The 288,358-nt window shown below is 38.7% G+C and overlaps 1 long non-coding RNA gene, 1 other non-coding gene and 1 pseudogene across 3 annotated transcripts; 2 read left to right on the top strand and 1 right to left on the bottom strand.

Annotated features, from left to right (window-relative positions):
• Positions 1 to 95,727: 95,727 nt before the first annotated feature.
• On the bottom strand, positions 95,728 to 241,697 carry LOC135361915 (uncharacterized). Of its 2 annotated transcripts, XR_010406080.1 has the most exons (6): positions 241,507 to 241,697; positions 239,337 to 239,530; positions 238,025 to 238,128; positions 234,147 to 234,208; positions 151,548 to 151,613; positions 95,728 to 101,962 (listed from the first exon to the last, which is right to left on the bottom strand). It is a non-coding gene; the product is annotated as an uncharacterized LOC135361915 (long non-coding RNA). The 2 variants fall into 2 exon arrangements; XR_010406081.1 differs by lacking the exons at positions 151,548 to 151,613; positions 238,025 to 238,128.
• On the top strand, positions 182,230 to 182,336 carry LOC123851406 (U6 spliceosomal RNA). The gene has a single exon (XR_006792578.1). It is a non-coding gene; the product is annotated as a U6 spliceosomal RNA (small nuclear RNA).
• On the top strand, positions 233,220 to 234,135 carry LOC123843592 (poly(A) polymerase alpha-like; annotated as a pseudogene).
• Positions 241,698 to 288,358: the final 46,661 nt, after the last annotated feature.

Raw genomic sequence — 288,358 nt, 5'->3', positions numbered from 1 at the left:
TTAAGTTGCGTAAATTCTTTATGTATTTTGGATGTTAACCCCTTATCAGATGTATGATTTGCAAATATCTGCTCCCGTTTGGTAAGTTGCCTTTTTCTCTTGATGGTTTTCTTTGCTGTGTAAAAGCTAGTTGGTTTGATGTAATCTCATTTGTTTATTTTAGTTTTTGTTGCCCTTCCCTGAGATGACTGACCCTCCCCCCCAAAATACTGCTCAGACTGAAGCCCAAGAGTTTATTGCCTATGTTTTCCTCTAGGAGTTTTATGGTTTCAGGTCTTACATTCAAGTCTTTAATCCATTTTGAGTTTATTTTTATATGTGGTGTAAGATAGTGGTCCAGTTTCATTCTTTTGCATGTAGCTGTCCAGCTTTCCTAACACTGTTTATTAAAGAGCCTGTCTTTTCCCTGTTGTATATTCTTGTCTCCTTTGTCATAGATTAATTGACCACATATGTATGGGTTTATTTCTGGGCTCTCTATTCTAATCCAGCGATCTCTATGTGTTCTTGTGCTGCCACCATACTATTTCGATTACTGTAACTCTGTAGTATAGTTTGAAATCAGAGAATGTGATACCCCCAGCTTTGTTCTTCTCAGAACTCCTTTGGCTATTCAGGGTCTTTTGTGGTTCTGCCCAAATCTTAGGATTCTTTGTTCTAGTTCTGTGAAACATGCCATTGGTATTTTGATGGGGATGGTACTGGATCTGTAGATTGCTTTAGGTAGTGTGGACATTTTAACAATATTAATTCTTCCAATCTCTGAGAATGGAGTATCTTCCTGTTGGTGTCATCTTCAATTTCTTTCATCAGTGTCTTAGGGTTTTCAGAATATACGTCTTTTACTTCCTTGGTTAAATGTATTTATAATTATTTCTTTTTGATACAATTGTAAGTGGGATTGTTCTCTTAATTTCTTTGATTGTATAGAAACACAACTGATCTCTGATGTTAATTTAGTATCCTGCAACTTCACTGAATTCATTTTTGAGTTCTAAGTTTTTTTGGTAGATTATTTATGCTTCTTTATACATAGTATCATTTTAGCTGAAAATAATGACAGTTTTACTTCTTCCTTTCCAATCCCACATATTTATATGTTCAAATTAAACATTTTTTTAAAGATTTTATTTATTTAAGAGACAAAGAGATAGCGAGAGATAGAGCATGAGCAGGGGAGAGAGGGAGAAGGAGACTCCCCACTGAGCAGGGAGCCTGATGTGGGGCTCAATCCCAGGACCCCGGGATAATGACCTGAGCCAAAGGCAGACACTTAACTGACTGAGCCACCCAGGCGCCCCTCAAAATAAACTTTTTAAAAGAGGGGGCACCTGGGTGGTTTAGTCCCTTAAACATCTGACTCTTGATTTTGGGTCAGGTCCTGATCTCAGGGGTCATGAGATTGAGCCCCATGTTGGGCTCTGCGCTCAGTGCAGAGTCTGCTTGAGATTCTCTCTTTCCCTCTCCCTCTGCTCCTCCTCCCCCACTCATGCTCACTCGCTCTTTCTGTCTCTCTCTAATTAATTAATTAATTTTAACAAACATTAAAGTTTTTAAAGGAGGGCGTACTGGAGGCAGAAGTACTGACTGCACAAGCATCAATTCTGGTACCTCAGTGAACACAATTCAATTCCTAAACATAAGTGGGAAGATATTGCTGGTTTTGAAGTAGCAACGTAACAGAAATCTTTTAATGAGCAGCTGTAAAAGTTGGAGGTGCCCATGGAATGGTTATTCCCTTCAGCTGGTTATGCAAAAGCACTTACTACTGACACTCTCTGATTTAAGATGAACAATTGGACATAATTTACAAAATTGTTATCTCTATGGAAGAAATACAGATGCATTACTGTTGTTGCCTTTGGCATTTTTATTATTATACTATTTCTTAAACATTGTTTATGCTGCTCAAAGAATTATCCATATGGGATTAGATTGTTCTGTTGGAAAAAAGAAGTCATATGATACAACTACTAGACTAGATACTAATACTATTTTTAGGGTTTTGTCTTTGTCCATAAATTAAGAATCATAATACTAAGAAACTTAATAGGATTCGATTTTAGAAAATATGTCAATTGGGGCGCCTGGGTGGCTCAGTTGGTTAAGCGTCTGACTCTTGATTTCAGCTCAGGTCATGATCTCAGGGTTGTGAGATCAAGCTCCACGTCAGGCTCTATGCTCAGTGGGAAGTCTGCTTCTCTCCCTCTCCTTCTGTCTCTGTCTCTGTCTCTCTCTCTCTCTTAAAAAAAAATATGTCAGTTGAAACTTTGGTTGAAATTGTGTAATATAATTTCAAACTAATTTTATATAAAGATCCACAAAGACCTTTAGTATTATTTTTCCTTCATTCACTTTTCTTGTTAAGAATCAACCTTGGCCTAGTGAAATATTTTACCCAACATTATCTGCCAGAGCACCATCTGTCAGCAAGCCAGTTAATCTCTGCACTCTGTATAAAAAGATACAGGGAACTAGTTCTAATAATGCTAGCTTTCATAAAATGGGCTTTCTATGTTAACAGCTAGATCAACACTGTCGATTAATGTCACATGGATTCTTAAGCAACATTCTAGTGATGACAGTGTTCAATCAATAAACACACTGAGTTACATTAAAATAATCAACCCAAAAGAGGAAAGGTTCCCTATGATATCATCATTCTGATGAAAAACTCATCTCCTGAGTGAAATCTCATAAGCTCAGTAAGATAACTAAAACATTTAAGGGATTATTTTGTAGTTTTTTTTCCCCTTTCTTCAATGCACTAAAATTGGCAATGAACCAGAAATACAGTATTTAAGAAATTAAATTCATTTAATAAACCATGAAAGAGAGTCACACCCAGGTGATGAGTTTAGACTTCTATTTCCTTATTACTTATAGACTATGATTTATTTTACTTTAAAAGATAGAAGGGAAATGGTAGGAGGCTACCTGCCAAAGTTTATTAACTCCCAATACTTCCTTTATTCTATGGCCAAGATCAAAGCTTTCTGCAAGTTCTATAAAGATGTTTTAGAGTCCACCACAGAGGAATGAAATGAAGTGTTGTGAGGGAGGGAAGAGGAAAGAGGAGGACAAAAAAAAGAGAGAGAGAGCAGTAACGCCCACCACCTTTTCAAAGACCAGAATAGCTCCATATGTTTTATATATCATGTTGGTAGAAGATTTCATACAGAAACATGATTACTTTGATTTTGAAAATTTTGAAAACTGTAGGACTAAACATTTTTATTTTTTATTGGAGGAAAAGATGGTATATTAAATAAAAAGTCTTCCTGTAGGTAAAAATAGGGATGAAGAATGAAGCAGACTTTAAAATGTTATAGTAATGATGGGTTTGGTGTGTTGATGATAGTCCTACTCCATAAGAGTGTTTTTTCCCCCTAAGTTTGATTTCAATTCCAGTTAGTTAACATACAGCGTAATATTAGTTTCAGGTATAGAATTAGTGACTCAACACTTACATACAACACCCGGTGCTCATCACAACAAGTGCCCTCCTTAATCCCCATCACCTATTTATCCATCTCCCTGCCTGCCTCCCCTCTGGTAACCATCAGTTTGTTCTCTATAGTTAAGAGTCTGTTTCTTGGTTTTCCTCTCTTCCCCCCCCCCCACTTATGTTCATTTGTTTTGTTTTAAGAAAGTGGTCCAGTTTAATTCTTTTGCATGTTGCTATCTAGTTTTCCCACCATCATTTGTTGAAGAGACTTTTTTCCATTGGATATTCTTTCCTGCTTTGTCAATGAGTAACTGACCATATAGCTGTGGGTTCATTTCTTGGTTTTCTATTCTGTTCCACTGATCCATGTGTCTGTTTTTGTGCCAGTCCATACTGTCGCTACAGCTTTGATCACTACAGCTTTGTAATATAACTTGAAATCACGATTGCTTTGGCTGTTGGGGGTCTTTTGTGGTTCCACACACATTTTAAGATTCTTTGTTCTAGCTCTGTGAAAAATGCTGTTGGTATTTTAATAAGGATTACATTAAATGTGTAGATTGCTTTGGGTAGTATTGACATTTTAGCAATATTTGTTTTCCATGAATGTGGAATGTTTTTCCACTTCTTTGTGTCATCATCAATTTGTTTCATCAGTGTTTTATAGTTTTCAGAGTACAAATCTTTATCTCTTTGCTTAGGTTTATTACTAGATATCTTATGGGTTTTAGTGCAATTGTAAATGGGATTGATTCCTTGACTTTTCTTTCTGAGGCTCTGTTATTGGTGTATAGAAACACAAATTTTGTATCCTGTAACTTTACTGAATTTGTGTATCACTTTTAGCAATTTTTTGATGGAGTCTTTGGGTTTTCTATATATAGTATCATGTCATCTGCAAATAGTGAAACTTTGACTTCTTCCTTTGTCCATTTGAATGTTTTTCATTTCTTTTTGTTGTCTGATTGCTGAGGCTAGGACTTCCAGCAGTATGTGAAATAGTAGTGGTGAGAGTAGACATCCCTGTCTTGTTCCTGACCTTAGAGGAAAAGCTCTCAGTTTTTCTTCATTTAGCATGATATAAGCTTATGGGTCTTTCATATATGGCCTTTATGATGTTGAGGTATATTCCCTCTAAACCTACTTTGTTGAGGGTTTTTATTATGAATGGATGTTGTACTTTGTCAGATGCTATTTCTGCATCTATGAAAGGATCATTGGATCTTTTCCTTTTTATCCTTTCTTTTATTAATGTGGTATATCATACTAATTGATTTGTGAATATTGAACCACCCTTGCAGCCCAGGAATAAATCCCACTTGATGGTGGTGAATGATTCTTTTAATGTACTGTTGGATTTGATTTGCTAATATTTTGTTGAGAATTTTTACATCCATGTTCATCAGGAATATTGGCCAGTAGTTCTCTTTTTCAGTAGTCTTTTTTTAAATTTAATTTTATTATGTTATGTTAGTCATTATACAATACATCATTAGTTTTTGATGTAGTGATCCACTATTCATTGTTTTCATATCACACCCAGTGCTCCATGCAGTACGTGCCCTCCGTAATACCCATCACCGGGCTAACCCATCCCCCCACGCCCTCCTCTCTAAAACCCTCAGTTTGTTTCTCAGAGTCCATAGTCTCTCATGATTCGTCTCTCCTTCCGATTTCCTCCTCTTCATTTTCCCCTTCCTTCTCCTAATGTCCTCCATGCTATTTCTTATGTTCCACAAATAAGTGAAACCATATGCTAATTGACTTTCTCTGCTTGACTTAGTTCACTTAGCATAATCTTCTCCAGTCCCATCCATGTTGATGTAAAAGTTGGGTATTCATCCTTTCTGATGGCTGAGTAATATTCCATTGTATATATGGACCACATCTTCTTTGTCCATTCATCTGTTGAAGGGCATCTTGGCTCTTTCCACAGTTTGGCTATTGTGGACATTGCTGCTATGAACATTGGGGTGCATATGGCCCTTCTTTTCACTACATCTGTGTCTTTGGGGTAAATAACCAGTAGTGCAATTGCTGGGTCATAGGGTAGCTCTATTTTTAACTGTTTGAGGCACCTCCACACTGTTTTCCAAAGTGGCTGTACCAACTTGCATTCCCACCAACAGTGCAAGAGGGTTTCCCCACAACCTCTCCAAAATTTGTTGTTTCTTGCCTTGTCAATTTTTCCATTCTAACTGGTGTAAGGTGGTATCTCAATGTGGTTTTGATTTGAATTTCCCTGATGGTGAATGATGATGAATATTTTTTCATGTGCTGTTAGCCATTTGTATGTCTTCTTTGGAGAAGTGTCTTTTGTGTCTTCTGCCCATTTTTTGACTTATTTGTGTTTTGGGTGTTGAGTTTGAGAAGTTCTTTATAGATCTTGGATACCAAGCCTTTATCTGTAGTGTCATTTGCAAATATCTTCTCCCATTCTGTGAGTTGCCTCTTTGTTTTGTTGACTGTTTCCTTTGCTGTACAGAAGCTTTTTATCTTGATGAAGTCTCAAAAGTTCATTTTTGCTTTTGTTTCACTAGCCTTTGGAGATGTATCTTGAAAGAAGTTGCTGTGGGTGATGTCAAAGAGGTTACTTCCTATGTTCTCCTCTAGGATTTTGATGGATACCTGTCTCACATTGAGGTCTTTCATCCAATTTGAGTTTATCTTTGTGTATGGCGTTAGAGAATGGTCGAATTTCATTCTTCTGTATATAGCTGTCCAATTTTCCCAGCACCATTTATTGAAGAGAGTGTCTTTTTTCCATTGCGTATTTTTTCAGGCTTTGTTGAAGATTATTTGACCACAGAGGTGAGGGTCCATATCTGGGCTCTCTATTCTGTTCCATTGGTATATATGTCTGTTTTTGTGCCAGTACCATGCCGTCTTGGTGATCACTGCTTTGTAATATAGCTTGAAATCAGGTAATGTGATGCCCCCAGCTTTGTTTTTCTTTTTCCACATTTCCTTGGCAATTCGGGGTCTTTTCTGGTTCCATACAAATTTTAGGATTGTTTGTTCCAGCACTTTGAAAAATGTCATTGGAATTTTGATCGAGATGGCATTGAAGGTATAGATTGCTCTGGGTAGTATGGACATTTTAACAATGTTTATTCTTCCAGTCCATGAGCATGGAATGTTTTTCCATCTTTTTGTGTCTTCTTCAATTTCTTTCATGATTGTTCTGTAGTTCCTAGAGCATAGATCTTTTACCTCTTTGGTTAGGTTTATTCCAAGGTATCTTATGGTTTTTGGTGCTATTGTAAATAGAATTATTTTATTTTATTTTATTTTATTTTATTTTATTTATTTTATTATTTTATTTTATTTATTTATTTTATTTTATTTTATTATTTTATTATTTTATTTTATTTTTTTATTTTATTTTATTTTATTTTATTTATTTTATTTTATTTTATTATTTTATTTTTGAGAGAGAGAGAATGAGAGACAGAGAGCATGAGAGGGAGGAGGGTCAGAGGGAGAAGCAGACTCCCCGCCGAGCAGGGAGCCCGATGCGGGACTCGATCCCGGGACTCCAGGATCATGACCTGAGCTGAAGGCAGTCGCTTAACCAACTGAGCCACCCAGGCGCCCCTAGAATCATTTCTTTAATTTCTCTTTCTATAGTTGCATTGTTAGTGTATAAGAAAGCAACTGATTTCTGTGCATTGATTTTGTATCCTGCCACATTACTGAATTGCTGGATGAGTTCTAGTAATTTGGGGGTGGAGTCTTTTGGATTTTCCAAATAAAGTATCATGTCATATGCGTAGAGAGAGAGTTTGACTTCTTTGCCAATTTGAATACCTTTTATTTCTTTTTGTTGTCTGATTGCTGTTGCTAGGACTTCTAGTACTATGTTGAACAATAGTGGTGAGAGTGGGCATCCTTGACGTGTTCCTGATCTTAAAGGAAAGGCTCTCACCTTTTCCCCATTGAGCATGATATTCACTGTGGGTTTTTCATAGATGGATTTTATGAACTTGAGGAATGTTCCCTCTATCCCTATACTCTGAAGAATTTTAATCAGGAAAAGATGCTGTATTTAGTAAATGCTTTTTCTGCATCAATTGAGAGGACCATATGGTTCTCCCTCCTCTTATTAATGTGTTCTATCACACTGATGGATTTGCAGATGTTGAACCACCCTTGCATCCCAGGGATAAATCCCACTTGGTCGTGGTGGATGATCCTTTTAATGTATGGTTGGATCCTACTAGCTAGGATTTTGTTGGGAATCTTGGAATCCATATTCATCAGGGATATCGGTCTGAAATTCTCCTTTTTGATGGGGTCTTTGCCTGGTTTGGGGATTAAGGTAATGCTGGCCTCATAGAATGAGTTTGGAAGTTTTCCTTCTGTTTCTATTTTTTGAAACAGCTTCAGTAGAATAGGTATTATTTCTTCTTTGAATGTTTGGTAGAATTCCCCAGGGAATCCATCAGGCCCTGGACTCTTGTTTTTGGGGAGGTTTTTGATCACTGCTTTAATCTCATTACTGATTATTGGCCTATTCAGGTTGTCAGTTTCTTCCTGTTTCAGTCTTGGCAGTTTATAGGTTTCTAGGAAGGCTTCCATTTCATCCAGATTGCTCAGTTTATTGGCATATAGTTGTTGATAATAATTTCTAATAATTGTTTCTATTTCCTTGGTGTTAGTCGTGATCTCTCCCCTTTCATTCATAATTTTATTAATTTGGGTCCTTTCTCTTTTCTTTAGGATAAGTCTGGCCAGTGGTTTATCGATCTTATTAATTCTTTCAAAGAACCAACTTCTAGTTTCGTTGATCTGATCTACTGTGTTTCTGGTTTCTAATTCATTGATCTCTGCTCTAATCTTAATAATTTCTCTTCTAATGCATGGCTTAGGCATTGTTTGTTGCTTTTTCTCTAGTTTTTTAAGATGTAAAGTTAGTAGGTAAATTCGGGATTTTTCTATTTTTTTGAGTGAGGCTTGGATGGCTCTGTCTTTCCACCTTTGGACCGCTTTTGTAGTATCCCATAGGTTTTGGACCAATGTGTTTTCATTCTCATTGGTTTCCATGAATTGTTTAAGTTCTTCTTTGATTTCCTGGTTGACCCAAACAGTCTTGAGTAGAGTGGTCTTTAGCTTCCACGTGTTTGAATTCCTTCCAAATTTTTTCTTGTGACTGAGTTCCAGTTTTAAAGCATTATGGTCTGAGAATATGCAGGGAATAATCTCTGTCTTTTGGTATCAGTTGAAACCTGATTTGTGTCCCAGTATGTGGTCTAGTCTGGAGAAAGTTCCATGTACGCTTGAGAAGAATGAGTATTGTGTTGTTTTAGGGTGGAATGTTCTGTATAGATCTATGAGGCCCATCTGGTCCAGGGTATCATTCAGGGCTATTGATTCTTTGTTGATTTTCTGCTTAGATGATCTGTCTATTGCTGAGAGTGGAGTATTGAGGTCTCCTACAGTTAACGTATTGTTATCAATATGACTCTTTATTTTGGTTAACAGTTGGCTTATGTAGATGGCTGCTCCCATGTTGGGGGCGTAGATATTTACAGTTGTTAGATCTTCTTGTTGGATAGACCTTTTAAGAATGATACAGTGTCCTTCTGTGTCTCTAACTACAGTCTTTAGCTTAAAATCTAATTTGTCTGATATAAGAATTGCTACCCCAGCTTTCTTTTGAGGTCCCTTGGCATGGAAGATGGATCTCCATCCCTTCATTCTCAGTCTGGATGTATCTTTAGTTTCAAAATGAGTCTCTTGTAGGCAGCATATGGATGGGTCCTGTCTTTTTATCCAGTCTGCAACCCTGTGCCATTTTATGGGAGCATTTAGGCCATTCACATTGAGAGTAATTATTGAAAGATATGAATTTATTGTCATCATGTTGCCTGTGAAGACCTTGTTTTTATAAATTGTCTCTGTAAATTTCTGTTATATTTCACTCCTGGGATCTTTCTCCTTTTATAGAAGCCCCCTTAATATTTCTTGCAGGGCCGGCTTAGTGGTCACATATTCTTTCAGTTTCTGCCAGTCTTGGAAGCTCTGCATCTCTCCATCCATTCTAAATGATAGCTTTACCAGATAAAGTATTCTTCACTGCATGTTCTTCTCATTTAGTACCCTGAATATGTCTTGCCAGGCCTTTCTGGCTTGCCAGGTCTCTGTGGATAGGTCTGACGTTATTCTGATGTTCCTCCCTCTGTACATAAGGAATCTCTTTCCCCTTACTGCCCTTAAGATGGTTTCCTTGGTTTTAAGATTTGCGAGTTTTATATTACATGCCGGGGTGTTGGCCTGTTTTCCTTGATCTTGGGAGGGGTCCTCTCTGCCTCTAGGATACAAATGTTTGTTTCATTCCCCAGATTAGGGAAGTTCTCAGCTACAGTTTGCTCAAATATATCTTCTAGTCCTCTCTCTCTCTCCACCCTCTCAGGGATCCCAATAATTCTGACATTGGAACATTTCATTGTGTCACTTATTTCTCTGATTCTATTTTCATGGATTTTGAGTTGTTTTTCCCTGGCCTCCTCTTTCTCCTTCTTGTCTATCAATTGGTCTTCTAGATCAGTAATTCGTTCTTCTGCCTTGCTTACCCTGTGAGATTATGTAGATTAGATTGGATCTCATTGATAGCATTTTTAAGTTCTGCCAGTTCAGCTTTCAGTTCTGCCCTTAGAGACTCTATGTTGCCATTAATAAATTTTTCCATTCTAGCTATTGTCTTCACAACTGCTACCCTAAATTCCATCTCCGACATCTTGGTTATATTTCTGTCCATTTGTAAATCTGTGGCAGAAATCACAGTCTCTGAGTCTTTCCTATTTTGCTGGCTCCTCCTCCTAGTCATTCTGTTGAGGGGTGGTTGAGGGAATGTACAGAGTCCAAATTATTGACCACAACCAAGCAAGATGCGCCTGTTTTATAGGGACCTTAGGGTTGTTGGCCTCTTGTTCTCCCAGCCTGTCTTCTGGGGGAGGGCTCTCCCACACTGTTACTCAGGCAACCCTGTTTGGGCAGAGTTGCCTTGCCCCCTGTGGCGGGGTATGGGCTTAGTGAAATCCAGTTTTTTGGGGGCTTTTGTTCTCTGGCGGCTTTCCACGTCTCTTCTGACAGAGCAGAAGAGATCATTTCCAACCCTCTGCCTCAGAGCAGAGAGACCGCAGTCTGTTCTTCAGTGTGCTCTCCAGGCCACACTATCTCTGTTTCTGTCTGTGCTGCTATAAACTGCAGCATTCTGGGTTGTGTGCCCCTCAGCAGCGCTCTCAGTCCTCACCTCCAGGTCAGGGCACATCTCTGCCCTTTGTGCTTCTAAAACCACCAGCCGCCCCCAGTTCACACACACAGCCCCGCCACACCAGGTTTCAGTCTGGGGGGCTGCCCTGAAGTCCTTTCCCCATTGCTACCAGTCTGTGAGTCTGTGTCCTGTCCCCAGCGCTGGAAGCTTTTGCACTCCTGTGTTATTTCACCTTCCCGGAGCCAGCGCTTATGGCAGCTCCCTCCCCCTTCCATTTATCCTCAGATATCTGCCCGTGGAATCACAGCTCCCTGCTTCATACCTCAAAACCAACTGCCTATGATATTCTGTTTGTAGAGATCCAGATCTGTCTTCTTACATCTCAGGCTGATTTCGTGGGTGCTCAGAGTGGTCTGGTAGATATCCAGCTCAATTCTGGGGACCAGTTGGAATAGGGTCCCCTACTCCTCCACCATCTTTTCCTCCTCCCTCAGTAGAGTCTTTACCTTGTTTTGGAATCAGGGTAATCTTGGCCTCGTGGAATGAATTTGGAAGTTTTCCTTCCATTTCTTTTTTTGGAATAGTTTGAGAAGAATAGGTATTAACTCTTCTTTAAATGTTTGGTAGAATTCCCCTGGAAAGCCACCTGGTCTTGGGCTTGGTTGGGAGATTTTTGATTACAGCCTTTTTTGCTGGTTATTAGTCTGTTCAGGTTTTCTACTTCTTCCTGTTTCAGTTTTGGTAGTTTATATGTTTCAGGAATTTATCCATTTCTTCCCAGGTTGTCCCAATTTGTTGGCATATCAGTTTTCATAATCTCTTATAATTGTATATCTGTGGTGTTGGTTGTTACTTCCCTCTCATTTGTGATTTTATTTATTTGGGTCCTTTCTCTTTTTGATAAGTCTGGCTAGGAGTTTATCACTTTTATTCATTTTTTTTTTTCACAGAACCAGCTCCTGGTTTCATTGATGTGGTCTATTGTTTTTTTAGTTTCTATAACATTTGTTTCTGCTCTAATCTTTATTATTTCCCTTCTGTTGACTTTAGGCTTCATTTGTTGTTCTTTTTCTAGCCCTTTTCAGTGTAAGGTTAGGTTGTTTATTTGAGTTTTTTCTTGCTTCTTGAGGTAGGCCTGTATTGCTATATACTTCCCTTTTAGGACTGCTTTTGCTGCATCCCAAAGTTTTGGACCACTGTGTTTTCATTTTCATTTGTTTCCACGTGTTTTTTTTATTTCTTCTTTGATTTCTTGGTTGAGCCATTCATTGGTTAGTAGCACATTGTTTAACCTCTATGTATTTGTGGTCTTTCCGATATTTTTCCTGTGGTTGACTTCTAGTTTCATAGTGTTGTAGTCAGAAAATATGCATGGCAGGATTTCAGTCTTTCTGTATTTGTTGAAGCCTGATTTGTGACCTAGTATGTGATCTATTCTGAAAAATGTTCCATGTACACTTGAAAAGAATGTGTATTCTGCTGTTTTAGGATGGAATGTTCTGAATATATGTGTTAAGTCCATCGGTTCCAGTGTGTCATTCAAAGCCATTGTTTCCTTGTTGATTTTCTGCTTAGATGATCTGCCCATTGATGTTAGTGGTATGTTAAAGTCTCCTACTATTATTGTATGATTAATTGGTTCCTTTTTGTTTGGTATTAAAGGTTTTATATATTTGGGTGCTTCCATGTTGGGAGCATATTTACAATTGTTAGATTTTCTTGCTGATAGGCCCTTTATTATGATATAGTGCCCTTCTTCATCTCTTGTTATAGTCTTTGGTTTAAAATCTAGTTGTCTGATATATTGCTATTCTAGCTTTCTTTTGATGTCCATTTGTATGATAAATGTTTCTCTATCCCCTCATTTTCAATCTGTAGGTGTCTTTATGTCTAAAATGAGTCTTTTGTAGATAGCGTATCAATGGGTCTTGTTTTTTTTTTTAATCCATTCTGACACCCTATGTCTTTTGATTGGAGCATTTAGTCCATTTACATTCAGAGTAATTATTGGTAGATACATACTTAGTGCCATTTTATTACTGGTTTTGTTGTTTCTGGAGATTTTCTCTGTTTCTTTCTTCTCTTTGTTACTGTTGTTCTTTCCTTTCCACTCAAAGGGTCCCCTTAAATATCTCTTGCAGGACTGGTTTAGTGGTCAAGAACTCCTTTAGTTTTTGTGTGTCTGGGAAACTCTCTCTCTCTCTCCTTCTATTCTGAATGACAGCCTTGCTGGATAGAGAATTCTTGGCTTCATATTGTCCCCATTCAGTGCATTGAATGTCTCAGGTGTGTGCTGTGTGCACTCTGCTGTTGTGTTTTGGCTGCTCTATCATTCAGGCTACTCTTCTGTAGAGGCTCTCCTTGCCTGCAGTGGGCAGTGTTTGGTCCTTGGCCAAAATGTGGTGAGTTTTAACTTGGTGTGCTCTGATCTTCTTGTTAAATGAGACCTGATACTACTTGCACTAGAACTGAAGCCTTGCAGAACTTTCTCGTCAGGAGACGTGGTGTGGGGAAGGGGCTTCCTCTGGTCCTGTGGGGAAGAGGGCCACCATGCTGGGACGGGGGCAGACTTGACTGAGAAGGACAGTACCAGCACAGTGCATGGGTGTGGGACCCAGTGTAAGCAGGTTAGGCATCCAGTGTTGGCACTGTATTGTTTATGGCAGGTGGGTGGTTTTGTTTATATGCTGAGGGTCAGCAGAGGGAAATGGCACCAGCCAGCTCCTTTGTCTCTGGAGAGGGGTATCCATGCTTGCTGCTCCCTGGGAAGCACTCCAAGAAGAGCGAATAATCTCCCCATTGTGTGTCCCAGGCATTTTTCAGATCGCTGTTTCCACACTGTCTGCCTCCATGTTGTTTGCCCGCCTTGTCTCCAGGAGCAGCACAGTGCCCTCTGGGCTCTATCCCAGCCAAGGCTGCTGATTTTAAAATTCCAGGCTTTAGGGACATGGTGTGGGCAGGGACCTGCCCTGGTGTTCTGGGGGAGGGTCTCGCTGCTCTGGGAGTGGGGGAGGTTTGACCAAGATGGGCAGTCATGCCCTAGTGCAAGGGTGTGGGATTTGGTGCAGGCAGGTTAGGCAGCCAGTGTCTGGGCTGGGCTGCCCATCACAGGCAGCCCTGCATTTATGTTGAGGGGCATGGGAAGGAAATGGTGCCCACCGTCTCCTTTGTCCCTGCAAGGTATCTCCATGAAAGCCACCTTTCAGTGATGCGCTCCAAGAAGAGCATACAGTCTCCCTACTCTGTGCTCCCCGCGTTCTTCAGATCTCTGCCTCCACACCGTCTACCCCTGGGGTGTTTGCCCGCCTTTTCTCCAGGAGCAGGGCAGTGCCCACAGGGCTCTATCCCAAGCCAAGCCCACTGACCTTTAAAACTAGTCTTCAAGCCTCACTGGTTACAAAACCTCACAAAATCAGCCTCCCTCATTTTCCCAGCCAATGGCTTTGGGGAAGTGTTCTCCTTTTGCGTTCCCCTGTGTGTTCCTTTCTCTCTCTCTCTCTCTCTGTCCTTTCTCTGTGACCAGGGCTCCCTCCCCTCTGCAGCACTCACGATCTCTTTCACCCCCCAAACCATGTCTCCACACTTCCTACCTTCGTCAATATGGCCTCTTCTCTCCCTCTAGTTGTGAGTTTGTTTTGTCAGTCCTCAGGTCGATTTCTTGGGTATTCAGAATGATTTGATAGTTATCTATTCATGTTGGAGGGACAAGACGAGCCTAGGGTCCTCCCAGTATGCCACCATCTTAGCTCCACTCTCCATTATAGTGGTTTTGAATGGTAATTTGTATTTTGTTTTGTTTTGACCAATAAAAAGTGTGGAATATTATAATCAATAAAATAAATTTGGGAATTTAGAATTTTCTGAATATAAGTAAATTAATTCACTAGTAACCACAGGGAACACTTTATTAAGTACTTATTTATGATTACTGATGATCTTTGATAACAATGAAGGACCAGATTTCAATCCAATTCTCTTAAGTTTCTCTAAAATGAGGTTGCATAGGTATAGTCTGCCCATTCATTTGGTATTTCCCCATTTTATCTTTGAGAGCTCCTTAATGTTCTAATTTTAAATGTCCATGATGTTTGGAGAAGACTGTATCCCAACCCAGACCCAAGGGGTGTTTCCTTCTGGTCTCTAAATCTATTAGGACAGTTTTCTTTTGCTTGGTAATTGTCCAGCAATGTGATACAATTATGGCCAATGAGACATGAAGAATATATATGTAAGAATTTATGAGAAATATCTAATCTATCTCAAAAAGAGACTCATTAATAAATAAGTGGGTTAGGACAACGAGCCAAATTCCTTCCTTTCTCCTACACCAAATAAATTCCAGAAGAATAAAATATTTATACAAAAAAAAATGAAGAAAAAGAAACAAAACAACTCAAGTGCTAAAGCAAAAAAAGGATGGTTTTCTAAAACTAACATCTTAGAGTTTGGGTGTTCTTTCTGAGCACGATTAAAGAAAATGCAAGATTGGTTTAATAGAAAACTCATCAATAAAATTTCCATGTTAACAGAAAAAAAGAAGTATATATCAACTCAATAAATACAGAAAAAGCTTATGATAAACTTCAATATCTAATCATGATTTTTAAAAAGCTTTATCAGCTATAATTAGGAGGGAAACTTTATCAGAAAAATAGTAACTATTAAAAATCTATACAAATATCATACTTAATAGGTGAAATGTTGAAAGCTTTCCCTTTGAGATCAGGAAAAGACAAGGATAGCTAGTCTCACCACTTTCATTCAACATTGTACACGAGGTCTTAACAGTAAGACAAGAAAAAGAAATAAATATTTTAGGGATTTCATTATGGAAAGAGCCCAAATGTCCATTGATGAATGGATAAAGCAGATGTGGTATAGGGGGTGCCTGGGTGGCTCAGTCAGTTAAGTGTCTGCCTTTGGCTCAGGTTATGATCCAAGGGTCCTGGGATTGAGCCCCACGTCGGGCTCCCTGTTCAATGGAGAACCTGGTTCTCCCTTTGCCCTTCCCCCTGCTCTCTCTGTCTCTCTCTCAAATAAACAAATACTTTAAAAAGAAAAAAGCAGACGTGGGGTATATATGTGTGTATATATAATGGAATATGACTCAGCCATAAAAAAGAATGAAATCTTGCCATTTGCAACTATGTGGACAGAGCTAGAGAGTTTTATCCTAAGTGAAATAAGTCAGTCAGAGAAAGACAAATACCATATGATTTCATTCATATGTGGAATTTAAGAAATGAAGCAGATGAACATGGGGGATAAAGAAGAGAGACAGACAAACCATAAAAAAGACTCTTAACTATAGAGAACAAACTGAGGGTTGATGGAGAGAGGTGGGTGGGGAATGGGCTAAATGGGTGATGGGAATTAAGGAGGGCACTTGTGTGATGAGCACTGGGTGTTATATGTAAGTGTTGAGTCACTAAATTCTACACCTGAAACTAATATTACACTATATGTTAATTGGAATTTAAATAAAAACTTGAAAATAAATACATAAATACATAAATAAATGTAAGGATTTCAAAGGAAGAAATAAAATATTATTTGTCAACAATATTATTGTTTATATAGGAAATCCAAAATAACCTAGAGATAAATTATTAAAATTAAGTGAATTAATCAAGATTGTTTACAGAATATTATTGTATCCATATTTATATACAACAGTATTAATACTATATAAAAACTATTTACTATAAATAAGCAACACAACTAGGAAATAGAATTAAAAATATTGTTTGTAATAGACTCACAAATATAAAATACTTAAGAATAAATGTAACAAAAGATTTTCAAGTACTCTATGGAAGAAACTATAAAATATTATAGAGATAATTTGAGATCTAAAGAAGTGGAGGGATATACCGTTTTCATGGACTGGAAGCCTCAATATTCTAAAGATGTTTATTCTCCCCAAATTGATCTGATATAATGTGATCCCCATCAAAGTGTATACATTTTTTAATGGAATATGACAAGGCTCTACAATTTAAATGGAAAGGCAATGGGGCAAAAAGTCAAGATACTGCACATGTACAGTGGACATATATTAAAGTTCATGACACTAAGAATTTAATAGCAAATCAATAGAAACAGCCCAATGGATAAATCAAATGTGATACTGTTACAGAGTTGAACAGTATATAATAGTGAATGTGAATGAACTTCATTAATCAACATGGATGACTCATAGTTAAGCAAAAATGCATCAGACAATATTGTCTGATTCAGTCAAATACACACAAATGCTTTCAAAACAGGCATAATTAGGGACGCCTGGGTGGCTCAGTTGGTTAAGCGGCTGCCTTCAGCTCAGGTCATGATCCCAGGGTCCTGGGATCGAGTCCTACATCGGGTTCCTTGCTCGGCAGGGAGCCTGCTTCTCCCTCTGCCTGCCTCTCCCCCTGCTCGTGCTCTGTCTCTCTCTCTGACAAATGAATAAATAAAATCTTAAAAAAAAAAAACAGGCATAATTAATGTTGGCAATGCATGTTTAAGCAGAAAAATCATAAATAAAAATAAGGAACTATTACTACCAAAACTAGGATGGGGTTTTCCTTTGCAGCGGAGGAGGGACAGAGTAGTGTGTAGATGGGAACGAGAGAACTTCTTGATGTGTTTGGTTTGTGATTACTGAGTTCACTTGTATTCCTTGCACCTTTCTATATGTATGTGATGCATTACATGAAAAAGTTGATTTTGACATATACAAATTTAAAACTTTTGAAGATTAAAAAGTAAGCAAAAAGACAAAGGTAAAGGATAAATAACAAAGTGAAAAAATATTTCCCACATGTGATGGGCAAAGGGCTGATAAATCAAGATACAGCCTGTTCATCAGTGTAATCATCAAGATAAAGACCTGTTCTTTTTTATTTGGGTTACTGTTTACCTGGCCCTCTAAAAACCTTAGAGCTACAAGCGACCTTTTTGCCAATGCTGGAACTACCACACTAGAGTTTTGAGGTTTTTCTACCATTAGCACCATAACAAATGAAGCAGAGTTAAATGTGCAGAAAATCTAGTCAGTGTCCTCTTGTCTTTGATAAGGAAGACACATCCTTCTATATTCCCCCCCGCTTTTTTTTTCTTCAAAGAGACTATCCAAGTAAGAAATACATGTGAACTAAACACAAGCTTGCGTGTAGAGAACAGTGAATTGAGATATCTCTACAACGTCTAGGAATGGCCTGGGCAAAAAGGCTATGCTTGGCATATGGGAAATGGGGCTTAGCAAAATGAAAGTGATGGGATGGATAAAAAAAAAAGACGTGGTATTATCGCCACACACACCACACACACACAAAGACAATGGAATATTATCAGCCATAGAAAAGAAGAATATCTTGCTGTTTGTAACAACCTGGATGGACCTGGAACACATTATGCTAAGTGAGATAAGTCAAACAGAGAAAGACAAGTACTGTATGATATTACTTACATGTGGAATCTAAAAAAGCAAAACTTGTAAAAACAGAGAGTGGAATGGTTGTTACCAGGGAATGGAAGTAAGGGAATAGGATTGATGTTGTTTAAGGGTACAAACTTGCAACAAATAGTCAGGAAGCCCTGGAGATCTAATGCACACTCTAGTGAATATACAGAATAATGTATTATAATCATCAAACTTGCTAAGAGACTAGAATTTGTTGTTCCAACCACTAAAAAGAAATGATAATGATGTAATGTGATAGAGGTACTAATTACTGCTACAGTGGCAATCCGATTACAATGTGTCAATTTCACATGTTGTACACCTTAAGTTTACACAGTGTTGTTTTCAAATATATTTCAATTAGAAAATAAAATAATAAAACCATGTTAAATTTAAAAGGAAAGTCATGGAGATCGGAGGACAGACCTTCTCTACAAGTACACTCTTATTTTCCCCCACCGTATCACCCTTGTTTTCTTTGGTCCAGCCAACGAAGACCCCCATCCCCAAAACAGCACTGTAGTATGAAGAGGAGCAGAGATCAGAATCAAAAGGCAGCTCTGAGGGGAAAGAATGGAAGTATTTTCAGGACAGAGGTAGGGAAGGAAGGATACCTCTAGGTGGGAGGCTGAACATTATGAGTAAGAAATATAAAAGAGCCAGGCATGTACACAAACATCAGTGAGGATCTGTGTTCAAATGACCCCAATGACAATATATTTTTAGAGTAGAAAGTCACTGTGAGGTAGACTGGGACACCATGTATCAAATATAAGGTCAACATTATACATTATCTGTTAAATTGTGCCCCAAAAACTGACTGCAGAATCTTAGCCCCAATAAACCAATGGAGAACATCAAGACTCTTCCATTAAACTGAGGGTAAGAACTGAGAAAAAAAATGTTACAACGTTTTGGTGCTGTAATGAAATTTTTTATTTAATTAAATCTAATATTTAAATAAGGTGATTATAATGCCCACTGAACATAAAATTCCCATATTAAATTATTTACGTTTATTTCTTTTAGATTTTATTGTCTCCTTCTGACTGATACTCCTGGAACTGTAGCTTCCATCATTACTAGAAACAGTGCTCTCAAAAAACAAAGTACACTAAGAGAATTCTCTAATAAATGAATAAGGGGCTAATGGCTTAACATTCAATATCCTAACCAATAATCTAGAACAGAAAAATTCATATTTCAAGCCATCTCCTGGAAAATGGATGCCCATATTCAGCATGTATATAATAAGCATTGGAAAAAAAGTTTTCCTGACTTTGAAAATAATTCTGTGACTGATATTTCAAGTATTTTCATCAGCACCTCTGAGGACACAACTTGAGATCTGGAAATCTACTCATGTGAAGGTTACAATTAAGGATATAATTGGGAAGTGTTAGCAAGATGTTAAAATGTCTTCTAGACAGTTTGACAAAGCCACGGTCAGAAAGTACGTTAAAGATCAGAGGTGGAAGTTATAAAACCTAAGGAAGAAGTACTAAAATAATAATTTTAGAATTAATTTACTCAGCATTTCTACCTCAAGTAAGTTAATCTGAAGATATGTTCTCTGACAAAAAAAAACATAGCCAAATATGTTCATTATCGCATTGTATTTGAGACAACGAAAATATCCATCAGTAGAAGAACAGATGAATAATTTCCAAATCCATATATTGGGATAACAAAGAGATTAATAAGGTTGACCTATATGTGCTGACAGAAAAATGACAAATGTGTTGTATGAAAAAAATCACAGAACATTACAATGCAACCTCCATATATTAATATACGTAGAGAAAAAGTTTGCAGGCTTTTTCACCCAACCATTTATAATGAGGGCCCCAGGGAATTCTGTCTACAATCATAGATTTTAGTACTGTTTGGGTTTTATACAAATTCATATTTTATTATATTTAGGAAAAATGAAAAAAAAGTAAAGGCCATTAGATTTGACGTCCACATTGCATTTGCAGTAGGCTAGTGGTGAATTTGGATAGTGCACTGGGCAAGATCTATATCAGATTGTGTCCAAGGCACAATTAGGCTTATGTATTTCTCAGAGTTCATTGACTTTAATGGCAAGATTTGGGGGAGGGGGTGAGTAGCTGTAATAGTCTTGGGACCCTAGACCTGACCTTCATACAAGAGGGATAAGTAAAATAATTTTATCCACTAAAAAAATATGAGAATAGTATTACCCAGGTATAATTTTGTTTAATCATTCCATTATAGTATTTCATAGAGGTGGAAGTTCCTTCCTGTTTTAACTGATGAGAAACATTTAATTTTCAGGATTAATACGAGAGCAATGTGACCAGGGAAGTCATTTTTCTAATATATACCAGTAGCTGCCGTCTTTGGGAGTTGTTTTGGTTTTGTGTTGTTTTTGGTTGAGTCAACTTTGTTGAATTATGAAAATATAAATAAAGTTTATAGCTCAAAGAATTGTTTTCAAGTGAGCACACCAGCAAAACAACTGCCCAGATAGAGATCTAGAACCCTACCTGCACTTGAGAAGCCTCCCTTGAACCTCTTAATTATCCATAGGCGAACACTGTTTGGACTTCTCTCATCATGAATTACCCTGGCCTGTTTTTGAAATTTATATAAATTGAATCATATGGCATGTACTCTTTTGAGTCTGGCTTCATTCACTCATTCATGTTGCAAGCAGCAGCTATTCATATCCATCTTCATAGTTGTATAGTATTCTGTTGATATGAATATACCCAATGTGTTTATCTTCTGTTTATGAGCATTTGAGTTCCTTCATCTGATGCTACTATTAATAACACTGTTCTGAATATGTTGTTATGGATGCTCTGTGAAAGACATATATGCATTTCTTCTAGGTATGTATTTAGAGGTAAAACTGCTATAACATAGGGTTGCAGTAGTCCAAATTTAACAGATAATCCAAAATAATTTCCAAAGTGGTTCTGGTGCCAATTTACATTTCCACCAGCATGGCAATTATTTTCTTCCCCCCCCCCTTTTTTTTAAAGATTTTATTTATTTATTTGACAGAAACACAGCAAGAAAGGGAACACAAGCAGGAGGAGTGGGAGAGGGAGAAGCAGGCTTCCCGCAGAGCAGGGAGCCCGTCGTGGGGCTTGATCCCAGGACCCTGGGATCATGACCTGAGCCGAAGGCAGATGCTTAACGACCAAGCCACCTAGGCGCCCCAATTTTCTCCCATTTTTAACTTGACTTTTCACTCTCTTATACATCTTTTGATGGACAGAAGTTTTAAGTGTAATTAAGTCTATTTTATCACTCTTTTCTTTGTGATTAGTGATCTTTGTATACTGGTGAAGAAATCTCTGCGTACTCCCAAATTTATGAAGTTATTATATGATGTCACCATCAGGAAGTTTTATTACTGTATCTTTCACATTTAGGGCTATATTCAATCTATCTACAATAGATAGTTTATATGGTATGTGCTAGAGGCCAAGATTTCTCCCCTTTTTTCATTTTATTCATGTCAATATCCACCTATCCCAGTATAATTTATTAGTAAGATGATCCAATGCAGTGTCAGTGGTATCATAAATCAGGTGGACTGTATATGTATGTGGCCATTTCTTAACTCTATTCTGTGCCATTGGTCTATATATGTCTATCCCACTGTGCTAATTACTCTGTTTTATAAAAAGCAGTTAAAAAAAAAAAAAGCAGTTTAAATTTCCCAACTTTGTTATTCTTTGCCAGGATTGTCTGACCTATTCTTTTTCTTTTTTTATATTTAGTTTGTATTTTATTTATTTTTGAAGAGGTAATACATTCATATAATACTAAATCTAGGAGACACATAAATATGTTGACCATATAATTTATCATGCAAACCAGGACTCTTTGAAGAATGAAAGTGGGTTTTTTCTTTTCTTTTTAAACACATTAGGGGTACCTGGGTGGCACCGTCAGTTAAGCACCCAACTCTTGATTTCAGCTCAGGTCATGATCTCAGGGTTGTGAGATCAAGCCCAGCGTTAGGCTCCATGGTCAGCGCAGAGTCCTCCCTCTCCCTCCCCCTCTGCCCTTCCCCCTGTTCATGCACATGCTCTCTCTCACTCTAAAATAAATAAAATCCTTTCAAAAAAATTCTCTCACCCTCTCCCCCCTCCCACCCTCTCTGTCAAAAAAAAAAAAACCACATTAATATAATATCTAGCGTTTAATATTTTTAAAATATTCAAAAAATTTTTGAGTGTAGTTAACACACAATGTTACATTAGTTTCAGGTGTACAACATAGTGATTCAACTTCTCTGTAAGTTATCCTCTGCTCCCCACAAGTGTAGCTCCCATCTGTCACCATACAACACTATTACAGTACCATTGACTGTATCTCCTATGCTGTGCCTTTTATTCCATGACTTACTATTCCATAACTGGAAGCCTGTATATTCCTGTTTCTTTCACCCATTTTGCCCATCCTCCTACCCCCTTCCTTCTGGCAACCATCAGTTTATTCTCTGGATTTAGAGGTTTGATTCTGTTTGGGTTTTTTTTCAAAGATTTTATTTATTTATTTGAGAGAGAGAGAGCACTCAAGCAGGGGGAGGGGCAGAGGGAGAGTCTCTCAAGCAGACTCCATGCTGAGTGTGGATCCCGCCCAATGCAGGGCTCAATCTCATGATCATGAGATCATGACCTGAGCTGAATTCAAGAGTCAGATGTTTAACCGACTGAGCCACCCATGTGACCCTAGATCTGATTGTTTTTTTGTTTATTCATTTTTGTTTTTTAGATTCCACATTTGAGTAAAATCATATGGTATTTGTCCTTTTCAGTCTGACTTATGGCAAAAATCTCATCCCTTTTATGGCTGAGTAATATTCCAGCGTGTGCGTGTGTGTGTGTGAGAGAGAGAGAGAGAGAGAGAGAGAGAAAGAAAGAGAGAGAGATCCTCTTTACTCATCTATGGATGGACACTTGGGTTGCTTTCATATCTTGGCTATTGTAAATAATGCTGCAGTAGACATAGGGGTACATATATCTCTTTGAATTAGTGTTTTTGTTTTCTTCATGTAAATCATAGTGGAATTATTGGATCATATGGTAGTTCTCTTTTTAGTTTTTTTGAGGAACCCCCATACCATTTTCCACAGTGGATGTTATCAATTTACATTCACACCAAGCATGTATGAGAGTTCCTTTTTCTCCACATCCTCGCTAACACTTATTTCTTGTCTTTTTTATTTTAGCCATTCTGATAGGCATCAGGTGATATCTCATTGTGGTTCTGATTTGCGTTTCCTTAATGATGAGTGATGTTGAGCATCTTTTCATGTCTGTTGTCCACCTATATATCTTCTTTGGAAAAATGTCTATTCTGGTCCTCTGTCCATTTTGACCTATTCTTGATCCTTTGCATTTCCATATAAATTTTAAAATTAGCTTGTCACACTACCCCCCTGATGTGGAATGAATGCTTGTGTTCCCCCTACCCCAAATTCATGTATTGAAGTCTAATCCCTAATGTATTGATATTAGGAGGTAGAACCTTTAGAAAGTGATTAGTTCTCTTATAAAAGAGACCACAGAGAGCTCCCTCTTCCCTTCCACCTTTTGAGGACACAGCAAGAAGATGACAGTCTATGAATTAGGAAAGGGGGCTCTCATCAGACACTGAATCTGCTGGCTCCTTGATCTTGTATTTGTCAGCCTCGAGAACGGTGAGAAATAAATGTCTGTTGTCCATAAGTCCCAGTTGATGGTATTCTGTTAGAGCAGCCCAAATATACTAAGACATACCCCCCACTATACACACAGACACACCAATGCTTGTTGGGATTTTGGTTCAATTTCCTTTGACATCTTTACATTCTATTTTTTAATAGATTTTATTTATTTATTTGAGAGAGAGAGAAAGCACAGAGGGAGAGTGAGAGGGAGAAGCAGACTCCCCACTGAGTGGAGAGCCTGATGTGGGCGTTGATCCCAGGACCCTGAGATCATGACCTGAGCTGAAGGCAGACACTTAACTTATTGAGCCACCCAGGCACCCCGACATCTTTACATTCTTGAGTCTTTTAAACTATGAGTATATTTCAAGACTACTTATTTGAGTCTGTTTAAATTTCTTTAGGAATACTGTATAGTTGTTAAAGTGGACATTTTACACCTCTTCTATTAGAATATTATTAGGTAGTTCATATATTTTAAAACTATTACGAATACTTCTAAATTTTAATTTACTATGTATCACTGCTAAATAGAAATCAATTGATTATTTCATATTGAGTTGTATTCAGTGACTTTTTTTAAAGATTTATTTATTTTAGAAACAGATGAGAACATGCATGTGCTTGATTAGGGGGAGGAGCAGAGGGAGAGAATCTTCAAGCAGACTCCCTGCTGAGCGTGGAGCCTGATGTGGGGCTCAGTCTCACAAACCATGAGATCATGACCTGAACCGAAACCAAGAGTTGGACACTTAACTGAGTGAGCCATCCAGGCTCCGTATTCAGTGACTTTTTATAGTTGTAATAGTTTATTAATAAATTTCTTATATTTTCTGTATATATAACCTTGCTGTACCTATAAATAATTATAGTTTCATTTGTTTCATCCCAATCCATGTATTTTTAATATATTTTGCTCACCTTATGGCACTAAGACTTCCAGTATAATATTAAATAAAAGTGGTAATTACAAGTAGCCTTTTTTTTCAGATGGTTTAAAAATATCACTAAATATGATGTTTCCATGTTTTGTGTTTTTAGTTTTACTTTATTAGATTAAGAGTATTCCCATCTATCTCTTTCTATATCTTGTTTTCTGAGAGGTTTTCTTTTTCTTTTTTTTTAAACCATATTTAAGTCATGTTTAAATATATCAAATTATACTTTTTCATCTCTTGGTTTGATCATATGCTTCTTTAATCTCCAAACTTGGTGAATTACATTAACTGAATTTTCAATGTTAATCCTGATACAATTGGTTCTTACCTTTCATATATCTTTGATTTGCTGATAACATTGTTTATTTCTTTTGCATCTATATTTATGAATAAGTTTGGGCAGTAATTATTTTGTAGCACCTTTGTTAGATTTTGACATTAGGTTATGTTAGTATTGTAGAACTTTGGAAATCTTCCTTATTTTATGGAAGAGTTTACATAATATTAGTGTCATTTTATTTGTTCCTTAAGTATCTGGAAGAATTTACTGGACTTAGAGTTTGCTGTGAGAGCAGAATTTGAATTGCAGACTCATTCTTTATTTGGTAGAGAACAATTCTGATTTTCCATTTACTCTTACTCAGTTTTGTTAAATGATATTTTCAAGGTATTTATTTCATTGAAATTTTGAAATTACTGATATAACATTGTTTAGAATATCTTCCTTTTTCAACATGTATGGAATCTTTAGTAACATTATTATTTTTGCCTTTTTTTCCCTTGATCCAGGGGTTTATCAATTTTATTATATTTTTAAAGATACAACTTTTGATTTTGTTGATGTATTTTGTTTTTCTATTTGTTGGACTTTTGCATGCATTATTATTACTTTTTTTCTCCTTTCTTTGGATTTAATTTATTGTTCTTTTAGCTGCTTGAGATAGGTATATACAGTGTTGATTTTCAGCCTTTTTTTTTTTTTTTTTTTTTGAGAGAGAGAGCATACACAAGCCAAGGCGGGGGTTGGGGGGTCGGGGAAGGTCAGAGGGAGAATCTAAACAGGCTCCACATCCAGCGCAGAGTCTGACACGGGGCCACCCAGAGGCCCCCAGCCTTCTTTTTTAAATACATGCACCTGAGTCTGTAAGTTTTTATCAGTGTGTGGCTTCATTGCATCCTGCATACTTTGATGTGCCAAATATGTTATTGTTCATTTCCAAACATTTTCTGATTGCTGTTGTAATTACTTGTTTGATCATTGGCTTATTTATTACTATATAGATTAATAATACATATCAAGGGGGTTCTTTTTCTATTTATCTTTTTGTTATAGATTTCTGGTTTAATTCTACTTTCTGCAAAGAATATAATCTCCTTTGAAATTTACTGAATCTTGTTTCATTGTCCATATATAGTTACTACCGGTAACTATCCAAGTATACTTGAACAGAGTTTATCTTTTAGTTTTAGGGTCCAGGATTCTATTAAGTCAAGTTCATTAGTCATGTCATTCAGTCTTAATCAGAATCCCAGCAAGGTTTGTTTATTCATAAAAATCTGATTCTAAGTGGGGAGAAACAGTAGAGGTCATATCCATATCAGTGTATTTTTTTACTCTCATGACCTTGGCCTTACAAGTCCTGACTTCTTTTATTGCCTTCTGATGCCTTTAAACAGCTGTTCTTTGTATTTTATCCAGCTTTTATAGCTTCTCTCAGTGAAAGGGTTGTTCTGATGTAAGTTATTCTACCAAAACTGAAAATGGAACTCCCCAAACACCGTATTTTCACTGATGACATTACTATTCTCAGCTAGATGAGCTATTTTCCTAAAAATATCACAAAATAAATCTATTTCTAAGCTGACAAATTTTTTTCATGTTGCTTGAATTTGTTATGCAATTATTTAACTAGTGTGTTTCTAGAAAACAGAATGGATAATAAGAGGATGTAAATCAAAACTTTTTCAAGGATATAGGGATTATTCGTATGTGGGGGATGACAGCGTTTATGTGAAATCATCATGTTTCACAAGGGCTCACCCAACTATAGGTAGAGCAAATTGTTTTTCTTGGGGAAACATGTTTTTTATGGCTGAGCCAAAGCCAAAGAAGGCTGTGAGAACACAGGAACCCCATGCACACCAGTACCAATAGTTTTTCTTCCATAAGCCAAAATGATTAATATATGTTGTAGATGTGTGCGGTAATTGTGTTTGCATGAACTTACCTGTGTCACATGACTATAGGTCTACGTAGTTATGTGCATGCCGTTTGTGTAATAGGCCTATATATGGCTAGTTTTTTTCTGTAGGCATCTGGGGAGAGCTATGTGTATTTGTGCGTAGTTGTGGGGGCTAGGCCTATAAGCACACATGTGTATACATGGCCTGGTCAACATGTGTCTGTAGGCTACTCTGTCCAGGGGCATAGGTTCAGGGATCTGGGGAGGAAATATGCCAGGATGGGGATATGGGAGGAGGAGAAGAGTTCACTTCATAGTCTAAACACTGAGTAGTAGTATGCTTTGCCACCTTTATGCCCAACACACTGTGGCCAATCACCTAATCCTTTATGTTTATGCCCAGTCTCCTGAAACGTGTTCTGCCTTAATATACAGAGAACATTCCAGTTTCTGCAGTGTAAGAAGTGCTTACTTGGGTATTGACTTCGGCAAAACTCCCAAACTCCTGTCATCTTTCACCTCCAGAATCTGGGCTTCCATCTTTGTCTTCTCAGCTGCTATTCCTAGTTCAAACAAAAAGACTTCCTTAGACAACATACACCTATCTGACCACAAATGTGGCCTTTTTCAACAGACTCCTGTTATATCCATGGCTCAACACAGCTGGGGTACACCATTATCCTTTGTACATTATTTTCAGCAAGCATACTAAACATTTCCTGCTCATTCATCTCTACCTACTCTTACAGTCCCAGGGTACCTTCCTACCATTACAGACTCAAAGGGACCTGTGGCTGAGTCTACATTAGGTACAAGAGTAGTGATCATTCACAAAGCTCATTATGAAATTGTTCACAATGCCATGTTCATTCACAATTTCTAGAGCAAGCAAAACATTTCTATATTCTAAGCCTAAATACAATTTTATTATTATTTTAATTGTACTCTATGAAAGTAGGAGATAGGGAATGATTTAAAATATTTATTATGGTAATTCCTTGTAGAGTTCCTGCACGACATAATTGATGTTTTGGAAAAAGAAGTCAATAGAAGCTTCAACTGTAGTCATAATAAAAATAATAATCTCTATAGTTTTAGTGAAAAAATCCATTATTATAATCTTTCTTGAAATGGGAAAGTCCCTGGAAACAGCTTAAAATAAGAGATTGTGAAATTGGCCAAATCATGTATGGAATGAATACAGTGACCACAAGGAGACATTGTGGGTTCACTGAAAACAAGTAAGACTAAAACAATTTCATGTCCTTCTTAGAGAGTATTAGTATGTTAGTATTCTAAGTGAATGTTGTTGGTAGTATTTCTTGATTTCGATGAGACTAGTGAAATCTAACTTTCAGAATCATTATGGAGAAAATAGAGAAACATGTGCTAAAAATATATTAGGTAGATGTACAGCTGGCTGAACCTCCATATCCAGAGTATTTAGTTAACCTGGGTCACATATCCTGGCAAGTAGCTATTGATCCTATGGACTACCAGCCTTTAGGGGAGCGTTGTTGCTCCTAACTTTCCCTCTGGTTCCATCTAGTGGTTGATTATGCACTAATCAGTTGTCATGGCATTCATCTTGCTTTGTGTTTACATTGTGAACATCAGTTATGTAACAGAGCTGTGATTATATAACTTCATGTGGGGTTGCTAAGCCACTTCCTGGTGCATCTTATAATGCAATGATTAGAACAAGACTATCTTCAGGACCTGGGTTGTGCTCCAAGTCCATGGGTATAAGCTAAATGAGTCCACTTAGGAAAATCAGTAGGGAATAATTTTACATTAAGTACCATGCAACTCCCAGGAAATTATTTATATATGTATAATTTTTATATATATATATAATTTATAATACATATATATTATAAATTATATATATATAATTTTTTTTGTTTTTCTCTGAGGCATTGCCTTTTCTGCATCACCCATTTATTCTGATTCCTCAGATATCCTCACACCCTCTTCTTTTATTGTTTCCTGGTTTACCTCTCTAATTACATAGTAACACGAGCACAAATGTTAGCCCTACTTTGTGTTTGTTGGGAGTTTTGTGGATTATAAGCACATTTTTGTCATTTTATTTAAATAGGGAGATTGGGGATATCTCCTGGGAGATCAAGACACACAGGCTCAAGGATGATAAGAATACTGATCAAGCTGTCACAGCTCGTTTATCATGAAGCCTGAGCTCCAGCCCAGTCTTTTATTTAGTTATCTTTTTGGTAACATTTCTAACAATATATATTCTTTCAGCTTTACTGAGATATAACTGACAAATGAAATTATAAGATAGTTTAGGTATACATTGTGATGATTTGATTCCAGCCTGGTCTTTTGAAGAATCTTCTAGGTCCCTCTCTCCATCATACTGCTGAGCAGAAAACTACTATCCCCAAGAATCTAATTAGGCAGGGAGCTTCTTGAGTGTTTTTACCTTCTGTAGCCAGGATTGCAACATATCAATTTTGATCACTCTAAACATGGAGACAAACATGCCCCCATGCCTCATGGGTCACCAGGACAAATTCCTCAAAGCACAGCCTCACTGGGTTTCCCAATCCATGAGCATGGAATATCTTTCCATTTGTGCCATCTTTAATTTGTTTCAACAGTGTTTTATAGTTTTCAGAGTACAGGTCTTTCACCTCCTTGCTTAAGTTTATTCTTAGGTATTTGATTCTTTTTGGTACAATTGTAAATGGGATTGATTTCTTAAGTTCTCTTTCTGCTACTTCATTATTAGTGTATAGAAATGCAACAGATCTCTGTATATTGATTTTGTATGCTGCAACTTCACTGAATTTATCAGTTCTAGCACTTTTTTGGTACAGTCTTTAGGGTTTTCTCTATATAGTATCATGTCATCTGCAAAGAGTGAAAGTTTTACTTCCTCCTTATCAGTTAGATGGTTTTTTTTTAGATGCTTTTTATTTCTTCCCCTCGTCTGATTGCTGTGACTAGGACTTCCAGTACTATGTTGAATAAAAGTGGTGAGAGTGGACCTCCTTGTCTTGTTCCTGATCTTAGGGGAAAGCTCTCAGGTTTGCACCATTGATTATGATGTTAGCTATGGGTTTTTCTTATGTGGCCTTTATTATGTTGAGGTATGTTCCCTCTAAATGTACTTTGTTGAGGGTTTTTTATCATGAAAGGATGTTGTCCTTTGTCAAATGCTTTCTCTGCATCTGTTGAGTTAATCATATAGTCTTTATCCCTTCTCTTAATGATGTGATGTATCACGTTGATTGATTTGCAAATATTGTCAAGTGGGTCTCAATTTGAACTAGCATACAGTGTTTTTTCCCCCAGAAACTTCTTTAGTAACCACAGCAAAAACTATCTGACCCCCAATAATTTGTACTGGATAGAGGCTGCTAGTACTTTTACTTGGCATCACCCTTTTCTTACCTGCTAACAGCAAGCTGCCATCATACATCAGAAATGAAGAATTTCCAGAGCTCTTCAGTACACACTCGACACCAGTCTTCATCACCACCATCACTATATTCATCATTACAAATAATATTTTTTGGGCAATAACCATGGCCAATAACTGTGCTAAGTGTTGTATACTCGTGATCTCAGCTAATCCTTAACAACCCTGAAAGGCAGGAATTACTACCTTTAGACTGTGAGCAAGCTAAAATTTAGAAAAGCTAAGAAATCAACAAAAATCATAGAGATAGTAAATTGTAGAAAGAAGATTTGAAACTTCATGAACCTAGCACCCAGTACCTGTTACAGGTACCAAATTCACACAGCAGCAGCAACAGTAATATCGATCTTCTCCATATATCTTCCTCCTGCTTTTTTTTTTTATTCTTATGTTAATCCCCATACATTACATCATTAGTTTTAGATGAAGTGTTCCGTGATTCATTGTTTGTGCATAACACCCAGTGCTCCATGCAGAATGTGCCCTCCTCAATACCCACCACCAGGCTAACCCATCCTCCCACCACCCTCCCCTCTAGAACCCTCAGTTTGTTTTTCAGAGTCCATCGTCTCTCATGGTTCATCTACCCCTCTGATTTCCCCCGCTTCATTCTTCCCCTCCCGCTACCTTCTTCTTCTTCTTTTTTTTCTTAACATATATTGCATTATTTGTTTCAGAGGTACAGATCTGAGATTCAACAGTCTTGCACAATTCACAGCGCTTACCAGAGCACATACCCTCCCCAGTGTCTATCACCCAGTCACCCCATCCCTCCCACCCCACCCCCCACTCCAGCAACCCTCAGTTTGTTTCCTGCAATTAAGAATTCCTCATATCAGTGAGATCATATGATACATGTCTTTCTCTGTTTGACTTATTTCACTCAATATAATACCCTCCAGTTCCATCCACGTTGTTGCAAATGGCAAGATCTCATTCCTTTTGATGGCTGCATAATATTCCATTGTATATAAATACCACATCTACTTTATCCATTCATCTGTCCATGGACATCTTGGCTCTTTCCACAGTTTGACTATTGTGGACATTGCTGCTATAAACATCGGGGTGCACGTACCCCTTCGGATCCCTACTTTTGTATCTTTGGGGTAAATACCCAGTAGTGCAATTCCTGGATCATATGGTAGCTCTATTTTCAACTTTTTGAGGAACCTCCATACAGTTTTCCAGAGTGGCTGCAATAGCTTGCATTCCCACCAACAGTGTAGGAGGGTTCCCTTTCTCCGCATCCCCGCCAACATCTGTCGTTTCCTGACTTGTTAATTTTAGTCATTCTGACTGGTGTGAGGTGGTATCTCATTGAGGTCTTGATTTGGATTTCCCTGATGCCGAGAGATATTGAGCACTTTTTCATGTGTCCGTTGGCCATTTGGATGTCTTCTTTGGAAAAATGTCTGTTCATGTCTTCTGCCCATTTCTTGATTGGATTCTTTGTTCTTTGGGTGTTGAGTTTGATGAGTTCTTTATAGATTTTGGATACTAACCCTTTATCTGATATGTCATTTGCAAATATCTTCTCCCATTCTGTCGGTTGTCTTTTGGTTTTGTTGACTGTTTCCTTTGCTTTGCAAAAGCTTTTTATCTTGATGAAGTCCCAATAGTTCATTTTTGCCCTTGCTTCCCTTGCCTTTGGCGATGTTTCTAGGAAGAAGTTGCTTCGGCTGAGGTCAAAGAGGTTGCTGCCTGTGTTCTCCTTTAGGATTTGGATGGACTCCTGTCTCACATTGAGGTCTTTCAACCACTTGGAGTCTATTTTTGTGTGTGGTGTAAGGAAATGGTCCAGTTTCATTCTTCTGCATGTGGCTATCCAATTTTCCAAACACCATTTGTTGAAGAGACTGTCTTTGTTCCATTGGACATTCTTTCCTGCTTTGTCGAAGATGAGTTGACCATAGAGTTGAGGGTCCATTTCTGGGCTCTCTATTCTGTTCCATTGATCTATGTGTCTGTTTTTGTGCCAGTACCATGCTGTCTTGATGATGACAGCTTTGTAATAGAGCTGGAAGTCCGGAATTGTGATGCTGCCGGCTTTGCTTTTCTTTTTCAACATTCCTCTAGCTATGCGGGGTCTTTTCTGGTTCCATACAAATTTTAGGATTATTTGTTCCATTTCTTTGAAAAAAGTGGATGGTATTTTGATGGGCATTGCATTGAATATGTAGATTGCTCTAGGTAGCATTGACATCTTCACCATATTTGTTCTTCCAATCCATGAGCATGGAACGTTTTTCCATTTCTTTGTGTCTTCCTCAATTTCTTTCATGAGTATTTTATAGTTTTCTGAGTACAGATCCTTTGTCTCTTTGGTTAGATTTATTCCTAGGTATCTTATGGTATTGGGTGCAATTGTAAATGGGATCGACTCCTTAATTTCTCTTTCTTCTGTCTTGTTGTTGGTGTATAGGAATGCCACTGACTTCTGTGCATTGATTTTATATCCTGCCACTTTACTGAATTCCTGTATGAGTTCTAGCAGTTTTGGGGTGGAATCTTTTGGGTTTTCCACATAAAGTAGCATATCATCTGCAAACAGTGAGACTTTGACTTCTTCTTTGCCAATTTGGATGCCTTTTATTTCTTTTTGTTGTCTGATTGCTGTGGCTAGGACTTCCAATACTATGTTGAATAGCAGTGGTGATAGTGGACATCCCTGCCATGTTCCTGACGTTAGGGGGAAAGCTCTCAGTTTTTCCCCAGTGAGAATGATATTCGCTGTAGGTTTTTCATAGATGGCTTTTATGATATTGAGGTATGTACCCTCTATGCCTATACTCTGAAGAGTTTTGATCAAGAAAGGATGCTGTACTTTGTCAAAACCTTTTTCTGCATCTATTGAGAGGATCATATGATTCTTGTTCTTACTTTTGTTAATGTATTGTATCACACTGATTGATTTGCGGATGTTGAACCAACCTTGCAGCCCAGGGATAAATCCCACGTGGTCGTGGTGAATAATCCCCTTAATGTACTGTTGGATCCGACTGGCTAGTATTTTGGTGAGAATTTTTGCATCCATGTTCATCAGGGATATTGGTCTGTAGTTCTCCTTTTTGATGGGGTCTTTGTCTGGTTTTGGGATCAAGGTAATGCTGGCCTCATAAAATGAGTTTGGAAGTTTTCCTTCCATTTCTATTTTTTGGAACAGTTTCAGGATAATAGGTATTAATTCTTCTTGAAATGTTTGGCAGAATTCCCCTGGGAAGCCATCTGGCCCTGGGCTTTTATTTTTTGGGAGATTTTTGATGACTGCTTCAATTTCCTTAGTGGTTATAGGTTTCTATTTCATCCTGGTTCAGTTTTGGTAGTTGATACATCTCTAGGAATGCATCCATTTCTTCCAGGTTATCTAATTTGCTGGCATAGAGTTGCTCATAATATGTTCTTATAATTGTTTGTATTTCTTTGCTGTTGGTTGTGATCTCTCTTTCATTCATGATTTTGTTGATTTGGGTCATTTCTCTTCTCTTTTTGATAAATCTGGCCAGGGGTTTATCAATCTTGTTAATTCTTTCAAAGAACCAACTCCTAGTTTCGTTGATCTGTTCTACTGTTCTTTTAGTTTCTATTTCATTGATTTCTGCTCTGATCTTTATGATTTCTCTTCTCCTGCTGGGTTTAGGCTTTATTTGCTGTTCTTTCTCCAGCTCCTTTAGGTGGAGGGTTAGGTTGTGTACTTGAGACGTTTCTTGTTTCTTGAGAAAGGCTTGTATTGCTATATACTTTCCTCTTAGGACTGCCTTTGCTGCCTCCCAAAGATTTTGAATAGTTGTGTCTTCATTTTCATTGGTTTCCATGTATTTTTTTAATTCTTCTTTAATTTCCTGGTTGACGCATTCATTCTTCAGTAGGATGCTCTTTAGCCTCCATGTATTTGAGTTCTTTCCGACTTTCCTCTTGTGATTGAGTTCTAGTTCCAAAGCATTGTGGTCTGAAAATAGGCAGGGAGTGATCCCAATCTTTTGGTACCAGTTGAGACCTGATTTATGACCTAGGATGTGATCTATTCTGGAGAATGTTCCATGGGGACTAGAGAAGAATGTATATTCCGTTGCTTTGGGGTGGAATGTTCTGAATAGGTCTGTGAAGTCCATTTGGTCCAGTGTGTCATTTAAAGTCTTTATTTCCTTGTTGATCTTTTGCTTAGACGATCTGTCCATTTCAGTGAGGGGGGTGTTAAAGTCCCCCACTATTACTGTATTGTTGTCAATGTGTTTCTTTGCTTTTGTTATTAATTGCCTTATATAATTGGCTGCTCCCATGTTAGGGGCATAGATATTTACAATTGTTAGATCTTCTTGTTGGATAGATCCTTTAAGTAGGATATAATGCCCTTCCTCATCTCTTATTACAGTCTTTGGTTTAAAATCTAATTTGTCTGATATAAGGATTGCCACCCCAGCTTTCTTTTGGTGTCCATTAGCATGGTAAATGGTTTTCCACCCCCTCACTTTCAATCTGGGGGTGTCTTTGGGTCTAAAATGAGTCTCTTGCAGACAGCATATCGATGGGTCTTGTTTTTTAATCCAGTCTGATAGCCTGTGTGTTTTGATTGGGGCATTGAGCCCATTTACATTCAGGGTAACTATTGAAAGATAGGAATTTAGTGCCATTGTATTGCCTGTAAGGTGACTGTTACCGTATATTGTCTGTGTTCCTTTCTGGTCTATGTTGCTTTTAGGGTCTCTCTTTGCTTAGAGGACCCCTTTCAAGATTTCCTGTAGGGCTGGTTTTGTGTTTGCAAATTCCTTTAGTTTTTGTTTGTCCTGGAAGCTTTTTATCTCTTCTTCAATTTTCAATGACAGCCTAGCTGGATAGAGTATTCTTGGCTGCATATTTTTCTCATTTAGTGCTCTGAATATATCCTGCCAGTCCTTTCTGGCCTGCCAGGTCTCTGTGGATAGGTCTGTTGCCAATCTAATGTTTCTACCCTTGTAGGTTACATATCTCTTCTCCCGAGCTGCTTTCAGAATTTTCTTTGTCTATGAGACTCGTAAGTTTTACCATTAGATGTCGGGGTGTTGACCTATTTTTATTGATTTTGAGAGGGGTTCTCTGTGCTTCCTGGATTTTCATGCCTGTTTCCTTCCCCAAATTAGGGAAGTTCTCTGCTATAATTTGCTCCATTATACCTTCTGCCCCTCTCTCTCTTTCTTCTTCTTCTGGGATCCCAATTATTCTAATGTTGTTTTGTCTTATGGTATCGCTTATCTCTCAAATTCTGCCCTCGTGATCCAGTAGTTGTTTCTCTCTCTTTTTCTCAGCTTCTTTATTTTCCATCATTTCATCTTCTATATTACTGATTCTCTCTTCTGCCTCATTTATCCTAGCAGTTAGCGCCCCCATTTTTTATTGCACCTCATTAATAGCCTTTTTGATTTCTACTTGGTTGGATTTTAGTTCTTTTACTTCTCCAGAAAGGGTTTCTCTAATAACTTCCATATTTTTTTCAAGCCCAGCTAGTATCTTTAAAGTGATGATTCTGAACTCTAGATCTGACATCGTACTAATGTCCGTATTGAGTAGGTCCCTGGCAGTCGGTACTACCTCTTGTTCTTTTTGTTGAGGTGATTTTTTCTGTCTTGTCATTTTGTGTAGAGGAGAATAGATTAATGAAAGAACAAAATGCTAGCAGAGTAACAACGTCCCCAGAAAATATACTCTAAACAAATCAGAAAAGACCTGAAGCAGTGGAACAAGAAACAGAAAGAGAGAAAAAAGAAAAAGATAAAAACAAAAACAAAACAAAACAACAACAACAACAAAAAACCAGAATGTGATCAAATATGATCAGGCTGGTATATAGATCAGTGCCACACACTAGATTTGGGGTGTATTTTGGTCTTTTAGAAGAAAGTGCCTCCCAAAATTTTAAAGAAAGAAAAACTTATATATGTACTAAAATAAGGGTTGATATGATGAAGGGATGGAATATGACTGTAAAGATGGAAATTATAAAAAATTTTATAAAAGGAATTGGTAAGAAGTTGTTTGATAAAAGAAAGAAGAGGATTTAAAAAAAGAAAAAAGAAATAAAAGGGAGAGAATGTGATCAGGCAGGGGAATAGAAAACACCATATACTAGAGATTTAGGGTATATTTTAATCTGTTAGAAGAAACTATCTCAAAATTTTAAAGAGAGAACAACTTATATATATAAGCCAAAAACACGGGTAACTACTATGAAGGGATAGAATATGACTCTAAAAATGAAAAATAAAAATGTTTTTTTTTTAAAGGGATTGATAAGATGTTGGTTGAAAAAGGGAAAAAGAAAAATTCAAAAAAAGAAAAAAAAAGACAGTTAAAAAAAAATTAACTTTGAAAGACTAAAGAACCATGGTAAAAAAGCCATGGAGTCTATGTGCAGTATTCCCCTAGCGCTGGAGTTCTGCCGTTCTCATTGATCGGTAGACTTGGTCTTGGCTGGCTGTTCTCGCTGATCTTCTGGGGAGGGGCCTGTTGCCGTGGTTTCCAAATGTCTCTGCCGGAGGCGGAAGTGCCCCGCCCTTGCCCCCTCCCGGCTACGTAATCTGCTCGGGTTTGCTCTTGGGGGCTTTTGTTCCCTGCGAGCTTTCCGTACAGCTTTGGAGGACGAGAGTGAAATGGCAGCCTCCCAGTCTCCACCCCGGAGGATCCGAGAACTCGGGCCCCGCTTCTCAGTGAGCCCCCAGAGAAAAGCCGTCAGTCACTCCCGTCTCCCCGGTCTCCGGCCGCACTCCGTGCTCACCCGGTCTGTGACCGCGCGTTTCTATCTCTGGCACCCGACCCCGGGTGGAGTCTCCAAACCCAGCAGATCCCTGCGGTGCACTCCTGCACGGCTCCTCCCGGGGGAGGAAGGTGAGTCTCCCCGGATCTGCCGCTTGTTGGGTCCCTGCTGGAGGAGCAGGGGCCCGACTGTGCCACGGATCACGGTTTAGGGCAACCCCGGGCTGAGAGCCCGCGCCTGGGCTCCGCCTCTGCAGCCGGCTTCCCTGCTCCGTTACCTGGGAGCTCTGCCGCACTCAGGCACCCCCGGTCTTTCTGCGACCCCGAGGGTCCCGAGACCACACTGTCCCCGAGGGTTCCACCCCCCGCTTAGCCACCAGAGTGACGTCCCTTGGCGGAGCAGACTTGTAAAAGTTCCGACTTTGTGCTCCGTGGTTCTATCACTTGCCAGAAGCGGCCGACGGAGGCCCCTCCCCCGCCGTCTATCCTCCCGAATATCGCCTCGGATTCACTTCTCCGCACGTCGTACCTTCCAGAAAGTGGTCGCTTTTCTGATGAGAGAGTTGTTGCTCTTCTTTTCTTCGATCTCCTGTTGAGTTTGTAGGTGTTCAGAATGGTTTGATCCCTATCCAGCTGAATTCCTGAGAGGAGACGAAATCCAGGTCTCCTACTCCTCTGCCATCTTGCTCCGCCCCCCCCTCCTGCTTTTATTATAGAATAGATATCTGCTTAAGATGAAATATTGAGCCAACTGATTTCTTGGTCTTTCCAACTCTTAGTTTCTATGAGCCAAATTAGGAACCTTGCCCTACACACACCTGAGAAGGAGCAATGCTTTGGCAAATGCATGAAGAGTCAGCCCGACCTCACACTTCCCTGATGAGAAATATTAATTCCAGAGCTACAGCCAAGAGGGTCTTGCTTTTCATTTGAAAGAAACTTTATGTTACACAATAAACCAGATGGAAACATCAATGATAATATTTGCCAACATGGCTCAGCACACTTTAGCAGAGTATTACCAAGCCCTTGTCCTGATGAAAAGGAAATTGGAAGGAGGTCAAGTGTTATCATCTGCCTGTACATCGATCCAATTCTGCAGGTTTTGGGTGATTTGCTATAAATTCATTTTTCTACATCATTGTTCCTTGAGGTTTGGACTGTTTGCTAGCTGTGCGGCTTGTAATTTAAGGGACCTAAAAGAAAGTTCTTTTGAAAAAGGAACTTATTAAGGAAACAAAGATAGAGCTAGTTACACATTGTTAAAATATTTGAGATTGAATAATATCTTTTAAAATGATCACATTATGCCATAGAATGTCTAATAGAAGCATGCAGAATAGTGGATTTCTCTAATGGTGTATAAACATTTAAATGTAGTAAGTACAATTAAGAAAATTCTGAAAATATGACCCCAAAAAATGGTGCTCACAATTTTGATTGTCATATATTTTGATACCCAAGGCTTTAATGAAGCCACAGTGAAGGTTATCATTTGATGAATGCTGAAGTTTTTAGATTTCTTCAGGGTTACTGAAACAAAACTCAGTTGGCCATTTCTATATTAAGTGATAGTACAAAATACCTTCCATCTCTGTCTAGTTTTGCTGCTCTCTAATGCTATTTTCACAAAATTTGTGGCTGACACTGCATGAACAAGTTTTACTTTTACCGTCAGATATTTTATGTGCCTGTCCGGATGCAATTATAAACTGAAAACCCCCAGTTATAAACCATGTATTGTGTCTCAACCATATAATAAAATGTTACTAAAATAATTCTCAATTCTTTATTGGGGCTTTTGAATTTGAGTCTGTGGAGTAAATCTCACTAAAATCAAAGGCATATAATAGCTAACTGATAAACATTTAGATTAGTGGGTGGAAGGTGAGTGAAATTAATATTTCCAAACTGGACCCGCAATTCATCAGCTGTCATTTTCTACTGTGCTGATGAAGAAATCTATTTGATTTCAGATGAGATGAGCATAAGATGTTATGCAAGGGTTCCCCTCATTTTTTTCAAGGGCTTATATTAAAACTCATCTACCAGGGAAATTGGAAAAACTGCCTCTGGGTTTTTCCCCAGTACACAGCATCGTTGTGTTACTCTCCACCTCCAGTAAGCTAGTCAATGAATAGCAGTTTCTACCCACACTCTTGCCAGGTCAGGCACGAGCATTATGCCGTTTATCAGTGATGGCACAGCATTAAATGGTGATTTTATTATGTATGAACATGCTCCCACAAGTGAAAGACCTTTGATTTAGAACTCTGCGTTTTGGGCTACTGCTTCTTCCAGCTGCTCAGTTTTCAACTCCAGGTGATAAGCTATTGATCGGTGCCCCTATCTCAAGCCAATAATCCAGCACAGTATGGGTGCAAAGTGCCCATGGTGCATCGATGAGATAGGAACATTGTTTCTCCCTGTGCACAGGGTCTACCATAGTCCTCAGAGACTTTGCCACGTATGTGTTCATCAGATGCTAGCAGAGTTGGGGTGTGGTCCCAGATAAAGAAGAGCCTTGGAATCAGATTTACATGACTCTTTGGTTTTATTTAAGTTCCCAAAGAGGAAGCACTGTTGACCTATTTGTCTTTCATATCTTCTGGCACAGACTGAGCTTACAGCAGGCATTTAGGACATCCTTGCTGACTTGTTTCATGGTTTTGACTCTTGGGCAGCATCATGGCATACAAATAGAAAGTATATGAGGTCATGACTGGTATCTATGTGGAGACTGGCTTCTGGCTGCTGGAAATAATCACGGATGAGATGGAGAATGAAGGTACAGAGGTGTGTGTTGGGGGGATCCTTCTCACCTGTGTTTCAGAAGCACATACTGCAGCCAGTTTCAAGACTGCATGAAAAGCAAGTCTAAAACCATTTAATCCATTCTGTGTATTAATTGCTCTCATCTTGGGATAAGCCAGAATTCTATAATAGAGAAATTAAGATTTCAAATTGTGTAACATCTGAATGGAAAGCATAGAATAAAAATTAGTTATCTAGTCAGGGTAGTATTTTGGAGCTAAAAGACACCTCCAACATCATTTATTCAAACTCCTTTATGAATAAGAAGACTAAGGCTCAATTTGGGAAAATAACTTCCCCCAAATCAAATATCCAGTAAGGATCAAGAACTCTTGACTTTTAGTTCCGTGATCCTTGTATCTCGCGAGGTTGCCTTGAATGCTATTGGGTCACTTTCTCATTTCCAACCTCATATTGCACATCGGTGAACTCACCAAAGCAGCAAGGATGGGAAATGTTTTTCTGCCCTTCACTGGGTATATGTAGATAATTTCTCCTAAGCTCTGTGATTTAGGAAGATACTTCTAATGCACAGTTGATTTTTAATCATTTGTCAATTTTATAATCAGCTGTTATAATCATTTATTTATTGGTAAATTAAACTTTTAGACATTTCAGTTGTGACTTGGTTATTCTTTCATTTTTATCAATATTAGATCTGTCTATAATACAGAAATTTTTTTAAAATGGCCTATTATTTCCTTTTGTCTGAAAAAGCATCCAGGATAATTTATACTCTTGTAAACAAAGGGTCCTTGCACTGGGGCAGAAGTGTAGGCAACTTTAATGAGATCATGCTTATTAAAATACGAAAGGAAGGCCACAGTTGGCTTTGTGTCTGGAAGGAAGGGTTGTTCAAAACTAATAAAGCTATTATTTTTTATAATATTATCATGAGTTTAGGCTTCTCACCCTCAAATTTTCCTATTCCTCATCCTTTTCATATCGTGTTTCTATTATTTCCATTTTTGTATGTATCATCCAATAGTCATTGGTGATCATCACCCTGTGCCTATGAAATTAGGAAACCAGCTCAACAAAATAATGAAAGCACATATATCTACCATGAGAAACAGATGAAAACAACTCCTCATAAATTTATATAGTTAAGAGCAGCAGCTATAGGTGCTTGCTAGTTCCCATAATAGGATGCTCAGGTGTGCCTGGTGTTAGCACCTACCAAACCATTGCCTCCTGATTTCATACTGCTTCTAAAATACAACAAAACAAAGTAAAATATAATCCATTTCCTTGGCTTAATGGTTATTTTCATCTGTAAATAGACATTATTTTTTTCTAATGAGAGATAATAGTTGTCTTTGAATCATCAGAAAATAGGAAGATTAATATTTTAAAAATATACTTTTAAGCATGAATAAGGTATTGAGTTCAAGATCGGTAAGAAAATACATACTTTGGGTCACAACTTAGGATCTGTGTTGTGCGTTTTCTGAAAAATGTCTGCATAATATTGTAATAATATTTTTTGGAGAAGCCAAATTATATATAAAGATGGGGTTTTTTGACTCAATAATGGCACAAACACATGAACTATGAACTCCTGTACAGTGATAAAACAAAAGGAACACACTCTTGGTAATAGAAATAAAACTCTGGTCAGCGTTTTCCTAGTGACTCATTATCCTAATTCTAATGCCAGGATAGATTCAACAAAGCTTATTTAACTTATATTATATATTACTATGATAGCAGCCGAAGAGTTTCTCAGTTACCAAATTATACTTGATTTATATTGAGCTCTTAGGCAACTAAAACTCAGGGGGGGGGGTTTTGTTTAACTGGTTGGTTGGGTTGGGTTTTTGCACTTCCATTTTAAGGTAATTCTTATCATACAATAGATCCTTTCTTTTTTTTTTTTAATTTTATTATGTTAGTCACCATATAATACATCACTAGTTTTTGATGTGGTGATCCACAATCCATTGTTTTCGTATAACACCCAGTGCTCCATGCAGTACGTGCCCTCCTTAATACCCATCACCGGGCTACTCAATACCCCCTCCCCCCTCCCCTCTAAAACCCTGTTTGTCTCTGAGTCCATAGTCTCTCGTGGTTCATCTCTCCCTCTAATTCCCCCACCCCCCATTTTTCCCTTTCTTCTCCTAATGTCCACCATGCTATTTCTTATGTTCCACAAATAAGTGAAACCATATGCTAATTGACTTTCTCTGCTTGACTTACTTCACTTAGCATAATCTCTTCCAGTCCCATCCATGTTGATGTAAAAGTTGGGTATTCATCCTTTCTGATGGCTGAGTAATATTCCATTGTATATATGGACCACATCTTCTTTGTCCACTCATCTGTTGAAGGGCATCTCGGCTCTTTCCACAGTTTGGCTATTGTGGACATTGCTGCTATGAACATTGGGGTGCATATGGCCCTTCTTTTCACTACATCTGTGTCTTTGGGGTAAATACCCAGGAGTGCAATTGCTGGGTCACAGGGTAGCTCTATTTTTAAATTTTTGAGGAACCTCCACAGTGTTTTCCAAAGTGGCTGTACCAACTTGCATTCCCACCAACAGCGTAAGAGGGTTCCCCTTTCTCCACAACCTCTCCAAAATTTGTTGTTTCTTGCCCTGTCCATTTTTGCCATTCTAACTGGTGTAAGGTGGTATCTCAATGTGGTTTTGATTTGAATTTCCCTGATGGCTAATGATGATAAACATTTTTTCATGTGTCTGTCAGCCATTTGTATGTCTTCTTCAGAGAAGTGTCTTTTCATATCTTCTGCCCATTTTTTGACTTGATTATTTGTGTTTTGGGTGTTGAGTTTGAGAAGTTCTTTATAGATCTTAGATACCAGCCCTTTATCTGTAGTGTCATTTGCAAATATCTTCTCCCATTCTGTATGTTGCCTCTTTGTTTTCTTGACTGTTTCCTTTGCTGTGCAGAAGCTTTTTATCTTGATGAAGTCCCAAAAGTTCATTTTTGCTTTTGTTTCACTAGCTTTTGGAGATGTATCTTGAAAGAAGTTGCTGTGGCCAATGTCAAAGAGGTTATTGCCTATGTTCTCCTCTAGGATTTGGGTGGATTCCTGTCTCACATTGAGGTCTTTCATCCACTTTGAGTTTATCTTTGTGAACGGTGTTAGAGAATGGTTGAGTTTCACTCTTCTGCATGTGACTGTCCAGTTTTCCCAGCACCACTTATTGAAGAGACTGTCTTTTTTCCACTGCATATTTTTTCCTGCTTTGTCAAAGATTATTTGACCATAGAGTTGAGGGTCCATATCTGGGCTCTCTATTCTGTTCCATTGGTCTGCATGTCTGTTTTTGTGCCAATACCATGCTGTCTTGGTGATCACAGCTTTGTAATATAGCTTGAAATCGGGCAACATGATGCCCCTGGCTTTGTTTTTCTTTTTCCACATTTCCTTGGCGATTCGGGGTCTTTTCTGATTCCATACAAATTTTAGGATTGTTTGTTCCAGCACTTTGAAAAATGTCATTGGAATTTTGATCAGGATGGCATTGAAGGTATAGATTGCTCTGGGTAGCATAGACATTTTAACAATGTTTATTCTTCTGATCCATGAGCATGGAATATTTTTCCATCTTTTTGTGTCTTCTTCAATTTCTTTCATGAGTGTTCTGTAGTTCCTAGAGTACAGATCTTTTACTTCTTCGGTTAGGTTTATTCCGAGGTATCTTACGGTTTTTGGTGCTGTTGTAAATGGAATCGTTTCTCTAATTTCTCTTTCTACAGTTGTGTTGTTAGTGTATAAGGAAGCAACTGATTTCTGTGCATTGATTTTGTATCCTGCCACATTACTGAATTGCTGGATGAGTTCTAGTAATTTGGGGGTGGAGTCTTTTGGGTTTTCCACATAAAGTATCATGTCATCTGTGAAGAGAGAGAGTTTGACGACTTCTTTGCCAATTTGAATACCTTTTATTTCTTGGTGTTGTCTGATTGCTGTTGCTAGGACTTCTAGTACTATGTTGAACAATAGTGGCGAGAGTGGGCACCCTTGACGTGTTCCTGATCTTAAGGGAAAGGCTCTCAGCTTTTCCCCATTGAGGATGATATTCGCTGTGGGTTTTTCATAGATGGATTTTATGAACTTGAGGAATGTTCCCTCTATCCCTATACTCTGAAGAGTTTTAATCAGGAAAGGATGTTGTATTTTGTCAAATGCTTTTTCTGCATCAATTGAGAGGACCATATGGTTCTTCTCCCTCCTCTTATTAATGTGTTCTATCACATTGATGGATTTGCGAATGTTGAACCACCCTTGCATCCCGGGGATAAACCCCACTTGGTTGTGGTGGATGATCCTTTTAATGTATGGTTGGATCCTATTAGCTAGGATTTTGTTGAGGATTTTGGAATCCATATTCATCAGGGATATCAGTCTGAAATTGTCCTTTTTGATGGGGTCTTTGCCTGGTTTGGGGATTAAGGTAATGCTGGCCTCATAGAATGAGTTTGCAAATTTTCCTTTTGTTTCTATTTTTTGAAACAGCTTCAGTAGAATAGGTATTATTTCTTCTTTGAATGTTGGTAGAATTCCCCAGGGAACCCATCAGGCCCTGGACTCTTGTTTTTGGGGAGGTTTTTGATCACTGCTTCAATCTCCTTACTGGTTATTGGCCTATTCAGGCTGTCAATTTCTTCCTGTTTCAGTCTTGGCAGCTTATAGGTTTCCAGGAAGGCCTCCATTTCATCCAGATTGCTCAGTTTATTGGCATATAGTTGTTGATAATAATTTCTAATAATTGTTTCTATTTCCTTGGTGTTAGTCGTGATCTCTCCCCTTTCATTCATAATTTTATTAATTTGGGTCCTTTCTCTTTTCTTTTGGATAAGTCTGGCCAATGGTTTATCGATCTTATTAATTCTTTCAAAGAACCAACTTCTAGTTTCGTTGATCTGATCTACTGTGTTTCTGGTTTCTAATTCATTGATCTCTGCTCGAATTTTAATTATTTCTCTTCTAATGCGTGGCTTAGGCATCGTTTCTTGCTTTTTCTCTAGTTCTTTAAAGTGTAGAGTTAGTTGGTGAATTCGGGATTTTTCTATTTTTTTGAGTGAGGCTTGGATGGCTATGTATTTCCCCCTTAGGACTGCCTTTGCAGTATCCCATAGGTTTTGGACCGATGTGTTTTCATTCTCATCGATTTCCATGAATTGTTTAAGTTCTTCTTTGATTTCCTGGTTGACCCAAACATTCTTGAGCAGGTTTGAATTTCTGCCAAATTTTTTCTTGTGATTGAGTTCCAGTTTTAAAGCACTGTGGTCTGAGAATATGCAGGGAATAATCTCCGTCTTTTAGTATCCGTTGAGACCTGATTTGTGACCCAGTATGTGGTCTATTCTGGAGAAAGTTCCATGTGCGCACGAGAAGAATGAGTATTCTGTTGTTTTAGGGTGGAATGTTCCGTATAGATCTATGAGGTCCATCTGGTCCAGTGTATCATTCAAAGCTCTTGTTTCCTTGTGGATTTTCTGCTTAGATGATCTGTCCATTGCTGAGAGTGGAGTATTGAGGTCTCCTACAATTAACGTATTGTTATCAATATGACTCTTTATTTTGGTTAACAGTTGGCTTATGTAGATGGCTGCTGCCATGTTGGGGGCATAGATATTTACAATTGTTAGATCTTCTTGTTGGATAGACCCTTTAAGAACGATATAGTGTCCTTCTGTGTCTCTAATTACAAACTTTAAAATCTAATTTGTCCGATATAAGAATTGCTACCCCAGCTTTCTTTTGAGGTCCGCTGGCATGGAAGATGGATCTCCATCCCTTCACTTTCAGTCAGGATGTATCTTTAGTTTCAAAATGAGTCTCTTGTAGGCAGCATATGGATGGGTCCTGTCTTTTTATCCAGTCTGCAACCCTGTGCCGTTTTATGGGAGCATTTAGGCCATTCATGTTGAGAGTGATTATTGAAAGGTATGAATTAATTGTCATCATGTTGCCTGTGAAGACGTTGTTTTTGTAGATTGTCCCTGTAAATTTCTGTTGTATATCACTCTTGGGGTCTTTCTCCTTTTAGAGAACCCCCCCTTAATATTTCTTGCAGGGCCAGCTTAGTGGTCACATATTCTTTCAGTTTCTGCTGGTTGTGGAAGCTCTGCATCTCTCCATCCATTCTAAATGAAAGCCTTGCCAGATAAAGTATTCTTGGCTGCATGTTTTTCTCATTTAGTACCCTGAATATGTCTTGGCCAGGCCCTTCTGGCTTGCCAGGTCTCTGTGGATAGGTCTGACGTTATTCTGATGTTCCTCCCTTTGTATGTAAGGAATCTCTTCCCCCTTACTGCCCTTAAGATGGTTTCCTTGGTTCTAAGATTTGCAAGTTTTACTATTACATGCTGGGGTGTTGGCCTATTTTCCTTGATCTTGGGAGGGGTTCTCTCTGCCTCTAGAATGCGAATGTTTGTTTCATTCCCCAGATTAGGGAAGTTCTCAGCTACAGTTTGCTCAAATACATCTTCTAGTCCTCTCTCTCTCTCCACTCTCTCTGGGATTCCAACTATTCTGACATTGGAATGCTTCATGGTGTCACTTATTTCTCTGATTCTATTTTCATGGATTCTGAGTTGTTTTTCCCTGGCCTCCTCTTTTTCCCTTTTTATCTATTATATTGTCTTCCAGGTTGCTTATTCGTTCTTCTGCCTCACTTACCCTAGCTGTTAGATTATCTAGATTGGACTGGATCTGATTGATAGCATTTTTAAGTTCTGCCAATTCAGCTTTCATTTCTGCCCTTAGAGACTCTATGTTGCCATGAATTGATTTCTCCATTCTAGCCATTGTCTTCACAATTGCTAGCCTGAATTCCATCTCCGACATCTTGGTTACATCTGCATCCACTTGTAAATCTGCAGCATAAGTCATGATCTGTGAGTCTTTTCTATTTTGGGGGTTCCTCCTCCTAGTCATTCTGTTGATGGGTGTTTGAGGGAATGTATAGAGTCCAAATTATTGACCAGAACCCAAGTAAGATGCACCTGTTTTCTTGGGACCTTAGGGTTGCTGGCCTCTTGTTTTCCCAGCCTGTCTTCTGGGGAAGGGGCCTGCTGCACTGTTACTCAGGCAACCCTGTTTGGGCGGAGTTGCCCTGGGCCTCTGTGGCGGGGGATGGGCTCAGTGGGAATCATTCTTCGGGGCTTTTGTTCTCTGGCGCCTTTCCCTGGCAGCTTTCCGCGTCTCTTCCGCGAGTCAGAGCAGAAGAGACCGTTTCCAACCCTCTGCCTCAGAGCAGAGAGACCTCAGTCTGTTCTTCAGTGAGCTCTCCAGGCCACACTCTCTCTGTTTCTGTCCGTCCTGCTATAAACTGCAGCGTCCTGCGTTGTGTGCCCCTCTGCAGCGCTCCCAGTCCTGCCTCCACGTCGGGGCATGTCTCTGCCCTTTGTGCTTCTAAAACCACCAGCCGCTTCCAGTTCGCAGGCGCAACCCCGCCGCTCCGGGTTTCCGCCCCAGGGGCTGCCCTAGAGTCCTTTCCCCGCCGCTACCTGTCTGCGAGTCTGTGCCCCGTCCCCACGGTGCAAGGCTGTCGCTCACCAGCTGTGTAGGATCCCCACAGCCAGGCACCCTCCCGCTGCTGTTTATCCTCCAATATCTGCCTGCGGAATCACAGCTCCCCGCTTTGTACCTCAAAACCAACCGCCTGCGATATTCTGGTTGTAGAGATCCAGATCTTCTTACATCTCAGGCTGGTTTCGTGGGTGTTCAGAGTGGTCTGGTAGATATCCAGCTCAATTCTGGGGACCAGTTGAAATAGGGTCCCCTATTCCTCCTCCATCTTTCCTTCACCACAATAGATCCTTTCTTTGTAAATGCTAAATGTTATCATCCTATCAGTTATACCCTAAACTCTAATAATCTGTGTATAAGAAACTCATTCATGCTCTTTGTCTTTATTCAGTTCCCTCTCTGCCCCCCTCAGACACACCCCACACTCCCTCCACACACAGTGGTTGCCTATTTGCCTGTTAGCACTCATTGGAAATATTCAACAGAAAATGTATTTTTTCCCATGCTATATTTTCTATTTTTTTTTCTTAATGCACTAAGACCTTTACTTCCAAAACCAGATTATGAGGGATCTATCCTTTTTTTCTTAATTCTTTCTGTTCTGTTATTTCCAGTATAATTAACATACAGTGTTATATTAGTTTCAGGTATACAACATAGGGATTCAAATATTCTATACATTACTCAGTGCTCATCACAATAAGTGTACTCTTAAATTCCAGCACCTGTTTCACCCATCCTCCCACCCATCTCCTCTCTAGTAACCATCAGTTTGTCCTCTGTGGTTGAGAGTGTTTGTCTCCTTTTTTATTTCTTTTGTTTCTTAAATTCCACATATAAGTGAAATCATATGTTATTTGTCTTTCTCTGACTGACTTATTTCCTTTGGCATAATATACTTTAGCTCCATCCATATTTCAAATGGCAAGATTTCATTCTTTTTTATATCTGAGCAATATTGTATACATACATCACATATTTATTCATTCATCTATCGCTGGACATTTGAGTTGCTTCCATATCCTGGTTGTTGTAAATCATTCTGCAGTATTCTTTGGGTAAATACCCCGTAGTGGAATTACTGGATCCATTTGGTATTCTATTTTCAATTTTTTGAGGAACCTCCATACTGTTATCCAGAGTGGCTGCACCAGCTTGCATTCCCACCAACAGTGCACAAGAGTTCCCCTTTCTCCACATCCCTGCCAATACCTCTTGTTTCTTCTGTTGTTGATTTTAGCCATTCTGACAGATGTGAGGTCATAGCTCATTGTGGTTTTGATTTGCATTTCCCTGATTAGTGATGTTGAGCATCTTTTCTTGTGTCTGTTGGCCATCTGTATGTCTTCTTTGGAGAAATATCTATTCATGTCTTTTGCTCATTTTTAATCAAATTATTTAGTTTTTATGGTGTTTGGTTGTATAAGTTTTTTATGTATTTTGGATATTAACCTCTTGTCAGATATGAATTTGCAAATATCATCTCCCATTCAGTGGGTTGTCTTTTTGTTTTGTTGATGGTTTCCTTTGCTGTGCAAAAGCTTTCTATTTTGTTATGGTCCCAATAGTTTATTTTTGCTTTTGTTTACCTTGCCAAAGGAGACATGACATATCTAGAAATATGTTTCTATGACTGGTGTCAAAGAGATTACAGTCAATGATTTCTTCTAGGAATTTTATGGTTTCAAGCCTCATATTTAGGTCTCTAATCCACTCTGAGTTTATTTTTGTGTATGGTGTAAGAAAGTGGTCTAGTTTCATTCTTTTGCATATAGCTGTCCAGTTGCTAATTTTTCAAACCTTAAAATTCGCTAAAAGAATTAGAAAGTTGAGAGATTTTTTAAAAAGTAGATTTGTGAGATTTCTTTGGAGGAAGCTGTTGCCATGCTGTGGTCTTATCCATTGCCTCTCTACTAATGTCAAGGTGTGGATGGCTGGATCCTACCTCACGCTTAAAGAGGGGGTTTTAAGGGAGTCAGGATCCTCATATATGTTCCTCGAGATTGTCAAGTGATAGTGGACTGGAGTATCACCACTGGGTAGGAAAACATGAACACAAGTAACACAGGAAGGCAAGCTCTGATGGCAAAGGAAGGGAAAAATGACTATCCTGGAATCAGCATGTACTCTTAAGAGGTTGATAAGGGGAAAGAAGGTGTGAATATTTTCCATGATCCAAGCAACAGAGAACTGGAGCTATCTTGATTCTTGTCCAAGAATTCCAACTGGGAGACTAAGAGGACTGACAAATGTGGATTCCAAGAGTCCACCAGAAACATCTGTTGACTACTCAAAGCTAAATCTATTAGACCCATTGCAGTAATGGAGAACACCTGTGGATCAAGCAAAGCTAAGTTTATTAGACTCATTGTAAAACTCAAGAGCGACTTTCTTAGTATTGTCTCAGAACAGAAGTCAGGAGAGAATATTTACAGGAGTTTAGAGTTTGGGTTTGGTGACTTCAAGGTTGTCCCTGTGAAGTGGGGAACTCTTTAAGGCTGGGCATAGTTAATAATGTGAAAGCTTTGGATTATCTTAGTTGAGTCACAGTCTTATATTCCAGGAGAAACCATTCCATAAATCAAATACGTCAGTTATTTTTTCTTATTCTCAGTATGCGGCCCTTTATAGCCATGTTGTCTAGGGCTGGGGGTAGGTGAGAATAGGAAGTCACTGATAATAGGTGTGGGTTCCCTTTTGGGGTGACATTTGGACAACTGTGTGAATAAAAAAATCATGGAAATAACACACTTTAAGACAGATCAAATATGAATGTGTTTGTCTTTAAATATTTGTGAGGATTGTCGTTGGTCACCTCTGAAAATACCAGCGTGATGCCTATCTATATTTTGTTTAAAAAAAAAAAAGGGTAGGTCTAATTTCAACTACACTTTTTTTTTGCTTTGTCAGGAGTTAACCAGTGAACCTCTATGGGAGAACAAAAGATTTTTGTGGAAGGCATTCAAATTCTAAAACTCTTCCTTTGGGAGATTTTTAAAATGATTTAGAAAATCGAAGTCTAGTTTAACCATATCTCAGAGTTTCCATATATGACACATATTCTTTTCAGCAAAAATTCTACCCAGAAATGGGTGGAACATCCCCCCCGCAATGTTTTGTGTAATATTCTCTACACAGCATGAGTTATTTTCAACAACACTACTGCCTCATTCTTTATAAAAACCCACTTAATATCAAGTGACAGATTACATGTGAGTCTGTGTGTCTTTAAATGTCTGCAAGGTAGCAACTACTAATAGTCAGTGGTTATCCCTGAAAAGGCCAGCAAATTGAGTCATTTTGTAAAAGAAAAAGTTGATATCTAATTTCAACTACTTTTTTGTACTTTGTCAAGAGCTTACCAGTAAATCTTAGTGGGGGAAAAAAGGTATTATGCTCATACCCCATTCCAATCAACAATGTTGTGAAGATTCTACCATTTGAGATATACCTAAGCACATTTAAACCACACTATGTTGTAGTATGTTGAAAGCAAAGGAACCAGTGGATGGAGTCCAGGTTTTCTTTGAGACACCGTGTAACACTTGAGCATCTGGCAGTCAAACCAAGTGTGGAAGTTATATCTCAACTGTTAGCAAACCTCAATCAGTGTTTCCATTTTTAGATAGAAGACTGTTACTGGAAGGTCTAATATTTTCCTTCAGCACACAACACAGGGTCACCTAGAACATCCCTAAAAGATGTGTTCTGAACTTTGGAGACAATGGGCCTAGAGCAAGCCTAGGTACAAAGCAGAGAAACTAAGGAGGTCAACACCATGAGCCTGCCGGATCTCTGGTGCCAGACCTCTTCCTTTCCCCAGCTTTCATATTCCCAAGAACTCTCTCTGCCAATGTCTACTATGCACCTCAGTATAGAGTGCTGGCTCTGACCGTGAACAGACCCCATTTCTACATAAGGAATCCTATCAATGTCCAAGGCTGACTTTTGTGTCTGCACTGCAACACTGGTTTTCCTCAGCAGAAATACAGCAACTCCTAACAGACTAAACAGGATCATATGAAATGACAACAAAGGGCACAACCAGGAGAACTTCTTTAAGTATTTTACAAATTGTGAATTAACCCCACAGTGATTAAAGTGGGGAACTGACTTCTTTGGAGCGCCCCGTTCAAAGCCACCAGCACCAGTGTGCTTTCTTAGTGGTTACTGGGTTTGACACTTCTTTTAACACTAATGAGAACGAAAAGGTAGACAGCTGTTCCTGGACTACTTTTACTATGCCAATCAGCAGTGTTTAATGTATGCACTGACCAAATGAACTTTACACCCCAGGGCTACATATGCATTCATACCAACTTGCACATCTTGAGCTCATGCTGCTATTTTATTATCCTGATCATTGAGTTTCTCATAATGGAGTGATTTTCCAGAGGAAATTTTTAACTGCTTTACTTCACTTTTACAAGTGAGATTCTGCCTCTTTAAGAAATTATATATATATGCACACACACACCTGTGTGTGCATGTATATTTATATATCACCCTCAATTGATATGCTGTAGAGCATGGTTTCTCAACCTCAGTGGTATTACTGACATCTGGGGCCAGATACTTTTTTGTTTTGAGGTTCTGTCCTGTATATTGTACAATGTATCCCTGGTAGCAGTATACATGTCCTCTACCCTTTAGATGCCACTTGTGCACACCCTCCCCAGTCGTGACAGCCAAAATGCAAAATGTCCCCAGGGGAGCAAGTTGCTCCCATTTGAGAACCACTAATGTAGCTGTAGAGCTATGGAGCATGAATACACAAGCCACCACCAAAAGAAAGAAAAAATAAATGCCGCATAAATTAGCAATAGTCATTTTTATGTATTTTTGCTATATAAATACTTCCTTGATGGATTTGAAACTAACTTTGGTTGTGGGTATATTGTGAAATTTATTTGCAAGGCTATATTAAGCATTTTTTTCAAACATTCACCTTTGATCAGCTTCTCTCTTTCACCTCTTCACTTCCAAAGCCTTTAATAATGGGGCCGATTTGTTGTACCTTGTATTTGTCACAGAGAAATTGCCAAGGGAACAGAGCCTCCTAGAGTAGTGAATCTCAAACTTTAATGTACATGAACATCCCCTGGAAATCTTGTAAAAAGTCCTGTTCTGAGTCTCAGTGTGTGGGATGAGATTCTAACAACTCTCCAGTGATGGTCCTGGGAGCACACTGACCTTTGCAGGGTGCTAGCAAAAAAAAGTAGTTGAAATTAATTAGATATCAACTTTTTCTTTTACAAAATGACTGACTACTAGTAGTAGAATTGGGCATGGAGAGAATCAGATATTGCTTCTGCCTTATTATAATCATCAATATGCCCCCCCATGAAAGCAATTTCCTCTGCTGCTTTTAAAGAATAATTTCTAACTTGCTTCCATTCTGTCCATTAAAGAAAATGCACTGGTACAGAGAGGGATGAAAGAGACAGTAATTCCTACCCTTGGCTGCACATTAGAATCATCTGGATCTTCTGAAATTCCTACTGTCCAGACTGCTTTCCAGACCAATTAAATCAGAATCTCAGGGGTAGGACTCACATATTGGTTTTAAAGCTCTGCAGGTGATTCTCATTAACAAAAGAAAGGATCAGAACCATATGATCATTTCAATAGATCCAGAAAAAGCATTTGACAAAGCACAACATTCATTCATAATAAAAACCCTCAACATAAATAAAGGCCATCTATGAAAAACCCACAGCTCATATCACCCTAAATGAGGAACAACTGAGAGCTTTTCCCCTAAGGTCAGGAACAAGACAAGGATGTCCACTGTCACCACTTTTATTTAACAAAGTACTGCAAGTTCTAGCCACAATAATCAGACAAGAAAAAGAAAAGGCATCCAAATTGCCAAAAAGGAAGTCAAACTTTCACTATTTGCAAAGACATGAGAGAATACACAGAAATCCATAAAGACTCCACCAAAAACTACTAGAATGGATACATTGCAGGATACAAAATTAATATACAGAAATCTGTTGCATTTCTATACACCAATAATGAAGCAGCAGAAAGAGAAATTAAGAAAACAATCCCATTTACAGTTGCACCAAAAACAATAAGATACCTAGGAGTAAACCTAACCAAAGAGGTCAAAGACTTGTACTCTGAATACTATAAAACACTGGTGAAAGAAATTGAAGATGATGCAAACAGAGGGAACGATATTCTATGCTCATGGACTGGAGAATAAATACTGCTAAACGTCAATACTACCCAAAGCAATCTAATTTAATGAGACCCCTATCAATCAAAACACCAACACCACTGTTCACAGAGCTAGAATAAATGTGTATGGAACCACAAAAGACTCCAAATATCCAGAGCAATCTTGAAAAAGCAAAGCGGAGCTGGGGGCATCACAGTTCTGGACTTTAAGTTATATTATGAAGCTGTAGTAATCAAAACAGTATGGTACTGGCACAAAAATAGACACATAGATCTATGGAACAGAATAGAAAACCAAAAAATGAACCCACAATTACATGGTTAATTAATCTTCAGCAAAGCAGGAAAGAATATCCAGTGGGAAAAAGACTATTCAACAAATGGTGTTTGGAAAACTGGACAGCTACATGCAAAAGAAGGAAACTGGACCACTTTCTTACATGATACACAAAGTAAACTCAAAATGGATTAAAGACCTAAATGGGAGACCTGAAGCCATAAAAATCCTAGAGGAGAACACAGGCAGTAACTTCTTTGACATGAGCCACAGCAACTTCTTTCTAGATATGTCTCCCGAGTCAAGGGAAGCAAAAACCAAAATAAACTATTGAGACTACATCAAAATAAAACCTTCTGTCTGGCAAAGGAAACAGTCAACAAAACTAAAAGGCAACCTACAGAATGGGAAAAGCTATTTGCAAATGACATATGTGATAAAGGGTTAGTTTCCAAAATATACAAAGAACTTATAAAACTCAACACCCGGAAAACAAATAATCCAATTAAAAAATGGACAGAAGACATTCTCTTGAATAGACATTTTTCCAAAGAAGACAGATGGTCAACAGACAACATGAAAAGATGCTCAACATCACTGATCATCAGGGAAATGCAAATCAAAACTACAATGCGGTATCACCTCACACCAGTCAGAATGGCTAAAATCAGCAACAGAAGAAACAACAGGTGTTGGCGAGGATGTTAAGAAAGGGGAACCCTCTTGCACTGTTGGTGGGAATGCTAGGTGGTGCAACCACTCTGGAATACAGTATGGGGGTTCCTCAAAAAGTTAAAAATAGAACTACCCTATGACCCAGCAATTGCACTACTGGGTATACCCAAAGGCTACAGAAACACTAATTCAGAGGGACACCCGATGTTTAAAGCAGTATTATCTACAATAGCCCAATTATTAAAACAGTCCAAGTGTCTAACAATTGATGAATGGATAAAGAAGAGGTGGTGTGTATACACACACACAACGGAATATTATTCAACCATAAAAAGAATGAACTCTTGCCATTTGCAATGACATGGATGGATCTAGAGAGTATAATGCTAAGCAAAAGGCAAATGCCATATGATTTCACTCATATATGGAATGTAAGAAACATGGGTAAAGGGGGAAAAAAGAGGGAGAGAGACAAATTAATAACCAGACTCAATTATAGAGAACTGATGCTTACCAGAGGGGAGGGGGGGGTGGGGGGATGGGTGAAACAGGTGATGGGGATTAAGGAGGGCACCAGGTGAAGTATGGAAGTGCTGAATCACTATATTGCACACCTGAAACTAATATAACACTGTTAACTAACGAATTAAAATTGAAACCAAAAATAAATAAGTTTGGGGATCAGTGAATTAGCCCAGTGCTTCTCACGCTTTAACACACAGACAGAGCTGCCTTGGGAATCTTGTTAGAACGTATAAAAGCTGCTTCTGATTCTAGAGTTCTGGGGTGAGGACTGAGATTCTGCATTCCTCACATGCTCCCAAGAGATGCCAATGCTGTTGGTCCTCAGACCACACTTGGCATAACAAGACTCGAGGCAGCCTCCCTGTTTCAGAGTGTGCATCAGAATTGAGAATTCTCTGAGCTGGAAAATAGAAAACTGAACAACCAGAGCGCAGTCACTCATCCCTGTATTGTCCAGGCAGGTCGACAAGGAGCAAGAATATGTGTTAAGAATTGGGCAGAATATGAATAGTAAAATTGAGAAATCGTGGTGTGGGGACTGGAGGCGTTCAAAAGGAGCCTCGTTGCAGACAGACACAGCAGGCAGGAGATGAGAATGGGTCAGCAGAGCGAGAGAGAATAATGGAAGGAAGAACAAAGATAAAAGAAATATAATGTAGCATCTCTGTTCTGGTCCGTTTTACTCGGTGGACTCACTGCCAGATACCACCTTTGCTGTGCTCCTAAGCAATCTTCGTCTTGATGGATAGTAAAAGAACACGAGGAGGTGGGAGATGGTCTGATAATTGGGAAGACACAGGTCCAGCCTGGGCACAACATACCAATTCCTTTCTTTTCTGCTTGCTTACGCACCCACTGCTGCTATGCCACATTTGGGGAAGTTTTCTTTCCAAAGTGATAATAAAAGTATTACAGAAGTTGGAAATACATATAAAAAAGCTCAGCCTATAAAAAATATTATTTCATTATCTTGTAAGTTTGCTGGAGCCAGAATAATTTCCAATGTTTTCTATGTCAAGAACTAGTCACCATTTTTTGTGTGTATCTGATACGGAAATTTTGAGGAGGGATGGGGGTCTTTCATTTTCAGCCCTCTTTTGAAAGAATCAAGAAGATTCCTTTTGATGATACTAGGTAGACGGGAAGTGTCCATGACCACGTTCAGAAGGAACTGACCGTGTTCTGTCAAGAGCTCTCACCAAGAATCAGGGACATCAGAGCATCTCATCTACATTCCATAGTCCCCACTTGTAAATAAATACGTCGAGACAGACTGTTTAAGGGAGGCACTCTGAGGGCACCACACTCAGCAGCAGCTAATGGATCAATGTTTCTGGTCCAATGACATAACCAAGAAAAGAAAAAGAAAGATTTAAAACTCAGTATATTTTTAGTGTACTCACTGAATTAGGGGAAAAAAAACTTTCACTTCTCAACTTTAAAAATATTTTACAATGGTTCTATTTATAAGAGGCTGTGGGTTACTTCAGCGGTAACCTCCCATCTTGAAAGCTGAGAAATGAGTTTGATTCCATTTAAGCAACATACATGATTATGATAAAATGAAAACCTTTACAATGTGTGTGTGTGTGTATATACACATATATATACACATATGCATATGTATATATATATATATATATAAAACAACCCAAGATTAACATATACTGTCTGAAATCTATGCCATGGTTAACTTTTAAAAATAATTTTCCCAGTCATTATATTTATATGCTGGTGTCCTCCTTATTATCATTTCTGTCTCCTCTTTGGGAACAGTATCATAAGTGGTTTTGTGATAGAAAAAAATAAATGCAGATGAATCATGAAGATTCTCTAAATGAATCTTAAATCTTATTAAAATAGTTGAGTCATCTGTGTCTCCCTCCCACAGGGGCAATAAAAAATTCATTTAGTCTAATTTTCAGTTTCTCTACCAGTTTCTGAAAAAACCTTCAGAACGTTTCCATCTAAGAGATTGAGAACCTGTGTCTCTGACCCTAGGTGGGAATGATGGGGCTTGCATTCTCTTATATGAAGTTTTATTGTACACAATGAAACATATGGTGTTTGAAGGGAGAAAATAAATTATGACCATATCTATTAAAATAGCTAAAACCTTGAACTTTCATTTTTTTCATTTGCTGATTACAAGCTTTTTTCTTCCTTTACCTATCCATACTTTCCCGATGACCCATTCTTAACACAAAATGCCCACTTTAACTGATTGAATACAGGACTACAGATTTTGTACTTTTTTGTGTTTTCAGGTATTTCAATTATGCTGATTTGAGGACAGTCCTGGAAGGGACCCTTCTGAGACAGATGTGTATGGCAAGTCATTGAAACCAAGACAATAAAAACATTCCCAGACTATGTCCACACGATGATCCTGGGTTATGCTAACATTGGCTGTTTAGGGCTGTTTCAATCAGATATTTTTTCACCCAGGGGTATGTAAGCCTTAGGCTATTAATAATTTCGAAGGAGAGAGTGTCAGATCTCTAGCTCCCATGGAGGTGTTAATTATTGAATGTCTCTGGGGCAGAGATAATGAAATTGCCTTCGAAAATTGAATTTTGGTTCTACTGTGTTATTATTATGTATCTAGATTAAGGGCTGAGAACATCTGTAAAGTTAAATTGGAAAATTACCAATAGACTCTTCAGTTTGTAAAGACATATTCGAGTAACACTGCCTTTGGATACTTAGACAGTTAGAGAGAAACTGTAAATGAACCTATGCAATGGAAAGTGGATTCCTGCCATTCTTCAAGGCTCGCAATTGAACTGAATTGGCATGGCATATTTGAAAATAAAGGCAGCCGCGAGAAACCATGCTTACCCTGGTGTGTGTCTCCCCTAGGCCCACAGATTCAGTAGCAGGAGAGTGCAGGGAGACAAGGCCTCCACCATCTATAATGTGAAAATGAGTTTATTCCCATCAACACATACATTTCAATCTCTTCTCTGCCAAACAGCTAAGAGTAAAAGGAAAATTTGACTTGCTGGGCTTATTTTGATCCTAAATTTTCCCTGGGAGTCAGATATTTGCTTAACTTTAGCATGATAATATGTGATAAATGTTTCTCATCAGTTTCATCCTCTCATCACTCAATACAACAGGGTTAAAATTATTGTTGGTAAGGCAACAAAAGGTATATAATTGGGCAGGGCAGTATACCTTAGATGACAAATGATTATTGCTGATTTAGGAATCTATATTTCTTTTGAAATTTGTTCTAATATTGTTCTCCTGTGAACTGGAAGCCTTCTGTCCCTGCAGGGGCTACCCCAGGATGTTTTTAACAGTTTCTGAACATATAAAGTCTCTACTGTTCCTAAATGCTATTTAGAGAAGTAGTGTTAATTTCTTCCCTAACACTTCACTCTATTCTGTAAAGACCAAGTGCTTCTAATGCTTCTCCCTCAATGCTATCCTTGACAGGTGGCTCAGATCTTTGAACTACTGAGAATTACCATTTTTTTCACATACACAGGTGACTCACATTCCCTGACTCATGGTAAATTGCTTCCCATTTTATATCCTGACTTGTTGGAGAGAGTATACTGTTTTCTCTTTGAATACTGAGGTATTCAAAATAAGAATAATCTCAACAATAAAACCCTACAATGTTTGAATAATTTTATCTCAAGTGATAATATTTATAGTGATACTAAATTAATTGACAAAGAGAAAGTGATTTTCTGACTAGTTTTAGGAGAAGAGCCGATTTTGGCATGGCAGCATATAAGCCTGGTATAGAATTCTAAATAAAATCCACCAGAAGATATCTAGAAGTTTATGTAGGTTTATATTTTTGGTTTTGGAACAGAAGATAGGTGGGTGGAGATATGTAGGAGCACAGAGAACACACTTTATTATTCATTATGGTTCAGTGGAGAAAAATCACTAAATGAGCTGGGATATGGCCAGCAGAAATAACAGTAATTCTTTGAGATGTGGATCCAGTGCTGCTTGGAAACTCATATTCCTGGGACCGTGATGTGAAACACAGAATGAAATTCCAGACATAAAGAAGGTAACCACTTAGCAGATGTTTGTGGTTAAGTAGCACCTTTCTTAGAAGTAACTTACTAATCTTGATTGATGAATATATACCTTAGTTATTTAAAAACCTACTGCTCTCATTTTTCTACAGCTACATAAGCTCTAGACTATGCGAGAGACAGGTTTTCTGAGTTTCTGAGGTTTACTATTAACTTATGATAACTGACCAGCAAGAAGACATTTTGAATTTCTTGCTTCTTAGCACACCATCCAAACAATGAGAGAGATGCAATCCATTCTACAATTGAAGATTCCTTGAATCTCGTGTTCTCTCCCAACGCCAATGTTTTTAGACATTATAAATGGTTGAAACGATGATTTCTTTTAGTCTTAATAAAGAGGCAATAATGTATACCTCCTTTTTTACACACTTATAGAGACAAATATCCAAAATATTGAGTCATTTAAGTGTGATACACGCACTGGCAAGTTTAGATGGGAAAATATAAGACTACATTTGAGCCAAGGAATTATGAGTGTTAACTGGGAAACCTGAAAGAATAGAGACTTTAAGGTCATATTTACCAACAAAATCAGTCTCCTCCAATATTTAGATCAGAAAGAGAATTGTTTCTATATGACAGTATAGGACAGGACCGTACAGCTTGTACAAATTCAGTCATACTTTAACAAGATCTGTAGTTACCAGCAAAGTCAACAAGGTGGAGAAGCCAACTAGCCTTAAGAATGGGTAGATATTAATAGAGGAATGATGATTTAATTATATACAAGGAAGACAACATGAATGTAGAGAACAATGTGTCATGAGAGAATGGTGAATATTTGAGTCTAGCTGGATCAGAGGACTCCTGCACCAGAGTAGCAGGAAGAAATTCTCTTTTGGAGAATTTTAATGGTCAGGTGAAAGAATATGGGCACATTTTATGTATATTTGACTTAAAAAAAAAAAAAGCAATAGACACTCTCATTGAGGTATTTCAGGGAGATAAATCTGAAAGTATAAAAAAATGAATCAAGGGGCGCCTGGGTGGCTCAGTCGGTTAAGCATCCAACTCTTGATTTCGTCTCAGGTCATGATCTCAGGGTCCTGGAATGGAGCCTTACATGGGCTCTGTGCTCAGCAGGGAGTCTGCTTGAGGATCCTCTCTCCCCACTCTCCCCCGCCCACGCTCTCTCTCTCAAATAAATAAAACCTTAGAAAATATATTGAAATAGCTTCTGCATGAAATAAGGTTTGAGCTTTGATGTTGAAAATGGTAGAGAAAGGACAGCACCGCTGTGAAAGATTATGAGAAGGAAAAATTCATCAGGACTTAATGAACTGGTCTTGGAAAGAAGGAAAAAACAAAAGTCAGAACAACAGAACTTCAGACAGTTGTGACTTGGAGATCAGAGTGCCACAATTACGGAAAAGAATTTGGTTGCTTTTATAGGACATACTGACTTTTAACCAGAGTAATTCTGTTAGTTTCTATAAGACAACAAACTGTCAATTCCAGTAGGAATTTTTTATATTAAAAAGTCTTTAACATAAAGAACATGAATACTTGTTAAATTCTTGGTGTTAAAAAAAAAACCAGGTATTTCTGTTTTTCTCTGTAATTTTATGATTTTTTTTTCATTTTTCAAGATTAAAAAATGAAGGCAGTAAATGAGTGTGTTAAGAAATGAGAGTTCGGGGCGCCTGGGTGGCTCAGTTGGTTAAGCGACTGCCTTCGGCTCAGGTCGTGATCCTGGAGTCCCGGGATCGAGTCCCGCATCGGGCTCCCTGCTCGGCAGGGAGTCTGCTTCTCCCTCTGACCCTCCTCCCTCTCATGCTCTCTGTCTCTCATTCTCTCTCTCGCAAATAAAAAAAAAAAAAAAAAAAAATCTTAAAAAAAGAAATGAGAGTTCAAGGAGGAATAGGTTAGTTTATTCCTAGTTTGGCAAAAGATGGGAATATATATATGTAGATAAGGGGAAACTGCCATTTAGTACGTGAAAATAAGACAGAAGATGGCAGACAGTGAGGAAAGGGCTAATTAGACAATTATCATTGAGGTTGTTAGATTTCAAGGAATCAGCAGCATTAGCATTGACAGTAAGGTGGGAAACCTCTGGAACGAGGGGGAGGGCTGAAATTCGCAAAGCCATATAGAGGTAATGAAGAGAGGAGGTGATTAGAAAGTGGATTTTCTAATTATATGGACTCAAGCTTGCAAGTACTTTGTAAGATATATTCATTTATTAAGAGTAAGAGATGCTGTGATTAAATTATACCCTTAAGGAGTGTCTGAAGAGGGTGAAATGGCTTCTACAGTCCTTATAATAGAAATTCAACAAGAATTTTTTGTTGTTGTTGTCAAGGAGCAGTGAAGGAGCACTTGGTGTTAGAAAACATTAATTTGTAGTGGATTTTCAAAGCAAATTATCATAATTTTCTTCAGATCAACTCTTGACAGGAAAGCTTGGTAATTGGCAATGGCGAACCTGGTAGTGCAGAGTGAGAAGGTTTCTATGTGAGAAAGAAAATGAGAGGCCTGAGTGTTGCTAACTGGTAGTTGGCCTTAAGCTGTACATTCTTACTGAACATAATTTCGTAGAACATCAACAGTGGGCAAAGATGCTCTGTGACAGTGTTGAAACAAGACAAAGCCCACTCTGTGACCATTCGGCACCAGAACTTTAAACAGCAACACCACAAAAAGTAAAGCCCCTGTGCAACCACACAACCGGCCAAACCTTCCCCTCCCTCTGCTCGCTGGCGTGCTGCTACTTACCGTCCAGTGGCGGTCCTACCCCCCTCAGGTCCCGGTTTCTGACAACACGCACTCCCAAAAGGGACATTCACTTCCTCGGAGCCTCCCTAAAATCAATTAGCATAAGCCCCAAATAATCCCCCAGCTCCTTTTTATCGGCATGGTTCACTGTTCCTCATGGTTTAGTCTCCCTTGCAAAAAATAAAGTGAACTCTGTTGATTATAGGGTATTTCTAGTGGTCTCTCGCTGGCATTAACAGGCATAGAAGTTGGCATTTCCCTCATGAGCACAACTAATCCTAAGTACAAGCTGGGAGGGTACGAGTGAAACAGGAAAGGAACTGATGGATTGAAGGAGATGGACAGAACTTACGACAGCGAAGAACTGGTTTAGTGTGTGAGAGACTAGGAACAGAGAACATAAAAAGAAGACAGACTTCACTAGAATGATGACAATTTGTACTGAGCACTTACTATTTATAGCTCCAAGCACAGCTTCTTGCACTCAGTAGACTGTACTCTGATTAAAGACTAATTTTTATTTTAAAGATGGGGCTTAGAATAAGTTCTTTAATCTCAAGATGAATAGACCTTTGCACATCAATTCAGACTCACAGACAATGTTAGAAACGCAAAGATGCTATGGTGTTTTCTCTCCTCCACTGACATGGTAGGGAAGAAAAAGGAGGATCCCTGGCCAAAGAAGTAAGCTGAGGGGATCACTTTCTCTCCATTCTTGCAAGGTCCAGCAACTCAAATGAAATTAGTTTGTCATCTAGATATCACCCTCAACCACCAAGTTGTCAATGGAGAAAAAAACAATCACTATTCAATCTGGTTTAAACTTATTCTGATGAAAAAAATATTGAGGAACATCTTTTATTAAGAAATTTTTTATTTGTTTATTAGAGAGCACACTCATAGCAGGGTAGGGGGTAGGGGCAGAAGGAGAGGGAGAAGCAGACTCCCCAATGAGCAGGGAGCCTGACACCGGGCTCAATCGCAGGACCCTGAGATCATGACCTGAGCCAAAAGCAGACGCTTGACTGACTGAGCCACCCAGGTACCCTGAGGAACATCTCTTAAAAATGCGGATTATCAGATTTGGAATAAAATATTTAATCTTTCAGAGAGCCTCCCTAAGGAGCCTCCCCTGTTGGGCGCCTGGGTGGCTCAGTTGGTTAAGCGACTGCCTTCGGCTCAGGTCATGATCCTGGAGTCCCGGGATCGAGTCCCGCATCGGGCTCCCTGCTCAGCAGGGAGTCTGCTTCTCCCTCTGACCCTCCTCCCTCTCATGCTCTCTGTCTCTCATTCTCTCTCGCAAATAAATAAAATCTTAAAAAAAAAAAAAAAAAGGAGCCTCCCCTGCTTATCTCCTTAAGGTGGTGTCAGGTATATGGACAGAAAGGTTTTAAGGATCTCCCTGACATGATAAAGATCCAAGGTCCTCAGGTATGATGCCCTCTAGTCCTGTCTCTGGGACAAGATTCCTTATAAACATGGGTGTGGCTGACCTTGCTGACAGCATGGCTGAAGTCTCTGATTGGTTCAGTTAGTGATCTGGTCTCTTTTAACTTGGTTAAAACAACTGGATCTCAACTTGTTCTTCACTGGTGGCAGACTAATGACTGTAACCGATCCCCCATCATATCTTCTGGTTCAGCCGCTACAGTGAGTCCCCATTTATCAGGCTAACCAGACCTCAACCCAGTGTCTGTACCATTGGGGATTGGGGTTGGTTCAGGAAATGAAAACTGCAGGTCTTCTGTCAGATCCCATTATAAGCCAAGTTCCTAGAGTCTTGTTGAAGGTTGGCGGGAGAGGGGCACACCAAAAAGTAACCTTTTTTCTAACTTTCTTAATGGAGAGTGAAAGAATAAGCCCCCTTCTCAGCCTTTAATGTTATGCTTACTCACTGAAAGTACCTCCTTCCTATCTCCTGCAGCCACAGTGAGGAAATGGGTGACTGCTTTCCTCCTTTTCCTCTTCCTTCCATCATTTCCTAGCCAGAAGGGCATTATGTCTCTATAATTCCCTGACACTCTATTTTTCTTGTACTACTGGGAAGAGCCTCAGGTCCTATGTGGGTGGGGTAAGGAATAACTATAAACTCGCGGGTTAGGTTGACACTTCATAGCCTAAGATTTGGAAAAATACTTGCCAAAGATCATACTGGACTTGCAAGGGTGCCACCTTGTGGCATGATCCAATTTAGAATATTATTAAGGATTACATACATGAGAGACTATGGACTCTGAGAAACAGAGGGTTCTAGAGGGGAGGGGGGTGGGGGGAGGGGTTAGCCTGGTGATGGGTATTTAAGAGGGCATGTATTGAATGGAGCACTGGGTGTTATACGCAAACAATGAATCATGGAACACTACATCAAAAACTGATGATGTAATGTATGGTGATTAACATAATAAAATAAAATTTTAAAAAAAGTTTTATATTCCAGATTTCCTCCCTCTTTTAATGTCAATGAACACAACAGATGGTGGTAATACATGTTTTATATGTATATTTTGGATTTATTAAAAAAAACTTTACCTAGTAATCTCAATGATTCTATTTTTCCAGTCTACAATCTGATTCACTTGCACTATAATTCTCTATTGTGACTATTCTAGAACTATGAGGAGAATGCCAAGTATAAGATCTGAGGTATTTCCCTAATCAAAGCAGAGAAGTGAAGAAGATTTTAATAAGTCTATTTAAAATGCTCTGGGGTCTGTAATAAAAATGTTAACATAACACAAAATATACTATTAAAACATATTTACACACTAAATATCCCCTAATGTTGTACAAATACTAAATCTTAACCAAAACTGGTTTATATTCCACATTACTAAAATTCCATTTTTCCTACTTCATGAATTATTTCAAAGGCAATTTTCACCAGCATGTGACTGTAAAGTGCTGGTATTTTTAATCCTCTGTAAATACATTCAAACTTTAAACACAGTGGGAAGTTTCTTCTCTGTTGGAAATTTAATACAGCTGTGCTGAGCAAAAGAAGTTGAGCTGTCTTTCAAATTGGACATATTAATTTAACTAAAGTAAATTAATCTTCTGTAGGACACCAACCTGATTTAAAAATTTATGGTTCAAAGGCTAAAAATCACTCTTGTTTCAAATAAAACATTAGACTGTAGAGTAACAAATAGGATAATCATCTTAATATCAGTTGAGGGATCAAGTTCCATGCATTTGGAAATGATTGATTTATACATCCATGCCATAGAGTAGTACTGATCTAAAACACATATGTTTGGTTTTCATTACACCTACATACATGCACACAATAAGCCTGCAAAATATTCACTATATTCTATCATAGATATCCACATAACAAAAACACTCTAAGTATTCTAATGTCCACATCTCATTACTTCTCTGACTACAGAAATATTTTGAGTCTTGCCTTGACTAATGGCAAGACTGTACTATGGAATGTTTTCAAGGTTTTATATTTCAAAGGGCAAGGAATATTGTTCCAGGCAGTAATTTCTAGGTGGCATGATACATAGGGTCACAAAAGCCAATCCTTTGATTCTCTCCAATCATCTCATGTGCCTACAGTAACGACAACTTTTCAATCTTCGGAACCCTGTTATGAATAAATTGGTCTTTTGGTTTAGCCCTACTCAACCAGATAGCTCACCAACTGAGTAGAATGTGAAATAGTCTATGAGGTGCTAGTATTGACTGATGCATCAATGCACTCACACACACTTTGCTGAGTTAACTAAGGGCACCAGGATGATTACAAATGTCCAGAAGTATACCTGTTAGACCCAGAGAAGACTTAAAATTTTAGACTACCATCAGCAACAAAGAGTGAAAGCTCTTTTCAATGAATCTGAGCACAACACACTGTCACATTAAGCATAAAGAAATACAGAATCCAGCAATGATGCATAACTTTGGAGACAGAACACAGTGACAAGAAACCATGGAGTTCTAGGCCATTATGTTGCACATGGTATGGTGGTGTCAATCTATAGGGAGACAAAGGCCCAGTGGAGGGCACCCCACTACAGTATGGGGAACCTAGAGAGGGATAGGTAGGTAGCCATCTGAAACAAGATTTAACATCAAAAAGTAAGATGTGTGCGATATTCTGAAAGAATATCCAAAAAATTGGTACTTTTCCTATTAAAAGGTGAAATCTAATTCATGAATACAGGCTGGATTTAGTGACTAGCTTCTAATAGAATGTGGCTAGAATGATGCTGTATGACTTTTAAGGCTAGTTTTTAAAAGGTAATATAATTCCCTGCTGGCTCTCTCTTTCTCAGGATGTTTACCCTGGGAACCTGTGTCACAGGAAGAGGCCCCATGCGAGTGCCCCAGTCAACAGCCTTTGCCTGAGGTCCCAGCCTATAGCCAGAGTCATCTGCCAGCCATGTATGAATGGAATTCTCAGAAATGATTCCAATCTAAAGAGCCCAAATGTCCATCAACTGATGAATGGATAAAGAAGATGTATATATATATATATATATAATGTACATATATATAATTATATATATAATGGAATATTACTCAGCCATAAAGAATGAAATCTTGCCATTTGCAACAATGTAGATGAAGCTAGAGAGTATTATGCTAATAAGCAAAATAAGTCAGAGAAAGACAAATACATAATTTCACTCATGTGTGGAATTTAAGAAATAAAACAGATGAACTTGGGTGAGGGGGCAGAAAGAGAGGCAAACCAGGGAAAAGACTCTTAACTATAGAGAATACACTGAGGGTTCCTGGAGGGGAGGTGGGTGAGGGGATGGGTGAAATAGGTGATGGGGATTAAGGAGGGCACTTGTGATGAGCACTGGGTGTTGTTGTTGTATGTAAGTGATGAATCACTAAATTCTGCACCTGAAACTAATACTACACCGTACATTTAATTGGAATTTAAATAAAAACTTGGGGAAAAAAATGATTCCAATCTTTGTCACTGTCCAACCACATGAAAGACTAGAAGAAAGAGCCACCTAGCTGAGTACATTCAACACTGAAAATGGCGAAAAGGTAAGAATAATAAATGACTAGTGTTTTTTTTACTCCATTAAGTATTGGACAATTTTTATACAGTAAGAGACAACTGAAACAAGGATATTTGCAAGGATAATGATCCTAACAGGTAGCTTGTTAGGACATTGCTGTTAAGGTTAGATGCGTGTATTCTCCAAGAATTAAGGCAGTCCTCAGGCCTCCATAAGAGACAATGAAATGCAATTCATGTACGACAGCATGTGATTTTAAGTAATGGTGACAGCTTTGTATAGTATCTCCTTAATGTGAAGTAAAGTGATTTGTATATAATCTATGAAATGTGGAGCTAAAGAGTAAGAATTACTCTGTTCGTCTCCAGCACTAAGAGAAAGTGTGATTTGACCATCTGCCATGGGGAATTTTCTAGAAAATCTGGCAGGTATACTTTTGTGCTGAAGATAGGGGATATCTGTGTACAATAATCCAATGGAGCTGTGTAATCATTTTTATTTAAGTGATATACATATGCCCCATAATTGTTTCAGAAAAGATTTGAGGAAGCTTAATAGAATATATCCTTTGGAAAGGCAGCATAAATTTTAAGTGTGATACAAATTTGGCTCTAATTACTGTAAGATCCAAAATAAAATATCAAATTAGATAATTTACACAATTCACAGGGCTCCTAACATTGAACAGAACAATTGCTTAGGAGTACACCTATTCCTGGCTTTAGAAGTGAAACAGAATTATTTTTCTTTCAGGGCAGAGTCATAAAAAGAAGTTATTATGTATATGTATTTCAGTTACTACACAGGCAAGTTCTGGAATATTTCTTTTTCTTACTATCTTACAGTTTAAATTTTTTTTTTTTACTAAAAATAAGCAAACAATAGGAAGATACATGAATTAAAAGATAAAAAATACCCCTTTGTTTTTACCCTACCCCTGCCACCCAATTTGAAATGTCAATTTCATTAAACAAATTTCAGGATCTGTTTAATTTTATAGATTTGTTTATTCCTGTGACAGCACCACACAGTTTAACGAGGTTGTTTCTTAGACTGTCCTGAATTTAGTAAGGCTAGTGATAAAACTTTTTTTTTTTAATATTTTATTTATTTGAGAGAGACAAACAGAGCACAAGCAGGTGGGAGGGCAGAGGGAGAAGCAGACCCCCCCACTGAGCGGGAAGCCGGACAACATGGGACTCGATTCCAGGACCCTGGGATCATGACCTGAGCCGAAGGCAGACACTTAACCGACTGAGCCATCCAGGCACTCCATGGAGGTAAGACATTTCTGCATGTTTGAGTATTAGAGAGGGAGGCAATATATGATGTATGTATCAGATCTTCTGTTATGTCAATCTAATAATTCATTTTAAAATATCTGGAAAAGTATATGTACCACATGACATTCAAACAACACTCATGAAATTTTTTTTTTTTATCAAATGAACTGATAACAAATAATGAATGGTAGTGAGCATAAAATTATTTTATCTAGTAACTGTCTAGAATATAGATATTAAGTATTCAACATTCATTCAGGTAATAGATCCTATTGGTAACAATGTAAGGGTATGGGTTTAACATTATTTTGTGAAAGGTACTATGGATCCATCTGGAATGAAGAGATACTCTCTCTGAGGAGAAGTGAATCAGGCTGGGGCATACCTATTTGAAGGGTCAGGCTCCCTTCAATAACTTTCTTGAGTTGACTGCAGTTTATAGAGGATTGGGTGACTAAGGCCCCAGGGTTCTGCCCCAGATCCTCAGTCACTTGGTGATTAGCATCACCTTCATTTGATTTTGCTAAGTATGGTTCAGAGATTACTTTGCTATAGAGAAAGAAGAAATATATCCTTTGGTATGGGTTTTCATGTCTGTTGGCAGTCTTATTTCTCAGCACAAATGAATTCATTGACATTTTATTTATCAAACATTCTTCCATGTTTGCAAGCAATGTTTTGTTCACCTAGTACCTAATTACACTTGGTCAAGTGAACAGATTCAAATGATAAAAACATGTTGGGGCACCTGGGTGGCTCAGTCGTTAAGTGTCTGCCTTCGGCTCAGGTCATGATCCCGGGGTCCTAGGATCGAGCCCCGTGTCGGGCTCCCTGCTCAGCGGGGAGCCTGCTTCTCCTTCTCCCACTTCCCCTGCTTGTGTTCCCTCTCTCACTGTCTCTGTCAAAAAATAAATAAAATTAAAAAAAAAAAACAAAACATGTTGTATTGTGAATGAGTTCATCCCTGCATGTCAAAAATATTAACTATGCTTGGCATTATTCTTGATGTGTTGACTGAGGTTAGAATGTTTTGTGAGATGGACAGACCATGTTCTTTTGCTCTTCAGGAGTTTATATTCTATTGGGGAAGACAAACAATATATAATTAAATATGATAATTCCAGATATGATGAGCACTGTCATGCTTTAAAACTGGGTTGTGAATTTGGAAAATGGTCTTCTGACTAGAAAATATAAGACTAAAGCCAAGAGGAACTGAATATAAACACTGTATGCTACTTTTAGTAAAGTTGTTCCTCTTGGGAGTACAAATTAATCTTTAATTTTTTAAATTTTATTTTATTATGTTATGTTAGTCCCCATACAACACATCATTAGTTTTTGATGTACTGATCCACGATTCATTGTTTTCATATAACACCCAGTGCTCCATGCAGTACGTGCCCTCCTTAATACCCATCACTGGGCTAACCCATCCCCCCACCCCCTCCCCTCTAAAACCCTCAGTTCGTTTCTCAGAGTCCATAGTCTCTCATGGTTCAACAATCTGAAGTTGCTACACATGTATCCTAGGATTGAACAAACAAGTGGTGGGAGTCAGGTTTCTCACTGTTGGAGTAGGAGGTTACAGATAAGCAAGGAAGTAGAATAAACCTTTTGATACTGGATTAGAGTTGGAGATGTCCATATAAACTCATCTTTTGCTTAACACAGATGGACAGATAGAAAAAATTAGGTGTGTTTATGTGCTTTAATATGTATACATACACTTTCTAACTGTGTTCACTGTGAGAGTTTCTAAGCAAGTATACCTCTATAGAACAAGCACATTCAGTGCCCAGATCATGATTTCTAATACCATTCTCTAATGAAAGGAACTGGGGCTTCTTGGAGAAATGCTGTGTCAGGGAATATATGAAATGAGCCTGGAGCATCTTATGTACCAGCAAGTAAGGAAGTACTCAAAAAACAAAACAAAAAGATGAAAGTATATCAAAGGGACATAGAAGTCAATCTGAAAGAGTTCACATTGGGCCAAACTGGGACAATTTGAGCAACAAAAAAGAATAAGAGAGTAATGGATTATAACTAGAAATAGTAAATAAACATCCACGAATCTGTACAGAAACAAAGACCCAATGGTGTCCTGGTAAATGTTTAATACAAATAAATGAATAAATAAGTAAATGGGGGAGAGGGGACAAATCTCTGGTACAGAAGAATAATTTATTTAGATACTCCCCCTCAGGGAAATGGAGCTTAACCCCCACCCCCAGTGTAGATTGTGGTTAATGACTTTCTTCCAAAGAGACCAGTGATGGAAAGGTGTGGGGAGGGGCGGGGGAAGAGTAGCTTAACTATGGAGAAACCTGATAAACACTGTCTTAGCCCGCTGTTCAAGGTTATTGTCTTGAGTGAGAACTCATGTTGTGGCATGTACCCTTGATAAAATCTAGTAAGAATGGCACTTCACTCATGTGGTCTTCTTCCTAAAAACCTGTAACTTCAGTCTAACTATAAGAAAACCTTCAGAGAAACCTCAATTGTGGGACATTCTACCAAATTCCTCACCAGTACCTCTCAAAACTGTGAAGGTCACTGAAAATAAGGAAAATCTGAGAAACTATCCAAGATGAGAGGAGGCTAAGGGAACATGATAACTGAATATAACATGGCATCCTGGTTGTGATCATGGAACAGAAAAAAAAAAAAAACAGTAGGTAAAAACTAGTGAAATCCAAATAAAATGTGGAATTTAGTTAATAGTAATGCACTAATGTTGGTTTTCCTGTTGTAAGAAATATATCACAGTAACATATGATGTTAACAATAGGGAAAATTGGATGTGGGATATAAGAGGAACTCTGAACTATCTTTGCCAATTTTCTGTACATTTAAACAATTCTAAAATTAACAGTCTATTTAAATTTAAAAACTGGGTTTTGTGAAAGTACAGTGACTGAGAGGAAGAGCGAGTTGGTTACTTTAGACTGGAGGTAGTTGGGGAAAGCTTTTCTGAAGAAGTGATATTTGAATCTAGATAGAGCCAAGAATGCAGAGTCTGGAGGAAGGGTATTCCTTGTAGAGGGAATAGCAGATGCAAAAGCTTGATGCAAGGATGAGCTTCGGGTGTTTAAGGAATAGCAAAAAGACTGGTGTGGTTAAGACAATAGCATATCGGGGCACCTGGGTGGCTCAGTCGGTTAAGCTTCCAACTCTTCATTTTGTCTCAGGTCATGATCTCAGGGTTGTGGAATCGAGCCATGCATCTGGCTCTGCACTCGGTGCAGAGTCTGCTTGGGATTCTCTCTCTCCCTCTCCTTGTGCCCCTCCTCCTGCTCACACTCTCGCTCTCTCTAAATAAAAAAAAATAAAATAAAATCTTTAAAAAAAAAAAAAACAGGATATAAATAGAGAAACTGGTACAAGATGAGAACAAAGAAGAAATCAAGGGAGTAGACTATGTAGGGCTTTGCAGGCCATATGTCTTTCTCTCATACTAGACAAGGAGCTACCTAAGCATAGGGTATATGACATTCTTTTCTCCCCTAACTCTAGTACACTGACTCATAAATACAGTATTATTATTTTTTTTTTTAGTGACTTACTTCAAAACGGGGGGGGGGGGGGAATAGTTCCAATGGTGTGCTGGTTAATGTATAACAACTGATTCTCTAGAGGAAAATAAAGCCCAGATTTGTACTGTTGACCAATTTCCTTGGTATGAATAATCCCATCATGGCCAATTTCACCCTACCGATGTAATATCACTGACGGAGGCATTAGGAAGAGATGTGTACAATAACCTCTCAAGAACTAGCATGGCTCCAGCATATCACTGCACAGAGACCGCTTAGGATCTCTCTGAACAATACTCATTTAGTGTGATTCTCAGTAGGCGATGATCCCACTTGTTCAATCATAAACACATATTTTTTCCCAGCTTTTTTCAGAAGGACATTGAGAGAGACATAACTAAATTATAAAGTCAAATAAAGTTGCTCAGAAAAAGAAAGTTCAGTTGGTAATGCCTTTAACCTGTTCTTAGTAAACTAAGCCCTGGTTCCCCGTAACAGTACCCATAATTCATCTCGGCCTGAATCATTTTCTAACATTTTCTGGGTATTCAGAACTCATCCCCCAATCTTTTCTTGGACACACTATAATCTTCACATTTTTGAAGAGCAGAACATCTACTCTTTGCACCACCACCACTTTTTATTCAGTGACTGCTCAGTGATTATGGGCAGTAATTTGGTAACGTATGGCAATGAATCCCCTTTCAGTTTCAGTAGCTGGTTGGAATGACCATCCTGAGGTCCTGGAATTTGGCCAGCATGCTAATATTGGCGCTCTTGCTGGAATTGAATATCTCTTCCTTGGATGCAGCTGACAATGAGAGACAGCAACATAATGAGCAGCTGCTCTGTGGCCTGCTGAGTTAAGAAAATGAAGGGAGCCCGGGCTGAAGGAATGGCCGTAGAAGGACATACAGAAAGACAGCAGCTCCAAGGAGCCATTCTAGCTAAGGCATATAAGAAGATACAGCTCTTTGTGCAAACTCTCATATGATGGCTTGGACGTACAGTCATTGCTAAATTTTCCAAAGTGTGGAGGCTTTATGTGTATATGCGACAAAAATTACCACAGACCATGTTTCAGTGGTGTAAAATGCCCAAACATAAAGACCAACATTTATTAGTAGTGTGGTTTCCAAAGGAGATGAAAGAACAGCTCACATTATAGTTTTAAAGTGGGCTCACTTATAAAAGCGCATGTAACCCTAAAAAATAGCCTTCTGATAATAATGTGATCCCTGTGTTTCAAACACAGGAAACAATGCCCAGCAAGTTAAACCATTAGGCTGAACCATAAAAATCATCGTTTCTGTGGCTCATAAATGCAAATATCTGTAGTTTCCTATTCAGTGTTTTCTGGCCAAAAGTCACAGTGTTAGTAACAAAGCAAAGACCCCACTTGAACTGAGGTCTTCCAAAAACCAGATCCTGTTCTCTTTCCATTTCACTACACTGCATTTTTAGGCTGGCAATCTTTCAGTTTATAAACTTCTGGAAAGTGGGGTTTCTGACTTCTTATATATGGCTTAGAAACAATAAATGGTCCAAACGCTAATAGAAAATCAATCATATTGCTCATTTCACAAGAGTTGTTAGCCCTACTGCTTATAAGCATCGTCCGGGGGAGATTAATAGAATGCATATTCCTAGGCCACAGACCTGGTGATTCTGCCTCAGGAGGTTTCTGACAAGGCTCAAGTTCTGTATTTTTAATAACCATCTAACATGGTTCTGATGCGCCTAGTTTTGGAGAGGTGTTGAGGAATCATTGAAAAGAGAATGTTAGGATGAAATGGATTTTTCTCTTTGTACTATAGAGTGTTCTGGCACCCCGTGCAGATACACTCTGAGTCTTCGATCTGAACAATTCCAATAGGCAATTTGTAATGAAGCAGGGATGGGCATTCATACACCACTGGCTACGGCTGCACCTTTGTTCAGTCTATATTCTGAAGGCCTGCTAGGGGTTTGAGTAAATTGCAAAGAGTCAATTCCTTCCTTCCTTCTCAAACTCTCCGGCTCCCTCTTCTCCAATATCAACGGCCCTCATTTTCTATTCTCCTTGCCATTTTCTAAAGCCAACAGCTGCTATTAAGTAAGTGTGACCAATCAGGCTTCTGGTGGGAGAAACATCCCAGAGATAAACCATTTTGCACACAAAATTTAAAAACAAAACTATTTTGAGATACCACAGTAGAAACCTTGCTTGCTAACTAAAGAAAATCAATATCTCAAGAGACAGCATATACAGAGTAAACAGCAAAGAAAACATAAAATCAAGGTAGTTATCTTTCTTTCCTTCAGATTTATATTCTTTTCTTCAGCCATTAGTAAATTGGCCTTTTATTTATTTGTTTGTATAACTCACCAAGGTTGGCTTATATGCTTTCAAAAATAGCCTATGATTGTATTTTCTCTGTGTTAGCCATTTGTCAGCATCACAGGGACCTAGAGGGTTTTCTACCTAAACTTCCTTCCTCCCCATCCTCCAACACACACACACACACACACATATATACATACATACACACACCCCAATCCTATTTTTCTCTGTGTTTACACCTCCCAACTTTATGGAACTGGGGAGTAATTGGAATAAGGACTCAAAATCTTCCCTTCTTTAGCTTTAACTAACAAATCATTAGGTACTACTATTTGCATGTTCTACATACCTAGATGAGATTTTAAAACAGCCACTAATTTATTTATTTCAGTACATTTACTGAGGGCATATCACAGAGCAGATGCTGTGCTAAACCACTGGGATATATCCCTTCAAAAAGTCAGGCATTAATCATGACTTCTTGAGCTTATATTCCAGGAGGGAAGATAGACATTAAACATTTCATTGAAACCAGGATGATTGTTATGAAATACAGAATACCACCAAGGGAGAATATAATGGGGAGATGTAACCTAATCCGGGATTCAAAGAAGGCCCCCATGATGACATGCTCAGCATACTGATGGGGGCAGAAGAGGTAAAGGAAGAGAGTAGCTGGAAATTAGGTGAGGAGCGGCGGCCAGATATTAGATGGCTAAGCAGCATTTAAAGCCTTTGATGACTCACTCAAAGGTTTAATATAGAAGAGCGATATTAACTGCTTTCATTCCACTGTTAGTTCACCATCTTCAAATGAGTGGAATATTCTCTTTCCAATGCACTAACATGTATGAAAGGTCTACTTTAAAACCCATTTTTACAACTGGCTACAGTTGCTTAAGTGTTTAAATGTACTCTTTGTAAAACCAGCTTCCTTCTCTCTTTAGTATATGTTTACACAATAACCATGTTTCCCGGGCATCTGTGTAACAATTAATAATAATGCAGTGAGTTAAAGAATATGCTGATGGATCATTTCACTTCTAGTTGATATTGACTCATGGGTGAGAATTCCTGGAATCCACTGATTCCAGGAGATCAATATATTACATATAAGAAGCTTTTTTTTTTTTTTGTAGTTTATTGATAATTTCATGTAGTTCAGAAACCAGTCTTACCTAAATCATGATACATTTAACCTCAGGAGAATCCTTCAGTCCATTTATACCCTCAATATCTCATCTTCTACCTATGTTAATGTTTCTACTTATAACCACTATTTTAAAACAGGAAGGAGATTTAGAGATAATTGAGTTCAGAACACTTCCATTCTGAGATATCAAGAGGTTCAACGATCACCCCCAGACCACACTGTGAGTTAGGACAGAGCAGAGCTGTACATGCTGATCTCCTGATTTAGTTTCAAGGTTTACAGACCAATCTCAAACAATGAAGATTAAAAATGTGAGACCCAGGACTCCTTAAAATAATTACTGTGTCAGTAAATTTGATATACGATATATACTTTTATTCCAGCTAGCTGAGTTTAAGGACTATAATCAGAAACCAACACCAACCCATTCCCAAAGCAAACCCCAAACTTTAGTCCCTTTCTTGGAAAAGATATGATTTGCTTGGACCTTAACTCATAAGAGGTATATTCAATAATTATCAAGGTTCAAATGTTGACATTAATTTCTGGTTTGTTTTTTTTTTTTTTTTTTTTTTTTGCTTTTATGAAAAAGAACTTTTACTAAGACATTTCAGTGGGTTTTACAGAACATGAACCAGCTTTTATAAACCTATAACTTGATCGTATAATACGACATAAACTTAAATTGAATGCAGTTTCCTTTAATCTAATTTCTAAAAAGGAATAGTGCTTGACAAATCTTTTGATTTTTATTACTCCTAAAATATACTTTTAAAAAATGAGACCAACTTGAATTTGCTCATCCTTAAAGAGGAGCCTGTTGCTTTTACTCATTTCGATAATAATCATATAGCTTGGTTTTTGTTATTTACTCTGATACACTCTGTGGGTTATGTACTCCCTGGGTGCTCAATAAATGGCTGCTGTCGGACTGACTGACAGATGTGTTTGATCTCCTAAGTACTGCTGTAGGGAGCACAGATACACAGATGCTGAAAGGGAGAAGCTGACGGATTTAGGAAGTGAGGCAGGGAAGGGGAGGAGGTTAGGGCTCATCAAAGAGCTGAGCCCTGTGTGCCATTTGAAATTAATATCTGTTAGTTATTTGGAAGCATAGTAGGGAATTAGTGAATCTTAGTGTTACGGATTATTATTATTATTAGATAACCAAAATAGGGTTCTATCTTGGCCTTTTGTTTTCCTCCCAAATATTTTTTGTAAACTTCAAGAGGCAAGCACAATTTCCTAGTATTGCAGCCTAGGCCCTGGAATACACCAGATTATCAATAATCCCTTCCCGTGGGCCAGGCTCTGTGCTCTGGCTTTGCATGTCATGACAGCTAAGACCATTTCTTCCAAAGAGCTCACAGGTAAGTCATACAGGTGAGGTGTCTCTCTCACTGTGGGCACCAGTTTCTATTAACCATGACTTTTATTTTTCGTATTCTCATGCTTTGACACCTTGGGGCCTGGCTGACCCTCCCACAGTTGGCTAATTCCTAAAGATAGCAAGCAACTTACGTGGGAAACATGCCTTTCATATCCACACCAACTGATCCCGAGCCAGTACCCCCAACCACTCCTTTTATCAGGCTCTTACCTTTGGGCCCCTATCCCCCCGCCCTAATCACCCCAGGGCCAGGTACCAGACAACTAGGCACAGCCCCTATGCCCCAAAGTCCACTGAGATTATCCAAACTACCCAATCCTAAACCTGCTCACCCTGTCCCATGCATTCCTTCCCACAGAAACCACAATAAAAGCTCCTTACCATGTTTTCCTCATTCTCCGTCTGCTCATTCTCCGTCTGATTTTCCTCATTCTCCGTCTGATCATTGTGTTTATCCTGAGAAAGCATCCCTGACTGACCCTTGTGCTTCCCCCATGTGGCCCAGCATGGTGTTGCTGTGCCTCCTGTTTCTAGGGATGTGTGAGTAGAGCAAACTTTTTCCTTCATGGCAGTCACAACCATGTCTGTGTGTCTTACCATTCCCAGTTAAGACAAACCCTGGCTACCCTTAGAACACAACTCCACCAAATCATTCTTTGCTTTCAGCTAAGGTCTGGGAGATAGATAATTTAGGGTTGGTAGGAGACATGAGTGTAGATGGGCCAAGGCAGCAAGCATCTACAATGCACAAGTAAATAAATTATGAACTCTCTACAGGTAAAGGAGGGAAAAGGCCATGAAATAAATTCAAAAGAACGAGATCTTATGTATGTCCAGTGTATGAAAGGCAGTAACTTTAAAGCACTTATTAAAGCACTGAGTGCCAACCTCCAAGCAAATTTCAAGGAGTGAGATAGTTTCCCCACATGGGTAAGACTGTATCATTTTTATTTAATCATTCTTTGGAAATCATTTTTTGGAGAGCATGGGTGAAAATGGTGGTAATTGAAAGTACTTGTACTTTGAAAGATTAGATTGAGCCCGAGGACTGAATAATTGTTATAGAGCTATGAAAATAATGGACCATGTTAAGGAATTAAAGGTTTGCAATTATATATACTCCGGGAGCCAAAAATCAATATTAATTAACATTGTTAAATGTTAACTATGTTAACTGTAAAATGTCTCAGTGTGCTCAATATTTTAAAATATATTTTTCCTACTCTTTAGAAATAGATCTATGATTTTGAAATGGTGATTGAATTAAATGATCTTTTTTCTGTACAGAAAGAGCAGTCGTAAAAGAAAGATGGTGATTTTTATTTTCAGAATGAATGACAGAATTCTCCCTCCTCTCAACATAGAAAAGTGCCCATAGTTTCTATGACTCAGTTGCATGAAGACCATTTATAATGTGCTTAACAGTAGCCATGATGTAGGCCTTCTTACACCTGGTACTACCAGATCCCTTGTCAACACTTGGCTTTACCTGTCTTCCTACCATGCACATGATTCATGGAAGTTATTGAGAAGGCAAGGTAAACACCCGGTGCTTTTTGTTGTTTTTCTCACACCAATTAGGTGTGTGTGTGTGTGTGTGAATGACATAGTTCCAGGCATCATTCAGTTAATCAAACCAATAAAAAAAAGCCAAAGAAAAAGTAGCCTAGAAAATTGTATTATGAAAATTCTCACTGAAATACGTTACTGTTCAGCATGGAGGTTCACACCATTATGTTTCTCCTGAGAAAGCATCCCTTAAAATGCTGCAGCTGTGGAACCTAATGAAAATCCAAAGCATCTGTACTGTGACAGAAATTCATTGCCAAGGCCCTGGTGCCGGCCTACTGGTGGGCGTGGAGAATGTCTACCACTGTCTTCAAGAACATTCTTCAGATATTCCAGAATCATTATCAAGACATTGCAGCAGATTGTTGATTTTTTTTCTACAGTTGATATGCAATAGAATGGGATGAGATTCATTCTCAAGTCAGAGATCATAAAGGAATATACATAACAAAAATCTACTGCTAATAGAGATGGAATTCTCAATGGTCTACTGTAGGAGCAAACCACCAACTGTGAGAAATCAGAAAATAAATTCTCACAGGGGTTGAAAGGAGTCATATAGCCTACCCATACATTAAATGCTTAGGGAAAAAGTGAGGAACTTTACATTTATTGAGTGATTAAATTGCCCCATGCTCTGTGCTAATGGCTTTACCTATGTGATCACATTCTAATCACCACAACAGCCCTAAGGGTAATCATGATACCAAAAATAATAATATTACTAACAGACACTATCGAACACTTGCTATATTCCAGATACTAAGAGTTTTGCACATATTAACTTGGTATTAGATTTTCTCAACAAAACTGAGTGGTAGGACATATTATAGTACCAATTTTAGAGTCAAAGAAACTGAAGCACAAAGATATATGTAACATTCCCAATATCCAGAAAGTCAAAGGAACCCCAATATACATCATACAAGAAACAGTTGGAGAATTTAGGAAGGAAAAGGGAAGATTCAAAATAGAATCAGGTTGATGACCACCTTCAAATGTACAGATGCCCGACATCCAAAGGACAGATTACACTGGATCACCATGGCTCCCAAACATCTTGCCATGAACGATGAGTGGAGGAGACAGGATGACATTCTGGATTGTTCAAGAATGAACACCACCTTAGGGAACTAGGACTTCTCCCCACAACCTCCATTACAAAAGGGTTCAAGTAAAACTAGGCAACCACCAGGCAGAGTAAAATGAGGCAGACTCCAACCTTTCAAATCCCAATGATCTGGATTCGAATCTTTACCACTTTCTGTGTGACCTTGGGAAAGCTACTTAAGTGCTCTGTGACCACCATTCCTCATCAGTACAAATGGAACAAATAAAGGTACCTGGTTCACAGATAATAATGTTTGCCACATGATAAGCTCAATCCAGTGCATCACTTGGCCAACGTGAGAAGATCATTTTGACAACAGTTTATATTTAGCACATTTCTAAGGTGTGAAATTGTAGCTAAATGCAAAAAATATATACCCGATGGGTTTTTTTTTCCCCCTTGTCTTTTATCTTTTGGTCTTTTATGTAGATTTCATTATTGACAGTTCTTTGAGAATTTTATATCTAAAGATAGCACAAAGAGACCAATGGTAAATATGTTTAGGAGATTCTGGCTTCTGATTTCTGTTTCCATGAGAAAGAATTCTAAAAATTCACTTTATCTCATGGTGGTTGCAATGGGTACGAGGGGCTTTCTAAATATTGAGGGGATGATGCCTAACTTTTTACTTACTCATTCTGCAGTTTTCCTACTAGTGTGATTCATATGCAGAAGATCCTTTTTGTGGATCTGTCCTTTTCTTACATTTGTCTGTTGTGACATATTTTCCCTAAAATACAGCTGCCAGTTTGATCTACATGCTGTGTCAGCTGGAAGGGTATGAAATGACTCTCACAGATTCAGCTGGTCCAATGGAGTGGCTTTGAATTTCTTTCCCAGCTGTTGTGTAAATTGGCTGCTCCTTGAGTGTATTAGAACTAGTTTATGTTTCATAGCATTTAATAGCTTTGGAATTACCAGAAATAGCTATCATAATCAACATGAAAATGATAGCACTCATTCTTCTTCTTGAGGATAAGAGACACAAACTTTCTTCCGTGTATTTTATTCCCTACTCTAAAAGGTAAAGCCAACTACTGCACAACTATGAGTCCAAATTTGCAATCAAGTATTTGGAAAGGTTCTGGAAATCTTCCTTCCTGCTTTAAATTTTAGTTGTTCTTTTTCTTTATTTTAATTTTCCTTTCTCTACACACTATTTATCTGTATGAAAATAACCCTTCACCTCCTCAGTTTCACACAGAAAAAAAAAAGATGTAGATGCACATGACACCAACTTTCTGGGCTAAATATGGTCTATTGCAAGGGAAAAGAGAATGAGAAAATGGCAACTAGAGAAACAAGAATGTAGAATTTGAGCTATGCAGTAGGTTCCCAATGATTCCATGCAGTGCCCTCTCAGCAACTCCAAGCCAGCCAAGACATTTACTCTCCTTCCAATCCCTCCCAAGCCAGCAAAGTTGCTCTGAGCTTCAAAGTGAGCTTTCTTTAATGGACTCTAGAAATCTAGTTATCTTTTTTTTTTAACCAAAAATAAAGCATTTTGTTGTCTAGGGATGAACCAAAAGCCCTAAATAGAAATAGCCTACATACAATGTAACACATGGAATTAAAATTATACAGAAAATAGTTCTACCTGAAATACCCATCACTGTGGGGGAGAAGATTATGTACTGAGTTACTGAAGAGCCTGAAAATGAAGAGGACACTTCTGTAGACAAAATAAAGACAAAGTTTCTCCCAACTTTTACTAGAAATTTTCCTGTCCTTAATCAGAATTCCAGCTCCAATCTGGCCTTCAGTTTATCAATGAGGGCATTCTTTTGTATTAATTCACATTCCCTGAGTCAACCCCATTTATTTGGCCCCCAAACATCCCAGTGAATCTAGCTTCCTGGATTCTTCCCTTACTCTCAAACTTGAATCACAAAAAACATTTAAAATAATATTAATTAGACACAATACATACTTCCTTCTCCTCTAGAAGGAAGCAGTCCAGTTGATGTTTTATGAACTTAATTAAGAAGACAAGTGGGGAGTCACAGATTATTTCAATTTGATATCTGGGCAACAGCATAGCCTTTGTTTTTTTGTCTGTTTACTTTTTTTTTTTTTTTTTTTTTTACATAGCTTTTGGAAAAGAATGGCGATCTACTGATATCCTGAAAGTTATCAAAAGAAAATCTCAGTCATTTGGTGTTGCATCTTCCCTACCAACTAAAACTCCAACTTGGATCCAGAACGGTGGCTGCCACCAGATCTTGAAGGATTTGCACACCCCCAAGACACTGGTTTTCCCCATTCACCCTTGGGTTTTTTCATTCATTTACTAAGGGCTTATCTACCTTCGTCCAGTCTGGATTGCTACAAAGAAATGTAAAGAGAAGTCACTCTTTTGGCATTTATAATCCCAAATGGAAAACATTTTCAACTTCTCCTAAGGTTATTTTAACTATCTCTTTGATGACATGGAGTTTTTTCTCTCTCTCTCCTTCTCCTTTAGTTCTGTTCATTTTATACTCAAAGTATTTATTTGAACATGGTCAGCTCAAGCTGATTCTTTTAATGGTGCCAGGTGGCATGGCTGAGTGTTTGACCTCCCTTTCATTAAAAAAGTTTTATTAGCACTGAGCCAGCAAGCTTTCTATTCCAGACCCAAATGAAGAGCTGAATAGGCACAGGACACTTGGCCTGTTTGTAACCATCTGGTTCAAGAGACTTTCGACTGCACCAAATCTGTCCCCAGCTATGAATTCACCCTTGAAACTGAGCTAAGGGAGGAAGAGTCACAAGGGCAGCCAGGCCTTCCCTGAGTCACTGCCAAGTTTAGGTTTCACATCTGACAAGAAGGATGTTTTCAGCCAACTGACATCCCTCTCATAGCAAATGCAAAGTCGTTGAAGTGATATTAAGAAAAGACTTTGTTTAAAACTTAATATATTCACCCAGGACAATTTTGGGGTTGACAGTCTAGTTCAGTCCTGCCCTGTTAGAAGAAACAGAAAACACAACTAGCTTTCATTCTTTGGGATGTAGTGGTCCTCTCGGTGCAATCATATGCCCCATGAGAAGACACAATTAGATCTATATTCTCTTTGGAAACTTTCATTTCCAATCTATACTGTAATAAATTCCTTCCACAGGCTCAAAACAGACTCAGCAGCAAATCTTATGAAGATTTGAGGCTGTTACTGAGACAGGGTCACTGGTGGCTGGAGGATCTTGCCTTTTCACTACAACATGAGCAATTTCAGTACTTACTTTATATGTCACCATAGCTTCACTGTCTCCCTCTCATGTTTATTCATATATTTTGAAAATGTTTATTTTATGGTCCCAGGAATAGCAGCCCTGTTTATTCTTTGATCATTCATAGTTGCCTCAATATTTAAAAGACTATATGCACTGTTTTGCATCTAATCAGTTTAAAACTTTAGAGCTCAGGGCTAAATCTTAGATTACCAACACTGAGAGTGAAGAATGCCAAACAATCCATAGTTGAGGGGATTTTTTTTTTTCAATTTTCATCTCTCAAACTGATCCTCTATACTGAAATAAAAAATACCAAAGCAATTAAATTTAACAAGGAATAAACAAAAGACTCAATCAGTTATAACACTCAGGGTGGACAAGTTTCAGGATGATGAGATTTTTAATACTACTTTATAATATGACTGTTCCTGTAGTTATATTTTATACCAGGCTCTGTTAGTTTATTTTCTACTGTTCACCAGAGTTTGTCATTGGTTATTTGGCTTTCTGTCTTCCACTCAAGCAGGTAAGTATCATGAGGGCTCAGGCCTCAAGTCTATTGCTGACAATTAAAAGAGTTTCTTCAACATCACATATTCTCAACAAATATTTGTTGAGCGAATGAATGAATGAATAAATGTATGAAATGCAATTAGGCAACTGTCAAAAGCAATGAAATAAACTTAGAACCTTTGTTCAGATTATTCTTTATAGGAATTTATTATAAGAAAGGTACTATATATGAACAAGGTCTTTCAGTATACCACTTTTAATATTCCAAAACTAGAAGAACTGACAGAATTTCTTGACCAATTATATATGGAATATGAGCAAAAGAGAGGAGTCAGAAAGGTTTTGGCCTGAGCAATTAGAAGAAAGGCATTGCCATTAACCATTATGAGGAGACTACACCAGTTGTTGTTTACTACGACAATATAAGGAGCTCAGTTCAGGGCATACTAAGTTGAGACACATAAGCAATGTGGATACCAGTTTGGAGTTCAAAGGAGAAATACAAACTAGAGATAAAAATGCAGTAGTCATCAGTCATGAAATTTCATGCAATCATCTAAAAATTAAACATAAAAGAAAAGAGATCCAAGGACAAGGCTTTGGGGCATTCTAACATTTAGATGTCTTGGGAACAAGGGAAGAACCAGTGAAAGAAACCAAAAGCAGTAGTTAGCAAAGTAAGAAGGAATTCATTAAAGTGCATTGTCCTAGAACCCAAGAGAAGAAAGTGTGGCAAGAAGGAGATAATGACCAACAGTGGCAAATTTTACTATTAAATAAGGTGAGAACTGAAATATGGCTTTTTTTTTTCCCATGGGGATCATTGTCAACATGGGGGTCCTTGAGGAGAGCTTTCCTGTATTCCTAATGGTGTAGAGGTTGGGCACAAGAATCTGTTGTTAAAAGGCCACAGGCAGAATGGGTACAATTTGGTAATACTGCCCTTGGAACCGGTAAGTATGGCTTGATGATAGGCAGGCAGTGAGATATTAATAGAGGATCGGTTGCATTACAGAAACAGTGGAACTAGGCAAAATTGTAAGGTTGACAAGAATATCCCAGCACACCTAAGGTGAGCTATTTGTTAGAGATTCTTCACATGTACAAGGCGATACTCTGGTTTATCTTGATTGTCTCTTGGGAATTCCATTTACTGGACTATAAAATGAGTTTGAATTCAACTCATGCTTTCATTCAATCAGCAAATATTTAGAAAGCATGTACTGTGAGCCAGTCATTGTTCCAGGTGCTGGGTAGAGATGTGAACAAAGCAGACATACCTCCTGGAGCTTACATGTTTGTGGTAGGAAACAAAAATCAAAGAAAAAGCCTATCTTTCTTACACTAGATGGAGATAAGTGCCTAGAGAACAATTAGGCAAGGAAGGTGGATAAAGAGTGCAGGTTAAGCGTTGTCTGACTCTTGATTTCAGCTCAGGTCATGATCTCAAGGTCATGTGATCCAACCCCATGCTGTAGCCCTTACCTTTATGGAGACGGCCTGCCCTACTTGTCCCTGCAGATCTCCTTACCACCTTTGTCCTTCCTGCCTTGGGAGGTGGAATCTACAGAATGCACCACCCTGGATCCTTTGCCCCGTGGCCTTCATTTGGTTTTGGCCAATTGGAAGGAGGCACTGGCAGGAGTGGAGAAATAAGAACCTCTATTGTGGTCATGTGTGGCCGCAGCTCCCTTTGGGCACCCTGGTTCCATGGCTCTAACTCTCAAGGTGTCCTGGCGAAAACGTTCCTTCCCTTTTCCTTGTTCAGACCTGGGCAAGGAAAGCTTTCCAGCTGTTGCTGGCCCCTGCTTCTTTCAGTGCTCTTTGTTTTCCTTAATTCCATAAGTTCTTATAGTCTTTTCATTAAATTCTATTCAGTTAACTACTTTGTACAATCTCGTTTACAATTTTACTATTGATTTCTTTATTTACTTCTTTATTTATTTTGAGAGACAGAGAGAGCTTGAGCAGCGGGGGAGGGGCAGAGGATGAGGAGACTCTCAAGCAGGCTCCACACCCAGCACAGAGCCTGACACGGGGTTGGATCGCATGACCTTGAGATCATGACCTGAGCTGAAATCAAGAGTCAGACTACGCTTAACCAAGCCACCCAGGCGCCCCCAGACAATCTCTTCTACTCTGCCAATATCTGTACAGAATCAAACAGAAAGCCATTGGAGGGTTTTGAGCTGAGCAGTAACATGACCTAACTTATGTTTTGAAAGAATAATGTTGGCTGCTGTTTTGAAAACTGACTCTAAGGAGACAAGCATATAAACAGGGAGATCAGATCATTTAAAAGACCAACAATCCAGGCAAGAGAGGATGATGGCTTGGACCAGGACGGTAGCAGTAGAGGTAGAAGAAGTGTTCAGATTTGGGATGTATTTTGAAGGTATATCCAACAGAAGTTGCTGACAGATCAAATGTAGGTGTGAGAAGTATAAGAGTCAAGAATGACTTCTCTGGCTTGTGTTTCATCTCACATTCTCCTCTTTTTGGTGCTGATGAACACAGTCACTTCATATTACAATCTGCAATGCATCAACATGTTTGCTATTCTGTTTACTAGAAAAAAGTGCCACTTAAAGGAGTCTCTGTGGACCCTGTACCTTACTCAATCACAAGCCTCCTCTTAGTGCTAGCTGTGATTAAGGAAATTGATTGAGATTAGTTCTTAAGAAATATTACAGAACATACAGATCCAAAGACTTTTGTTTCCTTCCAAATACTCATTTTTGAAGTCAGTGCATTCTAATGATTCAGGAAAAACATTGTTTGAACTTTAGTTTTAATAATGCTCTTTAGGATCATGTTCTTGTACATCAAAGCAATAATATGTGGTTACAGAAGAACGTTAAAGACATAGAAAGATACAGTATTTTATTAAGTAAAAAAATGTTACAAAACAGTATGCAAAGTTTGTCCCTGTTTTTGGAAAAACAATATATGCATGTTGCATATATGTGGTAGACTGATTGCAGTTCATACCTCCCTGTATCCTAGTCCACTGATAGTGCCCTCCTACACTGACTGTGGCCTTACTTTAGCCAGTAGAACAGAAGCAAATATGATTCAAGTAAGGACTTTGAAAAGTTCTTGTGTATTGGGACTTGCTGCTCTTAGGGCACTCCGAAAATCATGTGAATAAGCCTAAGGTAGCATGCTAGATGATGAGAGACAACATAGAGGCAGACTAATGTCATCCTAGCCTTCCCACATGAGACTATCATACACAAGCCAGCCCCAGTCACCACCAGCTGATCACAGACACATGAAATCAGCCAGGCCTGGCTCAGACCAGAAGAACTGTGTAGTTGAACCCAATTCAAATATCCAACCTGCAAAATCATGATCTGTTATGGACCAAATGTTTGTGACCCCCCCCATTCCTATGTTGACATTCTAAGCCCCAATATGACTGTACTTGGAGACTGGGCCTTTACCAAAATAATTAAGATCAAATGAGGTCATAAGGGTGTGGCTCTAATTCAAATGAAAGACATCAGAGAGCTTATAAAAAGAGACACCAAACAGATCACTCCTGTACTCTCCTGTGTGTGTGTGTATGTGTGTGTGCACATATGCACATACATCAAGAAAAGGCTGAGAGTAAACAGAAAGAAGGTAGCCATCTATAAGCCAAGAAGAGAGCTCTCACCACCAACCACCCATGCTGGTACCTTGATCTCAGACTTAGAGCCTTCAACACTGTGAGAAAGTAAATTCCTGTTATGTAAACCACTGAGTCTGTGGTATCTTATTATAGCAGCCAGAGCTGACTAATACATAATCTAAATGCACGGTTGTTGTTTTAAGTCACAACATTTGGGATCATTTGTTACACATCAAAACTACTGGATATTCATATGTAGTTGATTTATGCATATATATAAAATTTAAAAATAATTGGAAAACAGCCCCAAATATTCCTGAGTGGTGGGATGATATGTGATTTCCATTAGTTTCTTCTTTTAGTTTATTTTCTCTTTTATTTTTTGCAATTAATATATTGTGGCAGTAAAACATATAAAAATATCATTAGAGTAAAGCAATATGAAAGGCTAACTTTTAAAGCAGCAGTAGAAATTAAGGATGAGAAAAAGACAGTCCAAAGCTGAAAGAAACATCCACTAACTGTGGGTTGGAATGAGGAAGAGCATCCAGGGATTTGCAACTTCTACTTCCAGAACAATACTACTAAAAGTGGTTATAAAGAAGATCTCAAAAGGCTCTGCCTTATGTCTGTGTCTGATCCTGGCACAGGACACAGAAACACACAAGCCAACTGCCCTTAGTAAGCCCCTCCACCTTGCCCATCTCAGCACCCTCAATCCCCAAGAGCCTCAGTTTGTCTTCTTAGAGAACCAGGCCAAGGAAGAGAGGGGTAGACAGAAACATGTATTCTGTTACATGGGTTTTTTTTTGCTGGGATAGCTTTTCCTCAAATGAAAGTTAATCAGAAGCAATCGGTATAATACACCACATCAACAAAATGAAGAATAAAGATATATGGTTGTCTCAAAAGATGCACAAAAAGCATATGACGAGATTCAACATCAACTCAGATAAAAGTCTCAACAAAGTGGGGTTAGAGGGAACAACAGCTCAACATGATAAAGGCCATACTGGAAAACCCTCAGCTAACATCATACTCAATGGTGAAAAACTGAGAGCTTTCCCTCTAAGGTCAGGCACAAGACAAGGATGTCCACCCTCACCACTTTTATTCAACATAGTACTGGATGTCTTAGCTACATCAATCAGATAAGAAAAAGAAATGAGGGATCCATATTGGTAAAGAAGAAGTCAAGCTGTTACTATTTGCAGATGACATAATACTATACATAGAAAATACTAAAGACTCCCCCCAAAACTACTAGAAGTAATAAACAATTTCAGTAAAGTAGCAGGATACAAAATTAATACCCAGAAATCGGTAATGTTTCTATACACTCAATGAAGAAGCAGAAAGAGAAATTCAAAAAACAACACACTGACAGTTGTACCAAAAAGAATCAAATACCTAGGAATAAACTTAACCAAAAATCAGCGGGGTGGGGGGAGCCCTGGGTGGCTCAGTCAGTTAAGCGTCTGACTTAATTTCAGCTCAGGTCATGATCTCAAGGTCATGGGTTTGAGCCCCATGTTGGGCTCCACGCTCAGCAGGGAGTCTGCTTGAGATTATTTCCCTCCCTCTCTGCTCCTCCCTCTGCTCATACACTCTCTCTCTCTAACAAATAAATCTTAAAAAAAAAAAAAATGTGAAAGACCTGTACTCTGAAAACTATAAAACACTGATGAAAGAAATTGAAGATGACACAAATGGAGAGATATTTCATGCTTATGGATTAGAAGAATTAATATTGTTAAAATGTCCATATTATCCAAAGTAATCTACAGATTCAATCCAATCCCCATCAAAATACCAACAGTATTTAAAAAAAAAATAGAACAAATAATCCTAAAATTTGTATGGAACCACAGAAGATCCTAAATAGCCAAAGCAATCCTAAGAAAGAAGAACAAAGGTGGAGGCATCACAATCCCAGATTTCAAGATAGACCACAAAGCTGTAACAATCAAAACAGTATTGTACTGGCACAGAAAGAGACACATAGATCAGTTGAACAGAATGGAGACCCCAGAAATAAACCCACAATTATATAGTCAATCTATGACAAAGAAGGCAAAAATATACAATGGAGAAAAGACAGTCTTTTCAATAAATGTGCTGGGATACTGGACAGCTAGCCACATGTAAAAGAATGAAACTGGACCACTTTATGACACCACACACAAAAATAAACCCAAAATGGACTAAAGACCTAAATGTGAGATCTGAAACCATAAATATCCTAGAAGAGAACACAGGTAGTAATTTCTCTGATACCAGCTATAGCAACATTTTTCTTGATATTTCTCCTAAAGCAAGGGAAACAAAAGCAAAAATAATAATTTATTTAGTATCAGGACTACATCAAAATCAAAAGCTTTTACACCACAAAGGAAACCACTAACAAAACAAATAGACAAACTACTGAATGAGAGAAGGTATTTGTAAATGATATATCCAATAAGAGGTTAATATCCAAAATATGGAAATAACTTATACAACTCAACACCAAAAAAACCAAACAATCCAATTAAAAAATGGGCAGAGGACTTAAATAGACAATTTTCCAATGAAGACGTACAGATGGCCAACAGAGATATGAAAAGATGCTCAACATCACTAATTACCAGGGAAATACAAATCAAAACCACAATGAGTTATCACTTATGCCAGTTAGAATGGCTAAAATCAAAATGACAAGAAAAAACAAGTGTTGGTGAGGATGTGGAGAAAAAGGAACCCTCTTACTGCTCATTCTCTATTGGTGGGAATGCAAACTGGTACAGCCCCTCTGGAAAACAGGAGGTTTTGGAGGGCCTTCAAAAAAATTAAAAATAGAACTACCATAGGATCCAATAATTCTACTATTGGATATTTACCCAAAGAAAATGAAAACACTAATTTGAAAAGATAATATGAACCCTTATGTCTATTGCAGCATTATTTACAACAGCCAAGATATGGAAGCAACCTAAGTGTCCACTGATAGAAAAATGGGTAAGGAAAATCTGGTGTATACACACATATACACACATTGGACTATTACACAGCCATAAAAATAGATGATATCGTGCCATTTGAGACAGCATGGGTGGACCTAGAGGGTATTACGCCAAGTGAAATAAGTCAGATTGAGAAAGCCACACCCCATATGATTCCACTCATAAGTGGAACCCTACAACAAATGAATAAACAAAAAGCAGAATCAGACCTATAAATACAGAGAACTGATGGTTGCCAGAGGGGAGGGGGTGGGGAGTTGGACACAATGGGTGAAGAGGGGAGGGTGATACTGGCTACCAGTTATGGAATGAATAAGTCACAGGAATAAAAGGCACAGCATAAGGAATGGTCAGTGATATTGCAGCAGCAATGTAACAGGACAGATGGTATCTATACTTGTGGTGACCATAGCATACTGTATAAATCTGTCAAATCGGTAAGTTGTACACCCGAAACTAATATAACATTGTGTGTCAACTATACTCAAAAAATAAATTTTAAAAAATGTTTGAGAAAATCAAAGAAATTTGAACATTGCCTGGAATAATATTTTAAATAATAATTTTGTTAGGTGTGAAAAAAATTAAGAGTGTAGATCTCATGTTAAGTGTTCTAAAAAATTTAAATAAATATATTTTACACATTTTAAAATAAAAATATAAAAAATTTCAAAAATAGGTAAGCCACAGACTATGAGCGAATATTCCCAAGTATATTCCTAACACATCTATCAGGTAAAAACTGGTCACCAGGGCATATAACAGAACTCCTACAACTGAATAACAAAAAGACAACTCAATGAAAAAAAATGAGCAAAAATTTAACCAGCTACTTCACAAAAGAAGGATATATGAATGGCCAATAAACACATGAAAAGATGCTCCACATTATGAGTCGTTAAAATGCAAATTAAAACCCAAGGAATTATCCACCTTAATGGTTAAAATTAATAAGCCTGACAACACCAGATATTGGCAAGGACATGGAGCAGCTTAAACTCTCAAACATTGTTGATGACAGTGCAAAATGGTACAACTACTTTGGTAAAAGGTCTGCCAGTTGCTTATGACACTAAACACCTGCTCTCTGACCCAGCAGTTCCACTCCTAACTTTTTACCTAAGTGAAACAAATACCCACAAAAACACTTTTACATGGACGTTCGTAGCAGCTTTATTTGTAATAACCCCAAACTGGAAATTGCCCAGGTGTCTATCCATAAAATAATGGATTTATTCATGGTATGAACTTCCAAAGCAGGCAAAACTAGTCTATGGTGGCACAAAATCAAGGCAGTGGTTTTCACTGGGGTGTATGTGAAGTGGTTGACTGGGAAGTAGTAGGAGATTACTTTCAGGAGTGATGGTAATATTCTCTATCTTGATAGGGGTTTGGATTACGTAGGTATATGCATCTGTCAAAACTCAACAAGTGTATGTTTAATATTTTTAATATCAACATACATAAATTTTATCTTAAAATTAAAAAAATCTGTGAACAAAAAAATAATTAGTTAATGAATAAACCTGGGCAAGGAACAGTAGGAACAGTAGAAGGAACAGTAGGTCTGAGGTACAGAGATTCAAAGCATAGAATAGGTTCGGAGAACTACAAGGATGTTGCCCAATGGCTAGACAAAGAATCTGGCATTGCTTGTATTTAGAGCTCTCCTCAAGAGAAAATTAGTTTTCATGATCTCCAACATGAAATAAATACTGATAAGTTTGTAACAATTCCAAGGGAAAGATGCAACCCTTCAATGCACAAAAATGCCTTCTGGTGCGTCTAAATAAGCCTCTATCATTCTCTTTGAACTGGTATGGCATTCAGAACTTGAGTACTAGTTCTGTTCTCCATGCCAAGCCCCAGCATCATCTGAGAGGGTTTCCATATCCATTCAGATCTTCTATCCAACTTCCTACTCACTAAGTTTCTTGATTTCCTGGGTACTCAACCACTAGTCTATTATGGCCTCAAATTAGACATGGCCACACATAAAACTATAATAACCCTCAAATCTGTTTTTTTAAATCATCATTTATTTTTATTATTTCTCTTAATGAGCAATATGTGGCTCAAACTCATGACCCTGAGATCAAGAGTTGCATACTCTACTGACTGAGCCAGCCAGGCACCCCAACTCTCATGTCTTAAATACCACTCGAAACCTTCTTAAAAATGGTATCTCCTGAGTTTCTTCATACTTCTCTGATCATGTCTTCCCAGTTCCTTTTGCAGACCTCACTAGATTAGTCTACACCCCAAAGTGTCATTAGCTAAATTATTCTGTCCTCGGCTCTACTTGTCACTATACACATGTTCCCTAAACAATCTCACCCATGCTCATGGCCTCCCCACCATATATGATGATGACTCTCAAATGTCTATTGTTAGCTTAGACCTCTCTCATGAGTTCCATCCTAGTACATCAGCTGTCTAATTAACATTCCTACCTAGATATCCTAGAGGGTCCTTAAATTCACTATCTCAAAGAGAGCTCAATGTCTTTCAGCAAATCCTTTCCCCATTTTTGTGTTCCTCAGCCTGGTAATGGCATCATAACCATGAAAATGAAAGTCATCATTTATTCCTGCATTCCCTTAACTAGCCCTCCACATCAAAGGCTATGTCTTGCCACTTCTACCATCTATGTTTTGGGTGTATAACACAGTTTATTTTTAAACTTTTCTCCAGCTTTATGAAGGCATAAATAACAAAAATTGTATATTTAAGGTGTACAATGTGATGTTTTGATATGCATATACATTGTGAAATGATCATCACAATCCAGCAATGAACTATCCATCACCTCACATAGTTTTATGTGTGTGTGTTTGTGTTGAGAACACTTAAGATCTACTCTCTTGTATGCTGGTGGTTACCAGTTACAGAGGTGGGGGAAATGGGGAGATATAGATCAAAGGATACAAACTTTCAGTTATAAGATGAATAATTTCTGGGGATCTAATGTACAGCATGGTGATTACAGCTCATAACATGGTATTACATACTTGAAAGTTGCCAATAGATCTGAAATGTTTTCACTACGAAAAGTAAATAGTAATTATATGATATGATGAAGGTATTAGCTAACACTATGGTGGTCATCATTTTATAATATATAAGTGTATCAAATCAATATGTTGTAGACCTTAAACTTACACAAAGTTATATGTCAATTATATCTTAATAAAACTGGAAAAATCTACTCTCTTAGCAAATTTCAAGTGTACAATATAGTATTATTAACTAGAGTCACCATGCTGTACATTAGATCTCCAGATCTCTTATTCATCCTGCATAACTGAAACTTTGTACCCTTTGACCAACATCTCCCCTTTTTCCCCACCTTTCAGCCTCTGACAACCACTCTGCTTTTGTAAGTTTTTTTGATTCCACATATAAGTAAGATTGTACAGTATTTGTCATCCTGTGTCTGGCTTATTTCACTAAGGATAATGTCCATCTCTAACATCTTCATCTTCTTCACACCTATTCATTCTCCCTGCAAAATTCCACTCACTTAATTTTTTTTTTTTTTTTTAAAGCAGGCCCCATGCTCAGCATGGAGCCCAGCACAGGGCTTGAACTCATGACCCTGAGATCAAGAGTCAGATGCTTAACTGACTGAGCCACTTAGATGCCCCTCATTTAATTTCTCATCTTGAAACCTGGGGAGTAGAAACATGTGTGGCTCTGTGTGTGTGTGCGCGCGCGCGTATGCGCAGAGTGTCATGGTACTCATCTAGTAACACAGCCATTCTCATTCTTGACTGCACATTAGAATCACCTACGGAACTCACATAATTCTGATTGGATTGGTCTTAAATGGGATCCTGGCATGATATGGGAAGATTCAATGTGCAGCCAAGGATGGCAGTCATTGGTCAACTATTCAATGATCCTTTATCTTCTGCAGAATAAATGTCCCCTTCTCACCTCAACTATATTTCCAAATAAATATCATGCTGCATCAGTCCCTGAAAACTTCTCCACTGGCCTTGTTAAACTACATGCAATGTCCCAACCTTGTGTTTTCATTATTGCTTCCACCCTATCCTCCCTCCTCACCTAGTGAATACTCATCTTTCAATTCTTAGTAAAGTGTTAGCTCTTACAAAGGTTTTCTGATTCCCTCCCTTCTAGAAGTTATCCCTGGCTGGAATGTACCTTTCCCTCTAATATGCTCCACTGCAGTTGTATAGATTTCTATCATAGCAACTAAACTAGTTTATTCACTTGCTTGCTTACATGTCTGTCTCCTCCTTTTTCAACTGTGACATTTTGAGGTCAAACCTCCTGTCTTAGCTATCCTTATGATCCAAGAAACCAGGACATAAAAGCTGGATGATACCAACTAATTCAGTAACTAAAACACCAATTAGCATTGTAAAGATAATCTAATCATTTCCAATGTCCTTCTGTCGTTGGTCCGTAGATAAATTGTCAGTTGATATGTTAAGAAAATGTTCTCTACCTCTTTGCTATTTAATTGTCTTCGGTGACTACAATATTACTGCTTTCCTAGCCCTGAATTTCCAGTTACATGATTCTTCAAACTGACTTCTGAGCCCTGTAGTAGGAAAACAAAAACAGTAGCAGAAAAGCCCCAGTGTTCTGAGGTTGAATCCCCATTCCTCTCCTAAGAACTGTATAGCCACAGGCAAATTCTTTCAATGTTCTGATGTTCAATTTCAACATCTAGAAGTACCATGAGGCTAAAAGCATGTCTACCTTGTTATCACCACAAACTCATTCAGTGCCAGGCACCCCATACAGATTTTAAAATGACAATAATAAGGACTATGTTTAAAATAAGGACTATGTTTAAGAGTTATTAGGAAGAGATCATGTAATTGTATATGTATAGTTCTTAGAACAGGACTCATCATATAAGATATTTAATAAATGGCAACACTCATATTGTATGTTCAGCTCAATTGTTCATTACTCCCATACGGTTAGATGATATATTCACCTATCCCCAAACACAGCCTAACTTGATACAACTCTCTGTCTTTTGGGCCTAGACCCTCCAGCACATGCTGTATTACACATGATTAGTAAACCACATTGCACAGTAGGCACGAAATTTTATTTTATTTTATTTTTTAGATTTTATTTATTTAATTGAGAGAAAGAGTAAGTGAGAGAGAGCGCGCGTGTGCATGAGCAGGGTGAGGGGGAGAGAGAGAAGCAGACTCCCCAATGAGCTGGGAGTCTGGACTTGGGGGCTCGATCCCCAGGACCCTGAGGATCAGGACCTGAGCCCAAGGCAGATGCTTAATGGACTGAGCCACCCAGGCGCCCCAGTACGAAATTTTAGATGTTTACGTTAAACGAAGAAGAAACAGGTTCAACTGGTCACAGATTTAATGCCAATATTGAAAGGTGTAAACATTTTAAATTAACATTTTAAATAAGGTTTCATGTCAAAAGAAAATGTTGATGTGCCTGGCTGTCATTAAATCATTTGTCATAAAACTTTATGTTGCAAAATTTTCCATTTGGATCAATGCAGGTGTAATGTTGGAGGTGTCCTATATTTTCTATTCACTGGTTAGTTTTAAGATGTTGAGATAGAGTATAGATATTTTGAATGCAGTCAAATGTTCAGGCAAAAAGCTTTACTAGAGTACGTTCTTAAACCAGTCTTTGGGGGAATTCAAGGACTCCCAAAGACTCAACTTGCTAAACCCCCAGTGGCCTCCAGGATTTTGCTTTCTTGCTGATAGAAGACAGTGGGCCACAATGAACTTTTAAAACTTTAGGTTTTAAAGAATACTCAAGAATAAGAGAGAGAGAGTGCTTATTTATTCACAGAAGTGCAAGTATACAGATGCAAATTGGACATGTGGATGGAATAGATGACATCTGGAGACTACATTTATTTCTCATTACCAAACTGCCTTGAAACCAAGAAATCACCTATTCTAAAGAATCCTAGAACTATTTGGTGGGAATTGTGTTAGAATTTTTGAAGATATTCAAGGATTTAGGAGTATGAATCATCTTGTAAGTGTCTGTGACTGTCACTGATTGTAAACCTCAAAATATGCTAAGCTGCCAAACATCTTACCCACTGATATGGCATAATTTTAAGAGGATGTGCCTGAACTGAAGGCAAACTGTACTCACTCAAAGGCATCCTTAGAAGATTGGCATTGAGGATACAAATGCCAGGATCAATCTGAATTTCAGATGATTTATAATTGGGGAAATATCTGGGTCCACCTAACTCATTCCCTGTTACAAAAATACTAAAAAGAAATTTGAGAACCTTCATCAGTGATATGAAGCTGAGACAGAATTGATACAAAACTTGAATAAAGAAACCCTGTTATTCTCAACAATGGTTTTATTGTATTTCAAATTAATTTTCTTTTTATTTTACTTTAGTTCCATATAGTTAACATACAGTGTTATGTTAGTTTCAGCTGTATCAAAATAATTCTCTTTGAATTAGTAACAGTTGTTCAGTCTGGCTCTATACCTATTCTATGTGCTTCAGTATAACTATTTTTTTTAAGATTTTATTTATTTATTTGAGAGAGAGAATGAGATAGAGAGCATGAGAGGGGGGAGGGTCAGAGAGAGAGGCAGACTCCCCGCCGAGCAGGGAGCCCGACGCGGGACTCGATCCCGGGACTCCAGGATCATGACCTGAGCCGAAGGCAGTCGCCCAACCAACTGAGCCACCCAGGCTAACTATTTTTCAAATTTTTTGGCACCCCCACAGAATGCCATTACTACTGCTGCTGCTTGGTTTTAGTTAATGGCTTGTAATAGGTACTGCTCCATATATTTTCACCTCCATTATCTCATTAATCCCCACAAGAGAACGTAGAGATGGGTAAAATACCTCAGTTTTTCAAATGATAGTATTGAGGCTCAGAGGATTTAATGGATGCTCAGAGTGACATAGTCAAGACAGAGATATGAACCATCAATTCACATCTATGCACATGCTGCATTTCCCCATTTAGAATGGAGGATGGATGGATGGATGGATGGATGGATGGATGGATGGATGGATCAACTGATCGATCTAAAGTAATGGTGTTTTTGCCATGTGATGGTGTAGTAGGCAAAATAATGGCCACCCAAAGATGTCCATGTCCTAATCCCAGAAACCTGTGAATATGTTGCCTTACATAGCAAAAGGGACTTAGAGATGTGATTAAGGATCTTGAGATGGGGTGATCACAAGGGTCCTTATAAGAGAAAGGAGGAGGCAGGAGAGTCAGAAAAGAAAATGTGATAAAGGAAGCAGAGGTCAGGGTATGATTGCTGGAAGATTCAGGCAACCTCTAGAGGCTGGACAAGACAAGGACATAAATTCTCTCCTGGAGCTCTCAAAAGGAACACAACTCTGCCAACATCTTGATTCTAGCCTAATGAGAGTCATTTTGAACTTCTAACCTTCAGAACTGTAGGATTACAAATTTGTGTTCCAATACCAGTGTTTATGGTAATTTGCTAGAGTGGTAATATGAAACTAATAGAAATAAAATGGAATAAGATGTGTACACAGCAGCCATCTTAAAAAAAAATCTCTCAATCTTAAATCCACAGCAAAAATATCTGGTTTATAAAATTTTTATTGACATCATCCACACTGTCTCCTCTCTCGTGTCCATGATCTTTCTGTCTCTTCTGTTTCTCCATGTCAGATTAACAGAAAACCTTAGGTTGATTGTTCTACAGATACTATACAAATACTAAACAAAAGGGTAACACAAGCTGAAATATAACATCTATAGACTAAATTTAACCTTACTGTTAGCTTTTCCTCCCCAAAAACCCTTACCATCACAATGGTCAACCATTTTCTGCCTAACCCACCTTTGATTATGCATCTATGGGCCTTTGAACAGAAGCATTCCACCGCTGGCAATGCCTCGCACATCCTCTCGGCTTAAATTCTACTGTTTTCAAGGATCTGTGTCGAATTTGAGTCCCACTTTGTCCATCCTATCTTTCCTGAACACCAGAATAGTTCTTTGTGAAATCCTGTTTCTCTCAAATACAATAATATTGACTGATATGCCAAGCACTCCCTTCAATAAAATGTCTACTCTGACATAGATAATTTCTTATTTCAAATATTTGTCTCTTCTCTCCAGTTGGTCTACAGATTCTTTGAGGAAGGCAGGGGGTACTTATATCACACCAAAAGTGTTCCTGCTTCTCATGTTGTGACTCTCTAAACCGCATTTTTCTCAACTGTCAAAATGAGGACCTGTATACAGGTCTCCATGGGGTTCTGTGAGGAATAATAGATATGATGTATGTAGAATTTCTTAGGATAGGCCCAGTAGAGACACTCCATATTTATTAGATTTTTACCTCCTCCCTGTTCATAACAAGTGATTATTGAATATTTGCTGACTTGTCATCATAATATGTTCATCATTCTTACTAGAGTCCATCCAGACTTTTTAGAATAACATGGACCAAAATTATTATTAAAGCCATTTCCTATCCTATTGAATAAATTAAAAAAAATTATGTCACCACAATCCTGCAGGAAAACATGTACCTAGAGAAAAATCTGAAGGCAAATTTTGAACTGTCCTTGGGAGGATTCGGAATCATGCTGTATCTGTTCTACTCCTTATGTAGCAGTTCAATAGTTTTACAGCTCTGGTTTCAAAGAACAGACAGGACACACAGAGGACATCACATCTGACTCTCCAATTTCTAGTTTGGCACATGCCATAGTATACGTTGAAAGAACTTCCTGGCCTTGAGATTAACTGTATTTACCAAATAGTCTCCAAAGCCACCGTATTTCAGACCCAAATTTTCTTATAATTCCCTCCTCTTGACTCCTTATTCTCTACTTGAAGGCGCCCAAATTGGAGCACAACTATAAACATCAAATTTCAAGCAAATCTATCAATGGCAATAGCTCTGTTTTGTTTCCAGGGCCCATCCACACTCTTCATGAAATAAAACTGCTGCTTGGGGGGACCAGGAGAGTGGTTTGAAATAATTTATCCCACTCTTTTTTCCTCTTAGAAATGTAAATGTATCTCAAAAGCCAGACCTGATGTTTATCAATGTGTCTTGCACTGGAATTTGCATGACCAGTCCCAAATTATTACTAAAAAGTTTTTGTGTGCTTTTTAAAAAATCAGGATGCTTTTATTAAACTGGCTGCAAAAAAAAATAATAAATGTGTGGGTTTTGGGGGCAGTATGCTTAGCCCTCCTATTTTACACCATCCAGTGTTCTGGTAGAGATTAGAGATCCTGTTCTCCATGTGGCTCATCCTCTATACACATCTAGTTTAGATGACTAAAGGCATTAGCTTTATTTTTTTTTCTCCTTGAAATGCTCAATACAAAATGCAAATATTATGTTTCCTGGGGTCAGTATATAACCTCTTTGCCCTATCAGTCTCCCTTGTTCTCTCAGTACTGCCAAGGATTCCAGGGACTCTTGAAAGGAATATTAATACAGGCTTAATTGATCAGTAACATAATTAAACCATTAAATGCCAGCACAAGTGTGAGGAATAGACAACCAAACTTTAATAATGAGTTTCCAAAAGGATGTAAGAAAAGTGCTCTCGTGTGTATTGTACATTCTCCTTTCAGTACAAAGAAGTGCTGTAGACAAAAGACCCTCTGATCACTGCCCAGAGAATAATTGGACCACATAGCTCCATGGTGATGAGTTAAGAGTTTAAATTTAAAAATTAAATAAAATAATAATAATAAAATTAAAGAATCATGTTGATGCCAATATGTTAGCCTATCAGGTTTTTCTGACACTTCTGTAAATTACTGTTGAGAGTATTTTGAGATAGATGTTAAATCTGCTCTGTAGGCAGTTTAGGAAAAAAAAAAAAGTCAAATTACTAAAAATACTCCACCCCCCCATACCAAATTTAGGCACTATCGCCATCTTCAATTATCCACAATAGTCACATAACTGACTGATTCACTTCCTTGATTTACATATGTTGAATGAAGTCTATCTGCTTATATATCTCAAATAGTCTGCACTTACCCACATAGGGCCATGTTCCACACCCACACACACACACACAGATTTCAGTGTAGGCTCCCATAAGCCAGACTGAGGAGGTTCATGACTAAATCAGAATTGTAGAAAATGTTAATCAATATTTTCTCAATATTTTAACTCCATATGATTCTTTCCCTTTAACTTTTGGCATCAAAGGAGTTTTGTCTGCCGGCTTGCACCAACATAGCCCACAACATATTGAACACTGAATTACAAAACACAAATGCCCAATTCTACTGCTTCCTGGTAGGTATGTGACGGTGTTAAGCAACAAATGCCATTATTCTGCTCAGGTGCAGAAATCCTCTCTACGTTAGGAGCTGTCAAACTTCCTAACGTCATCACTCGGCTCCGAGTCGGGCCCCAGGGCACCCGCCGAAGTGAATGTGATTGCAGTGGAGAGAGAGTGAGCCCCACCGCTACACGACTGGGCAGACTTTCTGAGGTCAGCAGGAAAGGTTCAGCATTACCTGAGATCTATGAGAATTACAATAGCCGTTCACAGTAACAGCATTTTTTGAATGTTTACCAGGCCCTGTTTGAAACGCCGTCTTGGGCTACGATCCCTCAGAAACAGACTGAGGCCGAAGTTGCATGCAGCAGTCTTACTGGAGAGTCTCTGCTTACCAACTCCTGTGGGGGGCTCAGGGAAACAGGACCGGGCAGCAAGAGAATTCGGGCATAGCAGCTACACAGAGCGGCCACGGCCAACGCCACAGGGAGCTTGGAGGCTGGATGGCCCTTCAGAGGTGACTTGCATGGACGCAGGGGAGCCAGACAAAACTGAACAACTTTTGGCCCTGTGCTGACGCTCAAGATGGGGCACAACCTTGTTCGGTGCAGTTCCTTTCAGGTGAGGACAAGTCCCAAAGAAGGATTCATCTGTGAGCCATCGGCAGCCAACTGCTAGCAGCTGTAAGAGCGAGTGCCTCGGTCCTAAAGCGGTTATCTGTGTGAGAACCCACAGCAGCCCCCTTCTGTGTCTTCTAGGTACTATTTCACCTAATCCTCACCACCATCCCACAGAGCAGATGAGGAAACTGAGACTCAATGAGCTGGGACCTTAGCCCAGTTCAAGCCTTTAGTCCCCACCCTCTGAAGGCAGGGTGTAGCATTCTACTACCCTCAATTAATGTTTGATGAATTTACTTGAGAAGACAAGTGGGGAAGTAACAGATTATTTCAACTTTATAACTTGGGTAAAATTTGGGAAATTCTAGCTTTGGGAAAGGAGTTGAAATCCACTGGTATCACAAAACTTATTTTAAAAATCACAAATCATTGCTTGGTGCTTCAGTTTCCCTGCCAACTAAAGTTCCAACTTGAGTTAAAGCTAGGTATGGGTATGAAGAGGTTCATTATATAATACTTCCTACTTTAATAGAAGTTTAAATGTTTTCAAGTGCTCATTTTTGTTAAAAAAAAAAAAAAAAGTCACAAGAACCAGAGTGGTTTATAGGTGAGTTCTCTATGATATTAAGGGGGGAAAAAAGGTTAATTTTAATGTAATCTAAAGTATTCCAACTGAATAGAAAAAGATGAAAAGCTCTCTAATGCATTTTACGAAGCCAACAAGACTTTAATGCTAAACCTGATAACAACAGTTAAAAGCACAGCCCACCATCACTTATGAATAGACATGAAGCATTCAAAATAAAATATTAGGATATAAAGTCAGAAGACTAGCACATTATTTCCAGGTAGGGCTTATTCTAAACGTAAGGATGGGAAAATTATCTGAAAAAAATATAAAGAGAATCCATTCTATCAAAAAGCAAAGTAGGAAAGCCTCATGATAATAACAATAAATGTTAATCATTTGGTAAAATTCAGAGCCTTATTAATAAAAGTAGCACATAGAACAGGAATAAAGGGAAACTACTAATGGTAGACTTCTTACCAAAAACCACCAACAAATATATACTAAATGATAGTCACTGAAACAAGTGCCCTGATAAATTAGGAAATAAGAACACCTGTCTTTAGGGACGCTACTCTTGCAACATGTATGTGTTAGTTTCCTCGGTTTGCTATAACAAAGTCCCACAAACAACATAAACAGACTTAAAAAAAAACAGAACTGTATTGTCTCACGGTTCTGGTGGCTTGAAGTCTGAAATCAAGGTGTCCGCAGGGCCTCACAAGACCTCCTTGGTCCTAGGGGCTGCTGGCAAACATTGATGTTCCTTGGCTTGTGGGTGGATCACTCCAATTTCTGCCCCCAGCTTCACAGGGCCCCCTCTGTGTGTCTGTGTCCAAATGTTCCTCTTCTTATAAGGACAGAAGTCAATGGAAGAGGGCCCGCCCTAAATGCAGTATGACTTCATCTTATTTTGATTACATCTGCAAAGACAGGTTATGAATTCAATGTATTTTTTACGGGACACAATTCAACCCATAACAATCTATTAAAAGTTAAAATTCCATTCACTTTGGCCCACTTCTGGAAATCTCCCCCACAGAAATAAAAGCCCTTCTTTTATGATTTAGGAGATTTTTTATATATAATAACTTTAATATTATAAAACTATATAACAAACATATATAACATATAAACATGTATAACACTGAAATATATATAAAGTTTAATGCTTATTTTAACATTGAAAACAAACTAAATGACATAAATTGAGGAATTGTTGTATATCCACAATCATGTACTTCATGCAGGGAATAAATATTTTAAAATAATGAATTAGAGTTGGACCAGTCAGCAAGGAAGAGACTCTACAAGGTAAATGATGAGTGAGAAATCCAAGTTGCAGAAAACTTTGGAAAGTACGGTCCTAATTTTTCTAAAACAATAAAACAAAATTCCTATAGTGTGTGTGTGTGTAAAAAATTCACCCTCCAGGGCTAAATAAATATTGAGTTAAAGAACTGCTATACATAGGGATTCCTAAAATGAGCAGACTTGGATGACAAGCAGAGGGGGCAAGCCAAGTAACTCCGCTCCCTTATATAGTATGGTGGAGATGTGCAACATACTACAAAGGGGGGTGAAAAATGGAAAAATAATGAACGTATATCAATGGCAAAACTTTGGGAAAATAGAATTTCTTTAAAATATATCCAATAACACTTTTCACACGTGCTATGTGTGGAGAGTCCTATTTTAAGAAAGTGAAATTATTGTAATCCCTATAATGGAATTTAGTAGAAGAAATTGCCATGGTGTTCTGCAGAGAGCATTGAGACTTCCAGCTGCTCTTCCCTGAATTAGTATGAAAACCTCGGTTCAACAATAGTCCACTCCATATAGGTAAGGTGTGAAGTTAAAAGTGGTCACATATTTTAGGGGGCGGGGGGGGCATAAGATTAATAAGACTACTTAGTTGCAGTATTTTATCAGATGAGAGTAGATAAGGCAAGGGATAGTGTGAGCTGGAAAGAGAAAAAAAGTCTTAAAGCAGAATTGAGAGAATCCAATGGGAATTCTTTGAATATGTGCTTTGGTTAATTTACCCTAACTACCCCCAAGTCTTTGGGTGGGGTATACAAGAAACTAGACTTTTAAGATTTCTATACTTTTTTTGTTTTTCTCTCTCTCTACTGCACTTGAGTTTACCCAGGCAGAAATTGACTGGAGCATTTAAGGCTGAAAGGGTCTTGCACTGGCGAAAGCATCTTTTTGAGAATTAGAACCTAACAATCTACTAAGTATAATACAAACCAATACATTTTTCCCCAAAGCCACAGCACTAGTGAATACTCATGCTGAGTAAGCCTCTTTATTAAGCCCTACAGATACGAAGATGAATATGACATGAAGCACCTTTTAAAGTGTTTCCAGTCATGGAAAAGTACTGTGTGCACAATTAACCACAATTCAAAATAGAGATAGCAAACATATGGTACAAGAGCAAATAATACGTTGGGAGGACAAAAAGGAAATGTAATTCTGTCCAAACTGTGAAACAAACAAACAAAAAACTTAACACACATAGTGAATTCCAATAAATATTCGCCTATAACTCCAGGAAATGCCCAAAATATTAAATGTTACAAAATCTGTTCCTGCTTGTTCCTGTTGCGTTGAACAGCGCAGTCCTGAAAAGTCACAGCACAGGAAAGGTGTAGCTGATCAATGGACAACAGTTTCGAGCACTCCTTTTGTGCAGGAGGTTGTTCTGGGGAGCATACTTTGTGAAGCTGAGAGGGAGGTGTGCATTCTTTTGTACTAAGAATAATGTGGGCAGTGATATCAGATTGTCAGCATTGTGCGAAAGGCAGCTTGGCTTCTCAAGTGGAAAAGAGTCTGCATGCAGGTTAAAACTATGAGAACTGAGTTTTAGTCCTGACGTTTTCCTCGGTTTCAGCCTCATGTGTTTAGACGAATCATTCACCTTCTGTGAATACCAACAGGAATTCGAAACTCATTGAAAATAATAATTCCGTACAACTGGATTATAAAAAGCATCAAAAATATATATAAAAGTGTCTTTATCTGAAGGTAAGATGTCATTATTAAAGTAACTACTATGTGCAAGAGAAGGCTGATACAGCTGTTAAACATAGATATGTTTAGAATGACAGCTTCTGGGGATAAATGGGAGGGCAGGTAATGTGCTTTTCAATCATCCATACAGTAAAGGAACCAGGAAGTAAATCAGACTTTCAGCTCTGTCACAAACTCTGAATGACCTTTAGTGGGTGATAGAGCCAAATCAATTTGAAAATCTCTAACATGAAAGGGATTGGGGAAATAATCTGACACAAAAGGGATGGGGAAATAATCTCTAAATCCATTTCAATTCTCAACTTAAGTAATAATGAACCACTAATTCGATGATGGGTAAATATTTGATGGATGTTATATACTGTGGTTTGGAATAATGAATGTTTGAATCTTAGAAGACAGTAGAATCTGAATTAGAAGACAAGTAATCATGGATTAATAATTCAAAAATAAGAGGCCATCATTTCTTAAAACTTCATCGCAGGAACTTTGGTTTCAGTTCAAACATATGAAGAGCTTAGAAGCCACAATTCCCGTCCTTACAACAAGGAAAAGCTGGACAAGCTGACTAGCAACAACTTTTCATCAACACGTCAGAGAACTGAGACTGCAGGCCAAACTACCATCCCCAAATCTAAAGAGATGGGCTCCTCCAGGAAGACAACTCAGGCATATAATTATCTGGACCAGAAGCCATTTAAGCTGGAAGGTCCAATAAACTAGAAAACTCGATGAACTGCTGGAGGCGGAGTGAGGACTATCACGAGAGTGAGAAGCTCCTGAGAGCCAAAGTCCCAGGGAGGGACCCACACTTTTATAGGTTTTCCCCATGGGAACCCACCAGGCTGTCACAGAATCAAGACTCCTGAGAAAGCTCCCTCCACTACATGGCCCCAGCTGGTGGAGAGGAAGAGGAGTAGCCATTGTGAAAATCCATCTGGACCCTCTCTCTTAGGGAACAAAAGGTTTAATCTCCAAGAGGTCTGACGTTGATAGCTGGCATGAGGGAAATCCCAATCAAGCTGGGGGAAGGGAGCTCCACTCTGCCATAGCCGCCCTGTGTCACTTAAAGAAAAAAACTACAAGGTTCAATGTCCAAGGGAGAGGATCTCAGTTACACAGACTGGGGACACTGGAGGACAAGCAATGTCCTGTGGTAGGGGAAGGATTAGAGGGCATGGGATGAAAAAGTTCTACACCTAAAAAAGGGACAGAAACACAGGCCCATGGTCCATCCTCGAACTAGAATTTAATCAGATGATTAGAGGAAGCCTCCCCTTACCTACACCCCATCCCTACCACAACAATGTCTCCAGGAACAATAATAGTGGATCACAGCTGGGACAACAGAGACACACTCTCTCTGACGAGTAGTACAAAGGGAAGAATCCCTTAAGGCAAAAGGGGAGCTGGAGAGAGAGGACACTGGAGGAATGTGAAACCTCTCGTACCCATAACTACAACAAACATCAAACACAACCCAACTACTGGCCAGATTAAAATAAATCCTCATACTGAAGATCTATTTAACTCAGTATTTAACACACTATACCACATTCCTGGCTTCCAGAAAAATATTGTAAGGCATGCCAAAGGCAAAAACAAACAAAAAACAGTCTGAAGACACAAAGCAATCAGCAAACCAGATTCAGATATGACACCAATGTTGGAATTATCAGAGAATTTAAAATAACTAAGATGAATGTGTTAAGCCTCTCATGAAAAAGGTGGTTATCATGCAAAACCAGATGTCAGCAAAAAGATAGTAACTATGAGAAAGTACCAAGAGGAAATTATAGAAACAAACAAAACTCCCACAGTAACAGAAAAGAAAAATTCCTTCTAGGAATTTTTTTTTTTTAAAGATTTTATTTACTTATTTGACAGAGAAAGAAAGAGAGAGAGAGAGCATAAGCAGGGGGAGTGGGAGAGGGAGAAGCAGGTTTCCGGCCAAGCAGGGAGCCCGATGCGGGGCTCAATCCCAGGACCCCGGGATCATGACCTGAGCCGAAGGCAGACGCTTAACGACTGAGCCACCCAGGCGCCCCTAGGAATTTCTTTGATTAGACTTCGACAAGGCTGAAGATGGAAACAGTGATCTTGAAGACAAGTCAATAAAAATTTTCTAAACTGAAACACAAAGAGGAAAAAATGTGAAAAAAGAAGAGACATCTAAGAATTGTGGGACTATATGAAACAGTGTAACAGATGCAAAACTGGAGGTGATGGTCCCCAGGTCATGATCCCGGGGTCCTGTGATCGAGCTCCTTGCTCAGCAGGGAGCCTGCTTCTCCCTCTGCCTGCCACTCCCCCTCCTTGTGCTCTCTCTAATAAATAAAACCTTAAAAAAATAAATAAATAAAAATAAAACAGATGCAAAATTGCAACATTAGAAGAAGAGAAAATGAAGCAGAATCAACAGCTGAAGTAATAATGGCTGAAAATTTTCTAAAATTACTGACAAACACCAAACTAAAGATCAAAGAGGTTCAGAGAACACCAAAGAGGACATACCACACACATACACTCTCTCTCTCTCTCTCCCCTCTACCATTATGGTATTCAAACTGCAGAAAACTAAAGACAAAGACAAATTTTTTAAAGCAAAGACCAATAAAATTTATAAAACTCTAGCAACAAGGCCAACTGAAGAAAATTAAAAAGAGCAAAGATACAAATACCAATATCTAATAAAAGAAAGGTCATCACTACTGATCCCAGAACATTAAAAGGATAATAAGAAGACACTAAGGATGATAAGAGAATACTATGAACAACACTATGCCCATAAATTCAGTAACTTAGACAAAACAGACCAATTCCTTGAAAGACACAACCAACCAAACTTCATTTAAGGAGAAAAAGAAGGGCACCTGGGTGGCTCAGTCGTCAAGCATCTGCCTTCAGCTCAGGTCATGATCCCAGGGTCCTGGGATTGAGCCCCACATCAGGCTCTCTGCTCAGTGGGAAGCCTGCTTCTCCCTCTCCCACTCCCCCCGCTTGTGTTCCCTCTCTCGCTGTGTCTGTCAAATAAATAAATAAAATCTTTTAAAAAAAAGGAGAAAAAGATAACCTAAATAAACTTGTGTCTATCAAACAGATTGAATTAGTAGCTAAAAATATTCCAAAGAAAAATACCAGGCCCAGATGATTTAACTGGTGAACCCTACCAAACCTTTAAAGAAGAAGTAATTCCAAAACTACACAATCTTTTTCAGAAAGTAGGAAAGGAGAGAATACTTTGCAACTCATTTTCTGAGGCCAGCAGTAATCTAAAACCAGAGAAAGATATGCAAGAAAACAACAATTATATCCTATGACTATATGAGAAATCTTCCATAAAATATTAGCAAATTAAACTTAATAATGTATAAAAGGAATTACATACACGGCCTGGGAGGGTTCATCCCAGGATGTCCTGCTGGTTTAAACCTCATCAATCAATTTATTTGACCACATTAACAAGCTAATAAAAATATCACATGGTCACACCCATAGATGCAGAAAAGTATTAAATAACATGCAATAGCCATTCATGATAAAAATTTTCAAAATCCTAGGAGTGGAAGGGAATTTTCTTAATGTACTATAGGGCAGGTATGAAAAACTTAGAGCTAACATGCTTAATGGTGAGAGACTAAATGCTTTTCTCCCTTAGGTCAGGCACAGGGCAAGGATATCCTCCTTTACGACTCTTATTCAGCATGTTACTGGAAATACTATCTAGTGCAATAAGGCAAGAGAAATAACTAAAAGTTATACAGACTGGAGAGGAAGAAATAAAACTGCCTTTATTTGCAGATGAGGTGAACATCTACTGAGAAAACCCCAAAGAACCTACCAAACAAAAACAACAACAACCCCTCGCCCCCTAAAAAAAACCTCCTGGTTTTTTGGAATTAAGAGGCAAGCTTAGGAAGGGCACAGGACACAAGGTAAATATGCAAAAGTCAATAGCTTTCCCAATAGCAAAAAACAAATGGAATTTGAAATTTAAAAAATATATATATATGTGTATCATTTATAGTAACACCAAAAAAGTACTTAGGTATAAAATTAACAAAATATGTATAAGATCTATATATGGAAAACTACAAAACAATGATGAAAATAAAGTATACATATAGTTTTAGTTTTGTTCACCAAGAGGGCCTAGAAGCAATTATATCTCAGTAGCAATGAACATAATCAGCATCCAGATCTTGGTTTCTAATACCATTCTCTGATAAAAAGAACAAGAACTTCTTGAAGAAATGGCTCATTTTTGGACAGAGGGACAGAATGTACAAGATGAGCCTGGAGCATCTTTTAGTGCCAGAAAGTAAGGGCGTTCTTATAAAACAAAGGTACTGGGCATGACACAGGAGCTAAGAAAAAGAGCTCACAGTGGCCAAAGCTGGAAAAACTTGAGCAACAAAAGAAACAAAGTAGCACTGGATTGTGACCTCAAATATAAAATAAATTTCCTTTAGTCCATATGGATATAAATAAAGGATTGAACAGATGAGTAAATGGAGAATACACATATCTCCCATGTAGAAGAATCCCAAATAATTTCCATATAGATACTCTGTCCTCAAGGAGGTGGAACGTAAATCTGTACTCCTTAAGTGGGGGCTGCACATAATGACTTCCTTCCAAAGAGTGCAGTATGAAGAAAGGGTAAATGAGGAACCGTACAGTAGAAAAACCCAACAAATGCTATCTCAACCAGCTATCAAGGTCAATGTCAACAGTGCTAAGTCATCTTAACAGTATGTTCCCTTGATATGATGGAATGAAAATGACACTTTACCTCAGTGGTTTTTCTCCCCCCAAACCCATAATCCCTATCTGACCATGAGAAAAATATCAGACAAGCCCAATCTGAGAGGCAATCCACCAAATATCTGACGAGCATTTTTTCAAATCTGTCAAGGTCATAAAAAACAAAGAAAATCTGAGGAACTGTCATCTATCAGAGGAGACTAAGGAGACATGACTAAATGTAATGCAGTATCCTTGATGTGATCCTGGAAGAGGCAAAGGGCATTAAGAAAAACTAATAAAATCCAAATAAAGCATGGAATTTACCAATGTTGGATTCTTAGTTGTAACTGGTATACCACAGTAACGTAACACGTTAAGGATAGGGTGTAGGGTATATGGGAACTGTCTGTACTGTTTTTGCAACTTTTTTCTTGAATCGAAACCTATTCTAAAATAGAATGTTTAAATTTTAAAAAGAATAGGAATGGGGCATGCACGGTAGGGAAGGATTGGAAGTTGGGTTGGGCATCCCTGATAAAGTGACATTTAAGCAAAGACTTGAAGGATATGAGAGAGTTGGCCATAGAATTTTTTTAAATTTTATTGTTATGTTAATCACCATAAATTACATCATTAGTTTTTGAGGTAGTGTTCCATGATTCATTGTTTCCGTATAACGCCCAGTGCTCCATGTAGAACATGTCCTCTTTAATACCCATCACCAGGGTAACCCATCCTCCCACCCCCTCCCCTCTAGAACCCTCAGTTTGTTTCGGCCATAGAAATTTCTAAGGAAGAGTGCCACAGGCAGAGGGAAGCATCAGTGCAAAGGCCTGAGGCAGGAGTGTGCCTGGTATAGAGAACAGCAAGAAGGTCAATTGTAAATGCAGCATGGGGACCCAGAGGGGCTGGAAGCAGAGGAGTTGAGGAGACGCCAGAAGGGTAACTGGCTGGGGGAGAAAAGATGATGTAGAACATTGTGTGATGTTGGCTTTGACTTTGAGCCACTGTTGAATTTTGAGCAGGGGAAACACATCATGCAACTTAAGTTTTAAAAGCATCCCTCTGATCCTAGAACAGAAGAAGACATTAGTGAAAAAACTGGTGAAACTTGAATAAAGTCTGTAAACCACGGTTCATTAATAGAGATCCATCAATGTTAATTTCTTAGCGTTGTAATCCATGTAATATGGAAGGTTATGTAAGATGTTAACATTAAGGAAACGGAGTGAAAGGTATGTGAGCACTGTCTGTACTGTCTTTGCAACTTTTCTGTAAATCTGCAATTATTCCAAAATAAAAGAGTTTATTAAGAAAAGAAATTGCATACAAAGAGACCAGATCTATCGAGTGTTTTTTTATAACCAAAAAAGGGGGAATGGGGTATGGGAGAAATTTGGAACTGATGGAAAGGTCAATCACTGTGATTGTGAAGATGGTATCATGGGTGTATGCATATATCCAAGCTTATCAAATTATATACATTAAATATGTGCAGTTTTTTGTATATCAGTTATATCTCAATAAAGCTATTAAAATAATAAACTATACCATCATCTTTTAAAAAATGAAATTGCACTGTAGGAAAGAATGGGGGATCAATTATTCCAGTCAGAGGCTTGGACCCATCACATGCCAATCCTAAATGCCAATCCTTAACACACCAAAATCACAGATTTCATTTCCCACAGAAAGATGGCCTAAGATTCATTCTAATACTCGTGTTGTGGTCAGCAGTGGAAGGGATCTCTCCTCAGACTCAGACCAGGAGAGGAGCTTTGGAGTACTCAGCAGGACAAGGAAGGTTGGAATTGTGTAGGTCATAAGTAAGCAAACTTCGAAAGATTATTTGAAAGAGAACCAATAACACAAGTACTGAGCTCCTGGTAAGTATCCAGTAAAACATTAGGACAGTGGGGAGGAGGGGGGTGTTTGCCCTGGGGGAGGGAACACTTAAAGGTTCCTTAGTTGACACTTTCCTGCATTTCTCCAACTACAGAATTCAGATTCTCTCTAAACAATGGGCTGATTTCTTTATCACTTTACATTCTACCACTTAATTTGTGGCCTTGAGACTCTAACCACATCTTAGTTTAGATAAGCTGCCTTATATTTAGTACTGGCATAATACTATAATACTTTATGGTCAAAAGACAGGGATTTAAAATGTCAACCACTGACAGTTATTCCAGAGCTTCATCTCCTCAGCGTCCACAGTATTTTTTTAAGATTTTATTTATTTGACAGAGAGAGAGAGAGAGAGGGAGGGAAACAGAGAGTACAGGCAGAGGGAGAGGCAAGCAGAGACAGAGGGAGAAGCAGGCTCCCCGCTGAGGAGAGAGCCTGACACAGGGCTCGATCCCAGGACCCCGGGATCATGACCTGAGCCGAAGGCAGACACTTAACCGACTGAACCACCCAGGTTCCCCCTCAGCGTCCATAGTATATAATTAAATTGTCACTTGCTTGAAGTTAAAGCCTTTCTGCATTCCCTCTGGTCACTTTTCCCCCCCTTTGGAAAAAGCTGCTTCCTCTCTTGAAATCGCTTCTGTCTATGCTACATTGGTCAAATTTCTTATTACTTGCAATTTAGCAATAACTAAATAATGGCACTTTCACTAATATATAATTGATACCTATTTGTGGAAGCTGGTAGGGAAGACTTTTTGATCACCGAAAATCAAATAGATCTTTTCTGTTAAGCTTCAATGTCATCCTCACAGTAAGCAGTGAAAAACCTTCCCAGAGAAGATAAGTCATCCCACTAAACTCACACTTCCATGTGGTGTCATGCATAAGTGGGTGACTGGTCTTTGTTGCTTTTTCTTTTTCTGCGTGCCACATCCCTATTAACCTTACCTTGGGACAAAAATGAAATATTCTAACTTACAGAATGATGACTTATTGAAAACTGCATGAATGACTTTCTTTTTTTTTAATGAAAAGGGATACATTTCTTTAGAATTGTACTGATTTATCCCCAGGAAATCCAAAGGCTCTGAAAGACATGAATGAGCTTCACATTACTGTCAGTATTTTTCTTAAAACATCTATTAATTATTCAAAGTATGCTAAGGGGTATTTCAGAGGCACAGCAAAATGTTTAAATAGATATTTCCAAATATCTTATATGGCTGTTTAATATTTATGATGCTTCTACAATGTGTTCTCACCTTTATAAAATGCAATGACCCTGGATCTCTTCTATGCAACATCACTTGCCTCACAATAAATAGAAGGATATAAAAACTGTGCTAACTACCCTAAGTTTTACACCATCCAATTTATCTTTCATCAGATTAACATCTTAAAGCAATGTGTAGAATAGAGAAAAAGCTAAACCCATCTTGTATTAACAAAAATAGGACCTCATATTTTTAATGCTCTTTAAATTATAAACCACTTTTCCATACATTAACTTGCTGGAGCCTTACAACAACTCTGAGATATAGTTAAAATAGGTATCTTATCTCCATTTCATAGATAGGGCAGCTAAAGCTGAGAAGTGCCTTAACGTCCCAAAAGTACATACATGAAAAAGGAGAATGGAAATAACAAAAAAACTAGTCTTTGATATTTGATCCAATGATCAATGTCAGGCTACAAACTCTGAATGGAATTACCTGTACTAATATGAAAATTGTATCACTCTATTTTCCCCTTTCCCAGAGGAAACCATAACAGAACTTAAGGCAGTTCTGTAATCATGTATCTTCCTATTTATATATTAGAAATTACTTACAAGTACACTCACTTCTTTCACATCACTGTTAAAAAAAAAAATTACAAACCAAGAGAACTCACTGTAATAGTTGAAATTACTTTAAAGGAAGGACAACTGTCTCCCCCAAATTAATGTGTTTAGGAGAAATTGTACCCATCTCCCAGATATTCATCTTTTAAACCCACAGATGCCCAACAGATGCTCTAAGTTTAATATTCCTGGAAATTCTGGTGTCATCTGTATATGTCAGAGGGGTGCCTTACCCTTATAAATACTCTAGAGACCAGAGAAGAGAGTGAGGTTCTCACACTGGCCCCATTTTCAAGGTAGGGTGACTGTCAGGATAATAGAAATAGAGGATAGTAAGAGGAAGATCAGGATTAGTACAATGCAGTCTTCCAGTTACACTTCTATAACTACCTCACTAGTCAGCTTTCATCCTTCATGATTCAATTTAACCTAGCTGTCTCTCCAAGCGTGAGTAGAAAGTAGGCCTCACCCTGCCTCTTGTATATTTAAGACAAATGCTTCCTAATGTTAAGATTAGCCCAAATAGCTAACTATCTAGTTACAAAGGCCTAACTTGCAACAAATGATCGTGTTTCCTAATAAGTGAACACAAAATATCTTGCCATGAGCTCTAAGCACTTCTGAAATAAAATGACAGATCATTATTGCTCATTTGTTATGTCCAAAAAAACTGCTCTTCACAAAATAATTATCATTGCTGTTGGTTTTCAGTAATGTTAATTAACAATAGAAACAGTGTAAATCCCTGATTATTATATCAAAGTTTATAATTAACACTAAACTAGGATATAATTAACTTTTATCACCTAACCTTGGAAACTGCTGAATCTTAATTTTTTCCATGATGTGGCTTTAATTTGTAGCTATGATGCAGGGAGGTTTTTCCTTATTATCAGCAAATAGTTGCAGGTCATAGTGAAAGAAGAAAACAGTAACCTAAATAGTTTGGGGTGATCACTGCAAATTCTGTGCTCCGACACATGAACCAGTGGGAGTTTATTTCATTATCAGTATTTAGAATTCCATTAAAGAAAATCGTGGTGGAAGAATCCATCCTATGATTTTTTCATGTTAAACTCCCAGTGCATTTTTTTTTAATTTTGGAAATAAATGTCTGATCTAAGAAGGTATATATCCTTTCCTGAAGTTAAAGGACATAGTATTTCTTAGTAACAGGTATGCTAAAGATAGATCTTAGCAGCGTCAATAATATTGATTGTCCTTGTAGAAAACCAGTCTGTCTCCACCTACTACAGAATATTACTCAGAGCTCTTCTCTGTCCATAAATCTGAAAAATTCTGTCAATTTTACAGAGACTGATTTATTAAGCTATCTTAATCTAGATGTGATATTTATCTTTCTTTACTATTTTTTTACCCTCTCAGTATTACCTTTTACAATGTCATCAATGTTTGCCATCTGAATACCACGTATAACTTTGTCACTGCTTTGTCGGTTCTGTAAGTATTTTCCAAATATACTCATTCCTCAGCATCCTCTTGACAACAGATATCCCCCTCCACGTACTACCCAATTTGTCTTTTCATCTTCACAGAAAATCTTTTTGGAAAAAGTTTGGACTTTGTGTGTCTCCTACTCCTCGTTAATTCAATTGTCAAAGGAAGATGACCTCCTTGTTGCTAAATACAACATTCACTGCTTTGTTATTTTTTATATATTTCTCAATATATAAAAGCATATATAATAAAGGAGTCAGTATTGTTGACTACTCCCTCCTTCTTCCCAGTTCATCATTACTTTACACTTCTTCCTGCTCTATGGGCCATTCCAACTCACTCTACCTTGCTGGCTTCTCTGTGAGGCCTCCAAGACTCAGTCAGTGACCCTCTAGTTTTCTGTATCTCCCCATCACATCTTTTGGCTTTCAATACCACTTATGTACTTTTGACTCCCAAAATTACCCGCGTGTGCCTGAGACCTGCCTGGTATACCAGACTCATATGGCATCTACCAATGTGCTATATCAACTTGGATACTGGACTGGGGATGCAGTTCACAGAACAATCCAGAATTTCACCATCTACCATTACTGTTCCTCCCTAACACTATCCAATCTTAATAAATGTATGTCGCAGGAAAGGGAAGAGATTACGACACCAAACTCCTTAAGCAGGCAGAAGGAAATTAAATCTGCACAAGTAGAAGTGATCATCTCTGCTGAGAGAACAATCAGTTCACAGTGACTGAAAAGAAAGCATGGCATGTGAGCAGAGATGGAGGTAGTGGTGATAGGAATTTGTGGAAATGATCTTCTTTCACATTCACTGAAATGGGAAGCAAGGTCTTCAGCTGAGAGCCATCGTGGAAGATAGGTTGAGCATGCCACCCAAATCACGTCAAGCTCTAGGACAAGCTAGTGAACTTTCTGTGTAGTGATGTGTAGTGATGGGGCATCCTTTCTGCAAATGAGACATGGATCCACCACTATTACCCATCACATGAAATATTTTCTTTTTAATTTTATTTATTTATTTGAGAGAGAAAGGGAGAGAGTGTGCCAGTAGGGGAAGGGGCAGAGTGGGGAGGGAGAGGGACAAGCAGACTCCCCACTGAGTGTGGAGCCTGACAGTGGGGCTCGATCTCACGACCCTGAGACCATGACCTGAGCCAAAACCAAGAGTCAGACACTTAACTGAGTCACCCAGGCACCCCTCACATGGAATACTTTTATAAACTTTACCAAGCAACTAAAACAAAGCACTCATTTAAGACTAAAAACTTACAATGGTTTGTCTTTGGAAGAGTGCTAGTCCATCAATATATAAGAAAAAGTTTGTTGCAAAAAAGAAAAAAGTTTGTTGCAACCAGGCTCAATGAATTTCAAACATACCCCTTTAGGAGATGAATGTCAGGAATCCAGCTGAGCAGCTCCTCGTGGAGACCATGGAGACGGCAGTTAAGGCATGAAGGACAAAGGGAAATTGCAGGAAAGCACACTGGCAAACAATGAGGAGTGCAGCCTTGTTGTGTGGCATGAGGAATATATTCTCAGGGAGTGCAATATTAAGACAGGCAGTATTTTCATTGAGCAAAGAAAAGGCTGAGCTGTTTGGAGATAAAAACAGGAACTGGCAAGCAGGAGGGATATACAGATATCTCTCCTAATACAAATTAAAAGACAGAATTTCTTAATATGGCCTAAAATAAGGATCACACTGTTAGTCTTTAATTGTGAACTAATGACTATGTTCATAAGCTTATCCCAGAAGCATCACAGACTCATAATAAAAAATAGTAAATTGTCCAAGGTTACTTCGAACATCCTGTCAATCTGGGTAGTCATCACTTTTAACAACTACCTTTGGAGATTATGTAAGAACATTTCCAGAGATGGGATCAATAATATATCTGGAAAGGCAGTGTAGCTTAGTGGTAAAGAGCATGTTTTCTAGAGCTAGACTGGATTCAGTTCTGTTACTTGCTAGCCACATGACCTTCGAGCAAGTTGCTTAAACTTTCTGAGCCTCTGGTTCCTCATTTGTGAAAGGGATAACAAGAGCATCAAGTGTGAGGATTGCTGTGATAATTCTGAATTACTACAAGGCTTAGCTTGTGTAGTATCTCTGTAAACTGACTAATAACAATCATCAGAAAGATCTTCATTACACCAGTTTTCAAAGTATATATCTTGTTTCCTTAACTGATTGTTTCTAGTTATGAAATCTGAAGCAACCTGAACTATTGCAATAATTCTTTCCTCCTAGGACCTCCTACCACTTTTCTGGGCTATGTTTTTGGTTGAATTTACATAGCTATAACATGAATTGTAATCATTATGTGTATTTCTTGAAAAGAGCACCCCCTTCTTATTCATAATTGCTCCCTTCATGGTCCCGTGCTTTTTTTTTTTTTTAACAATTTTATTTATTTATTTGTCAGAGATAGAGCGAGAGCGAGTGAGCATAAGCAGGGGGAGAAGCAGGCAGAAGGAGAAGCAGGCTCCCTGCTGAGCAAGGAGCCTGACGCAGGACTCAATCCCAGGACGCTGGGATCATGACCTGAGCCGAAGGCAGACGCTTAACCGACTGAGCCACCCAGGCATCCCAGTGGCCCCATACTTGATATTTGCTCAAGGACTGTATACTGAATGACTGACAACCCTTCCAATTTTTAAAGATAATTCTTACGTGCCTTCTATGTGTTCTGCTCTCCAAGCTAAACATTTCCAAAATTTTCACTAATTCTCATATGTCATCATTTCAGCCTCCCACTCAGCTTGCTTTGAACATATTCCAGTCTTTCAAAGATCATCGTAAAATGTGGCACCCAGAACTGAACCCAACACACCACATGTGGCCTGACAAATACTGAGTATTCTGGAATTATCAATTCCTTAATGTGGACATTATTCTTCTACAAATGCAACAAAGAACAAAATACGTTCTGAAGAATAGCTGATTTATTAGTATTCCACCATGAATGTGCTCTCTCAACAGATGTAGTTCATATGGAAAAGCATTCATCATCAGCACTCAAAATGTACCACATAGCTTTTTCTTTTTTCTTTTCTTTTATAAAGGTGTAAGGCTGACTTGGTATCTAAATATCTACATGCTTCTAATTCACCTTGCTAAGGTCACCTAGAGAGTCATATGGTCATGAATCACTATTAAAGTACCTAAAACCGAGCTGTGCCCCTCTTGAGGGTATGTTTTCTGCCACTAAACACACATATATAATAGATTATATAATCTATTGAAAAACTGGGCAATACCTAGTATTATCTCATGAGGTATATAGGCCAAGATCTAATCAAACAAGTTAAGGTCTCTTCATTTATTTTTTCAGCTTTACTAAAGTATAAGAGACAAATAAAACTATATATATTTAAGGTATACAACATGATGACTTGATATACATACATATTGTGAAATGATTACCACATGATCGTATGACTCTCTAGGTGACCTTAGCAAGATGAATTAGAAACATGTAGATATAGTTCTTAATGTATTAAGATCTTTTAAAAGTTAGTGAATATAGAAATCCTACCATGTGAATTTCTTTTGTGAGAAATCAGAGCTTGGACCAGCAACAATGAGATCCAAAGTGTCCTTAGGACAGTAGTAAGCACAGGTTGAGATAATGCTCTCATTATAATGCAGAAAGTTTTCTATTATTTTAATTTGATCCCTACTGGAAGATATCCATTTTATCAGTTACAAGATGGATATATATATATATATATATATATATATATATATATATATATATACATACACACACACATACATACACACACACACACACACAAACTCAAAATCCCTCTGGGACTGTCATCTATAGTGACAAAACAGAAACCACATTATTTTTCAAACAGACTTATGAGGATATTATTGAAATGAAATCTTGTGTTAAAATTTCCCCTGGACTGAGAAACGTGAAATGCTATAATCAGAAAATGACATACGTGAAAAACATTACATTTATGGGCGTTAAGCCAGGGTTCTGAAAGCAGACATTATAGGAAAAAAAACATAAAAGAGAAAATTAAAGTATCAATGCCTTTGGCATCCATTTAGGGCACTATTCATAGAATAGTGTGATTTTATAATGATTTAGGTCATTCTTCTATATGATACCATTAGGTAAAATGACAGTACTTTTTCCCCATGTCACTGATGAAGAGATTTGAGCAGAATTTCAACAGCCTCACTTCAACTAGCAGAAAACATAAGGCTGCTTCTGGTAGCACAGTGTGGTGAATGCACCGATGCCCCTTCAACTCGAGGAACATGAAGATCCTGGACAAAAGCATTAATTCACAGCTTAGCTATACAGAGAGAAAAAGATATCTCTAGTTTCCAGAAGCAGAAAGGAAGTCAAAGCCAGAGTGTTAGCTCTACAGGTTGATATCACGGTGCTTTAGGATGTTATCAAGCCTGAAAATAGGCCCTGGAAGCATGAGGCTAAGGTTGTAATGCCCACAGAGGGTGCGGTCTTGTGTCCATATGAAGTCTGATGTGAAGAAATGGAACTGAAATCTCTACATAAATCCCTGCATTAAAGGGAACTGGAAAAACTACACTTTCCGGAATAGAGAGGCATCAAGAAAAATGGTCATCTGCCCAGTCTTCTGGCTGGGAAATAATTAAGAGTTCTCTGAGAGGGGCGCCTGGGTGGCTCAGTCGTTAAGTGTCTGCCTTCGGCTCAGGTCATGATCCCGGGGTCCTGGGATCGAGCCCCACATCGGGCTCCTTGCTCCGCGGGGAGCCTGCTTCTCCCTCTCCCACTCCCCCTGCTTGTGTTCCCTCTCTGTCTCTCTCTGTCAAATAAATAAAATCTTTAAAAAAAAAAAAAAAGAGTTCTCTGAGAAATCAAAAATCCTACGCTCTGCCACATGTGTGGAGATTGAAATTCTTATCTCCTGTGAGACAGAGAGATGCCATGGTTTGACATTAATGTCTAATATGAAACCCCTGAGGTCCCTATCAGAAGACAAGGGGTATATTCACAAACCCAGAAACCCTTTCAAGGAAAACAACTGTTCTTAAGAAAAAAAAAAAAAAAGTAATTTCCCCAATATATTTTCTAAAGCTAGGGTAATTTTGATATTTTAACCACTAAAAGATAATAAGGGAAAATAAAATAATTATACCAATCTCATTTAGGAATATAATGTTAAATCCTAAATGGCATATTAGGAAACTGTATGTATCATTCTATTAAATCAAAGATTCCATTTTCATTAGTATGCTGAATAATCCTACCATGGAAAGCCAAAACAATGAGTGATATTTGTTTCTCAATCATTGCTGAGCTAAGAAGAAAGTAATAAATCCTAAAATGCCAAAAAACAAATTGAAAGAACTACCACAGAGAGGTGAGCAACCTCATAAGGCAGTTTTTAAACAGAGGCCCTGCGCTGAACTTTTGCTTGCTGGAGAAGGAAAAATAGCCCCCCTTGGAATTTCTAAACACACACTGATCCTAAACAGGTGAGTTTACAGCTGAATTTCACACTACTCACAAGGAAACATAAAACCTCCCCGGATGAATGACTTTTACCCCAAGCCTAAGGAATACCCACACAAATACAATGTTGCAAAGATTATGTGAATATAATAAAAATTCATAAGATGTTATACATGGAAATGAGGCACCATGATCGAGGCAGAAAAAAGGTAGAATCAGATACACAAAAATTTCATAAGTAGGAATCATCAGATACATAATGTAAAATAACTATGTTTATTTATTTTTTTTAAAGATTGTATTTATTTATTTGACAGAGAGAGAGAGTGAGAGAGCACAAGCAGGGGGAGTGGCAGAGGGAGAGGGAGAAGCAGTCTCCCCACTGAGCAGGGAGCCCGATGTGGGGCTCGATCTCAAGACCCCGGGATCATGACCTGAGCTGAAAGCAGTCACCCAACCGACTGAGCTACTCAGGCACCCCTAAAATAACTATGTTTAAAATATCTAAAGAGGGGCATTTTACCTAATGGTAGAGGGTGGCTCAGTCGGTTAAGCGTCTGCCTTCGGCTCAGGTCATGATCCCAGGGTCCTGGGATCAAGCCCCACATCGGGCTCCCTGCTTGGCAGGAGGCCTGCTTCTCTCTCTCCCACTCCCCCTGCTTGTGTTCCCTCTCTCACTGTCTCTCTGTGTCAAACAAATAAATAAAATCTTAAATATATATATATATATATAAAGAAATAAAAGAAAAAAATTAAAAATACCAGCAAGAACCTATAAAACTAAACAAATTATACAAAAATTAACAAGACAGGAAACAACAAGTGCTTGTGAGGATGTGGAGAAAGGGGAACCCTCTCACACTGTGGTGGGAATGCAAGCTGGTGCAGCCACTCTGGAAAACAGTGTGGAGGTTCCTCAACACGTTAAAAATAGAGCTACCCTATGACCCAGCAATTAAACTTCTAGGTATTTACCCCAAAGATACAGATGTAGTGAAAAGAAGGGGCACCTGCACCCCAATGTTCATAGCAGCAATGTCCACAATAGCCAAACTGTGGAAGGAGCTGAGATGCCCTTCAACAGACGAATGGATAAAGAAGATGTGGTCCATATATACAATGGAATATTACTCAGCCATCAGAAAGGATGAATACCCACCATTTGCATCAACTCAACATGAATGGAACTGGAGGGGATTATGCTAAGTGAAGTAAGTCAAGCAGAAAAAGACAATTATCATATGGTTTCATTCATATATGGAACATAAGGAATAGCACAGAGGACCACAGGGGAAGGGAGGAAAAACTGGGAAGAAACCAGAGAGAGATACAAACCATGAGAGACTCTGGACTCCAGGAACCAAACTGAGGGTTACATTAGGGAGGGGGTGGGGGGACGGGGTAACCAGGTGATGGGTATTTAGGAGGGCACGTGTTGTGATGAACACTGGATGTTATATGTAACTAATGAATCACTGAACTCTACATCAAAAACTAATGATGTACCATATGTTAACTGAACATAATTAAAAAAAACAATCAAATGGAATATCTAGAAATTTAAAATACTATAAAATTTGAACTTTAAGTACTCAGGATCAGCTAAAACATATATTCAATAGAGATGAGGAAAAACTAACAATTGATAGATATGAAGAAATTATCCAGAATGTATAATAGAGAAAAAAAGGTAGTGGATATATTGCAAAGAAAAATGGAAGCTAGAGTAAGAAGGCCTAGTATCTGAGTAATGTTCTTCCATTTTCTCTATGCTCTCCATCTGGAAATCTAATTCTAGATAAATTAACAGAGAATTTTCCAGAATTGTTGAAATATACCAAACCTCAAAGTCATTCAGTTATACGTGAAACATTCTTTAATGGCCATATATTTTATCACAAAGCAAACAAAAATTTTAATAAATTGCACTCATATACAATATGTTCTCTGACATAAGTAAAAATCAGCAATAAATGCTAAATAGGAAAGCCTTGTTTATTTGTAAACTGTAAAACATATTTCAAACAACTCATGAGTGAATGAATTAACCATGCTGGAAAGACAGTTAGATGATAGGTACATAGGAAAAATACTTAAAATGATCTAAGTCAAGTATCTGTACTGGGGAACTAGAAAGGCTGAAATTTATGATCCAAACATACAAGTGAAAAGGTTTGAAAATGAACAACAGAATCCAAAGAAGATAAAATGAAGACAATACAGGTACAAGCACAAGTTAATAAATTAGAAATAATAAAACAATAAAACAGAGAAAATCAACAGTATTATTTGAAAAGATTAATAGAAGTGACAAAAAGATAGAAAAACCAAATTCAAGCAAATTAAAAAGGGGGACATTAAAAATGTTACAGAAAATAAGAAGTTGAGAAGATTAAATAAACTACACATCAATAAACATAAAACAGCTCACATAAACACACGTATACAAATATTATTAAACAATATTGACACAAAAAGATATGGGAAATATAGTGTTTCAAAACAGCTTAACAGTCAAAGAAACTGTATCAGAGCTTTAAAATTTCCCCACAGATAAGATTCCATGCTCAGCAAGTTTTACCGGTAAGATCTAAGAAAAATTTTACCAACTTATTCAAAAATATTCCAAGGACTAGAAACATGTGAAATAGTCTACTTGGTTATAATAATCAAAATCATTATATACTTGATACCATAAAGCAAACCAACAAAGTGTTTTTAAAAATGACCAGTCTCACTATCAGTCTAGATAAAGAGTGTGCAGTCTTTTTCTGTAAAGGGCCAGATGGAAAATAATTTAAGTTCTGTGGGCCAGATAATGTCCACCGTAACCACTCAGCTGTACCCTAGTAGCACAAAAGCAGTCAAAAACAGTATGTAAATGAGAGAGCAGAGCTGTGTTTCAATAGAACTTTATTTACAAATCACGCTGTGCTCACGCCCTGCCATCCACATGCCCTGAACCTGTGCTTCGCTACTGGGCGTAGCCAATGATGAACTGATACATTACAACAGCTCAGCCCACTCGGCTCAAAGCAGAAAGCCTCCGGAGTGGTACTCCCAGCACTGACTTTACCTGAGACCACATCCTTGCTTGCTTGGCTCTGTCCCTTTCCCTCCCATAGAGCGCTCTCTCAATAATTCATTTGCAACCAAACATCGGTCTGCTTTTAGTTTCCTGAACTAAGACACAAATGCATCAAGCAATGTGAAAAAGCATAAAATAGAGTTAAATTAGTTTTTTTCATGGATATAATTCACCCCAGTGACAGAATTAAAGAGAAAATAATATGAATTTCAGTAGCATTTACATACAGTTGATTTTTTAAAATCAACTAGTAAATTTGGCACATAAAGGAACTTCTTTAAAAGCAAACATTAAACTCAGGGCGAAATGAAGGAAATATTCCTTTTAAGATAATGAGTAGCATAGGGCGCCTGGGTGGCTCAGTTGGTTAAGCGACTGCCTTCGGCTCAGGTCATGATCCTGGAGTCCCGGAATCGAGTCCCGCATCGGGCTCCCTGCTCGCCAGGGAGTCTGCTTCTCCCTCTGACCCTCCTCCCTCTCATGCTCTCTGTCTCTCATTCTCTCTGTCTCAAATAAATAAATAAAATCTTCAAAAAAAAAAAAAGATAATGAGTAGCATAAGAATGCCTGCTATCACCACTTCTCTTTAGCACTGTAATGGAGGACTTAGCTAGTACCCCAAAGAAGGAAAAACAAATTAAACACAGAATGATTGGAAAGGAACACACAAAATTATCATTATTCACTTAAGATAACTGTCTCTATACAAACTCAAAAGTAATTATAGTTAAATCTACATAATTAATATGAGAACTTAGCAAATTTGCTGGGAAATAATATATAAAAATAAACTATATCTCAATCTATACACACATAGATCTTATAGTTATTTTTTTAACTTTACAGTAGCAACAAAAATAAAGCTAAGAATAAATCTAACAAAAGTTGTACAAGGTCTTTTTAGAGGTAACTGTAAAGCTTATTATTAAAGAAAACCTAAATGAATAGAAGACTGATTTGGAAGACACAATATCATAAATATGTAAAATATCCTCACATTATTTTATAGTCCCAATTTAATTTCAATCAAAATTTCACCTGGTATGAAAGAACAGTGCAATATTTATTCATGTCATTAAGGTTATTCCATCATTACCAGATAAAACATAAGGGGAATATATTTAAGAGTATGGATTTGGCAATTAGTTGGCCAGGTTTAAAAGCCCAGCTCCACCACTGACTGACTAGGAGACTTCAGTAAAGTTATTTAACCTGTCTGGACCCCGATTTTTTCATTTATGAAATGAATATAAAAGTATTTATCTCATAGGGGTGTTGTGGGGATCGAGTTAATAGGTGTAAACCACTGTGATAGTTAATTTTATGTCAACTTGACTGAGCCAAGGGAAGACCAGATAGCTGGTTCAACATTACTTCTGGGTGTGTCTGTGAGGCTGCTTCTGGAAGAGATTAGCATTTGAATTGGCGGACTTAGTAAAACAGATGGCCCTCCCCAATGTGGGTGGGCATCCTCCACTCTGTGGAAAGTCTGAATAAGAAAAAGGTGAAGGTTGAATTTGCTCTCCGCCTGACTGAGCTGGTTTCTCAGCCTTCTGACCCAGACTAGAATCTACACCATCTGGCTCTCAGGCCTTGAAACTACACCACTAGCTTTCCTGTGTCTCCAGCTTACAGGCAGATTTTGGGATTTCTCAGTCTTCATAATTGTGTGGCCCAATACCTGTATCCTATTGGTTCTGCTTTTCTGGAGAACCCTGATTGATACAAATAGAGGAGTGCTGTATAGCTCCCATGTTAGCCCCAAGATCTACTCTGGATCCTTCTATACTCTGCTCTGTGCCCCAAGAGGCTATTCTTTATGGACTGAATCCATAGCTTCCCTAGCCCTCAGGCTTTTAGTTGGATTCACCCAATGAGAGATAGTGGCAAGAAAATGGAGGGAAAAAGCAATGTGAGGGCAGAGTACTGTTTTCCCTGGTGCAACCCCCAGCCTCCCTCCCACTGACTCCTGTGGATTGCCTACTCTCCTCTCTGGGAATCCACAGCTCCTCTCAAACAACTATAGCCAGATCCTTCTGGCCTGTGGCAGTATGAGCCCCCCACTGTTTCTAGCCCAGAGGTATGGCATGATCACATGTTGTTTTGCCTAAAGCATATTCACAACTTTGCAAGTAATCAGTTGCCATTCTAAAGCATTAGAAAATATACACAACCAATTAGAACTATTATTTCTTTATTTTTTTAAGATTTTAAGGAATCTCTATACCCAACATGGGGCCCGAACCCACAACCCTGAGATCAAGAGTCACATGCTCTACCAACTGAGCCAGCCAGGCGCCCCTAGACCTACTATTTTAAAATAACACTGACAATATTTAAAAGACACCCAGGAATAAATCTAATAAAAGATGTCAGACATAATGGACAAATTAATAAAAGTTTATTGATATAGACAGACACAGTAAATGCTAACATTTTTAGATGGGTAGATTACGTGTGTGGATAGAAAGACCATATATTGTAAAAATGTCAACATTTTCTTAATCTATGAGTTCAGTGCATTTAAAACAAATAATATTTTTGCAGGAATTAAGAAACTGATCCAAAAATGCATATGGAAATTTAAAAGGGCCATAATGGCAAGATAATTCTGAAGAACTCTAGGAGGGATATTTTGTATAAGACATATGGCTTATTAAAAGCATACAGTAATTTTTAAAATGTCATGTTGGCAAAATTTTAGGGATAATCAATAAGACAATGGCAAAAAATAGGATAATCAATAAGACAATGGCAAAAAATAGTCTATAAATATGTTAACATGCATATACACATATGCATACACACCAAGAATTTGGTATAAGAGAGATTACATTACGAAGGCATGGCAGGGAGAATGTGCTATTGGATTTTATAAAGGACACCGATACATCTGGCCATTCATATGGAAAACCACTTTTTTTTTTTTACTGCTTATACTACACAAATCTAATATAAATCGAAACCTGATGAGAAGAATTAAAACATAAAAATATTAAAAGAAAATATAGGAAATATGTTAATGACATTGAAGTAGTAAAGGAAAAGACAAAAAAAAACAAAAAAAAGGAATTGAGAATGAATAAAAATTATGAATTTATCTTTGGACAAATTAAAATCTTCTTTCAAAAGATGCCATAAATAAAGTTAAAATATAAGTGACACTGTGGGAAAAGATGGTTGGAATGATTTTAATTCTTATGAGTTCAGTATTAGTATATAAAATATACAGATATAAATATACATGTATATAGGTAAAAGTATTTACTATATGTATATGTATGTGTGTGTGTGTGTGTCTGTTTAAAAGAAGAAAAATCCTGAATGGCCAACGGTATAAAAAAGTTACTCTACTTCCTCACCAACCAGAAAAAAATAATTATAAAAAATTTTGATGTCATTGTATATCAATCTGATCCACATCTACTTAAAGTGTCTGATATTACTAAGTGTTGACAGGAAAATGCAGTAACAGACACTTTCATACACTCTTTTGGGGAATGTAAAATGGTTGTTTTATAAAATCTATAGACCAAACTTAGGGAAGATCTCCCTCTCCCTTCTGTCATAAATTCAATCTCAGGTTCTTGTAAGGCAGTGAATACAAGTTTCATAATTCTAAGATACTGATATCAATCGGGAAGGTTTACAAATTATTTCTAGTTTGCTACTCAAGATAACTTTAGGTAGTATTATGATCTTGCACTTTCCGCTTTCTCTTGACGTGGTCCCTTTCCTTTAGTCATTTTATACTTAATAGTAGAGTTGTTTGGACTTCACTTTTAAAATCAAATCACCTGATATTTATAACCAGGTGGTATTTATTTATGATCACCTCATATTTACCATGTGGCAAAAACAAAATACCATTATATGTTGTAGACACTTATAATTTAAAATAATAATGCACAAGTCAGAAGAGAATATAATTAGGTCCTAAAACAAAATAAGTGCTTAAGCCTGCTTTCTATCTACAAAATTATTCTGCCTCTCAATGCTGACATGATGGTAGTAATTTCGTAAGCCTGGTTGAAAAACTAATCTGAATTTCAAAGAAATTTCCATTACTTTTCTTTTAGCTCCGGAATGCAGTACATAAATTGGAAATATTCACTTGTCAAAAATACCATTTCCCATTTTCAGTTCTGTTCTAATTTCCATCCTAAAAGTCATTCTCTGTGTGTGATACCATAGCAGGACTTCTGGTGGTACAGCCCGGCATTAAGAGAAGTAAAAGGTATCAAACTTGACAAAGGAGGAAGCTCTCCCTGGCACAGAAGGCATTTCTAAAAACTGCAGGACTCCTCCACAAATAGTATCATTTAAATAATCATTTTAATAAATGTCAATATCTAGCACTCTAGATAAGAGTTTCACCTACTTTTATTTCCCTAGTCCCAGCCACAAATTACAAAAAAGCAATAAAATCAACAAAATCTATTGTATTCCTCTTATCTGGCTTGAACAAATTCTCAAGACAGTAAGACGTATGTAGATGTATTTCAAGATGTCACATTGTTACAAAAAGCTCTTAAAAAGTTCAAACAAAACCAATGAAAATGGAGTAAATATGTAAAATCACCCTTTCTTCAAAGTAACAACACAGCCTTTTGGTCAAAATGGTTACCAAAGCAATCTTGGGATGAATATCATTAAAACAACCTATGCATCACCAAACACACTATCAGTGATTTTTCTTTTTGAGGTTTTCTGGGGTTTTTTTGTTTTGTTTTGTTTTGTTTTGTTTTGTTTTGTTTTGTTTTGTTTTAAGTAGGCCCCACGCCCAACACGGGGCTTGAATTCACAACCCTGAGATCAAGAGTCGCATGCTCTATTAACTGAGCCAGCCAGGCAACCACTGTTAGTGATTTTTAAGGTAGATTTCCAGAATTGGAATTGCTGAATCAATGCACACCCATTTAAAACTTTAGGAAATTTTGCCAAGATCCCCCAGAGGGTTTGTACCAAGACACACTCAAGTCAACAGTGTATGAGACTCAGTATATGCTCGCCCTTTTGCCCCTACTGTCAATTTTTAAAAACTCTTTACTGTGTGGCAGACAAACATGAATATGCATTCCTGGTCTTATCTGTGATGTTGAAGATCTATCCAGAGATGTACTGGCCCTTTGAAAACTTCTGCTGATCACTTCCTGATCATATGCTTCAACCAATTGCCTGTTGTTTTAACTTACAGAACTGAATTGAATCTTACTGCTTTCCCTAGTGTAATTCAATAATGTCTCAATAATGTTATGAATGTTTAGCCTTTCCTGAATATGTGGCAAATATTTCGTTCACTCTACATGTAATTTTTAACTTTGTGTTTGCTTCGATCAGACAAAAATAGTTCCTTTTTATATAATCAAATTTAAATCTTTGTTTTCCTTATATCTTTGAGATTTGCAATGTCACTTAAGAAATCGAATTCAGGGGCGCCTGGGTGGCTCAGTTGGTTAAGCGACTGCCTTCGGCTCAGGTCATGATCCTGGAGTCCCGGGATCGAGTCCCACGTTGGGCTCCCTGCTCAGCAGGGAGTCTGCCTCTCTCTCTGACCCTCCCCCCTCTCATGCTCTCTATCTCATTCTCTCTCAAATAAATAAATAAAAAAATCTAAAAAAAAAAAAAAAAAAAAAAAAAAGAAAAAGAAATCGAATTCAGAGGCACCTGGGTGGCTCAGTTGGTTAAGCATCCGACTCTTGGTTTCTGCTCAGGTCCTGATCTCGTGGCCCGTGGGATCGGACAGGACCCTGGGCTGGGCTCTGCGCTCAGTCTGCTTGGGTATGCTCTCCCTCTGCCTCTTCCCCCGCTCACACGTGCACTCTCTCTCTCTCTCACCCTCAGATAAATAAATAAATCTTTAAAAAAATTGAATTCAAGAATAATAAAAATATTTTCCCATATTTTCATCTAACCATAATAAAAATTATGTAGGCCTAGAATCCACCTAAAATGTATTCTCATATATGGGGTGAGGTAGATAATTAACAATGTCTTTCCAAGAGTGTGGCCAAATTATTATGACACCACTGACTATTCCCTTCTTTGTCCACTGATAAAAAATGGCATCTTAAGCACTTATTAAAATTTATATATACACATATACATAAAATATATGTGTATGTATATATGTATATGTGTCTTTCCAAGTGTATGGCCCAATTATTACAACACCATATAATAATATATAGACATACATGTATACATATATTATGTATATATAAATATATATGTATGTGTATATATGTGTATATGTATATATATATGAATTAGTGTCAGAATTTTCTATCCTGTTTCACTGCCTTATTTTTCATACATTTAGCACTATCAAACTTTTAATAATGTTTCTTTATAAAATCTTTGCACATAGTAGAGAAATCTTCATTTGTTTTTTCATTATATATAATTAGCTTTATGTAATCTTTCTTCAAGATAATTTGAGAATCCTATTAAGTTGTATACAGTATTCTTTTATTAAAATTGCATTTAATTTTACACTGATTCGATTGTTTCATTTTAATAAGAATCATGATGTTTGCAGCACATTTAAGCCACAGCGCTTGAATTTTGCTATGGTTTTAACAGTGGGGTAAGCCTACTTTCTCCTATATAAGGCTATGTTTTCCCTTTTTAAGTTTCTCCTTTACACCCACCAATAGGGCTTTATCCATATATCCATAAAAGTCTTCCACAATTTTGGTCAATTTATTCTTATGTACATCATATTTATTACTTAATTCCAAATTGCATTTTTAAATGATTATTGGTGCTAGTATATAGGAAAAGATGCTCTGTATATTTGTCTTGTACACAGGCATCTAATAAATTTTTATAAATTTCTGATCATTTTTTCATTTAATTCTTTCAGATATCATACATAGAAAATCATACAATCTGCAAAGGACGATAGTTTCCTCATGTATGATCCTCCTTTATTTTCCTTATTTTATTTCCAGGAATTATGTATGTAATATTTGATAGTGGGAATCAACCTTATTTTGCTCCTGATTTTTAAGAGGAAGCATTCTCTAGTGTTAAAAAAAAATTGATTGTGGTATGTGATCAAATTTGGTAGATATGATTGATCAAATTAAGAAAGTTTCCTTTGTTCCTAATTTGTCCTAACTTTTAAAAAAAAATAGAGGTAAAGGATATTTTTATTAGATGCTTTTTCAACATTTGTTTTTCTCTTTTAGTTTCAAAATGTAGCAGTGCATGTTAATGGATTTCTCAATATTAAGTCAATCTTGTATTCCAATAATAAAAATTTTTTTTATCTTTACTACAGAAAGGATTCAGTGTGTTAGTATTTTATTTAGAAGTTTTTGCCCTTATTGATACTATCTGAATGGTGTATCTGTCTGAATGTGTGAGTTTGTGTTTACGTGTGTGCTGCATGTGATCTGTCCTTATTGATTTGTTGTTTCAGTCATAGGTAAGCCTCAGAGAATAAGTGTGAAAAATGTCAGTCTCTTTTTCTATGCTCTGAAAAAAACTTTATATATCACCCTCATTAAAGGATTAGTAGGACTGACCTTTAAACACTGACTAGGTTCGGTGTCTATTTAGGGAAGAAATTTTACTAACTCTTCCATTTATTGCCTGGCTGCTTATATATCCAAGTTTTCTATCACTTCAGCCTAATTTGAGTGACTGATATTTTCTCAGGAAAAAAAAGTAATTTCTCTAAATTTTCAAGTGCCTTGATGACGTAATAGAAGGAACTATTTTTTTTTTAAATGTTATAGTATATTCCACACACCTGGCTATGAGTCATTTCTCATTCTGTGTACATTCTCTCTCTCTCTCTCTTTCTCTGTTCATCCAAATCTCAAAATAAACCTAATAAAACTTAACTATTCTACTGCTCTTTCCAAAGAAAAAACTTTTGGTTTCCCTATCAATTTTTTCCCAATAATTCACTTATTTATCTTCTTACTATTTTGTTTTTTTAAATTTCATTCTGCTTATATATCTTATATATTTGAAATATAATTTAGTATGTGTTTGTATATGTGCTGCTGAAGCGAGCACCTTTAGTATGTGTTCGAAGGTATACTTTTTTAACACAAAAATGTTTGAGGCTATAAATTTTTTTCCCTGAATTCCTCTTTAGCTTTACTTGAATGTTTTGATATGAAGTATTCTCATTGTTCTTCATTTTTATATTTATAATTTCCATTATGAATACTTTTAATTTATTATTATTACATATTAACTTTCATTAAAGGACAGTTTGGAGTTTAGAGCTATCCTGTTGTATTTTTCATTTTTATTGCATTACATTAAGTGAATGTAACTTTTAGAGGTTTTTCCTTTACTTTTTTCCTTTTTTCTAATTTTTTTGAGATTGTTTTGAGTTATTGCACAGAGTTGATTTTTCCAAACATGTTTGAAAAACTTTTATTCGCAGTATTCATCTTTCTTACTCATATTATTTAAATCCTCAATATCAGTATTTTTGGTCTACTTAATCTATCACATTTTAATGCGATAAATGGTAGATTGGTTAATTTCTCCTTAAAATTATTATTCATTTTGCCTTAAGTATTTTATTTATTTATTTATTTAAGTAGGCTCTATGCCCAGCGTGGGGCTTGAACTCACAACCCCTAGATCAAGAGTCATATGCTCTATCGACGGAGTCACAAAAGATTCAAGGCCACTGTGTTTGTTTTCTTGGACTGAAATTTTTATCAGTATGCAATTGATGCCTACTTAATGCATTCACCATGAGTTCTAACTTGTCTGAGATTAATACTGCACTATCCATTTTCCTTTTGTAAGCGATACTAAATATCTTGTGATTCTTTTATATTTATCAACTTTATTCCCTTTTAAACTCTTTATGTTGAAATTATTGTATCCCATTTTCTTCTAGTAACTATTGTTCCATTGTACTGATTTGTCTTATTTTTAAATTAACATATTTTCATTTTATATTATGCAAAAATTTAAACACACGTGAAATTATACAACAGATCACCATTTAACAACCAATTAGATTTAACTGCCATTTATACAATAAATCACCCCACATCAGCAGAATACACATTCTTTTCATGGTCAAGTGGAATAAACACCAAGATAGATCATGTCTTAAGTCGTAAGAAAAACCTTAACAATTTTATAAGGATTGCAATCATCCAAAGTATGTCCTCTGACCATACTGGAATTAACTAAATTTTTTTAGGATTTTAGTAAGCGATCAGAGAGGAAGCCACAAGGAAAACCAGAAAATATTTTAATGGAATGAAAAATGACTTTTATTCTTAATGACCAGAGATTGGAAATAACCTAAACATCTGTCCATTAATGGTGAATAAACTGTGAAATATCTATAACATGGAATACTACTCAGCCATAAAAAGAATGAATTTCAGATGTACATGACTTCTGATCTACACAAGAACATGCCAAATCTCAAGCGAAAGATGCCAGGGTGAATAAAGTTACATACTGTGTAACGCCATTTATATGACATTCTGGAAAAGGTACATGTATAGAAACGTAAAAAAAATTCAGTTTTCCAGGGGCTAGTGAGGAAGTGATTTTAAAAAGGCAGCACAAGGGATATCGTGGGGTTTATGTAACTCTTGTATCTTATTTCTGGTGATTGTCATGCAACTGTCTTCATTTGTCAAATTCTTAGAAAAGCACAAGAAGTATGACTGCTGTCTGTAAGTTTTAAAAATGAATAAAACATAAGAATATATATGGGTGGCAAAAATATCCCACAGTTATCTGGGCAAAAGCATTTGAAATTCCTTTCACTAGTTTTTCACTCTCTCTTATTCAGGAAATTGAAGCCAACAACTCCAGAACAAAACAAAACAAAACACAAGGGCAGAGAAAGAATTATCATACCTTCGTGATAGTTTCAAAGAAAAAAAAAAGAAGAAACATAGCAGAATAAATGATTGCAATTCTCTTAAGGTCCTCTTTCTGCCCTATTTTACTGTGGGGAATCTCCTACTCCAGCATCATTTCAGCAATGCCCAGGGAGGAGTGACCCACTTGTTCTTTATGGAGCTACAGCCCCCTCTGTTTCCAATCTGTTCTTTGAGTTTCCCCCCCGTTCTGAGTGTTACCCACTCTGCTGTTCTGCTTGGCCATGAGAATTACTTTTATCTTTATAATTACCCTGATTCTGGCTGACACACCTGCTCTTTCTTTGGATGAATCACTCCAGCTTGAGGTGGCCCAGCTCTCGCTCTGGGAATCAGCTGTTCATTCCCATCTAATAGGCATGATTAAGCTTCTTTGATCCCTATACCCCCCTTTGGTAACCCCAGCAGCTGGAGCATGAAGTCTTGGATTACAAACTAGCGTCTTCAGCCCCAGTGCCTCCTCAATGGCGCAGTGGACAGAGACTGAAAGTACCAACTCAAGTGTCAAAGAAATCAAGTAACAAGAGAGGCAGGGCACGTTGTTTTAAATAGAGGGAAGCTGCTATCTTCAGTAACCAAATGCATATCAGTGTTGCTTTAAAAATGGTTTCAATAATTTTAAAATGAAACTGTGCTAAATTTTCTAGGTGTTACTAATAGAGAAGGAAGAATATAGGTCAGAATCAAACAAACGGAAGCTTGTGCAAGATCCCTTCGATAGAAGCCTTCCTGCTCCTGGCCCCCTGTCCACCCCCACTGCTTAAATGACAAGGGTGCAGTGGGTCAGCTGTGATCTGTAACTGCCCAGTAAGCGCTCAGGGATGCTGCAGGAGAAGAGATGGTCCTGTACCTGTCACATGTTTGCCCTCTTCCCTTCTCCCTCAGATTCTTGCTGAATGTTAACTCCAGGAGTTAACAGCTCTGTAGGACATAGGGTAGGAGGCTGTGAGTCATAGTTTAGTCATACTTCAAAAGAGTAAGAAATAAATCACACTACAGTTCCCTTCTCGTGTTATTCTGTCGCCTTTGATGAACCCGTTAACCAGTTCCTTTGTAGTTAGATTATATCAATTCACAGATGTAAATACTAGGTTTTCAAATTCAGTCCAGTGCAATGCTAAGCTTCTTTTCTATCTGTTTACATGGAAAATTTATAACTTTCTGGTAGATAACATGAAATAGAGTTAGCTCAGGATATGTGAGAAAATAGTTGAGTGGCAGCACGGAGACCATAAATATTTTGCTTATTATTCACATTTTATGTTTTCTCTTCCACATTTTTTTCCATAGGAAATATCAAGGAAGAAAGCTTTCCATAGTGGAAAAGGATGACACTGTTGCCATATGGGGAGCACTTAAAACTTATGTCTCATCTGCAAAAATATGGCTGAAACATGAAGAATGAGGGGGGAGAGGGGTTGCACGGGTTCATGCCATGAAGGAATGACGAGTGTCTTAAGCTAAAGCTCCTTCACCATTTGCTCATATTAAAGATAACATACAGGTAGACAGGCTTCGGTTTAGAAATCTCCTACATTAAAGCTATTGGATAAGCTTTATAAATAGATAAAATTCATGTGGTGAAATATCCTCCACTGCAAACCCTGAATTTTTTCATCCTTATCTCTGCCTAAATTCCGCACATCACCCACCCTACCAAGAACTTCAGCATGCCAGAAATGACATGCTAAAAAAGAAAGAAGCTGCAGCAAACTATGTTGCAGGAATCAGCTTTGCAATAGTCACTAAGAGCTTTGCTACAAATATGACAATACAAATGCCCTACATTTTGAGTACACTAATACCCTTTATCTGCAGGGGCTATGTTTCAAGACCCCCAGTGGATGCCTGAAACCATGGAGAGTACCAAACTCTATATATACTATGATTTTTCCTATACATGATAAACTTTAATTTATAAATTAAGTACAGCAAGAGATTAATAATAATTAAATAGAAAAATTATAACAATATAATGAAAGTTATATGAATGTGGTCTCACTCTCAAAATAGCTTATTATACTGTACGCATTCTTTTTGTGCTGATGTGAGATGATAAAATGCCTACATGAGATGCAGTGAGGTCATTGATGTAGGCACTGCGACATAGCGTTAGGTAAGCTGCTCTGAACCTTCTGAGGATAAGTCAGAAGGAGGATCATCTGCTTCTGGGGCAAATGACTGCAGGTAACTGAAACCATGGAAAGCAAAACTTCAGATCAAAGGGGGATTACTAGAATCACATTGGTGGGGTTCAAGGCTGCCCCCAAACAGGCCACTTCAGCATGCTGATTATTTTGTACTAAAGTTATTTAAGAAGCAGCTGGTGCAAGAAGGACACTCTGACCTTCCTTTGTCCCCTAGAAACCCAGAAACAAATCTTCCTCCTGTACTGGGAGGTAGAGAGACATCCTTATCACCAGAGATCGAGAATTCAGGACTGAGAAGGCTGTATCAACAAACCTTGTTACTTCTTCACCAATTTACTACCTTTAGCCCGAACTTCTCGGTCTTGTCTTCCTCACAAATTTATTGTTGATCTAAAAAGTATAAAAGCTGCCTGCTCTGGTTATTTGAGTTTCATATTTTTATGAGCTCCCATATGTACAAAATTCAATTTGTTTTTCTCCTGTTAATCCATCTTGTCAATTTAATTATTAGACCAGCCAAAGAATCTAGAAGAAGGGAAAATTTACCTCCCCTACAGCATCCATATGGAGATGAAAAATGAGCAAAACTCTTATTAGCCAAACCCATTGCCCGGGACATATACACTAATACTAGGATTTAAAAATGAAACCAACATGCTTTTTATTTTGTACAAGCAGAAAATGAACAAGGCGGTGGGAGGCGCCTGGATGGCTCAATTGGTTAAATGTCTGACTTTGTGATTTCAGCTCAGGTCGTGAGATCGAGCCCCAAGTCAGGCTCCGTGCTCAGTAGAAAGTCAGCTTGGGATTCTCTCTCCCTCTCCCTCTGCCCCTTCCCCTACTTGTGTGCTCTCTCACTCCTTCTTCTCTCTCTCCAAAATAAGTAAATGAATCTTAAAAAAAAAAAAAAAGTAAATGAACGAGGCAGGGAGAGAGAAGGGGCCAGGAGGAAGTGGATATTACTGAAAGATTGGTGGGTGCAATGGGGAGTAGATCGTGCTTGACAATGGATCTTTCCAAGACATCTGTGATTTTGCAGTGCAGGTCTCTTTCCCGCCCTCCTCCCCACAGTCCCGTGTTCATGCAAGATGATGCCACAGTCCTCTGCAGAGACCAGATCCTCTCCCCGACTTACTGCTGTTTCAATCTGGCTGTTTGGAAATATGTTCCTGTTGCTGCCATGATCTCAAGATGCGTCAGGAATGTTCATTTTTCAGTGTGTTCTTTCAAACTGGCCATTTCTCTGGCAGTCTGTTTCAGCGAATGTAGTAAGCACGAATTGTATTATCCAAACACAGGGAAATAAAATCACAGCTGGGCGTTCTGTAAGCAGCGGGCATCTCGTCGTGAGCACTCCCATACTGTCTGGCTGATTGTGCCTTAAACTGCCACAATGCCGAGAAACTTCCATCACAGAGATCACTGTGAATTGGAATGAGAGGACTTGAGAGGCCTTGGAGATTAGTCTCTGCACGGCCCTCGAAGCCTCCTTTCCTGGGCCTAACCTTGCTCGGAGTCTGAGCAGGTGCCATGTTTGCCTTTATTCTCTTCCCTTAGGAAACAGTGACATTCTCCTCCCTCACTACTGTGAAAACACAGGTGCACGGGGTGTTTATTGGCTCCCTTTGGTCAGACACGTATGCAGCACTGTAGCGTGCAGGTGGGTTATGCTGTTTGTTCTGAAAACAGTTTAGTAATAGAACATCTTAGGCCTGACTTAGGAGTTCAGCTTGGTGAGTACAGTAAAGACATGAGCAAAAGTCTGGAAGTAGGCAGGACAGAAAGAAGGGCAATCACGTCTTGCTAGGGTGGCAAGCCCACTCAGATAGCTGTTATTTGCTATTTTCGTAATGTCACCCACCCTCACTATGGCCTATCTTGCTCTACCACTTGCGCTCCTGTTCAAAATGTGTGACGCTCTTGGTCTCCAGCAAGAGAGCTTGTTTGCCAGTTAGTCAGGCTCACGTTACTCATGAGATTGGATTTACGGAGGGCAGATATATCACGATTGTAACACTGTCACTTTACTCTGTCCAACTATCTTACCTCATTCATTAGATTAAAATGAAAGAGAGACATTTATTTGGGCAAAAGAGAATCTCTCTGTGCCTCTCTCACAATAATAAAGGTTTCTGGTTTTGTTTTAAAATCATTCTCTGCAGTAATCTCTGTCCATCAAGAGCTGTGGATTGTGGGGATTTAGAAGAAGAAAACAGAGGTTTCCGAAGAAGTGGAGCCCATGGGCTAGTCCACATTGCCTCTACTTACCCACAGAATTTCTAGACTCCAAATCTGGTCCACAGCCTGGTTTATGCCCCAGGGTCCATAATGAGAAGGAAAGAATGAAGAAACATCACTTCTTTCCTACTCATTTAGACTCATTTGAAAGAGACCATACAGCCTATATGATTTACAATCCATTGTATCCTCTCTGGCCTTCCAGCTCTACGGCCCTCCCAACAAGGAGCAAAACAACTATACCCAACACTCTTGTTCTGCCACGCTTACAGTGCTTGCCAGTCATGAGATCAAACCCAGACTTCATGGCTCTTTGAACACTCCAAACCCTAACAACCCTCCCTTGCTCAACTCTCCTCTTCAATCGGACATCCTGTCAAGTATGCAAATTTTTATTCATCATTATTTGTCTCTACACTTTTTTTCATGATGTATGACTCACCTGAAACCAACATCTTCAACCAGTTGTGTATCATTTCCAGCCTGAACCCCTTCTCACCCCATGGTGGTTTTATCTGTTACAGAATTATAGGCAACCCCTAATTTAAATAATTTCTAATTTTAAATTGGACAACTTATCTAAGTTTATAATGAGGTATATCAAAATTGTCATTCTAAAATCTTTTGTATTTCTTTAACTTCATTTTATACATTGGTCTTTCTATTTGGATAAATCCATTTTTAAGACATGCCCCTCCCCATAGAAAGAGTCTTAGTATGGCTTATTATTGCAATGGTTATCAAATTTGGCATATGGCAATATAACCTGGGTAGTTAAAAAAATTAATATTCAACTTACTGAGGCCATACTCCCAAGTATTTGGATTCAATAGGTCTTAGTTACAGACAGATAATCTGCATTCTTGGAAAACTGCAGATGATGTGGTGTCAGCTATCTCTGGAGCACATTTTGAGAAACATGGATCCAATTACATGCAACAATTCTTGAAATACTAGTTTTCCTCCGTAAATATAATTAAGTCACCTAATTTTCCTAGTTGGTGAAACTCCTATCTGAAGAGACTTCTTCTTCATTGCTTTTCCTATTCCAAACATTATACAATAAAAGGCCAACTCTAGCTCATGGTTAAGGCTGAGCCTCTTTTTCTGGCTCATACCAACATGGGTCTCAGAAGTTCAAAGCCAGACCTTATAACAGTATGTATCACTGAAACAAATAAGATGAAAATGGGCAGAATTTCAGATCTAGGCTAACTGAACATATATTTTCAATAACTTATTTTGATGAATTCTGCTACAACGAAAAAAAATGTTGACACTTATTAGAGTTGATTTCAATGAGATTTTTATGATTTTTCACTTCTAATCTTTGAACTTTCAGAAATGCAACCACATATCAGCTCCTCAAGTCTTCACAATATCAAAATGGTACTCTTTAAACTGACATTTTGCAAAGGCAAACAACTAGAAATTCTCCAGTGCTGGAAAAACTATATGAGGAAAATGCTCTGGCTTGAAAGTGGGCAAAATCAGATTTAAATGTAGTAATCATGTCGTACATACAAAAACAACAATATACAGAAGCCTTTATTGAGCACGCATTATGGGCTAGGTACTGTACTACACAGGAAAGGGTATTAGTCGGTTTCCTGGCAGGAAGCAGCTGTCAGACCTAGAGACGGATTACTGAAGAGATTTAATCCAAGGAATATATACAGGAGAGTTAAGAGAAACCGATAAGGGATGGTAAAGAAGTTCAATGACTGTAACCAGAGAGCACAAGTAGCAGCAAGGCCTGAAGAGGCAAGTAGAGTCAGCCACTAGATCCCGAAGAAAGCCTACAGGTGTAAGTGAGGAACACACACCAGGAACTGAAGTCCTTGGTAGAAGGAGCAGCCATTGCCAATTCTTGGCCCACGAGGGAGGAGGCTGAGAGAATAAACACCCTGGTCTGGTATCTCCCTTTGCCAGAGAGCAATGGAGCCCAACTGATGCTTCCACTAAGGTCAGCCCCTGGGAGCACAGAACCTGGTAGAGAAAGGAGGAGAGTGGATCTGGAGGGACAAATGGGAAGTATCAAACAGAGTGGCACAAATGAGTAAGGCACTCTCTGCCCCCCTCCCTGAAATGGGGTGCGGAAATGGTGGCCTCTTGTGGAAATATCAAAATGCTCATTTGGGGGATTCCTCATAGAATGCATAAGGGACAATAGAGTAATCCTCACGCTTATATGATAATCTTCTCATTTGTTACCTTACTTTCATAACCCCCCCCCCCCCCCAAGAAAAAGAAGAAGGATAAATTGTTTTGAAGCAATGCCTACTGTCTTTTTTCTTGCTTCTGGGCTTTGGCTGAAATTTTGTTGTTTGGAGACACTGCTTACTAGGGTTTCCAGACTGTGTCCCAAAGCTGCTGGGGCACCTGCAGCAGAGGGGGCCATACTTGAATAATATGCATTCCCAGAGTTACTGGTGTTTAGACTGAAAGGTGGCTTTCTCCTCCCTCAGACTCAGCCAGATCCAACTCAATCTCGAAGATCATCTAGTCCTCTAACCCGTTTTCCAAAGAATTTCTTACCTCCCTTGTCATCAACATTAAACTTCCCTAGTAGGCATGAGATTGCAAACTCCTTTGTAACCACATCTATCAGTCATGTCTCACAGAATGATTAAACCATCTCTGATTCACTGTTACTACCAGCGAGGACCAGAGTCAGCCACTAGATCCCGAAGAAAGCCTACAGGTGTAAGTGAGGGTCTGGAGTTGGCCCAAATTCCAACTGTGAAGTTCCTTGCCATGCCTCTTCCAACAACAACAACAAAATGTGTCTATCCTCATAAAGAATGATTAGTTCATGGGGGAACGTGGAGCTGGGTTAGTCCCAAAGAAACTCTAGATCCTTGAGTAGCTTCAGACACTACTAGATTAAAAAAAAAAAAAAAATCCTTCAGAACTGAGATTAACTTGGATTTGAAAACTCACTGTCTCCTTATGAGGTAGAATTTTGGCCCTATGCCTGCCACACTTCTATTTCTGGGAGTTAGCCAAAATTGGGGATCAGGCTCCAGGGACTACAGATGGATTGGTGTTCACAGGGACAATCTCTGAACTTATTGTAAAGGGAACCAGAAAGGAGAATGTGTCCCTACAATAAATGGGTATTTTACTGCTGCCTCCTCCTTGATCTTGCCATTACCAGCCCAATAAGCCCACTAGAGTGCTAACGAACAAAAAATCCAGCTTAATAGCATGGCTTTACATCCAAATGCCTTCAGCTCTTCAAATTTCCTTTCTGTTTAAGACTTCCTATCCATTTTACAATCTGAGAGAGAGAGAGAGAACACAAGCACAGCTCAAAAAAAAAAAAGATCATATTAAAGTTGGTCGTACAAACTTGGAATTCCAAATCCTCCCTCTGGTCCAGGTAGCCTAGATGCTGGGTCTTTCCCTTATGGTTTTGTAAATCTCTTGGAATCTCTGCATGTGTATATGTCATTAATATTAAGACAACATGCCTCTGTTCAAAGGATGGCTCCAACATTGCTGTGTTTTGGGCATCTGGACATTTAGAATGGCCTGGAAAGCAGAAAATGGCAGGGACCTAATGGTTGATGGTTCTCCCCCCGTGGAAAGGGAGATGGCAGCCTCGGTGCCTCTCTCTGTGTGGAGCAGTATGTGCTCTGTCTGAGCACATCCGGAGGCCTCCACACTCTCCGTAGCGAAGCTAATGCAGGAGCGCCGCTGGGAGGCTCTACTCTGACCCACATTTGTCAGGAAATTTGGAGCTTGATTCCATAATGTATAGTCACCTTTCTTCATACAGCAGATTCTATGAACTCTTTTTTTAAGTTTTTTTTTTAAATTAATTTTAAGTAATCTCTCCACTCAACGTGGGGCTTGAATTCACAACCCCGAGACCAAGAGTCACGCACTCTACCGACTAGGCCAGCCAAGGGCCCCAGACTCTATGAGCTTTTAAGTGACTCAAAAAACCACAACTACTATAACAACAACAGCCAGGTCAATTCTTTGGAGAAATAGTAATTATAATCATCAGAAACAGCATTTGTTGGACATCTGGTCTATGTTTGTATGGACTCTATTATTTAATCCTCAATACAGTCCATAAAGTACTAGTACCCTCCCCCTTTTACAAATAAGGAATGTGAGGTGCAGAGTGTGGAGGTATTTTCCCCGACAAGTACCTGTGTTACTAAGGCAGTAAACCTTGAGACTATTAGAGTCCAACAAATTGGACATGATTGCAGTCATTCACTGAATATCACTGGATGCCAGACCATGATGGGTAGGGCTTTACACGGGTCATCTTGAAGAAACTGATGCTCAAAGAGATTAAGTGAAGTAAGCTCTGAAAGAACATGCAGCCTTTAGCGTCTAAAGTGGGATTCATAGTCCAGGTTTTCTACACTCTTCCACTAGGCCACACTGGTTCACTTCACAACTTCCTCTAGGGGGCCCTATGTGGGACTATTTTTTTTTTTTTTTTTTTAAGATTTTATTTATTTGCCAGAGAGAGAATGAGAGACAGAGAGCATGAGAGGGAGGAGGGTCAGAGGGAGAAGGAGACTCCCTGCTGAGCAGGGAGCCCGATGTGGGACTCGATCCCGGAACTCCAGGATCATGACCTGAGCCGAAGGCAGTCGCTTAACCAACTGAGCCACCCAGGCGCCCTGGGACTATTTTTAGTTTCGCCAAAAAATATTCATTTTGAAAGAATGAAACACAAAACGGAATGTAACTGTTAATGCTCCGCTGTCCATGTAAGGATGGGAAGGAGTATAAAAAGGGATTAATAGTAATGGTGCCAATTCAGTAAATGCCAGAGACGTCGCAAGGTGTTTAACACATGTTGTGTTCTCTGATTCTGACAGTGTTTCAACATCGTCTGTCAGTAAAACACTATCAGTCAACTGGAAATTACAGAAAACGCAAGCTTCTGTTGTTTTGCTGTCTGGTGGGCACCTCCTGTTGCAAGGGAGCCTGAGGAAGCAAGTATTTTAGGGGCAGTTGAATACTGCTTCTGTACTTCAGGGATTATTTAATAATGTCCTTTCTTTCTCCTGTGACCAAATGCTTCAAGATCACCTCCCACATCCCCAGGTATGTAATCAGCCATTTCTTTTTTTTTTTTTTTTTTTTAAGATTTATTTATTTGACAGAGAGAGACGCAGCGAGAGAGGGAACACAAGCAGGGGGAGTGGGAGAGGGAGAAGCAGGCTTCCCGCTGAGCAGGGAGCCCAATGCGGGGCTCGATCCCAGGACCCTGGGATCAGGACCTGAGCTGAAGGCAGACGCTTAACGACTGAGCCACCCAGGCGCCCCTGTAATCAGCCATTTCTACAAGAGGCCTTCATTTTAATTTTTTTTTTGTTTCTCTCTCTCTCTCTCGGTTTTTTTTTGGGGGGGGTGAGGGGGGCTTCTGTTTCCATGGACTTTGCTTTTCATCATTTATTTCCTGTCTCTTGCTGTGCTTTCTGTGGTGGCTGTTCTTCACTGCGCTACTTGTAATTTAGTCTTCGTCTAGAATTTTGTTTTCTATTCAACGACTTAGGTTGATACACATTTCATATCCCGTTTTCAGGCCATCGCTTCCTGTTTTCTGGTCACCTGTTCTCGGAGATCCTCTATTTGTGTTTTGTAGCATTCCTGCATAACGAGAATGGCTCTTTCAAGGATCTGTTAGTTTTCTTTGACTTTTTTTTTAGTTCTTTCTATAATGTTCAGTTATAATATTCATCTGCTTTGTGGAAACCATTTGCAGATAAGTATTTCTACTATCTATAGGAATTGATGTTGCTCTCATTTGTGATTTATTCTATAGTATCCCTGTGTGGAGGCAGAGCCCCTCATAGGGTGGATTTTCCTAGACTTCTAGTAAGATGTGGGGCAGGGGATACAGGGATGTGCCAGGATATCATTTCTAGCTTCACAGCTCACCACTCCCTCCTCTGTCACCACAGAGAGTGTCTTAAATATGGTCATCTCCGCAGCTAGCTCTGCTCTCTTGGAGCCCAGCCTGGTTCTGGTGACCTTCTCCCATGAGCCCTGGGTTTCCTAGTCCCCTCCACAGCCCTTTCTTCCATGATGAGGCACTTTCAGACACTATTTCTTGATGGGTACGTCTGCCATCTGCCACCTCTGGGCTCCTGAACACTTTCTGAACCTGGTCTCTCTCTTTCTTCCCCAGTGCTCTTAAGGGGCTCAGTCTCAGCTATACTCACAGCTGTCTCCACTCATTTGGGAAGCAACTATCTGCTTGGAGAGGTCTGAGATATACCAACCCTCAGAACCTCTTTGCCTGCCCTCGCCTCCCCTCCCCTGCCCTGCCCTGCCCTCACAGTCTTTACCATCATCAGCTTCTGTGTGGCCTCACCTTTGTTGTAATCCATATGCCAATGGGAGCCTGTGAGTTTTCTCGGTCTCCCACTTTCAGTGAAAATCTAGTTTAAGGTTTGTTTTTAATTTCTCTTTTTTTCTCTCCATATGATTTCCAGGGGAAAGGAGATTCCAAAATGAGTTGTTTGGTTATAAAACTCTTGGTTCTAAAGTTTGATTTCCAAACTTTTCTCCACAGTTCTAAGAGTAGGTATCACTTACTAAGAGCCGCCAAGGGCCAGGCTCAGCACCGTGTCCTGGAGCTATGATGACTCAGGAGAACAAACTGGAGGGCTCATTGCTGCCATTATCTCAGTGTCAGATGGAGTAACTGAGTCCAGGAAGGGTAAGTAATTTGCTTAACTTGCCACAGAGAGGACAAGTTAGAAGAACTGGGATTTAAAAACCGATTTGTTTTAAATCTGGAAACCAAACTCTGAGCCACTTTTCCTGCAGGTATTAATCTTTCAAGATTGAAATTATTTCTGTACATTTCCTAGTGTACACACAACAGGGCATCCTGTTGTGGTTTAATGTGGACCAAACATAAAGCCCTCACTTTATAAACTGCGCTGAGTACGGCTCCTTGAGAGCTTCACATATTTTTCATCTAGTTTTGAAAGTGGAAATCTGATCTCCAATTTTCATATGAAAAGATCAATATGGCTTACATTGCAGCTACACATCTAATTGGAGATCTTTGAGAGAATTTGAGAAGTTTGAGAACGCAACCACTGGTAACGCAGATAATCTTCTTACAATTTTAAGAATGTCAACACTACAAATGGAGTTAACTATACACTGTGCATGTCTTTTAACAAATGTAGGTATGTGCTTTGATATTTTGATATTTTATCTTCTGGCATAAACTTTTATTATGTACATCCTTAGGATAACAGGTAAATGTAAACATTCAAATATCTATTTTTCATGAAGAATTCTTTCTTGAATAAAATTTAAAGAACACTAATGACAACATTAAGTAAATCCCCAATGATTACTGACATCCCTATTAATATTCAATTTCAGAAGCTCTCCTTCATTACGGGGGGGGGGGGGGAGTGCACCTTTGGAAGACAGGCAGTTTCTTACAAAACTAAACGTACTCTATGAGCCAGCAATTGCACTCCTTGGTATTTACCCGAATGAATTGAAAACTTATGTCCACACAAAAACTTGCACATGGACATTTATAGCGCTTTATTCATGAGGGCTGAAACTTGGGAGCAACCAAGGTACCCTTCAGTAGATGAATGGATAAATAAACCATGCCACATCCAGACAACTGAATGTCATTCACTGCTAAAAGGAAATAAGCTATCATGTCATGAAAAGACATGGTGGAACCTTAAACACATATTGCTATGTGAAAGAAGTAAATATGAAAAGGCTACATACCATATGATTCCAACTGTATGACATTCTGGAAAAGGCTATGGAGACACTAAAAAGATCAATGGTTGCCAGGGGGTGAAGGGAGGGAGAGATGAATAGATGGAGCACAGAGGATTTTTAGGGCAGCGAAACTTTTCTGTATGATACTGTAATAGTGGATACATCATACATTTGTCAAAACCCACAGGATGTACAACACCAAAAGTGAACCCTAATGTAAACTATGACTTTAGGTGATAATGATGTGTCAAGATAGGTGCAGGATGCTGATAACGAGGGAGGCTGCACGTGTTGTGGGAAGGAGCAGGGGGTGTCTGGGAACTCTATTTTCCCCTCAGTTTTGCTGTGAACCTAAAACTGCTCTTTTTAAACAAAATTTATTTTTATTTTTCTTTTTTTCAAGATTTGTCCACTTATTTTAGCGAGAGAGCGAGCACGAGCAGGGTAGGGGGAAAGAGGGAGAAAAGCAGACTCCCTGATGAGCGCAGAGGCTGCGACCCTGACGTGCTCAATACCAGGACCCTGAGATCATGACCTGAGCCAAAATCAAGAGTCAGACGTTCATTCGACTTAGCCACCAAGGCACCCCAAGCAAAGTCTATTTTTAATAAATTCAATGCCAGCACCGATATCTGTGGAAAAAGTCTATTCACTAATAGCCTACAAGTTTGGAGTGTATCACTTCTTTTCTACTGTAAAATTAACCCTAGGATATGTAAGAACACTCAAGAACATTCTGACATTGAGGAGTAAATGATATATTTGAAAATTCCTAGCAGTATCTGACTATAGTAGGTGCTCAACAGATGTGAAATGAAAAGTCTTTAAGGCATCTATATGAATCACGTGGGAAGCTTATTAATATGAAGGTCCTGATTCAGCAATTCCGGGGTGGGGTCTGAGATTCTGCATTTCAAATGATTTCCCAGGTAATGCTGATGTTGCTGGTTCCTGAGACCACACTCTGTGTGGTAAGAATTGCTTTACAAATGGGTAGAACTCTGAAGAGTATTCCTGCTTAATGGTGGTTGGCCAAGGAAAAATTCCTCTAATGAAACTGGTTTGGAAAATGATGAATATATGGCCACCTTCTTGAAGAACGTGATATGCACAGAGACTTTAAAAGCTCTGAGTAAAGCAAACTGTTGAACTTGGCATAACCTAGCGTTCTCCAATCATATATGACCATAGTACTTTATTACCTTTCTGAGTAAAAGCCATTAATCATCTTAATATTTCACAGTACACATTTCACAGAATGCTGATTTATACAGGTTAAGAAAATAAAAAGCACACAATTTTAGCATAAGGATGATTTAATTCCTATGAAAATATTTTAAGTCTAAATTACCCGGCCTCATTTATCTGATTCTCTTTACATGAAGGAAAGGACCACAGCAAGTGGCACGTTAAGCCTAGATAACATTGACTTACCTAACTATACATCAGGAGGAGAACAAGCAGGGGACAAAAGTAGGTTGCAGAATCTCGGACAGCATGCTTGCTTCAGCATGCTTGCTGAAGATACAATATTCCAGATTGGGTGGCCAGGTGCATGTCAGAGATGATTAGTGAAGGAAAAAAAGGAACAAAGTCCTTCACTTTCTTGACATAAACTGTCAGGTAAAGGAGAATAAGATCACCTGTTTCCTGCTGACTCAAGAGTGTCCTTGACCATATATCTCCTCCCCAAGCAAAGGTACCAGTATGTATTTTCTTTAAGGTTACACATCAAAGAGGTATGAGCTGTCTGGCCCTGCCCTCCTTTCAGCTTAAATGGAGGTGGAAGATAGTTTTGGTTCTTCTAACTGTGTGCATCCAAAAGAATAAGTGCACAATTATAACACTTTACATACTGTTAACCAGGCGTGGGTAGGCCAACAATCTCTTCAGATATCATAGTCTGACAATTACACTAGCATCCTACCTTCCCACCTATGGCTAAGAGGGCCAGTCGACTGTGAGGAGAGCCCTCAAAGTGGTTCCCAATAGACTGCAAGACTGAACTTGAGATTGACACATAAATGTCGTTAGTTTCTAGAGCTCTATGCCTTCTTTTGGAAAAACGTTAATGGGGTAAAAAGTATTTGAGAAAACAGAAATAGTGAGCAAACGGGAGAAAAATACAGGGTGACAGCTCTTTTAAAAAATAATGCTTTGTACTTATTTAAAAAAAACACGTCACAGAAAATACTGATGAAAAGTTAAACAAAATGAATTACAAAATTCTTTCAACTTTACAACAGGCCTGAAATTTTTCATAATAAAATTTGGGGAAAATAAAAAATAATCACAATCATTAAACTGGACATAATTTCTAATCCTATGACTCAGAGATAACCACTATTAATATTTTGGCATATTTCCTGTCAGAGATTTTTTTTTTCTCTGCCTTTCACCTTATTTCTTTTATATACATGGATTCATGCTGTATAAGTAACATTTTGTAACTTAAATATTTTGTTATTAAATAGATATTGAGAATATAATTTTATGCCATGTAGTATGTAGGTGTATAATTTAACCATAATATTACCATTTTCACACAGAGTTTCATAAACAATCAAATCCTTTCCCGAAAGGCCCTGAGAATAAAAATGATCATCTTAATATTTTCAACCTTGAAGGTGTTTTACAGAAGAATCAGAGTATCAGCAATAGGCCTGAGAGACTCTGGATACTTTTTTAACCACATTTTTCTCATATTGCTCTACGGAAGGAAGGGAATGGCTTGTAGTGATCAGGATCCAGGCTTTCTTTAGAATCAGCGAAATCAGGATTTCATTTCTAGGTTTGTCACTTACTCTGCGACTTCAGGCAAGATGTTACTATACCTAGGCCTCAGTTTTCACATCTGCAAATTCTGAATAATAATAGTCGATTCCCCACAGAGGTGTTGAGCTGAGGAACTGAAATCAGGTTCCCCGGACACCACTGTGTTCTTGGTGCTGCTCGCTAGGCTTCACCGGCTCTTTTCTGAAGACCTCAGGCAGGCTCAATCCAGCTAGGGACAGAGCAGCGTTGGGATCTTTTGCTTAAAAGAAAGACCTTACAATGATAAAAGGCTTTGTGATAATTACTGAACCTGTCACTTGATTTGGGAGCTACATAAATCATCAAACCTCTCACAAAAATAGGTATGGCTGCAAAAGACACGTAAGTGGGGTTCTGGTACCAGAATCCACTTTTCCCTCTGGAAAGACATAGTGATAACCCTCAAGCCACGTGGAGAGAGACTGATCCCTGGGCTGCCGGCTAGATTTCCCTCTTTTGAGGTCCTCCTTTTCCTATGTGTGCCATTTCACTCGTGGATCACAGAAGTTTTGGGGTTTTTTGTTTTGTTTTGTTTTCTGCAATGCTACTTGCCTGGGTGAAGGCTCTACTCACTGTATACACCCAGCCTCCCTCCATTCTCACAGCAGGTGTCCAGACAGGGCCTCCAAGGACCGCCTCCATCCTTTGTTTCCTACTGCAACACACTCCATCCCGACACTGCAAAAAGCAGGCTGTCACCTGCCCGCCAGCTGGCCAAGGCCAATTTCTGCTGTCACTCTTGCTCTTGATCCCTCCTTGAGCTACCTCCGCATTCTAAAGCTGCATTTTCTAGCTTGTTGCACCGCCTATTTTACTTCACTTTTAGTTTTTAAAAAACTCAGAAATAAATAAAATTAAAATCAGTTCTTGATTAGAATCTGAATCGGTGGCATAAATACCACCAAATCGTCTGTGAAAACGCCCTAAACATCCCTTTTAGGCCGTAGCCACTCCAGGAATGTTCCCATGGAAACAATCATGTTCAATATTACCCCAAGTGCATTAGTGCTAGGTCTAGTCTCAAAGTCAATTATATTTAGCTGAGGATAATCTGCCTTAACTCCCATTAAATTAACTCCTTTTACTAATAATGTTAATATTTATAATATCTGACTATTTTTTATATTTGCAGTTTTTCTAAACTACAGAGCCATAATTTATACTTAAAAAGTGAACAGGTACATTTTTAGGCGATTCGTATTTCCTATTCTTTTAAATGATCTGTTGTTAGATTCTAAAAATATCCCCATATAGTTTTACGAGTTTGAGTCTTGCAATTTACAAAATGATATGACCTCTCAGTATTTCAAGTAATCACTTGTCCCCACTACTTTAGAGAGTAATCAACTCAGCTCATCTTTAATATATAAAAGACGCGGCTCTAGAACAGTCCAACAAAACTTCCTGCGATAATATAAATGTTCTGTACGTGTTCTGTTCAATACAGTAGCCACTAGTCACAGAGAACACCTGAAATGCAACCAGTCCCACTAAGAAAAGGAATTTAATTACTTTAAATTTACACAGCCACACATGGCTAGTTACTACCGTACTGTACAGCACAGCTTCCAGAAAACTTCGGATAGAAATGTCTAGCATTACATACACTCTGTTTAATATCTTATGTCATAACAGCAAGTTTCCATTTGGAACCCTGAAGCTCTTTCCTGCCTTATTCAGAGTGCACATTCAGCCAATCCCATTCTGCACCTCATTATCTCCTATGCATCAGTTATTTATAAGTATCCACATCTTCTCCAAGAGGTTATAAACTCCTCGAGCGCAGGAACCACATCTTTCTCAATTCTGTATGCCTCACTGACCATACTATAGCACACTGCATATTATAAATACTCAGAGTTCGCAAATAATAATGACAACCCTTTCTCATTTCAGTTTTGAAAACATATTCTGATGGCATGCTTCCCTTAGTACTGATTGCTCTCTGACCTGGTGTAATTTAACTCCCCCAGAGGTTAAACTCTGTTCTCTGTGTTGTATTATAAGCCTCCCAGAGAGTACATTTTATTGCCCTGGGAACAATCTAAATCAGAACTCTAGAAGACAAATACCAAAATTTATATCTTTGCTGCCATAATATGTTTTGAAAGAACTAGAATAGACATTTTTTTGTAGCACTGTATCAAGAAAAGGAAGTGATGGTGAACCAGAGGTCTGCAACCAGAGAATTAAAAAACTAGTTCCTTAAGTACGCCCTTTGTTCCCTGGCTCCTTCTGGAGGCATTGTTTCATTGATCCTTTGTGACAAATACAAAAGAGAACACTAGCTGATCCTTTGTGACAAATACAAAAGAGAACACTAGAGGACTACATGCAACTCAGTATAATGGCATACTCAAATCAATCTAAAAGGGAAGGAGGCAAGAGGCAAAAATCTGTTATTCATCCGTTTTACTATGATAAATTTTAAAATAACTTCACTATAGACAATTATTTAAAAGCTCGTGTTTAGGACTAAGGGACATTAGCTTGAATTATTGATTGATCCAAATTTGGGGGACCAATGGGAAGAAAATAAGGTTTTAAGTTTAAAATAAAAGCTCTAGATAACATTGAACAGTCTAAAAATGATAATTAATCCATCCAAGTATCTATTTAATTAGAAAGCTAGCTTTATACACAATTGTGTTTGGGAAAGGAGGGAAGTAAGAATCTAGACTGTTAAAACATACACCATGTCTGGTTGATTATATTTCATTGATATAAAATTTCATTTTTCTTTTTATTTTTTACTCTGTGGACAAAATGTGTGGGAACTTGATGGCAATTTTAGTCTCATCTATAGAGTCTTGTATAGTTACCTGAGAATAAGGGCCTTCTACAGCCTAGAAATCAGGAGCACCATTAATGGAATCAAGCATCAATTCAAAAGACAGTTTGATTATGCTTCTTTCTATTCTATTCTCCTTTTTTAGATCCCAAGTTGTATATCTAGGTTTATCAGCAAACTCTAGGCTGGCTTCTGGTAGAAAAGAACTTGTGTCTCCCTTAGCACAGGAAGACTATAAAATCAGAATAGGTATCAAAATTCTGCATCCTGCCATTAAATTCATGAACCTGGGTTCCAGGCTTTGCATCCCATGTCCTTTGTTGTTTGCAATTATGAGGTAAAGGAGATTTGGTTAGTGGATGAACACATCCTTCTTACTGAAAGGATTTCTTCACACTGAAACCAAAAAGTAAGCAGTTTTCTGACTATATAAAAACACACTACAGGGGCACCTGGGTGGCTCAGTCGGTTAAGTGTCTGCCTTCAGCTCCGGTCATGATCCCGGGGTCCTGGGATCAAGCCCCACATCAGGCTCCCTGCTCCGCCGGGAGTTTGCTTCTCCTCCTGCCCCTCCCCCTGCTTGTGTGCTCTCTCTCTCTCTCTCTCTCTCAAATAAATAAAATCTTTAAAACAACAACTACAACTGACCCTTGAACACCACAGATCTGAAAAGCGTGGGCTCACTTATATGCAGACGTTTTCAACAAATATATTGGAAACATTTTTGGAGATTTGTAACAATTTCAAAAAACTTGCAGACAAACTGCATAACCTAGAAATACCAAAAGAATTAAGAAAAAGGTATATCAAGAATACACAAAACATATGTAGATACCAGTCTATTTTATCATTTACGACCATAAGATATAAAGTTTATCAAAACTTACACACACATTTACAGACCGTACACAGCGCCATTCATAGTGGAGAGAAACGTAAGCAAAGGTAAGGCTGTAGTATTAAGTCATATCTGCATAAAATGAGCTGTAGTACATACCGTGCTCCTGCCGGAGCTCCAGAGCTACCTCCTGCAGGGACTGCGCTGAACTCAAGGGTTGCTGGGAGCCACTGAGAAAGCCACGTGATGCCAATCATCTCTGCGGCACATTGCCCATCGCGGGGGGGGGGGGGGGGAAGTGTTCTCTCGCGGTCCTCGTGTAGTTTTCATCGTGTTTAGTACAATGCCCTAAACCTTGACTAACAGTCTGGGGCCATACCAAGTGCGACTAGGGATGCTGCAGGTGCTCCCAAGAAGCAGAGCAAAGTCATGACAGGACAAGAAAAGGTTGAATTGCTTGGTACGTACCACAGATGGGGGTCTGCAGCTGCAGGTGCCCACCATTTCGAGATGAGTGAATCCAGCTGAAGGACGCTGCAAACAAAGAAAATTCGTGAAGCCACTGCCGCAGCTACGCCAGCAGGCATGAAAACCTTGCACGTTTTGCAAAATACTTTTTAGCTCGTTTTGAAAATGCAGCTATTATGTGGGTGCAGGACTGCTCTAAGAAAGGTATGCCTATAGACTCTAATAGGATTCAAGGAAAAAGGAAGTCATTATATGCCACTTAAAGCAAAAAGAAGGTGAAGGATCTACAACCGGAGAATTTAAAACCAGCAAAGATTTTAGAAAGTGGTCTGGCTTAAAAAATGTCAAGATAACAGGAGAAGTAACTTCTGTCGACCAGGAGGCAGCAGAGAAGTTCCCAGACGCCATTAAAAAAGTCACTGAGGAAGGATATCTGCCTGAACAGGTGTTATTTTTTTTTTAAGATTTTATTTATTTATTCATAAGAGACACAGAGAAAGAGAGAGAGGCAGAGGGAGAAGCAGGCTCCCCGCTGAGCAGGGAGCCCGATGTGGGACTCGATCCCAGAACCCTGGGATCATGACCTGAGCCGAAGGCAGACGCTTAACGACTGAGCCACCCAGGTGCCCTGCCTGAACAGGTTTTAATGCAGATGAAACTGCTCTATTCTGGAAAAAAAAAAAATGCCACAAAGGACGTTTACTAGTAAAGAAGAGAAATGAGCACCAGGATTTAAGGCAGGAAGGGTTAGGCTAACTACCGTTTTGTGCAAATGTAACAGCACTCCAACCTGTCTTAAGGGTTAACTTGTTTCAGGTTAACACGCTCCTTGCTTGCTGACCTAAGGCCCTTGACCTGTAACAGAACCAATATACTTTCTTTGAGATTTGCAGACCACTGGCCTTGGGGAATAAAGGACCAGAATTTTCCCAGGCCACAGAGGCCAACAAGTCTGTTTGAAGTTGGCTCAACTTTCTGATTAGCCCTGCAATCTTTTAGCAAAATGTTTTCCTTTTTTAAGGTCACAAAAATGACTTTTCCTGACCTCCCTTTGCGCATCCGTAGACCTTGGCCTCCTTTGCAGAAAGAACAGAGTACTCTTGCATAAGCCCAGGCACTAAGGAACCATGACCCCCTTGCGCAACCTCTGAGCACTGAGATAATGTCTGTAGCGGCCACCACTGAGCCTGAACATAATCAAGAAATGTTTCGGACCACTACACTCCCTTTGCTGATTAACTACCCTAAACACCCTGGGTCAGGCAAAAACTAGGGAGTTGGCTTTTGGACAAGAGTCCGCCTTCTTCCCAGGTTTCCAGCCTCCTGAATAAAGATCAAATTCCTTTCCAATCAAAACTTGTCTCTTGAGTATTGGCCTTTCCAGCATATGAGCAGCCAAACTTGGATTTGGTAACACAAATGCAGTGGAGTTTATGACCAAGACTGCCCTTAGCAGAAAACAAATGGACATTACACAGTCTGGCAGAAGGACCCTTCTATGATGTGGGCACTGCAACTAAAGGGCACAGTGGAAGGATTGGTACCATATAGAAACATTTTCAGAGAAATGAAACAGCAAAAAATCAGACAGAAATTACAATGTATTTCTATAAAGTTACACTGAGTGTGCCTACCTCTCCTGCCCCTCATTTCACCTCAACCTCTTCCTCTGCCACCTCTCAGACAGCAAGACCAACCCTTCCTCTTCCTCCTCCTCCTCAGCCCACTCAATGTATTTCACTCCACTTCTTCTGCCTCTGCCACCCTTGAGGCAGCAAGACCAACCCCCACTCTTCCTCCTCCTCCTCAGCCCACTTGACACGAAGAGACAGGATGAAGACCAATGGTCCACTGCCACTTAATGGATAGCAAATAATCATCAAACCATACAGTTAAATAAACTTATATGCTGTGTATGTGTATGACTGTCTTCATGTGAAAATCTACTAACTGGCTAACTGAATGTAATAATAAAAAATTAAAAAATATGTATCTCTTAAAAAAAAAAAAAGAAAAGGGGCGCCTGGGTGGCTCAGTTGTTAAGCGTCTGCCTTCGGCTCAGGTCATGATCCCGGGGTCCTGGGATCGAGCCCCGCATCAGGCTCCCTGCTCGGCGGGGAGCCTGCTTCTCCCTCTCCCACTCCCGCTGCTTGTGTTCCCACTCTCGCTGTGTCTCTCTCTGTCAAATAAATAAATAAAATCTTAAAAAAAAAAAAAAAGAAAATCTAACCATATGACAAGAAATGTATGTTTCTGTGTCTTCATCATCATCATCATCGCGTAAGTATTCATCGTGTAGAACGTAGTGTGCAAGTCTCGTATGGAAGTTGTTAGCCTAAGGTGAGTGATATTTAATATAAAATTAATAATGTGTTAGTTTTACTGTTTTCTAACTTTGCTTTCAAAGAATTACATTAACATACAGTATGCCTCTCTCTTGTAATTGAAGAAACTGTGTATCAGACTATCATCATAGGTAAGTGGCTTTTTAAAAATGTAACAATGTTTCCAATACTGTATTATGAATACGACTGTAATGCTATATGCCATAAAAATTTTTCTAACAATTCATTTATTAATGTATAGGCTTGCTACCATGAAGCAATCTTATCAATTATACTAGGCTAACGTAAAGCAATTACATTGCTGCTTCTTTGTTAATGCATGAATTGTAATGCCTATAAATAAATATAAATCTCTTTGCACATTATCTTTTCATTTTTGATACCTCATGTTAGCAATAAGTCCATCTATAGTGTATTGTGTCATATAAGACAATATTGATGTAGATACTGACAGACAATTCATCTTATGAAGAGACAATGTAACCTTACAGTATTGATAAATACAGTACTGTAAATGTATTTTCTCTTCCTTATGATTTTCATAGTAATATTTTATTTTCTCTAGCTTACTTTAAGAATGCAGTATGTGATAACTATAACATACAAAATAGGTGTTAATCGACTGTTTATGTTATTAGTAAGGCTTCCAGTCAACAGTAGACAATAGTCTAATAGCTAAGTTTGGGGGGATTCAAAAGTTATATACACATTTTTAACCCGTGTTGTTCAAGAGTCAACGTAGTTTAAAATCAAAATGAAGCATATCATAGAGCATTTCACCTCAAGGAATGAAGATCTCTATCACTTTATTATTTTCCAAATATGGTTTGGCACTTTGTAGCCTTGAAATTGAAGAAAATGGCCAAGGATTTGCAACCAACCGTAAAATTCAAGCTTCTGCTTGGCTGTCCTAAGAGTAACAAAGGGGCCAGTTGGTAAAAATGATTATGGGTCAGTCTATTCACTACATCTCAAGGTAATGGAATGTGATAACTCTATTAGCTACAGTATCTTCAGTTTTTATTTTTTGTTTTTGTTTTTTTTTCATTGATAAAACCTTAAGTTTTATTTTTTTAATTTAAATTTTGTTAGTTATATAGTGCAATATTTGTTTCTGGAGTAGACTTCAGTGACTCATCACTTACATACAACGCCCAGTGCTCATCACAACTGCCCTCTTTAATCCCCATCCCCCATCTAGCCCATTCCCCACCCACATCCCTCCATCAACCCTCAGTTTGTTCTCTATCATTAAGAGTCATTTATGGCTTATTTCCCTCTCTCCTTTTCCCCCCCTTCCCAGATGTTTTCTTTCTTAAATTCCACATGAGTAAGATCATATGGTATTTGTCTTTGACTGACTTATTTCGCTTAGCATAATACACTCTAGCTCCATCCATGTCAATGCAAATGGCAAGATTTCATTCTTTTTTGATGGCTGAGTAATATTCCATTGTATATATATACCACATCTTCTTTATCCATTCATCAGTCGATGGACATTTGGGCTCTCTCCATAGTTTGGCTATTGTTAATAATCCTGCTATATACATCAGGGTGCATATACCCCTTGGAATCTGTATTTTTGTATCCTTTGGGTAAATACCTAGTAGCACAGTTGCTGAATCATAGGGTAGTACTATTTTTAACTTTTTGAGGAACCTCCAAACTGTTCTCCAGAGTGGCTGCACCAGTGTCCATAGTATATTTTTGGAAATCATGTAATTGATATTTACTATCATAAAGGAAAATATTAAAAATCAGAGCTTAATATTTTTCTAAAACATAATGTCTTTATTCTGGGATAACCAAATATGAATCCAACTGTGAAGGTAAATGAACTGTTTATTTAATATTCAAAAAATTGACATGTATTTGGATATTTTATTCATTTTAAGTAAGCCAGTCCTATTGTTAAACCTGGATATGGGCTTTTGTTCTGTGAAAAAAATCAAACAAAAAAGCTTAAGTATAGCAACAAGTATTCTATTCTTCTAACAGAAACTACTAGACACTTGAGTAAGAACACACTTCTCTATCCCTATTCCTACAATGACAGGCTGCCTTTTCACAGCTCATAGTCATGATTAGCCCAGCACTGTTTAGAATAATTTTTAGTAATGGACCCAGCAGGAAAAACATGTGGGCTTTAGAAATTAATGTGAATAAAAATGACAAAATTGCATTAAAAGGGTGTCCATTTATTGCAATTTAGTACTGTAAGACATTGGGGGGGGTTCCACCTTATTATGTTTTTAATTTTATACTGAACAATGTTAAAGTGTGCACTTTATCCTGTTTTGAAGCCTACTGATTAGATTTACATTTCACTTTGAGAGTTATCATTTACATATTGAAATGACAGCATCATTTACTAGTACTATAATAGAAGACAATCATTCTCCCTTTATGGCTGAAGCAAATCACCACACTGTCAAAGGTCAGTTACCTTTTTAGAATGTATTTTTGATTCTGCTTAGAAATAGATTCTGTTGGTTTTGTCCCTTCACATTTGGGTAGCATTCAAATCTCACCTGTAAGAGTGATGTCACCAAAATGGTGATGTCGGAGACACCAGCCTCCCCTCTGCATCTCCCTATAAATATCAACAACTAGACAGCTATCCACAAACAAAAACAAATTTCAGCCCCACAGTGGAACAAAAAACCTGAGAATAACTGCAAAAGAAGAGAAGGAAGACAGCTTCATTTGGCCTGCACCATCCCGTCCCACAAGCCAGAGTTGTTTAGTGCCAAGAGAGTTTCCCAGGCAGAGAGTTCCCCTCTCCAGGAAAGGAAGAGTTGGATAAGCAATCAGCTTCTCCGTCTTTTCAGGGCACTGAACAATGGCTTCACCCCTCCCATATGAGAAAGTTGAGATGTACTGAGATGGCTAGGAACAAGGAAGAAAAGCAGGGGCTACTAACAGCAACTACACAGCAGGAGCAATTCTAGTTCATGGGGAGCTGCTCTGCACAAAAACCCAGCAGATTTCACCCCTGATGAAACCAACAGCCAGCACGGCATGGTGGACCACCTGCAAGTGTCATCAGCTTTCACCCCACAGGTATTCATATTCACTGATGCCAGCCACCTGAGTCACCCCCTGCTCCCTCCCCTGCACCCCCTGTCAGAACCGAGGAACAACCCTAGCAGCCAGCTCAGGCCTCTGCAGCTGTGAGAGTGCAAGAGGCCAGCCTACCCCTTCTCTCGTTTGGTCCCCCATGGCCCTGCAAGTGTGTAGGGACAGCCGCTTCAGCTGTGTACTTGCACGTCCCTGGCCCAACCCCTGTCACCAGCCTCTATTGCAGTGGGTATGCCCAGTGGAATAGTGTGCAGCCATGGGGGGCATGCAACAGCCAGGGCCCCCACAGCTGTTTGTGGGCTCAGATGAGGCCCTGTCTTCTATCACTGGCCTGCACTGCCAAGCTCACCTGTAGCCAGCCCCTCCAGATGTGCACCTGCACACCTTCCACACAGACCGCCATCACAGGCTTCCACTGAAATGCGCTGGAGAGGAGTGTGTAAGCACTGGAGACCATGCTGCTAGCCTTGGACCCCACCACTGTATGTGTATCTGCAGCCAGGCCCTACCCCTACATAGGCAACAGCAGCTTGTTGCCATAACTGAGTGTGTGAATACCAACAGCTCAGGCAGCTACCGATGCTTGCCCTGGTACCTAGCAGCTGATCTTGGAAGGGCCACTGAAGACCTCACTAGTGCTTGTAACCACTGCAGACCCCCCACAGTGTCCACCAAGGTCCACACAGTTGTCAGTAATGTGGAACCAAGCAACCTGAGCCAAAAAGACATCATACCTCCCCAGACCCAGTGCCACCACATGCCCCCACACTAGGTGTCCTGCACTACTAGACCCAGAATCCCAACATGTTCCATTGCACCCCTGCCCACAGGTGAAAGTCTTCCCTTATCAATGGCAGTCCATAAAGTCTGGCAGAGGTGACTGCTTCTTCAAATGTGCAGATACCTGCACAAGGCTACAAAATCACAAAGAATCAGGAAAATATGACTCCATTAAAGGAATACAGTAAACCTCTAGTAACTGGCCCCAAAGAAATGGAGATACAGAAATTGCTGGACAAGAATAAGCAATTAATGATATCAGGAAAACAATACAAAAACAAAATGAGAAGTTTAATAAAGAGACAGAAAACATTAAAAAGAACCAAACAAATTCTGCAGGTAAAGAATTAAATGACTGAAATGAACAACTCAATAGAGAACTTCTGCAGCATACTTAATGAAGTAGAAGAAAGAATCAATGATCTAGAAGGTGATGCAGGAGTTTTATCCAATAAGGGGAACAAAAAGGGGTAGAAAGTTTACTTAAAGAAATACTGGCTGAGAACGTCCCAAACCTAGGGAGAGATTTGGACATCCAAGTTCATGAAGCTCATCGTTTGTCCCAAAAGTACAATCCAAAATGATCTTCACTAGGACACAGTATAACACTGACTATAATCAAAGACAGAGAGAATCTTAAAAGCAGCAAGAGAAAAAAATTTATTTCATGCAAGAGAACCCCTACAAGTTTATCAGGGGATTTCTCAGCAGAGACCTTGCAGGCCAAGAGAGAATGGGATAATTTACTCAAAGGGCTGAAAGAAATAAACTGCCAACCAAGAATATGTTGCCCAGCAATCTGTCCTTCAGATATGAAGGCAAGATAAAGACGTTCCCTAATAACGAAAAGCTGAGTGAATTAATCACCACTAAACCTACCTTATAAGAAATGCTGAAAAAAGTTCTTCAGGCTGAGATGAAAGAATGCTAATTAGTAATATGAAAACATATGAAAATATACAACACACAGGGAAAGACAAACATATAGTCAGATTCAGAATACTCTAATATGGCAATGTAGTGTACTAATTAACTCTAGAATAAAGAGTAAAAAGAAAGTATTAAAAATAACTATAGCTACAACAATCTATTAATGGATACACAAAAGGAATGAAATCTTGCCACTTGCAACAACGTGGATGGGGCTGGAGGGTATTATGCTGAGCGAAATAAGTCAATCAGAGAAAGACATGTATCATATGACCTCACTGATAGGAGGAATTCTTAATCTCAGGAAGCAAACTGAGGGTTGCTGGAGTGGTCGAGGGGTGGGAGGGATGGGGTGGCTGGGTGATAGACATTGGGGAGGGTATGTGCTATGGTGAGCGCTGTGAATTGTGTAAGACTGTTGAATCACAGACTTGTACCTCTGAAACAAATAATACAGTATATGTTAAAAAAAAAAGATGTAAACTATGACATCACAAACACAAAAAGGATTAAAAGGGTAGTATTTTGTATGTAATCGAAGTTAAAGTCTTACCAACATAAAACAGACTTATTTTTAGAGAAAAGGCATAACAATCATAACTATATGCACACAACATCAGAGCACATAAATATATTGAGCAAATACTAACAAATCTGAAGGTAGAAATAGAAAACAGTACAGTGATATTAGAGATCTTCAATACCCCACTTTCAATAATCCAGAGCAGAAAAATCAACACAAAACATTGGACTTGTGTCATACTTTAGAGCAAATGGAACTAACACATATAAAGATCATCCCATTAAACTGCAGCAGAATATGCATTCTTCTCAAGCACACACAGAACATTCTAAATCATAAATCATATGATAATTCACAAAATAAGCCTTAGCAAATTAAAAACATCTGAAATCATAACAAGTATTTTTTTTTTTTACCACAGGGGTCTGAAACTAAAAATCAATAATAGGAGGAAAACTGGAAAATTCACAAATATGTGGATATTAAACACTATATTCCTGAACAACAAGGGAGTCAACAAAGAAATCAAAATTGAGATTAAAATATATCTTAAAACAAATGAAAATGGAAATGTAGCATATCAAAACCCATGTGATGCTGCAAAGCAGTTTTTAGAGAAAAACTTATAGTGATAAGTGCCTTCATTAAGAAAAAAGATCTCAACCTAAATTTCCACCTCAAGGAAGTAGAAAAAGAAGAACAAACGTAAGTCCTGCTACCTAAAGTCCAAAGGTAGCAGAAGGGAGGAAATAACAAGATCAGAAGAGAAGGAAGTTAAATAGAGATCATAAGAACAATAGAAAAGATTAACAAAATTAAGAGCCAGTTTTCTGAAAAGATAAACAAAATTGACAAACCATTAGCTAGACTAAGAAACAAAAGAGGCCTCAAATAGAATCAGAAATGAAAGAGGAAACACTACAACTGATACCACAAAAATATAAAAGATCATAAGAAACTATGAACAAATATATACCAACAAATTAAATAACCTAGAATAAATAGATATATTCCTAGAAACATATAACCTACCAGGACTGAATCATGAAGAAATAGAAAATCTAAACAGACCAATAAAGAGTAAGGAAATTGAGTCAGTAATCAAAAACCTCCCAACGAAGAAAAGCCTAGGACTATATACGTTTCACTGGTGAATTCTGCCAAACATTTAAAGAAGAATTAAAACCAACCCTTCTCAAACTCTCCAAAAACTGAAGAGGGAGGAGCACTCTCAAACTCACTTTCTGAGGCCAGCACTATCCTGATACCAAAGCAATAAAAACACACTCCCAGAAAACTATAGATGTATATCCCTGATGAATATACATGCAAAAATTCTCAACCAAATACTAGCAAAACAAATTCAAGAGCACATTAAAAGGATCATATGTCATGATCAAGTGAGATTTACACCTGGGATGCAAAAATGGTTCAACATACAAAAATCAGTAAATGTGATACACCACATTAATAGAATGAAAGATAAAAGTCATATGATCATCTCAATAGATGAAGAAAAAGCATCTGAAATAAATGCAACATCTTTCATGGTAAAAACCCTCAAGAAAGTGGGTACAGAAAGAACATATCCCAGCACAATAAAGGCCCTTCATGTATGACAAACCCACAGCCAATATCATACTCAATGGTGAAAAGTTGAAAGCTTTTCCTCTAACACCAAGAAGTAGATAAGGGTACCCACTCTCACCACTCTTATTCAACACAATACTAGAAGTCCTAGCAAGAGCAACCGGGCAATAAAAAAAAACAAATGGCATCTAAATTGGAAAGGAAGAAATAAAATTGTCTTTATTGACTGATTATATGATCTTATTCCTAAACACTCCACCAGAAAACTGTTAGAACAAATCAACAAATTCAGTAAAGTTGCAGGATACAAAATCAATACATGGAGATCAGTTGCATTTCTATATACCAACAAGACATCTGAACAAGAAAGACAACTGCATTTACAATAGCATCAAAACCAATAAAATACATAGGAATAAATTTAATCAAGGACGTAAAAGATCTATATGCTGAAAACTGTAAAACACTGATGAAAGAAACTGAAGAAGACACAAACAAATGGAAAGATATCCTGTGTTCATGGATCAGAAGAACTAATATTGTTAAAAGATCTATACTACCCAAAGCCATCTACAGATTCAATGCATGCCTTATCAAAATTTCAATATCATTTTTTCACTGAAATAGAACAAACATTCCAAAACTCTGTATGGAATTACCAAAAAAAAAAAAAAAAAAAAACCCAAATAGCCAAAGCAACCCTGAGAAGAACAAAGCTGGAGACATCACAGTTCCTGATTTCAAATTATACTACAACGTTACTGTAGTCAAAACAACATGGTACTGGCATAGAAACACACACAGACCAATGGGAAGGAATCAAGGGCCCAGAAATAAACTCTCACATGTACCTTCAACTATTATTTGTCAAGGGCGCCAGAATATTCAACAGGGGAAAAGATAGTCTCTTCAATAAATTGTGCTGGGAAAACTGGATGTTCACATGCAGAAGAATAAAACAGCATCCCTATCATATACCACTCACACAAATGAACTCAAAATGGATTAAAGGCTTAAACATAAGGACTGAAACTATAAAACGCATAGAAAAAAACTTAGGGAAAAAGCTCCTTGACATTGGTCTTGGCGATAACTTTTTGGCTATTACAGCAAAACTTCAAGCCTCAAGAGCAAAAATAAACAAGTGGGACTATAAATAAAAAGCTGCATAAGGGCACCTGGGTGGCTCAGTCAGTTAAGCATCTGACTTCGGCTCAGGTCATGATCTTAGGGTCCTGGGAACAAGCCCCACGCCAGGCTCCTCATTCAGCAGGGAGTCTGCTTTTCTCTCTGTCGCTCCCTACCCTGTACTCTCCCTCCCTCTCTCTCTCTCTCTCTCTCTCAAATAAATAAATAAAATCTTTTTTTTAAAAGATTTTATTTATTCATTTGAGAGACAATGAGATAGAGAGCATGAGAGGGGGGTCAGAGGGAGAAGCAGACTCCCTGCTGAGCAGGGAGCCCCATGTGGGACTCGATCCCGGGACTCGAGGATCATGACCTGAGCCGAAGGCAGTTGCTTAACCAACTGAGCCACCCAGGCGCCCTAAAATCTTTTTTTTTTTTTTTAAAGCTGCATAGCAAAAGAAACCATCAACAAAATGAACAGGCAACCTACTGAATGGGAGAAAATACTTGCAAATCATGTATCTGATAAGGTGTTAGTATCCAAAATATATAAAGAATGCACATAACTCAATAGCAAAAAAAGGGAAAAAAAATCTGATTTTTAAAATGCACAAAGGATCAGAATAGACATTTCTCCAAACACATACAGATGGCCAACAGGTACATGAAAAGGTGCTCAACATCACTAATCATCAGGGAAATGCAAATCAAAACCAAATGAGCTATCACTTCATACCTGTTCAAATAGCTATTATCAAAAAGTCAAAAGGTAGCAAGTGTTGGCAAGGATGTGGAGAAAAGGAAACCTCTACACTGTTGGTAGGAGTGTAAATTGACAAAGCCACTTTGGAAAACAGTAGGGAGGTTCCTCAAAAGACTAAAAACGAAATGACCATATAATCCAGCAATCTCATTTGTGGGTATATATGCAAAGGAAATGAAAACTGGATCTCAAAAAGATATTTGCACTTCCATGTTCACTGCAGTATTATTCATAATAGCCAAGATAGGAAATAACCTAAGTACCTGCCAACAGATGAATGGATAAAGATGTGGTATATATCAACAATGGAATAGTATTCACCCATGTGATAACATGAAAGAACCTCAAGGACATCATGCCAAGTGAAATAAGTCAGAGAAAGATGAATATTATACAATCTCATTTATATGTGGAATCTAAAAATACTGATCTCATAGAAACAGAAAGTACAGTAGTGGTTATCAGGGGTTGGGGTGTGGGGGAAATGTGAAGATGTTGTTGAAAGATTACAAATGTCCACTTATAAGATAAATAAATTCTAAGGATCTAATGTACAGCATGGTAATTATAGTTAATACTGTATTAAATATTTGAAAAGTTGCTAAGAGAAGAGACTTAAGTGTTCTCACCACAAAAAAGAAATGGTAATTATGTGACATGATGGAGGTGTTAGCTAACAATACGGTGGTAATCATTTTGCAGTATATAAGTATATTAAATCAACATGTTGTATACCTTAAACTTAAAAAATGTTGTATGTCAATTTTATCTCCATAAAACTGGAAAAAATAAAAAAAAAACCCAAATCTCATCTGTAATATATAAAAAAAATTCCAAGTCTGAAATATAAGAAAAATTGAACTCTTTTTCTCTAATAGGATAAAATTTTAAAGAACAAAGTACATTGGATAGATTAGCAATGTACTTTCTGTCATTTATATCCTTTATTACAATAATGCATGAATAATGATTGCAATGAAACCTTTGTAGAAATATATATATATATGATATTCACATTAATATCTAATGAATCCATTATGATTGGTGTTATTTTGATGAATACTAATTCACTTCAGAAGGTTAAGCTACTAAATTTAATAGTATGTTTAATTAATGCAAGGCTGCAGTGGAATTCTCATGACATTAAATATGATAGTTACATGGTATTGATTATATTAATATTGATCAGTGCCTTGACATTGAATATGAATAGGTGAAATTTTTATGATCAAATATCAAATAGTAAGGAGTCTTTCCAGTATATTCCAAATTATTACAAATCCATGACAATATCAATAAATATAGGATAAATCAACATTTTACACAGTTTAGTAATCCAAATTCACATTCCCCTTTATAACAACCATGATGATGATGATGAATTATACTTAACATCCACTGACTGTATACTTTGTGCCAGGAACAATTCTATGCTCTAAGCACTTTATATGAGTCAATTCATTTATGAGAAATAATTCTAGAACTCTCTATCTAATTTACATACAATTAAGAAAACTATAGTGATGCTCTTTTGCAAGAAAGAGAGACCCTTAACTACTTATGAGCAGATATTTCACAGCTTTGTTGGAATTGAAGACTCATTTGTATCATCTTGAAAACCATCAAAATAGATGTATGTTCATCCTCATACAGAAAACTGTGTTGTTGTCTTTTTTAAAATTTTATTATGTTACGTTAGTCACCATACAATACACCATTAGTTTTTGATGTGGTGATCCACGATCCATTGTTTTCATATAACACCCAGTGTTCCATGCAGTACGTGCGCTCCTTAATACCCATCACTGGGCTAACCAATCCCCCATCCTCCCTCCCCTCTAAAACGCTGTCTCTCAGAGTCCATAGTCTCTCATGGTTCATCTCTCCTTCCAATTCCCCCCCCATTTTTCCCTTCCTTCTAATGTCCTCCATGCTATTCCTTATGTTCCACAAATAAGTGAAACCATATGATAATTGACTTTCTCTGTTGACTTATTTTACTTAGCATAATCCCCTCTAGTCCCATCCATGTTGATGTAAAAGTTGGGTACTCATCCTTTCTGATGGCTGAGTAATATTCCATTGTATATACGGACCACATCTTCTTTATCCATTCATCTGCTGAAGGGCATCTCAGCTCTTTCCACAGTTTGGCTATTGCGGACATTGCTGCTATGAACATTGGGGTGCATATGGCCCTTCTTTTCACTACATCTGTGTCTTTGGGGTAAATACCCAGGAGTGCAATTGCTGGGTCATAGGGTAGCTCTATTTTTAAATTTTTGAGGAACCTCCACAGTGTTTTCCAAAGTGGCTGTACCAACTTGCATTCCCACCAACAGTGCAAGAGGGTTCCCCTTTCTCCACAACCTCTCCAACATTTGTCTTTCTTTCCCTGTCCATTTTTGCCATTCTAACTGTTGTAAGGTGGTATCTCAATGTGGTTTTGATTTGGATTTCCCTGATGGCTAATGATGATAAACATTTTTTCATGTGTCTGTTAGCCATTTGTATGTCTTCTTCAGAGAAGTGTCTTTTCATATCTTCTGCCCACTTTTTGCCTTATTTGTTTTTTGGGTGTTGAGTTTGAGTTCTTTATAGATTTTGGATACCAGCCCTTTATCCGTAGTGTCATTTGCAAATATCTTCTCCCATTCTGTGGGTTGCCTCTTTGTTTTGTTGACTGTTTCCTTTGCTGTGCAGAAGCTTTTTATCTTGATAAAGTCTCAAAAGTTCATTTTTGCTTTTGTTTCACTAGCTTTTGGAGATGTATCTTGAAAGAAGTTGCTGTGGCCGATGTCAAAGAGGTTACTGCCTATGTTGTCCTCTAGGATTTGGATGGATTCCTGTCTCACACTGAGTCTTTCATCCACTTTGAGTTTATCTTTGTGAATGGTGTTAGAGAATGGTCGAGTTTCACTCTTCTGCATGTGGCTGTCCAGTTTTCCCAGCACCATTTATTGAAGAGACTGTCTTTTTTCCATTGCATGTTTTTTCCTGCTTTGTCAAAGATTATTTGACCATAGAGTTGAGGGTCCATATCTGGGCTCTCTATTCTGTTCCATTGGTCTATATGTCTGTTTTTGTGCCAGTACCATGCTGTCTTGGTGATCACAGCTTTGTAATATAGCTTAAAATTGGGCAACGTGATGCCCCCAAATTTGTTTTTCTTTTTCAACATTTCCTTGGCAATTCGGTGTCTTTTCTGGTTCCATACAAATTTTAGGATTGTTTGTTCCAGCACTTTGAAAAATGTCATTGGAATTTTGATGGGGATGGCATTGAAGGTATAGATTGCTCTGGGTAGCATAGACATTTTAACAATGTTTATTCTTCCGATCCATGAGCATGGAATGTTTTTCCATCTTTTTGTGTCTTCTTAAATTTCTTTCATGAGTGTTCTGTAGTTCCTAGAGTAGAGATCCTTTACCTCTTTGGTTAGGTTTATTCCGAGGTATCTTATGGTTTTTGGTGCTATTGTAAATAGAATCATTAATCTCTTGCTACAGTTGCATTGTTAGTGTATAGGAAAGCAACTGATTTCTGTGCATTGATTTTGTATCCTGCCACATTACTGAATTGCTGGATGAGTTCTAGTAATTTGGGGGTGGAGTCTTTTGGGTTTTCCACATAAAGTATCATGTCGTCTGCGAAAGGAGAGAGTTTGACTTCTTCTTTGCCAATTTGAATACCTTTTATTTCTTTGTGTTGTCTGATTGCTGTTGCTAGGACTTCTAGTACTATGTTGAACAATAGTGGTGAGAGTGGGCATCCTTAATGTGTTCTTGATCTTAAGGGAAAGGCTCTCACCTTTTCCCCATTGAGGATAATATTCACTGTGGGTTTTTCATAGATGGATTTTATGAACTTGAAGAATGTTCCCTCTCTCCCTATACTCTGGAGAGTTTTAATCAGGAAAGGATGTTGTATTTTGTCAAATGCTTTTTCTGCATCAATTGAGAGGACTATATGGTTCTTCTCCCTCCTCTTATTAATGTGTTCTATCACATTGATGGATTTGCAAATGTTGAACCACCCTTGCATCCCCGGGATAAATCCCACTTGGTCGTGGTGGATGATCCTTTTAATTTATTGTTGGATCCTATTAGTTAGGATTTTGTTGAGGATTTTGGAATCCATATTCATCAGGGATATTGGTCTGAAATTCTCCTTTTTGATGGGGTCTTTGCCTGGTTTGGGGATTAAGGTAATGCTGGCCTCATAGAATGAGTTTGGAAGTTTTCCTTCCGTTTCTATTTTTTGAAACAGCTTCAGTAGAATAGGTATTATTTCTTCTTTGAATGTTTGGTAGAACTCCCCAGGGAATCCATTAGGCCCTGGACTCTTGTTTTTTGGGAGGTTTTTGATCACTGCTTCAATCTCCTTACTGGTTACTCACCTATTCAGGTTGTCAATTTCTTCCTGTTTCAGTCTTGGCAGCTTATAGGTTTCCAGGAAGGCCTCCATTTCATCCAATTCCTCAGTTTATTGGCATATAGTTGTTGATAATAATTTCTAACAATTGTTTCTATTTCCTTGGTGTTAGTCGTGATCTCTTCCCTTTCATTCATAATTTTATTAATTTGGGTCCTTTTTCTTTTCTTTAGGATAAGTCTGGCCAGTGGTTTATCGATCTTATTAATTCTTTCAAAGAACCAACTTCTAGTTTCGTTGATCTGATCTACTGTGTTTCTGGTTTCTAATTCATTGATTTCTGCTCTAATTTTAATTATTTCTCTTCTAATGCATGGCTTAGGCATCGTTTGTCACTTTTTCTCTAGTTCTTTAAGGTGTAGAGTTAGTTGGTGAATTCGGGATTTTTCTATTTTTTTGAGTGAGGCTTGGATGGCTATGTATTTCCCCTTAGGACCGCCTTTGCAGTATCCCATAGGTTTTGGACTGATGTGTTTTTGTTCTCATTGGTTTCCATGAATTGTTTAAGTTCTTCTTTGATTTCCTGGTTGACCCAAACATTCTTGAGCAGAGTGGTCTTTAGCTTCCAAGTGTTTGAATTTCTGCCAAATTTTTTCTTGTGATTGAGTTCCAGTTTTAAAGCACTGTGGTCTGAGAATATGCAGGGAATAATCTCAATCTTTTGGTATCAGTTGAGACCTGATTTGTGACCCAGTATGTAGTCTATTCTGGAGAAAGTTCCATGTGCGCTTGAGAAGAATGAGTATTGTGTTGTTTTAGGGTGGAATGTTCTGTATAGATCTATGAGGCCCATCTGGTCCAGGGTGTCATTCAGAGCTATTGTTTCTTTGTTCATTTCCTGCTTAGATGATCTGTCCATTGCTGAGAGTGGAGTATTGAGGTCTCCTACAATTAACGTATTGTTATCAATATGACTCTTTATTTTGGTGAACAGTTGGCTTATGTAGATGGCTGCTCCCATGTTGGGTCATAGATATTTACAATTGTTAGATCTTCTTGTTGGATAGACCCTTTAAGAATGATATAGTGTCCTTCTGTGTCTCTAATTACAGACTCTAGTTTAAAATCTAATTTGTCTCATATAAGAATTGCTACCCCAGCTTTGTTTTGAGGTCCGCTGGCATGGAAGATGGATCTCCATCCCTTCACTTTCAGTCTGGATGTATTTTTAGTTTCAAAATGAGTCTCTTGTAGGCAGCATATGGATGGGTCCTGTCTTTTTACCCAATCTGCAACCCTGTGCCATTTTATGGGAGCATTTAGGCCATTCACGTTGAGAGTGATTATTGAAAGATATGAATTAATTGTCATCATGTTGCCTGTGAAGACGTTGTTTTTATAAATTGTCCCTTTAAATTTCTGTTGTATATCACTCTTGGGGTCCTTCTCCTTTTATAGAACCCCCCCTTAATATTTCTTGCAGGGCCAGCTTAGTGGTCACATATTCTTTCATTTTCTGTCAATCGTGGAAGCTCAGCATCTCTCCATCCATTCTAAATGAAAGCCTTGCCGGATAAAGTATTCTTCGCTGCATGTTCTTCTCATTTAGTACACTGAATATGTCTTGCCCGTCCTTTCTGGCTTGCCAGGTCTCTGTGGATAGGTCTGACATTATTCTGATGTTCCTCCCTCTGTACGTAAGGAATCTCTTCCCCCTAACTGCCCTTAAGATGGTTTCCTTGGTTCTAAGATTTGCAAGTTTTACTATTACATGCCGGGTGTTGGCCTGTTTTCCTTGATCTTGGGAGGGGTCCTCTCTGCCTCTAGGACGCGAATGTTTGTTTCATTCCCCAGATTAGGGAAGTTCTCAGCTACGGTTTGCTCAAATACATCTTCTAGTCCTCTCTCTCTCCACTCTCTCTGGGATTCCAACTATTTTGACATTGGAATGCTTCATGGTGTCACTTATTTCTCTGATTCTATTTTCATGGATTCTGAGTTGTTTTTCCCTGGCCTCCTCTTTTCCCTTTTTATGTATTATATTGTCTTCCAGGTCACTTATTCGTTCTTCTGCCTCACTTACCCTAGCTGTTAGATTATCTAGATTGGATCAGATCTCATTGATAGCATTTTTAAGTTCTGCCAATTCAGCTTTCATTTCTGCCCTTAGAGACTCTATGTTGCCATTAATTGATTTCTCCATTCTAGCCATTGTCTTCACAATTGCTAGCCTGAATTCCATCTCCGACATCTTGGTTATATCTGCATCCACTTGTAAATCTGCAGCATAAGTCATGATCTGTGAGTCTTTTCTATTTTGGGGGTTCCTCCTACTAGTCATTCTGTTGATGGGTGTTTGAGGGAATGTATAGAGTCCAAATTATTGACCACAACCCAAGCAAGATGCACCTGTTTTCTCGGGACCTTAGGGTTGCTGGCCTCTGTTTTCCCAGCCTGTCTTCTGTGGGAGGGGCCTGCCGGCTGTTACTCAGGCAACCCTGTTTGGGCGGAGTTGCCCTGGGCCCCTGTGGTGGGGGATGGGCTCAGCAGGAATCAGTTTTGGGGGCTTTTGTTCTCTGGCACCTTTCCCTGGCGGCTTTCCGGGTCTCTTCCACGAGTCAGAGCAGAAGAGACTGTTTCCAACCCTCTGCCTCAGAGCAGAGAGACCTCAGTCTGTTCTTCAGTGAGCTCTCCAGGCCACACCGTCTCCGTTTCTGTCCGTGTCGCTATAAACTGCAGCGTCCTGGGTTGTTCGCCCCTCCGCAGCGCTCCCAGTCCTGCCTCCAGGTCTGGGCGCGTCTCTGCCCTTTGTGCTTCTAAAACTGCCAGCCGCTCTCAGTTCGCCCGCACGACCCCACTGCTCTGGGTTTCCGTCCAGGGGGGTGCAGTTCGCAGGCGCGACCCCAGTGCTCCGGGTTTTCACCCTGGGGGCTGCCCTAAAGTCCTTTCCTGACGTTACAGGTCTGCCAGTCTGTGCCGGGTCCCCAGCGTGCAAGGCTGTCGCTCACTGGCGGTGTAGGATCCCCACGGCCAGGCTCCCTCCCGCTGCGTTTATCCTCCATATCTGCCCGCTGAATCACGGCTCCCCGCTTCGTACCTCAAAACCAACCGCCTGTGATATTCTGTTTGTAGACATCCAGATCTTCTTACATCTCAGGCTGGTTTCGTGGGTGCTCAGAGTGGTCTGGTAGATATCCAGCTCAATTCCGGGGACCAGTTGAAATAGGGTCCCCTACTCCTCCGCCATCTTTCCTTCCCCCCTCCAGAAAACTGTGTTTTTTAAGAAATGCCAAGACTGATACTTTATTTTTCTTACCATTCAAAGAAAAAGCATCTTTATAAAATACAACAGTGATAGACTCTACATTTAAATGAAATATTTTATTTTTGCATTTTAATAAACTTAAATGTAAATAAATATACATCACTTGTTAAAATGTAGGTCAGAAGGAAAAGGTGTTAACATAGTGTTGATCATAATCTTTTCACCCCTGTCAGCCAACTCCTTTCCCACCCCACCCTACGCCAAAGCCCAACAGATGATTTTATTTCCAAGTTTACTGAGATTTTAACTATTTAACACATGCTTTCTCACCTCTACTCCACCTCCCTCTCCTCTCCTCTTTTTTCTTTCCTCTTATGTTTCCTTCTTGAGTGAGAAGATGATACATGTGTATCTCTTTCTAGGGCTAACACAGCCACCTTGCACTTTGATGCATGGGGCTTTACTCTATGTATGACCCACACTCCCTTCTAAAGCTTTAATTTCTTCCTCTAAAATTTATTTTGCTTGATTTGGGGTTATGATTCATTTATTTCTCTCCTCAAATACTTCTTTTCTCAACCCTGCTACCTTATAAAGATACTATCCTTCCACATTCTTCTAAGTTCTTCCAAGCCACCAATCCACACGACCACAGTTACAGTCAATTTTTCTTTTGACAATCAAAAGCTTTATCTCTTCACCCTCCTCAAATCCTCTGCAGAACTTAAACAGATGATTAACTTCTCCAAATCTTTATTCCCTTGGCTTTCATGATGTTATAGCCCATGGAGGTTTGCTCCTATTTCTCTGAACAGTCTGGTTTTCCCATATTTTTAGTTCTCACACCACCTTTTAAAGTAACATATCCTAAGATTCCATAGCAGCCTCTCATTTTTTACCTCACAGATTCCTAGTTGATATGCATATCTATCCCCACAATCTAACCTTTTCCTCACGGCAGAACTTTCAAACCTTAAACTTTAGCCCTGACTTCTCTCTCAAGTTCCATATACTCATGTACACATGATTCTTAGACATCTCCACATAAATATTTCCCAAGCACTTAAACAACATATCCCAAGTTAAAAGGATTATTTTTCCAGACCTCAAATCTACCAATTACACTAAAAGGAAAACAACAGTTTCTCACTATTTTCTGTCTTCTTTCTCTTTGTTGATGCCATCAACATTCTTTCAATTACCCAGGCCTAACATTTGAAAAATCATATTTAACTCTTCCTTCTCCCTTAACCACCACTTCTATTCAGTTACCAAATCATTTGATTTTTAGCCTCAATTCAATCAAATACATAGCCCACCTAAAAATATCTTCTGTGGCTTTCCATTTCCTAAAGTCCATGTGAATTGTTTAGGGCTCTCCACATCCTGACTTGTACCTCCTTTTCTAGAACCATCTCTTGGTACTCCTCTCCAAGCACCCAAACTAGCTAGTTTTTCTTATTTCCATGACACTGTTCATAATACTCCTTTGGCCTGAAATCCCTCTCCTCATGTTCATACACATATTCATCAATTCATTCAGTGAGTACTTACCTACTACATGCAAGATACTGTTCTAGATGCTAGAGATGAGATGGTGAAGAAAACAATGACCCTCCCTATGCTAATGGAGCCTGTATTCTAGTGAGAAGATAGAAAGTAAGTAAGTGAATATAATACAAGGTATGAAAAATAAAACAAAATAAGGGGAGAGAGGTTAATCCCTAAAATCTAATACTCAGGGAAGCATTCCCTGACAGGAGTGACATTTGAACAGTAATCTGAGTGATATGAGAGAACCAGACACATCATATTGGGATCTGTGTAATAGTAGGTACAAAGGCCCTTGACAGGAGTATGTGTGAAGTGTTAGAGGAATAGCAAGGAAACCAGGGTGGCTGATGTACTTGAGTGAGGGGTTTCAAAAAAAGAAGGTAAGAAACAAGGTCAAAATAACCAGAAATCAATTCTCCAAGGCTACAGACTATAGTAAAGATACAGGATTTATTCTCATTGTGATAAAAAGTATCTGGAGGATGGAGAGCAGGGGAGTGATATGATTTTATTTATTTTTCAGAAAGGTCACTTTGCAGGTATACAGAGGCTGTGGGGGTTGGTGGAAAGAGTGAACATAGGATAGGAGTTAGGAGACTGTGGGACCAGTCCAAGTAAGAGATGATTGTGGCTTAGGCTGGGGAAACTGGCATAAAGGTGGTAAGAAATGAGAAAATTAAAGATTAATATGAAAGACAGAAACAAAGAGAATTGCTGATAATTGGACATGAGAAATGAAAGAATGAGAAGAATCCTGGATGACTCCTAAATTTGGGCCCTGAGCAGTGGGGTAAATTATGACATGTGCCATCTTCTGAGATAGGAAACACTGAACAAGGAGCAGATTTGAATAGGGAATCAAAAGGTCAACTTTGGACTTGCTAACTTTGAAAATGGGCATTAGGCAGCAAAGTGGAAATGTCTAGTCAATCCTTTAATTATGAGTCTGGAGTTCAAGGGACAGCTCAAGGATGGAGAGTTCCATTTGAATCACCAGATTTTTTTGTGTCCTTTGGGGTCATTGAACTGGATGAGATCACTCCACTCAATGATTCTCAACCCTGGCACACTTCCAATTCACTGGAGAAGCTTTAAAATAAAATACCGATTCCCTCTCCCATCCCCAGAATGACTGAATCCAAATCTCTGCAGGGAAACCAGGGTACGGGTGAATTTTTCAAACTCCTCTAATGTGCAACTAGATCAAAGAACTCCTGACCTATGGAAATGATGTGGAGAGATGTCTGAGTACTTAACTCTGGATCACACCAAAATTTAGAGATCTGTAAAAGCAGGTTACAAAAAGGACGCCAGAACCAAGCTTGGCCACCAAGGCACAGAGGAAATCAAGAGGACAGTGCAGTATCCCATAAGCCAAAAAAGTGTTTCAAGAAGGACAAATGAATTCAGTCACATGCCATTGAGAGTTCAGTTAAGGTGAGGACTGAGATTAGACCACTGGATTTGATCATGTGAAGGCAGCTGTAACAGGTGGTTTATTTAGACAGTAGACAGGGACCAAAGACTTATGCCATGCATTCAAAAGAGTGGAAGATAGGGAAGTAAAGAGAAGAAGCAACAGGAACTCTTGGCCATATGCATCTGTCAGTGCATTGCCCATTTCCAAGTCCTAGTTAAAAGGCGCTGAAGCCTCTGCTAATCTCACCAGCTAGAGGCAATTTCTCCTTCGTGCAATTTCTACTTGCCCTTTCCTTTGAGATGTCAACTTGAACTCTAGTTATTTATGCTCTTTGTGGAGAAGGATCACATTTAGTTCATCTTTCTATGACCCAAAGTAAAGAAGTAGATCTTAGTAACTGTTGGCACAAGGTTTAGGAAAGAGGTTTAGGAAAGGTTTAGTAAGTAAATCTTAGTAACTGTTGGCACAAGGTTTAGGAAAGAAAAAGCTTTGAAATGGGGCACCTGGGTGGCTTAGTTGGTTAAGCATCTGCCTTCAGCACAGGTCATGATCCCAGGGCCCAGGGTCCTCGGTCAAGCCCCAAGTCCTCTGGCAGGGGAGAGGCGCGTGGTTCCCCGCTTAGCAGGAAATCTGCTTCTCCCTTCCTCTCCCTCTGCCACTCCCCATTCATTCACTCTCTATCAAAAAAAACAAAACAAAAACAAAAACAAAACTTAAAAGAAAAAGAAAAAGCTTTGAAATATGCTGGAAAAGTGAAAAGAAAGGCCATATGCACCCCAATGTTCATAGCAGCAATGTCCGCAATAGCCAAACTGTGGAAAGAGCAGAGATGCCCTTCAACCGATGAATGGATAAAGAAGATGTGGTCCATATATACAATGGAATATTACTCAGCCATCAGAAAGGAGGAATACCCAACTTTTACATCAACATGGATGGGACTGGAGAAGATTATGCTAAGTGAACTAAGTCAAGCAGAGAAAGTCAGTTATCATATGGTTTCACTTATTTGTGGAATATAAGGAATAGCATGGAGGACATTAGGAGAAGGAAGGGAAAAATGAAGGGGGGGGGGAATCGGAGGGGGAGATGAACCATAAGAGACTATGGACTCTGAGAAACAAACTGAGGGTTTTAGAGGGGAGGGGGGTGGGGGGACGGGTTAGCCCAATGATGGGTATTAAGGAGGGCACGTACTGCATGGAGCACTGGGTGTTATACGAAAACAATGAAGCGTGGATCACTACATCAAAAATTAATGATGTATTGTATGGTGACTAACATAATAAAATAAAATTTAAAATAAATAAAGTTAAAATAAAAAGAAATATGCTGGAAAAGCAATGAGGGGTATTGCAGTACTAAGTGAGCAGAACTCTCATCTCACATACCAGAAAGGGAAGATGTTGAAATTTACTCAGCTGTTTCAAGTAATTGTGAAGTACAGGGAGATAAAAAAGGTAAAAATAATCAGAGTTGAAAAAAGTTTCTTTAATTATCTCTAATGCTATTTTTGTTCCTGAGCACTGTGAGGCACTAAATGGCAGTTATGTGACAAACTACTGACCCATGCATAGATGACAACAAACCATTCCTCCTCCTCTTAACTCACACAGAACCGCCAGCCCTCACCTGGACCCCCAGCTCTGCCTCTAACAGGGTGATCAGCTGGAAAAGGCTGAAGTTGTTGTTAAGGAGCTGCATGGTATAATTTTTGTTTGTTTTATTTTTTTTAGTAACATAAATTTTACAACACAGAAAATTTTTGCAAAATCTGCCTAAATAAGTTGACAAAAAAAAAAAAAAAAAGCAAGCTGGAGGGCTTGGAGGTTATTTAATAGGTATATATCCAGTGGTGAGTATCAGACTTTTCAGGGGATTTGAATGTCCCTAAAGGGCTTAGTATTTACATAATTTTCTCTTTTAGTGGATCTTTAGACACATTCACTCTATCTGGTAATGATTTTCAGTTTAAATGCTTTGTAAATTAAATGTGTTTCAAAATATGAACTATACATAGCAAAAGACCTTGGGTATATTTTGATTTTTAAAAGTCTTCCAGGGTTTCATTGCCTCTCTTGAACCCCTGAGGCACTAAGCCCCCCATACACCTGAGTACAATTGCCTCAGCTGTCATCTTCAAACCTTTTTCCCCCCAAATCAACAACCTTCCCTCAAATTGATGAGTAACCCCCAATGTGTGGAGCAAAGATGATTTTTTCTATCTTTCTTTTTTTAAATTTTATTTTATTTTATTATGTTATGCTAGTCACCATACATTACATCATTAGTTTTTGATGTAGTGATCCATGATTTATTGTTTTCGTATAACATCCAGTGCTCCATGCAGTATGTGCCCTCCTTAATACCCATCACTGGGCTAACCCCTCCCCCACCCCCCTCCCCTCTAAAACCCTCAGTTTGTTTCTTGGAATAGCATGGAGGACAATAGGAGAAGGAAGGGATTTTTTCCATCTTTCTTTAAAAAATGAGATACAAGAAAACTGAGTCACAAAAAAAAAAAATCTTCCCTCTCCTCCCTGTGGGAAAAAAAAATTAAGAATACATTTCTGATGAAAGAGCTCCATGAATAAAAAAGCAACTGCTTAATAAAATTAGAAATGAAATTTGAACTTGCTTTCTCTAAAACAAGAAAATATATAATACTTATTTCAACATATGTTTCCTTGGAAGAATGTGTTGAATCTGGTTCATGATTAAGGACTACATTTTCTGAATCAGAGCCACGAATTTGACTGGTATTTCTCAGAATGTAGATAAAATTATGTATTGTACAACACAGTGTTTACTATAGTGAAGAATAAAGGGGAAATTATTACGAATTAGAAATAATTTTCAATGCTTAGACATATCTATTGTAAAGGACATAGCTTTTTCTAACAACAGAAAACACCCACAAACCAGAGATATTACTTACAAGCCCTTTTTTTCTGGTAAACCTTACCATGAAAAGAAAATCTTAGGTTGCTATGAAAAACTATAGTAGCAATCAGTGCCTCACAAAGATCTCAAATTTTTCTGCTTTTATTAAATCTGTGATTTTTAAAATAATATCAAAGAATCACTAGTACATGTTGGAAAGTACTTACTTTTTATCTAGTCCAGCTCCAAAATCAATAAGGAATCCCCCTAAAGCAGTCTTAAGAGGTGGTGTTCATACAGCACCTTCTGGAACCTTCCCAGCAACGTGAAGTTCATTACTTTGTTAGGCAGGCTGATCCACTGTTAAAAACTCTAATTGTTAGAAGGTTCTAGCATAAATATCAAAATTATGAGCCTGAAGTACAATTAAGGAAGTCAGCCCAGATGGCATTAGCCTTCAATCCCTTAATATGCTCCTTACACTAAGGAAAAACATCCTTAAGTCCTTTGCTGTTAAGAAAGTGAAAGAAGGAGGTCCTGGGGCATAAAAATTTCTTTTAACAAGTCCTAAACACAGTGCTACTGTATGGTTTTTTTTAATGTTGCCATGTGACAGAAGAATGGTTTATTAGGACAAATTCCATGAAAAATCACATGAAATAACCATTTTCGGAAAGACATCTATAAGAATACCCGAGGACAAACCTACAGAGGTACCTCCAAGAAGCCAGACAAATAAATTATGGATCACGAGTTGAAGGCTAGAGGGGAGAGGAACAAGAACTTGTGAATTAAAAAAAAAAAAAATACTGTACAGCAATCACATGAAAAAGGGGGGTGTAGACAAAGGAGAAAGGCCACTGCTTGTTTTCAGGGGACACGCTGTGGGCAACTGTGCAGGGCAGGTGCATGGCAGAGGTGGGGGAGGTATAGGATTATTACCTCCTCCTTTTCCATATGTACACAGTAGGCTTGTAGGGTGAGGGCAAAGTGGGGACCCCAATGCCTCTCACATAAACATGTGGGGGCGCAAAGGCACGCAGGACATGCGCACTCCACTCCACATCAGCTAAATGTAAACACAGAGAAACGCATCATGCACTGCTGGCCCCAGAATTGCACCCCATGCACCCTGGGCCCCAGCCACCGTAACATCTCCCCCAGCAGTCTGTATATATACATATACTTCTTTTGTCTCCATTATACCCCTTTTTATCTCTGCTTTTGAAGGAGGGAGCAGTGGAACAGAAGATAAAGATGTATCACTTGTGTACCTGGGTGGCTCGGTGGGTTAAGTGTTTGCCTTCAGCTCAGGTCATGATCTTGGTGTCCTGGGGTTGAGCCCCGCGTTAGTTGGTCTCCCTGCTCACCGGGCATCCTGCTTCTCCCTCTCTTTCTGCCTCTCCCTCTGCTTGTGCTCTCTTGTGCTTTCTCTCTATCAAATAAATAACATCTTTAAAAATTTTTTTAAAATAAAAATAAAAGTGATACATATTTGAGATAACAAATAATAAAATAATAAGATTTTAAAGTGGAATTTAAAGTCTATGTAAAAATCAAGTGTTTTCATTTCTGACTTTACTCAATTAAACATGGGTGTTAAGAAACAAAATTAACCTAATACATATTATTCTCAGAATATAAAGACCACCTTCAGAACTCATGCTCAGACATGCGCATACATATAAACACAGCCTCACATTTTACATCTCATTAGTAGGATGGTTTAGAGGCAGTAACCATTTCTTCTTTGACTTTATACTCTTAGTTTCTAGTCCACTATGGTCCTGCTTGATGTTCGGTGCCTTCCTTCTTGTTGATGCTAAATGAATGAAGCTCGCAAGATACTAGCCGGCAAGCTCTTCCGTGCGGTGCTACTACGCACGGCCTGACTGGCTATTTGTCCTCTCCCTGCTCTGACTCTGCGTTGCAAAGAGCAACTTCTGTCTTTACGTTTCCCTACATCAGTGGGAGCACTGTTCTTCCCAGTATGTAAAGCATGAGCTTTATGCATCCTGCTTTATGCAATGATGCATTTCCAGTATCTGATAACTTTAACAATTGCCCATAAATGTCAGCCAAAAATCCACAGGCAAATTGGGCCTTGATCATCTACCATGTTACTTCAGAGTCTGTATTATAGGTATGAAGATTTATTGTGGCACCAGGCCATGCATCTAGTAAGTGAATCTCTTCATTATTTTCTGCTCAAACAGAACAAACTAAATCAAACTCTTTTCACCCTAAGAGCTCTAAGATTTTGGAAAGAACACAACTGATGTCCCCTGAAATCTACATTCTTGGCTGAAAAATCAAAAGAACCCTGTTTCCATGCCTTACATGGTTGCTCTGGGTTACCTCCCTTGAGCTACACCTAGGATGAATTCAGAAAAGTAGTTTCTGATCAATACAGTAGAACTCTCCCCTTCTGTGAACTAAACACTATTTCTTTTTTTTTATTAATTTTATTTTATTATGTTATGTTAATCACCATACATCATATCATTAGTTTTTGATGTAGTGTTCTATGATTCATTGTTTGCGTATAACACCCAATGCTCCATTCAATACGTGCCCTCTTTAATACCCATCACCAGGCTAATCCATCCCCCCACCCCACCTCCCCTCTAGAACCCTCAGTTTGTTTCTCAGAGCCCATAGTCTCTCATAGGTCATCTCCCCCTCTGATTTCCCCCCCTTCATTTTTCCCTTCCTATTATCTTTTTTTTTTTTTTTTTAACGCAGCCTAAGATGGCAGCAGATGGGATGTGGCATTAAACCCTGCCAAATATTTCATGGTTTATATTCTGAGAGACATCACTGCAACTCATGTAATTCTAAATGGAAGTGTAGGTCACAGTTGCTATGTGTCCTTACAGCTCTCTATTTTCACCCAAAATCATTGCCAATCATGGCACTTAACTGCCTGGTCTATATCGTAGGTCTGAGAAAATACCTTTGCTTTCTCTCATATTAAATAGTGATCATTTCTTACCTTATAACTTCTAAAATTATCTATCTCCCCTTATACACAGGACCTTAACTGGGTACTATTTTTATATGAGCCAATGTCTTTTTCTAAATATGTTAACTAAAAGATATCCTCTTTTAATTTTTTCACATTTAAATTTAAATTCAATTAATTAACATATAATGTATTATTAGTTTCAGAGGTAGAGTTCAGTGATTCATCAGCTGCATATAATACCCAGTCCTCATTACATCACGAGCCCTCCTTAATGTCCATCGACCAGTAAGCCCATCCCCCTACCCCTCTCCCCTCCAGCAACCCTCAGTGTGCTTCCTATGATTAAGGGTCTCTTATGGTTTGTCTCCCTCTCTGATTTCTTGTTTTATTTTTCCCTCTCTTCCCTTATGATCCTCTGTTTTGTTTCTGAAATTCCACATATGAGTGAGATCATATGATAATTGTCTCTCTCTGATTGACTCATTTCTTTTAGCATTAATACCCTCTAGTTCCATCCACGTCATTGCAAATAGCAAGATTTCATTCTTTGATGGCTGAGTAGTATTCCATTATGTGTGTGTGTGTGTGTGTATACATATATACCACATCTTCTTCTTAGTGGATGATGGTTGTTAAGGAAGGCACTAGTTATGATAAGCACTGGGTGTTATGTGTAAGTGATGAATCACCAAATTCTACATCTGAAAAAAAAATAAAAGATGTCTTCTTAGGACAAATGCCCTTGAGAAAAATAGCTATATTCATTCTTTAAAACAACAATCTCTTTAGCTCTATCCACTGTAAAAACATATGTGGGAAAAATACTGATTTTACTTAGTTGTGAATTACCTTAATACCAATTGGTTGGAAAAGCAAAAAGCCACCTTAAAATTATACATGTTAGCTGTATTAACTATAAATCTGATAGTTTCAAAATGATGTCTGAAGACTTTTCAGAGAGACTTTTATAAAGTTATTTATCATAAATTACTAAAAATGCTAGCAAAATGTATGCTTTAATTTATCTCCTAACTCCTTTCTACCCCTCTGCTATAAAGCAGGATGGTGATTGTCTTAGTACTATCAAAAGAATGCAGAGTACAAACACTATATATGATTCTAATAATACCATAAAATAGTCTGAGTAACTTTTTTGGATAATATTATTTTCAAATCTTTATGTAATTGTACTCAGTACAAAATACGAGATTCATTTTCCTACAAGGTCAATTAAATATGCAATTAAAAGTTATTCCCGCATGTCTTCCTCCCACGGCTGTCAGTGTAAATTCTCCAGGGTACTGATTTGTACATTGTACAGAATCATTCATGTGAACTGTATTCCAAATGGCTTTAAAATATTAAAAGTTCCATTTTACAATTTCTTCTGCTCAGTGATCAGTGTGGTGAATCTCCTTCATCTTGATAAAGGTCATAAAGTTTTTTTATTCTTCAAAGTGCCTGATTTTGTGGGTTGTAGCAGGAAGAAAGAGTGACGGGGAGAGAGCAGGTCATGAGAAAGAAACAGAGCACAATCAGCATCAGGAAAGAGATGATATTTAAGTAGAATTAAACAAAATTCCCCTCATTCTGGATATTTCTTTCTACCCTTTGTAACTTATTCAGTCAGATGGCCATTGTTTATGACTCAACAGAAATGTAAAGAAGGGAACCTAAAAATAATCAAATTTTGTCTTTATAATTTCAAACATCTAGGTTCAGAGGAATAGGGATGATTTTTATTCAGAGTCAATATATTTAGGAGAAGTTTTGATCAGTAGAAAAAACTTTAATAGTTTCCCTACTACCTTTCCATCTCCCCAAAGTGGGTAACCCTTTTGCACTGTTGGTGAGAATGCAAACTGGTGCAGCCAATCTGGAAAACAGTATGGCGATTCCTCAAAAAAGTTAAAAAAAGTACTACCCTACAACCCAGCAATTTCACTACTAGGCATTTATCCAAAGGATACAAACATAGTGATTTGAAGGGGCACAGGCACCCCAATGTTTATAGGAATGCTATCCACAATAGCCAAAATATGGAAAGAGCCCAAGTGTTCATCAATTGATGAATGGATAAAGAAGATGTGGTATATATATGCAATAGAATATTACTCAGCCATCAAAAAGAATGAAATCTTGTCATTTGCAATAACATGAATGGAACTAGAGTGTATTATGCTAAGCGAAATCAGTCAGTCCAAGAAAGACAAATACCATATGATTTCACTCATATATGGAATTTAAGAAACAAAACAGATGAACATAGGGGAAGGGAAGGAAAAATAAAATAAGATAAAAAGAGAGAGGGAGGCAAACCATAAAGGACTCTTAACTATAGGGAACAAACTGAGGGTAGCTGGAGGGGAGGTGGATGGGGGGATGGGGTAAATGGGTGATGGGCATTAAGGAGGGCACCTGTGATGAGCACTGGCTGTTATATGCCACTAATGAATCACTAAATTCTACCCCTGACACTAATACTACACTATATGTTAACTAACTTGAATTTAAATAAAATCGTGGGAGAAAAAAAGAGAATGAAGATGTGAATAAACAACATCAGCAATGAAAAATGAGTAACTAATTATTAAGTAACCTATCACTTAAGATTAAAAACCATACATATGACCCAGCAATCCCTCTTCTGGGTATAAATCCAAAAGAAACTAAATCAGTATTATTTTGAAGAGATTTTTGCACACCCATGTTCATTGCAACACTACTCACAATAGCCAAGATATGGAAACACCTAAATGTTCACCAATGGATGAATGGTTAAAGAAAATGTGGTGTGTGTATATATAATGGAATATTATTCAGCCATAAAAAGAAGGAAATCCTACCAGTTGTGATAATATGGATGAACCTGGAGTACTTATGCTAAATGAAATAAGGTAGACACGGAAAGACAAATACTGTATGTACTCACTCATATACGGAATCTAAATAAAACGAAAGTCAAACTCATAGAAACAGTAGAATGGTGGTCACCACAGTCTAGAGAGTGGGGAGAATGGGAGATGCTGATCAAAGAAAGGGTCAAACTTTCAGTTATAAGGTGTATAAGTTCTCATGCTCACTTCAGCAGCACATACACTAAAATTGGAATGATACAGAGGAGATTAGCATGGCCCCTGTGCAAGAACGACATGCAAATTCATGAAGCATTCTATATTTTTCCACTTTCTTACACCATACAGAAAAACACATTCAAAATGGATGAAAGACCTAAATGTGAGACAGGAAACCATCAAAATTCTAAAGGAGAACACAGGCAGCAATATTTTTTACCTCGGCAGTAGCAACTTCTTACTAGACACATCTCTGGAGACCAGGGAAACAAAAGCAAAAATGAACCAGTGGGACTTCATCAAGATAAAAAGCTTCTGCACAGTGAAGGAAACAATCAGCAAAACTAAGAGGCAACCTATGGAATGGGAGAAGATATTTGCAAATGACATATCTGAAAAAGAGTTAGTATCCAAAATCTGTAAAGAACTTAGCAAACTCAACACCCAAAAAACAAATAATCCAGTGAAGAAATGGGCAGAAGACATGAGTAACATTTTTCCAAAGAAGACATCCAGATGGCTAAGAGATACATGAAAAGATGCTCAACATCACTCATCATCAGGGAAATGCAAATCAAAACTACAGAGATATCACCTCACACTTGTCAAAATGGCAAAAATTAACAACACAGGAAACAACAGATGTTGGCAAGGATGCAGAGAAAGGGGAACCCTCTTGCACTGTTGGTGGGAAAGCAAACTGGTGCAGCCACTCTGGAAAACAGTATGGAGGTTCCTCAGAAAGTTAAAAATAGAACTACCCTATGATCCAGCGATTGTACTACTAGGTATTTACCAAAAGGATACAAAAATACTGATTCAAAGGGACACATGCACCCCATTGTTTATAGCAGCATTATCCACAATAGCCAAAATATGGACCCAAGGTCCATTGACTGATGAATGGATGAAGAAGAGGTGGTATTTATATATACAATGGAATAATACTCAGCCATCAAAAAGAATGAAATCTTGCCATTTGCAACAACATGGATGGGGCTAGAGTGTATTATGCTAAGCGAAATCAGTCAGAGAAAGACAAACACCACATGATCTCACTCATATGTGGAATTTAAGAAATGAAACAGATGAACACATTGGTGGGGGAGAGAGGCAAACCATAAAACAGACTCTTAACTATAGAGAACAAACTGAGGGTTGCTGGAGGGGAGGAGGGCAGGGGGATGGGTCGAATAGGTGATGGGTATTAAGGAGGGCACGTAACTGTGATGAGCACTGGGTGTCATACGTAAGTGATGAATCACTAAATTCTACTCCTGAAACTATTATTACACTATATGTTAATCAACTGGAATTTAAATAAAAACTTGAAACAAAACAAAAAATACAGGATGAATAAGTTATTGGAACCTAATGTACCACATTGTGACTATACTTAATCATACTGTGTAGTAGACATGAAATTTGCTGAGAAGAGACCCTAAGCACTCTCACTATGCACATGCAGAAAAAAAGGTAACTATATAAGGTGAAGGATATGTTAATTAACTTGATTGTGGTAATCATTCATAATATATACATATATCAAATCATCACATTGTATACTTTAAATATATACAATTTTATTCATCATAATACCTCATAAAGCTGGAAAAAACATTAAATAAAGGTAAAAATAATAAAACACAGTGATCAACATAATAGAAATAAATATGAAAACCTAGATAACATGAAAAAAAATTCTAGGGAAATATAAACCAGCAAAGTGGCCCATCATGAAGAAAATCATAAAATCAAAGAAAGGGTAGTTAAATTTTTAGAAGCACAAAGGTATCAGACCTACTAAACTTTTTTTAAAAAAGCTAATTTCAACTGCAAAAAAAACCTGTTCCAATATATAGAACAGAAAATAGACAATTTCTCATTTTCTGAGCTTAGTAATGTCTGTGGTCCCCAAGACAGAAAAGCACAAGGAAGCAAAAACATATATTAATCACGCTTATAAACACAGAAGCAAAATTCAAACATAGTATCAGCAAACCACAACCAATATTTCATTTTAATGCCTCATGACCAATGGTTTAATCTCAAAATTCAAGGATAACACAATTTAAGAAAATTCACCAACAAAGTTAATTCACTAAAATAATGTATCTAAATGAGAAAAAACATAACTAAGTATAGGTCATTATACCATTCAATGATATCCAGCAATCATTCATGATAAAAAAAAATTGGCAAACAACTTTCATAAATGTATCTACCAAATATGTATAGCAAATATGTGTACAGCATAAGATGCAAAGTGTAGGGCGCCTGGGTGGCTCAGTCGTTAAGCGTCTGCCTTCGGCTCAGGTCATGATCCCAGGGTCCTGGGATCAAGTCCCACATCGGGTTCCCTCCTCGGCGGGAAGCCTGCTCTCCCTCTCCCACTCCCACTGCTTGTGTTCCTGCTCTCGCTATCTCTGTCTCTGTCAAATAAATAAATAAAATCTTAAAAAAAAAAAAAGATGCAAAGTGTAGAATAATTTACATTAAATTCAGAAATAAAAGTCATCTCTTATCACCACTACTAATCAACCTTGTCCTAAAGGTTATGGCCACTGCAAAAGATGAGAGAGGAAAAAAAAAAGTGGAGAATGGATGTAGACATTGGAAAATATGAAGTAAAATATTTTCAGTGGATATGATCATCTATATAATCAATCAATCCAAGATAACCAACTGACAAGTAGAACTAAAGAGGGAATTCAACAGTGCCTAAATACAAGATCAACACAGAAAACAACAACAACAACAACAAACTAATAGCTACCCTGTATAGCAACAATGAATCATTAAAAAAAAAATTATTCAGGACTATGAAATTTGGAAGGGAGACATTTGGATGGATTTGAATGAAGCTGAGAAATATGAACTTTAAAAATACCTGAAGTCACATTTGCCAAAGGAAACCTCCATTCCTCTCTCCAGTCTAAGGAAACCAGTCCTTCCTCTGTTAAAATATATATATATGTATCAATTTAAGGCGACCTCCGGGCGGGACTTCCTGCTTCTGCGCATTGGACCATCCTCCATCATATTTGGTTCCGGTTCATTTGAGAAAGACAGCCGGAAACACTAGGAAGAGACGGTTTCTCCGTCTGTTTATCCACAACTGTACGGAAGCCATTTTCGAGCTTGAGCCCTACCTCTCTGCTTTGTAGGAGCCGTTTTACCCCAGCTTTAGTTTTGTGTGGTGTCCCTGACTGCAGAGTGGACGATATTGTGCCTCGTATTTCCTCACACCCGCTGAGGCGTGCCCTCTTGGGGCCTTGACCCTCTGGCAATGGCGGAGGCTGGTGCACAGACGGATTCAACCCGCAACATTGTAACCTTTGAAGATGTGTGTATATATTTTGCCCCAGAAGAGTGGGAGCTACTTGATGAGGCTCAGAAACGCCTGTACTGTAACGTGATCCTGGAAAACTTTCTACTGGTGACCTCACTGGGACTTGCAATTTCCAGATATCATTTAATTCCCCAACCACTGCCAGTGAGAGAGCCCGTGGTTCCTGCAAATGTAGCGATAGCTCCAGCAGGGGCAGCGATGGTCTTGGGGAGCCCCGGCCCTTGTCATAGAGTAGAGAATGAAGACGCATCTTCTGAGCAGGAAGTTTCTATAAGAGAGTCACAGGGGAGAATTCTCAGTGTGGGTCCTTCTGTCCACAAGAGCCACCCATGTAACATGTGTGACCCGATCTTAAAAGACATTTTGCAGCTGTCTGGGCAGCAGGGAACATCCATTGGGCCTCAACCACACCCATGTGGGTCATGTGGAAGAACCTTCTGGGTCACTGTCAACATTGACCAAATACTGAAGCAGGAGAGTGGAGAGGCAGTCCCTTGGGAAAAAAAGGACCAAGATTCCTTTGTGAAGAGCTACAGAAGCTGTAAGTCAGAGAACGCCTTCACTTGCAAGGAGGATGAGAAGGACTTCTTGGCCAGCTCTGGATTTGTCCAGCACCATGCCACTAAAGATGAGGAGAAGCCATGCAGCAGCACCCAGTGTGAGGAAGCCCTTCACACTGGACAGAAAAATTACAAGTGCAGTGAATGTGGGAAAGCTTTTAGCACCAAAGGCAAGTGTGTTCAGCACCAGAAAATCCACTCTGGAAAAAAGCCTTATGAGTGCAACGATTGTGGGAAATCTTTCGTCTGCAACACCAACCTCCAAGTACACCAGAGAGCTCACGTGGGACCAAGGCCTAATGAGTGTGCTGAATGTGGGAAATCTTTTATCAGAAAATCCCATCTTATTCAGCACCAGAGCATACACAGTGGATCAAAACCTTACGAGTGCAGTGAATGTGGGAAAGCCTTTGGCCGCAAAGACACACTTACTCAGCACCAAAAAATTCACAGTGGAGAAAGGCCTTTTATGTGCAGCCGATGTGGGAAAGCCTTTCTCCGCAAAGATGCACTTGCTGAGCACCAGAAAAGCCACACTGGGGAGAGGTCTTACGAGTGTGATAGATGTGGGAAATTCTTTAGCCACAGTTCCTACATTAAAGTACATAAGAGAATTCACAGTGGAGCAAGGCCTTATGTGTGCAGCGAATGTGGGAAAGTCTACATTAGTCATCCCCAGCTTCTTCAACACATGAAAGTTCACACCACAGCAAGGCCTATGGATGAAGTGAATGTGGGCAGTTCTCTGGTGGCAAATCCAGCTTCATCATGCACCAGAGACATAACACCAGAGCCAAGTCTTATGTGTTCAGCAAACGTGGGAGGGCCTACAGAAGACCCTCCCACCGGGCTTGGCATATAAAAGTTCATACCCAAGAAAGGCTTCCTGTATGTGAGTGTCTTGGTGATCCTTTTGCTACATCTTCTAAGTTCATTTAGCACCAGGAACTTCACACCAAAGGGAGGCCTTAAGAGAGCAGGGAGGGTGCTTTCTCCTTGCTCAACACAGTATGACTCATAAAAGAGAACAGCTCTGAAAGTAGCCTTTGAGATGGAGTCAACACCCTGAAGTTGAACTTCGTACATCTAGGTATCCACGCTGGGAAGGTAACTACAAGTGCCAGGTATGTGGGGAGGTTTCAGGACTTCCTTTTACATTTTCTAATCTCCCCAGGACCTTCACTTAGCCTGAGCTATACCATTGCCTGTGTCTGTTGCAGAGACCACTGCACCTCTGCTAGCAGTCAGGGCCCCACCCTGTGTGGCTGTCGCCCCAGTGTACTCAGGCAAGGCACACCTCCACCCTCCCTCCCATGTCCTGGAGGGAATCATGAGTGGTATGAACCCATTAGGGATCCACGTTGCCTACCTGCGGATGGTTTCAGTGTGGCCATGACCCAGCACCAGCCCAAAAGATCTGAGCTGGAATCTGCTGCAGTGTTCCAGAGGTTTTTGTTTCCCATGGACAGTACTGACTCTACATGAGATAGCTAAGATGGATTTTTCCAGCCTCGGAACTGCCTGCCCCACGCTGATCTGCTTCGTGTCCTGAAAAAGCCTTATTGTGAAAGCCCTCGTTCTGTTCACTGTGTGGGTTTGAGTGAGGAAAGAAATGGGCTCTCAAGAAACAGGTGATGACTCACTGAGCTCACGTCTTCCCTTCACACCTGTATACAAGGGTGTTGATTGCTTTCCACAGTCAGGAAGAAAACCAGGACTGTGGGCTAAATTGAGTTGTGCTGTCCAATACGGTAGGCACGAGCCACAAATGACAAGTGAGCACCTGAAATGTGGCTGGGGTGAGCTGAGATATGCTCTAAGTATAAAATGCGCACTAGATCTCTAAAACATAGAATGAGAGAGAGGGAGATAGAGTGTAGAACATCTTATAACCTTTATTTGACTACATATTAAATGATAATATTTGGGGCATATTGGGCTAAATAAAATATGTTATTAAATAAAATTTTAAAAGAGAAAGAGAGCGAGATACAGGCTTTGCCAGCACGAAGGGAAGAAGGTCTTTTGTGGCAGCCCCAAATTTTATGTACATCAGAGAAAAACAGCAGGATGGCAGACAAGAGCTCTCAGTCTAATTTGGCCTAATTGGCAATGCTGTCTAAACCTTCTTAGGAAAAACTACTCAGCCTTGTGGGACTGATCTTATGACCTAGATGTCAGGATCTCCTCTGAGTCCTAAGCTCACCCTGATGAAGGGGTGAGTGGCATGACAACCTCCATTTCTTCTGGGAATGGCAGGACTTAAGTCCCTTTTTCCTAGGGGATGTCTCACATTCCCCAACACCGTTGGGCTGTAGCTGTCTCCCGAGACCTACCCAGAAGTTACAGCCCCCGTGAAGTCCAAAATTCGGGAGGCAGATAAGACCTTCAGGGGCTAAGTAGGAAACACAATTGATATATTTCTTGTTCCGATGCATAGAATGTTGTCATTTTTCCTGCCATTCGAATTTATTAAGGGTAAAGATACAAGTTTTGTTTTTCTACTTTCCAAAATTTTAAGCATTAACACTTAGTAAGGCTAACTCCGGTAAAGACTGTTTTATTTAGACATCCTAAAGTAGGCTTGATTATAGTTTATTTAGTTATAATATAACTATAAATCTTTCAAAACTTAAAATTAACAAAGTATACTTTTAAGATTAAAACAACATAATATAGAAACACCAAGTAGGGGCGCCTGGGTGACCCAGTCGTTAAGCGTCTGCCTTCGGCTCAGGTCATGATCCCAGGGTCCTGGGATCGAGCCCCGCATCGGGCTCCCTGCTCTGCAGGGAACCTGCTTCTCCCTCTCCCACTCCCCCTGCTTGTGTTCCCTCTCTCGCTGTGTCTCTCTCTGTCAAATAAATAAATAAAATCTTAAAAAAAAAAAAAAAAAAAAAAAGAAACACCAAGTACAGAAACCTTGATTAATTTGGGAGTGGTGGAGATGGTGTCAAACTAGAGGTTATGTGTCTGCTCTGAAGGGCAGACGTAAATTTCATGTGACTGTGGCTCTGGGTTAAAGGTGTACAGAAATTCTCAGAACCTACAGACCTCTTTATCTCCTGTGGCAGAGGTCAGTGTCAGAGCAAATAATCTAAAGGTTTTCTGGATTCCTATACCACCCTGGGCTGTTGACCTTAGGCCAACAGTGCACAGGCAGGTACCCCAGAGAGATCCTGCAGTCTCGGATGGGTCTTGTGACCCAGCCAGTGTTTGGGTGAACGTGGTATTAATTGTTCTCCAGTTTTTGCTGCCACGGAGGCAGGGCTGACCCTACCAAGATATGAGAAGTGGGAAATAGTTGAGTCAATATAAGGTTGGTCGATTTTCCAAGAGAAATGGGAGATCCAGATTTTTATGTGGTAGCATTATAGCTCTTAATAGCGTTACTGGTGTATAATTAGAATATAATAAACTGCACATATTTAAGTTGTACAATTTGATGAATTTTGACATATGTAGACATCTGTGATACCATCACCATAATTAAAGTAATGAGCATATCATTAGCCCCCAAAGTTTGCTCATGCCCCTTCATAATCTCTTCCTCTTGTCCCTCCCTAATCCCTCATTCTCATTCAACCATTGATTTGTTTTATTTCACAGTACTTTAATTTGCACTTTCTAGTATTTTATATAATAAATAGTGTATGATAATATGTAATAAATAACAAAGCCAGTATGGCCTTTTTTTTTAACCTTCTTTCAGTAAGCATAATTGCTCAGAGATTAATTAAATTATTTCTTTTTGTTGCTGAGTACTAGTTCACTCTGTATGGATGAAATATGGATGTAATACAGTTGTGCACCTATCAATTGTTGGTGGACATTTAATTTGTTTCCAGATTCTGACTGTTAAAAATAAAGCTCATTTGAAGAAAAAAAAAAAGCAATCTTTAATGAATTTACAGAGGCAGTTGTCTTGCAAAAGAAAGGCAACTCTTCAAGAACAAACCCCTTCACTCACATTGTCTCTCCATTGCCCTTGAGGAATCAGATTCTAGCATGGTCCAGGGAAGAATTTCAAGATCTGGGGAGGAGATAGCATTTACATCCAATGTCATTGCAAACTGTTGCTAATTTGTGTAAGCAAGAAATGAAGAAGTATTGTGGGAATGGATTTTAAGTTTGCCGGACCAAGGAGAATAGAACATGAGGTAAAATTGAACAAGATAGGTAAACTTGGGCCACCCGCACCGCTCAGTTGGTTGAGCATCTGACTCTTGATTTCGGCTCTGGTCATGATCTCAGGGTCTTGGGATCCAGCCCCGAATGGCATCGGACTCCACACTCAGTGGGGAATCTGCTTCTCTCCCTCTCCCTCTGACCCTCCTCTCTCTCTCTCATTCTCTCTCTCTAAAATAAATAAATAAATCTTAAAAAAAAAGATAGGTAAACTTACTGAGATTTGGCATTTAATGGGCAAAGTGAAGCAGCTAGAAGCAGATCTAACTATTGGTTAAAGCCTGGCCTGAATGGTGGCCTACATGAAAGGGTTCAAATGCCCCAGAATTTCCCTGGGACAATTTTTCTGTATCTCAGAGGTATGACTCCCGGGCAAATTACATCTCCAAGTTTCTTGTTCTCTGGCTTCCATGTAGGTTTAGCCAGTGGGAGGCACTTAAGGGAGACTGGAGGGCAGAAGGTAAGGAGGATTCAGGTTTCTTCCCCCTCCATGCAGCCACCGGCTTCTCTGGCAATGTCTGCGTCTCCTTGTTTGCTCCAAGAGCCCTTCCAAACACCCTGCTATGGTTCCCACATTTCCTAAGCAATCTTGAGCCCTGGACACCAGCAACACCACCCTAGGTTTGTCCCTCTAACCTAGGAGTGGTAATTGTTTCCTGCTGATACTCATGTCTGTGTTGCCCCACCTCCCCTCAGTTTGGAGTTCCCAACCAAAACATCTATCAACTGAGTGGCCAATTTCTTGACTTAAACTCCTTCTGTTTAAATACTTCACTAAGGTATTTTGGGTTAAGTCCTATTTTTCTCTAGTTATATTGTAACTGTGAATGAGTATGCTGGAAGAATAGGAGGAGGATGTGAGTGAGAAATGTGGGAGCTAAACATTTGTTAGTCAAAGTTTCCACAGAAAACAGATAGCTTATTCAAAAGGTAGCCGAAGAAAATTTAATGAAAGGGCGATTTATAGAGTTGAGAAAAGGATTAAAGAACTCAGCTGAATGGTGATGCCCCCAGAGACTAACAATAGTATAAAGCTAGTCCCAGCCTTTGAAGAGACGGCAAGGGAGAGAGCGGTGTTACTGGAACTGACAAGATCTGTAGCTATTGGAAAGGGCCCCCCAACAGGAGTTGTGGCCATAGGTAGGGGCACTGTAATCTGGCAAGGATCATCCGGAAATGGGAATAGACACCTGACCTCTCTCTGCTCCTGACTAGATCCTGTTCCAGTACCTGTCATTGGCAAAATGCAATTATAATCCAAAGCTCAAGGGGGCTCTGGCGAGCCAGTCCATAGGGGCCATCCTGTCAGCACATAGAACAGAGAGAGACAGATTGGATCTAGAAAAACAAATAGAGATGGAGCAGCATAACCAACTAATGAATTGAAAGTTGAGGGTACTTGCTAAAACTGATAAATCCAAAAATAGCTGTAATAGTATGTGGCGAGGGGAAAACACAGTTTCCTCACACACAACATTTCTGACACTGGATGTGTGTGTGTGGGGGGGGTTTCCCCTCTAACACAAGCCAAATGTCCTGCGATTCAATCCGGTCATGACTCTAACTGGAGTTAGCACGGACACCACAAGTTAAGGGCTTAGTCCCATAAGACTGCTCCCTACTTCAGATGCCAATTGTGCATAGTAGGTCCACACATGACTCACAACGTCTGTCTGACTTGGCTTCAAATCAGAGATTCCCATGACCCCCTCCTCAGGTTTGATAGTTTGCTAGCTTGGCTCACAGAAGCCAGGAAAACAGTTTACCTACTGTTGCCAATTTATTACAAAGGACATTTTTTTTTTAAAGATTTTATTTATTTATTTGAGAGAGAGAGAATGAGAGACAGAGAGCACAAGAGGGAAGAGGATCAGAGGGAGAAGCAGACCCCCTGCTGAGCAGGGAGCCCGATGCGGGACTCGATCCCGGGACTCCAGGATCATGACCTGAGCTGAAGGCAGTCGCTTAACCAACTGAGCCACCCAGGCGCCCTACAAAGGACATTTTAAAGGATACAAATGCATAGTCAGATGAAGAGAAATACAGGGCAAGGTCTGGAAGGGTCCCAAGCATAGGAGCTTCTGTCATCGTGGAGTTGGGGATGGCACCCTCCCAGCATGTAGATGTGTTCACCAATCTGAAAGCCCCACAAGCCCCATACTTTGGGGATTTTTATGGAAGCTTCACCATGTAGGCATGATCCGACCATTAACTCAATCTCCAGCTTCTCTCTCCTTCTGCAGGTAGGGAGTAGCACTGAAAGTTCCAAGCTTCTAACCATGGCTTGGTCTTTCTGGCTTACCAGCCCCCATCCTGAAGCTATCCAGGAGCCCACTAAAAATTACCTCATTGGAACAAAAGAACACTCCTATCACCCAGGACATTCCAAGGGGTTTGAGAGTTCTGTGTCAGGAACCAGAGTTAAAGACCAAACATTAAAAGATGCTCCTAGTGCTCTTTCTAGGAAATTTCAAGGGCTGTAGGAGCTCTATGCCAGGAAATGGGCAGAAACCAATATATATATTTTATATTATTTCACAGTATATCATATATAAAATAATATAGCTAAAAAAGTTGAAAATGATCACTACTGAAAGTGAGATGCAAAAGTAGTTTTTTAAAATAAGCCATAATGAACTATTTGAATACTTAAATTATGTATGTGTGTGTGTGTGTGTGTGTATACATATTGTTTTGTGTGCTGGTCTCAGCTTATCAATAACCGATTTTGTGGCTGGACTGGTCCTTATGGTTATTATGATTGCAAGCTGCCCTTCAGCAATAACTACCAGGAAATTTTGAAAAACGAAAAAAGGTTTATTACTTATAGATCCTGGAAATTACATGGCACACCTGGGGCCACACAGCAAGGTCATGGGTAGAGAGAGAGCACAGACCTGGGGTTCTGCTTTTATTGGGGTCAAGGGTGGGGGCCTAAGGTTTCACAGGCTCACTCTTAATTGGTGAATTTAAAACATGAGAGTGGGGAGCACCTGGGTGGCTCAATCAATTAAGCATCCAACTCTTGATTTCAGCTCAGGTCATGATCTCCGGGTCATGAGATGGAGCCCCACACGGGCTCCATGCTGGGCGTGGAGCCTGCTTGAGATGCTATCTCTCCCTCTGCCTCTGCCCCTCACCCCCAACCCCTGGTCACCACACACTCATACTCACGCACTCTCTCTTGCTCTCAACACACACACACATACACACACACACACAAGAGCAGGAATTTAAAGCTTGGGAAGGGAAAAAACAAGTGGCCCCAACCGAGATCTCTAAAACAAAGGAGCGGCATGGGTGGCCTGGCTCCTTCTCTAGTCCTGTGACTGGCCATGTGTTTATTCAAGATAACTGTTGTTGGAGCTGATGCCTCTGCAACCAAAGCTTAAGTCAGGCACTTCCATTACAAAAAAGAGAAAACCAACTGTCAGGGCTTACACTACAAACTTATACACACACTATACATATATCATGTAATTTAATTAAAAATAAAGTTCTTAGAAGAAAAGTGAAAACACTGTCGTCAGTATTGCGGTTTGGCCAGGACAGTCCCCATTTGCCCCTGTTGCTACTGTGTAATTATTCACAATGCTCTCTTTGACTGTCTGTGGTAGGCTGACTAATGATGACCCCTCTCCGAGATATCCAAATCATAATACCTGGAACCTGTAAATGCTACCTTAGATAGCAAGGGGAAAAAAGATCTTTGCTTATGTAGTTAAGGTAAGGATTTTGAGATGGGGAGCCTGTCCTGATTATTAGGGTGGGCCCTCAATGCAATTACATGTACCTTTGTGAGACAGGGGCAGAGGAAAATGCGACAGACACAAAAGAGGAGAAGGTGATGTGACCATGGAGGCAGAGATCGGAGTGAGGTGGACATGGGACAAGGAATGTTGACATCCACCAGAAGCTGGAAGGGGCAAGGAACAGATTCTCCATTAAAGCCGGTGGAGAGGAGGGAGCAGGGCTCGGCCAACACCTTGATTTCATTGCAGTGAAACTAAGATAGGACTTTTGACTTTTCTGTTTTTATTAAGCAAACCAAGTTTATGGTAATTTGTTACAACAGGAGACTAACACAGGGTCAAAAGTGCCCCCATTTTGGAAAGTAAATTCTATGTTCAGTCTATCTCCATCTCAGCTAGTTCACAATTTCTTGGCTGTCCTTCCATCCCATTCTACCCATTTCCCTTCACTCTCAGCTAATGAATGTAGGATATATTTAAGCAATAAGTGTACATGTTCAGGTAAGAAATTTCTCAACATCTGGCCTCCAGTTTACCTGTGATTTGCATGAATATTAACCTTTACCTTATTTCTTGCTGCTCTCGGAGGAAGTGTTAACCTCACATTTGTGCTCTCTGTTTGGAGGCAAATTTGAGATCTTCAGATTACTGAAATGTTCTTTCCTAAGTAACCCTGAGGCAGGAAGCCTGGACAATGGTCACCATCCACTCAAGAAGATAGGCTGCAGAGGAAGCAATTATCTGTGAGAGAGACACGGAAAGCTGCTGGCCCCACACAACCCCCGTGTGTGCATCCTGGTGGGCGCAACGCAGCACCAGGGTGGATGCATATGGCCGCTCTGCAGCAAGCAGTCTTCACAACCGGGTGCAAGAGCCCCAGACAGACACCAGCATTATAGAAGATGCGGAAGAAAAAGTGTTTGTTAAGAAGTTTGGAATTCAAAGAAGAGAGGCTGAATTTGAACCACTGATAAACACAGAGAACATGAGGTGGAAATAGCTGATTTCAAAATTCCTAATGGATATTTACTATGAACTTCAGGCACTATAGAACTTACTTCATGATGAGTGGGCACCAAACCTTCTAACACAATATTTTCCCAATGTTTCTGCTCACTTCTTCCTCTTGCCTTATCTCATTTCCTCAACTGCCCAGATTTCTGTGTGGGAATCACAACTTGGTAAAAGCTATAATCTCTTCCTGATAGGGAACATTAAGATCTGACCTTTTTTCTTAGATTGTCTATTTAAATGCAAATCCATTAGATAATTTCAACTAATTTTTCAACTTTATGCCATGCAGATGCAGCTTAAATGTAAATTCCCTAAATTGGAAAAATACAATTAAAATAAAAATTAAATATAAGGCATACACATCCTTCTTTTTTTCCTTTCAAATTTTTTATATGCTACTCCCCAAGGTTTAGTTGGAAATTCTGAGAAGGAGCATGAAATTAGTTTCCTTAATGAAACAAAATGTCCTGTTTAAGCAAAATAATTTCTTCAGTTCTCCTACTCAAAAAAACATATTTAGTTAAAGAATGATAGAGAGTGATAAAACTTGGGGGGATGAAAAACAAAACCAGCCCTGCAAAAGACACTACTTCAAGAATAATATACACTCTTTATTAGTCTGTTGATAGTTACGACAATACATGAGCATTGTTTTGAGTTGATAACAGTATTCTATCAGCTCCAAAATGTATAAATTGTATCATGTAGTTTCTTGATGTAATGCACACATAAATAAAAAACAGATCAAAGCCAAATGATTTTTCATATGGGAATGAAAAGGAATGAAGAAATAGAGGTAAGTAAATATGCTTTCTCAACTCTGCAGAAAAACATAGCGCTACACTGAAAACATTTCTATTAGATTTTAAACCTGTTGATCCGCAAGCTATTTTTGCTATTGTTTCCCTTGGAGATGCACTGGATACGCACACACATAATCCAGTTCATTTCTCATATGCAACAACACTTAAAATTGAGTAAAAACAAACGGCCTTCTAATTTCATGATGTTTGGAAAACAGCATGTGGAAAAGAAATTACAGTATAAAAAAAAGAAATTACAGTATGGATTTGGCAGTAAAATAAAATGACAGAAGTGGATTCCCTCATCTATTCTTCTTCAGCTTGAGGGAGATCTAAATTAAGAAGGTGGTAAAGAAGGTAAATTGAGCCAACCATAAACACAGCAACCTATTTCAAAAGCATTTCATTCTCAAATGCGCCAGTGATTCATTTATCCATCTATTCCTTTGGCATTTTCCCATAACTTGTAAATTTTGAAAGTTACCCTTTGAGACAAGTTACTGGCAACAAGCTCAATCTCTTTCAATTTAGGAAAATCAAGTCCACTCAAAGTGGCCTGTACTTAAAAGTTTGCATTTTGAAAGGTAGCAAGCTGTTATAAAAAATCAAATCTCTTCTCTATGGTAATGGAGTTAGAAGCCTCCAATGCAACAGTGCTAATAATAAGATTTTGAAAGCAATTTTAACCCACAAAGTCAAGCAATGACCTGTAGGATTGATTTTACTTCACTGAGGATGTATTAATGTGTTATTTCTTTGGGTTTCAGCAGTAACAGATTTATTTCACTATAAAAACAAAACAATGAAGTAACTCTAGTTTTTTTTTTAAAGATTTATTTATTTTTATTTTAAAGAAAGCACACATGTGCAAGTGGGGGGCGGCGTGGGGGGCAGAGGGAGAGGGAGAGAAGAAGACTCCCCGCTGAGCGTGGAGCCCTAGGCTCCATCTCAGGACCCTGAGATCATGACCTGAGCTGAAATCAAGAGTTGGTCGCTTAACCGACTGAGCCACCCAGGCGCCCCTCAACTCTAGTTTTAAATGACTAAATTATTTCATGCCTATTTTATGAAATATTTTTTTTAGAATTAGACCTTGGGAACTACTTTAATGTATTAGGCTAATGTTCTGCAGCTCCTAACAATATAGCTTCTTTGGCCAAATGCATTGCTTTAATCTATACAAAAATGCCCCTTATGCAAATAGGGCATGTGTATAAATTCCACTTTCTAAGTTGACATTAAGACATTATTTAGCTTTGGGGCACCTGGGTGGCTCAGCCAGCTAAGCATCTGCCTTCAGCTCAGGTCATGATCCCAGGGTCCTGGGATGGAGCCCCGAATCAGGCTCTCTGCTCAGCAGGGGGTCTGCTTCTCTCTCTCTCTCAAATAAATAAATAAAATCTTTTTTAAAAAAAGACATTATTTAGCCTTCTCATAATAAGAACAGGAATTGATCATGGTGCTATTCAGGAAAATAAATAGTTTTTTATATTTATAAATATTAACTGCAAAAGAGAAAAACAAAACATGCTAGCACGTGAGCTTATATCTTTAGAGGGTAGATATAATCCACCAAGTTCTCAAATAAACACTGTTTTCTCTAGGGTGCATGGGTGGCTCAGTCAGTTAAGTGTCTGCCTTTGGTTCAGGTCATGATCCCAGGGTCCTGGGATCAAGTCCCGCATCCGGCTCCCTGCTCAGCGGGGAGCCTGCTTATCCCTCTTCTCACTTGTGCTCTCTCTCTCTCTCAAATAAATAAATAAATAATCACTATTTTCTCATTAAGTGATTTTATAGAATGGAGTGTGGCTACCTTCAAAATTGAATGATTTTAATGGGACAACCAAGATAACAATCATATGTATGGCACTGGGGGTTATGGCCCTCTTTTTATCCCATCTCTCCTACATCACTCACTACTTCATTCTCAAACCCTCCTGTGTCCTAAAAACTTCTACAAATTGGGTTTAGCCCTGTCTTTTCTGTTTCTATCTTATAAGTTTTGAAATTTTATAAAGTAGGACTGTTATCACAGATTTTCCATAGTTGCTGCTGTCTAGTATGTGATGTTCTAATATGTGATGAGCAGGCTTCATTTATTAAATGATTTATTGAGATCATGCCTCTTGTAAAAATTTATTCATTGCTCTACCAAATACATTTCATAAGTTTGATATTCTGGGCTAAGTGGGACTAGGGTGAAGTAAATTACTCAACCTACTATATATGGGGCCTAAAATTGTTGATGGTTTTTAAAAAGTTAGCAGCTCTCATGACAGTTCCAAGTTTGTTAGAGGAGGAAATGTTGGAGGAAATGTCAAGGATAAATGTCTAACTCTTCTCCATACAATAAAACATAGGTCTGGAAGAGTGAGGATAGATTACACAACAAAAGTGCCATTAGGACCATTTTACAACTAAAAATTTATATTAAATATAATTGTTTTATAAAATCAACTCATTTTATATACAAATACAGATATATACTGTTCTCCCGATACATATTTTGTGCAGTTGTTCCCCGTGAGGCATCAGAAAGTAAAAATCCAAATGAGCTAGACTGAAAAACTGATCCACGGTACTCTGTATGGTAAACCCCGTCTCTCTACCAAAGCACAGAAGAGAACTGATGTTTTGAAAAAAATAGAAGTACATCTTGGACAATGCCATTCAACATAGGTGTCAATGTACTAACCACTGGACAGAAGAAACTACTAAAACCTACATGGCTTTTTTAGTGTATTGCAGAACAAAAAGGCAGGGCCTATGTTCTTCACTTGATGTATTCTCTTCTAATGCCACTGAAGTGTAATAGAATAGCTATTGTTGGGCTATTTTCTGCCTGTAATAGAATCTTTGATTTATAAAGGCGCTGAATCATGCATTAGTCTTATTTCTCGGTATACACACAGGAGTCATTTCAACCAGAACTGAAGGGCTGCAGCCCTGATAGAACACGGTAGCTGTTTAACATCACACAATATAATCATGCATACGAAAGAGCAGCAAGGATTTCACTTTATTGATTTAATTTCAGAACATTTGCACATTACAACAGCAATCATACCAAGACATTTTCATTTTAAGGGACACCACTGGTCCACGTTTAATGAGATTCTATCCTCAATAGAATTTAAGGGTCATATAATTTCAGAGTTAGAAAATTCTTTAGAGAATCTATTCCCCTCCCCCTCAATTTCTATACTAAGAAACCAAGGCCCAAAAGAGGTTACATGATTTGACCAAGATCACATGGCTAGTAAATAGCTCTGACTAGAGCCCAATTCTGAGCCCTTTGATCTTTTTATATAGCGCAATTATTGAAGAGAAAAAATATGTAATTCAATTCTTCTTATGTTCCACACAAAATCTGGTATTTAAAATACACATTAGGAACCAGTGATTCTTAGCTATTATGTGGCATGAAACAGAATGAATGGCAATCATTCAGTGTGCTTTTGTCTGACTGAAAATTCCCATAGATTTTCTAGGTTTGAATACTTGACTACATGAGGAAATTCAATATATTAAAAGTCAATTCCGGGAGGGACACAGTGAATATTTGTTCTGAGTAGGATTTCTTTAAGTAATTTTCTTAATTTCCTGGGTCATTAACTTTTCTAGTATTCTAATCTCACATGATCTTAGTTAGGCTCCTTAACTTCCTGAAATCTGATGGAGAATAAGAAAGAAACATTTTGAAAAAGGCAAAAAAAAAAAAAAAAAAGTGGTTGAAGAAAATTGTAGCAGAATGACCAAGTACTCCTATTTTTCCAAGCATTCCATAATGAGTGACATAACTGATAGTAGCTAAGATCAAGTGAAAGGAGTATATTTTATTTTATCGTAATTAGTTGTTTCAGTTAAAGACTACTGGGGCCCAGTTTTGATATTAACACTAGAGGCACCAAGCCCATGCCATTTTTTTAAAAGATTTTATCTATTTATTCGCCAGAGAGAGAGCACGAGAGTGAGAGAGAGCACAAAGCAGGGGGAGCTGCAGGCAGAGGGAGAAGCAGGCTCCCTGCTGAGCAAGGAACCTGACGCAGGACTCGATCCCAGGACCCCGGGATCCTGACCTGAGCTGAAGGCAGACGCTCAACCGACTGAGCCACCCAGGCATCCCAAGCCCATGCCATTTTTCACTGCAATAGATGAGAGATCCAGACTGCCTGGAACCCAAGCTAGTGGCACCGTAAGCATCTGGCGAGTCAAGAACTACCAAAACACAGAGAAAAGGTTAGATGACTGAAAATACTTAGCAACAAATAATTCAAAAAAAAATAATATCTAATCCTTAAACTCAACCTTTAAAGCCTGCTGTGATCGGTAGGTGAGTGATCTAAATGATTGTAAACTCTACCTAGAAGCCAAGTAAACAGTAGTTGAGGTCCTAGGAAGTGAAAGGAGAGAAAGAAAAGCTAGGTCAGGGAAAGTGGGAGAGGCCTCTCAAATTTAATAACATTTTTTAAAAAGATTTTTAAATTTTTCTTAAGTCATCTCTACACCCAACGTGGGGCTTGAACTCACAACCCCAAGATTAAGAGTTGCATGCTCCACCAACTGAGCCAGCCAGGCACCCCAACATTTTAAATGCAGAAAACACTGTTACTTGAACGTACCCATATAAACCATAAATGTTCTATTAAAGCATTGTTTTTAACAAACTGAAAACTACATGAATATGCATCAATGGATACGTGACTAAATTAATAACTTCACATTGATACTTTGAAATAGCACACTTCTATTATATTGAATGTAGTAGATCCAGATGTATTGACTTGAAGGTATATCCTCAACATAGAGTTAAATTTTCAAATGCACAATATTGTATTTTATCATACTAATTTCATAAAATCTGTTTTTGTACATCTTCAACCATATAAGGGTATATTTGTTTTTATATATGTGCATAAAGAAGGAAGCAGGATGAAAGAAAACCCATTAGATTCTAAATGGTGGTTATATTGCAGAGGCAGAATTGGAGTGTGGTGGATGGGGAGACCACGGATTTCATTGTAGACCCTCTGATAATATCTATATAATGAGCACATGTAATTTATTCAATTAAATCACTGGATTTAAAAAAAAAACAACTGAGGTTCAAAATAACAAGTTTCTAGAAACACATACTATTTCTTTATAAAGACCCAACTAAAACACGTGGCAGTTCCTATATAGACTACTAAAATGCAAATACTTAACGAAGATATATACATGAACATATGGCCAAGAAGAAGGAACAGTGAATTGAAAATCAATGGTGTTCTCTAAAAGTCAATAGTCTTAAGCTTTGGTTCCCGTTCTCCTCTTTACAACTGTAGTCTCAAGCAGGCTTTAAACAAGATTTCCTTTACAGAGTCTCTGTAAAATGCAGGGCAAACACTGAGCAAAGGGAGTTACACTTCTCTTTTGAGATCCTTTTGAACGGAAAACCAAGACATTTGATAAAACAGTGATGAAATGTAAAATTGTGTGATATTATTGCATGGCAAAGGCCTTAGGAAGTCTGTGTAAGAGAAGATCAGTATAAACTGGTCTGACTAAAGCAAGTTACCATTGCTGAAGGAGACTTAAGTGAGCTTCAGATGATGCACCACTAGACTTCACATTGAAAAATCCAAGAACCTGATTTCATATTGCCAGATCCAATAGATATCTTGCTGGATTTTGATACTCTGTTGGGCACCAATTACTTACATTCTTTGGTTAAAGTATCAGGTACTTTCAATTTCATGGGAACATTCTCATTTTCTCCTGTTTTTCATCCTAACTCCTTTCTGAAGTCTATACGTAACTTCTCTTTCCTTGTCTCCTGCCTTACATTTCATATCCCAAGGGCTCTATCCAGATCATTGCTCTGTTCATTCTAGATGATATGCCTGTGTGATTTCATCCCCCCTTTTCTTCCTTTTAACTACCATTTAAATTCCAATGGCCCTTGGTTCTTATCTCACCCCAGAGCTTCATATTTATATATCCAACAGTTTGTTGGAAACATCCACTTGAATGTTCCGTAAAAAACTCAAACTTGGGTTTGTTCTTCTCCACCCTACAACCCTAAGACCTGCACCTATTTTTGTATTCCATTTCTCAGTGAATATACCATTTATAAAGTTAGCCAAACCAGATATATGTTCTTCCTAAATTTCTTTTTCCTCAATACCTTCGAAAATATTCAAAATATATCCTTCATTCACTTATTTCTCCTTTTATTCTCTGAAAATACCCTACAGACCACTGTAGCATTTGTGTGTTAGAATTCAATGATTCGAAGACTGGCTGAGATGACTCTTACAAAATAAAGACTGGAATTATCTATAGCAATGCTTCTCAATGAAGGATTTTACCCCCAGGGGACATTTGACAATGTCAGAAGACATTTTTGATTGTCACAACTAAGGGAGGGAGGGCTTCCTAGTTGGTAGAGGCCAGGGATAGGACAACGCATAGGACAGTCATGCCACAAAATCTCTCCCACCAAAATGTCAGTAGTAGCTCAACTGAGAAACTCCGACTTAGAGTTTTGTATTCCAGTTGGAGGATTTTTAAGACATATTTACAGATTGGATTGTAGAACCAGTGTATAGCCACTCTCTAAGAACACAGCCCAATATTCTTATGTGACTAATTAAGTCACAGAGATCATTTATTTTGAATCAGTATTAGTGATACTACAGTGGACATGTCCTAAGGTGGCCCTCAGTGAGTCACGTCTTTATATAACCCCTTCTTCTTGGGATCCATGGAATCTGTGACTTGCTCCTAGCCAATAGAATATAGCAAAGGTGATGAGATAATCACTCTCTTGATTATATTAAACTACATAAAACTCCCTCTTTTTTTTTTAAGATTTTATTTATTTATTTGAGAGAGAGCAAGCACATGAGAGGGGGGAGGGTCAGAGGGAGAAGCAGACTCCCTGCTGAGCAGGGAGCCTGATGCGGGACTCAATCCAGGGACTACAGGATCATGACCTGAGCCGAAGGCAGTCGCTTAACCAACTGAGCCACCCAGGCGCCCCATAAAACTCCCTCTTAACACAGGGGAGCAAGAGGAGTCTCCTGCTGGCCCTTGAAGAAGCAAGCTATGTTTTCAGAGGGCCAGGAAGGTGGGGGTCTCTAGGAACTGAGAGTTCATCCAAAAGACTGCCAGAAAGCAAAAACCTCACTCCTACAATTATAAGGAACCGTAAGGCACTGAATTCTGCCAACAACCACAGGAATCTGGAAGAGGATGCCAAACTACAGATGAGAACACCAGCCAGCTCACACCTTGATTACAGCCCTATGAGACTCTGAGCAGAGAACCCAGCTAAACTGTGCCAGGACTCCTGACCCACGGAAACTATGAGATAATAAATGTATGTTGTTTTAGCCATTACGTTTATGATCATTTATTATGCCACAACAGATAACTAATACAAATGCCATTAGGGAAAAAAGAAGCAAAGAAAAACAGGAAGAGTGAACACAAATGCCTTGGGTGAATAAAGTATGATAATCTGTAAGTTTTATTCTCTTCTAGCCATTGATTTATTTCAAATCCTTTTCTTTTTTATATTTGAGAGACTGTATTAATGTACACATTAATCTAAATACATACCTTAAGATACTCCCAAGGTTTTTTTCACTTCGAAATTCTAGCAATGCGATAGTTATGGTGAAGAGAATTTTGGCTGAAGGTCTGGAATTAAATAGAATACTTCAGCAAAGGGATGGTTGAGTGTGATGACAGGCATATGATATGGACATGATAAGGATTTCTGTGTTTTTAGCTTTGTTTAGTAATTTAGATTTGATGACCATTTACTGTAGTTATCTTCAATACATATTATTAGGTTTCAAATGGATGTGATGTCTCTCTGGTGCAGAATAGTTAAAAAAAATAGTCAAGGGCACCTGGGTGGCTCAGTTGGTTAAGCAACTGCCTTCGGCTCAGGTCATGATCCCGGAATCCTGGGATCGAGTCTCGCATCGGGCTCCCAGCTCAGCGGGGAGCCTGCTTCTCCCTCTGACCCTCTCCCCTCTCATGCTGTTTCTCTCAAATAAATAAATAAATAAATAAATAAATAAATAAATAAATAAATAAAATCTTTAAAAAAAATAGTCAAAAATGCTGGTAACTTAGCAGAGGATGAGAAATATGCTGTAACAAACTACAAAGGAAACATAAAGGAAACAGAGCTAACTTGTGATTATTTTAGCACTTTGCAATAGCCACATCCTAATTAATATGGCTACATTATATTAAGTATTAGGAAATTTCTTCGAATCTGAAATACTTTTAAATTTTTAGATATAAATTTTTTTTTCTCGCATATCTTGACCCTTTAAGGCAGAGATCATCAAACTATTACCCTGGGGGCCAAATCCAGCTCACTGCTTGTTTTCGGATAGTCCACAAGCTAAGAATGGCTTTTACATGTTTAAATGGTTGAACACAATGAAAAGAAGAGTAATATCTAATGACCTGAAAACTGTGATATTCAAATGCCAGAGCAGATAAATAAAGTGTTATTGGAACCCAGCCACTCATGATTTACATATTGTCTATGGTTGTTTCGAGCTACACCAATAGAGACAAGAAGTTGAGACAGAGACTGGATATAGCCTGCAAAACTTAAAATTTATCTGCCCCTTTTTAGAAGAAGTTTGTTGATCCTTTCTCTAAAATATGTTGTGTTTTGAGGAGCGCCTGGGTGGCTCAGTCGCTAAGCGTCTGCCTTCAGCTCAGGTCATGATCCCAGGGTCCTGGAATCAAGCGGTCCGGCTCCCTGCTCAGCAGGAAGCTGCTTCTCCCTCTCCCACTCCCCCTGCTTGTGTTCCCTCTCTCGCTGTGTCTCTGTCTGTCAAATAAATAAATAAAATCTTAAAAAAAATAAATAAAATAAAATATGTTGTGTTTTGAAAACCACCCTAAAAAGAATGCGTGCATATATTGTATTTAGTATGTGTAATGTATGTATTTATATGTGTGCATATCTATAATCCTATTTTTTTCTTTAATCCACCTAGTTGATATTTTATTCAGTTTCAATTAAACATCACATTCCATAAATACAGGATATGATTCTTTTGTATAGCTCCATTCTTCAGGACTCTAGGGTATAAGCTTCAAGTTTGGGTTCCATTATTTTTTTCTTTATCTCCCTTTTTTATGGATGTTTCACGCCTCATCCTGACTGCACAAAGCCTCCAAGACATTCCTGAGACCCACAGCCCTGCATCCACATTGCACTGTTTGGGAATGTTTCACACCATCTGGGTGACTTCTTTAGAAAGGCTCCTCGGGGCAAGGAGTTGTAAATCATTGCTTGGCATTTCCAAAGGGGTAACAAAAGGGATGGAAATTCTACTAGCATGGCTTGAGAAGGACAGGCCAGTCCCCATCATCCCTGTCTGGAGAGTTTGATAGCATGATGTCTCTGTAAAATGGAAACAGGCCCCAAAAGAAGATAAAGATGCTAATAGTAAAGGTTAGAAAACTCTAGTAAAATTACTCTAAAAAACATAAAAGCATCATGGCTGTTTTTGACATATAAAAAGGGAGAGAGATGAATTAATGTATTGTTTACTTCCATGGACATTTGGCTGCTATGCTTGTGACAGAATGATTTTGAAAGACACTTGAGATTTGTCTGATATTTATCTTCTCAGACTTCTCCAATATGTATAATTCATTTGTAATTTAGCTTGTTAAACAAGGAGACATAACAAAATACGTTTTAAGATGCATGTTTTTGCAGATAAACATTTACATTTTTATTCTTCCTTCCATTTACAACCTTAATTTTACTAATATCTGTGATATATGAAGATAATAAAAAACCAATTCTTTTTTTTTAATTCCAGTACAGTTAACATACAGCGTAATATTAGTTTCAGGTGTAAAATATAGTGATTCGACACTTCCATACATCACCCGGTGCTCATCACGAGTGCACTCCTTAATCCCTGTCAATTGTTACATCCATCCCCCTCAATCCCCTTCCCTCTGATAACCATCAGTTTGTTCTCTAGAGTTAAGAGTCTGTTTTGTGGTTTGTCTTTTTTTCCCTTTGTTTGTTTGTTTTGTTTCTTAAATTCCACATGAGTGAAATCATATGGTATTTGTCTTTCTCTGACTGACTTATTTCATTCAGCCTTATATTCTCCAGATCCATCCATGTTGTTGCAAATGGCAAGATTTCATTCTTTTTTATGTCTGAGTAGTATTCCATTATATATAAACACAATAATATATAATATATATCACATTGTATAGATAGATAGATAGATAGATCTCACTTCTTCTTTATCCATTCATCTATCGATGGACACTTGAGCTGCCTCCGTATTTTGGCTATAGTAAATAATGCTACAATAAACATAGGGGTGCATATATCTTTTTGAATTAGTGTTTTCATTTTCTTTGGGTAAATACCCAGTAGTGGAACTCCTGGATTCCAAGGCAATTCTATTTTTATTTTTTTGAGGAAATTCCATACTGTTTTCCAGAGTGGTTGCACCAGTTTGCATTCCCACCAACAGTGCAAGAGGGTTCCCCTTACTTCACATCCTCGCAAATGCTTGTTGTTTCCTGTGTTTTTTATTTTGGCCATTCTGACAGATGTGAGGGGATATCTCAGTGTGGTTTTGATTTACATGTCCCTGATGATGAGTGATGCTGAACATCTTTTCGTGTGCCTGTTGACCACCTGTGTATGTCTTCTTTGGAGAAATGTCTTTTCATGTCTTCTGCCTATTTTTAAATTGGATTATTTGTGTTTTGGGTGTTGAGTTGTATCAGCTTTTTATATGTTTTGGACCCTCTCCCTTTATCAGATGTCATTTGCAAATATCTTCTCCCATTCAGCAGGTTGTCCTTTAGTTTTGTTGTTTCCTTGCTGTTGTGGCACCCTTTAGATTGGGCTCCAGCCAAAGGCGCATTGGAGGGGGCAGATCTGAAGGAGAGCGGGGGACCTGGGGGTGGGGGTTGTGCTATTAGCAAGTTAGCTAACAAGTATCATGCTACACTGGTTCCTGCAAATGTCTGTGTGTCTAGGCTGGGGGGCAGGGGAAGGAAATGGTACCCACCAGTTCTTCTGTTCTTGGAGAAGTCTCCCAACAATCCCGGCCCTCCAGCACAGGCACTGAAATTAGTAAACAAATGTCCCTCCCCTAAACCTCAGGCATTTTTCAAACTGCTGTTTCTATGCTCTGTCTGTGGGGCTGTTTGTTGTTCCATCTCTTCGAGGGCAGGGACTCAAGTTTCCTCTTGTCCTCCCAGCTCTCCCATAGCCAAGACAGCTGATCTTTGAAGTTCCAGGTGTTAAGCCCCACTGATTGTAAGAACTCATGAAATTATGGTTTTCATGCAGGTGCCCAGTGCCTGGGGCCCTTGGGGTAGGATCTGTTCCTTTCCCCTCTCCATGCTCCTGGCTTTCCTCCCTCCCACTGACAGTCTCCCTGGGTCCATTTAGCTCCCAACCGCATCTCCGCTGTGCTACCCTATTCGACGTAGCCGCTTCTCTACATTTAGCTGTGGAGAGTCTGTTCTGCCAGTCTTCAGGTTGTTTTCTGGGTTATTTATACTGATGTGGGTGTTATCTAGTTGTAACTGTGGAATGAGGTGAATTTAGGGTCCTCCTACTCCTCCACCTTCCCTGGAAGATTCGTCACAAACCAATTCTTAGATGAATGGAATACATTATAGAAATTTCATACTAGGCATCTACTCTAACCTCTCTGGCCCAAAAGGAGAAAGTCCTCATCAATATTCCTGTCAATACTTATTGGAAAACAGAAAGATTGGGGTCCTGTTATAGAATGGTATTAACTGTGGCTCTGGGCCAGGAACCCAGAATTACTTCAATCCTACTTAGCCCAGCAAAATCTTCCCTATCACCTTCCTAAGGAAGGTACATGAGAGGCACAGAATATAGAGAGATCCTTTATTGTTCAGTGGGGCTTTGTTCCTAAACCTCACACAGAGCACTACAAGATGATCTTGGTCACCTGTCAGGGTCCATAATCCTATAGTCTGGAGGAGAGATACTCAGAGCTTAGAATCATAGCAGGCTGAGTGGCCTTCTGGCTTCCATAGACCCACAGTCAAAAGCTTTTGTTTACTATTTCAACTAGACAAAAGGCTGCACCCCATTTTCAAGTTAAATCCTGGCCCGTAGGCCCCACTCCTATTGAACAAGAAAAAACATGTCAATGGAGAAAAAAAAGAGCTGTTCAGATGAGGCCAAACCATATGGGTGGAGAGAGTGTGGAGACAGGAGAGAAAGGTCAAGGTCATTTGAGCAGGCCCTTTACACACTCAGAGCACAAAGTCCAATGAAGGACTGACCCACCAGATGAGGATCATAACATTTTCTTGAAGAAAGAATAATGAGGAAAAGAAAGCCTGAATTAATCTGAAAATCTCTCCTCTTAATAATCTAAGTTATATCTCTCTTTTCTTTGTGACTTCCTCCCAATGATTTATTCTAGTCCTGCATTCTGGATGTAAACAGGTAAAGCCAATTGAATAGTTGTGCAAGAAGTGGCTGGAATTGCAGGATTTACTCTCTCTCTCACCTCCTGTGGAAAACTTCATCACTACTCCCTCCGCATACACATACACAAAGAGGTAGCAAAAGGTAGCATGTGAATGCACAGGGAACCCTGATTTTAGGAAACCACAATCTTTTAAAAGGAGCTGCTAGTGAACCTGCCCAGCCTTTACTCTTGAAGGAGATATTATCTTTTTTTATTCCGGACAGCAAAAAAAATATCTGCCCTCTGTTCCCTGTCCCAGACGGAGACACTTTCTATCTTTCAAGGCTGTTTGTTGTTGTACAATGTAGTCCAAAACAAAAGCTGATACAAGATGTGCAAATGTGAGAAATCCATGGATGCCTGTCTCCCCAAGTGTATGTATGTATGTATGTACACACACACACACACACACACACACTATTTGTACTCTTCACACTCATAGAAGTTAATTTTTGCCTACATTGGATCAATTTTAATATATTTTGTGACATGCTTTTGCCATGGGCATTTTTCCTTGTTAGCATAACTTATTCTTTTTAGCAACAACATAGGATTCCATAGTACTTACAAACCATGATTTATTAAAAGTTTTGAATCGTTTCCCTATGAATGAACTCTTAGTAATTTCCCAAAGTCTTACTATTGCAAAAAAAAATGCTGGGAAAAACAGTCTTTATAGAGCCTTTTTATCTTTGTGCCTATGTCTGAGTATTTCTGCAGAAAAAATAAAGAGAAATGAAATTACTTGATCAAAACCACGTGCAGTGAAAAATTTGAAGGATATACACAAGTTGCCTGTGTCAACTTATGTTCCTCCAACAGTATTTGAGAATATCTAAGTCCTGTTAGCCTATGTGTGCTAAAATACTTGTATGTCCCTACTAAGGATAAACTTATGGAAAGACATGATTTAAAATGATCACTGGAAAGTACTTTGGGTTTTAATGCAATTTTGTCCTCTCTATTAAATTTATCCTTATACAAACCCTGGGAGCTGGGTATTATTAGTTCCAATTTTAGATGAGCAAAGTGAGGCATTTCAGTAAATGAGGAAGCTATGGAAACGAGAGATGTAATCAGAACTTCCGTTGCTAATTTCTTATATTTTGTATTCAGTGCTGCTGGCTTCCCCTGACACAAATAAGCTATGTGCAGTCCAGGAGGTCATACATCAAAAAGAATGCAAGAACTTCCTACTGGAGCATTTCTAGAATGTATTTCATCCCCCAAAGGCAACTTTACTAGATAGCTTCATCACATTTTCTAAAATTGAGTTTCATAGCAATGGACTTGCAACCAGGGACTCATACTGAACCTGAAGTCAACTAAAACTTCAGGTTCCTTTTGTGCTGTGGTTGTGGTCATTATTGTTGCTTTAACATAATCTACCACTTATCAAGGTTTCCCCAACCTGTTTATATATGCCATTGATTTTTGTATCCTGACTGAAGAACTTCATATGTATTGTTGCAAGATATGAATGCACTATATTGCTGTTAGCTCATATTTCCCATGTGTCAAGATCTTTTTGACACTTGATTCTGTCATCCATCATATTAGCTGACTCTCCCAATTCTGCATCATCCATGAATTTAACAAATATACATCCTTTCCATTAATTAATTCAACTCACAAAACGTTGAACAGGATACATCCAAACCCAAGCACATGTCTGTTCTACCAGCATCTTGTCCAAAGGTGGACATCATTCCGTTTATAACCCTGTCTTGCTTTTCATCAGGAGAGCTATGGCCCTGAATTGAAATGAGTCTGATGTCACTAGCCCAGGCAAGTGGTATATGAGATGACTGTGGCAGGAAGAATCACTAATGGAAAGGAGAAAGCTGCTATTTTTCACACAGATCTATAGTTAAACAGGCCTCATGGGAAAGGTAGTAGAGAAGGACAGAATATAAATTGAATTAAATTCTCATAAAATGAGATGCCCTTAATTTATTTTTTCCTGAGCATCAGTGTAATGAATAATTAAAAATGCCCTTTCTCTTCTTAGATTTGCAGAAAGCAGTGAATTTCTCATATCCACTTGGCAGCTTTATTAGCTACTATTGTTCCTTTTTTTCAAAGAGGTCATCTGCCTGCTGAATTGTTTCTTTTTTTTTTTTTTTGGCAATTATGTTTCAATGCTTATATTTGCATGATTATGTTCAAAGCTCTCATGTCTAATAAATACATTGAATGTAGAAAAAAGGCAGAAGGATAACAATGGATATGAAGGAAATGATACTTTAAATGCCCATATGTAATTGTGGTCTTAATTATAGACCAGTCAAGAAGAACTTTAGGTATAAAACCATTTTCTTTCATTTTTACTTAGAACTTTCCTATTTTCAAGATGAAGAAGAATTTTTTTTTTTTCTCAGTTAAGTTGCCATTGGGAAATTTGCTCTAGTGAGAGGACTCGACTTATGTTTTTAAATATTATTATTAGGTTAATTCCTTAGTAGTAGTAGCAAAGCAGTGATCAAACCTGGAACACACCCAAGCTTGAGAGGGTAAATCCATGACAATTGCATCCCCAAGGCCCTACAAGATACTGTGCTAGGCAAGATGCAGAAGATAAGGCAATTCCAAACCTTTCGGTGAAGGAGGAAGAAACACCACCAGAAGAGAGGTGGGTGAAGCCCAGAGATGTTACCAACATGACTAATCCTCAATGCCAGAATCTGCTCAAGACGGCGACACTTCGTGGCCAAGTTCCTGCTCTTTGGGGACGACACTGCATGGCCCTATTGTGCACCTAAAATGCTGTTTGCAATAGAAAACCCAGCCCTTGATCATTCCATCCAATCTATTCATATTTCAAGATGTAACATTGATGTGACCAGTCTTCTTGTCCATCCTGATCAAGTCTAGTATTGAAATAGCTGTGGGGCACACACCACTGCTATACTTCTTGCACGCAAGAAATAAATAACAAATACAATCCATCCTAGATATTTTTTGCTTTGTATTTCACTTTCTTCTTTGACTCAGTTTGTATTTCTCCCTCTCTTTCTTGTTTGAAATGACTAATTCTATGCAGTAACTACTTAGTCTAATAAGATGACTCTGCAAAAAACATTGCAACAGGAGGAGGGAAATAACTATGCCTAAAAGGTCTTTTTTTGTGTGTGGAGTAAATAGAACAAGTAACAGTAATGTGCATAACATTCATTACTTGTGGATTTATAAACATCTATCACAAAATCACCAATACTACAGGGCTAAAAGGCACTTTAGGAATTTTTCTCCTCTTCTACAGGATTTAAACTTTTCTAACATATTTGACTTTATTGTTATAGAAATTTCTTCCCTCTTTTCTGGACTTTAATTCTGTGGAGTTGACTGTGGTTTCATTGATCACTCAATCCCCGACAGGTTTGATAGTGCCTGGCAAATAATAGGCATTCAATGAATATTTGTTAATCAAATCTTCTCTATGTAAGGTAGAGGAACTAAAACCCTGAAAGATTGATATGATTTGCAGGGGCTTACACAGCTACTCAGCAGGGAAACCTAGCTGAAGCCCTGGATCTTCCAGTAAAAATCTTGTTATTAACTATTTTGCATTTGAATCTTGCCTTGCTTCCTTTATTTGCCTGGAGGACACAAACCATGTGTTGAACTTCTAGAACATTGTCTTTGTTCCTCCATGTGCTCAATTCCAGTACAAATGCCTGGCTCAGAGATTGTTTCAAAGGGTCTTTAAAATATATATATATATATATGGTGGGGCACCTGGGTGGCTCAGTCAGTTAAGCGTCTGATTCTTGATTTCGGCTCAGGTCATGATCTCAGGGTTGTGAGATTGAGTCCTGCCTTGGGCTCCACAAAGGGCGTGGAGCCTGCTTAAGATTCTCTCTCTCTCTCAGGGAGGCAAACCATAAGAGACTCTTAACTCTAGGAAATAAACTGAGGGTTGATGGAGGGGACGTGGGTGGGGAGATGGGGTAACTGGGTGATGGGCATTAAGGAGGGTACTTGATGTAATGAACACTGGGTGTTGTATGCAACTGATGAATCACTAAATCTACCTCTGAAACTAAAAAAAAAAAAAAAAAAGGTTCAAATTACCATCTGGACACCTGGCTTAGGGGCAATGTACTATAATCAGTAGGGGACTTGTTTTCCATTTTATCTTACAATGTTGTATAGCACATTTACATGGCTGTGTTTTGATTAAATCATATTCCCATGAGTCTTAAAAAAGAGATTCTCTCTCTCCCTCTCCCTCTGCCTCTTCCCCCAACCCTCTCTTTCTCTCTAAAAACAAACAAACAAAACACATATGGACTACTTTATTCTAAAAATTGTGTTGTTAAAAAATGCTTTATGAGAAAAAAATGTTTTATTGTCAAACCCAGCTGCCATATTGTAAATTGTTGACCCACCATTTTTCCTTGCCAAAAATCTCCCAGATTCCTATAAATTTCAGGGCAATGTAGATAACATGGGGTAAAAATTTCTGTCTATTGTTTGGTAGTTCTTCCAAAAGAAAATCTATGTCTTTGACTGCCCACTTTAGATACTTTGCAGCTCTTAGAAATTCGGTAAGGTAAAACCTATGCGGTAAAGATATCATGCAACAATACATATCACTCCTCACCTCAAGAGGGAGAAAAGTACAAAGGTAAACCACGTGAATCTAAGGAACAAAGTGAACCACACAGATCTGCTAAATTTGATATAATCAAGAGGAAAATCGTCTATTTCCTTCATTGTGCATAACACTTCAGAGAATAGCATCACTCTAAAATGCTAATCTTTACTCAGTGCTCTCAGGCCTTGCCTTCATCCGCCATAGGGGTGATTCTCTCAGACAGTGGCCACTAGTTCAGTCACCAGTAGGCAAAGGCATAAAACTGATAAACATAAATCCTCGCCCTTAGCCAGGGAAACAATAAATAAATTCAACAGATACGTAATGAGCAGGCTGCATAGCCAGTGAACTCCCCAAGCAGGGATTTAAGTCCAAGCATGCACCAGTGTGTCCCCAGCAGACAAAAAGCAGACAAAAGAGAGAACCAAGATAAAAGCATGCAGGCCCCCCCAAATTCAACCAGAGGCTTAGTATCCAGTAATCATATCAGTCTGTTCAGGTCAAACACTGATACTCTCTGCCCTTGGAAGTTTCTTTAGGTCCAGCCAACAACTGTTCACCCTTGTTTAAAAAGGAAAGTCTTAACACAGGGGCTGGGGAGACACATGGAAAGAAAAGGCAAACATTCTTATGGCCAGCACTCCATGTTTTGTTTTGTAGGATTTGGTTGTAAAATTTACTTCTTGCTTCTGAGAATTGTTTTTCAGCCATAAAGCTTTCAAAAATCTGGTACACCTAATTCAAAGCCTTTAAAATTTATGTTTAAAATTTATTATAGTGCCCTTATAAATCAGCACTTAGTAGTAACAAATCATCAGAATGTGCCATATATTAAAAAGATAAGTCAGAATTAAATAGTAGAGAGAAGGTGTTTTCAAATCAGACAGCCAAAGCACTAATGAATGGGAACATTTGCGTGTACACGACAATGATTTACAGCAGGACTCTTGGCTACAGTGCATAAATCTAGCTAAAGATTTTTGCATCTATCAACTGGGACTTTTGGTCCATTGTTTATAAATCAGGAAGTTAATGAAGAGTCAGGGATCTGTAAATCCAGACACTAAATTAGAGATTTGTAGCTTCTGATTTATAAATAAGTTACCTCAAGAATTACGTATATAAATAAGCAGAAAAAGAAATTGCATTTAAAATCAGGTGGAAGGGGCACCTGGGTGGCTCAGTCGGTTAAGCGTCTGCCTTCGGCTCGGGTCATGATCCCAGAGTCCTGGGATCGAGCCCCGCATCGGGCTCCCTGCTCGGCAAGAAGCCTGCTTCTCCCTCTCCCTCTCCTACTCCCCCTGCTTGTGTTCCTGCTCTTGCTGTCTCTCTCTGTCAAATAAATAAATAAAATCTTAAAAAAATAATAAAAATAAAATCAGGTGCAGGTTAGCATTTATAAATCATGGTTGTAAATAAAAAGATTACCAATATCAACTCAGCTAATTCTACAACTCTGCATTTCATAAGACCATAACAGGGATGTGTAGAGCATAGCTCATTCTTATTCCTTTAACTTTAATAGGTTATTTTTTCAAAAATATAATATTGACAGTGCAATTTTTTTTTGCTCTACCATAAAAGAACCCAAAAAATGGCAAATCATAACCAAAAAAGACACTGTCTAGTTATATACATGAACTTGAAAGATGTTCCTTTTCCCTTCAGATACACAGAGAGAGAGAGAGAGAGAGAAAACATCCCAAGTAAGAACAATTATCTCACGTTTTGGTTTGCTTCCTAACTTTACGTCACAGTGGAATCGTAGACAAGCACATGCCATTTTGGGAGCAGGTTGCTCAAGCTCCACATGGTTGCTTTCCAGAAGCCACAGGCTATGACACTGAAGCACATGAGCTTGAGGGACCCTCACAGGCTTCTGGTTTGTTCATCCCCAAATACTTCCTGAAAGGAGAGGAAAGACTCTCATCACAAAAGAACACAAGTGAAGCAGAATCAAGGGACATTAAAGAGCATGGGGCTAAGGAACCCGGACAGGTGACTGACTTGGAGATGAGCTTGAATGGGGCATGTTTGCCTTTCCCTGGCTCTGTGTTTCAGAGAAACCCCATTGCTGGATTGTCTTCCTCTGAGTTACCAGGGAAGAGCTGAGCCCATTGGAGTTTCAGGGAGACTCGTCCTGTCAAAGCTCCTCTCTTCCCCGTATCTTCACATCCCACCCAGCCCTTGAGAGTCAAGTGCCTTATTTCCAGGGCTACCCTGAGGCTGAGGTAAACTATCATGCCTTCCCATTCCCACTGCAGTGCCCCTGCTTTCTGTCTTCTCTCCATATCACATTAGTTAGTGTCTCACTAATCAGTAAAATCATGTATGCTCCAGATTTGAATGGTGGCTAATCCGTGACCCCATGTGGACAAACAGCTTTACATGTTAATAGGGACCTTTAGTACTCTTCCTTCAGATAGGTCTGAATATGGGACTTTATCAATATGGGACTTTGTCAGTCCACTGCATCATGAAGACTAAGGACTTAAGTAGAAAGTATCCACCCTAGCCATCAGGGAAATACAATCAAAACCACAATGAGATACCACCTCACACCAGTCAGAATGGCAAAAATTAACAAAACAGGAAACAACGAATGTTGGCGAGGATGTGGAGAAAGAGGAACCCTCTTATACTGTTGGTGGGAATGCAAGTTGGTACAGCCACTCTGAAAAACAGTATGGAGGTTCCTCAAGACGTTAAAAATAGAGCTACCCTACGACCCAGCAATTGCACTACTAGGTATTTACCCCAAGGATACAGATGTAGTGAAAAGAAGGGGCACCTGCACCCCAATATTCATAGCAGCAATGTCCACAATAGCCAAACTGTGGAAGGAGTTGAGATGTCCTTCCACAGATGAATGGATAAAGAAGATGTGGTCCATATATACAATGGAATATTATTCAGCCATCAGAAAGGATGAATACCCACTATTTGCATCAACATGGATGGAACAGGAGGAGATTATGCTAAGTGAAGGAAGTCAAGTGGAGAAAGACAATTATCATATGGTTTCACTCATATATGGAACATAAGCAATAGTATGGAGGACGATAGGGGAAGGGAGGGAAGTCTGAAAAGGGAGAAACCAGAGAGGGAGATGAACCATGAGAGACTATGGACCCTGGGAAACAAACTGAGGGTTTCAGAGGGGAGGGGGGAGGGGGAGGGGGTAGCCGGGTGATGGGCATTAAGGAGGGCACGTGTTGTGATGAGCACTGGGTGTTATACACAACTAATGAATCGTTGAACACTACATCAAAAACTAATGATGTCCTATATAGTGGCTAACTAAACATAAAAAAAAAAAAAAAGAAAGTAAGTATCCATCCTTTTCTCTTCTCTGTTTTTACTGACTAGTTATTTGTGGACATGAACACCCTGGACTCCCCCACATACCTCTTGTACAAGGTCTGAGATCATAACATCTTAAGGCAGATACAGGCTGCCGAGAGGAGTGAGGAAAAGAACGGGAGACCTGAGGTTTATCCTTCCAACCCCATTCTCCACCAAGACTTCATAACATGCCCCTGTTTCTCTTCACTTCACACAGTCCTTGCTATGCAACAGCCCCAAGTTCACATTTGTGGACTGTGTACTTCTATTGACTCCCTGCCTTTCAGCTGAGCAACTGTGCTACTCTTCACAGCATGACATTCTTTGGGAAAACCATGTAAAACTGTACATGTCAACTGTGTCCTCATCTCTGCCTATAGATGGAACCACTTGTCCTATTGTGCCAGAAGATCCCTTAGGAGCCACCTAATGTTATTTGGTAAATTTTTAAAGCACAGGCTTAAAGACACAATGCATTTCAATGCTTGTTGAAAGGTATTGTGTTATAGTGTTTAAAAGCTAATTTGTATTTCATAAATTAATTGAATGAAATCAAAGAGCACATATCTTAAACCTGGAATTTGAAGATAATATTATTTCTTCACTTAATATTTACTCTCCGGTTTGTTTAACATCAGTCCTAAAGTTCGATCTGATATGGCATTGCAGACTCATTGTACCTTTCTACATTTTGCTCAGAACTTTAGAGAGCTGGCCAATAGAGTACTGGGGTGGTAACAAAGTAGAAAACCAGAGTGAGTGGTTTCATAAGTTAGATACAAAAAAATTTTCCATCATACTGATGAAGAAACTCCATTAGTTTCAATATAAGCCAAGTAAAAACTATGAAGTTGTATAGCACAGTATTTTGCTTCATAAGCATTTGCTTATGTTTCATCTATTTGGAAGAAAGAAGAAGAGCTATTAGTCAGAAGACAGACACACACACACACACACACACACACATACACAACCCAGTATATGAACATATATTGATTCTTATAAAGAATAAAATCAGGGATTTTTCACTCTTCATGTTTTCATTTGCAATGTTAAATAGAATAATGCTAGTTGTAAAGTTCCAAACACTTTAATATTTTCTTCATTATAAGTTCTTCAACACTAAACATGTGTTACCCTAATTGTAATTATTCTAATATCACCTACCTTAAGATGACTACCAAAGCTGTGTTGCTGATAAAATTTTATTGTCTGCAAGAAATTTTTTTTAAAGATTTTATTTATTTATTTGACAGAGAGAGACACAGCGAGAGAGGGAACATAGGCAGGGGGAGTGGGAGAGGGAGAAGCAGGCTTCCTGCGGAGCAGAGAGCCCAACATGGGGCTTGATCCCAGGACCTGGGATCATGACCTGAGCTGAAGGCAGACGCTTAACCACTGAACCACCCAGGCACCCCAACAGTACTTGTTTCTAAATTGGAGTTTGTACATTTCGACCAGTCCTCAAATAAAGATCAATGTTTTTCAGCTATCCTGGAGAAACCGGCTGATTTATGAAATGGATACTCTATCTGCAAATGACCAGAGAGCACTTGCACATAGAGATGGAAATAAAGGCTGTTTCAGTGGATAAACAATCAAACAAACAAATCAGCTAGAACCTATCACTGCAAACAGAACAACCAAATCAGGATTTGGGGTCTCCAGGATCTAGGTTCCATCTGCTCTTAGACCCACTGAAAGCCATTCTCTGTCCTTCTCTGTGCTCAGGGAGGCTGAGTATACATCACCCGGGCTCCTCTGCACTCGGGCTTCTGTTGGGTTTGGTCAACGGGAGGTGTCCACAGGAGCTTGGGGGGCAGGAGGAGAGCAAGGTCATGGACTCTAGTCCCATCCCTTCTCCCGGCTAGGGCCATTGTGGTAGTGGTTGTACCCCCGTAGGGCTACAACTTCCACCCATCAACCCCTCCCACAAGGCTCCCTCTCTCCACCACTCACCAAAACACCTTTCTCCTTCAGGTGTGGTTAAGGCTTCTGTTGTGGCAGGTCCCTGGGTGCCTCACCCATTCCCCTGGGCTTCCCTAGTCCTGCCCACACCTCTGTAACTAGCCCTATAATAAAAGAAGTCACCTAAAGGATGGTCTTGTCGACCACCCTCTTTGTTTCATAACAGATGAAATTTGTCACACATCGTACAGCTATTGCAAAATTGGGGTTAGAATTTAGGTCTGGACTCCCAGTCTAGGCCGTGCCTCAACACAACCCTCTGCCATGTTCCCAGATGAAAGGAGGCCCAGAAGGCAGGGGTTATAGTAGTAAGAGGAAAGCCCAGGGCGCATCCATAATGAGAAAGTGGGGAAGGGCACAAAGAGAGAGGTATCTGTGCATGTGCACTGAGGTCAACGGGGTTATAAAGAGGGCTATGCCCCTTAGAGGTAGATCAATTGCAACCCGCTCAGGGAGAAGTGCTCATGCAGACTTCACTCCCCCTCCCACAAAGGTCAGCTCACATTCCACCTTCCTTTTGAGGTCTCCCTGGAACTGAAACGACCATGTAAAATTAAATTCCCATAGAATTTATTGCTCGTGATATTGTGAAGATCAAGTGAGACAATGCATATTGGAATGCCTTGTAGAAAGTGATAGATTCACAGTGTTATTGATGACAACCATCAAGGAAAGATGAGGATCCTTGCTCCCTTGGCATGGTGTTTGTTTGACATGAAAGGAAACGTGCAAAAGATGCTACCATCTTACCCTATAATTAATATTTCTGAACTTTCTTCATAGGGTTCAAATGAAAAGGCTCAGTGAAGAATGCGTAAATAAACTTGAATTGACTCAGGTTGGCCTCAGAATTTTGGCTTCGATGTGTGTTTATGTCTTGATTTATATACCTGGAACACAGTCTGTGGTAGATAATTTTTCTTTATATAGCAGGGGATGAGGTGGTCTCAGTGGAGTCTGAGAGGGTCTGTACTATGCACAGAGACACAGACTTTCTGGCTGCCGAATTCGCAGAACATAACTAAAACCTTTGCTGAATTGTCCAGTGTTGGATGGGTTATATCATCTCCAGCAGATTTTCAACAACCCTCCAATAAAACAGCTACCACAAAAGATGAGGATTTACTAAATCATATTTTCCAGAGGAATCACTTGACTCAGAGCTGGTAGAGTCAGCTCTAAGAGAGAAGGAAAACTGATCTTTCCCTGAGCTATACGTAATAGAAAAGCAGCCAGAGAATACTTTGAAACTGGGCCTCACAAAGAACGTGTGGCTTCCAAAGCCCAATAGAGGTGCCAGGATCTCTCAAAGCGAGAAAACCCTAACAGTCACCAGGAATTAGACATCCACTATTCCATCTGGGCTGAGGACGCTGAAACAGTTTAGAGAAACAGTCTGAATGGTGAAGAATGAAGCCCCAGTTTCACTGAAGCTCAGTTTCCCCTCAAGAACCTCAAAAAGAACTACAGGCTGCCGACACAGCCAACTCGGTGCCCCCCCTCCCCAATGGACCCTGAGGAAATTCTCTCGGTTAATAGTCACTGAGCAGCAGTGGATGCAGCATCATCTGCCAGGTGCTCTCAGGAAACAGATTTCTTACGTGGAAGACATAGTTCTAGATCGCTCGAGAACCTGCCACTAGCCACAGAACCAGCCCAGGCCATTCTGCAGAGAGCTCGGTCAGGCAGTTCAGAGAGAAAACCGAGGAACTGCAGCTGCCGTGGGCACCATGTGTGTTCAGCTGCCACAAGCAAGCAGACAGACAGACATACGCACTACGACCCTTGTAGACAACCCTGTTTCTTTTCATGAACCTAAATCTGCAGCACTGTCAGCATGTTTGGAAGAAGGCAGATAGGTATGTCCAGACACTTCTGACTTAGAAGAGACAAAAAGAGTAATTTACTTTTATTTAAAGGACCACCAAGAAGCAACATTGATTCTGACTTGAACAAGGAAGTGGAATAGTTTGGCTCAGAGGAGGACTTTTAGGGGAGTCAATCTTCATTTAACTTGGGTTGCTGTTGTGGTCAACGGCTGGGGAAAAGCTCTTTGAAGTTGGGCCACAGGCGCAGGCCCTAGTTCCTACAACACAGGCCTTAGCTTGTAAGTTAAGAAAACATTTGCCTTTGGAGCAACAAAGATCAAGCGAATTTTCCAGGCTGTTAGGAGACCATTTGGTCATTTGCCTGCTGACCATATGTTAACCTTTTGTCATTTTTAGACGGGCGAGGTCAGGGACCTTAGCCGCCCACCACCCAGACGAATTCTCCCCAGGAGCTTGATACTGTGAGAATGTATCTGACCTTGGGGCCTAAGTTGACATCACCAGATCTCAAGAAGCACTTCAAAAAGGGCTTACCCTGCAGGCTTTCAAGTCAGGAAATGCTGTTGCTTACACCCCTTATATGCCACATCTAGACTTTTCATTGGCAATAATGCTCTGAAGGGGCTATTTGGACTCTAGCTGCATCTCTCCTCAGCTTGCCTGGTGGGTGAGCGCCCTCCTATACACATGTCTGTTACTGCCCTGGAGAGTCTGTCTTCCCGGTAAGAGTCCCAGTTTCTTTAGGGGAATGTGTATTTAACCTTCACTGACATGTAGCATTCTCAATACCAGACTTAGTGCATAGAAAAATGAAATATTTATAGAAGAAAGAAAAAAAAGGAGGGAGCGAAGGAAGAGAGAAGGGAAGAGAATTATACAGAATTATAAGTAATAATCATTGTCACCCTCTTTGAATCCTCAGTATACAACAGCAGTGATCTTGCTTGCTTAATAAATATTTTCTCATGAAAGTCTCACAGAAAATCTAAGGTATCATTCTCTCTCTTTTAGTGGAGAAAACTAAGCTCAAAAGAGTTAAACTTACCTCAACTCCCAGAAAGGGAAAGTGGTAAAATCCACATCTGAAGCCAGTTTTGACTAACTCCAAATCCTGTGTTCTTTTTTACCAAGCCCAGGAGACACAAGAGCCCAGAGAATTTGAGTATCTTACCTGATCCCATAACTAGTTAGTGGAGAGGAGTGGAAGACTCCCGATTCTAGTGGTTAAAAGCTCTTTGAAGTCAAGTGACAGAAGGCATATCAAGCTCAGTTAAACCAAAAGTGTGCTCTTTAAGTGTTTCCCGGATCACAGGAAAAAAAGACGGTGTTCTAGGCCTCAGGAACCACTGCAAACTACAGATTGGAACCAAGGCTGAGAAAGTCAGTGGGAGCATGCATCTCACTTCTTGATTCCTCTGCACATCTGCTTCATTCCTCCCTGGAGATGAGCATTCTCTGCTTCTCAGTTAAGTACTGGAAAAATCGCTGCCTCACAGTCCCTGAACACAATGACTCAGACACGCCCACAGAAAATGCCTTAGTTTAGTCCCAATCCAGGGTTTGTGGAAGAGCATTTGATTGGCCTAGACAGGTCTAGATGTCCACCCTGGTCCAAATGCTGCAGGCAGGGGGTAAAGTCATGAACTACTATGAAGGCTGAGAGGGACTCACCCAGGTCTGTGATCCTGTGGATTCAAGGATAGGTTGAGTCCTAGATTATGGAGAATACCAGTAAGGTGGAGAGACACTCTAAAATTATCCACTTCTTACTGCTCCATATTGTTTTTCAACCCTGTATTAAAGGATCATTAAACTAAATTTAGAGCTTTTTACTCTATGAACACATTTTACCTTAAGGAGTTTTGCTTATAGTGAAGAAAAATGGTTCATTTTTTATTACTCTATAGAAAAATTTTGAAAATGTATAGTTTTACAAAGGTTTTCAAAATCTTGAAATTCCAAATTCAAATTCAAAAGCCTTGAAAAAGAGCAAGCACCTGGTATAGGCAACACAAAAGCAAAATATTAAATTCAAAAAGCCTCAATACCACTGAAATTTCTGAATTATTTCTCTGGAAGTTTCAGAGAGGACCAGAGTATCAAACATTAAATACATGCTAGTCTTGCCCAAATGAAAACCTTAGTTCACGTAACAACTAGGCTTTCCCAGCTATTGTTTATAGATTTGTCTCATTTGCAAAAATAAAATTTTCTTAGTAAGAACTATAGGTTCTCTCATATATACAGTTTTCATATATTATTTTATATGTGTGTATATTCATTTGAAAATAAAATGAATACCCACTCTTAGGTATTTTCCCAAGGGTAATGAAAACATATTCACACAAAGACACACGAATGTTCCTAACAGCTTTGTTCGTAACAGCTCAAAATGGAAATTAACTAAATGTCTTTCCACTGGTGAATGAAAAACTTATTATGATATGTCAGACAATGGAATACTACTCAGAGTTAAAATGAAAGAATTTCAAATGCCTTGTGCTTCGTAGGTGAAGAACGCTGGGCACAAAAGGCTAATATACTGTGTGATTCTATTATAGGACAAGATTCTGGAAAAGGCAAACTACAGGAACAGAAATCAGATCAGTGCTGGGGATTCAGAAGGGGATTGATTACAAAGGGGCATGAAGAAACTTTAGGGAAATGTTCTCTATTATGATTACGGTGATGGGTACATGTCTGTTTATATTTGTCAAAATTCATTAAACTGTGCACCCCAAAATGGTGAATTCTAATGTATCTAAATTATACCTCAGGGGCATCTGGGTGGGTCAGTCAGTTAAGCATCTGACTCTCAGCTTTGGCTCAGGTTGTGATTTCATGGGTAGTAAGATCAAGCCCCTCATAGGGGTCTGTGCTCAGCAGGGAGTTTGCCTGAAGATTTTCTCCTTCTGCCTCTCCCTCAACGTGCATGTTCTCTTGCACTCTCTCTAACTAAATAAATAAATCTTTAAAAAAAAATAAGTTATACCTCAGTAAATCTGACTCTACAAAATAAAAGATATATATATTTATGGTAGATAATGAATACAGCATACAAATGTTCTCTTAAATCCACAAAAACAGGTTTTATTTATATAACATATACTTAAAAATTGAACTGTGTTCTGTAATCTCCTGACTATTCCTTACTTTAATTAAAAATAATGCTTTTTGATGCATTGGACAGTGATGTTGTGTTGATCAACCCATTCAAAACCTAAGTAACGTAGCAAAACATTGCAGTTTTGTTTTTTATTAAAAGCCAACATGCATATACTCCCCAAATACATACACACATGCCCAGGGAGCATATCAGGAAATTCCAGAGAGCCCTGGTTTCATCTGACATTTAGATATCTAATTTATCATAGCACATTCAGAAAACTAAGTGCATTGTCATTTAATCAATGTGAGGTTACTGGGACCTTGTAAAATGGAAAAAATCAATTCAATCATTGACTAGGTCATTCTGGTCTTTCCTTTATAGAACATTTCTTCATTTACAATTTTCAAAGAAATAGGATGCTTAGGTGCTCCAGATGATGAGTTTAAAACTTAACTCAGTCTTGTGGAAAGAAGCAAGTGAAGGCAAAGAACAAAGTGAAGGATCCAAAGATGAGGAAAACGAAATCCTAGGGACAACTCCAAGGTAGGAGATGAGAATCTTATTCTTGATGAGAAACTTAGGAGTAGAAAAGGTTCTTCCATTCCCGGGTGCTAGGAGTCGGGAGAAAACCTTCATGGCTCCCTCATGCCCTGGAGTCCAGCTGTGGTTGTTAGGAAGAACAGCTGCCTGGGTGATGTGCTGTAAGGACGTGTACATCCTCAGTTGCATGACCACTGGGATCAATGCTTCCCAACAGAAGTGCACGGCATACAGGCCTATGTGATGTCTTTCCCTTACCAGGCCTATGTGATGACTTGAGGCATTCTTATGAGCACCACTGTGCTTTTCTGTAGCCCTGGGATCACCTCAAAGGCCGATTTTTCTAGTAAGTGCTGGAGTCAGCAAAATGAAGCACCTGAAGGAAAGGCCTCTGGCATAACAAGAAAGAGAAGATGGCACTGGGTTCTAGATGCTTTGTTGGGGGCTGCTGTCTTCCTACATGCCAAGGGCCCATCCAGGGAGGAGACACTCAAATAAGAAATGAGCATCAGGTATCCTGGCTACAGCTCTGGCTCAGGCTCCCGGGGGCCCAGCCGCATGCCAGTCTTCCCAAGAGAGACGGGCTGCCAACTAAGCATAGAAACAGGAGGAAAAAACCGGATACTTGCAGCATACATGCTATGGTTGTGTTTGTTGTTCTCCCTCCAAAATGGACTTTTATGGTGTTCTTGGGTACATACAATTTTTTAAAAAGATTCTTTTATTGGCAAAGAATAGAGAAGTTCTTGAGTAAAATGCAGGGATACAGGTAGTTTGAAATTGGACCTGACAGCAGAATGCCATACTGACCTAAGGCAGTTCTGAAGATTACCTCTCTTTTCTTTGTCCTGGGAGTGTGGTTTTCCACAAGCTATCCTTGCTCTTCTTTGGTCTATTCCATTGCATTTCCTTTTCTCAAACAACTGGTATTCTCTCTTTACTCATGGGTTTTCATCCCTCTTAATTTTAACCCGGACCTTTATACCAAATTCACTCTCCTCTGTAGTCAGTGTCATGCAGTGATTAAGAGAGGAAACTCTGGAATCACATAGAACTTGGGTTGAATCGTGGCCCTACCAGTCATTGTATGGTCAAGTAACTTACCTTCCTGCAAATTAAGAAGAATGCCTGGGTCATAGAGCTATTATGGGGGTGTAAAAGATAGCCCATGGAAAGTGCTAGGTAGCATCAGGCACATGGTAGGGACCCAGTAAATGTTAGCTTTTTATATTCGCACTTCATCCCGTCAGCTTCTGCCTACAGTTTCTGACCTGTAAATTATTTCTGACTCTCTGTGTTCAAATCCCTAAGAAAGACAGTTGGGTTGGCATAACTGTCCTTTCAAATCACACAGCTACAGGGTTGCCCATGGATTAATGAGTCTTCAATCAGGTACCCTCTTCCAACCACCTCCCCAGAGCCTGGACGTGATCTTAGGTTACAAACCTGCCTATGAAGGCAGCATCAGCTCTGAGGGAGGCAGTTTCCTGCAGTAGAGGCAGAGTTGGTCAGTACTGATCAGCATCCTAGAAAGAGTTTGTTTATATGTGTTCACAATATTGAACCAATGTCCCTTTAGATCAGAAACGACCATGGTAAATGCTTGTTACTGGGTTTCATGAGTTTAGCTGGTAATGTACATCTGTCTTTTACTTACGCCTACTTACTTGGAGAACTTCTGTTGTTGTTTGATTAAGGTTATCAATACAATAATTCATTCAAAGGTGATTCTAGAAATACAAAATAAAACTGTTTCCATTAAACTGCTGTCACAGCAATCAGTCTCAGACATGGCAGTGGGCGGGGTAAACCTGAACTCTATCTGCCATTGCCTGTGTGGTGAGCATTTTCCTGAATGTAAATTAGCTTCACAGAGCAGGCGGGCATGCCAGAAAACATCCAATAAACCTACTAGGAGGGGTTTGGGGAGATCAAATTCAAATGAAATCATCTGTGCAGAGAGCTCTGTGAAGCTGATGAGTATGTTATTTACAGGCCAATTCCGTGAGGTTTGCTGGCTGAGTAACTAGGACAAAAGCTGCTCTGGCCTCTCACCTCCCTTTGACTCAGCTGACACAATTCATCCACTCAGTCGAACAGACCAGTTCTCCACCACCCTTCGGACCAAGCACACACCGTCTATTGTAGGGCATAATTTTATTGCCAAATTATCGTTGACTTCGGCACAATGATTTATTTTTTCTTCATTCATTTCCTTTTAAAACTACTAGGAGATAACTTTTGTAACTCAGTTGTTAAAGACTTCAAGACTAACTGGAGTCAGGTTCCTTTGATTCATTCACCTATTCATTTAGCAAGTATTTTCCAAGGACCTACTTATGCTAGACCTTGTTTCAAGTACTTGAGATCATTCATGGACAAGACAAAAAAAAAATTCTACCTTAATAGAGCTTACCTTCTATGAAGATAGAAAATAAACAAGATAAATAAGTAAAATGTATGGTGTGATGGAGAGTGATAACAAATGGCTTTTTAAAACAGAGTGGCAAAGGAAATACCTTTGTGACTTTTTAGGTAGAGGGTTAGATATAACATTCGTAAGACTGGAAAACCATCCCACGAGTGTCTCACTTCTGTATCCTCAAGTTCCGAAAGTAACATTGGGAAAACCTCTCACATGGACCAACCCATCTGAGGGTAACAAGTCCCCACTGGCCTATAGTCTCGCAACAGAAGTTGGGGGCCTCAAACCAGCCAAATCCACCAGAGAGAGTAAATTCTACTGAAGATCAGGGGAGGAGATGGGTAAGGCCACAGAGCAGATAAAATCAAGGACGAGATCTAGAAACTTAGTAATCAGAAGAGGAAGAAATGTCAGGCATGTATTGAGAATAAGGCCAGACATCAGAGCAGGCAAAGCTGGAGAAAGTATCCTATTAGGAGCTCAGAGATGGGTGGGGGAAATCGAGAACCAGATTCCCAGACAGGATTACAGTAACAGGAGACAGAATGTGGTGTGTGGGGTTCTGACAACAACAGCACGCGTCTCATAGAGGCTGTGAACTCCTTTCAAGAAGGATTAGTCAGCATGATGCTGTTTTCACTTATTGCCCTCACACACATTTCCCGGTTATTCTCCGACTTGACTCTCCAGAAGCTCAGGTAGAGGACTATATTCCTTTTTTTTTTTTTTTTTTTTTATTTGAGAGAGAGAATGAGATAGAGAGAGCATGAGAGGGGGGAGGGTCAGAGGGAGAAGCAGACTCCCTGACGAGCAGGGAGCCCGATGCGGGACTCGATCCCGGGACTCCGGGATCATGACCTGAGCCGAAGGCAGTCGCTTAACCAACTGAGCCACCCAGGCGCCCCTAGAGGAGTATATTCTGACAGAACACAGACAGTCTTGCCTTGGGAAGGGTTGCCGCTGAGTCTTCTGGGAATCTGCATTTCTCCAACTGGCTGCTTTTGTGCAAGCAGCGCTGTCAGGTCGATAGCCCCGGCCTGAAGAGTACTCGCACCCGATCGGCACCACTCCTGACTGTGGCACAGCAAACTCCCATTTCAAGAAAACTGCCTAATACGTCACCCTACTCCCTGCTTTTCCTCTAATTAGCCGATGTCGATAAATGGGTTTGTGTGTGGAGAAAGCAAAGGAAACGAGTATCAGGCCTGGATTCTGGCCGCCTCCCTTTCCCTGCCTCCCGCCTAATCTGTAGATCTATAAATTAGCATCTCCATTGATGGAAGTTGAAAGATGGTTCTCTGGCTCACTGGTGTCTGTGTTTGTGTGTGTGTGTGTGATTTTGCCATATACACAAAGTCTTGATAGTTCCTGAGGCAGCAGAACATGTCTCCCTTCCAAGAAGCAGAAGAATCAGTCACAATCTGTCAGAAAACAACTGTTTGCCAAGGAACTCTTCCAGAAGCACTAACCTTTGTTTAAAATGTTATTGATTTTCTAAACTGTTAAGTATGGTTTATAATGGCAATAACCTACATGATACCACTCATTACATCAGTTAATACCTAGTTTATTAGAACATTAACTTTTGCCACAGGCAATTAACTGACAAACTGTGTGTGTGTGTGTGTGTGTGTGTGTGTGGCAGGGGAGGGTGGTATGGGGTGGAGAGAGACTTATAATGAGAGATTTCCAAATGAACATTTCTTCAATATTTTTAAATGGCTTGTGGGAGCTCAGCAGTGGAGCCCAAAATCTTCTTGTCATTACCTTTCGTCCAGAAGAAACAGGCCAGTACTATGCACATATGGAGCCCCCCACTGACATTAGTAAGCTAATCCACAATTAACTATTGGAAATCATGTGCATAATTAATTAAATGTCACTATTCATGGCAAGATGTGTGTGGGTGTGGGTGTGTGCAGGTGGAGAATTTGGGAGCAGGATAACGAAGAGCTCTAAACAATCTGAAAACATTAGTGTTGCCCCATTATTGGTGCAAGGTAAGATTCATTTTTATTCCTTTACAGGGAGGTAGCATGACAAAAGGAAAGTTCTTTATATTTTATTGCATCCTCAACTTAGCATATTTCCATGAAATAACACTGTCTACCCTATCTATACTCATATAATTTTTTCCTGAGGGTCTTTATGAGAAATGTTTAAGACTCTCAGTAATCTATATATGAAAACACATACGTGCCTAAAGAAGAGGCCTTCCCGCCCCCCACCACTCAGGAGGGATGGGGTGGCTAGGTGATAGACACTGGGGAGGGTATATGCTATGGTGAGCGCTATGAAATGTATAAGACTGAAGAATCACAGACCTGTTACCCCTGAAACAAATAATACATTATATTAAAAAAAAGAAAAAATACATGATATTACCAAATAAATCACAAGTACAAGAACATACAAAAAAAAAAGAGGCCTTGATATTTTGTGTGTTTTTTTTAAGTTTTTATTTATTTAAGTCATCTCTACACCCAACGTGAGGCTCAAACTCACAACCCTGAGATCAAGAGTTTCATGCTCTTCTGACTGAGCCAGCCCGCTGCCCCGATATTTTTGTTTTTTTTTTTAAAGTTTAAAAACTGGTATTTAGAGGAGAAAAGACTTTCAGAATGGTGGAGTAAGGGGACTGGCAAATCCTCTACCTCAATACACAATCACACAACTGGACAAAATTGTCAAAACAGTTACATTCCAACATTGGAAATTGACCAAAGGCATATAACAATCTGAGAAGTTTGAAAACCTGCTGAAATTCAGGCTTCAGGTATGAATAGTGTCAGTCTATGGCATTTTTAGCTGTACCTGCTCCCTTTTTTCCCCTGTCCCCCTGGGGTTAAGCTCATTCTGGATGGTAGTTCTACTAAGGTGGGCAAGCCATGAAACTCAGACGCTTTACTGCCAGTGGAAGTTGACCCGATCTGGTAACCCACATGCAGGGACTTTGTCTGAAACAATAGCTATCTTGGTGGCAAACAATCAAGGAAGGTCAACATCACAGCTATCTGAGTTGTGATACTGGATGGAGTAATTTAGCATACAACCCAGCAAATTCACTCCTAAGTATCTACCCAAAAGATATAAAAACACATGTCCACACAGAGACTTAAACATAAATGTTCATAGCAGCATTGTATATTATAGTCAAAAACTAAAGATAACCCAAATGTTCACCAATTGATAAATGTATAAATAAAACTTGGTATACACAAAAAACAGATTACTGAGCAACAAAAAAGTAGTTACTGCTACATGCTACAACAGAGATGAGTCTTTGAAAGAACAGCTAAGTACAAGAAGCCAATACAAAAGACCACATATGATTTCACTTATATGAAATATCCAGAAAAGGCAAATCTATAGAGACAGAGAACAGATTGGTCTTTGCCAAAGACTGAGGATAGGACAGTGGAGTGAATTTAACTGAGCAAATGGGAATATTTCAGATTGTGGTTATGGTTGCACAACTCTATAATTTACTAAAAAACAACTGTACTCTTAAAATGGGTGGATTGTATGGTATGTAAGTGTACCTCAAAAAAGCTCTTAAAAATTGGTATTTTAGGGGTGCCTGGGTGGCTCAGTTGGTTAAGCGACTGCCTTCGGCTCAGGTCATGATCCTGGAGTCCCGGGATCGAGTCCCGCATCGGGCTCCCTGCTCGTCAGGGAGTCTGCTTCTCCCTCTGACCCTCCCCCCTCTCATGTGCTCTCTCATTCTCTGTCAAATAAATAAATAAAATCTTAAAAAAAAAATTGGTATTTTATGGAGTATGAAAATATGAGTAAGGATGTTAGCACTAATACAGAATAATCATTAGCTCTATTATAATAATCCAGCTTCTCTTAAAGTATGAAGCATTTTGAAATAGCATTATAAGATTGTAAGCAAGTTTTATAAAGCAAGTGTCTTATTGCTTCATAATATACTAAAATAGAAAATTCTAAGAGCCCAATTATTTTCCATGGTATATCTGAAGAAATTTTCCCATTCAGAAATGGTCTCATAAATCATGATAATAATAATTTCAGATAGTTATAAGAGAATATGTTCTGAAATTACAACATGTGTTATAATAAACTGCATACAAAAAAAAAAAAAACCCCGCAGGAATTGCTCCATATTCCAGCTATTGAAAGAGAGAAAAATAATTGCTAATAATTTACTCTGGCATTAGCTTGGCACTAGACAATGCTCTGAACAAAAGAATGAATACCATTTCAGATAGTATCTACCAAGGTCCTCTGAGATTAATGTAATTGTCAATTTTTAAACTAATTGAGGAAGCTGAGACCATTGTCCTTATGTCCCTTTATAGAGTTTCTTTGCTAGAGATTGATCAGAAGCTCAGTTTTATATTTTGTTAGAATAACAGCAACTAATAAAATGGTCATTTTGTGCTGAAAAGATTTTTCCTAAAAAGTAGGACATAAAATGATGGCCAATATGTTTTCTCTCTCTTTAAATTTAAAATGTCAGAAAGGCCATTTTCACCTATGAAAGTTCCATCACAGATATGTGGGTACATACACATATATGCATATATACATATAACATATGCAGATATTTAAGTAAATAACATTACCTAGTGTCGACGGAGATGTAGGAAATTTGATAATACCGTGTGTTGCTAGTGACGTTGCCCAGATAGAAAACAATCTGTCAGTGTGCATCTTTAAACATGATAATCTTCATGCCTGTGACTAGTAATTCAGTTTCAGAGAGTCTATCCAAATATCCTGCTACTTGGGCATTGCTTGAATCGGTGTAGCCTCTTTTGGGTCCAGAGTATGTGTGTGGATATGAGAAAGAACAATCTGACTCAAAGAACCTTAAATATTTGCTCATTTCAGAGCGCCTGCCTGCATCATGATAAAAGAATTAACAAAGACTAATGGCGTAAATCTCTTTTCCCCTCTGACACATTTTCCACAAAGTCCTCCCAATTGTTTTGTCGCTGTGTCAATCCATATCCCATGTGAATTAATAGAGATATTAGCAAAAGATCTGGGCAGAATGAGTCTGGAATTGTGACCCTTGAGGCTAATGTAGAAACATTGTTACTTCGGGTCCCATTTGGCAAGGTTTTATTGTTTTAAGGCTTTGGGCACACTGTGACCTACAGTACGTGCCAATGAGCATGTGCAGAGCCTTCGTTTGGGTCCCCAAGTTTCTGATAGCTTTGTACCAAGCATATCATTTATGTGACAGGATGATAAATGCAGTTCTTCCTGTAGGCTCAGAAAGAGGCCACAAAGGCTGAGAAGAGAACAATAGTTGCCTGGTAACCATGCAATCTAAGCCAAGGGGATTTGCAAAGAGGGTGGCCCAATGCTGAGTGTGACACAATTAACGGACCACTTATCTCCAGTTCAGATAAAAGGGTGAGATTAAAAAGTCAAGACAATTTAATTTCTGTTGGCTTGCTTTGGTTTTGTTTTGCTTTATAATTCTTACTCAAGTATTATATCTGAAAGAGAAGTGCATGTATTGTTAAGTGTTCAGCTCAATAAAATCTTATGAAACTCAGTTTGCCCAGAATGCTAGCATCAGATCAGGAAACAGAATATTACCAGCACTGTGAATCCCTCCTTCAAGCTTCTTCCAGCCAATGACCTCACCATTCTTGACTGTCAACATAACATAGAGTAACTTGACCTATGTTAAGGATTTTATGTAGTGTCATACAGTATATATACTCTTGTGCCTGGCTTCATCTGCTCAATATTGTGTTTTTGATATATTGGTGTGTGCTGTTGTGTATGTATGTACAACATAAAGCTTCTATGCACATACTTTTGTTGAACATACGCATGCATGTCTGCTAGATATATGCCTCAAGAGTGGAATTGCTAGGTCATAGAGAATAGATATGTTCAGCTAGAGTATATAATGCCAAAGCATTTTCTAGTTATTATACCGATCTATACTTCCACCAGTAGTATATGAAAGTTCCAGTGGTTCGCCATATTTACTAACACTTGGTATTTTCTTTTTCACTTTACCCACTCTGGTGGGAGTATTGGGGTAGTGTGAGAGGATTTATTTCAAGAAATATTTAACCATGCTGTGCTTCACCTTCCCTCACCTAAAGTAAGAGGAGCTTTGAGATCTATAAGAAAATCTTCAAGTATGCTTTCCAAGAGCTCAAGGAACAAGAGGACAAGCTCTGACCTCTGTCTACTAGTACTAAAGGCAAGCTCTATGGCTGGTACGGCCTCTCGTTCCTGGCAGAGTAGAGGACTGCCCCGGGAGCCAGCTCCTCTTCCAACAAAGGTTGAGCAGAGGTGCAGGTTCCTGGGAACCAAATATGAACTAAAAAAAAAAGGGATCCAATATGGGTTTTATCAATATTAACCTGGACCCAGATGACTGATTGGAGATACGTAGGGACCCCAGTTATAAATAGCTGAAGGCCTAAAGGCCAAGGGTGAAGTTGGATACAGCCAGCCAGACAAAAGGCATTCCTCCCACCAAGGAGTTGCAGTGGGGGGGGGTCTCCAATAGGAATATTGCTAAGGACCCTGTAAATGTACCCCTTGGGAAGGGAAGAGGCATCATTGGAAAACTACTATCACCAAAGTGCCCCAACACCAGATTCCAACTGGTCTAGCCACTTAAGCTCATGTCCTTTTCACCATTGCCCTGGGGTCAGCCATATAGTAATCAGCAAACAACAAAGAGAAGACACTACTAGTTCTGTCCTTTCCTGTTATAGGCTTCTAATACTCAAGAAGCTCTGTGCTTAGGAGGGAGAAAACTTTAAGTTAAAGTTTGGCAATTGAAATACCACTACACTAGATTGGAGTTAAGTCATGAGATGAAATTGAACTTGTCAGTGCTTTAAAGAGATTATTTTTTTTTTTTTTATCATTGTTTAGGAGGGACTGGAAAAACTAGAGGGCATGTAGGAATTTCATCCAGGGGCAGGGAGGAAACTGATCCACAGTAAGAATTAAAAGGAGAATGAGAAAGAATACGAAAGAATTTCATACAGTAGAGGTGACTGACTTAGTGTCTAAAAAAACAAAAAACTCTGATAACTTCAATGTTACTTCCCCTGTGATATTCAGTCTTTCACAGATACAGTTTATAGGCATGCAATAAGTAGCAAACTATTTGAAGTTTATGTGAAAGTTGCTGTAGCACATGTTGAAACAAATCAGCTTCAACAACTACCTAATCGTGGGCCTCAGAAAAGGTAAAATCATTCAACAGAAGGTGTCAGATTGACATGGCTGAGTGACTGCAGCCTCTACTTCTCAGTGGACAGTGATAACTTCATGCCTATGCCTTAACCTTCTAGTGCTCTGAAGACGGGTCCACTAACTTGTTCTGACACCTCCTGGGACAGTAACAGTCCTGCTCCAATTTTAACAACAACATGCGTGACCAACACACAGGCTAGTGAAGTTTCTGTTCCACAAGTAAATGCCAGTGAAGGTTCAGGGGGTACATCGAGTATAAGCATGTCGTAAAGTGCCACACAACCAACCACTTCTCCATGACCAAAGCCTACAGTCCCTAGAGTCCATTCTTCAACATGTCTTGTAAACCAACCACTTAGACCTTCAAGGAATGTAGCAGCAAAATGACCTAATCCTATAGTAGGAGTCAAGAGGACATCCTCACCAAATAAAGAAGAGCATCCCAAGAAAACCAAAACAGAAGAGAATAAAACAAGTAAAGAAGCTAACAGTCTTGTTTTGAGTGGACATGAGAAAACAGAAATAAATGAACAACTTTATATGAAGAAAATTACAACTCAACTAGAAACTAAGGGGCTTCTCTGTTGGCCCCTCAGAAAACCCCTAGTATGGACCTTTCCAATATCCTTGGTCAGCCTGCAAATTCCATTCCTACTATCAAGGATTCAATAAAATTGAGATTTACCTGTCAACAACTTCAGGGATCCATAAACAGTATCTGCCAACTCAACCAGTTGTCTTCAAGTGCTAAAAAAGAGAATAGAGTGGACAAGGTTAACATGACTGAAAAAGAAAAGGTTTAGGTTTATTTGGTGACCTCCCTCACTGGGCTAATCCACATTTGTTTAAAAGTCCTAATTAGTAAGTGCAGAGGCAGGAGTGCTATTATTAATTTGCTAACAACAGTATATGAAGGATGTCAGATATTGATAAACCTAGTTACTCTTTCTTAATCTGGACAAAGAAAATGAACAGATTTTTCCAAACATGTTTTACGAATCCTCCATTGAGCTCTATACTATCATATATGCACTTCTCATGTTAAATTGCAATTATTCAAACCCTTCCTCTTTCTCTTTTTTTAATTTTTTAAAGATTTTATTTATTTATTTGAGACAGAGAGAGAGAGCAAGCATGAGCAGGCGGAGGGGCAGAGGGAGAGGGACAAGCAGGCTCCCCACCAAGCAGGGAGCCTGATGCAGGGCTCCATCCCAGGACCCTGAGATCATGACCTGAGGCCATGACCTAAGCCAAAAGCAGACACTTAACCAACTGAGCCACCCAGGCGCCCCTTTCTCTATCTTTCTAAATTAATGTTCCAAAGTTGGAGTATAGTCTTAACACCCTTAGGAGATGCACTGAGGCTTTCTTTTCTCCATTAATTTATGTTATCTAGTAGACACTATTTCTTCTTCCCACATTTTCATTCTCTGTAGTCACTTTGCTTTCCCTCCCACTCCCTAAGAAAATATTGTTATACTAACAGGTGTGATGCAGTATCTGGTGTTTCGTGTAGCTATGGATTTAGATCGAAACTGCCAGGCACAGATTTCAGTATTGTCATTTTGTTGACACAATGGGGAAAATTCAGCTTATTAAACATTTCACGGAATTGCACCCAAGCTTTGCCAAGCAGGAAAGTTGGACATTTTCTGTGTAGTGACTTTTTAATTCTAGTTTTCATAACCTAGAGATCAGATTGTTGCTTTCACATGATGTATGTAGTATCTCATGAGTGGAGTTTGTTTTGCCTTGAAGTATCTAGACTCCTTTTATTTTTCAGGAACTATATTGTAAACAGAAGATATATTCCCTCATTAAAAACACATTTTGAAGATAACAAATTTGGAGGAAGGAAGGAAGGAAGAAAAAGAAAGAAAGAAAGAAAGAAAGAAAGAAAGAAAGAAAGAAAGAAAGAAAGAAAGAAAGAAAGAAAGAAAGAAAGAGAAGGAGGGAGGGGGGGGGAGGAGGGAGGAAGAAACAGCAGCAACAACCAATACCAAGCTTACGGAGAAAAATTCAGGAATGAAATATGCTAAATGTTTAGCATTAAAGGAATTGGGATTGTGACTATATTTAACTGTGCTCAGTATTTCTAATTTTCTGTGACAAAAGTATATAGTATTTTCAATGTTAAGAACATAAAAATAATAGCTTGGAGTTATTAATTTAGAACAAACATTAAAGAGCTAGAGGTTTAGATTTTATTTTAAATAGATAAGTTTAATGATAGGTTTTACTATCTATACATTTAGAAGTTATCTTGGGAAATCATTTGTAATATTTCCACTAGATATATTTCGATATAGATAAAATATATGTATATATGCATGTATAGATATGTGTATATCTCTATCTCCATCTATTGAGTGTATATGTATGTGTGTGTGTGCAATTCAAAAGCATTTCATTGTCTATCTCATTGCATACATATAGTACTTTTTAAGTTACAGTTACAAAATGTTATAACAGATACAGAAAGCTGCCTTCCTAGAGCCTGGAAAACTGTAAAGCATTAAGAACCAAAGTGATTTTTTACATACGTTTTCATGTGATTTTAATGGGCTTATGGGATATTTTATGGCAGAGATGACACAGTGTTAGCTGAATCATTGAATAATTCCTAGAGAATATTACTAACATCAATATCTGAAGCTTATTTTTAAGAAGTTATACTTGTAGCCCTGGATCAACTATATGATGCCCTTAAGCTTAACAACCCTAAGCTCTTTGTTAGAGACACAGTCTAGGGCCTTCAAAAAAAATCTACATAATATTGGTTTCAACTCCTTGGAGATAGTCCAATGTCCCATCAAGGATTTTTGTAAATTCCTGGTAGAGGTGTTAGAGAAGAGGGACATCTCCTGCTCTGGTTGTCTGCCTTAAATTAATTCTTATCCTCTACTTTGTGTCTCAGGATTGTTCCTTTTCCTCTACCCTAAGGGAAAACTTAATATGAGATGCATACTCCTTGAGGCCCCAAGTCAAAAGTGAATAGGATATGATTTTAAACAGCATTCCACTGAATAATGTATAAGCATGGTATATCAAGTAAATTTAAATTGCATGTTGGATATACTTATCCTTCAAATCCATTGATCACCTAGGTATAGGAGATTTCTCCCCGATTCCACAACCCCAAGTAGCACTCTGGCCTCTTGACATTTCCTGAATTCCTCTACTCATCAATTAAACTACATTCCCCTAATGACGTTATCTTCTTACTCTATTATAGAAAACATTTCAGAGATTATTAATATCAGTTTCTATAACAACCATTTATAACCGCCTGAACAAGACAAATATCAGAACAAAGCCATATGGACAGGAGACCCTAGGAAGGGGAGAAATATATATTTATTTTTAACAGATCCATTGACTGAATTTGTCCTGTCTGTTTAAAGGAGAGTTGCGACAGCATTAATTCATCTGTTTTGAGAAATGTTGGCACTGTGCTCAGCTCTAAGGACACTGTGTTAAGTGAAACAGATAAAGCCCATACGCAGACATATTTACTTGTCTTGAGGAAACACGTTATCACATAAATAGACACAGAGAAGAGCCATGAGGAGTGCGGTATAAAGTGTAAATATGTATTGTTAAAGTGTACAGGGAACCTAATTTCAAATGAAAACTCAAGGAAGGCCTCTCTGAAAAGTAATCGTGTACAGCATGTCCTCAAGGATGAGAAGAAGCCAGGTATGGAAAGGGCAAAGAGGAAGATGCACCAAGTCCCTAAGGTAAGAACTTTGGGTGTTGGAAGGAAGGAAAGAAGGTTAGGAGGGAGTAGTATAGACAGAGCGTTGGCAGGGCAATGAGCGCAAAGAGTGTGCAGAGGAAGGCAAAGGTCAGCTCCCAAAGGATTCAAAATAGTATTTTTGGTATAACGGGAAATCCTTGAAAAGTTCTGGGGAGGTGTTAGCATGATCCACTTGACATTTTAAGGAGATCACTCTGTAGTTCATGAAGAAGAGATCCAAAAACAACAGTGGATGGCATTTATTTTCATAAATCTAGAAGATGCTATGATTGGGGACATACTACACAAATTAGATCTAAGACCTTTTTTGGAAAGAGTCTATGTAAACATACATGGCCATTTCTTTAGAGACTAAAGTTTAAAAAATGAAATGGCTCTCCATCTGGATTTGGATGGCCAGATTGTTTTTTCATCTGATGCAGCACTGTTTGGGCAACTTGGTATTTCAGAACTGTGTGAGCTAAAACTCTGTTGAAGTTAAATGTTTAGATGAGGATTCTCTACCTCTTTCACCTCCAGGTAAGGGCAGAGAAGTACAGCTCCAACTTAGTCTTCTATGTTATTTGATCTTCCTACCTATGTAGATGCCTAAATAAATAGATAGGTAGATAGATATAGATGCAGGTAATAAAAAGCTATCATTTACTGAGAAGCTACTATGAGTTGGGCCTTTTTTTATACATTACCTCAAATGCTGAACAAGGTCGCCCTCATTTTACAGATGAGAGAATGGAGATTCAGAAATGTTAATTCCCTTGCCCAAAGCCACACAGCTATTACATGGGCCTACTACTAATACGTACATCCAGAATCACTAAATCCAGTAATCCAGAGGTAAATCCAGAATCAGAGGAAACAACTGTTGAACTTCCTCTTTCGTCCTTCTGACAACACACATTTTTCCTCCCTAAAATGAAGAGCTAATATTTATTACATAACAGGACATCATTTAAAGGAATAAACAATTATCTGGTTCACTTGAATTTCATTTGATTTATTCCTTCAGACAGATAACTGCATTTAGTGTGGCTGACAGAATACATACAGAAATAAGGAATCATCAGTTTGTGATAGTGATATGTGATAGGCATCCTCCCTCTCTTCACACAGATCACGGGCAGATGTGTGTCCTCAAAGATGCACAGATTCATATGGAAGCGAGAAAAACAAAAACCAGTCCTGAAGGCCCAGTTCTCTAAATAAAAGAGGAGTATCACAAAAACAGGAGGCAGCAAGCCTTCATTGATCATGTGTCTACCTGGGATACTGTCAGCAATATTCAGGTTCAACCCTCTGTTTCTTATCAGAATGTTCGTCTGGCAGTGTTCTTGTGGATTATCTATTTCTGCTGAGTAACTTGCAGCAGGGCTGCTAATCAGGAGAGAAAAGAAGCTGCCTTTGGTGATGAAAATTGCTTTCCAGTGACTGATTGTGCTAATCAATCTTCTACAAGGGAAATCAGGAGTAAAAGATGGCCAATAATTGCAAAACACTGCTGTACCCATGAAGAAAAATAACAGACGCACAAAGCCCAGAAAAGCAACTCTTGGGGAAATGTTGCAGAGTTGGCTATTTAAAAAACATATACGTCGGAAAGCAGGTTTTCGCCATCTAAGTCTTCTGTGTAGTGTATGTAGGTAAGGACTGTGCCTCCTTTACTCTGGCCTCCTCTACTCTGGGTAATCTGGGATTTCTCATTTGGAATCTGAAAACTGATTGAAAGTTATAGAAATTCTCAAGATTGTTGATGAAGGGATGACATTTAGCCTCTGATCGTAACTTTTTGTGTATGATAATTACAACTGAATGAAGGGCAGAAAATCTTTCTTGTTAATGATTCCCAGCTGTCAGCGCAGCTCAACAAATGATCCACAGTGGTTCAGTCCCTCTGTTGAGAGTTTGCTTGTAAGTTCCTTGTGATATTACAAGTACAAAATTGGGTGTAATGTTGGTTCTATAGCTAGTTGTATGCAAACATTGTAAAGTAGAAACTAAAATTTATATTCCTCCCCCCAAAAAATGGAATTGTTTTTCCAATCTGTTGTGCATTTAAAGCAATTTTTTAAGACTCTGCATAACTTAAAAGTCAACTACATAAGAGATCTGGAATCATACCTGTGAATAAAATATGTGAGAGAGGGGCGCCTGGGTGGCTCAGTCGGTTAAGCGTCTGCCTTCAGCTCAGGTCGTGTTCCCTGGGTCCTGGGATCCGAGCCCCGTGTCGGGCTCCCTGCTCAGCGGGAAGCCTGCTTCTCCCTCTCCCACTCCCACTCCCTCTGCTTGTGTTCCCTCTCTCGCTGTGTCTCTCTCTGTCAAATAAATAAATAAAATCTTTTTAAAAAAAATATGTGAGATAATGCTTGAAATTTGAAAAATCAATTTGGCTGCTTAGAATCACAAATTGAGTTTCTTCAGATCTAAAACAGCCTCAATTACAAGGCTCACTAAAACAAGGAAGAAATAGATCACAAATGAAATTATGATATATTGCTTGAATGAAAGTCCTGCCTGACACATGATCTGGTCATACCGGCTTTTTTTTTTTTTTTTTTTTTTTTTGCTTTGAAGTTTTCTATTTCCAAGAGATTTGGAAATTTCTCTTGCCTCAAGTGACATCGCTTGGAGTATATGAGGTAATTCCAAAAGAATGTAACAAAACCTACAACAGCAATGTCTCTTCATGATGGGACTTTCTTAGGTCTCATGAAGCATTTTTGTATGTCTTTGCACAAAACCATGAAATTGTGTTCACTCCCCCAATGATAAATATTTGCTTTAATAGCATTAAATTTGTGCCCTAGTGCTGTATTTTCATGGCTAAGTAATTCTATATTCCAAAACAAATGATACTGTAATTATGGATAAAATTGTAGAGCAATGAAACTCAACATGTTTAGTAACATAATTCAGCTGAAATGGTATTAAAAGCTACGACCAAGAGTGCATGTGAGCAGGCAACAACAAATACAACATAACTGCTAGCCCGACAAGGGCAATTGGAAGATACAGACATGTCCTGATTTCAGAGAAGTTAAAATGTGGAAAGTGTGCATCTTAGAATTGGTGAAATACACTAATACTGCAAGGTGAAACTTTCAAGATAATGATTTCCAGTTACCTCATTTTCCATGGTAGGTCCATGAGGCCCAATGAATTAAGAAAAGCTGTTTCAGATGGTGGTAGAAACTAGATAAGATTCCTAATTTTTAGGACAGCTTATACTCTATTAATTCATGTTTTTCCTAATCTGCCCCTTTTGAATGATTTACTTTGTGATTTCTTATTTTCATGTGCTTAAAGCTGTTATTTGATTGAAGACTGATTTAACTCATCGTTCTATCAACCACTGAATATCAAACATGCTATATAGGCTGCTTCTATGCTCTATTAAGTGAACTTACTTGATAATATAAGATGTTCTTAATTCATTATGTAATTCAATATTTCATTTAGTTTCTAGGAACTAAAAGATAAAATAATTGGGGCACCTGGGTGGCTCAGTCAGTTAAGCGTCTGCCTTTGGCTCAGGTCATGATCCCAGGGTCCTGGGATCAAGTCCCACATCAGGCTCCCTGCTCAGCGGGAAGCCTGCTTCTCCCTCTCCCACTCCCGTTGCTTGTGTTCCCTCTCTCGCTGTGTCTCTCTCTCTGTCATAGAAATAAAATCTTTTTAAAAAAAAGATAAAATTATTATCCTTGATTAATCTTTCCTAAAATATTTTCATTCTGCCAAATTAAAGGTCTTCCTTTTGTTTGCTGCATCACTTCTAGATTTTTCCATCCAATTTTTTTTTTTTGAGAGAGAGAGAGGGAGAGAAAGAGAGAAGGGGAGTGGAAGGGCAGAGGGAGAGGGAGAAAGAGAATCTTAAGCTGTCCGTGGAGCCCAACACGGGGCTCGATCTCACAACCGTGAGATCATGACCTGACCCGAAATCAAGAGTAAGACGCTTAACCAACTGAGCCACCCAGGCGCCCCTCCATCCAATTTTTGAGGCTTTTCATAACTTAGCCTCATCTAAATCACTCAATTTTATTTCCCTCTACTTGAAACCATATTATCCTAATTTGTACTTTGGTCATTATCACTACTGTTATAATGTCTGTAGAATTACTGTTCAATCTCAGGATTTTAATTACTGCCCATGGAACCTTCTCAAAGTTAAGTAATTTCTATTCATTGGTTTTGGCTACCTGCACAGACTGTACAGCACATCTAGGCTTTGAGTGTTCCACACGAGTAAGTGCTTTTGACAGAACCAGAAAAGGAGGATCTGGAGTCAACATACCATTGGCTATGGGGCTTATATTAGTTTTGACTTCCTCATCTGGCTTTAGCAGTTCTCTCTAAAGTTGGCTTTAGTGGGTGTGCAGTAGACAGTGTCACACGATCGGGTGTATGTGAAGGCATTCTCAAGCAGCATATCACCTTTTTCCATTCTTTTCTCATGACAATATATCTCTGTCAGTAACGAAGCTTCTTCCTAAAACAAAAAAAGCAAACTTAGAAACCATTAAATAAGGCATCACTGAATACCTTAAAACTATTACTGTATAACAGATGGTTGGTACTCACTTCTGGTTATTCTGTCCCTCACATATCTACTCTGCTAAAAAAAAAAAGTGCTCAAAAATACTAAAGGACTAATTCAATATGAAAATAAGAAACTTCATTATAAAAGTAGACTTACTAGCACCTGAATATGTTTGTCATCATTCAGAAAGTATTCTGGATCAACAGAAGTATGTTTAGCTATGGATCAAAAGACTAAGGAGGAATTATAGAGTGTTTGAGTTGGTTTATGATAGCTGGTAATTTCCTTTCATCTTTTCTCTTCTCTAACTTATTAAACTGAAGTCCTAAGGACAATTTTTAACCTCAAAGCCATGATCACTTTGCCATTAAGATTAGTCAACAAGACATATGATATAAACTGTTTATCATATTCCATTTCAAATAAAATTATACTACCCTAGATAACCTAGATATGATTCAATCACCATCTTTTACATAGGAAAACATACACACATGGAGCATTATATACAGCACTGTACAGATATAAAATTTTAGATTTATTATGAGCACAGGATTTAGGCTGCAAATTAAGGTTGCAGAAATCAAGTACTGTATCAGAAAATAAATATTCAAAAACAGATAATTTAATTAATATGATAGAATACAATCACTAGAAATTATGGCTTCCAAGTAATTTCTCAGTATATATGAAAAGTTAACTTTAAGTTTTCAAAAGCATATCATGTGATAAAACTAATGTGATCTAGTTAAAATCTACACATATTCTATGTAGCTACCAATATATATTTATCTATATATTAATATTTAGAAGGTATACATCCAAATGTAAAATGAGGACAGTGATTGGTATGAGCAATGACATTATAAAATATTGGTCTGATCAATTAAAATGGGATTACTTTGGTGTTTTAGTTTGTTCATTTTATGTTTTTGTTCTTCATTTCTAATACAGAGCATTCATATTTTATGGAAGATTTATTTATAATACAGTAGGAAAATATCCCATTATGCCTACTGAGGAAAAAAAAAACTACTAATGGGCCAGGATATTGCAAATTACGTGATAGTGGTCAAATATGTGTTGTTACATTACTTTGGTTATCATCAAAAATCAATGGTCATATCTAGAGAATTGGTAGATCCTTAATCTGACAAATCTATGTAACTCCTACAGTGAATATAATAATAGGTAATAGGATTGTTTTAAGAATTAAATGCAATAAGGGCACCTGGGTGGTTCAGTCAGTTAAGCATCTGCCTTCAGTGTGGGTCATGATCCCAGGGTCCTGGGATTGAGCCCCACATCGGCTCCCTGCTCGGCAGGAAGCCTGCTTCTCCCTCTCCCCGCCTGTGCTCTCTCTCACTATCTCTCTCTCTGTCAAATAAATAAATAAATAAAATCTTTTAAAAAAATAATTAAATGCAATAATGTATATAAAGTACCTAGTGTATTGCCTAGAAATTAGTAAGCACTCAATAACAATGCTTAAATTTTTCATAATAAAAATATGTTATTTTGGATGTTTTATTGAATAAAATCATATCATCAAATATATCTATCTTTATAAAAAGATTACAAAATTAATTAAATAATGTTAAACCAAGAACTGAGGTATTTATTATACCATATAGTAATCAAGAAGACCTTGTGCTTATAGGTACTTTAAAATTTCATACATATTTCACCAATCAGTTGGTTCTGTGCCTATCTGAAGGTGTGTTAATGATGGCTTTTCCAAATCATAAACATCTACCTTGAGGAAATAAATTTATAGTTCTATTAATCCAGAATGAATGTACTGTAAACTTCACTTCACCTCTCCATACTTCAACTTATTTTGCCAGCCATGTCTGCAACTCTTAGAAGAACAATTAAGTTAGGGAAGAAAACTATGACCTTCCTATTAAAATAAAACACCCAAGAGTAATGGAATGAGAATTTCCCAGAGGGCAATCACCATTGTACCTCAAAGCCCCAAAATGTTTCCTGAAATTCATTTTCTCTGTGTTTCTTGCTAGTTACTATAGAGACCACCATCTTGGTTGGGGGTTAAAATGGAGGTTGGAAGAGAGACAAGTAGAGAAACTCCCTAATAGCTACAAAACTCATCTCTAGACATCTCACAGCACTATTGACTTTATTAAAGGTTAAAGTAGTGGTTTCAGTTTGACATTTTAAAAAAATTCAATTAACATGGAGCTGTTCCAGATGAAGCAGAATCAGGAATCTTAATGCCTACCCTTCTCAAAGAGGGTTTTTGGAACCCCTTGATTTTTCCATTGAAAAGAGCTTTAAAAGACCTGAGTTGGAGGATAATCAAAGGGAAGTAAACACAGAGGAAAATATGAATCTAGGTCATCTGGTTTATAAGGTGCAATTTGGCTGTTTTCAGTTTGAGGACTTCTACAGAGAAACCTCTCTGTGAAACTCAGTATATTTCCATGAAGTCTTTACTTCTGTCATGAAGTATGTGTCATGAAAAGGAGGCCAAACATACATAGTTCTATATTCCCGAAGTTCTAAACTCAACAAAGCACAGTTCAAAACAAGGCTCTTTTGTTAAGTCTGGTCTTAATTTGGCTTTTCTTCCAGGTTCTCCTTGGTGTGAAAATACCAAAGTACTTTGATACTATCGGGACCTATTAATTTGAATATTTCCAACCTAACTGATCATCACCAGAAGATGGCATAAATACACTAAATAAGAGTGTGAATAAGTATTTAGAGACCCTTTCCTTGTTAAAGAATACAAAGGATGTTTTAAAATTATAGTGCATGAAAAAATAAAGAATAAAATTAGAGCGCATGATCCAACTTTAATTTTTTCCTTATGTATTATATTCTCAGAGAGTTCTTCTTTACTGTAGAGACTGTGTATCACAAAACGTGCAAACATGTTCTTTTCATTTATACTAATGTCAGTAACTAGAATTTTTTAAAAGGTAAAAATCTGTTTCAGTCTAGAGTCAAATCTGGAAAAAAATAAAATCCTTATTTCAGTTGATATTTTTCAATATGAAATACCTATTTTTCTTGCCACTTTAAGGGAAATAAACATTGACAAATGTTATTAACATTTAATGAATGATTAATAGCACTGCCTTTTCCATAATAATTTATTATAAGAAGTGTTTTATCATGTTCAAGAGACATGTAAATAATTCTATGCAATGCCATTTATAAATGCTTTATAACAGGTTGATGGAACATTATTTAGAACTTGCTTCAAACACGAAAAAGGTAAAAACAAGCCTCCTAATGATTGAATCTTAAAAGTCTGTGTTGTCATTAATCAAGTTTCTTAAATCATTTCTAAATGTTACCTCAATTTAAAATGCAACTGCCATTTCTTATTCAGTTGTTCCCTGAAGTAGGAATAGAACAAATCTACAGCACTCAACCTGGAGTAAGCACCATAGCATAGAATTGTTAGGTGCTGTGGCAGCAGAAAGTTTCAGAGAATTACCTGTCATCAAAGCCTAGAATATTCTGATATTAATTTTAGACAGATGTTAAGGGATATAGTACAAACAAGTTTAGGACAGCTGTTGTTAGGTTAAACCTTTTAAATTAATTTACCGATACTAGACCTTGCTTACAAATGAATGCCACCTGCGTCGCCCGGGTGGCTCAGCTGGTCGAGCGTCTGACTCTTGGTTTCAGCTCAGGTCATGATCTCAGGGTCATGAGATCGAGCCCCTCCTTGGGCTCTGTACTCAGTGGAGAGTCTGCTGGAGATTCTCTCTCCCTCTGCCCCTCCCCCTGCTCTCTCTCTCTCTTTTAAATAAATAAATAAAAATTTTTAAAAAGGAGTATCACATTCAGGTAAAATAGAAAAATATATTTTACATATACCCAGTAAAATAAACAAACCAAAATTAAAAAATAAAATAATCATGAAACTCCTACAGGGCTACAGTGAACATCAGTCCATAATTTCACAAAAGAAATTTCACATATAAAAAGGTCTATTTAATGCTGTAGTTGTTTGGTAAATAGGAGAGAGTTGTTCAGCTAATGTCTTCACACCTTGTGTGTTCCCACTTGGTTATCTCTGCACCACTAATTTTTTTTAAAAAAGATTTTATTTGTTTATTTGACAGAGAGAGAGCACAAGCAAGGGGAGCAGAAGACAGAGAGGGAGAAGCAGACCCCCCGCTGAACAGGGAGCCCTGATGCGGGACTTGACCCCAGGACCCTGGGATCATGACCTGAGCCAAAGGCAGATGCCCAACCAACGGAGCCACCCAGGCGCCCTACCCTTAATCTTTTTCTTGTCACCACCACCCTCCCTGCTGAGACTTGCTCTCCCTGTGTCCTGCTTCTTTCCTCTCCACGTTATCTTACACACTTAGTCTACAGGATTCCTTGTCCTAAATGTAACACTGGTCATACCACCCCTTCAGGGACTTGTCCTTCTTTACATTAGCATTTCTCACCCAAGATCCTCAGAACACAAATGTCTCTGGACATGTTACATGGTGTTTGATGAAAAAAAAAAGGATTCTGTGATCAAATATACATGGAAAATAGAGGGTGAACAGAGTAAAGTCAATTTCTCTATTTCTCATAACCTTTGATGTCCCAAAAACACAGTGTGAATTTCCAGGTTAGAGCTAAGATAGGAAGCACTTCTCAAATTTATGGCTCCATCCATTGTGAATTGTGCAAGACTGATGAATCACAGACCTGTACCTCTGAAACAAATAATACATTATATGTTAAAAAAAAAAAAAAAAAGAAGATAGTAGGAAGGGAAAAATGAAGGGGGGGAATCGGAGGGGAAGACGAACCATGAGAGACTATGGACTCTGAGAAACAAACTGAGGGTTCTAGAGGGGAGGGGGGTGGGGGGATAGGTTAGCCTGGTGATGGGTATTGAGGAGGGCACATTCTGCATGGAGCACTGGGTGTTATGCACAAACAGTGAATCATGGATCACTACATCAAAAACTAATGATGTAATGTATGGTGACTAACATAACATAATAAAAGAAAATAAATAAATAAAAATTTATTGCTGCATCAAAATCATTTGTTGCAGAACATCTTCCAACATCTTTTAAGACACTTAAGAACACTTTGAGATACTGGTTGACAGTATAATGACTCAATTCTAAATCTGATATTCCATGAACCCCCCCTTCACAATAGGGCCCTATATTAGTTTCCTAAGGTCGCCATAACAAAGTACCATAAACTGAATGCCTTAAAACAACAGAAATTTATTCTCTCACAATTCTAGATGCTCAAAGTCCAAACTCAAAGTGTCAGCGGGGCCATGCCCTGAGGTCACATGCTGAGGTTCTAGGTGGTCATGAAGTTTTTAAAAAGATTTTATTCATTTGAGAGTGCACAAATGGGGAGGAGAGGAAGAAGTAGGCTCCCTGCCAAGCAGGGAGCCCGACGCAGGGCTCGATCCCTGGACTCTGGGATCATGACCTGAGCCAAAGGCAGATGCTCAACTGATTGAGCCACCCAGGTGCCCCAAGGTAGTCATGAGTTTTGAGAGGACACTATTCACCCTAGCACAGGCGCCAACCATCTTTGTAGTATTTTCCCTCACTACTCTTTTAGTGTTTCCTATATTTCAACCAATAAGGTTTAGTTGCTGCCCCCTACAATACACCCTGGCCTTTTCTCCTCTGCAGTTCAGACTTACAGATTGTGCCAGGATCAGTTACCCTTGAGGCAGATGTTATATGTTGGCTCACTCAACAACTTTATCAACTCCCTATTCTTCACTTTCCTCTACTATTAAATCCAGACAGGAAAATACTTGACTTCCCAGCCACTCTTGCAACTAGGGCAGGCCATGTGACAAGTCCCACACCAAAGTCCTTGAGGAAGATTATCATCAAAAAATAAAAATGCAAATGATCATGAACATTTTCCTTGTTCTTTTATATTTTTCCTGTTTTCCTACCTGGAAAATGGGGAGACATGATGAGTGGAACAGCCACCTTGTGACCATGAGCGTGAAAACCATACACACCACATGTGGTAAGACAGGAAAATCAAAGGAGCGTGGTGCTTGAAAAGAATATGGAGCCTTCTGGGATGTCTGGGTGGCTCAGTCAGTTAAGCGTCTGCCTTTGGCTCAGGTCATGATCAGGGTCCTGGGATCGAGTCCCACATCAGGCTCCTTGCTCAGTGGGAAGCCTGCTTCTCCCTCTGCCTGCCATTCTCCCTGCTTGTGCTTTCTCTGACAAATAAATAAAATCTTTAAAGAGAGAGAGAATGTCTTTTAAAAAAAAAGACTATGGAGCCCCCTAATACCGTGGATTGCCTATTCCTAGACTTTTTGTGTGTGAAAGCCACTGTTCAGAGGGTTTTCTTGAGCTAGCAGCCATGTGTAATCCTGATTAATAAATCCCTTCCATTTGTTAAATTCAATTTCTGTCTGTTCTCAATAATGACACTGCTTTCTATAGCTGGAAAAATACTTTTCTTCTCTGAATTAACATGACTGATTGCTAGGATTCATTTATCAATTAATATTCTCCTGCCAGGCAGCATTGATCCTTTTCTATTCAAACTGTTATTTTAATATTTTGTGTACTTATTTTCATATTTACCTATATAACTAAACATAGTCATCTTAGATGACTCAAAAATATAACATACATAAGAGAATGTATAGCTTCTGATATTTCCTTCTACTTCATAACATATAATAACTGGAAATATTTTATCAAAACATGCGCACTATATGCTTAAGTTGGGGGTTTTTAAAGTATCTGTAAAGGTGTTGCCTAGAATTGTCCTCTCAAGTCGTTCTTTCTGCTGAATCTCCCACTGCGTCCATCAGACCGTGCTCTGGACATCCTACTGCATAAGGAACCTGGAGGCAAACATTGCAGATATTTTCTATAAGGAAGATTTTGTTTATAAATGGATTTTTTGGAGAGAAGAAATGAAGCAATTAAGGGTCGGTCTTCAAAGGGGCACTCCAGAGTTTGTTTTCTGTTCAAACCATGACTTGTCTCTGCTCTTGGAACTTGGCTCTTGGCAGAAAGATGGACAGGCCTAAAATGTTCTTTTGGGAGTCCAGAGAGAAGGAGCCAGAAAGGACTGATGCTGATGTTTGTAATAAACTTTGAAGAACTTGGTAAATGTTCCATTTGTCCTAATATAACGTTTTGACAATCTTAGAGGAAAATCCCTTTATAATAATGGATTCTGAAAATAACTATACATGTTTGCCTAGGCCTGGCCCCATAGCAGGGTCAGAGCCAAGCCTCTATCTAGTGCCTTTGCTACACACACACACACACACACACACACACGCACACACACATTCATAAATAGGCATACAAACAGGCATTCATAAATACACACATGCACACACATTCAAAAATAAGCACACACATCTATAAACATATACACACACACGTACACAAATTACCATGTACACACAGAAACTCTGCACTAATCCTTAATATCGACAATGCCAGATCTTCCAGGTAAAACGGAGAAAGAAATGTCCAAGTTGTTTTCAGCATAAAATTTTAATGAGTGTCTGTTGTCTCACCTTTGAGGTATGGAATACCATGAACTAATGGCACCCAATTTTTTTTTCTGGCAATCAGGGTTTATTTAATGCAAATTTCAATAATGTTGCAGTCATAAACTTCTTTTCAAGCAAACAAGATAGCATGAGAGAAGCCCCAGACCTCAGATCCTGCAACAAGTATTGTTTTAAAAGAATCCCATGCCATAGCCTCTCCCACTTAATCCACATGAGCCACCCATGCTGGCATTCATTTAGTTCCTTAAATGCTGGGCCATCTTCCTTCCTATTCAGAGACTTCATCCATGTTGTTCCTTTCTATCACCTAGTTAACTGGTACTTTTCTTCCAAATTACAGGGTAAATGTTCCCTCCTTGTAAAACCTTAACGGGAACAAGTACTAAGTGAGCCCCTCCTGTTATAGTCTTTTATAACCTTGGGTGTATTTCTTTTATTGTGCCCAAGAAAGTTTGCAATTGTACATTTATTTGTGTGATTATTTAGTGAAAGGCAACCTCCTGTATTAGACTGCAAGCTAAGAAAGCTAGGGTTATCTAATGTGTATAATAGTCTCCCTCCTGGAGGGAGGAGCAAGATGGCGGAGTAGGAGACCTAAGTTTCATCTGGTCCCAGGAATTCAGCTGGATAGGGATCAAACCATTCTGAACACCTACAAACTCAACAGGAGATTGAAGAAAAGAATAGCACAACTCTACACAGAAAAGCGACCACTTTCTGGAAGGTAGGACGTGCGGAGAAGTGAATCCAAGGCGATATTCGGGAAAATAGACTGCGGGGGAGGGGGCCCCCGTCGGCCGCTTCTGGCAAGTGATAGAGCCACGGAGCACAAAATCAGAACTTTTAAAAGTCTGCTCCGCCGAGGGACGTCACTCTGGTGGCTAAGCGGGGGGTGGAACCCTCCGGGACAGTGTGGTCTCAGGACCCTCGGGGTCACAGAAAGACCGGGGGTGCCTGAGGGCGGCAGAGCTCCCAGGTAACGGAGCAGGAAAGCTGGCTGCAGAGGCGGAGCCCAGGCGCGGGCTCTCAGCTCGGGGTGGCCATAGACCGTGATCCGCGGCACAGTCGGGCCCCTGCTCCTCCAGCAGGGACCCGACAAGCGGCAGATCCGGGGAGACTCACCTCCCTCCCCGGGGAGGAGCCACATGGGAGCGCACCACAGGGATCTGCTGGGTTTGGAGACTCCACCCGGGGTCGGGTGCCAGAGATAGAAACGCGCGGTCACAGGCCAGGTGAGCACGGAGTGCGGCCGGAGACCGGGGAGACGGGAGTGACGGTCGGCTTTTCTCTGGGGGCTCACTGAGGAGCGGGGCCCCGAGTTCTCGGCTCCTCCGGGGTGGAGACTGGGAGGCCGCCATTTCACTCTCGTCCTCCAAAGCTGTACGGAAAGCTTGCAGGGAACAAAAGCTCCCGAGAACAAACCTGAGCAGATTACTTAGCCGGGAGGGGGCAAGGGCGGGGCAATTCCGCCTCCGGCAGAGACATTTGGAAACCACGGCAACAGGCCCCTCCCCAGAAGATCAGCGAGAACAGCCAGCCAAGACCAAGTTTACCGATCAATGAGAACGGCAGAACTCCAGCGCTAGGGGAATACTGCACATAGAATCCATGGCTTTTTTACCATGGTTCTTTAGTCTTTCAAAGTTAATTTTTTTAATTTTCTTTTTTTTTTAATTTTTCTTTTTCCCTTTTTCAACCAATATCTTATCATTCCCTTTTTAAAAAAAATCTTTTTTATTTTTCATTTTTAGAGTCATATTCTATCCCTTCATAGTAGTTAACCCTATTTTTGGTATATATATATAAGTTGTTCTTCTCTCTTTAAAATTTTGGGATACAGTTTCTTCTAACAGACCAAAATATACCTTAAATCTCTAGTGTATGGCTTTGTTCTAGTCTCCTGCGTGATCACATTCTCTCCCTTTTTTTAAAAACCTCTTTTTTCTTTTTTCAACCAACTTCTTATCAATTCCTTTTATAAAATCCTTTATAATTTTCATCTTTACAGTCATATTCCATCCCTTCGTCATATTGACCCTTATTTTTGTACATATATAAACTTTTCTTTCTTTAAAATTTTGGGAGGCAGGTTCTTCTAACACACCAAAATAGGCCCCAAAACTAGTGTGTGGCACTGATCTATTCACCAGCCTGATCATATTTGATCATATTCTTCTTTTTCTTTTTCTTTTTTCTTTTTTTTTTTCTTTCCCCTTCTTTTCCCCCGGTTTCAGGTCTCTTCTGATTTGTTTAGTGTATATTTTTCTGGGGTCATTGTTACTCTGTTACCATTTTGTTCTCTCATTCATCTATTCTCCCCTGGACAAAATGACAAGACAGAAAAAATCACTTCAAAAAAAAGAACAAGAGGCAGTAGCCATTGCCAGGAACCTAATCAATACGGACATTAGTAAGATATCGGAACTAGAGTTCAGAATGACGATTTTAAAGATACTAGCTGGGCTTGAAAAAAGCATGGAAGATATTAGAGAAACCCTTTCTGGAGAAATAAAAGAACTAAAATCTAACCATGTCGAAATCAAAAAGGCTATTAATGAGGTGCAATCAAAAATGGAGGCTCTAACTGCTAGGATAAATGAGGCAGAAGAGAGAAATAGTGATATAGAAGAACAAATGATGGAAAATAAAGAAGCAGAGAAAAAGAGAGATAAACAACTATTGGATCACAAGGGCAGAATTCAAGAGATAAGTGATACCATAAGATGAAACAATATTAGAATAATTGGGATCCCAGAAGAAGAAGAGAGAGAGAGGGGGGCACAAGGTATATTGGAGCAAATTATAGCAGAGAACTTCCCTAATTTGGGGAAGGAAACAGGCATCAAAATCCAGGAGGCACAGAGAACCCCCCTCAAAATCAATAAAAATAGGTCAACACCCCGACATCTAATTGTAAAACTTACGAGTCTCAGAGACAAAGAGAAAATCCTGAAAGCAGCTCGGGAGAAGAGATCTGTAACCTACAATGGTAGAAACATTAGATTGGCAACAGACCTATCCACAGAGACCTGGGAGGCCAGAAAGGACTGGCAGGATATATTCAGAGCACTAAATGAGAAAAATATGCAGCCAAGAATACTCTATCCAGCTAGGCTGTCATTGAAAATAGAAGGAGAGAGAAAAAGCTTCCAGGACAAACAAAAACTAAAGGAATTTGCAAACATGAAACCAGCCCTACAAGAAATCATGAAAGGGGTCCTCTAAGCAAAGAGAGAGCCTAAAGCAACATAGACCAGAAAGGAATGCAGACAATGTACAGTAACAATCACCTTACAGGCAATACAATGGCACTAAATTCATATCTTTCAATAGTTACCCTGAATGTAAATGGCCTAAATGCCCCAATCAAAAGACACAGGCTATCAGATTGGATAAAAAGATAAGACCCATTGATATGCTGCCTGCAAGAAACTCATTTTAGACCCAAAGACACCTCCAGATTGAAAGTGAGGGGGTGGAAAACGATTTACCATGCTAAGGGACACCAAAAGAAAGTTGGGGTGGCAATCCTTATATCAGACAAATTAGATTTTAAACCAAAGACTATAATAAGAGATGAGGAAGGACACTATATCCTACTTAAAGGGTCTATCCAACAAGAAGATCTAACAATTGTAAATGCCTATGCCCCTAACATGGGAGCAGCCCATTATATAAGGCAATTAATAACAAAAGCAAAGAAACACATCGACAACAATACAATAATAGTGGGGGATTTTAACACCCCCCTCACTGAAATGGACAGATCATCTAAGCAAAAGATCAACAAGGAAATAAAGACTTTAAATGACACTGGACCAAATGGACTTCACAGATATATTCAGAACATTCCATCGCAAAGCAACAGAATACACATTCTTCTCTAGTGCCCATGGAACATTCTCCAGAATAGATCACATCCTAGGTCACAAATCAGGTCTCAACGGGTAAAAAGATTGGGATCATTCCCTATTTTCAGACCACAATGCTTTGAAACTAGAACTCAAACACAAGAGGAAAGTTGGAAAGAACTCAAATACATGGAGGCTAAAGAGCATCCTACTAAAGAATGAATGCGTCAACCAGGAAATTAAAGGAGAATTTAAAAAACTCATGGAAACAAATGAAAATTAAAACACAACTGTTCAAAATCTCTGGGATACAGCAAAGGCAGTCCTAAGAGGAAAGTACATAGCAATACAAGCCTTTCCCAAGAAACAAGAAAGGTCTCAAGTACACAACCTAACCCTACACCTAAAGGAGCTAGAGAAGGACAGCAAATAAAGCCTAAACCCAACATGAGAAGAGAAATAATCAAGGTCAGAGCAGAAATCAATGAAATAGAAAACAAAAGAACAGTAGGACAGATCAATGAAACTAGGAGCTGGTTCTTTGAAAGAATTAACAAGATTGATAAATCCCTGGCCAGACTTCTCAAAAAGAAAAGAGAAATGACCCAAATAAACAAAATCATGAAGGAAAGAGGAGAGATTACAACCAACACCAAAGAAATACAAACAATTATAACAACATATTAGGAGCAACTGTATGCCAGCAATTTCGATAATCTGGAAGAAATGGATGCATTCCTAGAGATGTATCAACTACCAAAACTGAACCAGGAAGAAATAGAAAACCTGAACAGACCTATAACCACTAAGGAAATTGAAGCAGTCTTCAAAAATCTCCCAACAAACAAAAACCCAGGGCCAGATGGCTTCCCAGGGCAATTCTACCAAACATTTAAAGAAGAATTAATACCTATTCTTCTGAAAATGTTCCAAAAAATAGAAATGGAAGGAAAACTTCCAAACTCGTTTTATGAGGCCACCATTAAATTGATCCCCAAACCAGACAAAGACCCCATCAAAAAGGAGAATTACAGACCAATATCCTTGATGAACATGGATGCAAAAATTCTCACCAAAATACTAGCCAGTCGGATCCAACAGTACATTAAAGGGATTAGTCACCACGACCAAGTGGGATTTATCCCTGGGCTGCAAGGTTGGTTCAACATCCGCAAATCAATCAATGTGATACAATACATTAATAAAAGGAAGAACAAGAACCATATGACCCTCTCAATAGATGCAGAAAAAGCATTTGACAAAGTACAGCATCCTTTCTTGATCAAAACTCTTCAGAGTATAGGGATAGAGGGTGCATACCTCAATATCATAAAAGCCATCTATGAGAAACCCACAGCAAGTATCATTCTCAATGGGGAAAAACTGAGAGCTTTCCCCCTAAGGTCAAGAACACGGCAGGGATGTCCACTATCACCACTGCTATTCAACATTGTATTAGAAGTCCTAGCCACAGCAATCAGACAACAAAAAGAAATAAGAGGTATCCAAATCGGCAAAGAAGTAGTCAAACTCTCACTGTTTGCAGATGATATGCTACTTTATGTGGAAAACCCAAAAGACTCCACCCCAAAACTGCTAGAACTCATACAGGAATTCAGTCAAGTGGCAGGATATAAAATCAATGCACAGAAATCAGTGGCATTCCCATACACCAACAACAAATCAGAAGAAAGAGAAATTAAGGAGTCGATCCCATTTACAATTGCACGCAAAACCATAAGATACCTAGGAATAAATCTAGCCAAAGAGAAGAAGAATCTGTACTCAGAAGACTATAAAATACTCATGAAAGAAATTGAGGAAGACACAACGAAATGGAAAAACATCCATGTTCATGGATTGGGAGAACAAATATTGTGAAGATGTCAATGCTACCTAGAGCAATCTACACATTTAATGCAATCCCTATCAAAATACCATCCACTTTTTTCAAAGAAATGGAACAAATAATCCTAAAATTTGTATGGAACCAGAAAAGACCCCACATAGCCAGAGGAATGTTGAAAAAGAAAAGCAAAGCCGGCGGCATCACAATTTCGGACTTCCAGCTCTATTACAAAGCTGTCATTATCAAGGCAGTATGGTACTGGCACAAAAACAGACACATAGATCAATGGAACAGAATCAAGAGCCCAGAAATCGACCCTCAACTCTATGGTCAACTCATCTTCGACAAAGCAGGAAAGAATGTCCAATGGAAAAAAGACAGTCTCTTCAACAAATGGTGTTGGGAAAATTGGACAGCCACATGCAGAAGAATGAAACTGGACCATTTCCTTACACCACACACAAAAATAGACTCCAGATGGTTGAAAGACCTCAATGTGAGACAGGAGTCCATCAAAATCCTTGAGGAGAACACAGGCAGCAACCTCTTCGACCTGCGTCGCAGCAACTTCTTCCTAGAAACATTGCCAAAGGCAAGGGAAGCAAGGGCAAAAAGGAACTATTGGGACTTCATTGAGATAAAAAGCTTTTGCACAGCAAAAGAAACAGTCAACAAAACCAAAAGACAACCGACAGAATAGGAGATGATATTTGCAAATGACATATCAGATAAAGGGCTAGTATCCAAAATCTATAAAGAACATATGAAACTCAACCCCGAAAGAACAAATGATCCAATCAGGAAATGGGCAGAAGACATGAACAGACATTTTTCCAAAGAAGACATCCAAATGGCCAACAGACACATGAAAAAGTGCTCAACATCGCTCAGCTTCAGGGAAATCCAAATCAAAACCTCAATGAGATACCACCTCACACCAGTCAGAATGGCTAAAATTAACAAGTCAGGAAATGACAGATGTTGGCGGGGTTGCGGAGAAAGGGGAACCCTCCTACACTGTTGGTGGGAATGCAAGCTGGTGCAGTCACTCTGGAAAACAGTATGGAGGTTCCTCAAAAAGTTGAAAATAGAGCTACCATATGACCCAGCAATTGCACTACTAGGTATTTAGCCCAAAGATACAAATGTAGGGATGCGAAGGGGTACGTGCACCCCGATGTTTATAGCAGCAATGTCCACAATAGCCAAACTGTGGAAAGAGCCAAGATGTCCATCGACAGATGAATGGATAAAGAAGAGGTGGTATATATATACAATGGAATATTATGCAGCCATCAAAAGGAATGAGATCTTGCCATTTGCAACGACGTGGATGGAATTGGAGGGTATTATGCTGAGCGAAATAAGTCAGAGAAAGACATGTATCATATGATCTCACTGATATGAGGAATTCTTAATCTCAGGAAACAAACTGAGGGTTGCTGGAGTGGTGGGGGGTGGGAAGGATGGGGTGGCTGGGTGGTAGACATTGGGGAGGGTATGTGCTATGGTGAGCGCTGTGAACTGTGTAAGACTGTTGAATCACAGACCTGTATCTCATAAACAAATAATATATTAAATGTTAAAAAAAAAAAAAAGCAGGAAGGGAAAAATGAAGAGGGGGAAATCAGAGGGGGAGACGAACCATGAGAGACTATGGAGTCTGAGAAACAAACTGAGCATTCTAGAAGGGAGGGAGCTAGGGGGATGGGTTAGCCTGGTGATGGATGTTAAAGAGGGCATGTACTGAATGGAGCACTGGGTGTTACATGCAAACAAGGAATCATGGGACACTACATCAAAAACTAATGATGTAATGTATGATGATTAACATAACATAATAAAAAAAATAAAAATAAAAAAAAGAACTGAATAGGTTAGCAAGGGAAGAAATGATGATCTTTGGAGAATAAAAAAATTACAAAAGGAGGTACATAATAAATTAGAAGATATTCCTCATGGACTAAACATATTTGGCAGAAGCAAAAATAAATAAATAAGAGTCTCTCTCCTGCACCTAGTAGAGTCACTGGCACATACATAGTAGATGAACAATAAATATTTATTGATTTGTTGGAAGGTTGTCTCTGAAAGATGGAAAAACACAAAGTATCACTGTCTTGTATCAGAATGCATTCAGCTGCAAAAAGATAAGCTGAATATGGCCCACACAATAAAGGTAATTCACTGGGTTACATAATGAGAAAGTCCAGATGTGGGGTGAATTTCAAGGATGGTTTGATTAAAAAGATCAATGGATTCTACAAGAGTCTTGATCCTTTCCATCTCTCTCCTTCTACAGCATCATCTTAGACCTGGCTCCCCTCCATGGTCCCAAGATGGCTGCCAATAAATTCAAAGTTTACAAGCTTTCTTGTCCCTATTCAGAAGAAAAAATTACCTACCACATAAAAGAAAGAAACCTACAGGTTTATAGTAACTGGGTTGGCATAGATCCTATGTCCAGCACTGCACCAGGCACTGGCCAAAGAGAATGGAGTATTCCAACTTATCTAAAGAGAATTTGGGGGGGGGGTGCCTGGGTGGCTCAGTTAGTTAAGCATCTGACTTGATTTTGGTTCAGGTCATGATATCAGGGTCCTGGGATGGAGCCCCAAGTCGGGTTCCATGCTCAGCATAGAGTCTGCTTGCCTCTCTCCCTCTGCTCCTCCCCCAGCTCGTGCTCTCTCTCTCTTTCTCTCTCTCTCAAATAAACTCTTTAAAGAAATAAAGAGAATGGAATATGCTGACTGACTTACATAAACAGGTGGGTACTTAAGGGAATATCTTGGTAGTCTGAAGAAGGGGAGGAGATAAATGGATATTGCATAGACATCCAACTAAAATGTGTCAATATATATTGCACACAGTACATATTGACATACAGCACATCAAGAGGGTCATGGATCAGTGTTAAGAGACCTCACAAGAGTGTTGAGGACGGAACTGAGTCCCTCCCAAATTCATATGTTGAGGCCCTAACCCCCAGTAACTCAGAACGTGACTGTATTTGGAGACTGTATTTGGAGATATGGTCTTTAAAAGATAATTAAGTGAAAGTGTGGTCATTATGGTGGGCCATAATTCAATATAATTGATGTCACTAAAAGAAAAGGAAATTAGGACACAAACAACATAGACAGAAGGATGACCATGTGAGGGCACAGCAAGAAGGTGGCCATCTGCAAGCCAAGGAGAGAGGCCTCAGAGGAAACCAAACCCACCTACACCTTAAACAGTTCTACTCTCCAGAACTGTGAAAATACATAGTTCTTTTGTTTTAGCCACCCAGTTTGTAGAATTTTGATATAGCAGCCCCAGAAAACTAATGTAATTTCCAGAAATAATGTAATTTCCAGATTCATTAACCAACTATATAGAACTTAATGGAAGTACGATGATAACACAGTTCATTTGGGGGTATCACACAGTTACATGACTTCTCACTAGACTCTGAGTTCCTCCATCCTACACAGCTTCCTGTGATACTCTAACACAAGTAAATTTCTGTCAGAATTGCAGAACATTCAAGTTCCTGCTCTTTTATACTGAGGCTTTTATATTATTGCTCTTCTGTAATCACACTTACATCGTCCTCCTAGAAGACTTAACATGAGAATCTATGTTTCTATTTAACAGATGTTTGTAAATACTAGATATTTTGTCTCTTGAACAAAACTGAAAAAGAGCATATTCACATTACTTATTTGTCAAGAGAAAGTAAGGTCTTCCTAAATAGGTTTCCCTAAAAAAATACCCATGTCTCAGCCTTCCAGGGTTCTGAAAAGCCAGTAGCCCCACAGTCTAACTATAAGGATTATTATCATAAGTGCATCTCTTCAGCAGATACTCCCACTTCACAGGGTGACTATTAGTAAATTTGAGGTAAGAGTTGACATTTTCCAACAGCTGAAGGATGATGGGCAAATTCCGGGCCCTGCATCTACATAGATTCCTGTAGAATCTATAACCCCTATAACCCTTCCAGGGGTATTTCAGAAACCTCTAGATCAGAAGAGGAAACAACAGCAGCATAAACCGACCAGCCCTGGAAAGAGTTGAAACCCAAATCCTCTGCTTTCCTCCTCTCAATTTAGGGTTCCTATATCAGACATGAACATAGGGCCAAAAACTCAGCTGTGCCAAAACTACAGGTTTATTTATTGCTTTAGAGCTCATTTTAATTCCTGTAATGATCTCCCATCCCACCGCCATGCTGCTTATATTCCATTGGCCCCACCAGATCCATGCTCACCTGTACCTTGCTTGGTTCTGAGCCCCAGGAGGCTGGCCTCGACAGACTGCCTATCCTAGACTCCTTTGTTCTCTGGCTTCCAGGTGGGTTTTGGCCAATGGGATGAGAAAGCAGGAGGTAGGTAGTTCCCTATCCCTCACTCTGCTGCTGGGCAAAGCCCTGGGCAGGGTAGAGTAACCTTCTGCTACATCACCTATGCTTCCTGCCTACTGGACTGTGGGGAAATGTAAAACTTCCCAGGGGAGGAGGTGTCAGGCAGGCTGGTACGAAGCAGGTGGGAGGTCCACATGGAAGTTCGTGGCAGCAGCTATCACCAAGTGGTGTAGGAGTATTGCCAAATGGCAACAATCATTTTACTTGCATCGGTTCTTACTGGCTGAACGTCAGCCCTCGTTCTGCTCTCATCCATGGCCCAGCCGGTGGCAGTGAGTGGGGGGCTTCTGCTGGACTATCCTGTGGCATAAATAAGGCATAGGGACCTCACAGAATTAGAACCCAATATTTTTTGTAAAGAAACCCAGAATAAAACTGTGATTCTGTCATTTCAATAAATAACCACATTGAGCCTCAATTTCTACAACCGAAAGTGGAGATGGTACATACCTCATAGGATGACTCTAAAAGTAAATTAACTCAACATGTGTAATACGCTCAGTATTGTGGATGACAACTAGTTTAATATTGAATTTTTAATCAATATAGCAAGTGTGTACTTGCGATAGCAGTATGGAAAGCATTACTTTTCAAAATAATTAGAAATCCTCTCTTTTTATTCTGCTGGAGTTTACTTTCTCCATAGAAAAATCAGGATAGATCCATCCCCTCTTTGTTACAAGATAAGATTTTGTGAGATGGTGAGTTCAGCCTTAGCCCAACCCAACCCTTGCCACTCTCAACAGTTGCACTTTTGCTGTTCTGGTTTTTCTCCTCCTAAATCAGAGAAGAAAGTGCTTTCTTTTAGATTTTTAAAGCATCTTAAAATAGGCAAGAGAAATATTTTTACATTGAAACGAACCATCTGGCCACTTTATCTTGTTCTACATCGAACATCCGGAGTTACTATAATATTTATTTATTGGATTCTTTATTCATGAAAGTGCTATTACAACTAGAAATTGCCATGAGTAGTCAGCAACTGCTTTTAACTGTTTCTTTTCCTTTTTTTTAAATTAAGAAATGTTCTTTTTAAGAACTAGAATTAAGAAATGTTCACGAAAATTAGGGCATCAATTAAGAAATCTAGATCCAAACCTTAATTCTGCCACTAACTAATTTTGTAATCACCAGCAATTCACTCAATTTCCTCGCTGGTTAAATGTAGGATTGGGATAGGTGATCATTAAGGAACCCTTCAAATTCGCTTATTATATCTTGGTATTTCTAAGGTATTTTATTTCATGTTTTTAAAAGATTTTATTTACTTATTTGAGAGAGAGAGGGAGAGCAAGCATGAGAGAGAACGAAAGAGGGAGAGAGCGAGCACCAGTGGCAGGGGGCAGGGGGTGGGGAGAGGCAGAGGGAGAGGGAGAAGCAGGCTCCCCGCTGAACAGGGAGCCCGGATCATGACCTGAGCTGAAGGCAGACACTTAACCAACTGAGCTACCCAGGAGCTCGTATTTCTAACGTATTTTAGCATAAAAGAACAGCTAACATACATTCAGCAATTATACCTTGAACCATATGCATTTAGTAATCAGAGCAACCCTACTTTGCCCATAAGAAACAAAACTGTGAGGTTAACGCCCTGACTCAAGATCTTACAGGTAGTTAATGGAAGAGTCATAGCTTGAAATGGTCATTTTCAATTCAAATCGTATAATTCTGTAAATATTACCTTATTTTTATTATGAGTTTCAAAAATAAAGTAGCTTCGATGACTGAAAAAAAAAGTAGTTTCACAAGGGATCAGTCATCCAGTAAGTAAAGAAGCAACAATTTTAGCAAGCTGGAAAGACTGAGAGGTATTCAAAATGTGTCAGTTTGGAAATGTGGACATATTTTCTATCCATTTATAAATAAACTATAAATGTAACTCTGAAATTTTAGGGAAGAGAACAATAACAGCTACAAGAATGAACACCCTCTTTCTGCCTTGATGGAACCAGAGATTGTTTTACTCTGAGCGAATCCCAAGAGGATGGCACCTGCTGCCTATTTCTCTGCTGTGCTTTTCAAGCAGGTGTTTCTTTGTTGGGTGCTTGTGGAATTCAATGGATAGTTGCCTCATAATCTGCAAATGGTTACTTATGTACTTATTTTTATCACCAGTAGATTGTTTTCTGGATAGATAATAATGGTTTCCTAAGACTCACATGAAACCAGTGACTCAAATTCCTATTGGTGGGAGTTTCAAAAAGATTCACAAGCTAGGAGTATTTTTAATTGTTTTATAAGTAGAAAAGACTAGGAAATATAAAATAATCTTAAATGAATAATTAAAACAAAAATATTTTAAATTAACTTGGGAAAAGGAAATGACAATAGCCATTTCTGTGACAGTATTGTGGGAATGAAAGGAATGGTACTAACAAAACTTTTTTTCCAAACGTGAGATGATACTGCTCTTGGTTGACTATTAATCTCATTTGTAAAGTCTTTAAAAGAAATACCTTTCTGAGGCAGTGATGACATTTCCCTCCATACTACATACCTATCTATGTACAGTGCTGTAAAAAAAAATCTTTGGGGGATATGGAACTTAAACTTTACTTCTATTTAGTGATGCTTTTGCATCACTAAATAGAAATGTCAGTAATTAGAATCAGTGCATAAAAATGACACTTCATTTCTATTTGGATGCAGTCTGATATCAGTTCTTCTGACTCATTGAAATTAAAGCTCAATGTACTTCTTTCCCTGGACAGAACAATAGAAAACATTTCGTTGTCAATTGATTAAGATACAATTTTACAGCCAATGTTGTGGTGTCAGGCCCCTGATAGGCATTTCAAAACTATTATATCTATTTTTCGCAGATGATATGAAAACCCTATGATTCTATGAAAACCCCAAAGATTCCACAAAAAAACCTGTTAGAACTAATAAATGAATTCAGCAAGGTTGCAGGATACAAAATCAACACACAAAGATGAGTTGCATTTCTATACACTAACAAAGAACAATTTGAAAAGGAAATTAAGAAAACAATTTAATTTTTTTAATAGATTATATATTCTTTATTTTTTTAGATTTTTTTTTTTTTTGAGACAGAGAGAATGAGAGAGAGAGAGAGAGCACATGAGAGGGGGTAGGGTCAGAGGGAGAAGTGGGCTCCCCGCTGAGCAGGGAGCCCGATGCGGGACTCGATCCTGGGACTCCAGGATCATGACCTGAGCCGAAGGCAGTCGCTTAACCAACTGAGCCACCCAGGCGCCCGAAAACAATTTAATTTACAATAGCATGTAAAAGAATGAAACACTTAGGAATAAACCTAACCAAGGAGATGAAAAGCTTGCACACTAAAAACTATGAAACACTGCTAAAAGTAATTAAAGAAGACACAAATAAATGGAAAGACATCCTGTGTTCATGGATTGGAAGATTTAATATTGTTAAGATGTCCATATTATCCAAAGTGATTTACAGATTCAATGCAATCTTTATCAAAATCTCAACAGCATTTTTTGAAGGTACAGAAAAAAATTCCTAAAATTCATATGGGATCTCAAAGGACCCTAGACAGTCAAAACAATCTTAAGAAAGAAGAAAAAAACAAGTATTACACTTTCTGATTTCAAAACATATTACAAAGCTACAGTAATAAAAAACAGTGTGGTCTACAAATGAACCTAATCAAAGAGGCAAAGGATCTGTACTCATAAAACTATAGAACACTCATGAAAGAAATTGAGGAAGACACAAAGAAATGGAAAAACATTCCATGCTCATGAATTGGAAGAACAAATATTGTTAAAATGTCTAGGCTACCTAGAGCAATCTACACAGTGCAATCCCTATCAAAATACCATCAACTTTTTTCACACAACTGGAACAAATAATCCTAAAATTTGTACAGAACCAGAAAAGACCCCAAATAGCCAAAGGAATACTGAAAAAGAAAACCAAACTGGTGGCATCACAATGCTGGACTTCGAGCTCTATTACAAAGCTGTAATCATCAAGACAGCATGGTACTGGCACAAAAACAGACACCTAGATCAATGGAACAGGATAGAGACCCCAGAAATGGACCCTCAACTCTATGGTCCACTAATCTTTGACAAAGCAGGAAATACTATCCAATGGGAAAAAGACAGTCTTTTCAACAAATGATGCTGGAAAAATTGGACAGCCACATGCAGAAGAATGGAACTGGACCATTTCCTTAAACCACACACAAAAATAGACTCAAAATGGATGAAAAACTTAAATGTGAGACAAGAATCCATCAAAATCCTAGAGGAGAACACAAGCAGCAACCTCGGCCACAGCAACTTATTGCTAGACATGTCTCCAAAGGTAAGGGAAACAAAGGCAAAAATGAACTATTGGGATTTCATCAAGATAAAAAGCTTTTGCATAGCAAAGGAAACAGTCAACAAAACAAAGAGACTACCAGCAGAATGGGAGAAGATATTTGCAAATGGCATATCAGATAAAGGGCTAGTATCCAAAATCTATAAAGAACTTCTCAAACTCAACAACCAAAGAACAAATAATCCAATCAAGAAATGGGTAGAAGACATGAAAGACATCTCTCTACAGAAGACATCCAAATGGCCAACAGACACATGAAAAAAATGCTCAACATCACTCAGCATTGGGGAAATACAAATCAAAACCACAATGAGATACCACCTCACACCAGTCAGAATGGCTAAAATTGACAAGTCAGGAAATGGCAGATGTTGGTGAGGATGTGGAGAAAGGGGAACCTTCCTACCCTGTTGGTGGAAATGCAAGCTGGTGCAGCCACTCTGGAAAACAGTATGGAGGTTCCTTACAAATTTGAAAATAGAGCTATCCTACAACCCAGCAATTGCTCTACTGGGTATTTACCCCCAAAGATACAAAATTAGTGATCAGAAGGGGCACCTGTACCCCAATGTTTATAGCAGCAATGTCCACAATAGTCAAACTATGGAAAGAGCCCAGATGTCCATTGACAGATGAATGGATAAAGAAGATGTGGTGTGTACACACACACACACACACACACACACACACACACACACACACTGGAATATTATACAGCCATCAAAAAATGAAATCTTGCCCTTTGCAACCATGTGGATGGAACTAGAGGGTATTATATTAAGCAAAATAAGTCAATCAGAGAAAGACAATTATCGTATGATCTCACGGATATGTGGAATTTAAGAAAGAAGGCAGAAGATCATAGGGGAAGAGAGGAAAAAATGAAACAAGACAAAACCAGAGAGGGAGACAAACCATAAGAGACTCTTAACTATAGGAAACAAACTGAGGGCTGCTGGAGGGGAGGTGGGTGGGGGGATAGGGTAACTGGGTGATGGGCATTGGGGAGGGCATGTGATGTAATGAGCACTGGGTATTATATAAGACTGATGAATCACAAACCTGTACCCTGGAAACCAATAATAATTATATGTTAATTAATTGAATTAGATTTTTAAAAATGAAAAAAAAAAAAAAAACCAGTGTGGTGCTGGGAAAAAAGGCAGACAAATACACCAATGGAATAGAACAGAGATCCCATATGGTCATATGATCTTCAGCAAGAGTGCCAAGACCACACAATAGGGAAAAGACACTCTCTTCAACAAATGGTGCCGGAAAAACTGGATATCCACGTGAGAAAAAAAAAAAGAAAAATTGACCCTTATCTTACACCATATACAAAAACTTAATCAAAATGGATTAAAGAGGCTGGGTGGCTCAGTTAAGTGTTTGACTGTTGATTTCGGCTCATATCATGATCTCAGGGTCATGAGAGACCCCATGTTGGGCTCCTCACTCACTGGGGAGTCTGCCTGGGATTCTTTTCCCCTCCCTCTCCTTCTGCCTCTCCCCCTGCTCATGCTCTCTCTCTCTCTCTCTCTCTCTCTCTCTCTCTGTCTCTCAAATAAATAAATAAATCTTTTTAAAAAATAGATTAAAGATCTATATGTTAGACTAAAACTATAAAAGTCCTAGAAGAAAAAGTAGGAGAAAAACTTCCTAATATTAGACTTGCAATGATTTCTTGGATATGACACCAAAAGAACAAACAAAAGCAAAAAAATAGACAAATGGGACTATATCAAATTTGAAAACTTTTGTACATCAGAAGAAACACTCAACCAAGTAAGTAGGCAACCTACCAAAATGGGAGAAAATAATTACAAACCATGTATCTGATATGGGATTGATATCAAAGAATATACATTTTTAAAAAACTCCTACAACTTGACAACAAAAAATAAAATAACCCAATTAATAAATGGCAATGGACCTTAATAGACATTTTTCCAAAGATGATATATAAATGGCCAACAAGCATATGAAAAGATGGTGAACATCACTCATCACCAAAGTAATGCGATTTGAAACCACAATGAGCTATCACCTCACATCCATTAGGATGGCTACTATCAAAAAAAAGAAAAGAAAAGAAAGAAAGAAAGAAAATAACAAGCGTAGGCAAGCATGTGGAGACATTGAAAGCCTTGTGCACTTTTGTGGGAATGTAAAATAGCGCAACTGCTATGGAACATAGCATGGAGGCTCCTCAAAACATTAAAAATAGAACTACCCCACAATCCAGCAATCCCATATCCAAAAAAACTGATAGCAGGATATCAAAAAGACATTTGCACCCGCATGCTCATTGCAGCATTATTCATAAGAGCTGAGAGGTGGAAGCTACCTAAGGGGCCCTGGACAAATTAAAAACTAAATAAAATGCAGTATACTCATACAATGAAATATTATTTGGTCTTAAAAAGGAAGAAAATCTTGGGGCGCCTGGGTGGCTCAGTTGGTTAAGCGACTGCCTTCGGCTCAGGTCATGATCCTGGAGTCCCGGGATCGAGTCCCGCATCGGGCTCCCTGCTCGGCAGGGAGTCTGCTTCTCCCTCTGACCCTCCCCCCTCTCATGTGCTCTCTCTCATTCTCTCTCTCTCAAATAAATAAATAAAATCTTAAAAAAAAAAAAGAAAGAAAATCTTGTCACATGCTACAACATGGATGAAGTTTGCGGACATAATGCTAAGGGAATTAATCCAGTTACAAAAACATAAATACTGTGTGATTTCACTTATATAAAGTATCTAAAGCAGTCAAATTCAGGGAAACAGGAAGTAAAGGGGTGGTCACCAGGGACTGGGGGAAGGTGGGCAAGGGAAATTATTGTTTAATGTGTACAGAGTTTCAGATTTGCAAGATGAAAAAGTTCTGGAGATGTTTCACAACAAGGTGGATATACTTCACACCACTAAAATCTACTCAAGGAATGATTAAGATGGTAAATTTCATGTTATGTGTTTTTAAGTTACAATTAAAAAAAAAATCATGATACCCAGATCATCTCCACAAGAATATTGTCAATTCTAAGCATCCTCTTCTAAGAGACTACAGCTCCTAACAACATTTAACACGGTTCACCTACGGCACTCACCTAGCGTGTGAAATATATTCCTAAAGCTTTGATCTTGGGAAATGTATTTTCAAATGAAGAGTTAATGACGATCACCCTCAGTGTAGACAATAGAACCACAACAACACCCATGGTGATTATTTGGCTATCAGTACCACCAAAAGTAACATTCGAGTTCATTTTCCACATAATTTCAGCCATTGTTAGAGAAAGAATACTTGAACCAGAGCACGTCTTTCTCTAAGAGATATGTCTAAAAATTTAAATCTATGTAAAATGACCACCATAAATAATGCTACTATTTATCCATGGTTAGGTTTGCTTTTCACATCATGACAAAAATCAGCCCCTCCTGCTGAAAGGGCTATTTATTCCTAGGCCAGCAGACTCTTTCTGCCAAATTGCCAGTAAACAAAATACTATCTGCCATTGAGCTATTTCATAGTTTAGCTCTTTGGCCACAAATATGTGTACCAGTTTCTTGGAAGAAATTAGTGCAATTCAGGGTTCATTTATTTTATTATAACTGTAGGGATAAAATAAACTTCACTTTTTTTGCTGTTGTTAAAATAAATGTCTCTTAGTAGCATTTTATGCAATAAAAAGTTTTCTTTTAAAAAAAATTGCTTATAAACGTGTATCTTACATTTTAGCCATGGTAAGAATGTTGGAGTCATTCTTCACACTTTCCTCTCCCTTAGAAATCACCACAGTTTGCTCATTTTACCAAATAATGTTAATGAATCCATTCTTTTTGACTAACAGCTGGTGTTGGACTTATTAAGAGTGTAGACTATGAAACAACATATCTGGATTTGTGTCCAAGCTCATCTACCTCTCAACTCTGATATTTGGCAAAGTATGTTCTTAAACTTTCTCGGCCACAGTTTCCTAAAAATGGGTATTATAATAATAATTCCTATTGATATAGTTGTTGTATTAAGTGACTTCTTATGTAAAAAACTAGTGGCGCCTGAGTGGCTCAGTCAGTTAAGCTTCTGCCTTAGGCTCAGGTCATGATCCCAGTGTCCTCGGATTGAGCCCCACATCAGTCTCCCTGCCCAGCAGGGAGTCTGCTTCTCCTTCTGCCCCTCCACCCCCTTGTGCTTCCATTCTCTCTCTCTCAAATAAATAAAATCTTAAAGAAAAACTAATAATATATGTAGCATATACTGATTCCAAATATTAGCTTTTTTCAAGATTGTCTCTATTATCACTGTCATAGTTCCAAGTCCTGTGGCCTCATCACTGAAGAGCTGTAACAATCACTGAATTGGTCCACTTCAATTCCATCCTCCAAATAACCTCAAGAGTGACCGGTCTAGAGTACAAATCTGACCCCATCACTCCTGCACTTATAATCCATCTGCAGCTTCCTGCCACCAACAATACAAAAGATAAAAGGTCCTAATATGGCCAACAAGAGCCTTCATTACTAGATGCCATATTATCTCTTCAGCCCTCTCTTACTCCATCCAGCCTTTCACATTACACTTCAACAGCCATCAACTACTTATAGTTCCAGGGTATGTCATGTTGTATTGGGTCTTTATACAAGTGAAACCATGTTGTGCCCACCTGCATTTCTTGAATTGATAACATTCTCTGGCCACAAAGGCCCAATTTCTCACCTGTATGGCTGGCAAAAAGTGCTGGAAAATCAACACTTCCCAGGAGAAACCCTCTACCGATGACCAACAGGAGCTGGTGTATAAAAACTCCCACTCCCTCATCCCTTAGGAATCACTTAGGAATAACTCTGAAGTGTATATTCTACACTGTCCCTCAGAATTCCCCAGCATGATCAAGCTCAAGTTCTCCACAGCAACTGCATGAAAAAATCTTTTTATTCACCATCATCTCTTCACCGTCTTACTTCCTCTCTGGTGTGTACTGGTGTCCACTCCCAAATAAACGACTTGTTTTCAAATCCCACTGTTGGGGTCTGTTTTGGGGGATCTCAAAACTAAGACTTTACTGTATTAATCTAGGTAATTAACACTGCCTGAAGCTATAGTCAGAACATCTCATAACTAAACACAATCGATGTGTTTTCTGACTTTCGTGAAGTCTAATGAAGACTGGTCAGTTTTCCATGTTGTTGCCATACCATCTAGAACACACAGTTTCCTAGGTCATGTCAGCAGGCAAAGCAGAATGGATGATGCACTCCCACTCTCGACTGCCTTAGCTAAGTGACTTATGCTACTTTTGCTCATTATCCATTGGCCAGAACTCATTACATGGCCTAACCTAACTGCAAAGCAAGTTGTAAAACATAGATGGGATCATTTGGTGAGCATCAGCTGTCTCTCCCCTACCTAATCTCCCATTTCCCTACAAAGTCCACTATGGCTCAACACCTCAGCCCCATGATACTGGATCAGAGGTCTTCCTGTGTGATCTCATAATGCTTTCTATAAATCTCTATCAATTATACCAATACAATTTATGTTTTTGTTGGTCAGGCTAAAATACCACCCAGTGAGCTCCTTGAATATACATAAAGATAATGTCTTGCTTATTTTGATCCAAGCTCTTAATAGCAAATACATTTCTCTTGTGGAGGAGCTTATGTTATCAGTATTTTATAAAAGATTCTGATGATTTTTGATCAAATTCCATGAGCTTTTAGGTATCCATTCCATGGCTACCAGGAAGTCAATGACTAGGGAGAAATCAGAAGTTCAGAGATTGTGTTTTATCCATCTCTCTGTCATAGCACCTGTCTGATTTCCTAGGATTGCTGGAGAATGTGTGAAGAAACACATCATTAAAATAGAGATTAAATCAAGCAGTTTTTACCTCTAGCTTTCAGACTACCAATTTGGAAAATGGTTGTCCACATTGTATACTAATAACTATGGTTTATATTTTGCTGATTTCTAGTAGACTTGGGTGATAATATAATTGGATATTTTCCTGAGACATGCTAAAATATTGTTTTCTCCAATTTTTACCAATAACTTTCAAATTATCAGGATTAACTCATTATCACAGTTACCTCTTTCTTCACAGCACGTAATATTTTGGGAAAGGGTCAAGGTGAAAACAATATACTTCATATTCACAGAGGCCAAACACATAAAAGAGGAAAGTAATACATATGAAGGGAAGGAGAGCGTGTGTGAAGTGGCTTTTATTTCAAGCAGTAGAGCAGAGACTTGAGACATTGAACATCCCTTCTAAGGAAAATATTAAAAAGTTGCATGAAATAGAAACCTGTTTTTAAATGTTACCGCTGACCTGGCAAGAAATAAAGAATGGACAAATTACAACAAATAAAAGGAAAACAAAAATCCCAGAATGTAAAAGAGGACTAAAGGTAGGTTTTATGCTCAGGGCATCTATAAACCTTGGTGACCTTGAGCAGAGCATTCTCTGCTGCTATGAAAGGCACAGGAACAGGGGCATGAGCCTAGGGCTTGCCCAAGTCTAATACAGCTCCCAGGTTGAAGCTAGGATCCAGAAGGGATAGACCTTCCATAGAATGGAAATGAGAAATAAACCTGGCACACTAAGGGGGCAATAAGAAAACGGGTCTGTCTTGACACTCACCTTGTATGCAGGGGAATACAACCTCCCCTAACAATATTTAAACACAAGCAGTCCTCACATACATTTGTAGCCCAAAGTCACATAACCAGAAACCTCAAGAGGAGTGTCTAAAATAAGTTCTCTAGACCCTTAGATGACTGGCAGAATTAAACAAATCATTCTTGAGGGAAACAACTATAACCCAGTCTTCAAATCACTCCCACAGATAACAATCTAAGGGACATGAGATCACAGAAAAAAATACCAAAGCCACAAGAACCCAGTTACCGTAACTAAGAAGCAGAATCTGTTGTGCAAAGAATTCCAATGCTGGAATCATCAGAACCAGAATATATAATAACCATGGTTATATATTTCAAAACAAGAAATAGAGGTCTGAAAATTTAAACAAGAAATAAGAAACAATAAAAAAATAAAAATGCAGATCTGAAATAAAATCAAAACAATTTATAGAAATTAAAACCATAATAATTAAAGTTAAAATTTTGAGAGTGGGTTAAATAGCAAATTAGCTGAAGAGAGAAGAAATAAATGAAAGATGTATCCAAAAGAACTCTCTGGAAAGAAGTTCAGGGAGACAGAGCGTTGGAAAATGTGAAAGAGACTAAATAAAGTATGCATATATAAATAGCTAGAGAGGTGCCTGGGTGGTTCAGTCAGTTAAGCCTCTGACTCTTGATTTCAGCTCAGGTTATGATCTCAGCGTCTTGAGATCAAGCCCTGCGTCAGGCTCCGTGCTAGGTGTGGAGCCTGTTTAAGATTCTCTCTCCTCCCTCTGCCCCACACCCCAGCCCTCCAACCACCCTCCCCAGAGCTCTCGTGTGTGCGCTCTCACTCTAAAAAAATTAAAAATATTAATAAATAAATTAATTAAATAAATAAATAAATAAGATAAACATCAAAAGGAACAGACATATAGTGTACTATATATAAATATAATGGAAAACTATAATAAACAAGAAGAAAAACTAGGAATGTTAACATAAGGGATAGAGGGTACAAAATGAATCTGTGAAGATATGAGAAATTAATTTTAGTCTATCAGTAATCCTACAACAATGTAAATGGACTAAACTCAACCTGAAAGACCATGATTTCCCAGACTATATACAAAATAAAATAAAATCCAGCCATATGGTGTTTACATGAGACCTATCTCAACTATCAAAATACCGAAAGACTGAAAATCAAAGACTAGAAAGATACACCAGGAAAACACTAACCAAAACAAAGGTAGTGTCAATATATTTGTAACAACCCAAGCAGATTTTAAGACCAATGAATCATTGAAGATAAAAAGAATGCTGCATAGTGATCAAAGTTTCAATTTGCCAGAAGATAATAATGATTCTTACCTCATATGGGCTTAATAGTATAGCTTCAAATGGTACAAAGCACAAACTGACAAAATTAAATGGGAAATTACAAAAACTATCACACTGGGAGAGTTTAACACATATCTGTAGTAACTAATGGATCAAACAGATAAGAATTTAGCAAGAATACAGAACATTTGAACACCACAATGAAAAGTTTGACTTAATGAATGTATGTGTAACATTGCATACAATGAATGAAGAATTTATGTTTTCTGGAAGAACTTGAGGAACATTATGAAAATCGACCATATTCTAATACAAAGTAAATGGCAATGCATTTTTTTTTTTTTTTTGGTCTTCTTGCTTCCCCTTTATCCGTATTGACTCTATTCTCAACTCCACAACCAGAGTGATCATGGGTAAACCTAACGTGGATGAATCATATCTTTCTTCAGATTTCTCCAGTGGCTTCACATCATGCTACAAGTGAAAGCTCAAATCCATAGTCATTATAATAGCCCACAAGGGCAACGCACCTACCCCTCCAGCTGGTTTTGTCTCTCCAATCTCATTTCCTTCCCTCTCCTTTACTCAGTGTGCCCCAGGTACACTGGCCTCCATTGTCCCATTAACACATTAAGCCTCACTCAACCTCCAAACTTTTCACTTGCTATTTCTTCTGCCAGGATCCTTCCTGTAGATATCTGAACATTCACTCCTTCATCTCTTTTAGGTAATTTTACAAATATTACTTTATTACTGAGGCCTTCAACACCCTATACATAACTCATTATTTATTCCTCTACCTTATTTAGTTTTTATCTAAATCATTTCACACCATCTCAAGTATTAATTTTATGACCTGTTTCTCTTCACTAGAATGCAACCTACTGGAACCTAAAGTTTTTATTCAGCTTTATTTGTGTTGTATCACTAGTGACTACAGAAGTCCCTGGTATTTTATCTTTATGTAACAAATACTGGTTGAATAAAGAAAGAAAGAATGAATTTGGAAATTTAAAAGTACTTTTTTTTTTTTAAGATTTTTTATTTATTTATTTGACAGAGAGAGACACAGCGAGAGAGGGAACACAAGCAGGGGGAGTGGGAAAGGGAGAAGCAGGCTTCCCGCCGAGGAGGGAGCCCGACGCGGGGCTCGATCCCAGGACCCTGGGATCATGACCTGAGCCGAAGGCAGACGCCTAACGACTGAGCCACCCAGGCGCCCCTTAAAAGTACTTTTTTATGTAAACTTTGAATCAGAGAAAAAATCATAATAAAATTATAAAATTATAAAATATTTTAAACTAAATGACCAAAATCATATATATCAAAACTGTAGGATATAACTAAAGTGGTACTTAGAGCAATCTTTATAGCCTTCAGTATATATATTAGAAAAGAAGAATCATTTAAAAATAATTAGCCAGGGGCACCTGGGTGGCTCAGCTGTTAAGCATCTGCCTTCGGCTCAGGTCATGATCCCAGAGGCCTGGGATCGAGCTCCACTTCTCCCTCTCTCTCTGCCACTCTCTCTCCCTCTCTCTCTCTCTCAAATAAATAAATGAAATCTTAAAAACAAATTAAAATAAAAAATAAAATAAAAAGAATTAGCCAGACATCCAACCTAAGAATAAAATAAGAACAATATAACAAACTTCCCACAAATATTAGGGAATAAATAATAAAGATCATGAATAAATGAAACAGGAACAAAAGACAAGAGGCCCACAAAACCTCAAAAAACATTTGAAGAGATTAACAACTTGCACAAATCTCTGGCCATATTAACAAATAAAACAAAATAGAAAAGGCAAAATAGACAATATTAGGAGTGAAAGAGATGACATAAGTACAGATATTATAGTGATTAAAGAAATAAAATGTTATAAATAATTTTGTTAGTAAATTAAAAATATTAGATGAAATGGGAAAAAATGTCTAGAAAATTGCAACCTACTTAAACTGGTTCAATTAGAAAAAATAGAAAACTATTAAAACACAGAATAAATAGTTAAATTATCCCATAAAAATACACATTAGAATCAGATGGCTTTACAGGAAGTTCCAGAAAACATGAAATAACAAAAAGTTCCAATAACGAACCAAATTTTCCAGTAGAGAAAAAGAAGGAATATTTCTTCCAATTCATTTGATGATGACATAATAACAGTAGCAAAAAAATTTTTAATTAGTGTACTAAAAAGTTATAGGACTGGGCTCCTTGGAGAAATGGCTGATTGATTCTAGGACTGGGGCTGAAAATACACACAATGAGCTTGGAGCATCCTTCAATGACAGAAAGAAAGGAAGTGTTTGAAAAAACAAAACAAAACAATATAGCACAATGATTTGGATATGTCAAAAGAAACATAGGAGCCAACATTTGAGTAACAAAATAAATAACATAGTATTGAATTGTAACCCAAAGTATAAAATAAATATCCATGAGACCATGGTGATATAAATAAATGATTAAATAAACAAATAATTAAGGATGAAGAAACAAGTCTCCCATGCTGAAGAATTCCAAATAATTTATGTAAATACTTCTCCCTCAAGGAGGGAGAGGATGTCTCCACTCCTTATTTGTGAACTATATAATGACTTCCTTTCAAAGAGTATGGTTTGGAAAGTTAGAGAAACATTTCATGACTACAGATGCACTACTCACAAACTACCAAAACCTGAATATATTCCCGTTGAAAAAAAGAAATCATCATTACCAAATTGGTAATTATCCCAGGAATTATTTTAAATTTGTCCCAGGAATTATTTTAAAATTAATAAAAATATCAATAAAATTCGCTACATTAAGAGACTATAGAAGGGAAAAACACATGATCATTAAACACATCAAGAAGACACTTTTAATAGAATTCAACATTTTTTCCTACTAAGAATTTTTAGAGAACTAGATATAAAAGGGAAGCATTAATCTCTATCATTAACTATGGAAGGCAGATCAGCAGTTACCAAATCTAGGTGATGGGGCAGGAGTGGCGGTGGGTTGAGGAGGGATTGATTGCAAAGTTATTGGGAGTGGGGGTAGGGTGGGGTGGGGTGAGGAGGGATTGACTGCAAAGGAACTTATTGGGGTGATGGAAGTGTAGCTCATGATGATGGTGGAGATTATACAATTATATACATTAGTCAAAAATCATTGAATTGCACACTTAAAATTGGTGAAGTTTATTTTGTTTCTTTTACTTCAATAAAACTGACAAAAATTTTAAAAAAAGAGCTGTTAGCTTGATAAAGGGACACCTACAAAAACAAAAAAAAATACAAAAACTATAAAATTTCTTGAGTAGCACTGTTGTATATCAACTCCTATTTCATCTCCTGCTGCAGCAACCATTTCCATGCTGCTTTTAACGACTTTGCTCAAGAGTTACCTTCAGGAGCGCCCTCCCCTGGGGCTGTATCCTATACCTCTCCCTTCCTGGGACCATGCTGGCAAGAGTCACCTGCATGACCCTGCTTGCACTCACCCATGTGAAACCAAAAATACAGCGTCGTTAATACCCCGTGAGTCTATCTCAGCCCACAGGATAAAAGGGCCCATGTATCCATCAGTGCTTCCCTCCTTCCTCCTGCAGGTACACAGTTCTGAGATGTTCTTCCTCAGGCTCTTCGGAAATTCCAAGTGTTCATGAAGAGATGGAGCAACAGAAACGATATTTGTTGGCTCACAAAATGGCCCCTGGACCCAGAGGGCAAGGAAAGACCAGAGAAAGGCAGGCCACTCCAGACTGCTAGGGGGCAGGTTTAATAAGCAAGGGAACTTATTAATCAGATTTGTCTCGGGTGGCCATAAGACAAGTAGATCTTCACACCTGCCTGTCAGAATCTGAAGGTTGATATATAGGTTTTAACAGGGTTTGGTCATGTGTCCCGTCCAGAAGTTCTCAACAACACCTTATCCTCTCAAGGTTACAGCCTTAGAACAGCTTCTAGCATGGGAACAGCAGGTGGAATATACATTCCAAAGACAGGGTGAGGGGAGGTGGGGTGGTGAGGATCCTCTGATTGCCCTACTCCAGCACACAGGTCAACTTGAGGTCATGTCTCCTAGATGACCTCCTCCAACATTCATGCACTGCTGGTGGAAGCATAAATTGGAAAATAATTTGGTATCATCCAATAAAAGTAAACAAGAGCAGACTGGATGACTCAGAATTTCACTCATTAGTCCATAACACTTGCACATAGGCACTAAGCCATGCTTACCAGAATGTTCTGAACAGTATGGCTCTTAAAGGTAAAAAATGGAATCAGCTGTTATGGCTTTCCACAGGACAATGAACAAATATTCATTCATTGTACCAATAAGCCCTGGAATATTATACAGCAGAAAAAAATGAAAAAAAAAAAAACAGAACCACATGCATCAGCGTTTGTGAAATTCAGAAAAGAGTCACAGAAAAAGACACGCTGTAGGATTTTATTTGTATCACACTAAAAGATATAAAGCTAAACATGATATTATTGGGTAAAAATATAAAATAAGAGAAAATAATATAAATTTTTGGACTGTGAATCCATCTAGACGGAGGAAAGGAAAGGGAGATCCGTGAGGAGCATGCAGGGGGCTTTTGGGTGCTAACTCTCTATTCTAAATTCCATGTTGGATACATGAGCCCTCATTTAATTGTTATTGGTTAAATCGATATAACTCCCTTTTGTAAATATGCATAATAAAAAATGTGATCCTAGGTATAAACTTGCAGTTATAAAAAAAAGTCACAGAGATGAAAAGTGCAGCATTGGAAATATAGTCAATAATATTGAATAATGTTGTATGGGGACAGATGGTGACTACACTTATCGTGGTGAACACTGAGTAATGTACAGAATTGCCAAATCACTATGTTGTATATCTGAAGTTAATATATTATACATCAACTATACTTCAATTAAAAATTAAAATGAACAGACTTGTATATAAAACTGAACAATGAATGAAAAGTTCTGATGTTCTCATAGTATTGGGCTGAATATAAAATGTTTACAGACACATTTCTTAAAAACTATTGTTATATTAGGACCTGAAATCCAAATGCATCTTTTTCCCATTATTCATTCTATTTTCAAAAATTACCATTAAAATAAATTAACATTGTGTTTCTTTTCCTCTCTGTACATTCTAAGTGACAAGAAATGATTATAAGTAGTTAGTACATGGTACAGTCTGCGGTGTCTTATGGACACACATTGCCATATTCTAATGTACTCATTACTGGCTTGTTAGTATAATAAAAATAATAGTTGAATGTGAAAAAAATGTGACTGTGGAGAAAAATGGTTTTAGGGTTGGCAATTTGCTTAGAGGTAGAATGTGTCAGATGCTTCTCTGGACTTGTCTCTCTAGAGTTCAGGAACTGATGTACATTATTTATGGTGCTTTGGACATAACTCCCTCTGAGGACCTACCTATACCACAGTACAATACCCATCCCCACCTCACTCATGCCCGGTGGTGTTTTCACAAAGTGAGAAGAGTGTACGCAAACCCAGTGAACACTGAAAAATATGTCTTCAGCTGATAAATTACCCACTGGCTTTCAGGCGATGGGAAAACCTGTGAAAGCTCCCTCTTAAACAGTGGAAGGCCTTGGAGGTCTTGTAAAGATCTATGGCAGCTACTGCTGCTTCTCAGAGAACATTCTACTCTCCCCTCTCCATTGCAAACCTCCTAGATATCATCTCATTCCCTCAGTTCCATCTGGTTGCCATATACCTAAATTACACTTCTTGGTCTGGCACCTTAGGGTTGAAAATCTGTTTACATGGTCTACCTGGCTTCTCCTCAGGATGCAGCTTCTTACATTCTTCCATTATCTGTGCTCATTGCACTGCCCATGAACAAGTAACGCTCTGGTCCAAGGCCAAAATCTGCCCTACTCTTTCATGAGTGAGGAAAGGGAGTATCTACCTGCTTTGGTTTTGGTTGTTTTAACTGCAAATTCACATGATTTTTGTGATTCAAAAAACAACTAACCTGGATGGAGTTGAGTGCAAATATTGACCCAACTGCAATATCAAAACAGTGAAGTTAATATAAAAAACTATAAAGAATTTTTCTAGGATATGTCCCTGTAAGTGAAATTATTGGATGAACCAAAAGCAAGAGAATAACCTCAAAATACATGCAGATATTATAGGAGTGCCCACGTGGCTCAGTCGGTTAAGCGTCTGCCTTCTGCTCAGGTCATGACCTTAAATTAAATGCAGATATTATAGGAGTGCCTGGGTGGCTCAGTCAGGTAAGCATCTGCCTTCTGCTCAGGTCTTGATCCCAGGGTCCTGGAATTGAGCCCCGCTTCGGGCTCCCTGCTCGGCGGGAAGCCTGCTTTTCCCTCTCCCACTCCCCTTGCTTGTGTTCCCTCTCTCAGTGTGTCTCTGTCAAATAAATAAATAAAATCTTAAAAAAAAAATAAATGCAGCTATTATAATGTCTTTTTACACAAATTATGGTTTCTCTAAATCTGTAACTTTTTACACTTGCAAATAAATATTACATAAATTTATTTCTTGTCCTGGAAAGATAACTAGATCATTTTATATTCAATCTAACAACATTTCCTAAGATGGGATTTAATGCTTATGTCCTTTTTCAATAGGATGGGATGTAAACCATATCATATCGCTTCTATTTTTCAAATTGCTTAAAACCTCACGTCCTTATTAGCAGTATGGCCAATTTGTCTTTTTTGAGGGCTTTAGCTAGCATTAACCAAGAAAAAAAGAGTTTACTTGGTTCAAAGAATCTATTATTCTCCCCAAATCTGTCCACGTAAAGAATTACAAAGTCTGGTTCTAACATCATTGTGTTGTTGCCATATGGAGTCACAGCTGGACTCTGGTTCTCTGATGGTTGCTTATCCACTGCTGGGGTGAAGCTTCTGGTAGTTTGGATCCTTTATGGGATACAGAGGTATCCTAGTCTAGGGATCCAACTTTACCTTTGTGTGTGTGTGGTAGGGGGCAGTTCTTGATGTCACATTCATATTCTCAATCCTTGTTCTTCAAAGTAAAATGGGACCTCCTCAGAGACTGAGCACCTATTTACCAATTTTGTGATAGAAGCCCAAGATACATCTTTTGAATAAGAGTGCACTGATGAAAGTCTCCTAATATCTTTCATGAATAAATGATTATTCTGTTGTTTTGGTTTTTTTAAGTACAAAGAGAACTTAGACACTTAGGAGACATTCTGAATCTGGACTGCATCTGGATTTTTGTTTAATTATTTCCCATTTTTTATCATTGCTTCTCCCACAGTTAATTTGATGATTACCAGACCATGCACAAGCACTGTAAGCTGGTATCATAACAAACACAAATAGTTCCTGGTAAACATTCATTTCCATGGTGAGTGTGACTATAAAAGAGTAGCCTACTAGCCCTGAGTCTTGAGTATGCCTTGGGCATCAGTTGGCTTGTTTTACAGAGACAGTGGAGAGTGTTAGTTAATTTGAGTAGTTGGTTGAGTAGAAATAGATTTCTTACATGAAATCATGGTACATTAAATGATATATAAAGTATGACAGGACAAAAGAAATCTGAACTAGGAGACACAGGTTTCCCTACATTGATCATCTTTCGCTTAAGATGCCTTCACTCATCTTTGGTTCATATAGTAGTCTTAAAATTTTTTGGTTTGTGTTAGTTCAGACCATGCTTACACAAAGTGAGCGTGGTGGATGTTTTTTATAAATACTGCTTAGTCTGAAAGACTAAGTCTCAAGGTGGAAAGAAAGGCGATTAGTAATGCCAGGGGAAGAAAAGGGGTGAATGGAGGGTCAGTCCTGAGCTGAAGTCTACTAGCAGGAATAAAACAAAAGGCAATTAATAGTGCTTTTCAACTCTTGTTCCCTGGGCATAACAGAGTTTTAGGCCTCTTTGTAAAAAAAAAAAAATCAATTGGGAATAATGAAGCCATCTTGATGTTCTATCACTTTCAGATGACATAAAATAGAAACCTCAGCTTTACTACTTAATTGTGTGGCCTTAGGTAAGTAACTCAATCTTTACGCCACTTGGTTACCTCACCTGAAAAGCAGTGCTCACACCTATTTCTGTGTGGTTGTATTTACTCAGTAATGAAAAAGCACGTGCAAAACGCATAGAAAATGCTAGCGGTTGGTGGGCGCTCAATAAAGCCTAACTAATAATAATATTAACAAAATGATGGGGGCGCCTGGGTGGCTCAGTTGTTAAGCGTCTGCCTTCGGCTCAGGTCATGATCCCAGGGTCCTGGGATCGAGCCCCGCTTCGGTCTCCCCACTCTGCGGTGAGCCTGCTTCTCCCTCTCCCACTCCCCCTGCTTGTGTTCCCTCTCTCGCTGTGTCTCTGTCAAATAAATAAATAAAATCTTTAAAAAAAAATGATGTGCAATGAAATCCGATTTAGAGCCACTCACATCTCTCATACTCTGGGTCATTAATACAAGTGTGCCACGACATTCAATTCTCTGGCAGTCCTGGACCAGCCATTTGAGACATAGCCACAGTATCCTTTCTCTTTCCCGACCTTCTGGCCAAATATGACAGTACATTGTCACAGGGTCTTATAATTGAACTTGCCTCAAATTTAAATAAGGTGCCAAAGAGAACAGATATTGGGATGCCGGAGTGAGGGTGACAGAGACTCCCTCTTCCAATTACTAGATTTACAAAGAATATAAAGTAGGACCAGTTCCATATCTCTTAAACCCCTCAGCCTGATCAATGACATAAAAATAGACCTATAATAGACGCAGCATTCCTTAAAAAAAAAAAAAAAAAAGAGTAGCTTTATATGTCCAACCTGAATTAAGCCTGAGCTACAGAGAAGTTTTAATGCTAACTAAAATTTGGAGTTTCAATTACTATACTGCAGCTGGACATTATAATCACTGAATTGAGATTGTATTTGCCACCTAAAGTAACAATGGGACTCTCTGAAAGTGAACAGACACCCATGAGCTCTGTAAGAGATATCAATAAAGAGTGGAGGAAGATTACCCCACACTAAAAATGTTTAAAGAGACCTTGGAGGAAGAAAACAATTAAGTTGCCTTTTTGCTTCCTGTGTTTTTTATTGTGGTAAAAAACACATAACATAAAATTTACTGTTTTAACCATTTTATGTGTACAGTTCAGTGGAATTAAATGCATTTATAATGTTGTGCTACCATAACTACTATTGATCTCCAAAACTCTTTTCATCTTGTAAAACTGAAACTCTAAACCCATTAAACAATAACTCCCTATTCCTCCCTTCCCCCTAGCCCCTGGCAACCACCATTCTTCTTTCTGGAAATTGCCTTTTGAATCATGTTTTTTCAAACAGACCTGTTACCCATAAATGGTGGAATCATTTCCAACTTCTCATTCTTTAGTATCCACATATCTTAGCTGTTTCCAAACAGGCTTTGCATTTTTTTCCCTATATAATGCTTTTCCATACTTTTTCTTCTAATGGAGTCATTGTCAAAAAAATTATTCAGAGTACAGTCAACTCTAACCCAATCTAGACTAATATCTCAACTTCTGATTTCTTTCTGTTTAAAGCACTATTAATGATTGCCACCAAAACTATTTTCATTTCTGCACGTAATCTACTATCTTACACTTCTGATAGTTCCCAGAAAGGATGATAGGAAGGCAAGAAACACCTTACAAGACTAAGCATTGCAACATTAGCAGATATAATGAGAAACTCCCATTCGGAAGAGTGAAGGAAAAATGGAGCGGTGAAAAAGCCACTCAAATGCTTGGCTTAAACAGTAAAGTCTGAACAAGAACAGAGATCAAGGACAGAGTGAACATTTTGTACCACAGATTCCGCAGTCGCATGTCTGGATTTTGCAGGACACTCCTGATTTGTAATATTTTGGCTGGTTGTTCCTTTAAAACAGTTACCTGTCTCCTAAATTTGGATTTGATGACTTGTTGGTTGGCATGAGTCTGGCTTGGTAATGGCAAAAACAGCCCCATATTCAGTAAAACAGCAGTAGGAAAATTATCCCCAAATATGCAGAGTTTTCAGTTTGGTGAAATTGCTCATATCCAAGTGAAATTTGACTATACTTCAGGGAAAGATAGTTCTACATATTTCCTGGGGAGAGACAAGGATATTAACAAGGATTGGATGTCATATAAATAATACAGTATGAGCCATGCATGCTGTGTGTGCGTCCGTGTGTGTGTGTGTGTGTGTGTGTGTGTGTGTGGTTTCAGACAATGTGATTCACTGCTTGTTTATTCCAAAAAAAAGTCAGGATGTGGATCATGTGAGAGACTAAATATGACAACAGCAGAAGAAGGAATAAAGAGGAGTAAGATTTTTTAAACGGGAAAAAGCAAGTCATGTACACATACTTTAGAAATGTCTTTTGATTGTTTTACTTCTCTCTTTTTCTATTTCTTTCACTGGATTTAGAGAATGGAAGTAAACATCGAAAATCCTCAGGAAAACACGATGAATTTAAAAGGATAGGATAATGAAAGTAGAATGAAGAAGCATGGAATAGCTGAGAGTCTTTTGCAGCAGGCCTATGAATAATTAAAACCACGCCCTTTAAGATAATTTCTATGTTAGTTTTGCTGACTCCAAAGCACAAATTTAATATATTTATTTTTTCTTATATTACTTAATCTTGCCCTCAGAAACTTGAGCAAAGAATGAAAACCAGATTTGGTTTTTCTTCTAAAAGGAAGCTTGTTTCTCTTAGAGAGAAATGTACTCCAGAAAAGCCATGAACAACAGCAGCATACTTCAGTTGAGTCAAAGTTAAAAAAAAAAAAAAAGAAAGAAAGAAACACCAAAGCAGGCGCAACGCACGCAAAATACATGCTCTCCCTCCTGGACGCACACAAAGGATTAAAACGTATGACCGAAGAAGTGTCCAGAGATTGAAATGAAAGTGATAGTGAACTGGTAAAGATATTCCAAACATTTTGAGAAAACTTGCAATAGACATTGAATAGAAGAATATATTGGAAAAATGTACTCCTCTGACTATGCCTACCGATCTGCTTTATCTGTCTTGCTTTATCAAAATTGGTTATATCTTGTCAAGAAATAATACAGGGTTATCAGAAATCACAGCTTCACTTAGTTCACGGTAGGGCAAGGGTGTCAAAACACAGAATGGCGGTGTCAATCACCCCGATTCTCCACCAGCTATGAAAAATTGGTCCCTGTGAGGGTTACCAGCCCATCTTTCGGTCATAATTGGCAACTCTCGTAATGAATAACTTTTATTTTCTATTTTTTCTCCTAACTGCCAACTATTCATATATAATTGAGCTTTTATAATTTCTTAAGTAAATTTTACTTGTCTGCTGCTTTCGTTCTCTCAAGCAGGCCGAAAATCCTGTACCCACTCTCTCTAGACACCGTGTGCCCTGGATCAGGTTTCGCACAGGCCATCTTTCGCTTACTTTTGCTTCCATGGGCGGTTTCTCTTCTCAACACTATTCACTGGCACGCCATTTTTTGTTTGTCCATTTGTCAATTAAGAAGACGGGGTGAGAGTTTCTAAAATCTAATAACTGTGTTGGCTAAAGATAAGGAACTTAAAAGGAGTCTGGAGAGCAAATGTCAAAGTGGCCAGAGTTTAAAACCACAACAATGCAGCTTCATCCTCTTACTTTACCTAGAGATATCATTTCCAGGCCTGTGACTCTCTGTACTTGATGGTCTTTATCAGTGGGGATTAGCTGCCCTTTTGTACTTTGTTCCGTGCTATACTTTGACATGACTTGGATAATTGAACTTCTGCTTTTTACTTCTAGGTGCCTAGCAATTTATTTACGTGTCGTGCAGCTGCATAAATGTCTCAGAGTGAATTCGCAAGAAGCCAGGGGTCACTCTTAGTGTTCCTCAGTCTTAGAAGTTGTTTTTTAAGTTGTACCTGAAGAGGGACCAACATCTATCTTCATTAGTCAATTAACACATCATCAGAATCTTGGGACCGAACTGAGAATTACAGGTCTCGGAAGTGAGACAACATGGTTTAGAACTACTGAGTCTAGAATACACTGATGCCAGTTAGGGTCCACAACGCTGACTAATCACTGCCAGTGGCACCAAACTCAGTGACCATAAGAGCCTGCTGAGAAGTGGACATGAAAGAAACACCATTCACCTGGGCAGCAGGTAATGTGTTGAAGGGTAGGGCATAAAGTGGTGAATTTTCATTTGTTTAGCAGCTGCTTTGATACCGCCGCTTGTAGTAGAAGTTGAGCCCTGAGAGGCCTGAGATGATGTAGATCAGATGTTTCTCAAACTTGAACTTGTACACAAATCACTGTGGATCCCATTAAACTACAGACTCTGATTCAGTAGGTCTGGGGAGAGGTCAGGGCTCTGCGTTTCTAGTGAACTCCCCAGTGATTCCAGCCCTGGTGGCATCCTTGGACCACACTTTGAGTAGCAAGGGTTGAGAGCACTGGGGATGGAATCTACTGAATGAACAGATGAGGAGAAGAGGGAGGGATGGGACCGACAGAGATGTGGGATAGATGCAGATCTGATGAGGCAAGCAAGATGTGGAAGGCTTTACTCTTCACAGTGTAGCACCACTTACTTGTGACTTCTCAAGTAGTCCAAAAGGTTAATAATTCAAAACTATATACAGTAGTGCTATTTGATGTATTTTTCCTGGTGATTAGTGAATAAGCTGGCATTTGCAACTAGCTTGGTTAGGGGTATAATTAAGCATTCTACTAGATGCAGAACCAGATACAGAGAAGAACAGAAGCAAGGACTGAGGAAAGGATTTGGAGCTCTAAAGGATCATAAAATTAGAGATTCAAATAAAGTTTATCTAAATCTCCCAGGGACCAGAAGGCCCTAGCTGACATCTGGATTATAATAATACAATAATTATGATTAGTGCTTACCATATGGCAGACATTATACATTTATATAAATCACCTCATTAATTCTTACAACAACTCAATGACATAGGTATCACCCCATTTTATAAAAGAGGGAACTGAGGTTAATGGCATGTCCAAATCCATATAGACAGTAGGTTCTAGAGTGAGTATCTTAACCTTGGTCTGGCTAAATCAAAAGCAATTCCCATTCTTGCTTGCTGAAGACCAAGAAACTTAAAAGAGTGTATGTGGGGTGGAGTGGAGGGGGGGCGGAGAGGGGGCACTGAAAAAGGTAGGCTAAGGAAAAGTTGAAAAAAATGATTCAGAGAATGACAAAAAGCAATGATCTTCATATTGTTCTGATATCTCCACCTATATTTGTTTGAACCTGAATGAGCTGACATTTTGAATTTTGACAGACTGCTGACAAATCATGCAGTACTACTCAGTCACTTCAGAGACAAATTTTAAAAGGTGAAATCTAGAGGTGAGAGCTACACTGAAATACAATTCCTAAGAGGATCTGTTTTCCACTAGCCTCAATCCCCTAGCATTGCTGACATTTAAGACCACCTTTTGGAAATTCCAGAGAGAAATAGCTTAGTTGCATTCTTCTTCTTGGAAGTATGAGTATAAATTGCTCCAGGTACCCTTTCTACTTAATCTTTTTTTAAATTTCAGCCTTACCTTCAATTAACTTTGAGCCAACATTATACTTGAGATTTATGAATGTGGGGTTCATTTTTTTCCCAATTGCAAATGTGAGTCCTTCAGGACACAAAGAAGAAGAGGGATCCGCACTTTCTAATGAAAGAGAATTTTTTTACACTATAGATATAGTCTCTATCAGGAGAAGACTTGGGAAGGGCTCCCAGCTACAATTTTGAGACTGTCTATACTACAAAAAATAAACACATGGCAAATAACGCAACAGTGCAAATCATCATGGATGAAACTATTTTTGAGATGAGAAACTGACACTGTTGCAGACCAATTTGGGAAGGGGGGATTCCTAAGCAGGCATCTCTTAGAATTTTCCCATCAGTCTCAAGTGTCTTCATTCAAACGTCCAAGGGTAAAAGGTCTCCATGAAAAATCCCAAAGCACGCAGAGTTGACTTTAGCCCGAAATCTAAAGTTACAGAGGAAGCTCAGCTAACAACCTCCAAAGAGAGCAATGGAAAGGGTGAGCAATTTCCCAGAGTGATTCCTGATGATAATGATTCCATCTCTACTCTAACTTCACTTGGCTTGCATTTAAGCCAACACCAAAATCATAATTCAACACTCATTCCCTTCAAGTTCCGCCAAGCATATGCTAAACCTGCTCGGCTTACCAAAGTATTCAACTATTCAGGGAAACCACCTCTGAGGCTTCCAGGGTTCCATTTTCAATTTAGTCCTCCAGCACGGGGCATGCCAGGAGAGATGTAGAATTGATGTACCATGTTGGTGGTGGCCAAGGATAAATGAAATTCCGCCAGAACGAGAATATGTTGGTAGGCATGCACTTGTTTCTTGCTTTAGGGTAACCAAAAGCTTCAACTGGTAGTTGTAGAAACAAAGAAAGAAACAAAACCTATAAAAATGCAGTCATGAGGTGCTTGAAGTGCTTACACCTGTTCATTTATCCATAAAGCTAAAAGTGAATACAAATAAAATACAAATATGGAGGAAGTTTTGTGCCTATAAGTGATTGCTGTTAAGGAAAGAAATGCTTGAAAAAGATGGAAAAGGCATTTAGACGTAGTCCCACTGGGAATATTCTAATTTTCCATGTATTCCTACCTCCTGGGCATCTGATTCATGCTTCTTTCATTACAACAAACATTTATTTTAAAACTAATCATCCTTCAACTCCAATGGCCTCTTGTGTTTTCACTTCCAAGATGTATTTCCCTTATCTGGGGACGAGTAAATTATTATGGTCACAGGTACCACTATGAAACAACAATTAACTTGAAATCAAAACATCAACACATAATGTGAATAGCGAATGCGTTATTATTGACTTAAAGCTAACTGATTCAACAATATCATACATTTTTAAATTGGAAAAGACATTAGCAAATGATGGAATTTAGGTTTGGGGGATGTGCAATTCTTTATCTTCATCAATGTTGTTTTTTATAAAAGCAGAAAGAGCAATTATTAGTAACAACTTTTTGTGATAACTCTAAGCCAAGAACTTTGCCGCAATGCAACAAGAAATCTCAATAATGCAATACAGAATACACCATAACCTGGAACTCTCTTGGACCTTATTAATTATCATAAATAGCAGGCGGGCCTCATTATATCATGGTTTCACTCCCATCAGAATCCTTCTGGCATGGAAGTCAAGAATGGCATTAGAGTAAAGCAAATAAACCACCAAAGTACCCTTTGTTTCTGATTTTTAAAATATTTTGCCAACATTATTTTCTGTGACACTGGAAAAAGAGTTGGTGTGTATTTCTAATCTTTTAATGATTGCTTCATCACTTTCCCCTCCTTTCTATTTCTTCCTCTCTCAGAGCAAATAGGTCTAACCGGTATGCCACATCTGGATGTGATCCCAGTGCCAAATGAGCCTTAGTAGCTGCACATTAGTAGTTGTACATTTCAAATGCCAAGCAAATGCAGAGATGTGCCTTTGCTGACAGACCGAGCAGACAACATGACATTTATTCCTCTTTATTCTCTTAAGACACCTTTAACATCTGGAATGTGTTCCTCCTCCCCATCTCTTCCATACCCTCTACCTCCCACCATGATACTTTTCTATTTTTCTGATGAACTTCCCAATCTCTTCCATCTGACCTCACCTCTCACATTGCTGCCTCATTTTTCTGGCCTGATTCAAGCATGAGGCTCATCTTTTCTTTTACTTCAGGGCCTAGGGAATGACTCCTCCCTGCCTTTCCCTGGCTATACCTCTCACACAGAGTCACACATCGGAGTTCTGTGACTCCAATTTTCATGGAGCTCCTATACCATGGGATGGAGTTAGGGCCTCTAGTCTTTGCCCCCCTGAGGCCCAGGGAGAGGGGTGACCACAGTGCCATGGTGTCCCAGGCTAGGCTCAGGGAAAAGAGGGGACCTCTGGCCTTTGTATGACACTATATAGTACAGGGCCAACTAAGTCATTGCTTTTAAGAGATTTCAAGTAAATTCTTTTGAGCTAGAAACTCTAACTTTCTTCACAGTTCAATGTAGGTCCATATCATTTCTCAGATATAAGTCCATTTCAATCCTCATTTCTACCTCCCTCCTATACACACACACAAACACACACACTCCTTAGTTGTCATTTCCTATCCCACTTTGTCAGTTAACTTGTTTTTTGTAGTTTTCATTCAATGTTTACTAATTGTTGGAATCCTCCACACTACTTTTTCCATCTTTAGGGTAAATGTAAGTCCACCATTCCTTATGTAAAACTTTTTGGGCTAGCTGTGTTGAGGAAGTCAGACTTTTTCAAATTTTTAAAGGATACTCTTTTATTTTTTTAAATTATGTTAGTCACCATACATCATTAGTTTCTTTTTTTTAAAAAGATTTTATTTATTTATTTGACAGAGAGAGACACAGCGAGAGAGGGAACACAAGCAGGGAGAGTGGGAGAGGGAGAAGCAGGTTCCCTGCAGAGCAGGGAGCCCGATGCGGGGCTTGATCCCAGGAGCCTGGGATCATGACCTGAGCCGAAGGCAGACGCTTAACGACTGAGCCACCCAGGCACCCCCATCATTAGTTTTTGATGTAGTGTTCCACGATTCATTGTTTTTGTATAACACCCAGTGCTCCATGCAGTATGTGCTCTCCTTAA

Source organism: Mirounga angustirostris, unplaced genomic scaffold (genome assembly GCF_029215605.1).
Source record: "Mirounga angustirostris isolate CCGP_5_RB_7025 unplaced genomic scaffold, mMirAng1.0.hap1 SCAF_11, whole genome shotgun sequence".
Classification (NCBI taxonomy): Eukaryota; Metazoa; Chordata; class Mammalia; order Carnivora; family Phocidae; genus Mirounga; species Mirounga angustirostris.
Note: the sequence above shows the minus strand (reverse complement) of the source record. Positions and strands in the feature narration are given on the sequence as shown.